Here is a 288358-nt window from a genome sequence, read left to right on the forward strand (position 1 = left end):
AACCAGCTAGGAGGATTCACGGAGCTGGTCAACTTTTGGTTTTAACAACGGACAATTGGCAAGGAGGGGGGCAGGTGTGGGCTCAGCACCTCGTAAAGTCTTATTCCCACCCCAGCCCACAGAGACCAAAGCAGGGCCTTTTATAGGGTTAGAGACACAAAGGTTTGGACCGTGCCTCAGCGGCCTGAAAAACGCTGGGGAGCGTCTCCAGCCGCTGCCGGTGCGGTCGCCGCAGGGCTGTCCCCGCGGGTCACAACCGTTGCCGGTGGTGGAGGAAGCGGGAAGCGAGAGAGGGACAAGGAACATGTCAGCTCAACCCCGCAGCAGCTACCCGACAGCGCCAAGCTCGCGCGGCGGCGGCGGGCCCGGCAGCCGCCCGCTCGCTCACATGGAGGCGCCATTTCCTCTGCCCTTGCTTTGCCCTTAATGCCGCTATGCCGCCAGCGGTGGCCGGGCCCGCGCCGCGCCTCGCCCCGCACCGGCGGGCGCCGCGTCTCATTCTCCCTCTTCCCCTCAGCCACACAGAACGGCCAGGCCGATGGAGAAGCAGGGGTGGCTGCGGCGGCAGAAGGGGTAGGTGAGGACCGGCCACTCAGCTAAACACAACCCTCTCCTAATAAAGCGATGGGGCACGGGCCGCGGCGTCGCGATCCCCGTGCCCTATAAATACGCTCTGTGCGCGGCCCGCGGGCTTTGGCCGGCGCGGCTCTGCAGGCGGCGCGGTGCAGTGGAGCGGAGCGAGAGCAGCGGGGCCACCACTGCTGCCGCCAGGAGAGTCCCGGTCCCCGCACCTCAGCAAGATGCCCCGGGTAGATGCAGACCTCAAACTGGACTTTAAAGATGTCCTTCTCAGACCTAAAAGAAGCAGCCTCAAAAGCAGATCAGAGGTGGGGGCACTTAAACCCAGCATGCTTTTTCTCCGCTCTCAGCGCCTGACTTCCTTAACCCTCCTTCCCTCCCTGCTTTATTTTTATTCCTCAGTCTAACGTAACAATGCCCTCCCCGATCGAAACGCTCTTACGTGGCGGGACAGATGCCGCTGCTCCGCGGAGGAGGGGAGGATGGGGCTGGGGTTACGGAGCCTGCGGCGTGCCCACCCCCCAAGCCCCCCCGCCTTGGAGAGGCGAAACCCGGCTGAGCAAGAGGCGGCGGGTGCCGCAAACCGGTGCTGCGCTGTCCTCTCCCGCTCCTTTGCCAAAAAAAAAGGGATGGGGGGGGTTGGGGGGGTGTTGTAAGGAGGATTTTTTGCTCCTAACAGGTGCCTTTGCGGATTTCAGTGGCTCAAAGTTGGGGGGTGGCGGCCTCCGGTTTCCGTGAGGGCAGCGATGAACAGACCGCGCTCTCCGGTGCTGCGGTGGGGGGGTGCCTGCTTACGCGCTCCGCAGCTCGGTCCGGCAGAACGCTGGTGGGTGCGGGCCGGCTGGCATCTTTTACTTCAGCTTCGGGGACTGTGGGCAGTGCTTTTACAGACTAACCAACGTTCTCGTCGTGAAAAATAATAGTACTTAAAAAAAAAAAAAAAACAAAAACTGAAGATGCTGTGGAGTGCTTCCCACGGCACAGAACGCCCCGGGCTGGGATCCCGGCTGGGGCGGTCGGGTTCATGGCAGTTTCACTTACGGTAACCCCGCCGCGACCTGCCTCCCGTTGCTTAGGGACCTAAGCGGTAAAAGCCCAACCGTAGTCCTCAGGCAATCCTGCCTGAGGCTCTTCGTCCCTGCTGGCTCTGGGCCACTACTAGCCAGGATATTGCTGTACTTATTTCTCAGGAGAGATCAAGACCCCGTGAAATCCCATGGGGGTTGCCTCTACCGAAAAAAAACCCCACCAACCAACAATAAAATGGCTGCCTCACTGCCTTCTTGTTTACCTCATGTAACCTCAAGGTTAACCAAGGATTTAGTTTGACTAATGAAGGAATTACCTTTTGTTGGGGGATGGAAAGCAGATTAAACTTTCCTCCAGGAGAAGCAGAGCTGTAAGAGGGGGAGACCAAGATGAATCAAGTGAGGTAGAAAGACAAGACTGGAAAGGGAAGCAGAGTGCCCATGTTTATTACAGGCCTATGGCCAGGGATTTTGAGGGCAACAGTTAAGCAAAATGTTTTTGCCATTATGAAGGTGTAAGGTTGCAGAGGCCCTCTCAGTAGAAAGGTAATCTTAGGCTAGGAATTTCTCATTTACAAAAAACTGTGTCCTGATTGAGTAACTCCTCATTATTTCTCTCTGTACTTGGTGCTGATGAGGCCACACCCTGAATATTGTGTTCAGTTATGGGGCCCTCACAAGAAGACAGACACTAAGGTGCTGGAGCAGATCTTGAGAAGGGCAGGGAAGCTGATGAAGGGTCTGGAGAACAGGTCTGAGGAGTGGCTGGGGGAACTGGGATTGTTTAGTCTGGAGGAAAGGAGCCTCAAAGGAGACCACCTTGGTCTCTACAACTCCCTGAAAGGAGGTTGTAGTGAGGTAGGAGTTGGTCTCTCTAGTAACAGGTGATAAAATGAGAGGTAATGGCCTCAGGTTGCATCAGGGGAGGTTTGCACTGAATATTAGAAGAAACTTCTTCACTGAAAGAGTTATCAAACACTGGAATAGGCTCCCCAGGGAGGTGGTTAGATCTCTGGAGGTGTTTAAAGGACTCATAGATGTGGTGGTGGTTTAGCACCAGACTTGGTAGTTAAATGATGGTTGAACTTGATGATCTTAAAGGTCTTTTACAACCAAGCCAATTCTGTGAATCTATGATTGTGTGAAGTTATTGCCTGCAAGGCTCACAGGACTTTTCCAGCCATTTGCTTGGGGAATTGTGATCGCTTTTTAAAATTCACTGTGGTGGCCTGGCAAACTGGTGGAGCTGTGCTCCACCAAATGACACATGGCTCCTTCAAATGCAGTGTTGCATATATTTAGCTGTGTGCAGGCTGTGGAAAAAAGGCCTGCTGGGAAGGGAAAGTGATAGGAGGAACATGAGCTGATAGGGCAGGGTTGTAGCGGGTGGCTATGATGAACTGTTAAAAACATTTCACATGAGAAAAAGTGCATTTGGGGGGGGGGGAGGTCAGTGAAAGCCGATGAAGGTTAAGAAATTGGACACCATCACTGAGGCTGTAGCAACAGGAATAAACAGTTTCTGTGAGAGCCAGATCTGAAATGGACAGCCTCAGTCTGCTTCAAAACAAGAATATAAATAAGTAGTTCTGGCAGAGGAGCAGAGGCAACATACTACAGTGCCTGTTACCCAGCAAGCTGCAGCTTTGAAGCTTATATCAGCAAGTGTCTGCTTCTCTGCTGTGAATGCCTTGTTTTGTGCAAGGATAGCTTTTTGTGCAGTAACTAGGATTAAGTCAGCTTCTTAGAGAGGCAGTTTGGGGTGTCTGCAGCCCTTCTTGTATGTTTGCTGTGTTGGTCCTTGGTTTTGATTCCTTATGCTGCCTTACTTCCCGTGATTGCTTTCTCTTTTTGAAAAGATACCAGAAAATTTGAAGCTTGAATTCAAAAGTGATTCATGCAATGATTGGAGTGGGAGCAGCATTGTCTATCTGTGGGGTCTCAGTAGCCTGCTATTTGTGCCTTTGCTAGACTTGCTTCTGCAGGCAAGTGTTCTGTGGGAAGTCTAGTCATTAATTAAAATTTGTAAACTCGGGTAAGTCCAGGGAGCTTTTAAGCTATAGATTAGCTGTTACCACTCAGGAAAGAGACAGAGATGATCCTGAATCTTACTAGAAGAACTAGGGAAAATCAGTTAGCTTTGTGATGTTCCTTGCTGTGTTCACCTTGAGTACACAGTTCTGGTGATCCCTCCAAGAGAACAGCAAAATGTGCTAAATTAGGTAGAGAAAATGGCAGCTGGGATGATCAGCAGTATTTACTGGTTTCCACATGAGGGAGAAAGTAAACATACTGGGACCTTTCAGTATGGAGAAGCAGCAGCTGTGGTGGACATGCTAGAAGTCTGTGAAGTGAGGACTGAAATGGAAAAGGTGAAACTGATAAGTGTCTGTTGATTGTCTCTCACAAAACAAGAAGTAGGGAGCACTGAATGTTATTGTCAGGCAAAGGTCATAGTTTTTATACAGTATATAATTCATCTGTGGAATTTATTGCTATGGGATATTGGAGAGACTAAAGATGTGAGGGACTGAAAAAACTGCAAGGTAGATTCTTTGTGAATGGCTGTTCAGCACAATAGATTGGAGGAGACCTTTGTCTTTTAAGGTCTCTAAATAGAAACTTCTTGCAACCTGGGAAGGTAGGCTAGGGAAAGACGCTTTCAAGACCTGCCTCATTCTTATGTTCCCTTCCCAGACATTGTATTGGCTCTTTGGAGAGCATCACATAAACATCTCCAACCCAGTGTTCTTACCAAACAAAAGCCTCATTAGGGAAAGCCTCACAATTATCCCTCATAAATGCCTGCTGTTATGGAGTTGCCAGTTGTGTACATAATTGCATGAGGTGCATCTGGCTAGAAGTCACACATGAGAATCTATGGTAAGTGGAGGTAAGAATCATTTCTTGTGTGTTGGCTGCAGCAGAAATTCCCGTAAGAATGCTATGTCATCAGTGGTGGGTGGAGAATTGGGCTTCTCTGATAATAAATGGGAAGAGGGGTAAGTCTCCATTAAAGATGTATCTTAGCTTGCTCACCTAAGTGAACCTTCCATTATGAACTTAACACAAAACAAGGAGCTCTTTTACAACACATCGAGGCACTAAGTTCTTTCTCTTATACAGGTAATAAACCCTCCATCATAATAATCAATTAGAATGTAGCCTGCTACAGTGCTCACAATCTGTTAAATTATTGAAGTCCTGTATCTTTTTATATGGCCTCCTTTCTGTTGATGGGTTTCAGTTCATTTCAGGTCTCTGAATGTTCCTGGATTAAAGCTGAAGTAAGAAGGAAAAAGCTATAAAAGATCCTTAATTTTCACTGTTACTAAAAAGACTAACCTATTACCTTAAGAGTTGTGCATTTCTTAAGAGTTGTTTTCTCTTATTTCTCTATTGTAAGATGCTAAGTAGACCAGTAGGAACCAATCTAAATATGATACTACCTCTTGCAAATGCAAGGAACAAAATGACTGTTGTTACCATGATCATTTGAGGATACTGGAGGAGAAATTACTTTGAAGGTGAAGGCTGATGCAGTAGTAGAGACATGAGCTTGGAAACTAGCAGCCTTGTGGTTTAATAAGCTAAGGTATGATTGTTCATATTGTTTGGCAAGTGTGCTAAGAACTTGCTTTATTGTATTCTCATTTACAGTAAAGACTGGGACAAAGCCCCCTGTGCTCTGCAGACTGAGCTCCAGTTCTGAATTCCGTGGGGTTAGGATATCAGCTTGGGTTTCTCAGGCAGCCAAAGAACAACTGAGGATTACTTCTGTATAAAACAATCCACAGTCCTCATTGCCCCCCCTTACCTCTCCAGCCCCTTCTGACCTGTTAATTAAAAACTAAATAAATTTTTCTCTATTCCTTCAGCAGGAGCATTCTGCAACACAGAAAACATTGTTTTACTTTCAGATTTTCTTTTTTATTTGGAAGGCAGAAGTTGTAACACAATTAAGTGAGGTAATAGTGGAATGAAAAGAGGAAGATTAAGAAGCAGTGTACAAGCCTGCTGTATCTGAAGTCAGTGGCATGACTTGTTAGATTGCAATCAGTTACTTAAAGGAATGTGTCCCTATTTGTTGCAGGTTGACCTCACGCGCACCTTCACCTTCCGCAACTCCAAGCAGACATACACAGGAATTCCCATTATAGTGGCAAACATGGACACTGTGGGGACATTTGAAATGGCTGTGGTTATGGCAAAAGTAAGTCTGGATTCTCATTACTGCAACAACTGGGAAGCCACTGGGTGACAGTAAGCAGCCTTTTCTAATTTGTAGCTGTGTTCGGTGGAGAACAGGGGGGCATGAGTTAAAAGATCCAGAGCAAGAAGGTGTGGTTTCAGTGCAAAGCAGCTGTGCTTGTGCAGCAATACAGCTACCAGAGACAGGGCTCCACATACAAGATGGAGACACTTACCGGGAAGCTTCCAGCTTCGATGTAGCTCAGATATTCAGATGAAGCTTCTAGAGCTCAGTTTGTGAGGTCTTTATTGTGCTCCCTTCCAGAAAAAAATTAGTAGCTTACAACAGTTTTGAAAGTGTCGATTACCGGATAAACCTGCAGCAGCCAGCAGTCACTAGTTAATTAGCCTCTGGCCTCAAGGCTCACCTTCAGTACTTAAGGACGTTCAGAATATTGACTGTAACTTCAGGAAACACATCAGAAACCTGATCTCCAGAGGTTGGATAAGTGTGCTACTTTGGCAAACCGTTTGGAGTTGCCTGGTCTGTTAATTACTGTTTTCTTTCAAACAGGACAAGGCTATGCTTAAAATGGGAATTTCTAGTATCTTGTTACTCCACAGCTGAGGGAAAGATTACTAACTTGGACATTAATATCAGTTTCCTTGTTTTCGCTAGCATGCAATGTTCACTGCAATTCACAAGCATTATTCTCTGGAAGAATGGAAACTGTTTGCTGCCAATCACCCAGAATGCCTTGAGGTACATTTTCATACTGTAAATTATTATGGCTTGTTGCTTTGATCTGAGCTCATATACACTGGAGTCTCTTGTGAATACTGTTGTCAAGTGAGGTTTTTGGGGATCGAAGATATTTGTTGTTCTTAAATGCATCAAGGGAAGTGGTTTGTCCTGGTTTAAAAAGAATAGCTATGTGAGTCCATTATGAAAGTGCTTATATTAAGATGCAAAAAAGCAAAGTTTGTGTTTGCCTGGAGTTGAAACAGAGAAATGTCCTGAACAAATAAGAAGGAAATACTTGGTCATAGCTGTAACTGCTCTGCCTCTGTTGCTGTCAGAAGCTGTGGTAGTCCTGGTGAGAGAGAAGCCCAAGACCACAAATGCAAATAGCTTTGAGTAACCCACCCTCAAGCTGGCCCTGTATGTCCTCATGCTAGGCAGAGTCTTTGCTATTCAGTGTGAAGGTGGATGCAGAGCTTTCAGGCTGGAGGGGCCCAGGTTCTGGGCCCAAGCAGGGATGAGCACTGAAAGTTATCAGAGCATATCTGTCCTCCATTTACATCCTTGCATTAGCGCTCACACTGTGTAACTACTAGCTGTGCTGCCCCACTTGTTCACAGGGTCCTAGCCTGAGCCATTACAGAGAAACACCATTTACTAAATTCAAACACTGACTTAAATACTGACTTTTTCATATCCTGATTTCTTCTGTGTCCTTCTGACAGGCCCCTGCTATTAGAAAAGGTGGTGTAAGAGCATGCCTGGCTGTCTCCCCTCCTCCTTGGAGTTCTGTACAGTGTTGAAACCTTTTTTGTACAGAAAAGAATACCACAAAGCTGTACTGCATGTTTACCTGTGGCACATTTTAGAATTACATTATAAAGTCTATTAATTACAGGATTGTCTGAAAGCAGCCTATCACATAGGATCATCAGGATTGCTAAGATGCCACTGTAGGGTAGAAAGTGGTCCCAGGAATATCTTGTCTCTGGACGCTTGGGCACTTAGAAGGTCTATTTGTGGTTCATAACCACTGGAGTAGGATCTCCTAGTGATTAAATACTGACTTGTTCTGTGACCCTGGATCTCTGCAGGGGTTTTGTGGGCCAGCAGCTGTGGAAACTATTTTTCTGTTGGAAAGAACTTAAGGAGGATAAAGGAGGAAGCAATCTGCTTGTTTTGAATGGTAGCTGACCCTGCTTGATGAGAGGGTTCTACTATACAGTCTCCAGAGGTCCCTTTCAAACTCAACTATTCTGTGATTCTGTAGATCACAGTAGTATCTGTTGAACTTAAAGGCCCAGATCCCACTCTCTGACAGTGCCCCAAATTTTGCCACTCTGCCTTCCTGGAAATATGCCAAGTTAGGGCTTCTCTTTCATTTGTGTTAATATGAATATGGCTGAGCTGTCAGCCATCTCAGGTGATGATTATATTTGTCTGTGAGAATCCACTTGTGAATGAAGAGCTGATAAAATGATAATTTTGCTTTGTTTTAAAGCCTTTCAACAAAACAAAAGTAACACTGATGTTCCCAGGAAGGTATTTATTTCATGTTAAGTAGTATGATTTTCTTTGGTTTTCAGTACAAGTCCTCTCAAAGCTATACAGAAAAAGACACACAAGGTGGGTGTTTATCCCAGTTTTCACAAACTGCTACTCCCTTTTGTTCTCCCTGTCTTTCTAGCATGTAGCAGCAAGCTCAGGTAGTGGAAAAGATGATTTGGACAAGTTGACAAGTATTCTGGAGGCCATTCCATCCATCAGGTACATCTGCCTGGATGTGGCAAACGGCTATTCTGAGCACTTCGTGAAGTTTGTGAAGTCTGTCCGTGCCCTGTTCCCACATCACACCATTATGGTAAGTGTGTAGACAGGATGGAGGGGGTTCTGTACAGGAACAGGGCCCAGAGTTTAGCTGGTAGGCATCAGAAGCTCTGTGGTAGCTCCATCAATTTTAGAAAAGGAAGACCGAAAGAAAAAGTATGACTCAAACCTCTTGTCTTCCAGACACACACAAGTGGACGGGTACCCTTTTGGGAATACAGAGGGCAGCTTTATTCACCTACCCTTTCAACTCAGCAAGATGTTGACTCTGAGCCATATGACAATTGTTTAATAGCATGTTGGCTTTGTCAGTCTTCCATTGCTGATAATTTCTGTGGGACTATTCAGTGTGTGCTCTGATAGAGCAGTTTGATGTTGGCAGGACAGGCTGAGTGGATCAAATGCTTTTCCTACTCACATCCTTCTTGCCACACCAGGTGTGACCTCTAAGCATAAAGTGTGTAGGTGTATTTGGGTGATTCCAAGGCGAGGTTTGCTGTGAGAATGCACTGATGTTTTGGGCTAGTTGAGGCCAATAACTGTTTTCATCCATTAGATCACTGTGAAGACAACTAAACATAGACTAATGTTTGCCTATGATAAGTATCATAGAGTGTTGTGTAATGAACAGGGTCATTAGGGAGCAAACAGTCAGTGCTGGTGCTTTTTATGTCCTTTCTGTGATGGTGATATCCCTTCTCAGTGCAGTAATGCCATTATTCCTCTAGCCCTTTTGCACTAAGAGCAGGGTGTTTGCATTGACGTAGGACTCCTTGCAACAGAGCCCCTACTCCTGTGTGTTTCCCAGGGCCCTTGAAGAAGTGGGTCTGAATTTGTTTCCCTGATAATAGCAGAAATTGACAAACAAGCAGCAGATTCTTAATGAGGCTACCAGCTTTTCTTCCAGCCAGTGTAGCAAAAAATCATGTTTAGGCAACACTTTCTCACTTTCTCATGCCAGACACAAAGCTTCACACCTGCAAAGTAAACGTGGAGTAGGAATGGTCATAAATACACACTGGCTTGGTTCAGTAGTGAACTGCATGGTCAAGCCACTCAGGGGAGACTATTTTCTTTCCTTCCATATTGGAGAAAGGTGGTGTTCTTGCCTCTGAATTATGGTGGCGTTGGAAAGTGGAATTAAGCCTTAGGGGTTCCAGATTCCCATAGGCTAATATAAATAGATGTCCTTTCTCAGCTGCTAGCAGACCTTAGGAACCTTTGTAGTATGGCCATACTTCCCATGGCTTTGGAGAAAGCTTTTGGAACCATGAAGTAATAGATGTGGTCTTTCTGAGCTTCTTGCTCCTTTTTCACTGCAGTGAGGGAAGGATTTTTTTCTTAGTTTGAATCTGAAGTATTGCCCTTAGTAATATGATTACTCCAGTGTCTTTGGCTTGAAGAGTTGTGGGAGGGACCTTAAAGCATGCAGTTAAAAAAAAATTCTGTATCAAAAGTGGAAAGGAAATCGTGTCCTCTGCTCCTCCACCTCCCCACAGACTGCTGACTTTGCTGACTGAGGAGGGAAAACAACCAAGATGAATTGCTCAGAAAGCACAGGTCAATGTCAAAGTCACATATTAAGCCCAGATTTCAGTCTTGAGTTCTGGAGCCAGTCCCATCTACTTCCCAAATCTGTTAAGCTACCTGCTTAGTTTCTCTGCTTCTGTGACGAAGGTTATTGTTAGTCCAAGTCCCATTGTTCTGACAGTACCACCTGCTTGAACATACACACAGCCCTGACCTGTTCAGCTGCCTTTTCTGACTAGCTCCTTTCTGTGAAGGCGGCTTACTATGGCTCATGGTTTTAATCTCCTGCATGTGGATAATTTACATTCCTAAAAGCTTGCTAACAAACTTGGGGTGTTCAAAAAGCTTCTGTTTTCTAGAGTCTCTGCAGTCCCTGAAATTCTCTGAACAAGAGACACACACTTCTACCCCGCTTCCAAATGAATTTACTTTACACTCTGTGCCAAGATGGCATTTTGCAGCTATTCCTGGCTTAAATGCAGGCTCCTTTTTATGATACTCTGGAAGACATGTCCTGCTGCTACTTGTTCTGTCTTCTTTGATGTCTCTCTGCTATGCCTCCTGTAGCTCTGCTGTTGTAGCTTTCAAACAAAAGGGTTAGCAGTTAAAGAGAAGGTACAAAAATAAAGAAGCTTTCTCATAGCTGAAAGGGATCTCCAGGACCTTGCAGGCTGCCTTGTTTGCTTTCCTCAGCATGACGATTCATTCCACAGTCAGCTGCAGAGCAGTACATAACAGTAACCTAACCCCAGGGCACAAGGAATGTGTGTCCTCAGGGGCCATGGAATGGGTTCAGCTCTGAGGCTGAAAGGTGATGTACAAAGCAACTGTGCTTAACGTAGTACACTTTGTGGCTGATACTCCAGTGCAGATGGAGGATGTCTCTTATGTGATGACCTTTCAAATGCATGGTTTTGCCTTTTTAAATACTTTCTCTTATAATCATGTTACCTTGTATTGTTCTGCCTGACTCTGACAAGCTGTTTTCACTCACCTTTCATAGTAATTTACAAAGAAGATCAGTCTTTTGGCACACGAAGGATAGGGTGGACAAACAGGAGCACAAAGGCACAACATGACTTGCCTTACATTGAGGATGGAGGGAGAACATTATTCAAGCCTTTTACAAACACAGCACTGCCTCCCAGAATCAAGAGTAATGGTCCAGTGGGGTGTTATACTGTGGCACAACATCGTGTGCTTGGGTTTTGCCTGCCTGCTGAAGTCTAAAGCAAAACTTCAGCTGACATTCACAATTGAGGGTCCAAGCCTGTATATTGCAGTAAGCGTAGTCCTTATTTGTTAGTGTAACTGTAGACATTATGGTTCCTCTCTGTTACCGGAAGTCTGTTTAGCAAGCTCAGTTATCTTTGCCAGCAAGCTTTTCCAAGTTTTTGTTGCAAAGTTTTCTTTTCAATGTGTTCTCTGTTCACTACACAGAAGAAACCCTAGGGACAGGAACAAGGAGTGTGGCAGGAGTGAAAAGCAGGAACACACTTGCGGATGCTGTAGCACCCACAAGATGTGGGCCAGAAAGGGAAGCAAGTGGAATCATAAAGCAGGAACATAAGTAAACAGCATGGGCCAGAAACTATTGCTCCACTTTAAGTCAGCAGCAGAACTTATCAGGGCTTTAGTAGAGGGAGAATTCATTCAAAGAATGACATGCAGACTGATCTCAGTTTCTCTCTGTAACACACAGCAAGAGTCAGTCCAGTCCAGTCATGTCCAGCATGGTGGGGGGTCTCAGAGCAGAGAGCAGGGGGGATACTAGGGTAGGGTACAGTGATACTGCCAAGGCTGTCTTGGGTCAGCCACAGTAGAGTGCAAACACCCACCTGGTATGGCTCAGCCTTGCAAAGGCCATCATCCCTCCATCTTATGGTAAAGCACCCCTTGCTTTGGTGGGTGGGAAGTGTCCTCTGGCAGTGATCCTGATAGTGTGGAGGCACAGACTGTGCTTTCCTCATAGGATACATGAAGAAAGTTTGAGAACTGTTGTCACAGACACTTCTCCTCAGCTTGATCCATTGCCATTTGCCAGCAGCTTTCAATCAGGGCGGCAGTGTTCCTGTCTTAGTGTGAGTTGATATTTATAGCAGGCTTTTATGAGGCACAGTATCAAATGCCTGACTGAAATTCAGAGGCACTGCCCTACTGTGTTCACTGATTTTGTATCTCTGTCTGAGAAGCTGTAGCCTTTATAATCCTGTTAGGTGAAATCTTGATCCCATTAAAGTCAGTAGTGAAACTCCCTTTGACTTTTCTGAGGCCAGGATTTCCCTCAGGACTGACCCACAGTTCAGTCAGCCTCGATACTGCTGGAATGAGCCAGGGTAATGCTTACTTGAAACCTCACACAGAGTGATGGTACAGCTGAGTGTTGCCCTGAATGTGTAAGGCCTGGGTAATATTGTTGTAGCCCCTAATAACTGACCACACTGAAAGCATTACTGATGCTGTTATTTTACTGCCAGGAGTCACAGTTAGGTTAGCAGTAACGTAATTACCAGGCTACACCTCTTTCAAGAAAGCCAGCTCTATAAATGCATTAGTACATGGCTTGTTATTCACATGAACATAGTTTTCACTAATAGAGTACATCCACCAATTTCTGTGGACCCTGACTGCTTGCCCAAATGCACATCAAAATTTATTGTCAGTAGTGGCTTCTTAGTACAAGTTCCATTTTATATTCTGAGTTAATTTTAAGGGGGTTTCATCTCTGTAGTCTCAGACTTTCTATATTCACCTTTTCACATTTTTTTTTTTATAGTTGAAGTATTCTGGCTTTACCTTACAGGTGGGGCTTTCAAAAGCCCTTTTGTCTCTCTTCAGCTGTCACACTGACATCAGTGGTAAAGCAAGCATTTGTTTCTGTGGAAGCAGAGTTCAGCTGGATGTGAGAAAACAGCTTTCCCTGCTCTTCAGCTGTGAAACTAAGGTCTCTTCACATGCAGTTAGCTGTGCCTCTTGTGTTTCTGTGCTCTCATGAGGTCTGCAAACGATTACCTAAAAGAAGGCGGCCTGTCATCAGCAGGTTGAAGCCTGCTATGTAGAGCTGCATGTCTTCCCTGAAAACTCGTTAAGGATCTGTAGATTGAGAAAGACAGAAACCAATGATGTGTGTACATGCATTCCAGGAAAAAAATGTATGCTGGGGACATAACGTGCTTTTCCCTGCTAGGATGAGCATTTTGAATCAACATATGCAGTTCCAGCATTCTCTGGTAGTAACTTAGCATTAAACGTCTGGTTAGCATTTCTGAAAAGACAGTTTGACAACCTGCTATGCTCTGCTAATAAGACGACACTGCTGTTTAACTTAAATACAGACTTCAGCTCCAATCTCATGGAACCACTGGCTTTAATACCCATTTGTTCCTGCAGGTACTGCGGTATTTTACCAAGTTGTAATGTGCTGCGTGTCATACTGTGCAGGTAGTCATCTGCCTTCCAAATGTCAGCTGCTTCTGTAATGTAAGCAGTGTGCTCTCTGCCGCACCTTACTGTGGAGTGCGCAGCACTTAGTGTAACAGATTATCACTGAGGCAGAAAGGAAGCACGATTAAGCTGGAAACGCTGTGCCTATTCTATATTCTTTATTTCCTGACTTTTCTGGTTTGTTCTGGTTTATTTTCTTTTTAATCAATATCAGCAGTGTTGAGCAAAAGTAAGCAGTGCTCTGTCACAGACCACAAATTGCTGCCTTACAGTATCATTGTTTCGTAAGTGCCTCAGGTGGTGGCTTGTCAGCTATTTCAGGCTGATGAAAGGGGGAAGTAAAATTCATTAAAAATAAATAAATGGTAAAATAGGAGGCAAAAATCAGTAAGTGGAGAATAAGGCCTGCCCAGCATTCATTCCCTTGGTAGCTGTTACCTTCAGCAAGAGTTTTGTTTCAATAGAAAATAAGAAAAGATTAAGTAAGGATTTAAGGATTTGCTTCCTGCTTTGCCCATATCAGCACTGCCACAAACACTTGCTAAATCTGGGAATATCACACATAAGAGGTTTTATGAACCTCTCTGGATCCTAAATTCAGGTGTCCACAAATTAATACCCTATCAGGACAAGTGCATAATGGATGATGCAGGTAATGACTTGTGGTTCATGCAGGTTTATTGTATGCATTTTTTTCTTAGTTAGGAGCATGCTGTAGACATGAAACAAGTGACAGAGCTGAAATGCAAACCATACTTAGTTTTCAAATATCCAGTAGAACAATGGGTCTGATGAGATCCAGAGTACTGACAGAGCTAGCAGATGGTACAGCAGGACCCCTCTCCATCACCAGCCAAAGGGAGAGAGGTCCCTGCTGACAGAAGGCTATCCAACGTTAGTTGAGTTTATAAGAAGAATGTGAGTAAAGACCTGGGAAACTAGAGACCTGTTAGTCTAACCTCAGTAGCAGGAGAAATTATGGAGAAGATCATGGTGAGTGCTGTTGAAAGGCATTTAAAGAACAGTGCAGTGTGCAGGCATGATCAACATGGGTTCATGAAAGGAAAGTCCTATTTAGTTTAATAACCTGTGATAAGATCACCAGGCCTAATGGATGAAGTGGTGGATGCAGTGTTTCTGGATTTTAGTAAGCCTTTTGATACTGTGCCTCACAGCTTCCTTCTGGACAAGTTGTCCAGCTGTGAGATGAGCAGTCCGCAGTGTGCTGGGTGAAGAATGGCAGGGCTTAAATTGTTGCAGTTGCAGATGATGTGGTTGGGAGCATCTGGGTGAGGATTAGGAGGATGGAAAATGAAGCTGCTATCCTAATGGGATCTTGAGGATTAGGGTCTGCTGGACCAATCATGACATTTTTTGACTTGAGAATGTACCTGTGTGATTTGTTTAATCTCTGTGACATGCCCAATGAACAATACAGTGAACTATATTCTTCCTAAATCTATATAGTTCAACTCATGAAAACTTGGGCTAAGACTCTGTATTGTTGTTCTTAGCCTTTACTGCAGTAGCCTTGAAATCCCCCATATATGAGATGCTGTTCCTTCTGTCTAGGCAGGCAATGTGGTGACAGGAGAGATGGTAGAAGAACTTATTCTTTCCGGAGCAGATATTATTAAAGTGGGTATTGGACCAGGTAAGTCAAATCTAATCAAGGTGACTTAAGGTAATGGTGGTGGAAGAGTTGCTCACATGAAACCAGTGTATTATGCTGTTTGCCTGTCCATTGGGATGCTTAGAGCCACAAAGGTTAATAAAGTAACAATGCCCTTGCACAGAGCATATTTAAGAACTCCAAGGCCAGGGTGCTAGTGTTTCATACTGCAAAGCATACCTATTGCATCTTCTGGCAGCGAAGATGCCTATTATTGGACACATTTAGTTGCTGACATTATCACTGCTAATATGTGTTGTGTTTAGGGACGCTTTTCCTATCCTGTTGCAAAACAGCTGAATCATGCCAACTAAAGCTCACATGATACTGTCTTCAGGTATCCACTTCTATCAAGGTTTCTGAGTAGCTTTGTGATTGTGTTCTCTTAAGCTGAGGTTGCCTATTTTGTCAAATCTTCAAAGATGAAATAGCATTGAGTGTGAAGTATGGATAGTAATTGCCTCTAATTGTTACTATTGCTTGGGAGACAAAACTTACATTAATGCACTTCTGTGTTACCTGTTACTGTAACAATCCCATGGATAATTGGGAAGACCTTAAACTTAGAGTTTTTTTGCTACTTCCCTAATAATGTTTTCTGCCATATTCTACCATATTACCTTCATTTTTTTTCTTCCCTTGTGCATTTCTTCATGTGATCCTTCATGTCAGATTTTCTTCTTAGACTGCATCTGGGATCATCACACATGGGTTAGATTTAAAGTGGATAACGGAAGTGCACTGACAGTGTAGCTGTAATCAGTCACATTTACTCTACAATACCAAATAGTTCTGGTCAATGAGTGGATAATTTGAGCAGAGCAAATGATTTAGTTATGCCCAGGAGGACAGCAAATAACAATAAATACTGCAATATACATGAAGCATAAAAACCAGCAATGTTGTGGTGAAATTGTTACAAGCAAATTCAGGTATAACAGAAGAATTATTATAGTTCATGGCTTTGAAGTGGAAAAAGTTAGGAGTAAATACCCTCCCTAGAGATCTTCCTGAACAGATCTGTACAAGTTGACCACACAAACCCGCAAGTAAAGTTCCTCACAGAAGATAGGATCTTGAATCTCTTTTCCAGATAACGGTGCATCCTGTGTAAAATGGCAGTGATTGATTATAAAGCATTACATATACAAGTATAGACCCTGAGGAGATAGTTTTAAAACTAATTTTCTTCCTACATTGCAGAAATACTTCTGAGTGGTTTCACCATATCAGTTCTTTGAAAGATCTTTGGAAACTTTCCCTTTACTTCTATACGTGGATGTCAGCTGAGTGAAGGGATCCAGAGTATACTGCCATTGATTATTGTTCTGTATGGTCTGTATCTTATAAGACCTGGGCTGGCAACAAACCATCCTCATTTTAATTCTTAATTTGAAGAGAAGAATAGGGAAGATATTTCAAAAGATCTATAGCTGTGTTACCATACTGAACTGTAACTGAAGTGGGGTTTTTATATATATATATGTACCTTTATGTTTAGATACAGATACATACAAGCACCATGGATGGGTGTAATATAGTAATAGGTAATACAGTTTAATAATCAGATAAAATTGGCATATTTCCAGTAATACTACACTGTACAGCTTTCTGATGGTTACTGATCCCACTTTTAAAATACTGTGTGCTGATTTGCCTATATTCCAAAACTACTGGAATCAACCAAGTATTTCTACCATAAATACTAGGCAAAAAATGTTTCTCTCTCCCTTGTGGAATATTGCCACAAAAAACTCACAGATAAACACCCCCCCCCCCCCCCCCCCCCCAACACTGCCCTTCCCCCCCAGATTTTCCCTATTATTTTTTAAAACATATGTAGAAAAGAGATAAAAGTACTGCTTCCAGTAAATAGTTGGGCATCAAATGTTGCTGCTAAGTCTCATGGCTTATGACTTTAGTCCCTCTTCCCTTTGGGCACCTCAGTCAGATTTGCTTTCTTGTGATGCTGTAATTCCCTCACCAGGTAGCACTACTGATGTTACCTAAACTGAGAATTGTGGTCCTGGAGAGGAGAGGATTGGTGTTAGTCACCTCAATTACTGCTCTCACAAAGTGGTGAGATGGAATTTCAAAACTCAAGTTCCTACGTGTTCCTTATATCCACAGGAAGCCAACATGGGCAGTAGAGGGAAAAATTAATACAGACAGAAACTTTTTTTTCCTCATAAGCAAAAGGAAACAAGCACTATTTTTTCTGACTACAGTTTTGTTTTCTTCTGTTCTCTTTCCTAGGTTCAGTATGTACCACTCGGATTAAGACAGGGGTGGGCTATCCGCAGCTAAGTGCTGTTATTGAGTGCGCAGACTCAGCACATGGCTTGAAAGGACATATCATCTCTGTAAGTAAATATCATCTACTCTCACATTCCCACTGCGCAAATCTTTAGAGAATAGAAGAATCAAACAGTCCAGTACCTGCTGCATGTTAAAGGCTGTCCTTCTGCCACGTCTCCAGGTGACCCCTGTACTTGCTCCTAGGGTGGTCAGTGGAAATTCAAATGTAAAGAAACCAACTCCCTCTCATGTTTAAAAAGACTTGAGCACCTTGCTCCTCTGTGTGCTTTTGGAAAGCTGCTTCTTGCTCCCTGAATGCAGTAAGCTGTTAGGTGAACAGAAAAGGAAGCCTGATAGCATTTTCACATTGAAGCAAGCAGTAATTGTTATAAAAGATTTCTGAAAAATGAGTGAAATGAAGACAGGGCCTTCCCCAGGGAGAGGAAGTGAGGGACAGGCAAGCAGTAGAGGGGAGTACAAGACAAAACAATGTGAGTCCATCTGTGCTCTAGTAGCTGGACTGATTCAGATAGCAGAGCTCTCTGTGCAGGGGCAGGAGTGCTTCAGAGGTGGCTCTGTTGATCTAAACAGGCATGTGAGCCACTTAAGTTGTCACGAAGTTCTAGGGGAATAACAAGTCTGTAGAGAAAAACAGTGCATGTATTTATGTTGATGGCTAATGGTAGCTCCCATTAGCAAGACCAGATTTACCTCACAGAACAAGTAAATCCGCAAGCATGGCCTCAGACTGAGCTAGACCACAGCCTTCAGCACCAGAGGTTCTGTGTACTTCAGCTTGCCCAGCCCAGTCACTGTGACGCAGTGGCTGTGTCAGGCTTGCACAAGGCACTGCAGGCTGTCTGTGAGACAGCTGGTAATCTGGAAGGCATAGGGACTATCCATCATGCTGTGCTCACAGGTACACTCACAGGCAGCCCTGGAAGAGGCCACACTGTATTTTAGATCTACTGCCAAATGTAATCACTGCAAAGCCCAATGTTGTTTGACTTGGTTGTGGCTAGTATCCATCTGAGGAAGGGTGTGTGCTGTGTTGTTAAGGAAGGAGGGGAAAGGAGAAAAAACTCCAGATGGGCAAAAACCGTGGATGGGCAAAGGGCTTGACTGTATTTCTTGGAGCTGTGGGTATACTGGAGCAAGAAAGTAAGTGTATGTTACAATCAGATCATTCTTGCTCTTCGTTATCAATGCACATTCCCTCCTCTCAATGGAAAAACAGTCTTGTACTTTATGACTTGGGTAGTATTACAAATGTTTGTCTATTGCAGACACAGCACATGTGAGTAATAGAGCATGAAAGACTGGTTAATTACTATGAGTGCTGGATAACTATAGGTGTCATCCTAGCAGTGGTTCAGAAATCCATCCTAATTTGGCCATAATTATTTTCTGCAAGCAACCTTTAGAAGAATGTTGTTCTGATTTTACAAGGAAACAGGGAGTGTGTATTTAGACTGTTGAAAAAGGTGATGATTCTGTATTATTTATTCCTCCTCTCATTTCCTGCTTTGGATATAGATCAGTTTCTAACCTGCTTAGGTCATGTTGGCTTCAGTGAGCAGCTGTCAATCCCCTAGCCATTAGGGGAGGGCAATTTAATACCTCTCTGCTACAACATCTGGGCCAAGAGGATTACCTTCGGCTGTTACTGGGGTCTCTAACACCACTGCAACTCAACTCTGTCACCCAAACTCAGGAGACTAAAGCAAGACATTATACCTGAATTCTGCAACATTCAGATGCATATTGGTGGGTTTATTGGGGAAAGAAAAGGCTGAACTGCATGGTCATTGCCAGAGCTCTGACAAGGGTATCACAAAAGAGAGGTGTCTTCCTGAGGGAAAAACACTATATGGGAGCAAGCCTCATATATAATTTGGTTTAGGGGCAACAAGTATACGTGGCATCCCTTACAATGTCTCACTAGTGTCATCATATAGATTCAGGAGTGGGCACACCCAGCCTGAACTAAAGGAGACCTCTATAGTCAGAGTACTCCCACAGCTGTTTATGTCCATTCAGCAGGAAAATTTGGAGGACTTCTTTTATTGATATGGAAGTAGCGGGAAAGATGTGAAAAGATTGAAAGCCTACCAGCTATACCCATGCAAATTATAGCTAATGGCATGATATGGGTTAGAGCATTGGCATGCCCTCTTGCATCCATGTCTGGCTTGTCCAGTACTTTCATCAACCCGCTCCTCTTTCTTGTTACATTATGAGTCCCACTCACTCAGAAAATTCTGGTGCTGAGAGCAGTACAGGCACTGAGAGGAACACAGCACAGTTGAAGCTCATTCTGTAGTAGCTCTGCTAGGATGGCAGCACAGACTGGTATCTAAAATATTTGTACTGCTGAAGTGATCATGTATGGTGTTTTGGGAGCTGATGTAGCCCCAGAGAATGTGGCAATATTTAGGCAAATGTGGTAGTCCAAGTGAACACCTGTTGTCTCTACAGAGTCATTTACTCAGAGAAGGGAGAAGGCAAAAATGCACCATTTGCTTTCCTCATGCTAAATTATCTTGAAGAACTCAAAGCTCACATCAGAAATGAATCTTTCATGACTCACTGAAAGAAGAGTGGAAACCCTATCAAAGATACAAGCACTGTTTCTGTCCTTTGCTATTCGTCTGAGAGCCAATGGTCTCAGTTTTCATTCTTGCTAATCCATTGGCCTTGAGAAAATGCAGCAGTGAGTTACAGTGGAGGGGCCATTTAGCAGGAGAGCTCCTTCAGAGATGTCCTACTTGAGATAAAGTTTCTGTCTCTTGTAGGTCAGAGAACTGCTCTGCTGGACAGAGAGGCAGTCACGTATTCTAGTAAGCCATCTATGTGAGGAATGGAAAGCAACCTTGCATGTGACCTCTCTTGGCTATCCTTTGATAGAGATCACTATTTCCCCTTCACCCTGCTTGAGTGGGCCACCAGAGTTCAGTGAAAAGAATGACTAAGGGGTTCTTTATGCAGCCTCTGCCATACCATCTCTTCCTCCACAGAGAAAAATGCCCAGCATATGTAGTTCAGAATAAAGCACCATATGTATTGTTTCTGCTGCTGTATGTGCCATGTACTTTATATATCTTCTGCATAATAAATAGCTGTCTGTTTGCTGATACTGTGAAGTGCTAGTTAGACAGTTTATTATAAAGGTTGCTTGAAATACACAAATCATCACTATAAACATAAGTGGCATGTAATACTAAATATTCCACCAGTTCATACTGTTTTTCTATACTGTATTTCTTTTCCTCAGGCCAGATTTTGTTGTAAAATGCTTTATCTGTTTGGAGAAGGAGATTGTGGAAAATAACATTCTTTTAACCATGTCAAAATAATTCTGTTGACTGGAAAGTTGTTTTGCTCTCACCTTCATATCAGCATCCAGTTGTCTCTCACACCTTCTACAGGTCCCATGGCTACCCTTCTAACTAGGCTTACTTCAGGATAGTGCAGGTTGTCGTAAATTTCAGGGGGGCATTTGTACTGATACATTTCCCCAGAGCTCTGAGGTAGGGGCTGAGCCTGCAACAAGCTCCATGACTGAAGGCCAGCAGTTCTACAAGTCATTTTGAGTCCAGGCAAGGCCTCTGTTGGGACAAGCTGAACTGCAAGGGGAAGCTTCCCAGACAATGCAGCAGAATCAGAGTCTTGCTTGCTCAAGAGAGCATTTGATTTTTTACATGGAATGAATGTATAGCTTTATTATATGACATCCTCTGGCATAACTGCTTAGTGTGTCCCATTTTTGTTCCCTTTTCTGTGAATCACTACATTTACCTGTTTATGTGAAGAAGTGGAGGCATCTACAGATAAAGAAGTGCTGTGACTCATCATCATCAGTTCCTTTTATCTTAAATGGTAACTCGTGAGCTCTTTGGAGTCTCTTAATCTGCTCAGGATTTTGTAATTTAGTGACATTCAAAGTGATATTTTTTGAAGCACATGATTAATGGCTGCACACTATTGCTTCCATCCCCATGGTACTTCTGAAAGCGTAAAGCCTCCATCACTGCTACTAGTGGGTTAATTATAAAAGTCAGAAACTGAGCTACTTAGTAAGAATAGACTGAAACCCTTCTGCCAGAGAGCATTCATATCCAGGCTGTCTCAGTCAGACAGTAAGAGTCAGGAAATTCCTGACATTGCTCTTTGAAGATTATTAGACCCCTCTTTGTACCTTGACTCTTCCTCCACTGACACATGCACACACACTCACACCCTCCTCCAGGCTCTGACAGACTTGTCAGAGGGAAAGAATTGCACAAGCAGAGCCTTTAACAGGAGCAAGAGATTCAGCTGTCAGCCCAGCACTCCTTTCTGGAGCTGACAGCAAGAGTGTCTAGCTCGACAAAAGGGGTAATATGCTAGAGGTTATCAGCAAATGGAATAAAAGCCTTTCAAGTTGTACCAGGCACTGTTTGCAGTGGGATGCCTTTTGAAAAGTCACTCACTTTCAGACCCACCTGCTCAGTTTGTGTCTGAATCCTTTTCTGTGCACAGATAGGTTCTAACACTCAGCTGCACTGCCAGCTACCTGTGACAGCCAGCTCTAAAATGGCTGCTGGTGGGGATGTCTGGCTATGCTCTGCTGCAGGTCTCACAGGCATGCCTTTCCGGCAAGGGGGAAGTGAAATGAAGTAACCATCCAGTTGGCAGAGCAGCTTTGAAAGCAGGAAGGCTGTCAGGAGTCTGCAGTGGACCCTGATCTTCAAAGGAATGAGAAGCTCTTTTGGTACAGTGACTGCAGAGTAGGAGGGCCTTTCTCCTGATACTCAGACCTTTACAAACCTAAGGAACTGCAGCACATGATGAGCTGTGCTATGTGCTGTTCCTTTTTTACAGCACATACACATGTAACTCCCCACAATCGAAACACCCTCATCAGCCATTTCTTTGCACTGAAACTGAAACACCTAGGTCTAAAATGCTGAAGATCTCAAAGTGCTGTTTCCTTACCAAACCCATGGCAAACAGTGAGGTGTATGATGATTCATTTCCACTTGACAAAGACTAGATTACCCAGTTTGCTAGAGATTATCAGATCAAAATCCAACATAGCTGATGGTTTATTTCCTCACCCCTCCCACTGTGACCTTCTAATGTATTGTAAACTGCTGAGAAAGTTATTTTAAATGTTTTTGATGGTTTCAGGTGGGGTTTTGTGGTACCTCTGCATCACACAACCTGTTAAAAGGTCAGGTTGATTCAGAGCATCAGAAGAGGTCTTGTTTCTAGTTTCTGTGATTTAGGAAATTCAGACAGGAATTTGCATTGCTACTGTTACAAGGGGTAGTGTCAGTGCAGTAGAGTAAATGAGCCTAGAGAAAGAAAGCAATAGAAAGGATCATATGAATGGTCTAAAAGCTCAGCCGAGATAATGTATACCAGTGGTGCACAGTCAGCTCTTGACACCCTGTTCCTGAGCCGGGGCCGTTCTGCTGCAGGTCGCAAAGCTCCGGTGCTCACTGGGTCCCTGTGTGAGCCGGCTGCCACTTAACTGTGTGCTTCTCTTTATGCAGGACGGAGGATGCAGCTGTCCAGGAGATGTCGCCAAAGCGTTTGGTAAGGACCGCGCCTCCTGCCGCCCGTTCCACCCCCGCGTCCCCAGCGCCCTCACCCGTGGCGCAGGAGTCAGGCTGACCCGGCGTGTGTAATCAGCAGTAGGTTACCTTCGTCCCTCAGGGTAACTCCAGCGAAATTAATACACCAGACACGAATTTGCTCTTTGCACCAGTGCAAATTATGCAGCGCAAAACATACAGTGGTCGAAGTCCTATTTAGAAACTGTCTGCCAGGTGTGTGTGGGACACATCCACTGGGACAGTAATACAAAGAAAACTGTTATGAGTTTCTTTTGAGTGGGATTCAAAGATGCCTGTAACATTGCCAGATCTGGCCTTGAATGGACAAAGAGTTAGTGGAATGTGAGTTGGGCAGAAGAACAAAACAAAAAGGCAGGCCAGATCCCTGGAGATGTTCTTGGGATCAGCTGTCTGCTTGAAGAGACAAGGTTTTATTTATACTCTATCTCCTAGAGCTGAACAGATGTCTAAAACATCTAAGTTAATTATTAACAGATTTTGCTGTCCTGCCATTAGCTTCAGTGAATGGCACCAGCTCTTGCTGATAAAACAGAGGATTTAATCTGTGGGTATTTTCTGTTGGGCATGAGTGTTACATCGGTGTGGGGAGTCAAGGTCAGGACTGCCATTTAGTGGGGTGTGTAAACCAGGCACCAAAAGCATTTTAGGCTGACAGGACTTAAAGATACTTCTCTACCCCCAAAATGCCAGACCCTTTGGAGATGTCACAGTCTGGTAATACCTAGAATACAGTGAGACAGCACAGTCTCTCACTGGGATTTCTTGGTGGTATGATACAAGAGCTAGGACATTATGATGCAGCATGCCTGCATGGCAGGAAGCTTTGCAAGTATGGAAAGCAGGGACAGTATCAAACTCAGATTATAGACCTGCCAAGAAAAACTCAAGGCCTCCTGGAAAGGTTGAAACCAAAATCTGTCTTCTAAGTTTGCAGACAGCTTCTGTTTTTAGACAGGTCAGATGATAAGGAAGACTTAATTGGATAATTTTAAGCACAGCCGTGAAGAGATTGGTACCAGCAGGGAATCTGCTCAGTCACAGGATTTCACAGCACACTTGTGTTACCAAGTGGGTGATGTGACTTAGGGAATAGATACTTTCAGTTGGGTGATTATGACATAGCCGAACAGTGGCATCCACCCTCTTTGACAACAAGACTGTGTTAAAAGACAACCCGACCTCTCCTCAGCCCAGCCCACTCTGACTTCATACCACCTGCAGAGAGGCCTTTGTTCTGCCTTTCTCTGGCTCCACAGCTCACTCAGTTCTTGCTGGCGTTGTCACTGGGAGCTTGTGAACTGGGATTGTGACCTGACCACATTCCCAGCTGCCTGCGCAGAAACCCAGCCTGTGGAAAAGGTCTTTTTTCAACAACAGCATCTCCAGAAGTTAGAACAACAGGAAGCAGCTTCAAGCTGTTTAAAATGTTTTCCTTTGTGATGTTTATAGCAAGTCTGAAGGGTCCTTTTAGTCTCTTCAGCTACCTGAACAGAAACGTACTTAAAAGCAGAAACCTGAACAGGAAGCATCTCATGTTACAATCTGAACTTCAAGACCTATCATACGTTGCTCCAGCCAGCACTTTCATTTTTGAACATGGCAGGATCATAGTATCATAGTATCAGTCAGAGTTGGAAGGGACCACAAGGATCATCTAGTTCCAACCCCCCTGCCATGGGCAGGGACACCCCACACTAGACCAGGCTGGCCAGAGCCTCATCCATCCTGGTCTTAAACACCTCCAGGGATGGGGCCCCAACCATCTCCCCAGACAACCCATTCCAGGGCCTCACCACTCTCTTGGTGAAGAACTTCTTCCTCACATCCAGCCTGAATCTCCCTACCTCCAGCTTCATTCCCATGGTAGTGAATACACATCAGCAGATTCAACTCAACCCATGACAAAAGGGATGTTGAGTTAGTCATTATAAAGCAGTGACAAAGTAGTCATTTGAGTCACGAAAAGTGTGAGACAGGGAGTCCCAGATGGGAAGACAGCATGGAAAAATCGCTAAAGATGTGACAGGAGGAGGCAAGTTCATGGGAACAGGAGTAGAGTGGATAGAGTGCAAGTGAAAAGTTTTAAAGAACCACAGGGAAGATGCTGAGAAGCTTTGTGAGTGGAAGGTAACACTACTGACTGGTGTCAGGAATCGGAAGCAGACTGGGCACTTGCGCAGAGGGGAAACAAGGTAGAAGCCTATCGGAAAGAAAAACAACAGAAAAGCACTAAAGTTGTGGGACAAAACTCCTGGGAGGGACAGATACTGTGGGAGAGACTGCTGGAATTCTGAAACTGCTGGATGGCAATCTTGCAAGGATTTGGGAAACTGAAAATGTCACCTCCACATGGATATTGGAGATGATAATGGAAATGATGTGGGGTTATCAGGAAAAGGAGTGTGAGGAAACATGAAAGAACTTTGTATTAGGCTCTCGGATGGTTCAAATGGAAAGGCTGGTAACATAAATACATTTCTCAGAATGCCCCAGGGAAGCACTAATGTCTTCTTTTTTTAAAGATGAGAAGTCAAAGCACAGAAGTACTGAGTTCAATTGCCTGAGGTCACATATATTTTTGTGGCACAGCCAGGAACAGAATGTGCCTTTTGAATTCTATGCCAGCATCTTTAACACAATACTGCTGTTCCTTACAGCAGTAGTGAGAAGAGATATAGGAACAGGGAAGGAAAAGGAAGGAAGGATCACATGGAAAAGTCAACTGGGGACATATCCTGGTTCAAAATACACCTGACAGATCATAGTGGCTTTTTTTTCCTGGTGTAAGTAGCTGTGTTTGTATACCTACGTTACAAAGGCCCGCTGGCTCAGCTGGAGCACAGGTGAATGTTGTTTCCAGGGCCAGCTGTGATCCAGGCAAACTTACGCTGCATCCATCTGGAGGGCTGCCCAGGCTACAGATCCAGGCTGGCTACAGATCCAGGCTGACTCCAGATGAATTAGTGCAGAGCCAATCTAACTATCTGTAACTTTGTATTATCAGCAATGCAAAAGACACCTGAGGGACTCCATCCAGATCCAACAGAATTGTGTGAGTGCACGGGCATCAGCACGCATGTTCTGTAATGGCTTGAAAGGCACCATGAAATGTGAATGGGCAAAATCAGCCTAGATGCAGTGTAGGCCTCAAGGGAAAGGTTCTTTCCAGCATCAATGCATGGAAGTGGCTATGTGTGGAAACAGGACAAGTCTAGTAAAATCTGGGCAAGCTACTAGAATGCTTGTATGTGACATACCCCATCACATCCTGTTATCTAGAGGGTTGTTGCCAGATGTTGCCAGTTCCCCACAACCTAAAATAACAGAAGGCTGTCTATCTGTACTTGAAAATTAAAGACTACAGCTGGGTGTTACAAACATGACCAATGCTTCTGGACACAAATCATACATGAGCAAAGCAAGACCACAGTGAAAACTACAGCCTCCTGGTTGGATGTTAACCAGTACCAAGTAGTTAAACAGACTTTATATTTTCAGACATCTTTGCAACACTGAAGCAGTGTTGAAAGTTCTGGAGAGCATTAGAAAAATATGTCCATTTAATATGGACATGTCATTGCTGGCGCTGCAGGGCAGTGAAGATGTGTCATTCCAGTGTTTAGATGCGTTGCATCTGTTGTTACATGGCTACTCTCTTCTGGAAGAGCTTGATGAATTATGTTGTAGTTTGCAAAAGTTACTCAAGTTGGATGAGTTTCAATCGTGTTATTCAAACATTTGCTTTCCTTCCAAAATACATAGCCAAAAGAAAAACAATAAATAGCTACTTAAGAGCACAAGAACCAAGATTCTATGATTCTGAAGTGCTGATTTCATGTGACTCTTTTGCATTAATAACTTGGAGGCTGCGAGACGCACAGCCAGAAACAGGACTAGAACTGGGGATCAGGGGATAGTATTAACAAGGCAAAGAGCCTGGAGTGTCTTTTGGCAGGCCTCTGCCTTGTTTAAACAGCCTCTTTGAAACCTTGACCTCAAATCTGTACCTCCTCCCTCCTGTTGTTTTCTTCCACCCATGAAGAAGACATCAAGTAGATTTCTTAGGGTACTTGTTTTTGTAAAGGTGGAGCAAGATTGTGCCAGGGAGTAACAGGAGCAGTAATTGAAAATGTCTTAAATCTTGAGCATTCCCTTTGATTTTGGCAGGTTAATAGTAGTATTACACATGACTCAAACTGAGAGTTTAAAACTCAGCCACCTGAAACAAGAGAGCTCAGGAAAAATGTGCCTGGTAGCTGGCATGATAGGACACCTGAATGGGTGGTGGTTATAAATATTGCTTGTGATGTGCTCAGCGTGTTGTACAAGCCTCATTTTAAACATCTCTTTAGCATGGACATGCTGTTCCTTTCAAACAACAACCAGGCAAAGGGAGGGGAGGTCAGCAGAGCAGCTGGGTGCTCTGCTCCCAGACAGTGCTGCTAAGTCTGCTCTTGGGCACAGAGGTAGAGGAAGGGAACAGCCTTTTATAAATCATTGCACACTCCACAGTTGTAATGTTTTTTAAGATGAAAATATTCCCAAATTCAGGTTTGTCTGCAGAGCTTTTAAACAGATGGCAGAAGCTGAGCAGATTTGATAATTATTTCACTCACTCTTCAGATTTCAAGGTCTAGTGCCATTGTTTGGATAGCAACAGAGATCACAGCAAATCTTAATGCCAGACTTACCTAACCTGAGATCTCCCCAGAGTTTGAACATATTCATAACACCATGGGGTTAGTTCAGGCTCATCTGCTTTCTATGAAGTGAATTCTGTACTCCTGTACTTTTGCCGGTTCTGAGAAGAAGCTGGGCAGAGGGCAAGCCTGTTTTTAACTATACACACTGAAGAAGCAGAGTCCAAACAAGAAAATGCTTTGTTTCAGGGATGGGTTACCACAGGCTTATAAAAGACTAAAAGCCAAAGTTTTCTGATAAAGACTAAACATGCCCAGCTGGAAATCATATAATCATAGTATAATGCAACCATAGAATGAGGCTGCAAGGGACCTCCTGAGATTATTGAGCCCAACCCCCCTGCAAAGGACCACTTAGGGCAGGTCACACAGGAACGCATCCAGGTGGGTTTTGAAGATCCCTAGAGAAGGAGACTCCACAACCTCTCTGGGCAGCCTGTTCCAGTGGTCTGTCACCTTCACAGTAAAAAAGTTTTTTCTCATATTTGAGATGGAATTTCCTGTGATTGGGTTTACATCCATTCCCCCTTGTCCTGTCACTGGGTATCACTGAAAAGAAACTGTTGCCATCCTCCTGTCGGCCACCCTTCAGGTATTTATAGACATAGATAAGGTCTCCTCTCAGCCTTCTCCAGACTATTGGAAATCACAGTAAAGTATCAGAGTGATTCCAAAAACCTTCTTAATCTTAGCCCCACTGGAACTGATTTAATGCATTGCAGAGGCAGGGAAGATGGACAGTCTGAGCAGGCATGATTGAATATTCAGTGGTGTTGTTCAGTGTCTGGAGCAGATTCAGGAGTTGTAGCTGGGGGTTAGACCTCCTTTGTGGTGCCTGCTGAGAGCCACAGAACCCAGGGGTGGTGGTCCTTGGCCCAACATTTCTAAACAAGAAGAATCAAATGCGGATCCATGCGGATCTCTTTGGCAAGGGATCACCCAGACCTACTCTGGACACATACAGCTGATGAACTTGAATGTCATTGAAAAATCTGCTTGGTTTATGTCCATGTTGGGAGGAGGAGATTACAGTCATGCATATGCCTTCCTTCAGGATACATTCCCACTCAGAGTTTGTAGCCTAGAAAGGTCTGTAGTAGGAGCTGTCCTCTTCTCTGTACAGCGTGGAGTTCAGCAGGTCCCAGCTTTATGATTAGGGGAGTAGAATAATCTGTATCTTTGTCATAACAACAGAGAAGGATTATTTCCATTTATAATATCAGAGAGAGACAATTCAGTGTGTGTAAGTTCTGCAGCAAAGTGTTTCTTCCAAGTTTGCCACATCCACTACAGGACAGGACTCTCTGTACTAAGCTGTTTAGGGCTGGCTATTGTTTTTGGAGGCCATTGTGTTCTTGCTTTGTCTTTCACTAATTTCTCTTTTCCTTGCTTATGTGTTACTTTGTTGATCACAGGGGCTGGTGCTGATTTTGTCATGCTTGGAGGAATGTTTGCAGGCCATGACCAGTGTGCTGGAGAGATTATAGAAAAGAATGGCAAGAAGGTGAAACTCTTCTATGGAATGAGCTCTGATACAGCCATGAAGAAGCACGCAGGAGGGGTTGCTGAATACAGGTATGAATTCCACACAGGAGCAATTGCAGTGAGCCAGCTATCCAGTAACTTATGGAGTGGAATTGTGTAAAAGGCATCTCTTGGAAGCAGGCCCATGCCTGTTCAGGAAGCTGTTAAAAACTACTTTGGCAGCAGATCTGGGAAAGGGATGACATGAAGGGGGAGAGGGGGAAAAGGAGCTGGGGGTGGCTAGCTGAGAGCAGCCCTGTTCACTTGACTGCAGCCAGTGCAGTGTGCTGTCACTGCAGCTGTGTGGTCTGGGAAGTCATTAGGCACAGTTCTGACTTACAGCTCAAAACAGAATTCATGCTTTGACAAAGAGATATACTGATAATCTCAGACATCATGCTACATAGAAGCCATCTTCAATCCCACCTCCTGTCCTCCACCCTGACACTGGCTGCACTGCTTTTTGTCTGCTGCTACTGAAAAGTTAAAATGCACCATAAAAATGTGCACTAGTTCACTGAGCATTTTACAAAGCGGTGACACAGCCTGCTTCAGAGCATTTACACCTGTCTTCTTTGGCCTACCTCACTTAGAGCCATAGAATGTGTGGTTGGAAGGAATCTTTTAAGGTCATCTAGTCTAACTCCCCTTTGTTGAGCAAGGACATCTTCAACTAGATCAGGCTGCTCAGAGCCCCATCCAACCTGACCTGGAATGTTTCCAGGGATGGGACACCTACCACCTCTCTGGGCAACATCAGCCAGTGGTTAACTACCCTCAATGTAACAAATTTCTTCCTTATATCTAGTCTAAATCTCCCCTCTTTTTGTTTAAAACTGTCACCCCCTGTCCTGTCACAACAGGCCCTGCTAAAAAGTCTGTCCTCATCTTTTCTGTAAGTACTGAAATGCCACAAAAAGGTCTCTGGAGCTTTTTCTTCTCCAGGATGAACCACCCCATCTCTCGAAGCCTCTCTTCATAGGAGAGATGTCCTAGATCTCTGATAATTTCTGTGGCCTGCTTTGGACACATTTCAACAAGTTCATGTCTTTCCTTTGCTGGGGACTCCAGAGCTGAACACAGCACTGGGTTTCCCCAGAGCAGAGCAGGAGAATCACCTCCTGCAGCCTGCTGGCCCCACTGCTTTTGGAACAGAATTAGAATAGAATTAACCAAGTTGGAAGAGACCTTTGGGATTTTGATGCAGCCCAAGATGCAGCTGGTTTCAGGACCGTAAGTGCACATTACTGGCTCATGTCCAGCTTCTGCTGTAGAGATCAGTTTCAGTGCAGGTAAGGCTGTGCTGGGCAGGGGATCTGTAGCCTAAAGAGCCTCTTTAGGGCTTTTTGAATCCGGGAAAAGTAGCTTTACTGTGTTGGGGGCTGGCAGCTTGTGGGCGGGCTGCTGAGTTAGAGGGGGTGGAACCAGCACCTCCAGCATCTAAACGAGGCATTAACATGGCAGAGGGCCACCTGCTGCAGAGAGCAGCACTGCCCACCACCCACCTGCGTGGGCAGAACCAGCACCACCCTTCCTTGGTCAGGTGATAAGAAGTCTCTGGGAGAAACACGCAGCACAGGGTGATCAAACTGCGATTGTGGCTGCCCCGGGGGGTGTTGCAGTTGTTCCATATCTCTTTGGGCTTGGTGACCCCTGTCTGCAGAACAAGGTCATTCAACAAGCAAGGTAAGTTATCTGGGTGTGTCCCAGCAGCCTGTGAAGTCTGTTAGTGATAGAGATCCAGCAATAGTTACAACCAGTTTGAAGGCTGTTAGCAGAAAACTCCTGGTACCCAGACAGAGGTTTTGAGCAGACATGCAGGTGTCCAGGCCCCTGGCTGTGGTGAGTGCTGGAGCCTGGCAATGGAGGGTTGCAGAGACAACATATGTATTAGATGTGGGCAGGTGAATATCTGCTCACCCTGGTCGCTGAGCTCAAGGAAGATGCTGTGAGGCTAAGGACTATAAGGGCCTATGGAGAGGAAATAGACTTGGGGAGTTGGACTCTGACATCCCTGGGGGAGGGTCAGCAGGTGTGGGTGGCACAAGAAGCAGGGGATCCCATGCCTTCTTTTCACCTGGAAATAGGAAGAAGCTTAAGAGATGGGGAGGAATGGAGGCAGGTCCCTCTCCAGCAAGGCAGGAGAGGCAGGTGAGTCCCCTCCCAATCCCCCCAGTCTTCCCAGTTGCCCACACACAACTGGCTCTTGAACCAGAGGGCCAGATGAACAAGGACAGAGATGAACATCCATGCATGCAGCCACCCAGGACTTGTCAGGCAGCCCCACGACTTAGGACTAGTGCAAACAACAAAAAAAGAATGGTGGTAGTAGTAGGGGATTCCCTTCTCAGGGGAACTGAGGGTCCAATTTGCAGGCCGGATCCATCCCATAGGGAGGTGTGCTACCTGCCTGAGGTATGGGTTAGGGACATTTCTAAGAGACTCCTTGATCTGGTGTGGCTATCAGATTATTACCTGCTGTTGGTTGTGCAGATTGGGAGTGATGAAGTCGTGCATAGGAGTACAGAAGCACTTAAGACTCGAGGGCTTTGGGGAGATTACTTGAGGGCTCAGGAGCACAAGTGGTGGTTTCAGTCCCTCTAGTGACAGGAAGTAATACTGAAGGAAAGAAAAAAATTCCATGTGATTACACATGGCTTAGAGGTTGGTGCCACCAACAGAACTTTGGGGGTTTTGACCATGGGGAAGTTTTCTTGGCACTGGGTCTACTGGCGACAGATGGATTTCGCCTGTCCCATAAGGGGACAAGAATCCTTGCACTTGAGTTGGCTAAGGGGACAAGAATCCTTGCACTTGAGTTGGCTAAGGGGACAAGAATCCTTGCACTTGAGTTGGCTAAGGGGACAAGAATCCTTGCACTTGAGTTGGCTGGGCTCATTGACAAGGCTTTCAACTAGTTTTAAAGGGGGATGGTGATGTAGCTGGCCTTGACACCGAGAACTCTGGGTGTCCAATGCTTGTGGAGCAGTGTGTGGGCATCTTAGATAACCAGAAGGTCTACTCCACCTCGAGGTTGAAAACTCTGTACTCAGCTCCCTCCCTGAACCATTTATACACCAATGCACACAGCGTGGGCAGTAAACAGGAGGAGCTGGAGGCCATTGTGCTACAGGGAAGCTATGATATAGCACCCGTCACAGAAACCTGGTGGGATGACTCCTACAACTGTAGTGCTGCAATTGATGGATACCAACTTTCCAAATGGATAGGCAAGGAAAAACAGGTGGTGGAGTGTCCCTCTGTGTCAGGGGAACATATAAAACTATGCAGTTTAATGATGATAGGTTTGAGCCTGTATGGGTAAGAATCGGGAGTAAGGCCAGCAAGAGTGATACTGTGTTGGGAATCTGTTAGAGACCAGCCAGGATGAAGAGATAGATGAAATTTTTTATATGCAGTTAAGAGAGGTTTCACAATTGCTTCCCCTTCTTCTCATGGGAGACTTCAACTTCCTAGATGTCTGCTGGGAATGCAATAAAGAAGGGAGACAATAATCCTGGAGGTTCTGCAGGATGACTTCCTGACACAAATGGTGAGGAAGCCAACCAGGGAAGGTGCCCTCCTGGACCTGCTTCTTGTGAACAGGGAAGAACTTGTGGGGGAAACAAAGGTTGGAGTGCATCTAGGACTCAGTGATCATGAGATGATTGAGTTCTGTATCCTTGGGGAAACAAGGAGAGGGGTTAGTAAAACTGCCACCTTGAACTTCTGTAGGGCAAACTTTGACCTGTTCAGGAGACTGATTGACAAAGTCCCTTGAGAGGCCACCCTGACGGATATAGGAGTCCCAGAAGGCTGGGTATACTTCAAGAGGGAAGTCTTAAAGGCACAGGAGCAAGGCTGTCTCTGTGTGCCAAAAAATGAGTCAGTGGCGCTCCTCAGGGCTCAGTGTTGGGACCACTTCCATTTAACATCTTTATTGATGACCTTGATGAAGACAAAGAGTGTGTCATCAGTAATAAATACACAGATGACACCAAGTCAGGTGGGAGTGTTGATCTTCATGAGGGTAGGAAGGCTCTACAGAGGGACCTGGATAGATTGGATCCATGGGCCAATGTTAACAGGGTGAGATTCAATGAGGCTGAATGCTGGGTCCTGCACTTGAGTCACAACAACCCCAAACAGTGCTACAGGCTTGGGGAAATGTGGCTGGAAAGCTGTCTGGCTGAAAGGGACTTGGGGGTTCTAATCTACAAGCAGCTGAATATGAGCAAGCAGTGTGGCCAGGTGGCCAAGAAAGCCAATGGCATCCTGGCTTGTATCACAAATGCTGTGTCCAGCAGGAGTAGGGAGATGATTGTTCCGTTGTACTCAGCTCAGGTGTGGTCACACCTCAAATATTGTGTCCAGGTTTGGACACCTCAATACAGGAGAGATGTGGAGGTGCTGGAGTGAGTGCAGAGGAGGGCAACAAAGCTGTGAAGGGCCTGGAGAACAAATCTTATGAAGAGTGGTTGAAGGAGCTGGAAAAGAGGAGGCTGAGGGGAGACCTCATTGCTCTCTACAGCTACCTGAAAGGACGCTGTGGAGAGGCTGGCGCTGGTCTCTTCTCTCAGGTAACTGGTGATAGAACAAGAGGCAATGGCCTCAAGCTATGACTGGGTAGAATTAGACTGGACATTAGGAAAACACTTTTCCACAGAAGGAGCAGTCAGGCATTGGAAAGTGCTGCCCAGGGAGGTGGTTGAGTCACCAACCCTGGATGTGTTCAAGGGTCATTTGGACGTGGTGCTTGGGGATATGGTTTAGGAGTGAACCTTATAGAGTAGGGTTATTGGTTGGACCTGGTGATCCTGAGGATCTTTCCCAACTGGAATGTTTCTGTGATTCTCATCCACTTGTACCCACAATTCCTTCCCTGCCCAGCTTCTCTCCATCCCTTTATCCCCCAGCCTAGACTGACACTGAGGATTGCACCAACCCAGGTGCACTTGGCCTTGTTGAACCTCATGAGATTCACATGGGACCACATCTCAGGTTTGTCCAGGTCCCTCTAGATGAAATCCAGTCCTTTAAGATTGTCAGTCACACTGCTCAGCCTGGTGTCCTCTGCAAACTTGCTGAGAGAGCGCTCGATCGTGCTGTCTATGTCATTGATGAAGAGAATGAATCGTGATGAGCTCCTAGTCTGCAATAATAATGGAAACTAAGTTGCAGGAGAGAGCTGGAGACAAATGAAGACATTTCCTGGTCTGACAGAAACCTCAGGCTTATTGAAAGGGAAACCTCTGTGAAAATGGGGACATGGAGAGCTTGTGGATGGTTCTTAACGGATAGTGTGTGCCTACTGGACACAGTGCAGTTTAGTACTGCCTTCTGACAAAGACTTCTGAAGAGAAGAAAATTAGTTGGACATGGGGATGGGAAGTAATGGTGGAGAGTTTTTCAAGGACAAAAAGCCTCTGATGAGTATTGGCAAGTTCCAAGGGTTGTGTAGTGGTGGTGGCTTTGTTGTGCATGTTTTGGGTTTGTGGTGGTGTTGGGTTTTTTGTTTTGTGGTTTTGGGTTTTGTTTGGTTGTCTTTGGCTTTTTTTCAGGAAGTGAAAAAAGGCATTTCTTAAAAGGCAGAAATAAACAGTGGCTGCTGTAGTTTGAGGAGAACATGTATCAGCACCAGTCATTGTCTCACAATTTAAAACCAGCACCTGCCATTTAGACAGAGGTGCTGGCAAATTGTTATCTGAACTACAATTACTTACTGTCCTTTGCTACCCTGTACTTATGTCAGCTGGAGTGTGGGAAAGGCCTGATGCTGGTAGTTAATGGCAGCTCCCTGAGAGATCACAGAGCAGCCCAAGCAGTCTGCATGAGTCTCAGAGGAGCATAGTCCTTTAGGGCCTTGCCACCACAGAGATGGTCCAAGTCACAGGAAGAGTTTGGGAAAGCCTTGGCCCATGGGTACAAGAAGGACTAAGGCAGCTGTCAAATTCTGTTCTGCCTAGGTAAGTGTGTGTGTGTGATCTGGTCCCCCTTAAGAATGAGATTAAAAGCAAATTTGTGTGTTGTAGGAGTAAAGGATGTGCAGAAAAGTGCTGTATTTGGCACAGCCTAGAGAGACCTTTTTCCTTCCTTATGGGAAATACTACATAAATTCTGCTTAATCCAGAGCTATATTTTGATTTGCTTCCTGATTTTAGAGCTGCCTGGGGATCAAGATCTGAGCAACAAGGGAGAAAAAGCACAATCTGAAATCTTTCATTCCTGTTGAGAATCTGCCTTTTTGTGCCACTAATAGGTAACATAGGAGGAGTCCCCTGGTCTTCCACTAGCTACACCAGTGCCAAATATTAAATGTATAATCCTTGGCTGTTGACTGTGGAGCTGATTCTCATTCACATTGCAACTATGATGCAGAGCTGGCTACCCATACCAGCCTTGGTCTTGATATTGCTTGGCCTGTCCCACTGTGAGTGTCCCCCTGGCTTAAAAATAGCAACTGTTATGTGTCCATCACTGTAAATGTGCTGGACATTGAGGGGATGAGTTGAAACAGGGCAAGGCTTTGCTTTGAATTGCACTTACAGGAAAAGTTACAAGAAGTTTAGTCACTGACTAGTTTAGCTTATGGCAAACTTGAAGTAAAAGGGTTCTAAGTGTTTCAAATGCTGGATGCCCCAAACAGGTCAAGTTAGTGCAGCTTCTTTATATGCTTCTACAAAGCCCAGCTGTAAGTCTTTATCAGTGGCACCAATAAGCTGTTTTGTCTTTCAAAGAGCCTGAGCACTCAGAATGATTTGTTTCATGTGCTGGGGAGCTCAGTTTGCTCAGTCCTCTGCAGAATAAGAGTGTTTGTCACTTAACTTCATCTTCTCAAAGTTACACATTTGGGCTGGAGAACTTGAGCCTCCATCAAACAGTTAAAAGTGACAGGTAAGGGGAGATGGCTGCAGCAGGGAATGAAGTCAGGAGAGCAGTTGGTTTTGTAATGAATGTAGCAAATTGATCTTGCTTAGTTTTGTATGAAATCTGTTTAGCCAGATGAATTACTTCTGTATCTTTTATATATGGGTTTATTTTTACCTCCTTCCATAAGGAACACGGATCAAAGCTGGGAGTTTCTGAAAGGCAATTACTAAGCTTCTTTTACCAGAGAAAATAAATAAGGCAAGCAGGAACAGAGACTGCACACAGTATTGTTCTGTTACAGCCAATTTGCTTGTGCTAACCCTGAGATTTCACAGGTTCTGTGTGAAAGCTGCAGTTCTCCTGTGGTCACTCAGCAGTTCACAGCTGCTGCTAGGCTTGGTTTTGGCACTTCATAGTAACTGTAAGATGGAATTTGGGCCACAGAGACAGAAGAGCACCAGCAGCTGGCTGCTGCTTACTATCATTTGGGTTACAGAAAAAGACAGTTTGGAAGACCTTCCCCCAGTTCCTGCCATTTCTTACATGCTTCACTCCTAAGGTTACCCTGTGCTGGGGCAGCTTGACCCACATTTTGCTGGTCTGACAAAGCACCATCACCTGTGCTTCACTCCATCCATCCTACCAGGATTCCCACCCCCTGTGCCAGTGCTGAACTGGCCAGGAATTATGGGGCACACCACAGACTGGACCCTGTGCAAAAAAAGTGTAAAGCAAATAGGTCTCCCTTTCTGTTCACCATTCAGTGGCTAGTGAAGGACAGTGTGTCATCTGAGAGCATCTGAGCACACCTTTCCCAGCCATTGGGAGTCCCAGCTGCTCCATCTTCACCATTCTTTTCTGAGAGAGGGTTAGTTTTGGGTCATAACTTGAGGAGAGATCTTGGAGTGGCAAATTCCTCAGCAGTTCCTTCTGACTTGCATATGCAGCTCTCTGCCAAGTGTGCCAGCTTTGTGACACCCCTTGTAATCCATGTGTGTCCTGCACACAGGCATTTGTGGCTGGCAAAATGGTCTCACTTTTGGGAATTTTAACTTAGTTTCACTTAATAGAAATGTCAGTTTTTATCCACTGCTGGGTAATTAAACAAACACAGAAGTAAATGCATTTCCACCTCCTTTTCCAGACTCCAACAAAGCAAGAAAACTAAACCTCTTTGCCCTACCAGATCTCAGCTCCCCTTAAGTTCACCACAGGTCACATTCTTGCTGTCTGGAAGCTTGTTCCACAGCAGTAACAACTGAGCTCTGATCTCTTTGCTGTGGGCACAATTGCTTAACTCAGAGCTCTAGATTTCTGTGCCACTTCCATCCTCTACTTGACTTTTCCTTCTGGAATACCCATTATTCCCAACAGGTAGGGTGAGAGCATGGAGACTGTTCAGTCCTTTTTGACAGTCTTGTTAAGGATGAACACAAAATTGTATGCTCAGTATTTTTGGTGGAACTCATCTCACACCTCTCTTCCAGTGTGCTTCCCCTAGTACAGTGTCTATAGATGACTTGATCAACAGGACATCCCACTAGCTTTCCAGTTGATACTAGAGGAGCAGTAGCAACTGTCTAGCTGTCAGTCCTTTGAGGCTCTGCTGTTAGGAGGTCACCAGTTCAGTAGGTTTTGGTCTCCAAAACCAAAAGTGGCATGCCACAAGCTTCAGCTTTCTAACACCACCATAGCTACTGGTAGAGGCAGTGGCTGTAAGTGTCCCACACTTCTGTAGTTTTGCTCTGAAAAAAGGACCTCCAGGTGTTTGCACTCTTGAGAGCCATGTTCCCATCTCTGCAGGTCTGGTGAATCACTGTAACTGGTGCTGCCTTTGTTTGCAGTCAGCTCTCTGCTATCAAACCCCTGCAGCTTCTGCCCTGTATGATGTCCAAGCTTGAATTGACAGGGCATCCATGTTTGAAGTGAAGGGACATTCATGCACACATTAATTGGACTCTGCTGTATGAACTGAGTGGGCAGTAGACCCTGCATTTCTTGCCCAATACGGCATGCAGATGGCAGGATATGGTGGGTAGAATTTGCACTGTTTTCCCCAAATCCCAGGCAGGCACTGCCTTACTGTTCTGGTTTTAACTCAGCTGTCAGCTCTGCATGTCTGCAGCCTGACTTGCTTAACCTTCTTCCTCAGCAGCTTCTGAAACCTTCCACCTTTGGTGTTTTCACACAATGTGACAGGACCTGCCAGTGAAGAGGGCATACTGCTTTTCATTGGCCATTTGTTTTATGGTGGGGCCTCTTCAGCACATAACCTCTGCTTCCTCTGGTGACACCCCAAAATCTCTGCCTCCTGGCCAGTTCATGATAACTTCCAAGATTCCTGGGTGGTTAGGGCTCCCTATTCAAGCGTGTTGCATTGTAAGTGTGATCATGGCATAAGGTGCATGATGGGGAGAGGAGATTCTTTCTTTGAACATCCATCCCAGCACTGGTAGTCAGGGTGCCAGGAGGAACTGTGTTTCAGTCCAGTCACCTCCAAGGCAGCTCAAACTCATTCATACACTGCCAGTATCTCTTTTTTCAGTCAGAGTGTAGTTGGCCTCAGATCCTTTGTAGCTGTGACTCCAGAATCCTAGGCCTTGGGTCTCCCTGAATGTTTTCTGCCAAAGGCTTCATTTAGGACCATTCTTCCCAGCTGCAGTGTTGAGCACATTAGTAACATCTTGTCCTGTCTGGACTGGCCCAAGGGCTACTGCAGGCTTAGTCACCTATTTGACTTGTTCAAAGGCCTGACCCTGCTCAGGCCCCCAGTGAAAATTATTCTTCTTCCAAGTCATTTGGTAGTAGAGGGCTCACAGTAAGACTATAGTCTAGGCTATGCATCCTGCATAAACCCACAACACCCAAGAAAGCCTGGGCTTCCTTGTGATTATTGGGTGGAGATGTAACAGCAGTCTTGTTAATGACATCCAGCGGAATCTGGTGATGCCCATCTTTCCATTTCGTCCCTGGAAACTGGATCTCTCCTGTGGATCCCTTGACCTTCCTACACTTTATAGCAAATCCAGCCTTCAGAAGAACCTGGATTATTTTCTCTGCTTTCTCAAAAATGTCTTCTACTGTGTCACCCCAAACTGATACCATCAATGTACTTGTCCTGGTTTGAGGCTGGACAGATCCTCTATTGCTCCTGAAAGGGGCAAAAGAATGACACTCACACAAATGGATTGGAAAGTGATGGAAAGTTTAAATGGAAAGCAGTGTTCTACAGAAACTACAAAGCATAGTGACAAAGAATCCCCAAGAGTCCCTTACAGCACATCCAAAGAACTCCCAACACTTCCCTTCTCCACACCTGAGGGTATACCCAAAACTCCCAAGGCTCTTTCTTTCCCCTCCCACTGCTAGGCTAGTCCCAGGCTGGCCAAGTCTGAGACTGCTTTCCCCCCTCCCCCCTCCCCCTCCCCCTTCCTCCTGGCATTAAGCCTAGCCAGGCCTAAGAGGTCTTGAGCTACTCCCACACTGTTACCCAATAGGGAGTATCTCCCACAGGAGCAGAGATGGAAGAAAGAGGAAGAGAATGCCTTTGCAGGTGGATTTATAGGGTGCAGGCTATTATGGGTATGAAATACGCTATTTCCTGTGTCCACCCACTGGGTTGGACCCTCTGGACACCAGAGGTGTGGCTTATGTGGCAGTAACAGGAGGCACCCAGCTAAAAACTGCCACAGTACTGCAAGTGTTCAGAGCTCCACCCTGCTCCAGTACAGTCTGGATCAGTCCATGGCAAATGGTGGGGCTGTGCTTCCACCCTGGGGCAACTGATTCCAGGTGTGCTGCACATCCCTTCAAAGCATTGTAAGACTGCTTTGGAGGTCCCTTCAAGAGGATCAGAGAAGTATTAATTCATCTGCTCTTTTGGGGAGATTTTCTACTGGAAACTGGGACAGTGTTCTTGCAGGAAGGGTTTCCTTGCAATTTACAGACTCGTGCAGCTAGCACTGAAGTGGATTTTCTGTTCCACTTTCTAATGTTCTCCCCAGGATCATGTAATTATAACCATAGAATACACTGTGGTGTGTGCTTCCCAGATTCTCTCTTGGACAGGGAAGTGCCTGCTCTTACTAGCTGAAATAATGGTCAGTACAGGTGAGGAATGCAACATGTTCTCTTGGAGGAGAAGCACCTCCCAGGACAGGTCTTTCATGGCAAAACACAGGCCTATATGTGAGAAGAGAGACTTCCCTCTTATTGGCAGCGCAGGCTAGCTGTTTCATCCACTGTTGGCCCTTGGCCCAGGTGTCGCTGCCAATGAACTGGCATATGGTGGAGGTGCACTTTGTAGAAACCTCCTCCACAGGACTGGTGTGCATATGACTTCATCTGGATCATTTCCTGCACAGCCAGTTCCTTCAAGCACTGGATGCCTTTCTCCATGGAGATCCACCTTTCCAGGTGAGCGTCCATGCCTTCTTTGAAGGGGCACCTATCCTTCATACCTAACAGAAGTTGTCTCCAGAGGCTGAGGGTTTGTGCCAGTTTTATGATGACCTTGGCAGTGCCCCCTTCCCGAGACAGGGATCCCAACTGCTTGGCTTCCCTGCCTTCTAATTCCAAACTACTGCTTCCACTATCCTGGCATCAGAGCAGCCAGGTGGTCATGGGCTTGCCTGAATGGTGGCTAAAGTCCTTCTGTATGTACCACAGCTCACAGGGATAAAGACCAGGTGATTACCTCTGGCTCTTCCTCTTGTTCCCATGATGACCCTGATTCATCCTCATCCTTTGCAGGAGGAGCTGTTTTCCTTGTGTACTTCCTTTTTTGTATGGGGGTGACTGCTACTACAGCTTGGCTCGCTGGTGCAGCTGCCACAGTCTGTCTGAGGGCCCAGAGATCTCCTCTTCCCCCTGAGTGTGCTGAACAGTGCTAAGGGGTTGAAAGGCCTGGGCCAGCCCCCAGTGCATTGCAGTGGTGTGCAGTTCTTGGGAATTTCCAGGCTGACAACATCCTTTTTTCTAAACATTACACCACTTTGTCAGGATTTTGCTCAGGGGTGAAATTGCAAACCAGCAGAGGTGATCACCATCCTAGGCACTTGCCCATGTTCTCCCACATACCCTGCCACTCATAATTGTCCATCCTGGGGGCAGATCTCCAAGTGGTATTGAGAAAGATTTGTATTCTATAGTCAGGACCAGGCACACGTGTAGGAGACATGACAACAGAAACAGACTGGTGGTGGTGTCCCAAGGATATTCAAAACCCTCAAAAGATGAAAAAGTGTTCTCTGCTGATCCATCCATCAGCTGGGTGAGATTACTGATAAATGATGACACTGCATACCAATACCAACTCTCATGAATAAGGCTACGAAGGATCCCATCCTACCGCATCAGACATTCCAGTAACCAGCACACCAACACCATAGCTTTAAGCCTTTTCACTGAGGTGAAAAGAACACCACCACACAGAGTGCTCTATCCACATAGAGTACAAATGCATTAGATCCTATGTAATGTAACCAGACAAGCAAACCCATCAAAGGCCTTAACATGACCAATTTGGGAGCAGGTGGTGATCTGCTAGAGGGCAGAAGGGCTCTGCAGAGGGACCTCAACCGACTGGACAGATGGGCAGAGTCCAACAGAATGGCATTCAACAAGTCCAAGTGCCAGGTGCTGCACTTTGGCCACAAAAACCCCATGCAGAGCTACAGGCTGGGGTCAAAGGGGCTGGAGAGCTCCCAAACACAGAAGGACCTGGAGGTGCTGATTGACAGCTGCCTAAACATGAGCCAGCAGTGTGCCCAGGTGGCCAAGAAGACCAATGGCATCCTGGCCTGTATCAAGAATAGTGTGGCCAGCAGGAGCAGGGAAGTCATTGTGCCCCTGTACTCTGCACTGATTAGGCCACACCTTGAGTACTGTGTCCAGTTCTGGGCCCTCAGTTTAAGAAGGACATCGAGACACTTGAACATGTCCAGAGAAGGGCAACAAGGCTGGGGAGAGGCCTTGAGCACAGCCCTGTGAGGAGAGGCTGAGGGAGCTGGGGTTGTTTAGCCTGGAGAATAGGAGGCTCAGGGGAGACCTCATTGCTGTCTACAACTACCTGAAGGGTGGTTGTAGCCAGGAGGGGGTTGGTCTCTTCTCTCAAGCAACCAGCACCAGAACAAGAGGACACACTCTCAAGCTGTGCCAGGGGAAGTTTAGGCTCGAGGTGAGGAGAAAGTTCTTCACTGAGAGAGTTGTTAGCCATTGGAATGGGCTGCCCAGGGAGATGGTGGAGTCACCTGGAGGTGTTCAAGAGGAGATTGGATGTGGCACTTGGTGGCATGGTCCAGTCATAAGGTCTGTGGTGACAGGTTGGACTTGATGATCTTTGAGGTGATAGCGTGATACTGTGAGCACATACTAAAGCAAATACAGGGTAAACAAAATTGCTGAAGCAAAATGTAATTCTTGTTATCCCATTAGGTAAAGCCAAGCTTACAACAGTGACATGTGCCTGCCATGACTTGTCCCTGTCTTGTAAAGGATAAGGAGAGCAATCTCTTTCCCCCTCTGCATGTCTCTTAGGCTTCTCTTCCCAAGGCTTCTTGTCTCCAGTGGAGCTCACATGCTGAGCAGAACAAGCTTGTTCTAAAGCCTAACGAGATCAGCTGATACAACACAGAAGCATTTGCTGAGCATGAGGTTGGAGAAATCTGAAGGGAAAGTGAAAGTTAACTTGCCTTTATTCCTCCATCTTCCAACTCTACAGATGTGCTTTTGGGAATCCTGTGCTGACATATGCCTATACTTGACAACATTCATGGCACTGCTATTTTTTCTGGCCTTTTTGCTTGGCTCTGAACTGTGCTAGCTCACCTTTTAGCTTTGGAGGACAGCTCTGCAATGGGCTTCCTTAACAGGCTTTCCACTTAATTTTTGGGCTCTAGAGACTCAGGCTAGGAGAGAGCTGGAGCATTTCCACTGGCATCTGGTCAGTGACATGGGACAGAGTCCAGGGGCTGTGAAGCCTCTTTAGAGCTGTGCTGAGTGGTGCCTACTGGGAACCAGCTCTGACATTTCTCAAAGTTGCCTGAGGTTGGCTGTCCCTTGAACTGTAAAGCTTGCAAGTTGCAAGGTCAAAATAACCTTTCAATAAATGTGGAAGTGTTCCCTGCTTGTGGGCAGATGGAGGAGAAGGACAGGTCTGTGAATATCTTGCTTATGGCATATTGGAGCATCTACAAGATTTGTCTGCTTCTAATTTTCAGCAATGGTGGTGACTGCAGCTGAGGCATTTCAGTGCTTGAGAGCACCAAGCAGCAGCAGGCAAGCAAGCAATGAACCTGATGGAACATTTGTAGGCTGCAGCATGCAGAGCATTAAGCTCCACATTGCTCCAGTAAACACACTGTTATGTTTTGCTTCTAGACATAAATTCCATAATTGATCTCTTCTCCAGGGCTTCAGAGGGCAGAACTGTGGAGGTACCGTACAGAGGGGACGTGGAACTCACCATCCTGGATATCCTTGGGGGGCTGCGCTCTACCTGCACCTATGTGGGAGCTGCCAAACTGAAGGAACTGAGCAGGAGAACAACCTTCATCCGAGTCACCCAGCAGCACAACCAGGTCTTCTCTTAGCCCAGGACTGGGGCGCTGGGGAGAGCGGGGTGGGGGAGAGGGGCAGGTATGGCTGCTGTCTTGGTTTGCTTTCTCCTCCATGCCTTGTTGGTGGCAAACTCCTCTCTCGCTCAGAATAGCAGCATCAGCCGTTGGAGGGGAAGGTTGTGCTATGAACACAGTGCCATTGGTTCAAAATGCAATAGCCTCATCTTTTATTGTGCCTATTTTATTTTTTTAATCAACATTTTTTCACCTGTTTCCCTAGCCCCACCCTCTGATAAATAGCTGCTGAAACCTCAGTTAACAAGGAACTGGCTCATACAGACATGGCTGTTACGCCTGCACACATTCACACATTCTCTTTCTGTAAGTCTGACCTGTCAGCTACCACTTCTGGCAGTGCATTGCAGACTGGGAGAGAAAAAGAGGCAGGGACTTGTGTGGGGAAATAAAAAAAATAAATTACCTTAGTCTTAGTCCTGGCAAAAAACCCAAACATGTTTGTGGCACAACTGCCAGCCTCCAATGTCAGCAGTGGATGGGGCCTGGCTGCTGGCAATGTCTTACTGTGATGCTAAAAACAATAGATCTCTCACTCCCGGTTCACCCGTTCCGTCAGGTCCACGTCCTTATGACAGTGACACCAAGAACAGTTACTGGTAAAGAGCTGACTTAGGGTCTTTAGCTTTTCTAAACAGCAGTTCTTACCATCATTTTGCTAATCAGTAAGTTGTCTTTCTATTGCAGTTTCTCCTTCTCTTTCTGGTGAGCAGGAGAGAGAGAGAGCAGCTCCAGAAAGGCTGAGCTGGTGACATGTCTGCATCTTACCCACAGTTACATGCAGGTGTTCAGGGATGACCCTCAGCTAGGTCAGTGCTCACCATCCACACTGTACATGTCCAGCTCTGAGGGCTGCAAAACTGAAAAGAAGATGAGCTTGAGCCATCCTTTAACACCCACTTCTGTGCTCTAGTAGTTGCCCTAATCATTGTGTATCCCTGGTGGCCTGCTCCCACTCGCACAAGGAACTGGAGCTGAGGGCATGCAGTGCCTGCCAAGAGCAGAACCACTGACAGACACCATATGCCATTTGTGGATCTACCTCACCTGCACATTTAACCAGGTTCTCTTGGTGTCCTTCTGTGGGAAATGTCATTTTTAGTGGTGGGTGCCGGTGCCTAACCTGGTTGTCTTTATCCCCACCACCCCAATCCTGTTCTGTCTAGACAAATGCTGTGTGGTAAATTGTGCTGTAGGCCAGGAAACTGCTGAGCACCCAAGAGCAATGTTGAGGTTAAAACATACCAAAGATCTACAAGCAGAGACTCGGGATATGGGAACATTACATCATTAAAACAATCCTTGCTGAGTGTGTCCATCTCTGGTTTCTTGAACTGTAAGGACACATAAAACACAATAGCCGCTCGCAGTAATTTTCTGGAGAAGTCTTACTGTTCCACATTCAGCATTGTGGTCCTGCTCTTTGAGCTTACCTGAACTCTCCTTGGAGAGAGAGGTCTTTGCATAGCCAACAGCCTTGCTCATGTCTGAGTGGTGGCTGAGGGGAGTGCAAGTGTAGACTTCTCAGGTGGGAGGCCAGCCTGGGAGAGGAGTGGGTCTTGAACTAGCATCCTGACAGATGCAAACCAGCCACCCAGGTGTCCTTTCTCTAACAAGGGGGTGTCCCTCACCCCCCTGCTCATTGCACAGTGTCTAACCTCACTGGCCAGAGGGCAAGGGCTTTGGCTGTGTGCTTCTGTGTAGCTTTCTTCTCACATTAGGGCACAGTGGGGTTGCGAGTTGAAGGTAGGATGGGGCCACCTTGTAAGTGTAGAAGTGTAAGCAGGAGCAGGAGAAGCTTCTGCTTGTTTTCCCTTAGGAAGTGTGCCTGTGTATTCCTTCCAGTTAGTCACTAGCAAAGGTAGAAGGGCTGGGGGGGTGAGCAAGAAACACAGCAGCAGTCAGCCAACCCCCTGGACATGATGTGAGCTCTAAGCCTGCCTTGAACAAAGCAGTCCCTAGTTTATACGTCTGGAGTGCCACTGTCTTGATGTGCTACTGCATCTTCTGCCAGGGTGTGTACAGTGTCTGTCCATCACTGTTTCCCACTCCTCCACCTGGGAGATCATAGAATGTTGCTTTTTAGTTGCTAATGTCAGTTATATACCAGAAGTTCTTTGTTGGAGCCAGGAGGGCTTTTCCAAATGCCAGGTATGGCCTCAGTTACGTGGGCGAAGGGAAAAAATAGTGAGGCCCAAGAGCAGCAGTTTGTTCACCTGTGAGCTGGGAGCCTCTGTGGGCTTCCCTGCAGGCAGGGAGCTGCCTGGGAACAGAAGGGCTGAAGCATGTTTCAAGTAGATATACTCCTAAACACAGCACGGACCACCTCCCTGCAGCCTTCATTTCTCTCGTGGGTCAGGTGCTTAAGTGAGGCCTCCCCAGCATTTACTTGATGCAGTGTTTACTGGTGGAAGTTTTCATACGTAAATAAACTCAGAGTCCAAAACTCCATGGTGTTGCCTGCGATAACTGTGAAGCATTTCTGCATAATCAGCCAAAAAGAGCTGATGAGCATTTGACATCCAGTGCTCCACTCAGCCCGGCTGAGGTGGTGATGATGAGTGCTGCCTCCACTCATACCTGCAGCGACTGTGTGTGTGCACCGCCACCATCCTTTGCAATAGAATGATCAGAAGTTGTAAATGATTTTGTTACGCTATAGCGAGCTTTACTCTGATGATCTGGAAGGGGTTTATGGCCACGGATGGGTGCGTGTGTACTTCTGCATCGTGCTGAATAAAGGCAAATGCTCCCAAACGAATTGCCGGGGCGTGTGCGTGTGTAAAGCGGATTGGGCAAAGGCCTTCCCCAGAAACGCTCTCTCCCGTTCAGCCGTAACTCGTAAAGACCAGACAAGCGCTTGCAATTGGCACTGTTATTTTATTAGTACGAGTATACTGAAACAATAAACTTGTACTGGTATACAGACAATTTCTTTAAAACAATTTTGTTCAAATTTTGAATCAAACATTGTTTTATTATAATAATGAAATCATTTCTACCTAGAAAACCTGCAAGCACCATCAAAGAAAGGGACCATAAAATTCAATAAACAGACGCGAGTGTATCCTACAAATAGACACACCACCATTAGAAAATAGAATATGAATTCTTCCATTTTTTTTTAATATTTGTTTTAAAAAAGCTAGTGCAAGTACAATATTTTACACTGGAATTACAGAGAGTATGCACGCATATGGAAAAAAGTTCTCCTGTCACAATAAAAGCTCTTAACTATGTCTGTATGCACTTAAAATCTTCTCCTCTTTTCAATAAGGTGCAAAACGTTATTCCCTCCCTATTTCTCCTTTGTACTGGCCATGTCAGCTCAATTTCTCCCTAACGCAAAGCTGAAATATCCCTTTTGCTGGGCCTACACTAGGAACTACAACTGGAAGTGTGATTTGCAACAACCCTCACCGGTAATACCAAACGATTTAGAAAACAGAAACAAAACCAAAGACCTTAAAAACTTCTGCTGTAGAATGGCTAAATCGTACCCGGCACGGCCTCATGCCTCCGCCGGGCTGCTGGGAGCGGTGACATAGCTAGTACAAAATGATTTTCAGTAGCTCACCCAAACTGAAAAAGGTTGGGAAATCCCCCTCCCCCCTTTTGTAACACTGCAAAAAGGACAGTGTTGAACAAGTTAATATATTATTCCAACAGAAAAAAGAAAAAAAAAAAGAGCAAATACATATATTAGTGAGTTTCAACGTTAGCTGACTGTCGTGAAGAGCCACATCTATGCCTTAACAGATTAGTAACTTTGCTAAGAGGCCAGCCTGATGGCCACGCAGAAGACACAGACCAAGCCACTTTCAGCAGCCCCGGCCCATTTTTGCCCTCAGCTACACAGATCCAAACCCAACTGACTTGGACAGGAGTTCTGCAGAGCATGTTAAAAGGGAGAGTATGTGGGTCCTGGATTTTCAGAGCGAACGCCAGGGCAGGATTCCCCGGGCTGGCTGGTGTGAAGGGGCAGCTCAGCACTGCCCAGGGTGCCGGCAGTCCCGCACTGGCTCCACGCCAGCCAAGGACCTGGGCCCTGAAGTTCTGCTCATCAGCAATCCCATAGTACAGCAATGACAGCTTCAACGAGTGACTAACACTTGCTGCAAACAACACTTCCAATGCATACCTACTGCATGGTCAAGGGAAAGGGCACAGGAGCTTTGACTGCTCAAAACAGAAATGAATAAAAAAGAAACAACCTTGGATGAAGCCTCCATAAAATCTTCAGTGGAAGACTTGAGTCCTTTCAGCTAATGACAAGAAAAAAACCTACAGAAACCTTAGAGACTGTTAGGTATAAATACTACTGTTGGCTGAATGCACTTCACTGTAACACAACTGTGGCTGGCTTCTTTAGCGCCTGGGGGGTTCACTTGGAACGGGTGAGTGTTTCTGCCCTGTGTGCCAGTGGGAGCTGAAACCTGGGTTACCTCTTGGGGGGTTTAGGGGGGGGTGGGGGGGAGAAGCACCCCAAAACCTCACCTGTTCCACCCTGCCATCAGCTCCTGGCTGACCATCTCAGTCTTTGGACAGGAAAAGGACCCTCTCCTCAGAAACTGCTTCGTGATCCTCTCCTTTTGGCTTCTGAAAAACACCAGTCTCACCATCAGTCAAGACCACAACTGGAAACTCGCTCTGTGTGACTAGCTGCTCCCCTGCATCTCTGAAAGCAGAGCGGGGGAAGAAGGGCAGTGACAGGTGCTGGAAGGCAGGCTTGCCTTGAGTGTCACTCTTGCTGCTAACGCTGGGCTAGGATCCCTTGTTAAAAGCACTTCTTGCTCAGGGTTATACTCTTTGGGTTTTGTCTGGAACAGGAAGTGCTGAAAAAACATGGAACAGCATCCCAGAAAGAAGGAAAAAATGGGACTGAAAGATTTCAGGCAGGAACTAAGCAGGTCATGTTCAGCTGGCATCGGCTCTCCAGGGCTGCTGCCAGCCCTGGCTCTTGCAGGGCCCTGATACCAGGGTCACCCTGGCCCTGCTGGTGAAGGGCACGGATGAGGCCTCCCTCAAAAGCGGCCATGCCCTGTGGGCTGCCCAAGGCCCCCTTGGCGCAGGCAGGAGAGACTTAAAGCCAAAACACAGCTGGAGAGCGAGACTCTCATTCTGCACAGTAGCCACTCTTTGAAGTGCCAAGCAGCTGCACTGGAGAATTGCTGCTCCAAGGTGTATTTTTCAGCACAGGAATAAACAGTGTGAACCATGACTCCATTCCCTAGAAATGGGACCCATGTAATATGAACAGAAAATTAAGCACAGTTGTTCTTTAAGAGCCTTTTAAGTAGTAATTCTTCCTGGCCAAAGCCAATACAAATCAGGTCATCTAGACAGGACATTTTCTATATACAAAAAACATGTAACTTTCAACCTTTCTCTGCTTTTGTATTTAAAAACTTTTTTTTTTTTTTTTTTTTACAAACAAGGTATGAAACTCACTGTTCAAACAGAGCCATCTCTTTTTCAAACACTGAATGAATCATTCCAACATTCATTTTTCTTTTGTGCAATTGTTTAAAACATTACCTGTACTCCTCAATGTGAGTGCTTCAAAAAAAGTTTCTATTTTTAATAAGCTTCTCAAATTAGGTTTACATCAAAAAATATTCCCACAAGGTATAGTGCTACAAGAAAAGATCCTATCAGTAAAGGTAACACATCTGAAGCGAGGTCGTCTATGTAAAAGAAATTGAACTCTGGAGTAGAGGTGTGCAACGCGTTTGGAATTTCCCTATCGACACAAAGCAAGGCTGTCCTCAGGACAGGGAATCCAAGCGGACGTGTAGGCATACACGTGAAGAAACTCACACATGCTTAGTTGTGTGCAAACAGACGCTTCTGTCTGGGGGGAGGGGGTGCGCACGTACACTTATCTGCATCGACAAATCCTCATTTTGCTCTTTAGTCCAGGATTTGGAGGGTGGGAGGGTTGGATAAACCAGAGGAAAGGAAATTGGTGATGTCTTCATTCTCCTTGCTTTTCACATCGGCACAGGCCAGAGGCCTGTTACCTGTGACGATGGGGAGGGGAGAAATGGAAATTACTGGTACGAGTGCATGTCCCATTTGACACCTGTCAAGTTCCCGGGACAGCAGAAGTGTTTCAACAGGCCAAATCCCTCCTGCCCACCTGGGTCTTACACCCTGGTGAGCCTGGATGAACCCCAAGATTTTTCCAGCTGCCTGTTTTAAGGCCAGGATTTGGCCCTGACTGAACAAAGCTTCAATTTCACAAAGATTTATACATGTGCTTCACAGTAAGCTCCTGAGCAGCCTTTGCTGGCCAGTCTGGACCTCACATAAGCACGTGTGTAAGTGTTTGTAGAACTGGGTCCCAGGACACATACAGAGCATTGTGCCAAGAGCCCCCCTCTTTGAAATAATACTGTTAGTGTTTTAAAATATTGAGGATTTGCTCTCCTTGATACAGGCTGTTGTTTGCTTTTTTAAAAGCAGTTGCAAGTATTAACAGAATTTCACTGTTTCCTCTTTACTATTGGCAACACACTTGAACGTAAAATAAATCTCTGCAGAATGAGTTTTCATGATAACCAACAGCTACAGTTCAAACTGAGCCTGCTGCTTTTGTATTGCAATCTAAGTGAGATCTACAAAGTTTAAACCATGAGATGCAGGAAATCCAAACTTGTCTGTAACATTGTACATCCCTACTCCGGAGCAGTAAAAGTGCTGCTTCTGGTCACATCAGTGTACCACACATATGCCAGCCCCATCCCTGAGTAAAAGGTGTGAAAGGTTTCTAAATGTTCCTTGATTTAAGGGAAACGAGAGTAGTGATGTCACTTCCCCATGGTGAGAAAATGACAGAAACAACGGGTCAAACAAAGTGACAGTGGGACAAAGGAATTAAAGGAATCAAAACAGGAACATGTGTTCCCCCCCTCCTCCCAAGGTCTGTGTCTTCGAGGGAAAGCGAGCCCGAGGGCGGCGCATGAAATGGTAAAACAGGTCAACAGCGACTCCCATTTGGGTCTCAACCAGAGGACTCAAGGTAAGTGACATCAAACTCAAATTCCCCATGATGTGGCCCAAACAAACTGAAACAATGCCTAAGTTAAACACTATAAGGAACAGTCATTTAATATATATAGATATATAGATAGATTAGATAGATAGATAGACAGATAGATATTTTTTTCAGAAATACCTATAAAGAGGTTCTTGTTTTATTTTTCTTTGCCCTGACTAATTTCTTGGTGATTGTATGCATTTCGTTGTAAACTAAACAGGCCTGCTACAAAAAAGAAAGAAAGAAAGAAAGAAAGAAAAAGAAAGAAAGAAAGAAAGAAAGCAAAGAAGAGAAAAAGAAAACAACTGTCAGTTACTATTGCAAAGTGGACGCCGTGCAGAAGCAGCGGCTCAATCTCCTCCTTCAGCTTCACCTCAGCATTTATGCCTGCAAGTGGTGTTCTTGTGTGCGCCTGGGGGTGGATGGAAATTCCCAGGTGTGGGGATTTGCTGCCAGGGATGCTTGGGCCAGGGGAAGAGGCAAAGCTCCCCTTTGCAAAGGACTTGGTCCCAGAGGGGACTTCTCTTTCCCTGGTGGGAGTCAGGTCTCCTCTGTGTGCCATCCAGGCAGAGGGTGCCACTCATCTGTACAGGCAGGGGCCGCTCTCCACCTGGACAGCATGCAGGAATTACTATGTGGTTTTATTTTTATTTTTTCTTTATTTTTTGGTTTCTGGATCTTTTTGAACTAAAAAGGGTTCATGTTTCCTGGGGTGAGGGATGCCTGACCCTTCATATGTTTAATTTTGTAATTTTGTTAATTTTTTTTGGCAGGGAGGAGGATAGGGAGGGAGTTATTAATAGAATAGGGGAGGGGGGGGAAAAAAAGAGTAAACCCAAGGAAATAAAAAAACCAGAACCCAATAAGGAAAATCAGAAGAGGGTATGAGATCTAGCTACCACCACACGGGTGAGTCTAAGTTGGCACATAAAGTATTGCACATCCTACGAAAGCCAAAGCATGGAAAGGGAAAATCGTTTGGAAAGAACCAGTTATTTCAGAATTCCTCAGTCTGAAATACAAGCACAGAACTAATACATTCCTATTGCTCCAAATGTATTTTTTTTTTATTATTATTATTATTATTATTTTTCTCTTTAGTGCTAGTTGAATAGATCCAGTCAGTTTAATAGCCCCTGCTTCCTTATTCACCACAAACGTGTATGCGCATGGTTTCACTTGAGATTTGTGGGTTTATTCCAAATCCACGCGAAGTACGGAAATAGTGGTATGACTGTGAACTAAAATGTCTAATTCTTTCTATTCCTTTACCATCAAAGCTTAAAAACAAAACAGAAAACAAAACAAAACAATAAATTGCAAGTGCCCTGAGCAGAGTATATGGAAGATTAAGCAACTTCTCTGAGCAGAGATATTAACAAATAAGCACTAACTAAGCAGTGTGACTGTGAGAAGAAACCCACTCAGCTATTTGGTAGCCTGCCGAGAGATTAATAAAATTCAAGGAAATTCAAGAAAAGTTTCAAGCTATTTTCAACGTATTTCAACTTTTTGGTGCACCCCAGAATATGGTATAAAAACAATTAGTTCTGGTGTGAGCTAAATTTCAAGTAACAAATGACAGAGTCAAAGCTGGGGTTCAGGGTTAACATTTCTTCTCTTAAATAAAAGCACTGTATTTTAGGGGAGAGGGAAAACCAAGATTTCTTAAATAGATTTGTTCACTTTAGGTCACTGCATTTCTAATGACAACCTTTTATTTCCTTTTCTCCCTATCAGTATAGCTTCTTCAAAACTACCTGGAGGACGTGAACTCGCCAACCAAAACCGGCAACACGAACGCTTGCTCGCATAGGGCCCAAGCGCAATCCCACTGAAATCAACGCAGTCTCTCTAGTGGCAGCAACAGGCTTTAACTCAGCCCCCAAGTACTTCATACTCGCACTTCCCCGAGGCTCACGCAGGAGGCTGGGTGCACAGCACCTCAAAGAATCCAGCCCTACCTGGGGAAAGAAAAGACTGAACAGCATGAATTCCCTCCCCCCCCCCTCCCCCAGTCTTACTTGGTTTGTACCAAACTCTTGAAAACTCGCCTTCCCAATGGAAAATGATGCCATTAAAATAACAAATAATAATAATAAAATAAAATAGGTTTGTTTTCAAAACAAACAAACACCTTGCTTACATACAGAAATGTTTCTTGTGGAAAAATTCTCTCAGCAAGTCTGAAGAAAAATATTCTCAGAGCTGTCCCAGTAGGCCCTGGTTCTGTGTGGCAGATATGGTAGAAAGACCAAAAATGAACTCCAAAAGGAACATAACCCTATGAAATGGCCTAGAGCGTAGGCAGGTTAGTGAGTAATTGCTACATTTGTTTATGCTCTTTCAGACACCCCCCCCAACCCACAACATTATTAGGTAAAAACTGCAGGAATACCACACAAATGATAAACTCAAGATGTGCAAATTGCAAGATTCTTTAAAGTCCATCTTTTTCAAAAACACTGGACAATGATTTTTTTTCCTCTCTCCTTTTTCCTTTCTCTTGTTTTTTTTTTTTCTCTTTAATTATTACCTGTCAGCTCACATATGCCTTTAACTCTTTCTCAAGCATTAAAGTTTAAAAAGTGCCTCCTATTAAGTAGTCCTTTGTGGACAATGACTGTCACATACTAGTTCAATAATTCACATTCATCCCTTTGAAACCACATTAAAACTTTCAGCATCTTGCCTGTGAGAAAACTCTACATAGTTGCATGTAGTTACAGTGTTGAAGAGATTCGTTGTTTGTTGTTGTTGCTTTCCGAGCAGATTAAAGTGATACAGTACGTACTGAGTGTTAGACCAGGATGCTCAGCAATAAAGTGTGAATAGCATTTTAAGTGCTTAAAGACATTCTAGGTTCATCTTCAACAGCGGATTCCTGTGTCACACCGAGATTTGAAAAAAAGTGGCACCAGTTGTCCATAATCATGAACTAAAAAAACAGTACTAAAGATCTGCAACCTAACTGCAAACAAAGGATGCCTGTGATCTCAAAGGGGCAGTATGCGTCTACCTTGTGGAAGCAAATGTCGATGGCGTTACCCGGTCAATTTGTCTAACACTGCACAGAAACAGGAGCGAGCCCGAGCCAGGCGCGTCTGGGGAGCCAGAGGCCTCCTCGTGCACGCTCACACACACTCAGGACACATGCACGCACCCCCCCACCCCCCACCGTGAAGGAAAACCCTGCAGGGTGACCGGTGCAAGAGTCTGTACAGCCTCCCCATCTGCTGACTCCAAGCAATGGAACTGCACTAGCAAGCAGAAAGGAAATGTTGGTGTGGCAGTTGCTTTAGGAATAAAAATCAGTGCAGTCAGACCCCATGGGGGGAAAAAAATATATATACATATACACACACACAAATATATATATATATGTATATATATATATATATATATACTGTAGAGCCTTGAGTAAGAGTTGGCTTGTTGTTGAGAACGTCAGAGACTGTCTGATCCTTTTCAGTAACACCCATGGGTTGTGCCCTCAACATCCACCTGGGGTGAGGAAACCTCTTCACCAAGCCGCCACAGAGCTGCAGTTCCTCCTTGAGAGGGAGGGACACACACACACGCGCGCGCACACACACACACACTCTATGCCTGACATACACCACTGCTACAGTTCCCTTCTCCTCACCTCCCCCCAGAAAACTAGAATAGGAACCAAAACAACAAAACAAAACAAAAATGACAACAAAAAGAAAACAAAATCACAGCTGGACCCTGTCCTACACGAGGTGTTAGAAAACAGGAGCCATGACAACACATTCATTTCCACTAAGGGTGTGTGAAGCAGATACTGCCCCTTCTGTAGCTCTCAATAAATCTAGTCACTGACAAACACTTGTGGAAAAACATATGCACCAGTCTCCTGCATAATACCAGCTGCAACTATAACAACAAGGTTATAACATAAACCTAAAATAAGATGATAACATGTAAATACTGGGTTATTTAGTCTACAGTACAGTAATCTGGATAAAAATGACAAGGGATAGCCTAATTTCCGTTCCCCAAACAGCTTTTACTTTCCTACGTTGGATCGACCTTCAATGCAAATCTTAACCTCCTGAGGAATAAAAGAAGGCTTGGGAAGAGTCAAAGGTGGCTCCTCTTCTGATTTCTCTAGTTTTCGTGATTCAGGGGCTGACCACCTCCTCTTCCTCGTTGCCAGGGGTTTGCTGGGTTCTGTTTTGGTGAGCAAAGGTGCTGCAGGCAATCCTATTTTGTCCGGAAACTTCAGTTCACCATTCTCAGCTAACATCTGTGTGCTTCCCTGATTAATCCCATTTTCCTGCTCTGCATACCTGTGTCTACTTCCAGCTAGACTGTCATTCTTTGAATGCTTCAGCAAGATACTAGCTGAGTCCATGGGCTGGCCCTTTTTAATAGAGCCGTTCTTCAGGTTCTTGAGCGTGAGCGATATGCAGACGTCCCCCACTGAGAGTTTGGAGCATGGCAAATCAAAGAGCTGGCTGGTTCTCTCGGGGCAGCAGGATGACCAGCCTTGTCCAAATACAAAAAAAGGGTATTCTACCAAGACTTCCACACTGACCTGCAGAAAAACAGGAGACAATAGAGAGAGAGACAGAGGGAAAGAGAGGGAAGAGCGTGAGATCACCCATGTGCCCCCACACGTGCGCAGTGCAAGCGGCTCTTGCTGTTGGGAGAGGGATAAAGCTGAAATGGCAAAAGTACTGTTCAGATTCCACAAAATCAGTAACATTGACCACCAGCTCTCACACCTGGCCTTGTCACACAGATTTCTCTGAGCTCAATGCTTCTTAGCACAGGACCTCAGTGGGAGTCAAGCTTTACCCTTACCCAGTCATTCAGAGACTAGGAGGCAAAACTGCTTTGGCATCTGACAAACACCAGCCTCTTGTGGTACCAAGAGCCTGTCATTCACATCTAAAGACACTTTCCGACCACAGGATGGTACAACAAAAGCTCTCAGTTCTGACATGATTTCCTAAATGACCAAGGGAATGTCACCATCACCTCCGCCAGAAGCAACATATACTTACCAGCGTGAAACTGCTGAAGGCATGCTGATTTTGAGGGCAAGGGCATGAGTATGCAGAGTTGTAGCCCCAAGAGCAGTCAGTATGAGCCTGTCTTTCCCCTGCAGTCCTATTACCAGTCCAGTTTCCTTCCTTCTCATGTCTGCTCTCCTACTCTATCTGAGTTCACATCCCTGTACTCCCTTAGGCAGAGGATCTCTTCTGACTTCTGCACTGCATCTCCTTTCCTGCCCTCACTTCACCACAGCCAGAAGAAAAGACTAGCAACAGGTGCCCACTGCTCCTTGACCTTGCAAATGCAAGGACCTCGCATGTGGGACCTTGAGGTCCCAACATGATAAAGCACCTAACACTTGCCTTTCTTTGCATGCACCAGCAGTCCAGTGCTCACTGCACAGTTCTGTCTGCAGGCTCCAGCACTTGCTGTGGACTCATGTGAGTCACAACCCATGGAGTAAAGCTCACCCTCCCCCACCCCACGCACTACACCAAGGGCAGGATATTCTATTACGTCTAAATTTGTCACCTGTTTTTAACTTGCTGTGTGTAACAGCAGTGAGATTTGCAGCTCTTAGAAGGTGGCTTATGCTGAAGTCGGATACCCACTGCTCTGCTCCCAAGGTCCCCAAGTCCTCTGGAGCTCCTCTCAGGCAGGTGGGACAGGATCCTGCTCTGCTGGTGTAACCCCTATTTGGTAGGTGCTAAAGGGCAGGAGAACATTTGAATAGATGTGCTCATCTCAATTTTGAGCCATTCATCAGGCATGGAGCATAGCAGCTGCCTGGAGAGCCCTTCCTTTCCAGGAACACTGGCTTGCTTGAAAGAAACAGCACAGCAGCTTTGTGAAACCACCTCTCACCCTTGGGAGCAAGTAACACTGTCATACAGAGCATGGTTTTGTATTGTTACAATTTCAGCTTTAAGGAATATAAGCAGTTTGAGAAGCACATTGCACTCCAGTGTTCAAATATCTCTGTTCACAATAATGTGAACCTTGGGATGAAGTTGCACAGCCTGCCTCACAAAGGAGATTCGACTCAGTGACAGTACAGCACCCAGTAGCCCTGCTGCTTCCCTTACTCTTGGAGGCACCTTCCCTGCAAGCAAGGCCCAAGGCAGCTTCTCTTGTACTTTAGCAGCTCCACATCCCATTGGGGCAGGAAGTCTTGATCAGTGAAATCCCACAGCTCAGATACAGAGGCTCCAGACCAGAAAAACAGACATTCCCATCAGATGCTGACTGTGCTTCTGACTGGTTAAGTCCATGCCATGCACCAGCAGTCAATTAGACAGTAGATTCTGATGAGAAAAAATCCCTTATAAAGCCTGTAAATATATGCTATATATGTAGGAGCACTGGACTGGATGATCTCTAAAGGTCCCTTCTAACCCAAACCACTCTATGACTCTATGGCATATGCTATATTGTGTCTATACTTCTGCAACTAGGCCAACAAGTAACACTGCATGTTTTATCCTGCCACTCCGCCTGGCCAGCCTAGGAGGTCACCATGCAAGGAATTTTAAAAGGAGCAGTTTAGAAGTACAAGATGCCCCCACTGCTCTCTCCTTTATATTGCTGTCTCCCTCCCTTCTGTCAGAATCCCTCCCTTTCTCCCTTCTGAATTCATTCCTTCCCTCCTTCCTTCCCTCTCTTCTTCTCCCCTTCCTCCTTTTTTCCCCCTGTTTCTTCTTTCCCATCCTTGTCAAAATCTATTTTTATCTGTGAGAATCATATATGCCTTGTATGTATCATCCTCACTAACACCCAAGTTTCTCTTGATGTGAACATGCTTTCATCACACATTATACTTTCTTTCCCCAGCGTGGCATCCAAACACCTGCCTGAACTGTCCATCACCGAAACAAATCCCAGAATTGGTGCTGGTGATCATGAGTAACATAGTAAAAGATGGTGAAATGCATGAATTGCCACGATCCCATCACAGCATGCATATACAACTATGGATTTGAAATGGGTTCCCTCACAGATTATGAAGCCCTGTTTCAGATGGTCACTGATGGATTCAGCTGACTTGGGATTGAAGGTAACCATTCTCTTCAAGCAACAGAAGTCAAGGACCTCTAAAGTGCGCAAGTTCAGTAAAACAAATCTGTTCACGATTTTTTTCTAACACTGCATTTAATCACAAAGAAATTACTTTCAAAAGCAGCCTTCCCCAATACCCTGCCATGCTTACTATGGGAGAGAAAGAAATGTGGAATTTAATTTTCCAAAGACAATAAAGCAAGAAAACAAAATACTGGTCCCCCTTCAAGCACACAGAGGCTCTACTGCAAGCTACATTTTAATTTATGTTTTTTAAGACTGGTAAGTGAAAGCACCCAAATGTCTTCAGTGCAGGCTGCTGAATATATGCAGTTTTCTATAACCCTTTGTCATCTTATTCCTCTGCCGACCTCAGCATGTAAGGTGGGCAATTTCAGTCATTTCACTGAAAAGCATGTGACTTTAGGTGGGTTAGTTTTCCCCAAGGTTTCCATACCAGAAAGAAGGTTGAATTTGCCAGGTGATTTGAAGACAGGGAAACGAGGGAGAATGACCTCTTGTGCTGGGGAAGGGCAGCCGTGGCTTGCCGTGGTAAGATACAACAGCAGCTGCACGGTGCCTCCCTATTTACAGTACAGTGGTGAATATGCTTGGCAAAAAGTAATCCACCTCTGTCCCTCATCTGGAGAGAAAATGAGCTCATGTTTGCACAGAGCCTGAAAATGCAAATTCATCGATATCATAATGACTTCCCAGAGATCCCTGGGAGGAACACGTAAGTGAGCCTAAGCTAATGATAACAGTGCTATTTTTGTATGGCACTTACTCTCTACAACTCACTCTCCCTTGATAATACCACTTGAAAAGCTCCCTCCTTCCACGAGTATGCATGAAACTTAATTGTAACAAAATACTCTGTGAAGCTACTAAACACGCAGATATATCCCCACTGTACTCCAAAGTCAAAATATATTTAAGTGCAGCAGCACTGCAGTGCCTCTGCTCAAAGCAGCACAACTAAATACTCTTGTCTCAAGGAGAAGACTAAGCCCTCTTCACACAGACCGTTTTGTAACGAGTCATGACTGCCGCATGCCTGCTAACAAGACCAAATGCTTTCATACAGCCACGGCAGGCTGCGGGTGAGGTCACAGAGACTCAAGCACATAGAAACCTCTCCCTCTCTCTCTCTCTCTCTCAACTGAGGCAAGGGAAAACCAGCAGAGCTGTCCCCGCTAAGCAGGGACACAGCTGATCTGGGAAGAGGCCCAAGTCCCGGAATTTGCAGGAAACCTAAATTAAACCCTTGTTTCTAATCATATCTCTATGTGACTCGTCCTCCATTCTGGAAGCATCCCTGGTGGGAAACACAGCTGGGGAGTATTTTGGCTGCAATGATGTCAGCCTGCTCCTGATAGGCTTTCTCTGTAAGGTGACACTTTGCTGGGTGAGACCCAGCGTGGCCCTGGATTTTCATAGCCTCAGACTCGGCTTGCTTTCTGCCAGAGGATGGCACTCCACCCCATGCAAACCCAGGACTACAACACATCGCCTGCATTGACAGATCTGCAAATGAGACATGACACAAATGCTACCTGCTAATTTGTACCTCTTCTGCTGGTGCAGAAACCAGTGGCCTGGCTGCAGGGAGAGAAAGGAGAGTAAGATGAAAATTGCAGATGGGAGATTGCTACTTTTGAAATCTCATTATTCAGGGCACCAGGGCAAATTAGACTAACTGGTCCTGATCCAAGAATGGTTCCTCTAATCACAAGACCTGAGATGCACCAAAATACAGCTGAAGGGGAGGGGAAAAAAAGCCTTCCTTAATACTGAAGTCACCAGAGGCCCAGCTCCTATCAGCTGTGCAGATGCATGCACAGACATGAACAAAACCACACATAGTATCTGCACTTTTGACATGAGAAAGGAGGTCTTAAGTAGCATGTAACCTGGGAAGGGCAGGCTGCAGACTGCTGTGATTATAATAATTTTTTTGTGCAATCTGCTTCTCAGTACTGCTGCTGTTGGTCTTTCTTCTACTGTCAGCCTGATGTACTTTACTACATGTGTCCAGGCCCAGCTTCTCTCTCTGGTTCTTCAGTGCTGAGGGCTGCAGGTGCTGAGGGTTGCAGATGCTGCAGGTTGCAGCACTCAAACTAAAACAAAGAGTTTTGCACCAAGATAATTCAAAATGAGTACCTGTAATCTAAAATCTACATCTACTTTGCTCTAGTTTACAACTGTTGCCCCTTGTCCTATCACCATATACCCTTATAAACAGTCCCTCTCCAACTATCCTGTAGGCCCCCTTCAGGTACTGAAAGGCCACAGTAAGGCCTCCTCAGACCCTTCTCTTCTTCAGGCTTAGTAGACCCAACTCCCTCAGTCTTGTCCTTGCAGGAGAGATGCTCCAGCCCTCTGATCATCTTTGGGCCTTCCTCTGGACCCTCTCCAACAGATCCATGTCCTTCTTGTGTTTGCTCCAGAGCTCGATGAGGTACTCCAGGTGTGATCTCACAAGAGCAGAGGAGAGCGGGGTAATCACCTCCCTTGACCTGCTGCCCACACATCTTTCAATGCAGCCAGGATAGAGTTGGGTTTTGGGGCTGCCAGCACACATTTCCATGTGCCCTGGCAGAGTCTTCAGGAGGACCTGCTCCATTACCTTGCCAGGCACTGAGGCCTGTAGTTCCTCAGGCCAGACCACCATAACTTTTCAAATATGATGGAAAGTAGCTTTGCTACTTCATCTGTTAGTCCATGGGTCCATGGATGGATCTCATCAGGTCTCATGGACTTGGGCACCCTCAGGTTCATCAGCTGGTCTCAAACCTGGTCTTCTCCTACAGTGGGCAGATCCTTATTCTCCCAGCCCCCCTCTTTGACTTCTGCAATTTGAATGATGAAGTTACAGTCCTTGCCATTGAAGACTGAGGCAAAAATGTTGTCGACTACCTCAGGCCTTCCATATTCTGTGTGACCAGGTCCCTCGTTTCCTTCCACAGAGTGCCTACATTTTCCCTGTGCCTCCTTTTGTTACTGATATAAAGACTTCTCTTGTTATCCTTGACGTCCCTAACCAGATTTAATTCTATCTGGGCCTTAGCATTCTTAACCTGGTCCCTGATTGCTTGGGCAATTTCTTTGTATTCCTCCCAGGTTACCTGTCCCTCTTTCCACCCTCTCTAGGATTTCTTGCTGCAACTAATAGTGTCCAGGAGCTCCCTGTTCATCCTTGCAGGCCTGCTGGCATTCTTGCCCACCTTCCTCTTTGTCAGTATGTATTGCTCCTGGGTTCAGAGGAAGTGATCCTTGAATGCTAGCCAGCTTTCTTGGGCCCCTCTCCCCTCCACAGCTTCATCCCACAGTACCTTACTAAGCAGGTCCTTGAGGAGCTAACAGTCTGCTCTCCTGAAGTCCAGGCTAGTGAGTTTGCTATGCACCCTCCTTGTTGTCCTAAGGATCACAATTCAACCATTTCATGGGCACTGCAGTCAAGACTGTCCTTGAGCTTCACATTGCCCACCAGCCCCTCCTCACTGGTGAGAACAAGGTCCGGTATAGCACCTTTCCTTATCAGCTCCTCTGCCATTTGGAGGGGGGAAATTATTATCAATGCACTCCAGGAACCTCTTGGACTGCTGATGCCTTGTGGTGGTGTTCCTCCATCAGTGTTTCTGAAGCCCCCCATGAGGACCAAAGCTTGTGAATGCAAAGCCCTTCCTATCTGTCTACAGAGGGCCTCATCTGCTTTGTGTTTCTGATCAGGTGGTCTGTAGCAGATCCTCTGCCTTCCCTCTAACCCTGACCTGTAAGCTCTTAAGGCAGTTCCTCATCATCCCCCAGATGGAGTAACATGGATTTCATCTGGTCAGTGATGCAGAGGGTGACACCCACTCCTCTTTTCCCCTGCCTCTCTTTCCTAAAAAGCTTGTATCCATCCATTCACATGCTCCAGACAGAGGATCCATCCCACCACATCTCAGTGATGTAGATGTCACAGCCCTGTAGATGTGCACGTCTCTAACTCTTCTTGTTTGTTTCCCATGCTACATGTGTTAGTATAGAGGCATTTAAGTTCGGGCCCTACTGAAGCTGACTTACTTACCGGCTCAAATTTAATTCTCATGCACTTCAGGTCATCTTCTACTGGTCTGTGATCCTTCTCCAGACTCAGGGCATCAATTACTGGCACTGGCCTCAGAGTGGTAGCAACTCTACTTTAAAGCTCTCCTTACTAAATAATAGGAATAGTGCTTTGTGATCAATACAGACTCATTCTCAACCTAAAAATAACTTTGGAAAGTTACAAGTTTTCTTCCTACACTGCAAACCAATGAGAAACAAAGGTCAGAAGCACAGCCTGCCCAGCCACCTAGCTGTTTTTTCTTTCCAAACTTCCCTTGAACACACAATTTATATGAGCTGTGCAGTGCTTAAACCACCTGCAACCAACACTTTGTACAAGTCTGTAGTGCATTTCAGTAACTTACATGCATGACGGAGCCACTCCCAGGCAGTTCCAGATTTTCAAGCCATGAAAATTCACTGCCTTGTGCTCTACCTATCTCTTAAGGGAGGATTTGAACTGAATCCAATCTGAGCTTTCTCGTGTGGAAGGCAAAAAATCACCTACCAAAATGCAAACTACATCCCCTTGTAGTGCTTATACCATTTTGTATTTTAATCCAAACCCATGAGGATTGTGTATTTCCTCCTGAGGGTTTTCTAGTTTACCTTGAAGACACTATATTTATCAGTGATGTGACCCTGATGGCTCCCCCAGCATAGTGAGTGGGATGAGTTTTGGACCCGAGTTTGTCTTGTAGATGGATGTGCTGAGGGAAGCTGTACCCACGGGGCCACAGCATGCACCCCAGTCCAACGCCCAACCCCACCATTACCTGTGCTCGATGCTCCCCAACCGCAAACTGTATGACGGCAATGCCTGGGCTATGGCTGTCTTCAATCCTCTCCACAGTGCTGGAGTCTATTTTCAGGTCGTTGCTGATTTCTGCACTCTGTATGAAGTCTTCTGTTTTCAAGTCCTCTACTTTTTTCAGCTCCCCATTGGCCAGCTGAATGATCGACCCCTTCATGAAGTAAGGGGGCAGCGTGGGAGGTGCGGCAGCAGGGGAGGCAATGGACTGCACCACAGGCAGGTGGATCTGTGCCTGCACCATGGTGGCCTGGTAGGCAGGCTGGGTGGTGAGAGGCTCCGCACTGAAGTTCTCGCTCTTGGGGACGGTGGTGGTGACAAACGTGTGAGGCACTGCTGCAAACTGAGGAGATGACGTGACAATTGCAGGTGTGACTGCTGACGGCTCAACATCTGCGCTGCCAACCGGTATCAGCAAGGACTGGGTGCCAGGGATCACCAGGTGCTGCGGCAGGCTGCCAGGGTACCCGATGGCTTGCTGCTGACTGCTCAGGTAGCCAATCACTGGTGGCTGGGTCCCAGCGTAGAAGGCCGTTGCCGGCAGCCCGACAGGGAGTTGCTCAGAGCCGCTGTGGGTGGTCTGAATAACGGTGTGAGGGGACAGTGTGGCCACTGCCTTTACCGCCTCGTGGCCCAGAGCCTGCTGTGGAGACAAGGCGTAGGACCGGTGTGCTGGCTTACCCAAGTGCAAGCTTCCCTTGTCATTGAGCACTGTGGGAGAGGTCTCACGGTTGGTGGCCTGCTGCACTTCCATGTCTGCTGTGGGCGTGTTGCTGTTGGGGACCACCATGACGGAGGCTCGTACACCTGAGGAATCCCGAGCACTGTACTCAATAGGGCTTGAGTGGACCACCACATGCCTGGTCTCATAATGATGGGGAGCTGGTTTATTGCCTGCTTTAACTAGACCCATGTCGGCAGAGGGCGAAATGCCGTACCTCCGGCTCTTCTCTATCTCACCGTTCAGTACCTCCTTGGCCTGCATTGCTTGCAGCCGGCTGCTCTCAGGCTTCTTGGGGGCATCCCTGGTGATGAAGTGGCCTCCCGAGTCAGTGTACTGCACCACCACTTGGGAGGAAGGACCGAGGGTGAGAGTGTGTGGGATCACCGTCTGATGGGGGTGCAGGGGGACTGGGATGGTTGGAGGAGAGACGTTTCTGACAGTACTCTGAGAAGAGCTGGAAATGTGGACGTACTGATTCTGCTGGGTGGGTGGAGGAGACCCGGCGGCAATCAGTCCAGGTGTCCTGACCAAGTGCGGCTCAACTTTGTGTCCCTGCTGGCTTAAGCCACTCATGCTGGCCAGCAAAGTGGAATAGGCCTCCAGCTGGGAGCGCTGGGATGGAGTGGTTGCAACAGCTGTGGCTGCTGCCACGGTGCCGGTTGCAGAATTGGCTGTTGGGGAAATCAGCTGTGAGGGGATGAATCCGGTGTATGATCCACTGTACTGGGGCCCAACAAACTGGAAGGTGTGTGGCAGGTGTGTGTACTGCACAGGGGAAATGGGGGTCCCTGACTGGGAGAGGGCAGGTGAGTACACTGTGGGAAGAGTGGTGGAGGCTGGAACAGACCTTGGCGCACTTGGCGGGGAATAGTCCAGCCCTGCAGATAGCGACTTGTGCAAACCCTGCTGCAAGCCCACCTCCACCGATGATGTGCCCCCAGGCCGGTGCCTGCTGCCCAGGCCCCCCTGGCTGCCAGGTGTGTTGGGGAGCCATGCTAGGTTATCTGCTCGGTGGTTTTCATTTGGCAGGACTGGCTTCACCTCTGAAGGCAGGCTAGTGGCAGGGATTTCTCGCTTCTTAGGTGGCAGGCATTCATTGCTCCGCTCTTGGTTGGATTTCATCTTTTGCCGTCCCCCCTCCACTGTGCTTGCTTCACTGTCTGGCTGGCTCTGATTTCAGTCTGATAAATGGAAAGTCACATTTGATTTCTGCAAGGGATCCAGTGACTTCATGAGGAATCATCTCCCCGTAAGCACGATTTTCCAACAGCTCTTCTGGATTCTGCAACGAGAGGATGGGCAAGGGAGGGGGAGTCACACAATCAGTGCTGGGAAATAAGAACAAGCAAGCAGACACCCCAAAAGAACAAGCGAGCCATAGAAAAACCTCTGGTGAAAAACCAAAACTGGCCAGGCATTGCTGCTCCTGTCTCAAGGAACAGCTGCTGCACTGTGAACAGCAACAAAAATCCTGGGTACATCTGCTAAGACATCATGAAAACAATTAAAACTTAGGGAAGATTGGAAACTATCTGGCCCCAACTTGTCATATTTTAGCAGCAGTCACTTATTTCCTAAAGCTCACTTTCTCCTTCCTCTGAGAAAATCCTCCATGTCTCGTAAGGTGCCTGGCTCACTCTCTCAGCCTTTCCTTCCCCTGCAACAATGACATTGACTTTACTTTAAGAAGTGGCAGGGAGTCCCAGAGACCATACATGCAGCAAATATTTACGTTAGCAACAAGGAGCTATTAGTGGTGTGGGCGAAGACAAATGGGTCACTCCTGAAGCCTTGACCTCCAAAGTCACCCACAGGGTGACTTCATGTCACACGAGGCCATGCGGTGGAGTCCAAGCAGCTGCTGCTGTCCTTCGTCTCCCCCATGCCCTGGCTTCTTACGGGCACACGTGGCCTTCATTTACCAGTCTGGCAATGAACCTTGGCCATGTGATCTGTTTACAGCAGTAGCATAGAGCCAGAAATGGCTCTCAGCCAAGTCTTTCATGTCTGGGTTTTTCTCCCCAGTGTTTTGAATTCCCTCTGCTACTGACACCTTACATCCAGGTGCTTGGGCAGGATTCTGCACTGTGAGAGACCCCCTACCACTCACAGCTATGCCAGAGCCTGGCACCAGCACCATCTCCAACTCATTCAGTTTTGTAGCTACTACCAGGCCACAGAGGCTGTGGGTACAGCACTTGCAGCCACAGCCACATGTCCAAACCCCATGCAAATTTAGCCCTGGGGATGCCTTGGTAGGACTGCTTGGAAAAGTATGGTTAAGTTTCCTGATCCAAACCAGGAGCCCCCACTACTGTAAAAGCTCATGATATTATATTGGGTAGTTTCGCTGTTGGAGCAAAATAGTTAAGATTCTGTGCTCTGCATTGCTTAATTTGTTGACTTCAGCTACCCAAAAGCAACACAGTCAACAGAGCCTTCCTAATTCTTTCATTATCTGTGGAGGAAAAATAGCATAACTAAATCCCATCTGGCTCTGAATCAAAAAGCAAACGGAGCTGACAGTCTCCCCATACCCTCCTGAAACCTACCTGTTTTGTCCCATAACAAACTTTATGGTGAGTGAAAGTCATCCTTAGCCCCTATCCAGCCACCACTTGCCAACTGTATTCCTGGCTGTTTTGAAGGCAAGACTGTGTGCTGAGAAACTATGCACCTCACACAATCAGCACCCAAACAAGAAAAGCATGCATTATATGACAGAAAAATGGAGAAAGAATTAAGAGTTGATGTGAAAGAAGATGGAAATAGGATATAGCCCACTTTAAAGTGAATGCTGAGCAGCAGTAATGATAGTTATCTTAAGGCATGTAATATTCCTTTGGGGGACTTCTTTCCCTGCTGCCATGCTTCTAATGAACAATAAGCCTGATGTTTATATGCGTATGCAGTACTTTGAAGACATACTACGCTGAGATTAAACCTATCTTTAAGAGCTCTCTTTACGTTTATGATCCTCCAAGCTGCTGTAAGCCTGCAGGAAAAGTCAAAATCTTCTACTGGTTTGATACAATCAGACTTAAGTTAATTATTCAGTTGTTTAAATATTGATAAACAGTAATGAAACACCAATAGCCACAGAGCCAGGGAGCTGGGGGTGGGGGGGTAAACCACTAACATTTCAGGCTGGCTTCCCTAGTTTTGAGGTGAGAAGAAAGATGAAAGGACTCAGGGTAGCCTCAAAAAAAGAAGAGCCAGTGGATGCCTTGAGCATGGTGGCTCTGGGACAGCAGCACTGCTACCCTGGCCGGCCTCAACCCACTGGCGCTGCCAGATGAGGGCAGCCAGGAGAATGAGTCCTTGCCACATCAGCACGGGTCTTCCCCCTTCTCCCAACAGTTGCTCAGCGTGTCTTGGCAACAGCTAAAATTATTATATTACACATGACTTACAGATTTTTATTTTTAAGTTTGACTAAAAATAAAATCACCAAGCTCACATTTGCGCAGTCATCTTTGGTTAACTTTAGCTCACTGTAGTCTTCTGTCCTGGACAGCTGGCTTTGGCAGGTAAGTCAGCAGCTACTGGCTGAGAAGGCTGCCCAGCAACACTGTGGTAGGACACCCTTGATGTGGGGCACTTGTCCCACTCCCCTTGCACACAGGGAGCTCATGCTGGGCTCAGACGGTGCTTCTGTCTTTTATGAAGATGGTTGTGAGCTGCAAATCCAGAATTTAAATACAGTCCCAAGGGGAAAAGCTGGGAGCAGAGGGCTGGCCCCTCTGCCTGCAACTGCACAGCGAGCTTGTATGTGGGATCAAGCAGGGTCAGTCAGTCTCATTTGCCGGGATGGATAAATTGGGCTCCCCAAAAACAGTCATTCCAAAAGCCCCAGGCATCTGGGTTCAGCTTCTCTGCTTTGGAGGTACTACTACGAAGCTCTATGAAACCTGGTGAAGCTTCACGCTGCAGGAGCTGAAGCAAAGGTTTTGTTCTGCTTAATAGCGTTGAACTGCTGAGTTTTGGGTAGCCTCCAAAGTCAAAGTCAACATCCTTCAAAAATTCCACATATAAATCTTTTTGGTTTTGAGGGGGGTTTATGTGTAAATCTTTCATTTGGCTGACTTCATCATCAGCGGCAACAAAAGGGCTACCCAAAATCTCCTGGCAAGCACCAGAGGAACGAACAAGCTTAGCGGAGACAAGGGATGAGACAGCTGTAGAGTGGTGAAGACTGCCCCACTTTTCCAAGGCCAAGTCTTTCACAGTGAGACTTTGAACTCTAACAGACACAGCACTGGATCTGAAAACATGCAAATGTGAAACATAAACCAGCCTACTTCTGCTTCAAGACTTAAAAGTAAAATGGTAAGTTTTCAGCATATTTCAAGTTTGAGCAACAGGAAAGGTAAGACAGGACTGTTTTTTCTAGGGAAGCTATGAAAAGGGAGACAACCCAGCCAAAGTGTCTCAAAGGCAAGAGGTACAAAACCTGGTTAAACTGTTCCCTGCTGGCTGTCCTAGAAAGACGAATGCCTGCCTTCTGTGGTGTGCCACCGGCTTTATTTGTATGCCTTTTTTTTTCCCCAAGTAATTTTTCTGACTCTCAAGACTTAATTTCTCTTTAACTTTGGAATTGACAATCATGATTTTTCAGATATGCAAATGAGCAATAAAGACCAGGTGATGTTTTGCTACTGCTTTGTGCGTGTGTGTGTATGCGCACGCCTGTGTAATTATGGCTGGGAAGGTAAAGGGGACAAAGAGATCAGGGACAGCAGCTGGACTTCAGTATCTCTGGCAGCGAGTACACATGGAACATTGCTGAAGTGTCTGGACAGCCAGTGTCCCCTGGCAGCCTGCCCACACTCAAATTCCTGGAAAGGCTTAAGGCAGAAAAATAATTGCTTGGAGGAGTCACCATCTGGGCTTGCTCTGGTCCCAAAGGAATCGCATACTGGAGCTCAGGAAGTGCATTTTTCATGCAAAATTCCAGCATCTCTCTGCAAGGCACTTTAAAACTAACTATGTCTCCCAAATCACTATTTTTCTATTTACTTAATCTAATAAATGTAAAACTCATGACAGGATACTGCATTACAGCTTCAGCAACCTCCGTTATTTATCCAAAGTTCACTGCAGTCAATACAAGGCTCCAAAGACACCATGATCATATGCTGCATCCCACCACCCATGACTGAGTCTTAGGGTGCAGAGAAGTTTGGGCCAGACTCACAAATCACATCAGCACCCTGGCTATGCAAACAGTGAGGCTTTCACTGCCTTCAGAAATTGGGCAATTTTGTAGTCTTCTCCAGCTTCCAGCTTCAGGGATATTCAATTCAAACCAGTCATTGCCAAAAGGCTCCTTTCATCCCAAACCACAGTAACATACAGATTGGTATGACTTTCCAACTTTCACCTTCTAGCTCCAGGTATGACCAGTAAATTCTCAGATCTATCCATGCAATAAAGAAAAAAACCCCAACTACGTTTCCCCTCTCTCACACACCATTGCCCTGCCTGGCACGTATACCAATGTAATATTTGAAGAGTACACCAAATAAAAATAGTCCTTTGAATCAAGGCTGAGACGAGGCTTGTTATGTCTGGGGTGTTACCAGGCAGAACTGGCATGGTAGTCTGATGCTCCCACCTCAAATCACTCGCCCATCCCATCACAAAAGAATGAGTGGGCAATTACAGCAGCACTGGAAATCAGTGGGAAGGAAAGGCACTTAGTCCCACCTCTCGCCTTCGCTCCGAGGCAGTTGGCATCTTGCAGGATCAGATTCAGAAAGATTTAAAGACAGGCACATTGCAGAGGGCTCTGCAGCTGCATTCTGGTTCTCAGATGTATATGCCAGCTTTTCCCCCCTCTCTCTACACCCTGCCTGCTGCCAGCTACATATTCATAGTTGTAGCTGCTACAGATTTTATTAGCCTTGCCATGTGCAGCTCAGTGCATGCCAACAATAGCTATAGGAGTTTATTGTCCAATCCAACCAACTTCACAGCTTTCTGGCAGATGTCCCAGGAAGGCCAACTGCAGAGATCCATCACTAAGACACATGAAAACCTCTAACAGAATTTGAAATTCTCCTCCCAGAATGAAAGGATTCCTGATCAATACCACATCTGCAAGACAGATTGTCTACTGCAGTATTAGCTCTTACTATACTCTGGGCATCTGCCACAGCAAAGCGCCACAGGTTTCTGCAGAGTGAGCAGCTCTTCTTCACGGCCCTCCTCTCCCTGGTCAGGCTAGACAGCTTCCTCACAATACAAAAAGCAAATGATATGAGCAAAGCTCAGCGAGCTCATTGCGGGATTTGAGATGCCCAACAGCTTGAAGTTCCCATGAAATTTTATGATGCACATATGTATGTTCCAGCCTTAAGAGAGGAAGACTTAGGAAGAAAAAGCAGCATAAAGGACACTCCCCAAAGGACAGAGATGATGGGAGTTCCAGGACAGTTATTCACTTGATGACATTTATAAATGCAGGTGGTACAGTTAATTATCCATTCTTGCTACTTACCACCTGAATTTTGAGGATAAAAGGAAATCTGTATGTTCTAAGCACGGCACATTACTCCTGTAGCCCTGTTTTACTACAGTGACACTGCAGTTATGGACACACAATCATTCTGTGCAATGGGCGCTGGTGAGCTGCACAGTAGCGACAGCTTCTCACAGTGCTAATATTAGCTTTGGTTTCAGTTAGGCTAATTGCTGAATTAATCAAGACTTGGAAGTAACTTCCAGAAGTTTGCAGGGTTCTGCCATCAGTTTATCTCTGTGCTATCACCTGATTCTGCAGGAAAAAAGATGCCAACATTTTCAACATCTCATGCCATGATCTGGCCATGTGGCACATGTTGCTGTGCATGTGTATAGCAATGCAGCTACACATATGTCCTGATGTAGGACTGTGGTGCCATGGGTGAGCTGAGCAGATTCTCAGACATCATTTTTTCTATGTTTTTTCACCAATAAAGTTATTAGCAAAGGTGATCCCTCCTTTTCCAGCACACTTTGCAGAGAGATGGTACCACACAGCACAAGATGCCAGGTAGGCAGCCAGGCTAGAACCAAGTCAAGAACCACCAGATGACCCTGTGGAAGGACTAACATTGAGGGCTGCGTATGCTTGTTGCTTCTCTTCCCTTCCAGCCCACCCTGTGGGCAGCACCTTTGCTCCCTGGCACAGAAACTCGCTGTCTCACAGTGCCAAACCCAGGCCTTGCTTCTCGCCCCTGAAACATATTTTTATAAGATTTCTTAAAATTATAGCTATGGAAGTTATTAACTTTTAAAATTTTTCTTTTATCTTGCCCTGTGAGGCCTTTCAGGCTCAAGATCTCCAGTTTTTCCCTGCATCCCACAAGGCTAGAAGCTTAATATTTTATCTGAAAATGGAATTTGCCATCTCATCATTTGGCACCGGAAAGTTAAATTTTGTGAAACTGCATCAGATATCTACAGACTAGTAATAAAAATTAAGAGCTGATGATGCTAATAACACTAACACTTTTAAAGGGGATCACCTTTGCTAACAAATTTGAGGGTGAAGCGCCGGACTCCAGAGCCCTCTGCACCTATGGAGGAAGGAGGAAAAGGATTCATCTGCTAAGTATCTCGGCCCTAAGGCAAGGCCGTGCAAGTTTGCACTGCTTGACACTTTCTCCATTGCAGGGCAGAAAGTGCACATCAGTTGACCCTATAAGAAGCACCTCTATCTGCAACCACAGAGAAAAGAACTAGGGCAACTTGGACCTGGGGTTTCAGTGCAAGCTAATCATGAACCACGTGATTCTGCAGGCAAAACTGATACAGGTGTGACACTGTGGCACATTCCAGCAGTATGAGATCTTACTGCCACTCCACACTGAAGCTTTTACAACCTAACAGAAGTCTGCCAAATGCCTCTGAAGCCCCACACCCAAAGCTTTGGAGGTGGCTGTCCCAGGAACTTCAGGACCACCAACTTGGGTAGGCAGCTTCCCCCTTCACACACAGCCAGTGCTCTTAGGTAGCAGAGCAGATGCTACATGTTTTTAAATGCTCCTTCAAACACACTGACAGGCAGGCTGGAAAGGTGGAGCCCACGTATGTAGCTCGGCAAGGGGCTAGATGCAGCATCTAACCTTTTACCTCCTGTACCACACCAAGTGCTGTGAGCGCAGCAGGTTTGCAGGACTGGCTTGTCTCATACTGCACAGTGACATCCTTTATTCTGACACCCATCCCCTAGAGGCACTTCTGCAGCTTAAACGAGTGAAGAGAGTTAATTTATAAACAAGTACATTACTCAAATTAATTTGTTGGTGATTTTCATTTATCTAAAATGTGCCTGGCTACAATGGGAGCTGCCCACACAGTTTTCCATTGAAAATTTCACGAGTGACTATAAACGTAGCGACACCCACTCGCCGCTCATTTTAACTTGTGACAGAAACTGTCATGCCTGTATGAACACATTCGCACCGCAGATATGTCACACAGGTCTCCTTCCATGTGTCTGAAAACCCTCGCTAAATGTTCTCTCTTCTTCAGCAACAGAATGAAGAGAGATGCCTGGGTTCCCTGCCAAGAGACATGAATAAGACCCCCACGAAAAATTACAGAAATTGGGGGCGTTTCACCCCTTCGAAGATCCAGCCGGTAACACCAGCAAGCAGCAGCCAACTTGGAGCAGCCATTTTGCAGATAAGTAGAGGCGCTCTTGGGGAGGAGTGCATCTTTAAGCCTGGCTGGCAGAGAGATGCCGTGAGAGTGTGGCTTTAGGGGCAGGTTTGGAAAGGTCAGCTGCACGCCTGATGCCTTTCCTTGCAAGTCCCCCCTGCCGACTGCTTCTCTGGTAGATTCCATGTGCTAGCAAATTAGACTGTAATTAGTCTACCTGTAAAGTGCAAAACACAAACTGACATTAAATTCCCCTTGAAATCGTTTCCAACGCTTCACCTTCTCTCAGGCTCATTTAGCACAGCTTTAACTTCAAGCAGTTTTGCGCAAGCCTTTGCCCATAGCCTCAGCACACACTCAGTGCCTCCTCGAATCAGGATTGCTGACCATCACCGCTGACAAGACCCAAATGTCAGAAGCTCACCCCGGCCCCAAGGCATACATCATGCTCCCTCCATGCTGCAGAAGGCTGAGAGTAAGCTCAGCATTCCCCCCAGCAACTTCTCCAGTCTTCCCTTCTCTAGTTCATTCATAATTTTTTTAATTCTTCATTCAGAGTCAGCTACATTTGGGTGTGCCCTACAGCACTGCCCACTTGTTCTGTACAGACACTCAAACCGGCAATCTCAACACAGGCAGCATAGCAGGGTCAGCACACATATGAATGCAAGTGGGCAAAAACCCCCACCACACCGACTCTTCTGCACCTCTTCTCCCCATAAAACTCCTGTCTTGGCCCTGCAGCCCATAAAACTAAGTGACTTGTCATTCTTCCTGACTCAGATAGCCTCTCCTGCTCCATGGGGAGCATGGTGGGCAGATAAAATGGGTACAGGGAACCAAATCCAATACTAGCATCACTTGACTGAGGCCAGCAGAGTGAGGGTAAAATTGCCCAGACTGCTCTATCTGACAAGGCAATACTGAAAGCCATTAAAAGAAAACAAAATAATGCAGGTTTATGGCAACATAGCAGGCTCCACAGTCACAAGCTCCACTTGCAATTAAAAACTCCACCCATTCCAACTAAGAATGCAAATCCTCATCAGTGCTGCTCTCAAGCGGGGAACGTTGACAAACGAAGGCGGTGTGCTAACAGGCAGTGCCAATACTCTTAATTTAAGTATGTGAGAAAGAAAGGTATGTACCAAGACTGCCAAAAAGAACTCACTTTAAACAGCAAACTGAAAGAACTGGAAGGGTTTAAAAATTACTTTTCTTAGGGGGAAAAAAAACCACCATACCAGAAACCCTTTTGCTCCCCTTCTCCCAGCCACATGAAGAAGGAACAAGAAAATAAAAATCACACAGCTCACATAAAGGTTATTTATACCGGAGCTTTGACCTCAGGAACCAAAACCGTTCCTCTATTGGATGTGTGGGTCAGTGACTCACAGCCTGGAAATCTGAATCTGGATCTTTTGTAAAAGCCACTGAGCCATGAACATGCTTTCTCACCGCTGCAATCACTTCTGTGAAAGCATCTTACCCATCTGCCACTGGAAATCCACGGCGCAGAGACAAGTGACTCCCCAACACCAGTGAAATGGACAAAAGGATGACTAGCTACCTGCAGCTGGTTTCAATCGGAAAGCCGAGTAATTATTGCAGCCCTCTCCTGTGGCTCATATGGAGCGCAGCATGGAGCTGTAAAGCGTTATGCAAGTCTAATATGCTGCCAGAGCTCTTAGAGCAGGCAGCAGCCAAGTTGCTCCCTCCCACCATTGGCTCAGCTTCATTAACTTAATCAGGTATTCATTCATTCATTCACTCACTCATTCAAAAAAAAAAATTACACTAAAGCTGGCAAATAGCCAGTGCCATGCACACAAGGAGCATGCTCACATCAGCTACCAGGGCTGGAAGAAGGGTAACATCTAACATCCCTCAGGCTTTCAGAGAGACATGACAGCCTGGGCACACACGCACCTTTGCCACAGCCTTCCCAAAAGCACAGAGAGTGTAGGAACTGTGGTGGGGGCAGAGGCTGGTGCTGGAGATCGTGAAATGCAGACCAGCACTGTGAGTCAGTGCAGCCAGCAGGCAGCAGACTGGAGCACTTTCCCAGAGCAATGGACCAATTAATTACTCTCATTACTTACAGGGCAAAAGAAGAATCATGGCAGGATCAACTCATTTTACTGCAAGATTGCTACCCTTTCTTTTGCACATACCACATATGCTCCACAGCTTAACCCAGACAGAAGAGAACAAAGCAGAACAGAAAGGAGAGAAGAAAAAAAAAAATCAAAAAGAGGGAAGCCTCGCACGATCAGTGTTAAGAGCAACTGGTAATGGAGATCTCTGTTTGACCCCTGTATCTGTAAACATAGGACTACCTACAGGCACGTGGCATTCAAGCACCAGAGTCCCCTCCCCTGCATAGCTCTTCACTTGTTTTTCTTAGTCTTTACATGTAAGTTCTCAAAGAACGTTATTTCTTCCCTCTAGCTGTCATCAGAATGACTTTTGCTGCATTTTTTTTTTCCCAGCAAGAAAGCTACAAGAAATCTGCTTTATGACTATTCCAAAACACAGGCCTCGAGAGTCAGCTCTTACTCCACTTGTGAAGAATTTGGTGCAGCGAGCCAGGCTGGGCATTAAGGAAAGGGGAGAGGTGTTACATTTCCCACAGTGGAAGCTGGGCAACAGTGGGAAAGCAGTCAGCATCTTTTCCTCTTACCTCATTCTGCCCTGTGAGAAAAAATACTGGGTGGCAGGTTACTCCAAGCTAGTCCTTAAAACACAGAAATACAGAGCACTGAGACTATTTCAAAACAGTTATATGATGAAAGCAACAGATCTTGGTGCAAATCTGGCCAACAAGTGCCAAGAGCATCCACACTTCCCATCTTTCTCCAGTAATGCAAATCAGATCTCACAACCCTACACCTTCTGTTACCACGGAGTGCACAAATCTTTCCTGTAGGAACCTTGATCACCTCATCTCTAGCTAACCTCCAATTTGCTATTTCTCTTCAGACAAAACAAGAAAACCCAGATCTTTTATGGCCGCTGCCACAAACCACAACACAAATGGCAAATCAGACAGAGACTTTCAAAAGGGGCCAACATTTAGCTAAAGGTCTGCAGATCAGGTGCATTTATGTAAAAGATGCCAAACCAACGCCTGTTACTCTGACCCTGACTCCTCCTCTGACCATACAGCAGAAACTCACTGCTGGATCCCTTTTTGAATTTCTCTGTAGGTGGACATACCGAAGAACACTTCAGTACCTAGCTAACAAGCAAATCAGCTTTTGACATATGTAAGGGCTACCAAGTAATGTTACATATTGCAGCTCAATCAACAAGTGAACAATGAAGTATGCCTGAACATTGCCTCTGACTGCTACATGACAGCATGCAGGATTTGCAGACTGAAAAAAGTACTCAGGGTGCTTTTACTGCATTAACAGAATTCAAAAAGAGAAAGGGATGAAAAGGTGTCAGAAGCCAACATGTTTCTTAGTCCTTCGCCTTCTGCACTCCAAAATGTGTACAACATCAGACAAGAAGCCTCCTTGTACTCTACACTCAGATCAGTCTCCTTCACCAGAAGTTCAGTCTCAGACCTTTAAATTATTCAAGCGCTTAAGCACCATGTCTTTCATTACCTTTGTCCCCATCTCTAACCATTCTCTAAATGGGGTCTGAAGCTTGGAAGTTGCTCCTTTTTGCTTAACTCCTCGTGACACAACTACTTCATTCAAGACACGTTCAGGATCCTCCTCTGCCCATGCCTAGCTTTACCTCTCCTGTTTGAACTGCTGCTCAAACCTTCTTTAAAGCAGCAGTCTCCTTTCTTGGCATCAGGGCAGCAAAGCACTATGACAGTCCACCTTTTGAGCCTTTCCACCATACATGGGAGCATGTACAGCGATGTGATTTCTGACACCAGACATAGCTAGGCAAGCAAGCTATCAGAAGGAGGACAATAACATAAGGGAGTGGGAGAAGAAAATCAGCCCAGGAGCACCGAGTATTTTATCTCCAATGGTCCAAACTTGGCCAGAGGTTCTAGTTTTGTCTAGACAAATAAAAGGGATGTGGTTTGAGAAATTCTAGTTCTTCATACAAATCATTTCACTTCTCCTGCTGAAAGAATCATTAGAAGAATGCGGGGTGTCACAATTCAAGGTAGGAGAATGAGATGGCAGTATTTCAGCACTGTGAAATGAGGCTTGAATGTCTAACCATACCACCAGCTCAGAGTTCACTCCTCACAAGTGTCAAGTATATTTTCCCTTCCGTATCTCTGCAAGCCCCAGATCTGTCTGTTATCATCACTCATGGGATTTACCTAATCCCTGAAATGGCAGGAAAAAAATCATCTTTTTTTTTGCTAGAGAAACAGAATCATGTCTCAAACACGCACTGAAAAATTCAGACTGTACATACCATTTATTGTAGCTCCATTCACCCACCTGGTGCTGACAGTAAAATACAAATGATGCCCGTAACAAAATGCTGCAGTCCAATGTGTTAGTGGTATTTCTTAGAGATTTGCCCTCACTTCTGCTGTTTCTCTGCTCCCATTCCTTACACGTCAGCACATTTTAGCATCTGCCTGTTTATACAAACAGCCTGAAACAGAAACATTGATTCCATTCTTCATCAAAGCTGCTACCTTTAGCTATATCCACTGCTCTGAATTGGAAAGTGGGGCAGGAGCACTCAAAAGCTAGCGGTTCACTTACAATCATTATCTCAATGTTCAGCTGCAAAGGGGGGAACTTCCCAAATTTCTAAGCATAGAAACTCACTTTTGTGGAATTTTCTTATTAACAGGAGTGGACTGTGATGCTGATCTTTTAAATTCATTGTATCACAGCATACATGGCAGGTACAACTTGCTGTACAGCTCCTTTCGTACACAAATACACGACTGTGCAGTTCCAGAATTTAGCAGCACTCCTTGGACCCATACCAGCGAATCCAGCAAATGACTGTGCATCCTCTCCTGACAGCTCTCCTACCAGCTACAGCAGCCTTTTACACAGCACCCACTGAAACTGCATTAGCCCTTTCATAGTGACAGATACAGCCAACTGCAGTTTGCCAACATGCTTCAGAGGATACTACCTACATGGGCTTTGAGTGCTCCTTCCTGACTGGGGCTAAGGCAAGACCTAGTGTGAAAGACTGTTCTCTAACCAGCAATACCTAATAACAGGATTTCAGTTTCCACGTCAGCTAAGGACATTTCAGAAGTGCTCTGACTAAATTAGAGGAAGGGAAAAAGATTGAGCCTGGGATCTGACAGCTCAAAACCTTTGTGTGTTCCTCTTCAAACCAGTGTTTAAGCGCTGCTCTCCCAGAGAATAAAATAGTTAAAATAGGTTCAGATCCTCCCACTGCAAATAGAACTCAATGGGGAGACTTTCTTGGGAGATGAAAGCTCCTGCAGGAGTTCCTTGCAAAAACTGCCTCATCTCACCAAGACATCTGCTCCAACCAGGACAAGTAAGGAACACTAACAGTCAGCCAAGTCTGCTTGCAGAGGCACCCCATGTCTAATATGTGAACTCTGGAAGTGATAGGTGCGGTGCACACACCCCACCCACCCCCAGCTTCCCCCGTGGCCACAGCAACATTACCCACCCTCACCATTCTTACAGCAATGCCCTGATTCTATTTACTTGGATTTAGTGCTGGACGAAGTGATTCTCCATCATCCGATTTGTTTACCTCTTTCTCTCTCTCTGCCTACCTTGAGTTTTGCTTTTGAATGCATAATGATTTTACATCTTCATCTGCTTTAGTTTCTTTTTCATATGTGGTTTTTGACTTGTAGATTCCTTACGGTACAAATGGCATATAATGCTGTTTCTTCTGTCTTTTGCTCTCTTTGTGTTTATGAATGAATATTTCACATTTCTAAGAAAACACAATTATCTACTGCAATGGATAATACACTGTGGTGGTTTGGCCCTGGCTAGGGGCCAAATGCCCACCAAAGCTGCTCTATCACTCCCCTTCTTATATGGATAGGGGAGAAGGGAAAATATAACAAAAGCCAGCTGTAAGATAGAAGCAATTTAATAATAGTAATAATCACAAGTGATACACTGCACAGAAGCAAAAGCAGAGAGAGATGTTAATCTCTGATTCCCATCAGCAGGATGAGGGTTGGTCTTGGGAAGCAGGGCTCTCTATGCTTGGTGGTTCCTTTGGAGGACAGATGCTGTGGACAAATCCCCCCCTCCCTTCTTTCACTTAGTATATATATCGGAGCTGATGTCATATGGCATGGAATACCTCTTTGGCCAGTTTGGGTCAGTGGGCCTGGCTGTGTCCCTTCCCAAGATCTTGCCTACCCCTCAGCATACTCTTGGGGAGAGGAAATGTTGGAAGAACACAGCCTGGATACTTGTTCAACGGTAGCCAAAACATTGGTGTGTTATCAACTACTGCTGCAAAACACAGCACTAGAAGGATGCTTTGAGGAGAATTAACTCCAGTTCAGCCAAACCAAATCCATACATAATCTATTTGGCACAACAGACATGTTAGGAAAACATGGCATAACCCTGAGATCATACAAATTGAGTGACTAAAACATGATCGATCACAACTTACTCAGCTCCAGAGGAGGAAAAATTTTGACAACCCTCTGCTGTAAGGCTCGTGAAAATAAAACCAAAATAAGGTAAACAGTCACTGTTGTCCTGGGGCTGAAATTAAATAAGAATTAAAGGTTTCTAACAGAAGTAGCAGGAATTTTTCAAGGAAAAATGAGATTAGGAAATGCTTGTTTTCAGACCTGAATATATGGGTGAGGCAAAAATGTTTAAATACATTTACAGCCAGGGAAAACTGTTGGAATTTCTTTGTAAATATTTTCCCAGTACTACTACTAAAAAAAATTTAAAAAACTAAAACTCATCCATTTTGCTGGGCCCAAACCCAAGGTTTGTTCTAAACATTTAATGAAGGTGTAATTAAAAATGCTGTGACTGCAAGAGAAATTTGTTTTGAAATTAAACTCTCTTCTAGCTAGGATATAGAGCTATAGGCTTTTCTGTATGGTTTTGTAAAACACTTTTACCTACTGCCTGATTCTTACCATACCTCAGCTTTCCAGTTTTCCTCTCATTATTCTTTGAGATCTTGGAAATTCTCACATGCAGAAATATAATTTCCTCCTAGGTCTAATTTCTAATTAGATTTCAATCTTTTCTAGCTGGGACAAGACCTACTCAAGGATTCTGAAACACTGCAAGGCTGATTACCCATGTATATGTATAGTCAAATCCTTGCTCTTGCCTAGTAAAAAACATGAACTGCACTGGAAAAGGAGTCTTTCTTCTTCTGTGATAGCATTACTCAACTCACCCCCCAAGGGTCCAGTTCTGCCTGCAAAAATCTTTCCTTTCAGCTCAGATTGCTGCTGAGACAGCACAGAATCTTTTCTGATGTACAGTTGGGTTGAGATGATGGCTACCACACTGGATTAATGAGAGGGAAATAAAGAAAGAGAGGGAAGGGAACTGCTGGCCTGTCTGGTGAATTGAAGTAAAAGGAGCAGCAGTATCTCAGCAGAAGCCATCCCATTCAGTGGTGAAGAAGGGAGAAAGAAGATGTGTATACATCTGAGCTGCTGCTGCAAGACACTCGGGCACCACAGAATTTCTTGGCTGTCAGGGTGAGGCTGCCTTGGCTTTTTGCTGTTTGGGGAAGCTGGCTAATGGGGAGGTCTGCAGTTCTCACATGGGATGCATTGCTACACCTGTATCAGTGAAACCTTTACAATTTCAATTCACTAGTGCTCTACTGGCAAGGATGAGAATATGCTTGTTACACATACCCACTAAAAATGTTGGAAGACTCTTAAAAGCTATAGATTTTAGCAGGTAATTTCAACAGCTACACTTCGCGGCATCACAGCATGGCTGCAATGAAACCACTCCCCTGAGGATACATTAAGGTAACATAACATAACATAACATAACATAACATAACATAACATAACATAACATAACATAACATAACATAACATAACATAACATAAAACATAACATAACATAAAACATAACATAACATAAAACATAACATAACATAAAACATAACATAACATAACATAATGTAACTCATCAGTATACTCAAAGTGCACAACATGGGAACCTAAGGCAACCACAGCCACACTGAATCAGCATGTAGTGATTCTTCCATGAAGCTGCAATACCTACATCCATCAAAACCCCGTACAGGTCACAGGTAAAGCACCATCTGACAGCAAACCAAGAAGAAATCTCCTGCATACTACCTACTGCACAGAACTAATGCTCCAACAAGACCAGGTGTCTTCTCATACAACTCACAGAAATATATCCAGTGGAACAGGCAGACAAATCAGCCCTCTGATCACCAGCAACTCATGCTTGTTGCACACAGATTGTGAGCACATCAACAGAGATGAGCTCCTGCTCATGTGAAAATCTCCAGGATGTGGATGACAACCTTGGCTAATTAACAGATACAAGATCAGACTAGAGAAAAACTGTTGCTCAGCAGCTTAGACTCAATATCAAGTTGGTCTGACACAAAATAGCAGCTTACCCAATTTCCAGTCTGTGGTCAAGTACTTTCTCTACAAGTTCTGGTCTAAAATTACTTTTCTCCACACTCTGTTCTTTTCTGAACTACTGTTTTAGCAATTTTGTTCTTTATTCTCCTCATCTTAGCATTCTGTCACTCTTGCTCACTCTTAAATGTTAGTTCCTGTCCTTACTTCAGTATCAGTTAAAATGCCACTATCACTGACAGCATGAGACTGAGTCAGAACTGAGACTGCGCACTCGCTCGTTTCTGACTCTAGGAAGAAATTACTAAAAGCCAAAAAAAGGTACTATGGATTACATCCCCACTCACTGATGTCCAGAACAGCAGAACTGCACTAGCCCAGCCTTTCATTAAAAAAAGCAGGTGACTGCTATTGTTTATTACATCATTCTCTATAAAAAAAGTTTTGTTCTGTCCTGCCTGCTCCCACCTCTGAACTTTTAAGCCCATGGAAAAACACACAGAGAAGGTTGTAAGGCTCACACAGGCATTAACTGGTATCTTTAACATGGTTGTAAGGATGATTGTCCTTGCATTGCTCCTTTTTTAGTGACATAAACCAGTGATGAAAGAGCCTTCCTAAGAGGGCTTTCCCGTCCCCTTGGCAAGGGGGAGTTATTCCATTCACATTTGTTGCAGAGAATCCACTCTTCATGGGCAGGTGGGTTCAAAATTCCTGTAAAAATTCAAACTGCTGAACTCAAACAGAGATTAATCAACATTAAAGGCACATGTGAATTGTCATTTCTTTTGGAATTAATAGTATCTAAGTATAATCTTTAAAAAGAAGAGATGATGCAAGACATTCACCTTCTGCCTGAAGGAAAGACATTTGATGCAGAGGACCTAACACAACCAGGATGATTCTGGTCAGATAATAAAACTAATAAAACACTTTTTGAGCAGTATTACTGAAACTCTTGTTCCTTCACTGCCAAAGTTTCTTTATTGCAATGAGAACAAGATTGGGCTTTTCTTAATCATTAATAAGCCTAATCACAGCAGTAACACACAAGCAATGTGCCTATGAAAACAGCTACAGGAGCAAACCAGGCTTTCAAAGGTTTCCCTTGAAGAACAGTATGTCAAAGATTTCAGTAAGTGCAGGCCTCATTTTGCCTCCATAACATCCAAGAACCTCAACCCCACAATTATTTGGGTATGTTACTATATCAGTTAATTGTTTCCAAGCTTACAGGAAAGGACAGCCTGAGTCGGTCTCCAAACCAAACTTGTGTCTTCCTTGTAGAGCAATCTCTACCTAGAAGCTCCACCATCCCAAGTGACACCAAGCCTCTAAGGGCCACATATGCTATTCCAAACACCTTTTCCGTGGTGGCCACTGAAAGCCTGGCAGTAAAAATCAGAAATGGGATGGGCTGAATACAATTAAATGAGGAGAACCGTATCATAGTATCAGTCAGGGTTGGAAGGGACCACAAGGATCATCTAGTTCCAACCCCCCTGCCATGGGCAGGGACACCCCACACTAGATCAGGCTGGCCAGAGCCCCATCCAGCCTGGTCTTAAACACCTCCAGGGATGGGGCCTCAACCACCTCCCTGGACAACCCATTCCAGGGCTTCACCACTCTCATGGTGAAGAACTTCCTCCTCACGTCCAGCCTGAATCTCCCCACCTCCAGCTTCATTCCATTCCCCCTAGTCCTACCTGATATCCTGCGAAGTCCCTCCCCAGCCTTCTTGTAGACCCCTTTCGGATACTGGAAGGACACAATTAGGTCACCTTGGAGCCTTCTCTTCTCCAGACTGAACAGCCTCATAGGAGAGGTGCTCCAGCCCTCTGCTCATCCTCGTGGCCCTTCTCTGGACACCTTTCAGCACCTCCATATCCCTCTTGTAATAGGGGCTCCAGAACTGGACACAGTACTCCAGGTGGGGTCTCACCAGAGCTGAGTAGAGAGCTGGCCACACTTCTCTTGATGCAGCCCAGGATCTGATTGGCTTTGCAGGCTGCAAGTGCTCTCTCCAGGAGCACAGGCTAGGCTATATCCATGCAGTGGCAACGCTTGCAAAACAGAAAAGACAAAGTCTGTCCTTCGCCGTTAGAAAAGAAAAAGCCAGCAACAAAACACAGTCTTTAAAAATCACAGTTTGACAGTTACAGGAGATGATCTAATTACCATCATATCTAATGTTATATGGCTTTAATAATTCTCTGTTATCATCTAGCTGCTAACACTACAAGAAAATGGGAAATTGGCTCTGATGCCTTGAAGGCAAGAGAATGGGAAGGATAGGCTCTGCCCTCTGGGTCGTGGTTTGGAGCCAGCTCAGGATGGGAGTTAAAGGCATTCCTGCTGGACAGCCTCTCTGAAGTGAGCTGCTGATGTCAGGCTCAGACCAATTCCACATTCAGAGAATAAAAACCATCACCACAGATGGAAGCCCTCGCAAATGTTGTCTCTAGCTTTTTGTTAGCATACGAATAGATTTCAGCATGGAATGAGGATATTTACTCCACAGGAAATGTCACCAACAGTGACTGCATGAAACTTGCATGCATCTTATCTTACTGTAAAACCAAAATGACTTGCCTGAAAATATCAAGGGTGGTTTTACTCCTGTGCAGCTCGGTATTATTATTGCTCTTATTCCTAAAATATCTGAGCAAGGCTCAGCTTCAAGGTGCATCTTGGGTCAGACTGAACCTGGAAGACCTACACTGGCAGAAAAGTTTACAGTGGGTCCATGCTGCCCAGTAGGTCACCTTAAATCCAGCTAAATGAAGAGTTAAACTCAGTTTAATTAATGCAGTTGCAGGTCAATAAAGAGCTGAACAACTACTTTTTTCTTTTTTTTTTAATTGAGGATGGACTCTGCAAAGTCTAAGCCAACACCACATCCCTCAGGACTGTCCCTTTCTCAGCAAAGGCTACAGCACATCAACAGGATGGAGCAGCTTGCAGAGTAGTTGCTGTGTCTGCTCAGCGAATTAATAGAGACTTTGTCCTCTGGGGCTGTCAGTCCCAAACCTTTCAGGAGAAATGAAATCTCCAAGAGAAAACAAAAATAAGAATCACAAGTAAGTGTCTTCCTGACTTTCAAATGAGACCTGAAGCATCTTCACTTACAATTTAATATTTTAGTAAGCACTTTACTGGAAGAGGCTATGTAATGGGTTAATTTCCAAATGTCATTTATCTTTACTCACTGGGGATGACTTTCTGTAATTCACTTGAGGCTGAAACACTCATGGATTAATACATCATCCTCCAACTTGAGAAGATAAAAGCCTAACAAGCTCTAACCTGCTACACAGGCTATATTTAAGCAGTACAGGCTAATGATAAATATCTCCCATAAAATGTGTTCTCTTCACACTTCCTGCAAAAACTGCTGAGCGAGCCAGCTGGCGAGATGGGAGCCGATGGTCCTTGCTCACAGTTCCACCATCTACACATCATGAAACTGGAGCACTTCCTTCCCCAGCATCTCCCCCCTCATCCCAAATCCAGGCTGCCCACTGGCTTCCAGAGGTGAGGCTGATGGCTGATACCGGTGGTTCTACCTATACCTCATCACAGCCCTTCCTGCCTGCTTGGCAGGGAGACTGCTACGAAGGGAAGGATGTGTGTGTGTGTGTGTGTGTGTATGTGTGTAGTTTGGTTTTGCTTAAATGTACCCTGTTTCCTGAGTTAGAACAAAATGAGTGCCTTCTCGAAGTGCTAATAAAACACAGAGGACAACAGTAGCAGGCAGAGTGGGGGTGATGCAGAAATCAGGAGGAGGGGAGACCAGGCAGTTGCACACACTGTTTGCAGGGCCCGGATGCAAACTGAATCAGTTCTCGCTTCCTTCTTTCGCGTACGAGTGGTGGATGCTGATAAGGATGCAAGGACCTCACAGCATGGATACTCAGACCACATTTTTGCTTCAGGAAGCTAGTGGAGGTCCAGGCAAGTCCAACTACAGTCTGTTCAAACTGCATTGTCTCCTGTTGACCAGATGTTACCCCAAGTGCTTTCCAGGACTGCTTTTAACATCACAAAGATTTAACCGCAGCCAAGTACAATGACCTCTGGCTGGAGCTGGCCTTCCTGCCCCGGGCCTGAAGTCTAAGTGAACTAAACACAGCAGCAGGATGTTAACTTAAGCTCCTTACCCTCTGTGGGAACAATCATGTATCTCTGAGCAATGCTGACACTCAGCATCCTTCCAGCACCATCTTCATCAAGTCCCTCCCTTACTTTTCATGTTTTACACATGCTCATCACTCAGGTAACCCCCATGAGAGACAGATGAGCACTACAGCCCTCCATCTAGTTTGCAGAAGCAGAGAGAAGAAGAAATAGCCTTTCTAACATGCTGAAGAGAAGTCCTTGGCTACAGCTGTGGTTCCTAGCCATCAGACCCTGGACACGTGCCACTGGGAACTGGAAGGGTAAACCATTACAGTTAAAAATTATAGATACTTTCTACAGATGTAACAGACACCTCACCACAAACCTCCTCATCTCATTAATGACGGACTAGAAGCCATCCTCCCATCTACCATCAGCCATTTTAACAAGCTGAGCACATCCACCATAAGACCGTTTCAAAATGGCCTCTTAGGATAAAAAGTCATTTATTTTGTTGTGTTAAAAGCTCTCTAGGCTTTCACTAAGCCTGACTGTGTGGAACCTGCAGAAATCTCACTGTCCTCTCCCAGGGATGCCTCTTCTTCCAGGGCAGTCAAGATCAAAGTCTGGTCTAGTAAAAGCGAACGATCACTGGCTTTACCCTCGTCCTTAATGAAGTCTTCTCACCACAGCTAGCTGTGCATAGTGAACTCACATTTACACTTTCCTCTATCTGTCCTGAGTTAGAAGAGGCCCAGAAACAGTACAATCAGATTAAGGCAGTTCCATCTTTTCATGCTAACTCTACCTGCACTTCATTCACACGGTGCATTTGGCCTCCCAAGGACATTTCTTCTCAGGTCAGCATGATCTCATGGTAGATTACTGTTAAACACATTCTTGACAACATACTACTGACCACACTTTTTTTCCAAAACAACTTTGCAGAGATGTTGAATTCAGTTTTTCAACAATGGCAGAAACACAGTAAAATACTTGTTGCAATCATGAGCTGAAGCATGAACCGTCATTAGTGTGGGTTTCCCTGTGTCTGAATTTTAAAACACAGAGATACAAAAAGAAATACACAAAGGTGTATGAATGGATGCAGTGAAGAAGTAATTCTTAGTACCTGTCATGTATCTATTTCAACTTTCTGATTTTAAATGAAGAACTGCTGAGACAAGCATATTTTTTTTTCTGATTCTACAAACAGCTTTGATCGAACACAGGAGGCAACACTGGGCCACAAGTTTACAAACCCGGAGTACTTCCCTTGTAACTTTCTGCTCTATCGGTTTTGGCTTCCTTTTCTTTTTCTGTCCATTTAGACTATCAGCATTTGGTGACATGACCTTGCACAACACTTCCAGCAAAACAAAGCACATATATTCTTGATCAATTCATAAAGCACTCCCACAGTGTCAGCACATCTGGCCTCCCAGGCTGCTGGCAATGGGCAACATTCAGTAGCCCACATAAAGGCAGAAACTATGAAAGCAAGAATAATAATGCAACTAAGGAGACATAAACCGTGTAAAGCAATAGAAAAGACTTCATCTGGCCTCTGCAGCTTCCACCCTTGACTGCTGAATTGCATTGCTGACGTGAGCAGTAGCTGCTCCAACACGCTACTGAAGAACTGAGCATGAAGGAATGCAGAGCGTAACATCTGTACAACTGCTGCTTACAAGCTTGGTTTTATGTTTGCCATTTCTGAGGAATCACTTGCCTTGCCTCACTGAATGCATACACTTGTAAGCAGTGGGATGGAGACCTGAGTTCAGAGTCTTTTTCCAGTTATCACTATGTCCAGTCAAGAGTGGACACATACCAAGAGACCAGAAGGTACAGTCGCATTCTTCAAGAGAGCTCCTCTGCTCCGCAGGGCTGCATACCTTCATGGCATTTCAAAACAGGGACAAAATTCTCACCCCAAAAGAACAAAAGGTAAAATCTCTGTGAAATTTCCCTGGTTCAGGATATTGTCATGTGTCACCTGGCCTCCTGTCATCAATACTGTTGTACAATGGAAGTTGTCTGATGATACCCTGGGAGGTTTTCTCTCCTACAAAGCCTTTTCTAGGCACAGCATCAAGACACTGTTGGCTGCTGGGGCACTAACATGGCTTTCCAGAAGAGCATACCAGTTTCACACAAACTACAACTGTGTAGATTATGGTCAGGATGCCATTTATGTTGGTCCTAGGAATAAAATAATAGATGGAAACCTGGTGTCCAACAGTGGTATCTTATACAGAATATCTTTGATTTCTATGAGGGAAACAGCTGTAGGAGGAGATGAGGTTGGGTGTTAATAACATACGATAAAAATGAAGTTGTCCTCAACACGTCTATATAAAACCTATAAAACTAGAGAGCAGCCCTAAGAGTACAAACTGAACGGTTCTCCATTTTAATTCTGAGATCTTTTCCGTATCTAGTAACATTTTTTTCCCCTAACAGAAACCTTTGCTTATATCCAAATGCCATATTTCTAATATAGACCCACTCAATGGATATCCAGGTGCACAAAACAGCTGCGCAAGTGACTTTAACCCACTTGAGTAAAGATCAAAAGCAGTGCCTCTCTAGGTTTGGACCTAACAAAACCCTCAAATGTCTATTAACTTGTAAGCATGGGGAACTAGCCTGCTTGAAGTCCCGTCACTGAGGACATTTAGTGACCTAGCTCCATGGGCAGGCATAAGTTCTCTGCTGAACCAGACCATTGGGACTCCAGACCTACTTGCCACTGTGCCTGGCAGGGCTATCTGGGGTAGGGTGGAGGCAAAAATCCCCTTTAAGTGAATGAAGACAGTGAATCCACTACTTTGCACAGTAAGTAGGTTCAGTGCAATGCAGTGTTTCTTGCCCTACTTAACTGAAATGGAGTCCTCAAGCACAAGAAACATGGACTTGCTGAAGTGAGTTCAAGGAAGGGACAAAAATGATCAGAGGGCTGGAGCATCTCTGCTATGAAGAAAGGCTGCAAGAATCAAGATTGGTCAGCCTGAAGAAGAGAAGGCTCTAAGGAGACCTTATTATGGCCTTTCAGTACTCAAAGGGGACTTGTAAGAAATATGGGCACAGACTTTAGCGGGGCCTGTTGTAGCAGAGTAAAGAGTAAGGTACTTAAACAGAAAGAGGGGAAATTTTGATTAGATCTAAGGGAGAAATTTCTTACACTGGGGGTGGTGAAACATTGGCACAGTTTGCCCAAAGAAGTGGTGGATGCCCCATCCCTGGAAACATTCCAGGACAGGATTTGGAGATGTCCCTGCTGACTGTGGGGCAGTTGGACTAGATGCCCTATAAAAGTCTCTTCCAAACCAAACCATTCTATAATTCTAAGACCTTCATGCAATCAAGCAACTTTATTAAAGCTTCAGCCCAAGTTACACACAGCATGCATTCCTACACAGAAAAGTTACAGACTTGTTTTCTGGGAAGTAAGTGATGTTTGTGACTGATGCATGCTGTAAACTTGCTGGGAAGAGTACACTTAGGCTGGTTGGTTTTTTTAAGTGAACAAATGTAGGCAACAAGTATTTTCCTAAGCATTACTTCATACGATGCACTATGGCAGAGCTGGCTTCCAGAGAAAAGGTGGAAAGGTGTTCACAGACCTTTGGCAGCTCTATGGGAGTTTTTTGCTTTATTTGCTGGTACTTGCTATTTATATTTATCTGGTCACACCTGTGTTGTTTGTGTATTTTTTTATTCCTTCACTTAAAACACTTTTTATTAGGAAGGAATGGCTCAGTGCTTAGACTCTGGACTCTCAGATGCTGTTTCCAACCCTCCATTTTTTTGTCTAGTAACAATATGTATCTTTAACAACAAGGAACCTATTCCTAACTTTTATGGTATGAAGTGAGCCCAGGTGGCCAAGAAGGCCAATGGCATCCTGGCCTGCATCAGGAACAGTGTGGCCAGCAGGAGCAGGGAAGTCATTGTGCCCCTGTACTCAGCACTGGTTAGGCCAGAACTTGAGTACTGTGTCCAGTTCTGGGCCCCTCCGTTTAAGAAAGTTGTTGAGACACTTGAACGTGTCCAGAGAAGGGCAACGAGGCTGGTGAGAGGTCTTGAGCACAAGACCTATGAGGAGAGGCTGAGGGGAGAGCTTATTGCTCTCTACAGCTACCTGAAAGGAGACTGTAGACAGGTGGGGGTTGGTCTCTTCTCCCAGGCAACCAGTGCCAGAACAAGAGGACATGGTCTCAAGCTGTGCCAGGGGAAGTTTAGGCTCGAGGTGAGGAGACAGCTCTTCACAGAAAGTTATTTGCTATTGGGATGGGCTGCCCAGGGAGGTGGTGAAGTCACTGTCCCTGGAGGTGTTCAAAATAAGTTTGGATGTGGCATTTGAAGCCATGGTTTAGTTAGTCATGAGGGGTGGGGTGATAGGTTGGACTTGATGATCTCTGAGGTCTTTTCCAACCTTACTGATTCTATGAACTCACCACACCCTATCAGAAAGAGAACTCTTCTTATTACTTCCACTTCACAGATAGCAACAAACACATTGTATTCTTCAGAGGATGCTGCAAACTGGCATCAGCAGCAGGTTGCACTAAAAAGTCATGCTGAAAACTGCAGCATTGAGGAAAAAAAGCGCACATCCTCTTTGAAACACCAGCAAAAATGGGCTTAGGGGAGAGGAGGGAAATGGGGTGTGGACAGCTGGAAGCCGCTGCCAGTTCAGTCACCAGCACTGAATTTCAATCAACACCCTCATTTACTACTCTATTTAATATTCCTGCACACTTTTCAGTGCACCAGCATGATCCATGCATTAGAAAAAAAAAATTGGAAAAAAAATGAATCAACAACCAAACCACAAAGAAACCAAAAGCACCTTCACGCAAAGCAACAGAAAGAGTTACATTTTGTCCAGCATCCTAAAATCATTTAATTAAAAAAAGTTTCTTTGCAGATAATTTAATGTCATTATTCAACTGACTTCAACAGAGAAGTATGGTATTTTAAGCCCCTGAAACTGAAAAATACTTGCTGATATTCTGTTTTCTCTTCATAATATTGATGATGATGTCACTGAACACTCAGTAGCAAACTCTAGCAGTTTCTGACTGACTCAGTACTTTCAGGGCAATGCTATCTTTCAGATTCATTAACAAAAGGTTTTATTCCTGAACCTTGTTCCCTGATGTTTGTGAAATGACCCAAATCGCATGGGTTATCTCTACTGTCCTGGCAAATCATCCCAGATTCAGTCTGGTTTATCACTGCATGTCTCTCATTTTCTACTTCATGTACGCTGTCCTTGTGTCACCCCAAAGAGCAACCAAGGAATTAACAGGGATTCTTGGGGAGAGCAGAGATAAAAGAGGAGGATAAAAGCAAGCAACTATTTGTCTGCAATCCTGTTAGTGAAAGGAATTTCACAAGGATACCTTGCGGGGAGCATACCCTGTCCAACAGGTAAAAATCCTACACACAGCTGCTCTGTAAAATCCTAAAGTATAAAACACTTCTTTGAAACCAAATTAATGATCCACAGCATGCTGGAAAGCACTTCTGACATTTCCACAGACATAACGTTTTTCAACCCTTTTGCCTTTTGGAGCCTTAGGAACAGACTTGCTTAGATTGATAACACTCAGGAATAGAAAACACTGGCAGGGATTGCCACTATGGAAACTACAATGAGAATGTAGAGAGTGTATATTGTGCACACAGCTATTTTAAGTAACTTGAGGCTGAACATTTGGGGGTATAAAGGAGCTATTTTGTGCCCACTCTAATATAAGTTAAGAATAGAAATGGCAAAGAATGTAATTCTTTTAATCTGGCTTCTTAATGCTTCCTCTTGGTTTTATCTGGCTGGCTACCCATTTGTTTAATAGAAAAGTCTCACATTTGTGAAATTTGGTCTGTAGAGATCTTCTGCAGCACATGGATGATTACCTTGAAACAACAGAACTTCTGTAGGTCAAATTTTACCCCTACCAGTAAAATAAAATTAAGGAAAACCAAACCAGAAAGACTGAAGGTTAAGAAATCACTTGTAAGAGACCTGAAAGAGTACAGAAAGCCCTTGTTCCTTCAGCAGAAGCCCCTAATTACCAGTGCAAGCTCGGGCCTCTCAGACAATCTGTAGATTCTGGAGACAATTCCTGCCCCTATGGCCTGTTGCCTGCCCTCCACCAGCCACACCTTTCCCTCTGGATCTGTCCACACCTGCAAGGATCAGGGTGCTGCCAACAAGATCATCATTCATTCCCATGTAAAATTCTCCAAAACTCTGTAAGCCTTAGCAGGTGGAGCACACCAAACAACTTTGTCCCAGTTTCTTCACATCTCATTTGACAGAGCTCCCCATATTGCTGTCCTATGGGAAGGAGCTGGTTGTATATCCTGCTCTCCCTTTTTTACCTACCCACCTACAATTATTCCAGTTCTGAGTGGATCTCACCCAGGAGGCCTGCATGAGGTTCCTCCTAAGTTATCCTGTTTCAGGTACATCTACATTTAGCCTGTATCTGGGGCTTTATCACTTGATGACCCCTCCCCAGAAGAGGAGTCAGGAAAAGCAGACTGAAAGGCAGAAATTGAAATAGATTTAATTACATACCAATGTCAATACAAGATACATAAAGTTCTACTCAGCCCAGCAGAAGTGTAGCAGTCACAATGTCAAGGAAGGCAGTCCTCAGGAGCAGGAGAAGAAAGAGCAGGGTGAGGAAGAGCCCAAGGCTCACACAAGGGCAGCCTTCACACCCTTGAGCTACTTGCCCAGGTACTGAAGATCTGATAATTTTTAAACAACCTCAGAAGAGCTTTAATTAAATCCTATTTCTGGCCTACAAAATGGGTGACAGCGACTGCAGCAGTGGCTTCAGACGTGCAGAGACACAGAACTATGGAACAAAATGTATTTAACAGTGCACCTTGCAGGGGAGCACTGTATGCACCACACAACAAATGCTGACCTCAGTTGCTAGGAGACTTTCCATTTACCTTATCACAACTGACAGATTTAGACCAAACAGGTAACAAGCTCAGCTCCTCAATGTGCCCTGAGTATATGAATCCAGCAAGTAGCCTTGAAACATCTGGATGGGTCCTCACCCACAGTCCCTTTCAGCCTAATAAAAGCCCTTCCCTCCATCCTTAACACATGCCTGAGCCTGCAAAAAGCAGGAAAGCATCACTGAAGTGCTTGGTGACCCGGAACAACCTCAACAGGTGCACTGCTCTTGCGGAAAACACATGTTGCTCTGTCGCTATTAATACACCAGGAGTGTGAATGGCATATGCATGTTTGTTTGCGTGGGGAGCATAAATTATGGAGTTCCCAGGTCTGCAGTCATCACCTCTTGCAGCTATAACAGCATAGTTTCTGGGTACAGCCCAGGCACAGGACCACAGGCACTTGGAAGTGAGGAGTGAAGCCCTGGGATCAAGCAGGCCCAGGGAGGTGTGTGAGGGCAGACTGAGGACGCCATACAGCTGACAATCTTAATACTCTGGTGACCAAGAGGGTTCACAGATCAGTAAAGAAAACCAATCCATCATGCTGCTTCCAGATTACCTGGCTGAAGACACTCTTCTGAGAGCCTCCTGACAAGCTGCTTGCTCCCCACACTATTAAGTATGGAGCAGGAACACTTCATTGTTTCAGATTTAAGAACTCAAAATAACAAGTGTAATCAATTTCCTGGGAAGTGAGGGGAAGTATAATCAAACAGTCTGTCTACGCAGCATCAGCTCTGCATTCACCATAGCAAAGAGATACTCTGTAGAACTGCTAGCTGGGGAGTGACATGTCCCAGCAACTGTATTTTCCCTCTGGAACCACATATGGCAGAAAAACAAAGTCTACTTTTGTACCAAGCAAAAAGGAGCACAGATCATGAATTTATGGGCAGAAATCAGTTTACCTGCAGAAGGCACAAAACCCCGTTGCCTTCCAGCATGACCACAGCCACCATTTCCAAGCCACATTGAATAAGAAAAGGTGGGAAAGGAAGAAAGTAAAGCACTCAGCTCACTTATCTCAGGACCTCCCAGTTCTGTGTACAGATAGAGGAAATGGTGCCCCTGAAACCTCTCCCTCATGGTTGGAAGATCCCTAGCAGGTCAGAAAGGTGATGATTCCAACTTTCCTGTGATATTATTTTAACTGATCAGACACCACTACTCCTGCCACTTGAAAGCCTTGGCTCAGCAGTGCATGAAAACAGAAAAACCAAGGCAGGTAGCAATATTTTTTCCCCACCCCCCTCTGAATTAAGATGCCTGTGCTACAAACCTGTATCTTCTCTGCATTACTGATGGAAGAGAGAGAGAGCCAGAAGAAACACACCCCATGCACCAAGTGTACAGGGACTAAAGTGGAGAAAACCTGCATCCTCTACATCCATGGAGAAAACAATGATAGAGCAAACCAAAATGAAAATAAACCCACTGCTGACAGCTTAGGAGAAGGAAGACTAGCTTTTCATTGCCCCAAAGGGGTCATGCCTGTGCATGGTGAAACCATAGCCATTAACAACTGAGAATAGATGTAGGAAGTGTTACCACCCATGACATCCTTTGCAGCCACCAGGGAATCCAGACCTCACAGAAGGGCAACATATTTTTCTGCAAAGTGCACTGGTGAGGAGAGCGTTCCCACACCCTGCCTATTCCTCCCCCTTCCCCTGCAAAGGGATAGTTCACAGCTTCATGCAGAAAAGGCAAGAATCAGCCTCGACCATAACCTCCCACTGGTGACACAATACAAACACTATTGGCCCTGATGCAAGGAGACAGTGTAAGTAGGATTCTGAGGAGCCAGCTGGCCTTCGGCTGCTGAGATCAGCTTTGTACTCTCAGGGTACAGCCATACATCTCACCTCACCTTTTGTTTCCCCTAGTTAGGTCCATTTCTATTTGGCTCACAGTGCTCCTTCTGGCCAGTCAGTACTGTAAGGCAGACTGCATCTGATGCCTGTGCAGGAGATCAAGGAAGACCTCTTCTGTGTAAGACCTCTTTCCAATTTCCTTCCTCTCACCTTTTCCCCACCCAAAGCCTAGTAAAAGGCACATCTATGAATGCACCCAACCTGCTGCACACCCTCATTGTGGCTGCACAGGACAAGGCAAGCCTGGGAGGGCACAGGATGAGCTGCTCTTCACGAGAGGTGGCACTGAACCATTTCCTTCTTTTATAAAGCACAGATAAGGATAAAAAAAATAAAAGACAACTAGACTTTTGTAGGTCTTTGGAAAAATAACAGAGCAAAGAAGGCAGGAACCTGATGTTGCTGTGGCAGGGCTCCCCCATCTCCACCTGCATGCAGCCTGCCCTGCCTCTCCTCCTACCTTCTCAGTGGGGCCTCCTGTGGAAGCAGTGTGGTCTACAAGACCCCAGGTTAGCGTCTGACTCTGTGCAGCATCCATCAGCATGTCGATTCATAACCAGGGGATGTATCTGCTTCCCACAAGAAGATCCAAAGTGTAATATGCAGGGAAGGCAGAGACCCAACGGGCCCAAGCAATACCCTAGAGCATCATAAGGATGTCTATCAACTAATTAATCCCCTTTGCAGAGGAAAGGAAAGAAGCTCAAAGCAAACTGCCTTTTGCAGACACGACAGGTGTTACACCACTTTTTGGCAGGAGCTGCAGTTCATACTCCATCTCTGTCCTCTCCACCCCTCTCTTGCAGCTCCCTTCCCTTCATGGAACACCTCCACTCAGCAAGCAACTCAGGAAGGCTTGGGACATCTTGGGACAACTGTAAAGTGTTGTTTCACTGCTCCATTTTCCTGATACTTTCTGCTTACTAGCCTATTTTCTAGGCCACCTTTATGCATGAGCAATAGGGAAAGGATCTAGAAACACTGGACTGGGAGACTAGGATATAGTCTCCAGCTGTTCATTAATGGCATTGCAATGGAAACAGGGAGCAGCTGTGGCTCTCCAGCCCTCACTATCCAGGTTGCTAAGGCTTACTCCCTGCTTTCACACAATTTATTGCTTTGAAAAAGGCTGTTTATCACAAAAGCATTCATGTAATTTAACTGTCCACAGAGGCCTTGGATAAAATGCTTCACAGGTCCCATTCTCAGACTCATAATAATCAGCTCAATCCCCTGCAGCCCCAAATCCCTTATTTAACAAGCACCTTTGGATCCCAGTACAGCATTACACAGCTGACAAAGAAGCAATTAAGGAGAAATATTTTTTTAAAGTAAGGATGGTGAGAGAATAATGGGAGATACAATTGCCAGATCCTTGAGTTAACTAAGGACACCAGAAAAGCAAGGCTGATCCAGCCTCCTCACCACTTAATGTGAATAAACAGCTTACGAGTGGGAGAGGCTGAAAGGGGAGTAGCCTCCTTCCTTGTCACGGGAGAGGGAATGTGATGATCACCAAGTACCAGAAAAGCTCCCATTTGTGAAACTCGTGAAGGGAAGGAGCCTGCTGCTCCTCCCCACAGCTTCCTAGCAGTGATCTTGAGCTCCCAGCATGTCACCTCACAGCAAGGCTCATGTCATCTTCACAATGCAGAAACACAACTGGGTTAAAAGACAAAAGCTTTTGGATAGCCTGCTCTTTTGGATGCCTTCATTTACCAATGCCTGACCAAAGGCCTTATGCTTGTGTTTTCTGAAAAGCAGCTTTGAAGCTAAGTCAGTGCCACCAGCCTTTCCCAGAGACACAAGTACAAGCCTTTGCATTCACAGAAAACACAAAACACAGTCCCTGCATCTCAAGGAGAAGGATATTCAAGGAACAGTGCAGAATACCACTGCAGATTGGGTCCTCTCCCACAGTGGGAGGTTTCTGCAGTGGGCACAGCTGCACAGCTAAGTCCTAGGTCTCCTGGCCTGGCAGCTGCCCTCCAGCCACTGGCTGACCACAAGCTGTCTGTGAGCAGGGGGTCAATAGCCTTGGGTGTACAGAAACACTGCTGGAAGGAAAGGCTGAACAACTGCACCCTTTACACTGTTTGCCTAACAGCTGGCATCACTTAAAGTAAAACACTGACATTAAGTTTGGTCTCTGGCAGGCTGCAGTAAAGCACGGCTGCATTTTTCAGTTAGCCGAGAAGCAAAATAAACAGCTGAGTCTTGACCTTACACTCACTCCCCTTGCCAATAAAGCCTAATCAAGGTGTTAGAAAATGTTTACAAATTTAAATTAGCTTGGGTAGCTTGTGCCATCTCAGCAATTTAACCATATCCTTATTGCCTGTAAGTAACAAAGTGCCTTCGCATCCTTGTCAATGAAGCTTCCACATATATCTCTCCTTAACTACCAAAGTGTCCTTCAAAACTAGAGAAATCCCATTAATATGGTACAGGACCTGGCAAACAAAGTGATGATCTAACTTGTGACCATAAAACGAAAAGGAATTCAAAAGCTCAAAGTTCAAGCATGAAAGACCATCAGAGACCCCAGAGATTATACCTCCCAGCTGGAAGACCCCTGCCCAAAATAAACCCCCCACCCTCTGAGAACGCATGATGAATTTAAGAGAAGCTGAACCTTGAATGCAAAGCAAGTAAGAAGCTGACCAATGGATAGTTAGTAGGTGTTGACATGAGTTGTAACTTCTACATTTCATTGTGTAAGTGTCTGTAGCTGGTGTGCCAGATTTGTGGAAATGCCCCTAGCACCCAAATTTGCACAACTTCATACTACAGTAACACCTCCATGTTAATGAGAAACCCAGCATTAAGGAGTTTGATTCCCCATTTGGTGACAAAGGAACAAAAGGGACAAAAGCCCAAGCCAAAAGAAATATGACAGAGTGCAATCTTCACCCACCAGCATGCAAGGGGCTGGCTCTTTCCCTGCAGCAGCACTACCAGGCACCTCCACCACCAAGCTTTCCATGTCACAAACAGATGCACAGCCGTGTGTCTACGACATCAAGGTCTGCACCTTGCAACTATAGGAAAGAGTTGCACTGTTGTTCTCAGAGGCCTCCCTGTGAAGAATGGTTTTGCAAGGACTGGACTCTGGAGAATGGCTTTTGCCAGTTCAGCAAAACAATTCCTATTGCCTAGGTTTCACAGACAGTTTTCTTCTCAAAAAAGTGGCCTGGAAAAGCTCCTACATGACATCTGAAAGATAGTTTTGAGACAAGTCACTATCCTCCTGATACACTGAAAAGATACATGTGATGATGGTACAAATACCTTAACATTAAATGATTCCCAAACAGCAAAACCCAAACTTTCCCAGGATGGGTTCAGGCTTGGACTTGGCTCTAGATCTGCAGTAGGTAACAGCTTTCCTCTGTTTTACCATGAACATGCGAGCATTGCAGTCCCTCAGCTTGGCCCTCCCCTAGTTTCTGGTCTGTGAATACAGCCCTCCTGTAGATTGGCATCAACAGCCCTAGCTTCTGTAAACAAACTTATCGCGTGTTTAAAAGTAAAACAGAAGGGAAATGGGTCAGGAAATTATCCAATATGGTTCTGAATGAGTATTTCAAGTGGCAGAGACCTGAGGAGTCCCATAGCTACCACTGCTGGGAAATGATCTCCAGCTAACAAAGACATAAAAGACCCACCCAAGTAGGAGAAGGGCTGAAAAGCTAAGGAACTAGGAGAAGCCATGAAAGAAAATACATTATTAAGGAAAAAGAAAAAAAATCAAAATCAAAGCCAGAACACCAAAGGGGAAAGAAATAAGCCTCCAGGATTAGCAGGGAGAAGTACAGATTTAAGAGAGATTCATTGTGTGAGAACAGCTTTATAAAAGCTTACAACACAACAACCTTTAAACATAGCTTTATTCCTACTGCCAAAGCACCACCACAGCCTGTATCAAATAAAGTTACAAATCTTCCAGGAGCTGAACGTGGTGGCTGAAATGGGACTTCATGGTGCTTGGTAACTTGCAGGATTGTCTGGGAAAACACACAAGAGGAAACAACAGCCAACCCTGGAGAGTTACCCTGTGCACAGAGCCTTTTGCATATAACCGAACACTATCGGCTGGTACAATAACAAACAGATTCAATACCCCAACCTGGAATTGCTGTGCCAATGCAGGGTACTGAATGCTTCTGAAAGGTTTTCTTTCCCTGTTTTCTTTAGCTGTTTCATTGAGGGCAGAGCAAACAACCAGGCTCTTGTGTGTTTTGCAGTGCAGGGCGTTAACCATTTTTTCTGTGACTTATTGCTTATAAAAGCAAGGAATTGTTATGTATAGCAATGGTTATTCTTGCCATCTACCTCAAACCACCCCCCTCAACCTCCACCTTGCAAAGCCTGCAAGTCCAAGGCACCAGTTACTCTAAACTGCTGGGGGACAAGGTTAGTGAAGTTGCAGTCATCCCTTAGGCCACATTTACATTTAAACACATTTTAAAATGTGGGACTGTCAGTTTCTTTAGAGCAAGGTCTTGGCACAGGATGTGGTAAGAGCACATCATGGTTCCCAAGGTACAGCCTCATTCACCAGCAAGACTCAACCAGGAGGAATGGCATGGTCCCTGAAAGCATCTCCACGTGAGAAGGCTGCAGCCAGGGAAGGGTTAGTTGGCTCCATGCTGTGTCAGGCAGTCATGGCCATGAAGGATGAGGGACTGCATCCCTGCACAATCAAAGAATGGGCCAAAGTTAAGCATCCACAGGCATACCTAGAGTTTCATGAGTTTCTTTTGGTGACTAAGACAATTTCTCAACAATTTTTTGAAAGACAAGCACACTTATACTTTAGAAGCAGGGAGAAGGCATGAATGGCATTGTCAGGCACTGTTTTCTGTCAGGGATTAGTTTAGAGAGGTCACTTAACACAAGAGTAGCATCACGCTTTTCATTACCATCAAAGCCCACAGTAACAACCACAGAGGAGAGGACTTATGATCTAAATATTCACCCATAAAAACAACAGAGTGCACAACTTGCACAAAACCAGGTGAAGAGATGGCAGGGGAAAGGGAACTGCCTGAAGAGGGAGCAGGCTGTGCTCACCAGTGAAGAGGGGAGATGCTCTGCGTGTGGGTATTGCTGATGTTAGGGCAACAGGGTGACAGCAACACCCAAAAAAGAGGAGTTGCCTGCAATAGAAAAGATATAGAGTCACCTGCAATAGTCAGGGAAGAAAAAACCTGCAGGTTGCTTGCTCAGTAGGCTGCCATGCTTCAAGCTAAGTCTGCAGTCCCATCAGTGAGTAATGTGGAGCTGAGTTTGAACTCATCAGTATGAGCTGATCAGCCTGGTAGCCTTGTCTACTTGAGTGCTCATCACAAGGCTGACCAGCAACTTGAGACCAGAATCAAAACAGATCCCTGTAGGTTCAACTTAATCCTCAAGAGTGTGGATGGCTGAACAAAGAGGGGGTGGGTGCGTATGTAAAAATAAAAGACCACAAGACACCTGGTTCTTAGTACTGCTACTAGCCTGTTTCTTCCAACACCATTAATAGCATGTTAAACTTCACAGGAACAAAAGCAAGCAGCCAGGCTCTTCCTCCCCTGAACAACTGTAAAATAGAAGCAAAGACGGGTTCAATTAGCCCAAGAGCTTTTTTGATAAAGGTTACTCAAATAAGCCACGTATGGAAGCTCTCTGCATCTACAACACTTCTGCACCATCATTTGTAATGATATGACACCTCAGCTTGCAGAAGGTGCCACACTGGATACTAATAGCACACTTATTATTAGATTTTCTGCATGGTTACATAAGCCTGCAAAAGGGGGAAAAATGTAAATGATTCAAGAAGATATTCTTCTTGTGGTTCTCATGAAGTCTTTAGTATCTGAAGATTGATGACGATCCCTCCTGGCAAGAAACAATCAATTTTTATGCTTCATTAGAAGAGTTTCTTTTAAGAAAATGCTCAAAGGCAAGTCAAGTGAAGAATAATATTTTTTTTAATCTAAACATTCTGGTCAAAATTCTTGGATCTTCTGAACGCTTTTCCTAAAATAAAAAGAAACTGTGCATGCAACTCTGTTTATGTCTTCCTTGTAATCTGTGATCTGAGGACATTTTACCCTAGCTAAATCTAGCTGCCTGAGCGGGCACACATTTCAAAAGAGGACATAATAAGGGCAAAAGCAAGGGAGGTAAGCACACTCTGGTAAAACTGAGACAGGAAAACTCCTGCCACAACACAAGCACATAAGTCAATATCAGTCCAGTAAGAATAACATACACGTCAGTGCAGTGGCAGCAGGTGCTGAAGAACCTGTCCAGCTGTGTAACAAAGAGCACATATTTTCCATTATTCAGAAATGCACAGACCATCTCTTAAGCAATTGGTGACCCCATAATCCACAGAGGACCTTTTCCCTGATACAATCAGTGGCATACACTGAACCCCAAAGTCCACTTCTGCACCCACTGGATCTAAGCCTGCTGATTCTCTCAAAATTAACGTGATACGTGCCCAAAGGAGTGGTGGGCTAAAAGTCACTGCTATTAAGCAAATTTATTTGGTAGGGGTTTCCAGGTAACTTAGCTACATCACAACACTGCACCCTGGATCCTACAACACAGCAGATGCAGAAAGGGTTTACAACATGCTGAAGCATCTGTCCTTACCCATCAACAAGCAGAACGCTAATTGAAGTGTCGTGCTGCCTCATACTTCACTGCTGTGCAAATGGCACATAAATGCTGCTGCTGCTACTGGTGCATAAGGGCTGCTCCCAGCTTAGTTAAGGCAGATAAATCCAACCCAAGTTCAGAGGGCTGGCTGACAACTAGCTATGAGCAGGAATCCCTGCTCTTCCCCCACTAAATGTAAATGGTGTCTGGTAAACTTACTTTTTGGAGTGCCTTCATGCACATGGAACAGCCCTCAGCCCAAGCCAAGCCTCTGACAGTAACAAGGAAGTAAGACAATACCAATGCTGTGAAAGGCTTTTTCACTGCACTACCAGCTCATCTAACCCACCTTATGATCACTCAGACAGCATGACAGCTGGCTTTTTCTCTAGTAAATGTATTATTTCCACAACTCGTATGCAAATAACTCTTGTGCCCTCTGAGACATTCACTGAATTGCCCATGTGAGGAAAGCTTTACTGTACCTTTGTCTACTGGAAAATAAAAGAAAACAAAAATCAACTACTGCAAAACTACGAAGACTTTGCAGACAGAGTATAATGTGGCAAGAATTTTTTAGATCCTGCATTTAGGTCGTGGCACAGAAGGTCAAATTAAACCTCACTTCTTCACCTGAAGTACAGCTGAAAGGAGCTATGTCCTATGTCTACATCCCTGATGGCAAGAGGCAACCATTACATTCTGAAGGGCTTTTTTTCTTTTAAGTCCTCAGAGACCAGAACTTGGGGCTTCTATCTCACAATCTCTGTCTGCAGGAAGCAAAATGATTTTGGGTATTACGAGTCCTTGAATTCCCTCTTGAATTTTGGTCACTCTGTGACAGGAGGAGTTTGAAGAAAGCCTTTTCTGTCCCGCGCTGCTCCACGGCAGTAATTACGATATGCAGCTCTGCACAAACAGAGCATATTTGCGTCCCTGCTCAGTTCATGGATGAAATGGACTTTGTGTACACCAGTATTTTGAATGTCATACTCCTAAGTTAGGCATCTCAATCAATTTTTAGAGACCTAAAAAAATGCTTGACTTGAAGTCAAGCACTGACAGGTGGAGCAGCTGCATCTCGTTATTTAAACAGAAGACGCAATTGTTCAGCACCTTTGAGTATCAGACCAGCTTTATTTAGGTTGCTAACTTCAGTCACCCATAGAAGAGCAAAGTCAAGTGAGATTCATACCCTTTTCAAAGCTTCATGCTTTTTATACATGCAAGTGATAAAGCTGCCTGTATTAGTGAACACAAAAACCGAAACAGCAGCATACTTGGAGCCACTTGTACCATCGACATCCCACATCTAAGTAATTCCATTGAAATGTAAATGAGATACATTGCAATTTCAGGATCATTTACTACATTTGTTTAGTACAATCACCTTGCAAGAAGTCTTTAAATGCTTTATTTGCAAAGAGCTGCAAACACTGCCCTTAGGAATGTGGATATAATGTGTCACATTTTATTTTTTTGGGTAAAAAAATTTGAATAAAAACCTAATCAAACCAAGCCCTAGAAAAACATGCTTGGAAAAATGCTTGCTGGTTTTCCCTGCAGGTGCAAGCTACCTACATTCAGAGGGGTAAAGGAAGCAGAACAAAATAAAAAAACCAGTAAGAGGACTAATCTGAAATGCCTTGACTAAGTTAACATACCGATACTGAACTTGTAAGCAGGTTATTATATTAAATTATTTACAGTCTTGCCTTAAGAGGATGTGGAATTTTTTTGTGTGTGCATGCACATTTGAATTTTTTTATACATCTATAACTGCTGATACAAAGAGTTTTGTTCTTTGTCTCAGAAGAAATGATCTGATTCTGCCTGATCTACCTCTCAAATCCAACACTGCTGTAAAATTACTATTATCGAGGAGAAGAACCTTCTAAAATTATCGCTCCAACAGAGAGCACGAAGCCTGAAACACTCAGTGCTTTCAACATCGTTTTGTTGGGCCTGTGATCTCGGCACGGCTGGTAACGCAGCCAGCTGAAGTCATGAAAGGGAGCTTTGTGCCCAGCTACACACCAGGCCATGCAAGACTTCCAGCTTTCTGACTGGCCAACGGGGATGTTGCTCTTAGTAACGCGGCAAGATCGATTAGGTACAATGACAACAACAACAACAACAATAAAAGGCCTTTAGCAGGACAGCAGTGGAATAAAAGTTCTTCATCTATGAAAGCTGCTACAGTGCATACCAGTGAAAAGTATCGAGTTGTTGAAAAAAGGCAAAGTGCTCAGTATTCCAGATACTCAACTAGTATGTAGATTTAGAGATTTGCTTATAATGGGAGAAACCTCAGCCCCATCTGATTCAGAATGAATGCAGTGGGATACCTCTGGTGAATCACACACCAACTTGCAACTCCATCTGCAGCATATGGCCCTGCAAAGGAAAACCCAACTACTCTCACTATCCTTGTGACGTTTGCCCTCAAGATCTTATTCTTACTTCTGCTGGTACTTTGCTCCTGTGGGTGGAAGCTGGCCAACAAAAAGAGAGAGATCTTCCCTAGAGAGCTTCCTTCCTTCAAGAACCTCCAGCAGACATATCCTGAACAGTATGCCAGGGAGCAGAGAGAGAGCTGCAGTGAATCAGTCCTCTCTCTGATGATCCCGTGTCCCATTTCTTACCCTTCAGGGCTGTTTCAGGGGATCTAAGCTTAGAAATTGTCTTTTTTTCCCCAGGAAGACAGGGGTTGGAGGTAAGCAGTCCTGCCAGCCAGCTAAATACCACAGAGGCAGCTCCTTCACAGCATGCTCCCATGGCAGAAGGGTATGCTGTAGTGTGCTGTGTATGGAAATGCCATATACACAACACTTTCTTGACCCAGGCGAGAACAGCACTCAGCATCTGACCTGGAGGCACATGCATCTGTAAAATTTGCTCAGACATATTAAACTGCAACAAAAATTTCACCAACAAATGTGCTGGTTGCAAAAGGCCCCAAACCTATCGGCTGATCTTTTCCCAGGACGATTAAGAAGTATCACAGTAGTGATGTTTTATTAATCTGTTAAAAAATATGACTCACCATGGGCAGGGGGTGAACACCCTACACCATGAAAGGTGAACAGCAGGGCCTTCTAACTCCTTTGGGTTGAGCTGACAAACAATTAGCTGGCACTCTGTTACCTCCACTCTGCTTCCCCATGCAAAGCCTGAGCACGGCATAGCTGGTCCTCACTTTCTGCTGGCTTCTGCCTGCTCTTCAAACCAGGCAGGTAGCTGCCTGCCAAAGGAAGTGAGTAGAAAGATGCAGGTCCTGAAGACAAAGTGAGGTGGTAATGATTCAGTACTCCCAGTGCTTTTAAATAATCTCCTTCCACCACACTTCATCACTCCATGACACCTTCATGGGGTTCAAATTAGATTTTAGACCGGGTAAACCCTCTTTATTCCTTGGACTTTTCCCTTTAACCATATCCTAATCCAAGTGCCCATTTCTTAGCATTTAAATAGCTACCCACAAATACATACTCACATCATATATACAAAGAAATGCATATCAGTCCAGCTCTACTGCAAGTTCCTGCAGAGACAAACCCAGCTCGATTCTCCCAGTGCCATAAAGTTTGCAGAGCTGCTTTAAATATCTCTCTTCTTCAGAACACAGATTGGCTCAACGAGGTGGTATATACACATTACTCTGTATACTGTGTATGTGTGAACATATGTTTGATAGCTAGATCGCTCTATTCCAATACATAAAACTGTGTATACACTTGTTCTTTTAAAACCTCGCTGCTGCTGCCTTTAGCAGAGGGTCCCTCCAGGAATTTCACTCCCCTCTCTACCCTGGGAAGGTTTTCCTCCAGCCATCAGCGAGACTTTGCAGCTGGCTCCAGAGCAGAGCAACGATGCTGAGAGCATCAGGCAGAGGGGGCTGCGAGAGTGTATTGTGAGATGCAACTGCCTCAAAGGGCTGAGCCTGCCGACTGTGCTAGAGGCTTTTCTCGCTTGCGTAAATCATTTCTTGAAATAATAATGCTTAAAATAGTTCATCAAGTCTCCAGGTTTCTCACTCTTTTTTCCTGCATGCAGAATTAGGCAGCCAGGATTGAAGACATACATCTGCACACCGGCCTGCTATTAACACCAGGGATACCTGTGTCTGAGACTTTACGCAAAATGAAGTAGGATTCTGATACCACCAAACTCAAGGGGATGCTGCTGTGCGGTTGTTCACCAAACTACCATCACCTACAGTTTGCTAGTGGGGTCTCTCATTCAGTGTTTTCTTATCCAGAGAGATGTTAACAGTAAAGAAAGGGGCCAGACTTCTTGGGATAATACATTTGATGGTGGTAAAAATGTTTCCATGGAGCTGTACAGCAAAACAAAAATTGCTGCCCTTTATCTGATGCACACACATTTTATACTTGCAATATGTCTAAAGTGATTTTATGACTAAATCCTGGGAAAAATGCGAAGAATGCTTGGCTAGAAGCATACTTTTCCAGTAAAAACACAACATGGCTTATTAACTGCGGCTCTTGGAGGAGGCTGTTCAACATGAAGTGCACTTTTGTTTAGCTCAAGACCAAAAATGTGTTTGGATATACGTTTTCTTTAGCTTCAGGCACCAATTTGACTGACTACATTAGAGGGGTCTCCAAACCCTTTTAGCATACACTAGCTTCACTACAAATGAAGTGGTATTCTATTAAACGTGCCAGGGTACTGCAGCTGAAGGCAAGGTTAACACCTCCTGACTTCTTCAGAATATATTAAGCAGAAATAATGGAAACAAAAAGCTCCATTAGATAAGTCGTTAAGATTTTTGTAGCTGCTGATCAGCAACCTTGTTATGGCAACACTTTTCAAAGTCATTGCAAGAAATGTTAATTGTGGCGATGGTGGGGTGGGGACAACGCACAATGAACTGCGCCAGCAGTACTATTAGTGTTACCGTGAGAACAGATTATGCCATTTCCATTCTATCTTTGAATTCTGGTGGGTGTAGGGTGATGTGACTCTGAATGATGTCAGATTACCCAGCCTACATTTTTCTTGGAAAGAAGCTCCTTCCTCCACTTCTCTAGCAGGAGGGCTTGTAAATACTGCACTTAGGAAATCTCAGCTTCATCAAGACTCTGAAACGATCCCCATGCTATCTGGAATTTCTTTAATCGGACAACTGGGAGGTGTATGCTTCTTGAATACCTGGAAACACCAGAATATGCTCACTTGGGCTTGTGAAATTGTGAGAACCATTAATGAGGGCTGGTTTCCTTGAGTAATCCCCAGGAAACAGGACTTCACCCTCCCCAGTGTGGGCTGAAGTCCAGACGATCTCGGGCACATTTGTAGGCGGGTCACAATGTCACTCCTCTCCCGTGAAAATACTAACAGTAAGAGTTTTTGTCTCTAAATCTGCAGCTACCAAACCATCAACACTGCACAAGGGGGAAGAGTGCAACTCAGTCCACTGTGCCTGAAAGGTACAGTATGATATGCATGCAATCAAGACACATAAAACTACCCAAGGCAGAGCTTGTCACGAAACAATCAAATTCTGGCTTTTGCTTTGTAACAGCCATGGGTTTGCACACCTTTGCTCCCTGCTCCCTTCCTTAGCCTACCACAAAAAGCTGTGGTCTAGACATGTGCATAGGGCAGCAGGGCCAACCCACATCAGCCAGGGCTGCGCACACATCTCCAGGCACTAACCCTCCCCTCCTGCCCCATGAGGTTGGGGGCAAGCAGCGGTCTCCCAAGATGCACTGCTAAGTGTGAACAGAATGAGAAAATTTCCACCCTCCCTGCCCCAGCACACCCACAGAAGCAGCAGAATGGGCAGAAAACCATAAGGATTACTCAGTTTACATTTGTACTAAAGACAAAAGATTTTAAAGTCCAGTCATGGGCAAAACATGCTCCCTCCTCTCAGTCGCAAGGTCCTTTTCCCAGCCATGTGGACAGGCCCTCCCCTTACTCAAACCACTACAGTACAAACGATCAGGCAACAGACCCAGCATCAAGTCCAGAAAGAAAACCAACATTAAATTGTGTTTATTTCTGCTGTTGCTGAACTCATGAAGGATAGAACTGGGATGAACTACAAAGATCATTTCCTTCCACGTGAAAATGACTTTCACAATGCTACCCTCCTCTTTGTACTGCATCAAGCAAGCTCCCAGTGATACTGAAAGTGGAGATCTGCTGATACAAGAAATCTGAGGCGGTTCTTACATTAATCATTTCACATCTATTTTTTTTAATGTTTGAAAATGCCCCCTTTGGCAATGAAAGAAGGAGCTGCACGTGCCATATTCAGAAGCATTTGTTTCTTTTCTGGAATTAAATACAAGAACTGAATTATTCTTTTCCTACAGAAAAAAACATGATGCAATGCGGTCGGGTTTTCTTCTCTCGGGTTAAGGCATCAAAAAAACAAATCACATCTGATTTTTAGACTTCTTTAATGCTTTTCCAATGTGCACTGAAGCTTTGCAAATTAATTCTGAAACTCATTGAAGAAGTTTAAAAAAATAAAAGTAAGAACGCTTTGATGGTTGTTCCTGCACGCATTCACCCCGACATAAGCACACACATGCAAACTTTTCTATCAGAAAAGTCATACACACAGGCAAAGAAGTCTGTCCATGGGTGTACACAGAAATCCCAGTCTCATTACTGGGAAATGGAAGGATGGAGAGGCTCTGCTAAAGCAGCCTGCGGTTACACAGATGTGCCAAGAATCACAACAGAACTCCTCAGCTCTTTTCACAAAATAAGAGTTATACCATCTTCTTTGAGGTGAGTCTACTGGGCCTGTGCATGTAGAAGGCAAAGACTGTCTATGATACACTGAAACATGTATTTTTATTTACCACAAGACCAGTGTGTGGGGTTTTCACTCTGCTGAATAATTTCATCCCCTGCAAGTCAAGTCCCTTGCCTTCTTCCATTTCCGCCTGCTTCTCCTATAACCTTTTGGTTCCTGCTTCTTCACTCCTGAAATACAGTTACTGTTGAACCATTTATATCTCATCCAAGATGCTTGTCTCACACTTGGCAGTGCTGATGAGTTCTAAAGGGAGCTGCTGCCATGTGAGGCTGATTTGCTCTACACTTTGTGCCACCTCATCGATACTGGTGTCCCATTTACCTTTACAGCTACAACCTAGACTCACTGATATGCTGTCCGCAAATGTCAGGCCAAGATCTGAGTTATCTGTTGCTCACTTCCTCTGCCTCTTAAACTTGCAAGGGAATCTCTAAGAGAACATTTTGCTGACCCATCACAATTTAATTTTTGCCTGCTTACCCCTATCTGCAAGATGGTACTTTGCACATTATGGTTTGTTAGTGAAAAAGAGGTAATTTTTCTCCAAGCATCTTTCTCTATCCTTTATTGCTCTCTATTTTAAGCAACTTTCATCTGAGAACTGACAGCTCTGGAGACCAAGGCATTGAAGGGAGAGAAGCCAAGCACAATTCCCTTGCTCTAACAAAAGCTAAGGGCAAGTTCTCTATCCTCTTCACTGTACTGTAAGAAATTGCATCCACTTTCAGTCTGGCTTAGTCACTGAAAACTCCCTGTTCAAACTGATGTGTTGGGCAGGTAAATGACCAAACCTGTCCACACAAATCCCTTTGAAGGAGTAGGACTCAAATCCTTGACTGAAAAGGATGAGTTATACTGGTGAAGGGGTTGCTTTTCACTTTCATACAATCCCATACCTCCCCAGACAAAGAACAGAGGCAATACACCCATGTAGGAAGGCCTCAGCAAAAGCCACAGGAAATACACACCCCTCTGCTGCTGGCCAGGGCCAGATGGAGCCTTCCCAGCTATCAGTCCAAGCAGCCACATCACCAGAATATGCCTGGCTGAATCATGTCCACAAGGCAAGATGGCTGGGAAAAGTGAGTGCCTTGCTTCTCAAGGTGGGGGGGAGTAGGGGGGAAATGAAAATAAAAATCAAATCAGGATTTTGGCCTTCCAGTTTTGTTGTCAGTGATGCTGAATGTCAAAACTCGTGACCAATTCCTTAGGGAAAAGAAAGTGCACTAAGGAAGTGACAAGGCCATCAGTAATGGGAAGCTACCACCCAGAAATTCTCCAAAACCACTCTTAGCAGTTAAATGATTTTTCCCACCTGAGAAATAAAAGTATTGCCATACCCTAAGCCATTCACTCATTCAGCAATGAATAGGCTGGCTTCCAAAGAGAAAGTTAACCACGTGCCACAGAAATGTTGTACCATGCCTTCTGTAAAGGTGTTAAGGAAGGCAACACTGCAGTTGAGTCATTAGGCTAAAATTAGTTTACCAAAGGATGGGGGTGACAGGCATTTTATAGATTATTCTGACATGGTTTAACCCTAGACAGCAACCTAAGCCAAACAAAACAGCTCACTTGCTCCCCCCACTAGTGGGATGGGGGAGAGTATTGGAAGGATAAAAGTGAGAAAACTTGTGGGTTGAAATAAAGGCAATGTAATAGGTAAAGCAAAACCCATGCATGCAAGCAAAGCACAACAAGGAATTCATTCACCACTTCTCATCAGTAGGCAGGTGTTCAGCCATCTCCAGCATAGCAGGACTCCCATCACGTGTAACCGTGACTTGGCAATACAAACACCATCACTCTGAACACCTCCTCTTCCTTCTTCCCCTACTTTTATGTATTAAGCATGTTATCACATGGCATGGAAATATCCCTTTGGTCAGTTGGGGTCATCTATCCTGGTTGTGTTCCATCCTGACTTCTTGTTTACACCCAGCCTGCTCACTGGTGGGATGGTGTGAGGAGCAGAAAACGCCTTGACTCTGTGTAAGCACCACTCAGCAATAGCTCAGTCATCCCTGTGATACCAATCCTGTTTCCAGAAGAAATCCATGGGCTTTAATTCAAAAGGCTCCCAACCATTTTTGAACCTTTTTTGTTTTATTACAAGCACACACTTAGGAAGATACAATGCTGTCTGAGAGATGACCCCAACCGCTCCTTTGAAGCAGGCTTATAAACAATGAAGACGACAAAAGCACATTAAGAAGCAGAAGCACCATTTAGTTATTTGCAGGCATTACGCAGTGTCAATAAATGCTGATTAAAAAAATGAGTAAATAAGGCAATCAGAGCCCAATGTATTGCTAAGTAACAAAATAAACCTTTTAAAACTCAGTTTTCAAGCCAAACCCTATTTTTGGGTTGTTGTAAACCAGCGGCAGACTAAGATGTGCATGGTAACCAACTGCTATGTTGGTTTGCCAACATCCATCACACAAATTGATTAAATATAGTCTGCATCAGTCATTTAATACAGCAGAAATAAAGCCACTGTAATAGAATACAGTGTGCAGGATCAATACTTCTTTCTAAGGAAATAAATGTTTCAACACCACCTTGACATATATTTCTCTGTGGTACCCCATCCATGTTCCAGTACTGAGGTGGCGGTAGGGAGACATTAACCTTGCTTTTCAGAGACTCTGAAAATCATACAAGATCCAGCTGTGACATCTAAGCCTGCAGGAAGCTACACATATCCTCTTCCTCAGCGAAAGAAAACACAACATTGAAACACCAGGCAACAGATGCAGGATGCTGCCAGCCTGGTCTGCACACCACAGCAGAATCTACACTGGAAACACCGTGCTCGCTACCCTACCTTCTCAACACAAAGCATCCAAGGATGCAATCCCTGCAATCTTCAGGGGAACAACCATCTCAGCATCAGACTCTTCTCTAAAATGTCATAGCATGGGCAGGACCTGAAGAAAGCAAGAGGAAGGAGGCAATAGATTTATCTCCTTAAACAATGCAACAATGAGAAAACAGGATCAGCAAACCAAAGCCCCATCACTATAGCAGTCTGGGGAGAGGCAGAAAAATCTTTCCTTTCCATGTCATTCTTTTAAAGAGAACTTACTGGTACAGAATAACTACGGTGGATATGGTGCCACAAGCATAAGCAACGTTAAAAACTCCATAAGCTTACTAGTAAAACTCAAACACTAGTTTTTCATCATTCACATTGTAACTTTCTAGCTGTGTACTGGAAAACTGAGCTTTATGTCCAAAAACCCTCCCAAAAAAACATAACTACATGAAAAGTGGAATTTAAGAACTTCTGACTTGCTTGGATACAGAAGAAAAGTGAATGAGTAAACCAGGCCTGTTCTGCTCAGTCATTCTCACTTGTAATGGCTGTAAAGCAGTGTGCCAACAACAGCTCTTCCTCAGCCTTTGAGAACAGCCCGATGAGCCTGTTCCAAGTCAAGTATAAAAAAGTTTTATTACTAGTAGCTTTACAGCAAGGCAACTTCTGCTCTCTTTTGTTAGGTGCTGGTCTGGGTTTTTTTTTTAAACAAGTACAACAAGCAAAGACAGTTACAGGGCAGAAAGTTGAACAGAGAGGTGTTTTGGTTACTGCAAGGAAATCCCTTTTCAAATAAATGCTAAAATACAATGTTCTTAGAAATCCCCACGTGACCTGCAACCACTGTCAGTGTTTTTACCACCCACAGATGAGGAGGAGAGGGGGATGCCTCAAACATGATGCTAGGACCCCTCCCCTATGCAAGACCCTTCCTGTGCCATATTCAAGAGCTCTGCCTTTGTTCAGTCTAGTTCAAATGGCTCAAGTGACATGGCTTCCACCCCTTCCCACTGAGGATTATTCCACAGTCTAACCGCTCTTACTAGCTGGAAGCGTTTCTGGATTTCAGCCTACATTTTCTGTGCTGAATTTTATCCTATTATTCCTAGTCACACTGCTTGGATGACTCAAAACGATTCTTCTCCAAACTTGAATATTTATACCCCTGGAGTGTAGGGCTGGTAGTTTTAACATCACCCTGTTCCTTCACCCTCTTTATCCTTCATTCAGACAAACCATACATATTTGATTCTTAATCTCTTTTCTCCTCTCTGGTCCATTAATCACTTTTGTTGCAGCTGTCTCAATTTCCTGGAATTTGCCAAAGTCTTTCTGGTAATGAAAGATCCATACACATACAAACTTTGTATCTCTTAAAGCTCTGTCTGATAAAACACATGGACCAATATGCACACACAGAGAAACACACCAAACATTTTTCAAATTCATTCTCTTTATAGAAAGAGCTTAGCTTCATTCAGACAGGAAGCAAAAGGCATTTGTCTTTTTAAGTCCCCTAACAGAACTGCAAAACTAACATACTGTACTACTTTTCAGATAAGGAACTGCCTGACTTTCAACTGTTTTCCACAATTGCTCATTCTGCCTCACAAAAGCAATGTATTTATTGAAGCCTTCCTCTTCCAGTTCCTTTAAGGAAGCTCATGTAGAAACTTCACTGGTTTTGGTTTTCAGGAATTGTTTGACTTCCCATCAGAGGTCAGCAGTACCCTACATCTTCCCTTTGCTCTCTCCTTTGCCTCCTTTTTCCTCTCTGAGCAGGGAGACAGGCCCTAGACATTAACAGGGAATCTCAATTTGATATACCTTTTCCTTAGGATTTTAGAATTTCAAGTCCCTGATGAATGATAAAATAATGTGGAGAAGGGATAATCTTGTTTGGGACCCACAAGAATAGGGAAAAAATGGAAAAAAGCACATACATCATCCAGATGCACTTTAAACTGAACACATTCACTGTTATGTATGAGAGGGGAAAAAGGTCCTTGCAGGTTGGTGCTGCTTACCCACAGGCACGTTCCCTCCCAAGCAAGGCAGCTCTGAGTATCTAGCATTAGAAACCACTTAACTCCTTGCAAATGTCTAGGGCATTTTCACAGCAAGAGAGAGTTGCGAAGAAACCCAAGCACAGAGCCATTGAAACCTGACTATTTGTTTCCCTTTTTGTATGCTTATACTATCCAACACATGTTTTTATTCAGAAGTTAGAGTCACCCAAACCTCTTCTTTACTCACTTGCTTCATACCAACAGAACATGAACATGCAAGTATCCTGAGCAAAAAGAGAAACTCCTAAAGTCATTTTAACATTAGTTGTACCCTGAAGCAAGTCATAATTTGCATGCACTCTGCCAAATATTTTCTGTCAAAGCTAAAGTAATTATTAGAAAGTATGAAAGCAGGTGTCACTTCTGGCAAGTTGTAAGATGGTTTTGTATTCTCAGTTGCAATGGGATAAAAATGATCCCTAAAAAGAGCACAGCAGGCTATTACTTTACATCCAGTATATATGTGAAACACAACAGTTGCCGCCTGTACTTTTTTCCCCTCCCCTTTGGTATTTTAATTAAAGATTCATGCTCCTAAAAGACAAAACCTAAAAATATGTGTAAAATCAATCCCATTTAGTTTCATAACCAACTGTCAAGCCATCTGACCCTCATTTGCATGTGCTATAAGGCAGACAGCCGAGCTCACTTGCACCACAGTAAGACACATACTTTGTCCCCACTCACTCCCACGTACGAACCTCCAGCTTCTGGGGTAAATTTCTGCTACAGCACTTCAGGACAGAGGGGACAGAGATTGTTATGATTACAGAGCCAAAACTTTTCTAACTTGGGTGCCTAAATTTAAATGCCTAACTCCATCTTTAGGCATCTGTATAAGCTGCTAGTGTTTCAAAGGTGCTGGGCACCCAGTATCTTTTACTTGTTTCTGTCAAACTTGCCAAGAAGACCATCTGCTTTTAATTAATTCACAGAGACCTGTAGGTAGGCAGAAGCTTTGAAAGCCATCCCGCTTACTTCAGTCCCTAAATAAAATCTAAAAATTTTAAAATGCTGAAAAATAAAACCCAGCACTATTAAATAAATAAATAAATAAATCCACAGGCAGATATATACTCAAGGCCTTTGGGGTCTTGATCCATATCTCACATGCAACCTCATTTTGTTGGACAAAGGCATTTCATGCTGTAACTGGAGCACGGACCTTTGTGCATTGCCAATAATTAATATAATTATAATAAGGAAGGGCATTCAGGGAAACTTCAAAAGCTGTTCCTCTTCCTTGAAGAAGCAACCAAGCAAACCAAGCCCTCACAGTGGTTGTATTTATGCTAAGAGTTTAGGGAAACTGCAAATTTACTAGTGTATTTATTATGCAAGTTTACTTATTTTTTTTTCATTCATCCAGACACCCACATTCCTGACAGTGTAGAACTTGAAAAGATTTTCATTTTTTTTTTTACTTCAAAACTGGAAACAGAAGAAAAACACAGGCTACCACCTGCCTCTGCAAATCCTTCGCATGTGCATTTGCGCTTCTGAGCACGACTACCCTGTAAGAACAATATTCAAACACAGCAGCAACATTCCATCCTACTGTAGTACTGGCTCAAAAGGCAATGAGACAACACACGTCTACCTGTCCATAAACTGTCATCCTGCATCAGGGATGTTCATGCTGCAATCCTGAGAGATGCTCTTACCAGGGCCAACCAGAGAAGATCCTGGCTCCAGGAAGGAGCACTGCCTGCTGGACTCAGTGGAGAGACTCACTGATCTGGGACTGCCCGGTTTCTATCTGGGGCTTGCCAGAGAAGTGCATCTCCATATGCGCATACATTGTGAGCATGCAAGATTGTGTCTATGCTTCAGATTAAAAGAAGACTGCACAAACTAGGTCTACAGTAGACACACACAGCACAGTGCTAGTTTTTATCTCTGCAGAGGAAAAGCTGCTATTACCAAATGTAAATCCATGCAGTCAGACACTGTACTGTGGCTCCAGCTAAGTCATCGCAGGCACAAAAACCTCAGAACAAAACCAATTCATTGTTACTGATATTATGTAGTTTTCTAAAAAAAAAAAACAAAAACCCACCTGAACAAACAAACAAAAAAACCCTAAAAAGAAACCTCAGGCTCCCAACAGGGCAAATAGAAAAAGGAATAAAAGGGGGGGAAAGGGGGAGGCGAAAGAGAGAAAGAGAATGGAAAGATAGATAGACAGATAGATGGATGGATGGATGGATGGATGGATGCCTGGGGAAATCCAGAACTATGTTTCACAGTCTCAAGCTGTGCCAGGGAAGGTTCAGGCTGGATGTTAGGAAGAAGTTCTTCACAGAAAGAGTGATTTGCCATTGGAATGGACTGCCCAGGGAGGTAGTGGAGTCACCATCACTGGAGGTGTTTTTAATAAGAGACTGGATGATGCACTTGGTGCCATGGTTTAGTTGATTAGATTGTGTTGGATGATAGGTTGGACTTGATCTCAAAGGTCTTTTCCAACCTGGTTAATTCTATTCTACTTTACATAAGGCTTATGTAATAACAAGGGACAGCTCTCCACAAAGGTCTGCTTTTCCCCAGGACCAGGATTAGGACAGCACCTGGCCCTGCCCTGCCTGCAGCATTCTGAAAGATGCTGCAGTTTACTTCATCAAGTGAGCTGCTACCTTTGCTATCATTTCAGAACTGTTCCCATCACAAGTCCTGCTGGCAGTGTTCACATGGGCCACCATTTCCCAGCCATGCCACACCACCACAGCACATTCTGCCCCAGGCTTCAGCACATGGGCTCCCCAGGGTGACACTGGAGGACTTGTCCCACTGACCTCTGTTTGCAAATACCAAGTCTCGCTCCTGTGTGCAGCACTCAATAGGCATACAGCTGACCACCATCATCTCCTCACTTACAGGAGCTCCAACAGGCTACAACTGAGGCGGCGTTGTGGCCATGCCAAGACAGGCTAATCCCCACAGCTTCTCCAGTGGCATGCCAGAAGCGGATTTTTAATCTTTGCAGACAGACAGCTGTTCCCCCCACCCAGCCGCAGCCATGTCTTGCTGCCACTCAAATCAAGGCAGGAAAGAAATGCCAGAGCTGCTGTCTAGCCATCACTGCCAGACACAGACATGTGGAAACTTGACCTGGTGAAGCAGCCAAAGCCATCAAGCTCCAGCAGCACACCGAGCAGATGCTCCTTCTGCTCCTCCTCACACCACATCCCTGTGCCTCTGAGTGGGAGCCAGATACAAAGCATTCTTGGCAGTGCTGCATTAGTGGTTGGACACGGTGATCTTAAGGGTCTTTTCCAACCTACATGATTTTATGATTCTGTGATTCTGTATCTATCACTCTCTCTGCTCACTCCAACAGGATCCATCTTGCACACCTGCTCTGCTCTTTCCATGGCATTCTGACCTGCTGGAAGATTAAGGGGCTACAGGTTTGGGGAGAAGAGAGGCTGCTCCTCCCTTGAAACACCAAATGACTACTTGTCATTTGCATGTGTAACAGTTGTGCATGAGAGGATGTCTGCCCGTGTGTGAAGCAGGAGATACATCTCAGAGCGTCAGAGCACTGCACTGCATTCTATTAGGAGCATTAACTGGACACTAGCAGGAGACTGATCTCTGCTGCTCTTCTCCTCTCCCATTCTGATTTCAAAATATTTTGCTCACATCACTCTGGTTATCGCTTGGAAGGGGGAGTATTTTTTTAGTACACGGGATGGTATGAGACTTTAGGATTTAACCAGAAAACCTCTATCCAAAACAAGCAGGCAAGAAACTTTGCTGCTAAATGCTTGGATGAAGGACACAAAACCAAACATGTGCGTATCTCCTCAGCCTCAAGTCAAAGATAAAATACGTTGGTGGAAGAATGTGCTAATGCAAACCCACATGCTCTGGGTCCTGGCAGTGTAGAATCAAAGTGGCAGTTCCTGGCACTGGCCTCCAAAGACCATAGTTTTGTCTGGGAGGCAGCAGGACTCAAAAAAAGTCTTGCACATTATTCCAGAATGGCTTTCCTGATGAGAAGTCTGCACACTGCATGATTAAATTGGGAAATGTTTCTACAAGTGTCCAATAACAGGCTGTTACCAGTGAGACAAGACTGACGATCAGAGCCGGGATACATGGGCTTGGCTTTGACTTACTTCAGGGAAGGTGGTCTCCAACAAGCTTTGGGATGGAAACAGAGTGGCATTTCGCTGGTGGAGAGGCAGAGCGCCTTTGAGAAGGAAAGTTGACACCTGCAACTGAAATAAACCCAGCCATGAGCTGGCAAGACTGATCTGAAAGCCCCAACACTGACACAGACACCTAAGCATGCTCCTGTAGGTGCTTCTGCAAGTGCTGCCGCTTAGCTTCTCATGTCACAGGCTTGTATCACACAGGCCCACAAATGAAACGCCTCTGTTATGTGCTACAGTATCCTGTCACAAAGGGACAGCTGCTAGAAACACTCTGTTTGCAGGGAGACTGAGAAGCATCACTCATCTTCCTTGTGGTGCCAATAGGAAACAGCAGAGAGCTGCCGACAGAACAGCTCACCAAAGGTATTCCCAAGGGTGCACGCAAAAAAAATAACAGGCACAACCCTGTTTTCCCTGCACCTCACTACCCCGAAAACACTCAGAGCAGCCACTTTGAAGGGGCTAATCCACCCACTGCAGTATTTCTGGTAATGACTCACAAAATCCCACACAATTCTGATACCATTTTCTTGATAAAACCAAGCTGCCAAAACGAAACTATACTTTTGGTGCTTAAAAAAAGGAGAAAGGCAAAACCCTACTAGTTGTTATTAGCAGCAAAGCAGTGGAACACAAAACCAAGAGTCAGCATGTGGTGCAAGAACAAACCTGATGCCTGCACACAGAGCCTCTGCAGACAGGGTTTTGAAACACAGGCTCTGCAGCTTGCCACCAAGAACTTGCCTTCTTGTGTGTTGCGACTTACACAGATGTTTGCATAATTCCTTGCATATGGACAGCAAAAGGAGCATTCATTTCAAGAATGACGTGATTGTCTGTGTGGTAAGGATAAGGGAAAACTTTCAATGTGTATCCAACGATACAGCTCAATGAGAAGCCAAACTGTTCCCAAATGTGCTCAAAGGACTGCTCATGAAGTCACTGACAAAATGGAGATGAGACTTCATAGCACTCTTTCTTCCTCCCATTAAAAAAAAAAACCAAATTAAATTACGCTCAAGCATCTTACAGTAAGAGTAAGGAGCACAAAACAGATCAGAACGTCACAGTGTTCACTCACCACCACAAAGCATTAACTAAGCTTCCCCTGAAGAACGTTTTGACTATTTATAGGAAAGCCGAGGGGGAGAAAAAAACAAAAGAAGATGCTTGCTGGGCTGTTCGGGTTTTTTTTGGCAGACTTCATTTGAAAGCAGCCAAACTCCCTTCTGCTTCTGTAAGGCAAACTAACACAACACTGGGTGTGCTGAGGTCACAGGAAGACAGAACTTAAGCTTGGGACAGACTTGTACCAGGGTCTTTGTCCAAAACATACTGAACTGCTTAAGCCCTGCCTTAAGGAGCAATGCTGCTCTTGAGCAGTCTTTTTGCAGGACCCCAGCCTAAAGCCTACTGCAGGTTAGCAGCTGACTTTTCATTCACTCCAAGGGATGCAGGATCATGACACGGGAAATGAAAATACCGAGCGCTGAATGAAGCGCTGAATGACAGAATGGAACTGTGACGCAGTGCCCATGAACTGGGAAGGGGTGCTGGAGCAAGTAAAGCACACAAAGGAATTTTTATTTGTTCTATCTCCACAGCAGAAAGTTCAAATAGGTGGCTGGAGAGTACATGCAGCACGTGAAGGCCAATGCCAGGAAAAAAACCCAAAACCAACAAACCACAACCAAACCAAACAATCTACCATTTCATTTGCTCTTCTTTAATTTAAATACATTCCTGAAATGAAGCAAAACTTGTATGAGAGAAAATTCAGGTGAAGTCATTTCAGAGGTACTTTCCAGCAACATTTTAAAAGCATACATGTCTCCAACATAAAACAGACTGCAAAGGAATCCTTTTGCATGTTGTCCTCCCATGAATAGCATTATTATCACCAGAAACTTCAAGTAAGTTCCTACCTGCATTCTCAACTGGGCAAAACAACAGGTCTCAAGAGCTGCCATTGGTTCAATGAACTCAAAGACTGAAACTGCACAGTCAGCTGCTTGGAACACATTGCCTTCCTCTATTGCTTTAATGATCTGAGCACTCAGCGTGCAAGCACTCTACATCACCTCCTTGTCCTGACGTTTTCTACATCAGAGAGTAATGAAGAAAGAAGTAAAACAGCAGAAGACAGTCACTTTGGAAAGTTGAGCAGCACCAAACAAAACTGCTAACCTTCTTTTGGCAAGGTGGAGGATTTGTATAACACTTTTCCCTCCTCCTACATGTATGTACTCTTAAAAATCATTTTTCTCTGTCGCTATTTATTGCTGCACGCTGCTCAGTGGTTCTGAGAAACTGCATGGAAAAACACGATGTTATACTTGCTAAATTGACCCTACAGGACCGTATCACCAGTGCATGCATCATCCCAAGAGGCAAGCCTGCTGAAGTCACACTGTGCACATAATCACTAAATCCAAGATGAAATGCAAATCTGGCTGTATTGTAGCTGATTTGCAAATCTTTCCATTGGTTTGGTACAACCTCTTTAAAAAATGCCACTTCACTTTCCCACAGCTTGTTACCAGTTTGAGGTACTTAACAGCTTTTATACAAGGAGCTTTAGTACTTAAAACATTAAAAGACAACTAAGTGCCTTTTGGAAACGAACATAACCTTCAACTCGACACAGGACTTTGGCTCAGAGACAGAAATACCGAAGTCCCTTTGCAAAGGTGCAGACCCCTCTCCCTCATGCACTTGAGAGCCACACAGCTTTTACTGTTTCTTATCTGATCTGCAAAAGCAGAAATATTTGCTTGCAAACTATGAAGGGCCTGAATCCAGTTACTGAGTACACTTTTCACTCACATTGATATCAGAATGGACAGCTGCCAGTTTAGTGTCTTGGCTACCATTCAAACATGCGGATTACTGAGCCTCCTTTGATTAGGAGTTTATGATTATTTTAAACAAATAAAATATCCCTGAACGCATTACAAAAAGCCCTCCACAAACACTTCTGAGATGCTACTGGGCTGATTTTCCTCCCCTCTTCTTTTTTAAGCTCAGTCTCTGGAAGTGAACACATACAAGCAGCACCCTGTCAAGACAAACAGCTATGGAGTTTGGACTTTTATCTCCAAACCTACAATGCAATGAACATGAGATCTTTCCTAGCCAAGCAATTTTCACACGTGTACCAGGAGCCAGCCCTCATTCAAGTCAACAACAGAGGAAAAGATCTGTTTACACATCCTTATCTTAACTTGGAGGGGGGGAAAAAAGAAAATTAAAAAAAGAGAGGAAGAACAGCTTGAAATGTTCTGAGACTTGTGTCACAGCCAGGTAACAAGGAATGGAAAGGGTATTTGCCTTTCCCAAACCTACTTTCCCTTCTTTTTTTTGTCCCTTCTTACTACCAAAATCTACCAGTTGAAAGACAAGGCAAGAGCTCCCTGAAGCCCTCCTTCTCCTAAATGCCTCACCTCTACTTGCCATGGCTGGTGCACTGTGCAAGCCCAGCTTTCTGCGTCACAGCAACAGACACTGTGTATCAGGCCACTCAAACGTTTCAGTTGAAGTCGGGAGGTGTTTGTTAATCGGCTCTACAATACATTTGGGAAGGGACACCTGGAACTGTAAAATGGTTTATTACAACAGTTTAATAAGCCCAGTGCAGACAGTTCAGTGCATCTTCTAAGGCTGCAAATAAAAGAAACCAAAATCTGAACCACACAGCACTGCACACATAACCTGTAACTAAGGCAATTAATGGCAAACTTATTCACGCAGCATCTATACAACTGGACCTAATCCTGCTGGGTCTGTCTGGGAATCCCTGCTCCTTGCAGGATCAGTCTTCCACATACTACCACAATTCACAGAAATCAGGTATATCTATTCAGTGACAACTGCTTAGGCTAATTACTAAGAAATTCAATTTATGCCAATTTGCCTAAGGGGAGGGGAGCATAAAATTAACTTGACACAGTTATTTAACTTTTTACAGTATTATTATTATTATTATTATTTAAAATTTATGACAGCATTGTGCCCAGAGAACCCAGTCACGATCAGGATCCCACTGTGCTCAGCATCCCACTGTGAGCATGTGAATGTCCTCCCAGCATAACTTTGAGGCAAAGGCCTTGTCCCAAGGACTGGGAGTGTAGCCACAGCAATTAAAAACTCGTTAGTCCTGTGGCAGTGAAGTAGGTGAGTTAAGCCACCACATCCAACCATGCACTAGCAGCCCACACCAAAAAGGCTCCTGTTTTGGAAGAAAGTGACAATTGAGTCACTTTTGTTTTCGTCATTAAACATGTAGACACAAACATCTCCTCCCACCCTACTGCTGCCTTGTCTTGCTTCTATCTTATAAACAGCATCATCATCCAGTGAACAAAAAAAAAATCATGTGTGGGGTGAAAGACCCCAGAAACGTGAGAAGATATTATGTCAATAGCTGAACTGGAGAGCTATGAGAATCTCACCTTTTATTTTAGATAGACAACGTGTAACAACACAATTCATCCTCACAGTAAACTCTGAAGGATGTTTGCCTGAGAAAAGTCACTAGCTCTTTCCACCTTCTTCATTTCTGAACATACAAACACCAGCCCTGAGAGGTCATCATTTGGATGATCACAGCCACTCACTGTATTTATATCCAAGTATGCTCAAGCTCATTAAACAACCGTATTGGTCAGACAATATTAACATGCTATCATTGTTTGAACTAAAATGGATTTAACTGTTTTACAACATTTAATCAGAAGTAGGGAAATTTGGAGCTTCTCTGAGTTAGGGCCTTAAACTCTTCAGAGTATTGGCTGTACTGACATCACTTGAATATGTCCAGAGATGGGTAATGAGGCTGCTAAGAGGTCTTGAGCATAAGCCCTATGAGGAGAGGTTGAGGGAGCTGGGGTTGTTTAGCCTGTAGAAGAGGAGACTCAGGGGAGACCTTATTGCTCTCCACAACTACCTGAGAAGAGGTTGTAGACAGGTGGAAGTTGGTCTCTTCTCCCAGGCAACCAGTGGCAGAACAGGAAGACACAGTCTCAAGCTGCACCAAGGGAAGTTTAGGCTCGAGGTGAGGAGAAAGTTCTTCACAGAAAGAGTTACTTGCCATTGGAATGGGCTGCCCAGGGAGGTGGTGGAGTCACTGTCTCTGGTGGTGTTCAAAAAAGGACTGGATGTGGCACAAAACGCAAGTTTGGTTAAAGCGTCTTCTGCTATCATTCTACTTCCCTCTGCTTCTCATTCTGCTGCAGATCACTAGAGCTCTTTCAAAGTTCCATTAAATATGTCGTATCTTCTACGTGCAACTGCAACCTTGCAGCACAAAGCAGAATGGGGGCAGATGAAGGAAAAACCCCATCACTTAGCCACACACAAGTTCTATGTATTTTGCATATCAATCCTAACGTGGACCAGCAGCCCACACCAAAAAGACTTCTGTGTGTGAAGAAAGTGACATCTGAGTCACTTTTGGTTTTATTGTTAGATATGAAGACATCAAACATCACCTCCTGTCTACTGCCTCTTGTCCCTGCTTCTATCTTATGGGCAAGGCACATGTCCTGTGGTCCTTTAGAGCACTGCTTGCTTGACTTAGCACCATGACATCTGTTGGTGCATGCAGATCATCCCATAACTTATGGAATGTGGAAGATGCCCCCATGGTTCTGCTGAGCTACCCTCCTGCAAGAATGCAGTACTGCCCTGGCCTTGAATACCAGAAAGGTACAAAAAGATCAGGTCTATAAAATGCCATTTCTGCTGCCAGTAGAAAGCACTGGCTTTACTTGCTGCTACTCACCCCCCTTTCACGCTATCATGTTGTGCTGAAGATGAAGCACCTGGCCTCTGCCAGGTTTTGCCCTGCAGGCCATGCTTTGCCCATGCTAGCCCCATAAATGAGACACTTGGTTAGATTACAAAGTGAGATGAACTTCTTGGAAGGGGAAATTTAGCCCTTTTAACCTTTTACTCTTTGTAATGGTTGGCTCTATTATTTTTAAATCCCAAAATAACAACAACTTTCATTCTTTAACAACAGGCCTTTATCAGATTTTTTAAAAAGAGGAGAAATCAAATGAACCTGCTTACTTAAGTCATGCTCTCGTAATATTAGCTGCCATGTCATGAACAAAATGGTCTAGAACTAACCTTAAACAGTCATCTGGAGAAAAACAACATATTTTCCCATGTCATCACCGCTATAGCACATACTAACCACAACTATTCATCCTGTCAATTTTCAGTTTATGTTATGATAACTTTACCTAAAAGCATTTTGTGGTTCAAAAACAGCAAATGCAATGCCAAGGAAACATTTGCTGAACTGATGAGCACAACAGTGCTGGTGTGAGGAATGTGTTCTCTGCAGAAGCAGAGTAAAAAGAGATTTCACTGGGGCCAACAAACTTTGCTGAAATTCCCAAAACACTGCTTCAGGTTGGCTTTAGTTTGGTCCTCAGGTGGTGAATTTTCCACAAACTATGATGAATGGGAAAAGAACAGGAATCCTTTTTTACTTGCATTAGCGTTTCCACTTCCACACATAGGGAGGTTTTCATGTCCACTGAGCACTTAAGAGAGGTAAAAAAGCAGAGGTTCATTGGAGCTCACAGGAAACAATGCGAGGCACAGAAGCAGTGCATTTTAAAAGGACTACAGCAAATACACTTTTAGCTGTTCTGTCCTCATGATTCACAAGGAACTAAGCATCATACAGTCTTCAGTAACTTTCCTCATCTTAAGGACAAAATCAAAGTCCTCCCTAACAAAGCACTGTGGTTCAAACTCTATACTAAACCTCACTCCCCTGACTGACAATTGTACACACTCGGGCCTCAAAAATATCCTTACACTACAGTGCTGCTTGTGCCATCACTCTAGAAGCAAAGAGAAGTCACTGCATTACTCCCCTGTGATACAGAGCAAGGAGAGGATGCTTAAGTAGCGACAGCAAATCAAGCAAAAAAACCTAAACCAAATGAAAATAAAACAAAAAACCCAACCCTTTAGAAATCTATGAAAAGATTCTGCAGCCTATGGTATCATGTTCCTCTTTGTTCTGTTTTGGCCAAAGTGGAGTCACAGTGGCACCATGCAGGCTTCCGTAAGAAATTGTTAGCTTTGATTTTGTACACTTCAAGAGCAGTCTGAGCCACTTTACTTTGACTGTACTTTCCCTATCCCTTCTCCTCAGCAGTACTGTGACTTCCTAAGATGCACCTTAGACACACCAAGAAAGTTTTACTCCTGGGACAAATCAGAATGCATTTCCCTTTCTTGGTTTCAGTAGGAGACACACTGAAGGTGATGTGCTCTCCCTAAGGACAGCCAATTTCCGTACCAGCTGGATGTTAAAATAAGCCTCCTTTAAAGGGCTGCTCTGAAGCCAGGTATTATTCCCACCTCCTCACTTTTTATGAATTAGGGAGGATGTGTTCCTGTGGGTCCTCTCTGAATAGATCTGCATAGGAGGAAGAAGGAGGAAATAGTAAGAAAGGGGCAAAGACAGGGGAAAAATGGGTAGGGGTAAAATGCAATTAAGCTTGCATTGATTGAAGAAGTGAGTGGTTATCTGACTGTGGTGCCCCACACCCCAGACTTACAGGCTGAGGCACAAGTTTGAGCAGATCTTCCATGATCTCAGGGTGAGTCTGAGATAGACTGCATCCAGAGCTCACAGAACACACAGCTGCACTCCTTCATTGCTCTAGCAGTGGTTTACATCTATGAATGTATGGCTGCTAATGCGCACCAAGCTCCCACTCCAGATGCCAAAGCCATCCTCTGCACAAAGCTGGGTCTGTGTGGTGCCCAGGCACAGCTTGCTATTAGCTGTATTTTCCCCCCATTTCATGGAAGTTTTAAGGGAGCTGCTAGGAGAAAAGCAGTTACTCTGAAAGTTGTGTCCAAACACTCAATAAACTAACCTCAATTTTTTAATGCAGGTGTTGCAACTCAGCAGTTCTACTATGGGATCCCAGAGAGCCTGAGACTTTCTTAATTTAGCAAAAACAACTGCATACTATGTCAACTCCTGAAAGTCTCTGTGTACAGGAGAAAAAGTTTTGAGTCAACAGACTGAAAAGCAAGGCTGCTGGATTGTTTTTTGATTCTGCAGCATGTTCAACCTCTTCAAGACAAGACTTAAGAGGATGTTACAGCAATTTGTAATTTTACTTCTGAGTTGAATCTTTCATTACTTTCAGACTGTGCAATAAAATACCGTGTTTCACCGTTGAGGCTTTATCCTATTCACAGTACTTAAACAGGTACCTAACTTTAAATCAGGGAAGCCGATAGAAATCAAAGGGATAAGGGTGTGTTGAAAAGGTAAGTGTGCCCTGAAGTGCTGTCCTGAACAGGAATTAGACTTAAGTATATGATTAGGTGTCTCTAAAATAGGTCTTCCTTGTCTAATAATAAGCACATCACAATATACCTTGCATATCAAAGGGCAGCAAAAGCTGCATGTCTTGAGTAGAAAAACTGAACAGAGAAGAAATGGATGCCTCCGGGCATAAGTTGTGATTGCTTTATTAGAAGGAAGATTAACACACAGAGGGCAAGGATAACGCTGAAAGTCAAAAAGAATATGAGTCAGGGAAGTTGTTCCAGATGGCAGAGTCATGAGAGATGTGACTCCACCATCTACTGTGGAAATAAAAAGGAAGAAATAAAAATGTTGTCTTGAGAGAGCATATAGGACTGACAGGAAAATAAGAATGAACTGAGAGCAACAGAAAGAAGTTAAAGGCAGAGTGATGAAATGAGGCCTTCAGAAACTTTGAATTGCAGCCACACCACTTGAATCAGCCAGTGAAAAAAGGCTCAGTCACTTTTCTTCAGATAAACCCAAACATCTCAAAGTCTCAGTGTCTGAGAGCACATCCCCTCTCCTTTGGAGTTTGATGTATTATGTGGACAGCTTCTGAGGAGCATCTTCCAATATGTGCTGAAGGGATAGACAATTTGCAGCATCCCATTACTGCTGCTACAGCTGATATGTCCAACATCATAAACGACCAAGACAGAATTATGTTAGATTGTGTCTTGTACAACTCAGGAAATTTTTAAAAGTGAAAATGAGGCTGAGTATGACATAAGGCTTATTAACAACTCCTTAAAGAAGTAGAGGAAGTCATAAGGTTTGGACACTGGGAACTAAATAGGGCAAAACACTTAAAAATGCATTGCAGAGAGTTGTCTCATCTTGCGAGGAAGGGACGTGGCATGATCTGCATATATAGGTCTTCTGTATCTCTTACATCAATGCAAACAGAAGGTACATGAAAATAAAACAAAAAGAATAATGAAGTATGAGCTAATAGACGAAGATCTGAAACTAACCAAAGTCCTTTTGATTCAAAGCTGTGACTTTCAGCTAGAAGTTACAGGCAATCTTCCTGGAATACTTAAGTCCATTCACTGCACAACAGCCCAGGCTACCATCTGCAAAACTTACTGCAAAGGCATGTTGATTTGGGAGCCAAGGTACATACTCTTTGTCCAAAACCTCCATTCTTGTCCACGTACACATACACAGGCACATTATGACCTCTGTGGGTTGGACAGTGTTTTTATTACCATTCATGTATTCAAATACCTAGCCAAAATGGGCTTTGACCAAGGTCTACAAGCCTAATGCCATAATAGTAGTAATAACAAGTTTGATACGAGAGATTCTTATTAAATAGCAGAGAAGTACACATCACACACATAAATAATCCCTGAGAAATAATTTAAGAGACGTGTCTGATCTTGACTTTACTGAAGGCCTAACCTAAAGCCTATGAAGTCAATAAAAAAATCTCAGAGACTTCAAAGCTGACTCTAGGTTACAGTATTTTTCCATGACTGATTCTTTTTCATCATGTTCCTTCCTGGACATGGCTTCTCCATTTCAACACAAATGAACTTTAAATCCACCTGCACTAAAGCAGTTGAAAAGAACTGACCTGAAGGTAGTCAGAGTCTTGGTTTTCATGTATTTATCTTTGCAGAAGACACAGAGACTGTGTCCAGCTGGCTACTTGTTTACCTGTCCCTTCTTCCCACTGCAAGCATGCTCACATAGATTTTCCCTTTTAAAAAAAAATATGAAAATTTGCAAACCTCTTCTCTTGCAAAGTACAAACTTGTTCTTCCAAGACACAAAATGAATCTGATTGCTTTAAACTATCTTGGCATTATCTGAGTGCATAAATGAGACATCTAACTGCTACAGCCACGTATGTCAACATGCCAGACACAGGACAGGGCTAGAAACCAGGCTGCAACTCCTGCATATCTTTCATGCTTATTCTTTCAGCCTTGAGGATGTTTTCTTGGTTAGTCAACTTTAAATCTATCTATTGTATATTCAGTACTATTGAAAAACAGCACTCAAGTGTACAAGATAAACATGTGCCCCAACTGAGTTACTAAACAGCAGATAAAAAATTTGCATCCCTGTGATTATTACTGCTACCGAGGAGCTGCCTTCAATGTACAGAGCAACACAAAACCAGAGAACAGTGCCAAGTAAGTGAGAGGCCCTGTGCAGAGAAAAGCCAACACTCTGGAGGCACAAATAGAGCTGTGCAAAGGAGAAATTCAGCAGTCTCTAAAAACAGAGACTGACAAGCATTCAATATGTACAATGAGGATATAGGAAGAATTTCTTTATGAGAACAGGATACAGAGGGAAAAGCCCCACAGTTAAAGGGAAAGAAGGCACCTCTAAATGTGTATTTTTTGCAGAAATAAAACACAAGCAGCATGGAGCAGGAAGGTGCATAAAAGCTTTACCAAAGGTGCCAGAAAATATTCAGAGCTCTTTGTGGCACAGGGGCCCAGCTCTACACAGAAGATAAGTGAAAACATCCCAAAAACATGCAGAAGGTCTGTTTAGAGCAACTAGAAACAAAACCATTACCAGTATTTTGAATGGAAGATTCAGATGGAGCCTTTCTAGTAACACATCCTATTTACCAAAGAACAGACAAGAGTTTGTGCTCTGTGTCTCTGCTATTCTCCACATTCACCTGTTTCTGCACCATCTTCCCCTGGCATCCCCCAACAGCCCAGCCTTGCTTCACATCCTGCCATACTAGCCTGGCACATGGACAAGAGCTGCTATGGCCCACAGGATGCAGTGCTGACAGTCAGCAAGAGCAGAGCTTGCCTGTCTCTTCCCCCTCAGCACTGACCCCTGCCCCTCACCTCTCCTGCCAGATGACTTTAGTAACACAAGAAGAAGCAGAAATTTAATTGGTTTTGAGACTTCTACTTCCTATCAGATTTGATGGGAACTAGCCAAGATATTCAGTGATACTGGAGAGGGGGAATGGAGACAGACAAGCAGACAGACAGACATCACTACTATCACCTCTATGCACACCTCACTTCCTTGGAATCCAGGCTAAACCCACCCAGTCTCTGAAGCAGAAATACACACAAAAACATTTCATAATGCTTTACCAAGGAGTGATATCAGTATCATTATCTCTATTTTATGGCTGCAGCACTGACTGGTCATGACATGCCTCAAGTCACCCATCAGATAGCTTTTCTGTCTGGCTCTGCTACTACATCTCATGATTTCAAGTCAGTGAAGTCCTACCAGTGGAGTCATCCCAAACCACAGGCTGCACTAGAGGAAGGGGCTGCAGGAGTTGATACAGAAATGTCTAAACACCAGCTAGTCTGTTTGCAGACAGGAAGGAACGGGAAGGATTTTAAAGGTATCACAGGAACCAAGAAATGCAGTTCTCCTTCCAAAAGGCAACATCTGCCTTTACCCGGTTCCATGTACTCGGCCTTATAGACGCATTTCATGGAAAGGCAGCATAGGACAAGACTGACCACAGCCAGGACACAGAGGTGATTGCTTATTAAAAAAAACCAGAATCAAAACAGAAACCCTGAAAAGACTGAGCAAGGGATAAGATGGGATCTGAACTCCAGTTTTCCTATCAGGTGTCCTCACAAACTTCCAAAGAACCCACTCCCAAGAACCAGTGTTTCCACTATGCTTTAAATCTGGCTATGCTTAGCACTATCCAGCCAAGCCTTACCAAGGCTAAATTTTTACCATTTTCCTTTTTTCCCTTTCCACGTACAACAATAAAGCAATTGGTAATTGGTAATTGGTAAGGAGCCACTTAAGTTTTAAAATACTGAAGAGTAGACTTAGGTTGGATGTTAGGAAAAACTTCTTTACCACAAGGGTAGTGGAACACTGGAACAGGTTGCCCAGGGAGGTAGTTGAGGCCCCATCCTTGGAAATATTCAAGGTCAGGCTTGGCAGGGGTTTGGGCAACCTGATCTAATGGAGGATGTCCCCGCTCACGGCAGGGGATGGGACTAGATGACCTTTGAAGGTCCCTTCCAACCCAAACAATTCTGTGATTCCTTATTAAAACAACAAAATTTCCCTTGTCTTAGCCCTTAGGTTAAAAATTTTGCACATCAGAATTACTTCTTACCAAAGAAGAATGTTTCCTGTCTTTGTAAGGTGAATCTAAAAAAAACAGAAAACAAGAAGACATGAATTACTGAATTTCCTTGTAAATGCAAGAAATGGTAAGAAAGAAGTGCCATTTTATTTCTCTAATTGCATATCCTCCTCTGTATCGCTTCTATTGTTTTCAGATAAGTATCAAGGATGCATACAATTTCTCCCCTGCTCCACCATAAAACAGAAGGCAAATAATAAGCTCAGGAAGGATTGACCTCTGCCACCAGTCTCCTGCCTGCTTGTCAGCCTGTTCAACATCAGCAGGTTAGAAATGCCTCAGACTGCATACCACAAGCTCTCTCACACTTAGTCTTAAGACTGATGGTCCACACAGGTAATTGCATTTGTAGTGACAAACACTGTCTGAGGTGAAAGTTATTGCAGTCTTTGCTTTGAGCTGCTGCATAGCTACCACTACAAGTTACTGCATTAATGCAATGTGAAAAAAAGTACCATATGGTGATGCCAGGAGACAGCATTGCCCTCATTTTGTGACTTCCTTCATCAAGGTAACAAATTCTCCTTCCTGGAACACCTTTGAAATGCATTAAAATAAATTAAGTGAAAAGCTGTCATCAGAAAGGAAAGCCTTTCAAGAAGACAGTGGTTTGACACATGGGAATGGTTCCTCAAATGAGTGCTCCTCTAACTCTTCTGCAAGCATGACCGTATCATCTACTCTCATGTGGCAGGTAGGCTGGATGAGAGCCACATGCAGCATCTTCAAGGGTCAAACACTGTTGAGGTAAGACACCAGTCTGACTAAGTGCCACGAGAAAGCTTCTGATAGTCTCTGTTCCAGTAAAACAGTTTATAGACAAACAATCACCAATCTGAGCTCCTCATCTCCCACACCATCTTCACTGACACAAAAAAGGAAAGACAAAAAAAACCCCACAGAACCAAAGAGGGATGCTTTGCTATGACAAGTCTTTTCTATAGCTAATCGTTTGGGTTTTCCAACGCATTATAGGCACTGAGACTGAACTCTTATGAGTGCAATTTCAGTTTCAGCTACGCTGATGCCAGGCTAGCTCTGCACAATCACAATCAGATAGCTTGATTTGCTTCTTGTAACGTTTTGAAGCCCTGGAGGAACATTTACAAAGAAATGCCTTCATTGAGTTTAAATGCATTATGCCATAAACCTTAAAACACCAATCGTAACTCAATTAAAGGCCATTTATCCTGTTCCCATTTGCTTTCCTGAAGAAGTAATTATCCCTGCTTTATACATTACCCTTAGCATTGGTCTCATCAGACTAACAGGCTTTGTGTTGACAAGGTGGTTTCCCTCTGACCACTGATAAACACCATTCCCCCTTCTGCTTCAAAGCTCCAGCTCTGACACATCAGACAGCCCTAAGAGCAAGCAGAGGTCAATAAACACGCCCAGTTGCTCAAGTCTGGCACAGAAAAAAGCCAGCTACTACAGGCCTACAGGGGCCATGGGGTCCAAACACTGCAACCTATCCCCTGCCACTAGTGGTCTGGTGTTCTTTCATTTGCCACTCTCCACTTTCAGTCCCAGTGCAGTTCTTTCAGTGAAGAAAGCTCTTCCCACTCTTTCAGACCATTTTTATGTACTTCGTGGGAACAGATCTGGGATCCAACTGGAAGCTGCCAGCCCCAATCTGACCAAGGAGCAATATTAAATGTGCAGTTCTGACTGAGTTGCCCTGTTAAGGTGTTCCTGGTAAGATCTTGTATGGCAGCTCAAAAGAAACCAGTAACTAATAGTGGGAATTTTAACCTGGTGAAATACCTGCATTACAGTGAAAAATTATCTATATGTTGTTTATACAAAACAGACTTCCTGTAGAAAATGTGGAGTACAGCTCAGTTCGAATGTAGCCTGCCTTACGCAGGCTCTGGGAGTGCAGACCCAGCACACATCCCTTCACAAGAACAAAACATATCTCTCTGGCACTAGACACACTGAGCCAGTGTTTACACTCTGATCTGCTAATAAGCAGACCCAAGAATTCCAGAGCATGAGATTTATATTATTACTATTTTATGCTACCACAGAACGTGCCAAATTTGGGCACTTTAAATTATGAGGGCTGCTCTTGCACGTTCCCTTATCAGTCTTTCACACAACTGAGTTACTGAACCATCCTGATAAGAATGTCTAAAATATGTGCTATGTTTTAAAACAGCAAGCTCTTCCTTTTCAGCTGTGACCCAGCCGTTTCAGTCAGCAAAGCTCTTTCTTGTCTTTCAAAACGCTTTCTACTCACTTAATGGCTGCAATCATACTGACTGTCTTGGAAACTGCTGCTCCTGAAAATAATACAACACAGCTACTCCTTCATGGTAGTAGCTTGACATATTTTGAAGGACTACCATTTCACAATATGGAATGAAACACAGATGAGAGATCCAACTACCACGCTTCAGGCTCCATACACAGAACATAACCACACCTTTTAAACGAAGAAAAATCAGGGAACTGTGCAACTAAACCAAACAATTTTCCAGAACCAGCATACCTTTTTGCACTTGCTTTTACCTTCCCAGGCTCACTAAAATCAAAGTACACACAGATAGGGGGGTGTGTATATTTATGCACTCATTCTCAACCACATTTCTCAGGGAGGTGCCAGTCAGAGGAAGAACAGTCAGGAGTGTAAAAAGCCACTGCTATTATAACAAGCAAAAATAGTTTTATTTGTTGTCAATTTTGAGGTTGGTGTTTGGTGGGTTTTTGTTTTGTTTTTTATAGTCTCTTCTGAAACCTGTTTTTGGTGAGCTCAGCCAATGCCTTTGAAATGGTACTTTGCAAAAGCTGGAATTGAATGCTAAAACACCAGATTATGAAAGTCACCTATCCCTGCACTAATTTCATTCTGCAAGAATCCCACTTGGGAGGAAAGAAGAAAGAAGAGGTGGAGTGGGGAATGCACAGCTAATTAGAGAGGTTTCACAATCTAATTCAACCTGCCAACCCATTTTTTCTGCCAGTCTTACACAGGCAAAAAGGATGAAAACCAGAAAGTACGAGCTTTTCACACTTTTATTCCTCAGTCTCAGCATTACTGATTGCCTGCCTGCGTAGTTCTGTTCCCTGACCCCCTGGGAGGTGCAGACCACCACGTCCAGAACCAGGAAGACATTCACACCCAATAGGAAAAGAACAGGACAGGAGGCACCTAGTAGCATATGTTTTTCTGAGAGCAAGGAGGGCACAGGCAGGGAGTTGTTCAAGATCTTCCCCAATGTTTAGTATCTTCACTGCAGTCCCAGCAAACCACTCAAGGCTGAGTGATTAGGGTTAGCACATACAATGAAATTCCAGGAAATACCTGCGCTGCACAGCTACACAGCAGAGACTCAAGGGCTTGCGCTGAGCGGGCTCAGACATTTATAGGGCACACTGCAGGGCAGGGCTCTACAGACACACTGGTGCGAGTCTCACCAGTGTCAGGCAGCACCCTGCTCAGTCTAATTAGCATAATCAGAGAAGATGTAAAGGAAGAAGCAGGCCTAATTAGCCTGAGCAAAGCACCTTGTCAGCCTGGGAATCTCTGCACAGGCCTCAGATGCACAAATAGACAGACCCATCGTGACTGAGCTTTTCTTACACCCTGCAGTCAGCAGGCATTTCATTATGGCCAAGAACTACTCACTGCTGAAGCAACATGCCTTGTCATCTGAGACCAGAGTGAGGTGATCCTCTCTTCTCAATGCTGCTTTTCTGAAGCAGAGAACTGCAGGGGTCTTACAGATCAATAAGTGATGCTTTCTCCCACTGCATGGGCCTAGGCAGGTAATTCAACAGTCCTTCTGCACAATCTTTTTGGAAGGAGGAAGCTCCCACTATGTTTGTCATGTATTTGTTATTTCCACTTCCTTGTATAGCATTCTAGTTAGTTAAAAGAGACCGAGAGGAATAACACAGTGCCAATATTAGTTTCACTACTTCACTGTACCTTCCTCACTTCAAAATACTCTCCAGATGGGAAGAGTTTATTTGTAAGTAGGCAAGCAGAAGGCTAACTGAAGAGAAGTGATAATTACATTAGAATAATAATAACAACAACAAGAAGAAAACCCAGAGCTAATAAAGACTGCCTGCTTCATTTAATTTAAGGAGAAACTTCACCCTATAATGAAGACATTAAAAAGTTCTGCAGCTCACTCACCCTTTCTGTGAATGTCATCAGGAGCAGCAGCACTGCTCTCACCAAGCCAAACCCCTTCAGTTGAACTGGTTTGACTGGTCAATGATAACAAGAAGGAAGTGCTTGTTCTTATATCTCCCTGATCGCTCTGCAGGCTATCCCTCAGGCTGAATAAAGATAGTTTTACAAACATTTTAATGTATCTAATAAAAGTTAAAAAGAACCTTAGTAATTCTCACTGCGGACATGTACTAACTCAGAAACAAGTTATGAGTACCTTTCCTACACAAATGGCAGCAGTACATGACAAAGACTGAATGACAGAGACATTATTTTGCCTTTTTCCCCCGCATAAGAAGCTGATTTTTTAACCAAGTTGCTTGCAGTACACAGTTTCACAAGAAAACAAACATGCAACACTCCTTTGAAAAAATGTAAAATAGACCCAAAACACTTGAACTGTGAACATGAAAAGTGTTAGCTTCTCCAGTGCTTTTCCTGTTGCTCCACTGAGTGTCAAACTCACTTTTTACTTCAGCAGAGGTTCATGTTACCCGAGGTTCCTTTTTGTGAATAATGTGCATCAGAAATGCTAAATATCAAGCGGTTGAGAAGAGAGGCTTTACCTACCAGAGAAACAAACTCCTGTCAGTTGAAGGCTCAAAACACAATTTGCCAGCTAGCTCTGTTATGGACATCTCTCTATTGCAAGGAATCTCCAAGCTTTGGTCACAAATGCCCACCCAGCAGGGAAGCCAAGTCACTTCTTACCCAGCTTCTTTCAACTGGCACTTTGCAATGCTTTAACAGGGCTCACTGCAGTTCAAATGTTGGAAGTGAGACAAAGGTATTTTATAAATCATCACCCCAATTCTTACTGAAGGTTACCTGGCCCAGAAACTCACAAATAACCTTCCTCTCTTCATCTAATACAGCCCTTGCTCCCCAGATTCCCTCTGTTACTAGTGCAATAAACGTGATTTACCATAGCAGGTAGGCTTTTTGTTTTACTTAAAGAGCTGCCAGGAAAACCCATTAGAAATAAATAAAAGACTACAGCATCTCAGGTTTCCTTAGCCTGTCTCTAGTTCTGACATCTCAACAGGGAAAAAAGCTAAGAACAACCCTGACAACTTGCTGCTTTATCTTCCTCCTCTTGACCTTTGTGCCATCAGGTGCCTCTGAAACATTCATCAGTGTCTGCAGCTGGAAACACCAATGTGATTAACAACCAGAAACACGAAACTCATGGGAAGGAACACTGATAGTATCAATACTGCCAGTTTGTGTAAGAGTATCTAATATTTCTTACCAACATAAGCATTCAGGATCAACACACGTGGCAAGATGCAAACAAACCTGGAATAAATATGAATGAACAAGTTGTTCAGAAGAGTGCTCTGCCACAAAGGGCTTGTCATCCCTTTTAACTAACCTACCACTAGCAGCAGCCTTTCCTTTTAAATGCATACTCCATACAGAAAATGGAAAAAACCCTCCCCTCTAGGAGAGATTAGTTTTCATTCTCTTCCTCCTGCTGCTGCCACCAACATTATCAGCTTTGAGAGAAACTTCAGTGGGCTACTAGATACTGTTAGGGTCATCATGGATATAGCAAACCAGCTCACCAGTGATGCTCACTAACACAGCAGCACAAGAAAGCAGCAATGAAACAGAGAAGCAGAGGATCAGCAGAAGAAATACTCTCAAGGGCATGGGACACCTGTGTTTTGGCCAGCTTCATCCCAGACACAACTTGTAAATACTAGAGAAGCTTTCATGCCATGCTATCAGCCTGTAAAGGGTGGGCTTGGTTCCCAACACTGCTTCTTGGTTTCACTGGACGTCTCTTGGACCGAGGAGTGCTGCCAAGCCAGGACCTAAAAGTTTCTCTAGGTGACAACAAGTTAAAGTAAGAGCAACCATAAACTACACCACTGAACTACAGGAGATGCTTTGTTCTTACAGATCTATGCAGCAGCCACTCTAGTATTATGATCATCAACAAACCCATTTACCTGCCTTCCTTGCAGCGTGTACTCACTAGAGTACCTCCTGGACTTCTCTAATGCCAAATCATGAAACAAAGCTGACAGCAAAAAGCTGGGGCAGCAGTTACAGTGACTGCCAAAGAGAAATCTGTTTGCTCAGGCAAAAGCTGTTCTCAGTCCAAACATGGGAGTCGTAATCTTGCAGCCATTTGCTCAGAAGACAATGAAGGGAAGGCAGAACAGACTGGGAAACTACAAGCTTGCCATGGTAAGAGAAGAGAACAATCTTTGTGCCCAGATTTCTTTGCTCTGCAGGGTAAGTTTTACAAAGCTGACAACCGGTAGCAACATGTAGTGGCCTCAGGCATCATGCCTGCCTATCAAAGACTTGGATTTTAGCCCTGGAGAAATTACAACTTCTCTGTTCTCTGAAAGCTACATTGGCCAAGAAGAAAGCAAGAGACTAACGAATGACCTCACTAAAAATTATTTTAACACACAGATTGCATAAATTTAGGGGTGCAGGGAGAACTGAAGGAAGAGAGAGAAGAGGAAGACATCTTGTATCTGACAGGAACATCACAGCCACAGATTACAAAAGGCAACCAACTGGGGGGTGCTAAAACAGCAAAGTCATCTACTGGAGTGGTAGGGGCTGGAACACCAAATGGAAAGTATGGATCCAGCAGATAAGCCCTGGAGACAAAAGAGGAAGCTCAGCAACGCAGGCCCAAAATGACAGCAAGGAAGATAGCTTAGGAATCTGCGAGTTGATGAGCCAGCCAACTGGAATGTAGAGAAGAAAGAAGCAAATCCAAGGAAGCTGAACAGACATGAATAAAAAGGTGTTTGGCCTTGTGGTGGTCCTTGAGTGCTGGTGGTGTATGGCTGGACGCATTGTCACCCTGGCCACCTCCCTGCTGGATGGTGCCAGCACTTGCACACTGACCCAAGATGCCCATACACCCACTACATGTGGAATCCCCGAGTTTGGTTGCTGTGTGCCACCAAGGCAGGTTTGCAACCCATGCGCTCAGAGAACAGCAGCTGCAGGGCCCGTGAGCTGACCTGATGTGCTCCTACCACCGCCCACTTCACTTCTGCGCAGACACAGCAGCTCTGCTGTATTTCTGCAACATCCATTTTAATCCGGTATTCATCAGTTAAACCAAACTGCCAAATCAAAGGCACACAGTTACAGTCAGAGACTTTTTTTTGAAGCCCTACAAGAGACCCAAACTGCTTCAGCTTCCTCTTCCTAAATGTCAGCCTTGAGCCATTCTTGTCTGGCCAGCAGAAACACATGATGTGAAATAGAAGCCAGAAAATAAGACTTTCTGAATAAACATTTATTTGGTGAGAAATACTTCTGATTTTTGGCAGAGAAATGTCAGAAACCTGAAGACCTATGTATAGCATGCCTACAAGAGTGCAATTTCTATTTAAAGGGAAGCTGCAGCTGTCTGCAGTTCTTAATGAAAAATAATGCCTGGGAATAAATTACTGCCATTTTTGAGAGACATTCCTCAAATGACAGTGAGTCTTCCCTTTTCCCTCCTCCCTATAAATACTGAGTGGCATGTGCTGGGCTCTTGTTTGGAAGAACGGACACGTGCAGATCTCTCTTTTGTCAACAGCCTGGTAATTTCCATAGAAAACCTTGAAGTGGTTTAGTATATGGATACCAACGTGATTCAAAAAGCAAAGACGTTCAGAAACATTAAGGCTCTACGTGTCAAAACTCTCCATCACTCTTCTGAGGTGTGCACAGCTCATCACTGTTTGAAGAGACAACAGGCATTGCTTCCAAGCATGCCATAAACCCGGTGTTGAGGCTCAAGGGGTGAGAGAAGGCTTCTCACAGTAAACTACTGCAAAAGGAGGAGAAGGTGATGCTTCAGGGAAAGGGTGCACAGAGCTCCCACTAGTCTGGCCAGGCACTTCAGGAAGCAGAACTGATATCAGCTCCAGGAGCTGCCACTCCCAGCCCCAATGCAGGTCCAGGTGCAGGAAAAACAGCTGGCAGCCAACAGAGTATGGATGAGATAGGACCAGGGTAAAGGAAGCAGACAGAACCACGGTGAAAGGAGAAAAGGAGGGCCAGGGAGTGGAGAAAGGAGGCCATCGCTCAAAAATGTGATGGGACCAGAGTTAAGCCTTGTGTGGATGCAGTCCCTGAGAACCTCTCTGCAATCAGCCCTTAAAGCAGCAGGATCAAATACAAGGCAGACAAGGAAAGCCTGTCAGAGTGAGGAGTGGGGATGTTTACTATCCTGCCATCTGCAGTTTGCCCAAAATAACAGCTATAGATACAAGATCAACTGAAGATGTTTCAGTTATTGACACATACTGGATTTAGAAATTTATTCTCCATTTCCCACAAACCATGCCAGAGGTTTTCACATAAGCACAACAGGGAAAAAAAAAAGTGAAGAACTGCCTGCAAGTGAGGAATACGAGGAGTTTATTCATTGCTCCTGTCAGTACGTGTTTGTGCTTGTGCAGCTAGCACTCCAAAAAAGCTGCAGCATATGTTTTCAGCATGAAGGGAAAAAAATCCACAAACCAACCCACAACAATAACAAAAAAAACCCAATCCCCCAAAAAACCCCAAACCCCATGATACCTAAATCCTACCAGAAAATTACAGAGCCCTATTTTGGAATTTGCAATGTACTCTTCTGCAGGAGCAAAGGAGCCTTGCCTCACTTTGTATTTATCCCTCACTAAGTGAAATAAATGTTCCTCCTTAACAAACCCTCCTGACATCCTCTTTTCTCTCTGCTAAAGAGGAATATGGACTTGATTTGCACAAGCTGTGCTATTCCAGAAATGTGCTTCATCTGAATGAGTAGGGCAGGAGAAAGGAAGCGAGAAATTTGTTCTGTTTAGTAAACAGGCAGTTTCTAGGCGGATACAACACACTAGGCCCAATTTACTGCTCCCCCACCTCTGATATTTGCCTGGGTGGCTGGGGGAGACAGTGGAAGGGATGACAACGGCTACCACTCACAATGGGAAGTTCCAATCGCTTTCTGCATATCTTAACCTGACAACACCCTGCAAACACACAGGGAACAAGAGCAGCATTTTTCAGTCAAATCACTGCCTGTCAGGATTTCCTTTCCCCTCCTCATCTCTGGTATTGTCTTTTGGAGAGAATGAAGGACAGAGGTGAGCCAAGAGTAAGAACCTGACCAACCACCCCATTCTTGCAGCACTGTCTTCCAAGCAGAAGCCAGGTGACAAATACACTCTCAAGGAACTTCTGAAAAGTTCTCCACCACCTATGAATGACCCCCTGAAGCAAACCAGTCCTGGATGCCACAGTGAGAGATATTCTCAACAGCACTTTCTCTCTCCATCCATACCAGGTGAGAAGAGTGCTGCTTCTTCTGCACAAACCCAGGCCTCATGAGTGTAATTGGGGGTTTTGGCACCACAGTAACAGACCACCACACTGCTTTAAGTGGGCTCAGTTTAAACCATTTAGGACAGAGCAGAATGTAATCATCACACTGACAGCACCTTCAACACACACTTCATTCCCTGCAATGGCTGATGATTGCCTCCTGCTCTCATGGAGTTTATCTGGCAGATCTGGCACACTACATGCCTTAGAAGACCCAGGGAATGCTCTCCCAGGCATGAGATGGTGCTGCTATTGCAATTAAGACATCAGTGTGCAAGTAAGCCCTTGTGGTTTCACGTAAGTCCTTCCAAGTGGTACGGCCACGTCTGCTTGGATACACAGACAGTGAGAAGCTCTAGGTCTCAGAGGCCCCTTATTCATCTTAATGAGTTACTAACTTGGCAGCTTAGAGATACTAGCAACTAACAACTCCAAATGTCAGCTTTGTTAACTATTTCAGTGTATATTGAAGCATGCAGAAAGGAGAGAGATGCTGAAGATTTTTCAGTGTCTTCTCTAATACTTATTTTGCAAGTGACTCTGGGGAAAGAAGCACTGCTTAAGACTGCCTCAATCTGCTTTTCAAAGCCTGAACCCAAAGGGAAAAGCAGAGCAAAGGAGAGCATCCAACTTACTTTCAAGGCATACCTAGCAGTCAGAAAATAAACTTGTGTTTACTAAATTTAGAAGCACAAAACTAATTTGTTCAGACTGGAAGGATCTGCAGCTGGTTTATCACTACTGGCATCCTGTAGGAGCACTGCATACTTCGGGTTGAAGAATTTAAATCCTAACTTATCTAATTTTGAATTCCCGAGGTTCCTCATAATGAAAACATGAGAATTATTCTCAAAGCTAGCAAGCAGAGAATTCTTGTTTTTCTCTGTTTGTAAGGATGTTTACATTTGAACTGCACATTTGCCTACTTCAGCCCAGAAAAGCATTGAGCTTCATGAGAAAAAGAATGAATATAAAAAGATCCCTTTAGCCATCCCTCATGGGAATGGCTTCCTTTATTAAATGCCACGGCTGTATCAAGTTCTTAGCTACATGACAGTGTTTCCCACTGAAAGGTGTGCTACTCCAATTCCCATGAACACAAACCTCTGTGAGGAGCACCTGTACTGAAAATACTCAACGCAATGTAACAAACTGATCAAAGCAATAGGAGTTTGGAATATTAGGCGCAAATACCTGCATTTCCATTCCTCTAACCTGAAAATGATCAAATAACTCCAACCCTTTTATGAGCCTGTATAAAGCTCCTCTGTCTGACCTGTAGACTGCTGAACTGTTATCTGTATTTTTTTCATTCTTGTTAGGCTACACAGTCACAAGCCCTTCAAATACAGGCTTAGATATTTATCTAGAAAGCGACAGCAATGTATTAAATAACTGCAGGAGTCCAAGGTAAAGAAACTCAGCATCTTTGCTTAGCTAACACCGTTCTACCCTTGAAGACATTAAAAGATTTAAAAAAAAAAAAGAGAAAAAAAAAAAGAGAAATTTCAGTCTGGCATTGCAGCCCAACCCAAACACACCTGACTTTGGTTTCGGCAGAGCGAAAAGACGCTCAGCACAAGTACAGGAGCAAATGCTACAGTGCAGATACCACCCTCCAAAAGACAGTTCCAAGTACGCATTATCACTGCTAGGAACTCACAACATTCACTATGTTACTCTTCAGGGAATTCTGGAGTATCCTCTAGCATGAAGATTTTTCAGAAACTGTTGGGAGTGCTCACCGGTCCTTGCTGTTTCTCCTCTTTCAATTAAAGTAAGACAGAGCTGTAAAAGAAAGCAAAACAAAGTAAGGAAGGAAGGCAAGGGATAAAAAGAGGAAAATCCACAGAGCTGTTTTGCAAATGAACAATTTATGCCTATATCTCCTACAAGAAAATGCATTTTTAATGAGCACCCAGGATGGAGATTCCAGTAGAGAGTGAGAATACATCAAACAGTGATCTAGGATAGGAACAGTTATTTGCTCTGTACTTCACATTACCAACAATTAAAACCCAGTTTAGAGTCGCTGAGGCAGATAAATAATTAAAATAGCTCTTGGATACTTCTGTTGCCATTACAAGAGGGGAAAAAAATACTTGGGATTGTAGCTGCAAACAAAGCCCACTGTGTGCAGTGAGATCCATACAGGAAGACTTTTGCTCTCAATGAACTCCTCAAAGAGGACACACAAACACTTATCTATTTCTGTATATATCTGTAATACAGCAACAGAGGAGTACGGAAACCAAAAAAACACTCATGTACTCTTGTTGTTCTCCAGCATGTTTCACATCTGAGATTTTTAATAATATGCTGTTCTCTCATTTTTGTTTTTTGTTTTTTTGACAGAAATTCTTTGTGGACTTACTGTACACGATATCAAGACTATCCTCTGCCTTTTTACTGCAGTCTGTGAAAACTGCTGTGCTTCATTTTTATGTGAACCCCACACAGAATATGCAAATTAGAGTGTGTATTTCCACAGGGAAATACATACATATTTTCCTTCAGGTTCCCATGGCCTTCTCAAGCTTCCTAAATTCTTAGCTTCACTTTGTGCCACAAACCCTTCCTATCTCCTTGATGCACCGCTCCTTAAACATTTCACGTGTATTTTCAGGATTTGTGCATGTGGATCCCATCCCATCAGCGCTACGGCAGAATCCACAGCCCTGAATTGAAAATACGTGCAGGACAAGAGTCTGCACCTCAGACAGGGCAAGCTCTCTTTACCATCACTGGGGGAAACAAGACAATCCAGAAGATTATTAAATTTGACCTATCGCAAGCATCTCCTTTAGGACAGAATGAATCACTCTCTAGAAAGGTCTGCTTCTTTCTCTCCATAAAGCCAGTCTAGACACTGAGCTCAGATTAGATGGCTACAGATGCATGCAGATGAATCTCATCCTACGTGAAGGCAGGAAACACACCAGACAGATGGACAAGTGCAGTTCATGGGTGAAGAGCAGCAGGAAGGCAACAATTACAACTACTCATGCACAGTCCTGAGAGAGTCAATTCTACTTGAACAGACAAAGCAAAAACAACAAAACCTTCCAAATCCAAACCGGTATTTCTCCAGTTGATTCAGCTTTGGTGTAAAATACTCCTGGATTTAATGCCTGAGGCTAAACTCTCACAGAGCAGTGTCTGTGAACCAGACACTGGGCTGATTGGGACTCTCCAAGGCACTTGGCAGTGATAATGATGACCACTATTAGCAGTTACATGTGTCCTTTGTTCTCTGCCCGATAGACTGTAGTAACACAAGATATATGCTACAGAAATCTTCCGCAGCTTAAGAAACTCTGAGCTGGAAGCACAGCTCCTGTGTGACAGAAGCACTGCAACCAACCTGAAGATCCTTGAGCTATCCAGGTCCTAGCTACACCTCCAAGACTTTAGTCAACAGCTTCTCTCCTCTACTAAAATGAGACCTGGGTCTGCTGCTTACCTGACAGAGAAGCACATGGTCAGACATGATCTAATAAGCTTTTTAGGTTTAGAAAGCAAATGCAAAAGAAAAAAAAAGAAACACCAACTATTTTTAAGTCAACCCTCAAAGTTTTGCTTAACCCAAAAAGAATTTATTTTCAAGCCCTTTATTTTTTCTTTAAGTTATGTGAATCCAAGATGGAAAAAAACCTTCCAAGAAACAAAATGTTTGGAGGATTTTGAGCTAAGTGTTGAACACCTTAGCATTTTTTAAATTATTTGGGGTTTTCCCCCAATAATTTGGCCATCCAAAAATCCCCTACAACTTCCATCATTTAATCTTCATCTCTTGTCATCCGACATTCAGAGGAACCTAGAAACGGACTCCAAAGGACTACAAGAAAGAAAGAGCAGGGAAGGAAGTTTACTCCATGCACACCTTGACTCCCATACCAGATTTTGCAACTCCTGCTTGCACGGACCCCTGCCGTCAGCACCGTGTAACACTGGGCTGAAACCTACCACACTGCGTGGAACCCCTTCCATGAAGTCCAGCAAGCAAGATTAGGATTTTGGTTCTGTTCAAGTTAAGCAAGGCTCCGATTGCCTGTACCAGGGCTCTGATCACTGAAGCAGGAGCCAGCATTAAGTGCTAACCATGCAATTATCTTGCTATCACGCTGGTATTTGTCTTGCAGACCCCTGCCAGCATGTGGACACTGGAATAAGCCACAAGCAGCATCTGTGTGATATAGGGCAGTGGTGATCTGTGGCAGATATCCTTCTCCATGGACTCTTATTTCATAGGAAGGATGACATGAAGCAAGTTAGCCTACCCCTCAGGGAAAAAAGGGGAGAGACCACATATATACCAGAGGGTGCACTGCACACACAGCCAGTTATTATGGAGCATATGAGGTGCTGGAAATTCACAAGCTAGTTTAATCTGCTACAACTTGCTCATTTGACCTTACCCGCAGGCACTTCTTTCTGCAAAGGGCAAGACACGTTTGCCTGCAAATGTTCCCAGGTGTTTTTATGCTTCAGATTTAATGACAGCATGGCACAAACTTCAGGACTCACAGGGAACACACTGCTTCTCAAAGCATAATCCTTGCCTGAAGAGCAGAGCCCTCATTGTTTAATTGGGATGATCTTTTGGTATGCAGATCTGATCAGCTGCGACGACATAATCTTCTCGGAACACACAAGAGGGTCATAACTTGGAGGGGCAATCAAAGGAAGGCCAGTTTGCAGTACAACTAGATTTTACCTAGGCTTTGCTACTGAAGCTTCAACCTGGTCAATGAATCACATACAGGGATACCAATCACATCTCATCCATAAATGGGAAGCATGACACAAGGAAGCTCTTTTTTGTGGTCCCACAGCATCATGGCTGTTCCAATAACACAGCATAGCCTTGCCTTTGAGTACAAGAAAAGGACACTGAGTTGACAGATTAGAAATCTAATTGAAAGATGAAAAGACCTCAAATCAAAGAACATGGGATTACTTCTTTAGAGTATTTTTATACTAAAGTTGGACCCCAGGGCAACCAACAAATAAGGACCACAGTACAGGCAAGCAACTGCAAACTGGCCAAATCGAAAACTAGAAGCTGGCTCTTACAATATTTATTCCAAGAAAAGGTCATGCTCTCTATCTTGCTTTGAAGAGCAGGCACAGAGAGAACACTATTTTTCTAGTCTTTTCCTGCAGGTTTGGTTTTTAATTGCCATTCTATATTCTCTTGCATCACATAATTTGGTTTCCTAATTCACAAATCAGCATAAGCTAATAAAACTGTTTAAGAGATGGCAGCGTTGTTCCCAAGTTGTTTGATTGTTCGCTATTATCCCACAACTAATCCTTTAACTCAAATAAAACCATAATTCATTTCCTCCTTTATTCTCCCTCTGCATGAAATACTTTGAGACAAGTTCAATCCTGCCCCACCACAAGTGGGAAAAGCAAGGTTGTATCTTCCTGGAGCACGTGCAGTTTCAACTAATGTGCACATCATCTATCGTTTCAGGAAAAAAAACCCTTTTACATTCTTTTCAAGAGGTTTCACTGCTTTGTCACATATAGAAAAGATGCTAATGGAAATTAAAAAGAAACCAGAATCCACTATCTTTTAGATTTCAAGTTAATAAAAGCTTCTCTCCACCAGCCATGCCAAACTTCACCCATCTGACAATCTCCTGACATTTGTCTAGTGTACAACAGCTGCACCTCGTGGGGCTAAGTCTTTCTGTTCACTGTTCCCCTACGGTAAAAAGAAAGACTTAAATCACCACTATGCTTACTTTAAGGCTAGGGTGAAGGAATATCACTTTATCACAGAAGAGGTTTCATTTGCATTAAACAAGCAGGCATCACGCTAATCTCTGTTCAGTATCCATTCCTCACCTGAAGCTTGATTCTCCACAGCTTTGTCACCTAAACAGGCACCTCCCATGGCTTTGCATGTGGTCTATAGTGAAATGCTCAACTTCACAAGGTGTTACACCCACTTTCTGCAGAGTGAATAACTGTATCTGGGTGTAAGGCAACAGTAAATCAAGTTGTCAGCACTTTGCATATCCTGCGGGTCCTAAACCAGAAAAGCCCCATGCAGATCATAGAGCTCAGGCAAGGAAGCAATCCATCCTGCCCCGCAATTTGTAGTTGAGGGATAAAGACATATGATGCCTTCCCCTGCTCTGTGAATGTATTCATGAGCCACCCCAGCCTGGAGCAGCTTTCCTGTGTGAATTGCATTTCTAGTGTCAGTGCTCAGTTATTGAGAAAATGAAGTGCTGCAGGATGGGAACATCAGTCTGCAAACAGCAGAAAGACAGGACCCGAATGTGGCATTGAAGGCGCAAGGCTACAGCTCACACCTGCCAGTGCAGGAGCCACTATCAAACATGAGAACTGATTTTGCACAACTAACACGAAGTGTTCATTGTGCCTGTCTTAAGGCTCAGGTAAAAAGAAAGCTAACAGGACCATGTCTACATTATTTTGTCTAAGAAGTAGCAGTACAGAATTTGAAGAAGAATACCTCACTAATATCTCATATCAGATGTCAGTGATATACCTTCTAATAAAAATCCATTACCCTATTAACAGCACCCCTATTTGCCAATTTCTCATGGCTATCAAAGCAGGAACAGCAGAGGGAGGAGGGGGAGTTTCAACACAGATTTAATCCTAGTGTGCCAGCATTCTTCATTCTTACACAGATGTTTTAAGTAAAAAAAAAGCACTTGTGTTGCCTACATGTTTGTAACACAGTCATTCCTACAGGTCTCCCAAGCTGAAGAGATTTGAAAAGAATGCAAATGGTACATAACAATTCAGGCTCAGAGCCAGTAATGTTGAAGAGCTAAAAGAAATAAAAATAACCACTCTAAAATGCTGCTGTTACACGATGTAAATATTTCTGTTTTCCTTTTGTGGGAGCTATGACGCAAACAGTGCATCTCAGCCCTGAGTTGAGACAATGAGACTCCTGCGTATTTGAAGAACTGCAGCACCCTTGTAATGAGTCTTGGGTCAGAATGGGCTCGAGGGCTAGGTCTTTGTTAAACACACAGACATTCCACAGATAACTGCCACAGCTCTCCTGCAAAGAGACGGTGCTGAAGGGGCATCCAAATACCGCGAGTCTCAAACACCCAGCAGCTCCAAACCCAACAGCTGAGGTCCTGCTTATTTGCAGTATTTTAACAAGCCAAACGCAAACCACCTGAAGACAACAGTTCTATGAGTTGTAGCATGCACAAATATGGCAAAAAGTCTTTTAAGATTTTTGTTGCAACAGTAATCCCTGCAGAAGTGCACTGTACCAATTCCCTGGTGTCAGTAAGATCAGAGTTGCAGCTGTGTCCCTGGGCTCGGCCACAGGTTCCCACAGCCATTAGTCCGCCTACTTAGACAAAGCTTTCAGGTAGCAGCTTCCCTATAGCCTCTACCCGTGCAGCAGGTTGTGTTGAGGAGGACCCAAGTAACACGAACCATTGGGCCAGGGAGACACATGCAGGCACAGGCACCAACAATGCCACCACATGAGTCTTGCTTCCTTAGGAAGCCAGCCCAGAACCCACCCTTCACCTTCTCCCTGCTTCCAGCACAGCCACGTCTCCCGCTCTGCTGATGTAACGTGAAACACAGTGCTGGAAAACAAAGGCACTATTGACTAACTTTTCTGCAGGATTAAGATGACTATGTTAGCTTACAACAAAGATTTCAATGATTTCAACACTGAGTGCTAAGTAACAGGAACTTGGTTTGGCAGTAAATCCAGAGATTACCTGTTGAAACATTAATGGCGAATACCTTTTGATGTGGGTTGCTTTATGTGGTGCACAAACCAGTGCTGTAATTATGCATTTCCTTTCTACGAATCTAGCATTTAAAAGTAAAGTATTACTGGAGGGGGGTGTGCACGTGCACGTGTATGTATGTGCATGTGCACGTGCGTGTGTGCCACAGGAAATACTCCACAGCTGAGCCTGCCCTTTACCAGCGTAGCTGCACGTAGTAAATCTGCAACAGAGGACCTCGGCCGGTTCATTCATCATGCACCAAGCTGAGGGCTAAAACAATTGCCACACTTGAGACAAATGCCAGCGTGAGTCATACCAGCCAGAGTGCAAACATGTTTGCTGTTGGGTGAGTCAGAATATCACATCCTGAATTCACAAACCAACCTATAAATAATAATTTCCCAAATTGTTGCATTTCTTTCAGACAATGTGATTTTAAGTGTGATGCCAACTCTATAAAGGCTTTCCTGACTACAAAGAAAATGTTTTTCTCCTCTTCCCTTTTGTTCTTGATTACATGTAATCAGGCCTATACACATACAGTGGCCTCTATAGGTGATTTTAGGGGCAACTGCATCAAGCCATACTTAGCAACACACAAACATGGTTCAAAATGGGTGACAAATGTGATACCCCCCCAAAAAAAGGAAAGAACTAAACATGAGACATAAAACCTTTTGCTTAGTGCATATGCTTCCTATATCAGCACTTCTTTGATGCTGTAACTCTGACATGCTTTAGCATGTTCAGCTTTCAGAGAAAAAGAAACGTCATGCTGGCATGGGACATACACCAGCTGAGAGGAGGAGTGGGAAAAGATGGAGAAGTGGTGAGAGAGGCCGTGACAGCATGCTGCACGCAGCCAAGGAGAGCCAGGGCCACCGTGCTCAATAACAGGATGTACACGCAGCAAAACCAGGGTCCCCACTTCATCACGGCATGCAGAGATTATTCCTCCCCAAGAGGAAGAACATACCTGGTAACAAAATGAATGCACTGCAATAATTGGTAACGATTATTCATGACTGCATTTAATTCAGGAAAGCATCTGAATCAGAAGTCATGCAAGCGCCTTTTGAAGTAGGGCTGAATGTAAGGATATGACCAAATTTATTCAGGAGAGTGCTGACAAAGACAGGTGATGCCTCTGCAAGCAAGGTGGGGGGAAGTGGTTTTGTGTAAGGGTGTTTCTAACTTGATTTTCAGTTTGGAATTTATTCTTGTCTTACATGAAATGCAATCCATACACATACAAATCTCCTTACATAACATCAAGACAGTCTTGTTTTCTCTTAATTGTTTTGTGGAATAACCACTCAGAAGTTCATTTCTGTTACCTTTCTCAGGCAAAATACAAGTTCTTTTAGAAATATGTTATTGCTAAAACAATGAAATTCTCCTGGGAACAACTTTGTTATGGAAATTAAGTGACAGCTTCTTTTATCTAGCCAAGCAGCAAGTCTGCATTTATAAAAGGCATTCTGTGCACGAAGTACAGTGAGTGGGAGGACACAAAAATGCTATTTTTAATCCAGATTTCAGCATTCCTCCCATACAGGTCTCCTGGAATAATAACAGTAACAAAAATAATGATAATTAATAATGCCAAAAAAAGGAGTATCATCTTAGAAGTGAGTGGCACGCATAAAATGAAGTTGTAGTTAAGGGCTTGTAAGATGTAGGGACAAATGTAAGGTTCTTTCAAATAAACTGGCATTGCACCACGAATTTCACAAGATTTGTCCCCTACATTTTATATTGCAATTTCTTTAAAAGGCAATAAATTATAATTATGTACAACACATGCTGCACCTCTACCATTTGTTTTCTTGCAGTGATTGTTATTTTCATGAACACCACTAAATGAGAAGTTAACCAAGGAGCTGATGTTGTCGCTATGTTTGGGTAAGTGACCATGACAGCTGTTAGACTTGGGGAAGAATGCAAACCTTGAGAAAATCTGGGGCCAAGCAATGTTTCCAAACATAGTGAGAAGGGTAGGATGCAGATTTTGGCCCCCCCCAAAAAAAATCATAAAAACCCAAACAAAAAACACCCTGGAAAGATATTTTTCTGCTTCATTCACCCCTAGCCCTGTCCCTCAGGACACTGCCACAGAGCAAAGACACTGAATTAACACACAAAAAATCCCATGTGCCAAATCCTTCCTCTACCAGCAATTATCCAAGGGCAGAAGTTAGTCCTGATTATCAGAAAATTGTTATTCAGTTGTGCCATCATCTACTAGTGATAATTAGGACAAGCCTTTGCATTTCACACCTAATACAAATTAATGAGAGTGAGCAGGCAGTAACAAAATGCATGGGAGGCACACGCATGCCGAGGCGCAACGTGAAACCTGCTAGTGCGATCGCACTTGGAGTAACCTCACCGCTGGAAATTCCCCATTTCACACCGAATTCGAGCAAGCTGGAGAAATCACACACGTTGTCTTTCCCTCTCTCAGATTCAGCAGCTCTAACACTGAAACACATTGGAGTCTGGCACTGCCTCATGTTTCAAACTCAGGAGCACCCCCCAACATGTGCCTGCACACAAACCCCCTGCACACACACACAACCTGCACATCCACTAGCTCATGCTGCTGCCAGGAGGTACCAACTTGCTCCAAGTGATTTCACTCCATATTTTTAGTCCAATGCAAAACCTACATCAGCATGAAACATGTGGGAACCAGCACCCTTGGCACGCTATCACCCCCCAGTGAAAAATCAGCCACTTAGGTACAATCTGTTTCCAAAAAGCTATTATTTAAGGACCATTCAGGGCATGCTTGGAGGCACTTCCACTCTCTCTGCCTCCTACAAGACAAATTTTCATGCCATTAACCTTTATTTGCCTTTTATACAGTAAAATTTAAGTCTATTAAAATATAGAGTTCCAATTTGATACTTTGATCACCTCCATCTGCTTCATGGGAAACGTATGGTCGTTAGAGAGAAAAATGCATGTAGAACTGGAGTAAGTTACTCCCCTTCTTGCTACTGGTCACTTGCCTAGCTCACTGCCAGAAAATGCTCAGCTGGGCACATCAGCAATGTTTAACCCTCAATAAAATCAGATTGCAGTAATACTTCGCACTCATTTAGGCTTTTACATATTACAAACACTGTAAAAAAAAATAAGTTAACTGCACACTCCGTAACACCCCTGCAAGGTAAGCTGAGTATTAATATTCATACCTTATACAAAGGGGAATTTCACTGGAGAAGGGATAATTGACCTGCCCAAAGCTATGCAACACAGGTGCTCCTGTTTCCTGGTTCTCTCCTTAGTCCAACAGACCAGCTTTAGCCTCTCCTGAAATTCAGAAAGAATTTAAGAGTCCTGCCTTCAATTCTGCCTCTTTTTATTGCTGAAAGGAAAGAGGGAGCAGGCTTCCGTACCCAAGGGTACAACTGGTACATGGGTGGTATGAGAGTAGTCCCTAGGTGCACTGACTTGCAGCGAGACCAGAACTGATTGAATCCATGGAACTTGTGTTTCAGTCTCCCTCCAGCAAGCAAGGATTAGCTGCAGAGAAGCTGCAGGTCTGAGGGAACATTAGGAGCCTTTTACACAACAGACAAGTACGTTTTACTCTCTGCATTTGCCTTCTAGTACCACAGTGTGGACAGCAGAGGACTCAGCAGTATATGTATGCCACACGTGGCTCCTCATCCTTCCCCTCCCTTCCTCTCAATCACAAAAAAGGGAAAGACTAAACAAACAAATTTTTTATCCAGGATAAATGGTGGCAGGGCAGGAGCAGTGCCTGCTGCCTGCTTTTGCAGACTGCAGCCAACCCTGTCAATTGTCCCGTGACAGAAAAGTCCATGCTGGATTTGCCTGCAGCCAGCAGTGCTACTGGCATGTCAGATAGACCTGAATTATTAAACCACCTCTTCGAGATTAAATCCCCCATGTCACAGGTTGGACAAGACAGTAACATAGTCAGAGATCCTGCTACAACACCAGCTGCTCATCCTGCACCACTGCCAATAACCACAGCGTAGGTGGGATCCACCTACACTCACTATGTCAGGAATCATTTTTTTCTACCTGTAAGAGATCTGTACTCATGTTGTGCAGTGACACAATTAAAGCAGCAACCTTACCTGCTAGCACTGTGGATATAATTATCCTAGATTAAAAAAAAACACAAAAAACCAAAAAGCTTTTGCTAGTAAAACTCATCCCAGTTCACAGACCAAGTAAGCCCCACTTTTGATCAAAGCAGTTGTGAGTGGAAAAGCACTTGAACATGTTGATCAGCTCCTGAGCTTAAGACACAGCTTAAGCAGAAGGATTTATCTCACCTGACCTCTCACTTTTAACCACCTTCGGTTGGGTCGGGGCCAACTTAGTGTAACCAGATCCTCAGCCCTAGATGCAGGTTTTGATGGCCCTGAAGCATTAGCTCGAGCCAAAGCCTCTTTAGCTATCCCACCTAAGAACGATGTCACCCTTGCAGATCAGCAGATGAGCTCCACAGTTTAAGTGGATTAGCTACGCTGAACAATTCTGCTACAGTCAGTTCTCATGTCGGCGGCACTCAGGCTTCAGTCAGCAGTGATCCTGCATTCCGCTACTCTGGCAAATTTCACTGCAGAGAAATATCTGGGCTAGGGACAAACTCAAGCCGTCTCTAGGCCCAGGGAGAAAGGTGGGCTTGCAGCTTGGGCTCGGTGGGCATCCTGAGAGGCTCAGTGAGCCAGGAGCACCCAAAAAGATCAACTCCTTCTGCACCTACCCTAGTACCAGGGTTTGGGATTGGCTTTCCTCTACAACACTAGACTAGGATGAAAAATATCAGCCTGACACACCACACACACCTGCTTGTCATGACTTCTGCAAAAGCCTCAGCAGTGGCACACAGTAGACTGGTGTTTAAACCGGCACTGTCAGAGGATGCCTTCCTGATCCCACCTACCCATGGACACCTATCTCAGTCTGAGAGGAACAGCCTCTGCCGTGTCTTATCAGCTATTAAACTCTGTTCCACAAACTTCTCTCAGAAAGCAATGAATTGCAATTCCCCAGGTACACCGTATCCTTCTTTCAGCCACTCCTCCCAAAGGCAGCAGGCAGAAGTGCCGCATAACATAACATAATCAGTGTGAAGTTGTAACAGTGTGGGAGAATGCAGCAATTCATGGAAAATGTCATCGACCAAAAGGCAATTAGCAGCGAGTCTAAATGCAGAAGCAGAAGGGAGTGGTTTCCTAACAAAACAAGCCTTGTTAAAAACCAAACAAACAACCACAAACCCCCAACCAACCAAAAAACCCTTCACAACCAAACAACGTGCATTAAAAAAAAAAGCCCCCCTAAACATCACCCTAGAACTTGCTATCTTCAAAATGCAGCATTCTCAGGAGACTGAAAACATGGGGGGAGGGGGGGAACAAAACCAAAAAAACCCAAACAACTAAACAAACCAACCCCCCCCAAAACCAGCCCCAAGCAAAACAAAAAACCAAACCTCTGTGAAGATTACTGTAAAGATTACTCTTTACAGGGAGATTTGGCAGCCCTTTCTGCTCTGTCTCCTCATGCTACTATGTTAAATCAACAAGCAAAGCCACTCAAAGGGTGGGTTTTTTCTTTTCCCTTTTTTTTTTTTTTTTTTTTGAGGTTTTCTAGGCCAAGAGAGGAAACAGTGAGATAGGAAAGTTTTCAGAAGTGGGAGTTGTGCCTGCTTTGCTTCTAATTGTAGTGAAACTGTCAACCTCTGCGTTGTGTTTCAAGACTTTACACTTCAAAATCATTCCCTCTGTGCTTTGAATTGCTATACTTTTAAGCTAACTACTTCTAAAAGAGCTGTTTAAAAAATGACATCTTCAACCATATTTAATGTAGAGAATAGATCTAAATTTGCAAAGTCTCATTGGGTCCCTGCAAAAGTGCAGGGGTTTTTAGTGGCTTTTTTTGCATTTTTGTACTTGACAACCAATCTCTTGGAAATTATTTGTGCAGAAATTTTGTTTAAATTACTTCATATCAAGACATTTAAGAGAAAACGTGTTTTTCATTTTAAGCTAAATATAATGATGTTCCTTCTACCTTAGATTAAAAAAAAAAAACAACAACCCACAAAACCAAACAAAAAAATACCCAAGAAAACCCCCAACCAACAAAACCAATTCAACATTCAAACAGCGAAAAACACTGAAACCAATTAGCAATCTTACAGCCTAAAATCATGCCTCTGTGCAGGCATGCAATAACTGCATTTCAGAATGAGCTTCATAAAAATGTGGCTAAAAAAATATGGGCTAGGCTGACTTGCTTTCTCCCTAACTAACCACCGAAAGAGAAAGCACGTCCATGTGCTATAGTGTGAATTACAGGCACTCACTTCCCTTGGAAAGATGTTCTCTGCCTCTGAACACTCAAGTCAGGGAATTATCCCACCAGTGCCAGAATGGTAAATTCATAGGTAAGCCAACATGCTAAATTTGTCTCCAGTGCCCAGACTCAATCAAGTAAGGAGACAGATATTTGTCAACCAGCAGGGAGCTGGGGGAGCCCAGCACTTTCCAAGTGGTCTTGCATACATTTGAATTTCAGGACAATTAGGAGCTCATGTGCCTTTTATGCTGTTGGGAAACAAAGAATTTTTACCTTGCTTTGCTTTAATTATTTTAAAATATGGAAGACAATTTGGGGATAGTAAAGACAGTTCAGTTCTGTAAGGCTTGAGTATATTTACACTTGGTTGCCCAATGTGGTTAAACCAATTCACAGTAATTGTTTACTGCTAACAAACAACTCTGAGCTCAGCCAGGACCTACCTTCTACCTAGCGTGACAATGCCCAGCACAAGGAAGCGCCAAGACTGACTCCAGCTTACAAGTGATACTTTCACCAAACAGAAAACTATACTGTACCTAGCGGGGCTGAACAACTTTGAAGTATTACTTTGAGGTCTGCCAAAGTTTGAGGTGTTCCAGATGTCAGGTTTCAATTTAAGCTAATCTATTTTTCATATCCTTCTGCCGAACTCTCATCTTTTTGGTTTAAAGGAGGACAGCACAGCACTTAACCCTGGGGGAAAAAACCTCTTACCATTGCTCATGAATGACTCCCCCTTGTAGCATTTGGAGTTTGCATTAATCACTTTGCAAGGAAATCCCACCCCATTCTTTGCTCATTCTTTGGATGGTGGGCTTGGTCAAACTGAGGTGCTACAAACAAGCTCCCACACTGGCACTGGTTATTCCTGAATCCCTTGAGAAGCTGGGATTTGTGACCTTCCCTCTGCACTCCTCTCATAAGTTCTCCATGCATGGATATGATTTCTCCCCACCTCTTCCCAGTTCAACATAAAAAAGCCTTGACTAGACGGGCAAAATGCCTTCTACTCCAAACTCCAGCACCAGCTTTGGCAAGAAGGAAATGCAGCCATGTCACATGGGAAACAGCTGAGCTACTGCAAACAGCCAGCAACCTTCTCAACTAACCAGAAAGTGCCCAACCCAATTCTAGTTTCCAAGTGGAATGGCTGCCCTCTGCTCCCGCTTCAGACTCCAGCAGAGCTGGATCACCTTCTCAAATACCCCATATCTGCCACAACAGTCCAGTAAACATTTCCATCTAATCATTCCCACAGTACACAGAACCCTTCCTGGTTTTTTGTAAGGTGAGCACAGGGGTTTTGCTGATTTGGCATTTATTTTAGGCTTTTTTCTTTCCATGTCATGTGAATCATCCCTGCTTCCCAGCATCAAAGAGTTAATGGAAGAAAGAACCACCCTAGCTTTTGCTTCACACAAGGGTAAGTAGACTGGCTGGCTACCAAAGCAGACTGTTAAAGACTGCACCAAGCTCCTGATTTTTTTCCCCTTGACTGCAATAAACCTAAGAATTGAATGTGGACATAAATGTAAACCTACACCACATCTGCTGATAAAGCAAAGTCTTTGTACTTGCACAACTGCCATTAACTGTACACAAAATACTTTAATTTCATGAATTCTTCTACATTCAAAAGCTGACCTGCAGCCTGCCCGAGGCAGCCGAAGTGAACTGCATGCTCAGCAGAATGGCACATTAAAGACAGAGGGGAAACACATTATGCTGTAACGCAAAATTAGTCTGCTAGGAAAGTGAATCATTTGCACACCTGTTAAATGTTCACAGTGTTTTGGGCACACTTCACCACACCAGATTAAACACCACCTATTCTTGTTCTCATCTGAAAGGCAGTGCAGGGCAACAGGTTCATCTTATTTGCCCCTTTCACCACAGGCACAAGCGAAACTGGTGCCTTCAGGATTCTGTCATACTCCACTACTAAACTTTTCCTTTGATTTAATTGAGGCCACTCTGCTCTTTGAAGATTTTTACATTCTTAGCATTGTGTTAATGGCTTGGAGAAGAGTATATGTGTACACACATCATTTCTTCCCAAAATCTCCGGGGAAATTTCAGCTGAAGATCTTGGCCATCAGCGTTCGTGCTTCTTCTCAGAAGATAACTTTATTCTGAGAGAGTATTCTAATTTTAACTAACTTCTTTACAAGATACTCCCTCCTTACATGCACATGTCAGATATGCATTGTGTTTTAGTAGAGTTCCCGTGGTTAATTATTACCAAATCACTTGAAAGTTTCACCACTGCCAGTCAGGTATAAGCAGCTAGGACCTACCTAACAGGACTTCATCATTAGACAGCTTCAATTTGAAAGGCATAAATGACCTTGGGCCAGCTTATTTCCCTGTTGGTTCATGCTATACTCTGCTGTTTTCTTCTCAGGAAAACAAATCATGGATCTTGTGATTCATGTGGAGAGACATCCCTAACAGGAAAAAAGAAAAACAAAACCACCACCACCATCAGCCTGCCCCCAACTCTGTGCAACAACAAAAACAAAAGTGAAAATTTAAGTTGCATCTTTGGGTTGAGAAGTGCAGTGATTTTGCAGAGGAATTGCACATACCCCATCTACTGGCTTTTCAGAAAACTGAGAATTTTAGTAGCAACAAGGCAACTGTATTGATATTATTTACTGAGCAATGTCTATGAGCTTAGCGCTTGGTGAAGATGCAGGAGACAACCACCTACCTAAGGTGAACCACAAAGCAATCCAGAACTGACACAACTGTTCAGTTTACAACAGTACAAACACAGAGCATAAGCTAAAAAAGTCACCCAAACTGTCACAGCATCTTGCACGTTACAACAGAAATGTAACAGAGGAGTTGGAAGAGAAAATATTCCAGCTGACAAAGGCCTTGGTCATGCTGTGTGCCAGCTGTGCAGCCTGCCTTGATCCCCTTAGTGCAGGGGCAGCATCTAGTAGAAGAGAGAAAGGCAGCAGACATGCCCTCACAGCAGACTTTGGTCAGTGTTGCTGTTGTGCCACTGAGGCACTCAAGGAGCATAACCACTGTAATTTTTAATTCAGGAAGGTTGCATTCCACTTCATTAGAGGAACTCACAACAGACACAAGTCACTGAGTCAAAAAGAGCACTCCAGTTACGCTGTGGCACTCAGGATGCTTGATTATTACTAATCAAAGACACTGCCCAGCTCTTCTGAAAGCTACCCAAAGCCAGTGCAATATCCTGCTCCTCTAGTAGTTTAGAGTGCTTTAGAAGCTGATTTGAAAGTACTGTGGTTAAATTCAGTGCTAGCAGCAGCTGAGAACACTGGCAGTTTTGCTACTGGTGTGCCAAATTGTGAATACCCACACTGCCATGCCAAGGGTATCAGCCAGAGCTTGCCTGCTCATTTCTAACTCCACAGTTGCAGGCAGAAGCTCACAGAAGCGGCCAGCAACAGCCATGGGGTCAATTTGTAGTCTTAGGAGACTAAATACATTGAGACTTGTCCATACACTCTTTATCTCAACCCGAAACTTTCACAGGCAAGTGAGCTGTCGCTGGTGGTTGTACAGAAATATATGGTGGTCCGTGATGTAGATCATGAGAGTCTCAACCCATTTTCACTTGTGACCTAGCCTGGATTACAAAAGAGTTCCTTCAGGAAGCATTTGGTATTAATTCACCAGTGCTTTGTCATACTGATGCATAATGGATATGATTTCTAGCAAAAGCCAAAATCATAGAATTTATTTGCATACAGGGTCAGAGCTGTTTTGAACACAGTCTTTCCAATTATCTATGATGTTTGGAGGAACTCACCATTACAGAAAGAAAACAGTATTATTCCTTCTTTTTCTACTGTCCTCATCATAGACCAATGTGTGTCCTTGCATCCAGTACAACCTCTACAGAGAGACCTGACATGATGCATTCCATGTCCAATTTTCAACTAACAGATTGAATTTCTGTTTGAAATACTGTCTTTACTCAAAGCATTTAAACCCAACTGTTAGATAAGAGGCCACTGCTACTCTTGACCCCTTGTTTCCATTTTCAGTGCCTAGAGCTGTGAAGGTATAGTACCATTTTAAGCTGTACACCAGCCAAGAAGAGCACAGTGATGTGAAACTGGTATTTGTGTTTGTCAGTACGGGCAGAGGTGTGTCTGCACAAAGCTGTGATAACTGTCAGCACCTCAAAGCATTTTAGATCTTCTCCTGTTTGCCTGCCAGGCAATCTTAAGAGCTGCAGATCTCTTGCTTCTAAGTGTTAATATCTTAGTAACTTCAGCTGTACAACATCCTCAAATTTAAACAGCACATTCATCCATTTCTAGGAATACACCACAGTTTGCATGACACGTTATTCCAGTGCTCAGTTTCTTCTGGACACAAAGGCATCCTAGAGGTCTTTAAACTCAGCCTTTCTTCAGCTCCAGCTGGAGCTGACCCAAGAGTCCAGGCACTGGCACCAGACCCACTGCAGTGCCAGAGCATTTCAGAAACTAATCCAATAGCTGGGGAGATGTTTTTAGGAACCCTTTGCAGAAGGTACCTCTGCCAACAAGGTTCAACAAAGTTTCTGCTGGTGACTTGAGAAGACGTACTGAGTGTCAGCTGCTATGTTTACCTTCTTTAAACACTGAACTTCCTTTCAAACAGCATCTAATAGGACAGCTTTACTGGTTTAATACTAATGGAAATTCATCAAAACACCCTAGATTAGGTGGTTAGCTTACCTTAAAACTTTTTCCTGTTTTCCTTTCCATGCAAAATAAATCAAGAGTATTCCTATCATTGGAAAGCCTCTAAATGAAGTACTTAAGGAGATGGGGAGAACATTTAAAATTGGGTTGTGGATAAACCTGCCAGAAAACCCCCAGATTAACTTAATGACCAGCTCCACAGATTTCCACAAGAGCTAGTTTGAAAAAGGAAAAAAAAAGGGCTCAGGGAACCGTGCTATTTAAGGACATCAGAAAATGCAATTCCTTATCTACCAACGGCAGTTTCTTCTCAGTTGCCATCACGGTTCATTTGGCTAGGGAAAAAAGTAGCTGGCAAACCAGTGTAAAAAGGGAACAAATTAATACTGACATTGTAAGAACTGTCTCTAAGCAAAGCTGAACAGCAATGGTCAAATAACAACCAGACAGCTCTCTCCCCATGCCTATCTGAAAGGACAATGGCTGGGAACTACCTGGATCGAGCCTGTTAATCCATTTAAATGCAGAAAGGCTTTCACGATTTCAAGGCAGAACAAATATTTCTTTTTGTCTGCACACATTTTAGGAAACATGAACAGTAACTACAGAGCAGAACATAGATGCCTATTAACAAAGCCAAGAACAATTACTGCCATGTCTAAGAATCAACAAAAAAACCAAATACTAGCGTATTCCAAAGGCATTCGCTCACAAAGCAAACTCACTCCACACAAGCCCAAGCACAGAAACCTGATAGTATCTCATGATTTATGTTCTCTCTCAGCAGGTTGTACTGGGTCCTCCAGATTCCAGGCTTGCCTTGGGAAGCAATTAAGTTTCTAGCACTTCTAGCAGTGACAAAAGCTCTCACCACGAAAACCTGCATGCTGTACTCTCGCTGAGTCTGCAGCCTGGCAGACTGAAACAACGGCACCCACAGAGGTGTGAACTTCCCCCCCTTTAACTCATCTGGGAGTGTTAGTACATGAAGAGCCATCTCTAAACTCGAAAGCTATTTCCAAATTGTGTCTATATAGAGTGCTCAAGCAGCCAGTTGCCACGCTGACTTGCAAAGCCCTCTGTCGCTCTGAAAACCCCCTTTCCTCATGAGCCCACATGAAGGAAATTCAAGTTTAGCTAGTGCGAACTATTCATCAGCAAGATGGGTACCCTCATTTATGTTACAGCATGTCCAGAAACCAAAACAAAACCTAGGTCCTGCTGTGCCACACACTGTACAAAACACACATTATCAGATGGCACCTGCTCCGTGGAGTTTACAACTTAAAGAGTAAGCTGGAGCCAAAAATAGGCAAGGGCGGGAAGCACATTTACAGAAGTGAGCAAGAGGCACTTCACACAACTACTGTGGTGAGTACTGCTTCTGTATTATTATAGTATAGGAATGCTATCTGACCAAAAATAGATCTATGATATACCCCTGGCTAAGTAACACAAACAGGATAGCAGCAAAGTCAAATTACTAAACACCTTGCCCCAGAAACAAAAGTCCAAATGCTCCTCAAGCCATCAGACTGCCTGGACAAGGCACATCTTTACCTCCTCAAGAGAAAAAAAGCCAAAGGTACTTCACATCACCATGCTGTACTGTAGCAGAAATCACCTCTTAAAGTCAGAGCAAGAGAAAGCATGCTTCAAAGCGAGATGGGCTGGGTGCACGGAAGGGTGTATGTCCAGCAGTGCACTGACAGGCGCTGCAGGAGCTGCCCAATATGGGATCTTAGCTCCAAGTAAAGCAGAAGGGCAGCTCCCTCCAGGCAGGGTGGTGAGGCACCTCTTGTTTACCACAACCATTAACCTAGTCTATTCTAAAAGTTGTATAAAACTTCTTTATCATTCTTGAAAACTTCTTCTTTCTTTTGCGCTCTCTCAGCATCCTTGAAGCCATGGGGTGGTGAGAGAATCCACTCCTGAACATGTGAATCACTTTGTGATGTGGTGGTTACATTAAGAACTGAAAAGTGTCTCAACCAAGATCAGATACTCGTGAATGGGTCACCTGATGTGTCATCTTTAGCCACCGCGACAGCAACCACCCAGAGGGTGTGGTGGCCACTCAACCACAGACCCCTGCAGACACAGGGAAGACTACCCCCCTGGAAATCCATTTATGCTTTGATGATGTGAGCCAGGTGGGGCTATGATGAACGGACCAGGAATCTAATAAAAGCCTTGAGCTATGCCAGCTTACTGGGGGAAACACCACCAGGGAGATCTGAGGCTGGAAGCAGTAGCCCAGGAACATCTCTCCCACACCACCACCAAAGAAGGACCATAGGGTGGGGACTATCTCTCCTGCTCTCTCTCCATTCTCTCTCTCTCTTTCCATTCAGGTTTGTTTGCTCCATTCTCTTTAATAGTCCTGTCTTGATATATGACCTCATTGGTGTCTTAATTTCACTCACGGGAATGTTCAAAAAGAACCATGCCTCCTTCCCAACTTCTGGACTGAGACAGTTAGAAAAAACATTTCTCCTCTTATCTCTTTCACTTAAAGTTGCAGTAACTTTTATCAATGAGAGATAAGTACTTTGGGGGGAAGAAACTTGCATAAAGAAGTGTACTGGCAGAAGTGTAAGATGCTTTAATGTCCTGTAAACCCCCTTTTAAAGTGCTTAGCATCTTTGGACAGCAAGTACTGAGCACCTGCAAACTTGGTCACAAACAGTTCATTTCACATGCAAGCATGTAGAGGCATGTCCAAAATGTTAAGTCAAGCACTAAGAAGACAAGGAAATACCAGAAGTACAGCCAACTGTGCAACTTTTTTTTTTTCTTTCTTAATTTTATGTCACATAGGGTTTTATTTCCACAGGAAACGGTGTCATTCATGGTATAGTAGAGCTGGTGTTACTGAATAAGCAACACTCAGTAGCTTGCTTCATTCTCACTATTAAAAATGGTCAGAACAAGTTCTTTCCTTATAGGTTATTTCCTGACTGTCACCATATTATCTAAGTGCCCAATACACTAAAATTAGCACATGTTCACAACACCCCTGTGAGAAGGTTTTTTTCCCCCCCATCACACAAACAGAACCAAGACTCAGAGAGACTGAGGCTGTGGACAAAGGTCCCTTCCAAAACCAGCTACAGCACTTGATGAGGTTTTCCTCCCACACACAGGCTCCGTACCAGCTGCCCCTCTTCCTATGACAACTCATCCTTCAGAAGTGCTAGCAGTGTGGTGTAAAAGCATTTTGTAATCCATTATGGTGAAAATAAACTGGAGCAGCTACAAACTACACTCTTTTATGCTAACCCAGTTCAGCCACACCAGCTGGGCAGCACTCACTCCACCTCAGAGCAGACTGAAGAGGGTCATTTCCCAGCGAAGATGTGGTGAGCACATGGAAGCTTATGCTGACACAGGCAGACCCAAAAGAGGACATCTGCACTTAGGTACAGGGTCAAAATCGTTACCAGGACAGACACTTTTAAATACAAACAAAAAGATCTCTTCCATTGGAGGCACAAGTGGAAACAGATGACAGGACCTCACATGAACCAAAACTCCCAGGTTTAAGACAATTTGCAGTCACAGATTCATGCTGACAGCACAGTGACAGCAAGATTAAGGGGCACAAGCAGGTGGAAAGAGATGTATTCACACGAGGTACTACTGCCAGTGAGACACTTGGTGGAGACTGCTTTCCCACGACTGAGCTGCTTGAACAAACTACATGAATGCTTCTCATCCACTTCATTGCCAAGTTAGACACTTTGAACAGACATAGCAACAGTTTAAGCTGAACTGTGTGGTTTCACAACAGGGGTTTTGCACTTATGCAGAGGGACAGCACCTGCACAATTCAGTTTGCTGTCTCAGTGGGGCTACAAGGCTTTATCAAGCACTTGGACTACAACAATCAACCAGGGGTGGAAAGGTATTGTATCTTTACACCAGACAGGACAAGCAGCATCCAGCTGCAACCTCAGGAATCACAACTCCATTTCAGTGTATAGAATAGATATCTCCCCATGATGTTCTCTTCTGTTGCTTCAGTCCTGCTCCTTACCTCATACTCTTTACCCCAATTTCCTTCTGGGACCTCATCTTAATCCCATTCCCGTCACACAATGCATCCCCCAACAGTCAGGCCAGCTCCAAAATGCTGTAGCCACAGCTGATGCTTGCAACTATAACCACCCTCACATCTTGCTGTTGGGAACAGTCCCACGCAGCTTCTTCTGAACCTCTCCCATACCTTGCATTCTCTCACCAGCCCTTCCTTGCACTGCACTCTGTCTGGGAAACCAACAGCTTTGCTGAAAACATGGGAAGATAATCCTCTTCCTATGCTCAGGACCACAGTGCTCCTCAGGAGACAGAGGCAGCAATATCAAAGTAAGTCCTTCAGATAAAATACAGTATGTTCAGTGCAGCACTATCCAACAAGCTCCTGCTGTGCAGGGACAAAATGAGACACTTCAGAGTTTATAAAATGACTGATTATGGACACATTTTCATGCAAGTGAGAAGGCAGATTCCTAATACTGGGGCAATTCTACAGGCAGATTTCAAATATCCACCCTCAAATGTGAAGGTGGTACACAGCTCCTCAATGAAATAGCTGGCCTATTTTTAAACAAGGTACAAAAATGCAGGTCTTTGTATCTTGTTCTCAAGACAACCTGAATCATTCATGCTGAAACACAAAACGGAAGAAAAATCAACATGAAACTGCTACCAAGCTTGGAAAAATGTCACTTTAAAAGGTTATCCTGGAAAAATAGTAAATGTTGTGCAATGCTAATTGTAGCAGTACAACCAGCTTTTCTTATATTACTTGCTGTTTCCTACAGTTACTACTGAGAATGTCCTTTAAACAAATCCATGATGCAGGATAAAAAATGAAAAAAGATTATAGGCTCCAGTGATGCCTGAACATATCTCAACAGGAGAAATACAGACTGCAATTTAATGAGGCAATAGATAGTGCATGCTGAAGACAAGACATCATTGTGTGCAGAGATTTTTTTGATTCAAATATGCAAGGTACAGGAAATCCAACTGCCTCAATTGCAGTCTATTTACAAAAATTAGGAGGAAGTGTTGATTGGTTTCTATAGACACAAACATTGATACTCACACTAGAATCAAACAATTGTTCTTCTGACTGGAAGCAAGGTCAAACTCTGATCATCGTAGCTCAGCAAACACAGAAAGAGAGCAAGAAAATCCTGTTGATACATAACCTTCACCATCTAGAGTCAGATGATTCAGCTACAAAAAAGCAAACAAAATTACTTTAAAGCAAACATTTAGTTCTTTCTTCATAAAAATGTGTAGCTTTTCAGCAGATGACTCAAATGTGAAAGTTTGTGGTCTTTGCTCCGGCAGCTGGGCGGGCTGGATTCTGATCCACTATGCAAATGACTCAAGTGGTTTTTATCTTCTATGGTGCCAGTTGCACTCCTAAACCCTCTCTTGCAGAGGGGACCACTGCTGCAGAAGAAAAGAGCAGCTGGGTAGGAAACATTTTTTCCCTGAAGGTGTCTAACCACCCAGTTTTAATGCACAACAGAGAGAGACATTATAAAATCACCTTCTCCTCACATAACATTACTGAAATAGAGAGGCAAGATGTCCAACTTTCTAATTGTATTGAAAAGCAGGCAGATTCTCCCACACTGCAAATTTGTGCTTTGCAAAGCATCCTTTCGAGACTGATGTTAGACCCTTCAGATCATAAGAAAGGTGTACAAAAGGTCCCTCATACACAGGATCTTTTCCTTGACTGGATGAGACCTTACAATGAGGACAAACTTCACCCACAGGCTTTCGTGCTTACAACTTACCTCCCCACACAAGAGGCAAATCATGTGTTGTCAGGAATTATTTAAAAAACAGAAGAATCTTAAAGAGCAGCAGGCTGCAGCCTCCAAATGCAGGGATAGAGTGGAGCTACAGATAAGCTGATCTCTCAGGCCCTCCAGTGGAAACCAGGGAGCTGGGAACGGGTCTTTGAAAGGTCTTAAAGCACTGATGACACTTCCTGAAAGCCTCTTAAGATAAAAGTCAGGGATCCAAGCCCCATCATACTGTATGTAACAAACTTTGTTTCATTCATGTGACTTCAAGCAGCACAAACCCCACCTATTTCGAGTAGTAGATATAAAAATACCTGACTTCTACTACCCATAATAGACTACTTCTGTGCTGCTCTATGTAATCATGATGAGAGCTGTAGTATAAAGAAAGCCTGTATAATTTATCCCAACTGGACACAGCCCTAAAGTGGCTGACTCCTGTATAACATCGGACTTCTGTCTCTCACCTATCTGAATGAAACAATCTGCAAACCTTATTGTCTTGTCTTCAGCATTCACCCATTACATAGATCTATTACATGGACCAAGCTGAACTTTTTCCTCCTCTAGACAGGTAAATATATGTGGAAAGCACCAATACTGAGGGCAGCACAGGTTACAAGGCTTTCCTGGTAACCCTAAAGAGTTAGTCAAAACCAAAGAAGCAGCAAGGAAAATGGAAAACTCCAACTGGAGAGAAAACAAAACTAAGCCAAACTAAGGGTTTTACCGGTGTGCTGGTGAGACCTCTGGCTGGAGACCTCCATTCCTCCAAGCGGCGAATGCATCTCAAGAAAGAATAACGAAGCACAATGGACAGTAGCTACAGCTTGGTGCGAGTGCCAGGTTGAGCAATGGGTTCGCTCAAATCCTCTCACTTCCAAGCAGAACTGCTGAGAAAACTAAGTCTAAAGATAACTTATTTTCTGCAAAAGGGTAACTGTGCAGATCACAGTCGTGATCTTTTTGGTGGCCTTTTTTTTCCATGAGGCATACTGGAGTTAATTCTGATTAACACGAGTTTTTGATACCTTACATAATAACATCTAAATCCCTCAGTCCCAAGCACTTAGGTCAATAGTTGAGGCAGGTAGGCAATAACAACTCAGCTTTCATGTTCTTAAAGTCATCCTGATTTTCCTTTGAGCCTTCCAGGAAATGCATTTATACAGCTCTCTTGTCATGACAATTCTTCCATCTCTAGACTATGAAGCAAGTCCCTATAATGTTCCACTTTGGCTAGCACAGCAATGAACAGATGTGGAAAAAAAATCACTGACTAGTGAAGAAACTCAGGACAAGAAAATAACCCAAAATTACCTGGACTGTGTCCAGGCCTCTTTACATTTTTATAAGAAAGAAGGTTAAGCAGTGAGGACACGTGTTTGGATCTGAGAGAACCATTTTCCTGAGCACAGCACGAAAGAAGCATGGACTATGAAAGGCTGCGAGGAAGATTTCCATCACCATAACTGAACAAGGAGAATGGAGTCACCATGCGTACTTGGAACATGGGTTGAGAAAAGTGATACACAGCATCACAGAATTGCCTGGATTGGAAATGACCTTTAAGACCATCAAGCCCAATCATGAGCCTAACACTGACAAGTCTTTGACTAAACCACATCCCTAAGCACTACATCTACACAACTCTCAAAATACCTCCAAGGATGGGGACTCCATCACCTCCTTGGGCAAGCTGTTCCACAGCTCCCTCCCCAGAGAAAACAGCTCAGGGTTTAGCCTCTGCTTCAGTGCTGTAAAACAGCTTTGAAAAGCTGTAGAGAGAGGAGAGAAATCTGGGACAAATGGCTTGATTTGTTACCCGTAGTTTTGATACAGATTTGTGGGGGGGTTATGGCGTTCATGCAAGCAGAAAGAGAAAAATAGCTAATGTAAAGGGTTGTCTGAAGGTCTATGTTTCCCAGCAATCGCTGTCTGAACTTGGAAGGCAAGGCAGTAGCTGACAGAGAAAGCATAAATTGATAAGGAATTTGCTAAGATGAAGCTTCATTGTCAATCACTGTTGCTTCATTTTGTTTTGAAACAACAAAACTCCTCAACTAAGTGCAGAAGCCACATATAGGGGGTGAGCTGCAAATTAAGATGATTGGGACATCAGGAGGTGATACACAGACTGCAGTCTGCTCCACAGCCTCGGGGCAAACTTCACTCACTGAAGCAGTACTACAGAGGCAGAAACTGCTCAGTGACATGATGAGGTCTCTGAGTGCATAAACACTCTTAGGCAAGGATGTGAATTAGCTGAGGTAACAGAGCTGTGACCATGGTGGATAAAAGGGAGCTGAGAGAGCGATGGAATGACACTGGCACCAAACAATAAACACTGGGGAAGGATTCTTCTTCACAGAGAGGGTTATCAAACACTGGAATGGTCTGCCCAGGGCAGTGGTGGAGTCACAGTCCCTGGAGGTGTTTAAGCAGCATGTGGACTTGAATTAGTGTTAACCCCTCAGTGATGGGTCAAAGGTTGGACTGGATGATCTTTGAGGTCTTTTCCAACTGGATGTTTTCTGTGATTCCAGCAGAAGGGTGACCTACAGGATAGAGGAGTTGCCCAGTATTTGGAAAACTGAAGTTGTCAAATTGCAACATTACTGAGCTTGCTCTTATGAGTGTGTCCTTCAGCCTTTCTGTATCTCATCTGCAAAACTATGCAGGCAAAGGAACTCCTCCATTTAGTGACAGATCTCCAGGAGGAGGCAGTTGAGCAGTATCAGGCAGTGTGAGAGAGAGCAACTGCTGGAATTGCACCCTACATTCCCTAAGACTAGCCAAACTGGCAGACAGGACACATGAGACTGAGGGTTCCTTATCCTCTCTCCATCTGGCTGAACACAGTAACTCAAGGGACAGAGGGCAATAGCAACAAGTTCCCACCCAGTGCAGTGGGCAAGTCTCCTCTGACCTCTCCATCTTCCCCTTGCATAAACAGGTACAAGCCTCTGCAAGTGGAAATAAACAATAACGGGGACAATGGTACTTAATGCCTTCTTTGCTCCAGTCTTTAAGAGTAAGACCAGGCGTTTTCTGGGTACCCAGCCCCCTGTGCTGGAAAACCAGGATGAAAAGTAAATGAACCCCACTCATAAGCCAAGGGGAAATGATTAACAACCTGCTACACCACTTAAGGCACACACAAGTCTATGGGGCTAGATCTTCAAGGTCTTTTCCAGCCTAAACAATTCTGTGATTCTAAAACCAGGGTAAGAACAGTTGCCTAGCTCATACAAAGCTCTGGGAAAGAAACCACGAAGGAGAGCAGAGTCTTCAGAAGCTGGGCTCACAGGTCAGTGAAGAATGAATGATTCCCTGTGCAACCAGAGCCTTTGCCTGCCAAAGAAACATCATTTTTTAAGTGGTTGCACCCCACTACAGAAGCTTAGAAGCTTGCTTAAAAATGAAGACACATGCTCAATCCCTGGGGCAGAGAGCATGTGAGAGAGATTCTCGGTTTCCTTTGGCACTGCAGGATTAAAGGAATTTACTTCTTTTCATTATTTTCTCACTATTTCAATTATCCACATCTAGATTTACTGCACACTTAGAAAAGAAGTACTGCTGAAGGGACCATCAAAGTTCTTATTTCATCCCTCTGAAAGCTGAAATTCTCACTAGAGCACAGAATAAAGCATTTCCAAGCACAAGGCCTTTGGCACATAGAAAACTGGACAGACTTTAACAACTGCTTTGACAGACTCTAAGATCCTGTATGTTAGGAGTCCTCTTGACGTTAGGTAACACTATCCAGCAGCAAATACTGCAGAAAACCAGAAAAATCTAAAGAAAACCCTGAAACAGGGTCTTTAAAAAATGCAAAGCACATGCACTTAGAACTCAGAAAAAATGAAATTACTAAGTTCCAAATACCAGAGAAACTTCTGCCTCAAATAAAACTGGAAAATACAGAATCTGACTGAGCTTTGTCTCTATCATTTCCTAAGCTCAGTTAACGGTGGTACTTAGTCAGATCACGCTTTTGTAGTAGTCTTTATTAGGTCACAAATTCATGCCAACTATTAACTTCTTCCGCTACTGTCAGCAAGGATCTCCTTGAATAGAAGTCTTTGGCAAGTCCCTCAGTTTAATACTTATTTTTCAGATGCAACACTTTACTAAGGAGATGGAGGGGGGAATAAATAATTCTGACACAAACCAGCAAATCTTAGGCCAGAAATTCATTGGTATTTAAGAAGAAAATACCAATGGTAGAACCAAAAATAGCTCTTCAACCATTTGTCTTTCCAAACCTGCTTTTTCTTTTCAGGATCCATGCTTCTTAAAATGGAATGTTTCTTATGCTTGCACTGGGTCTCAGAAAGCCTCTCTTTCACTGAGATAAAAATATGCATTTTTCTCAACCATGTTATTAACAATCACAGCAAGTGGTTTTATTTTTTTTCTCCATGACCTTTCTCAAGTTCTGCCTGCTGTTTATCTAAAAGCAAAAGCTGGTTGATGCTTATCACTTTTTTGTCTTAGTAAGTATTCAAATGAAAGTGATGCTGCCTATTATTTTATTAATGTATATTCGAGCTATCTCTAGTTGGGGAGGGAGAGGTAGCAAGCTAGGCTTTCCCTGTGGCAGAACTGTGCCAAATATATTTTCCTCCTACCTACCGGAATTTCTCGTATCACATCCACCTCTATCTTACTTTTCTTGTTTTTTTTCCTTAATATGTGACTTGTTATCAGAAACATTTTCCTCAACCTCACAGAAGTCAATTTTTGTGCTACCCCAGCATAAACTGAAATGACAACCAAAGCAACAAAACAGCGAAACTATCAAAAGTCACCTGTCAGAACACGAGTATAACTGCTTGTAAAAGTCAATAAATGCTGTATCTTCCGCGTCATGCTGGCATTTTGCTGCAGTTACTCCTCCCCAATAATTAACAGATGACAGTTTAGTTTTAAAACAAGGGTGCTCTAAAATCAGTGACCCATCTATGCTGGTCAACCACCTGATCTGTTTCAAGGTCACTGTCTTCAGTAACTGAGTAAGAATTACATCATCTACCCTACTATAGGATGACAATTACATCATTGATCAATACCTGAGATTTGAGTGCTGTCAACAAATCCATGTTGGGGATGAGTTACAACCGGGCAGACACCGCAAAATTAAACTCCTGTTTTGTTCAACTCACATACCCATTAAGACTACATCATAAAACTATCAATTCTATTACTCTCACTTCTATTGAAGCGCAAACTGAGAGCTAAGCAGAGATGGGCTGGAGCAAGTGCCACAGCAGCAGGCCCTTTGCAAAGACAGAGAAGCTGGGTCTTTGCTTTGAACAGCTTACAGCAGCCTCAAGTGACAAGATTAACAGAGGGTGGAGGAGAGAGGTGTAAGCAGATGGCAGTAGACCACATGTTATTTCTGTAAGCTTTTGGTGGCAATGCAGACTGAGGCAGTCACATGTTCACCTTCAAAAGCAATATTTTAAGCCATTTTAGTTTCCTCTGCACTGAAGCAGACCTGGAGCAAACAAGCAGCAAGCTACTGTGTCTCAGTGAAAGATGCATGAGTGGACAGCCTCTGGGTCTTCTGCTCCACTGCAGCTGATTTGGTAGCAAAATATGAGGCTCTGCACTCAGTGAGCAAGAGATCACCTGAATGGAAGGAGAGCAAGTGAATGTTTGAGTAAAAGATGATAAAGACGAGCCAGTTAAGAGTGAAAATAAGGCACAGGGAAGAGGGGAGGCTGGATCAAAGAGCTTTGGGTAGAGAAGATTCATATGCAGCTGTGGCCCAGAGTGTTTTCTGACTGCTTTTGCCATTGTGCCTCTTCTAGCTCATCTTCAGGAAGGGGCAACTGCCTCATTTCCCCTTAAGTGAACACATTAAAAAGATGGAGCTTGCTCTGCCCGCCTTTGCTCATCCAGGGCTCAAGCAGCCCTCAGGATTAGGGTAACCTGAGCAGAGTCCCACTAAAATGTTTCAGCCAGGACACGTACATTAAGATTCAATAGAGGTGGATAACTCACCCATGGGGGGATATGTAATATACAGCAGTACCTAGAGGCGCTGACCTACTTGGCTTCTGTACAGGCATACAATGAATGACAGCTCTGGTCTCAAACACAAAGAGCAATACAAGGAATAGGAGTCCCAGGGAGAGACAGTACTAAGACGACATTTTCACTCCTGGATACACTAAATTAGGTACCAATCCATACTTTGGGACCTACATAGCTGGCCTCCTTCACAGTAGTGCTGTGTGCACCCAGAGGCCTATTATAGTGAAGTGAAGGGTTGCAGGCAACTTGCCTGCACTTGAAATCAGGCCAGGACTAACCAGATTTGATAGCTCTGACCTTAACAGATACGGTTGTGAAACACAGACGAGACTCTAGCACCAGTACGGAAATTACACGAGGTTTCTAAAGCAGAAATTCAGTGTCGAATCCTACTGCAGCTGCATGTCTTGAAATACCTCTAAGAGCAAGAACCAATATAGTCATTTAAAATGCTGGATTTTAAAACTCTCAATTGTGCAAGATGTCACTCCATAACCTGAAGGACACGCAACTTTCTCTCCTAATATTACCAGATATACATAATGGATATTTACTGCCTTTCACTCCAATCTTCTCCCTGTAAATACACAGAAACACACAGAAACAGAGTGGTTGTCTTTAACACAAGAAGTCAGTAAAAGCATGGCATCAGGGAAAAGATCGCAGTGAACTCACCCCAGAGAAGATTTTTTTTATTTCAGGTTAAAGCAAGGTAGTTAATAGTAACTGTGGTGTTCTGGTAGGGCCCACTCATGTATACCTCTCACCTTGAGAGAGGAAAACTCACCGAGTTCTGCCTTTGGAGAAAATAGCAAGGCCAAGTTTGCCTCTGTGGGGCTCATTACAGGGTAAGGGCTTAGTTCCTTTTTCTTGCATTAAATCCTCGGTGTACTTGCAGTAACAAAAAATTACTTTCAAAGATTTGTTTCAAGTACTCAAAAATTCAAAGTGTTCAATGCCTTAGATCACATTTGCAGCAGATTTAATAAGGCAAGTGATATTGGCCTCCAGAAAGTACTTCTTACCCTTGCAGACTACAGAATAATTACACACAAAGAAGCTAACTCTGCCTTTCCCTGTGCCAGGTTTGTGCTGAAGTAACTCTGCTGTTTGATGAAATTAAGAAGGAATGAGACTGCAATAATCTAATACTGAATTGGGACATAAAACATAAAATCTGCTTTGTCAAAAATGTAGTCAACTCAAGAGATTACTTTCCTTGTTCCTTATGCAGAAAAAAACCACTTGTTTTTTCACATAAGGAATTTTGAAAAAGCAAAGGCCTGTAGGATTCTGGGTTCTGGGGTGGGTTTTTTTATGGACTATAATGTTATGTGCTCCCTGGGGAAGCTCATCGCAAAGTTAAGTGCAAATTCCTCAGAGGTAACAGGAAATTAAAATGCAATAGGAAAATAACCCATCCATACAGCTTACCATGTAGCTTATCAAGCAGATAAATAAGAAGTTAAATAAAAAGTTAAATGCTGCTTCAGTTTCATGACTGCTAGCTCTTTATCTGTCTCAGAACCCGACTATGCTCTGTGGAGGAGGAAACATGTCAGTGCAGCAAATTTCACCTGTGATGAAAAGTAATTTATTGTGCCTAAATGTGAAAAGCAAATTGATATCATCATCTAGGAGTTTGTATCTCACAAGGGTTGTTTCTGTAATTTGCCTTTCGTTTAGAAAGAACTAAGATTAGAATAACAATGCAAAAACTTGCATCAAGCTGGGTTTCATGAAAAGTTGCTAGAGGAGAAAGGTTGGAAGGAGATGTACATACAGCATAAAAAAGAGGTACAATACGGTTATGAAAAATAAAGTTATGTCTGAATTGCTAGGGAGATATGTTTGTCTTAGATAACACAAAAATACCAAGAAAAATAACTCTTTGCTCTAAAAATGTGTTTCTAGGAAGTCAGCTTGTTCATTTTAGAAAAAAAGAGCAAAAAATGGACATTAATTCTGCTGTGTTATCTGAAAAAACAATCTGCACAAGCATAAGTGAGATGGATGAAAAGGAATAAAGTGGAAAGCTAAACAATCGAATTAAAAATTAAACCTTTACCCTGGAGCACCTCACTGTTGGGTTCCTTTAAAACACACTTAAAAATATCATCACTTTTCCTAGCAGCAAGGAGGATAGTATTTGTATTTTGCCACTAGCTAAGGTTAAGAAAACTCGAAAGGATGTGGTGGGACACGGGTTAGAACAGGAATTGAGTACATCTCTGAATGCTCCCATTGCTTTACAACTCCCCTGACTGTGTAAGAAAGACTGAAGATGAGACCTTTCCAGCAGCTGGTTTATGTTTGCTGTGGCAGATCTCTTCACTCCACAGCCACACTGTTTCCAGAGGGGTAAGGTATAAAAGCCTGAGCATCAACATGAACAAACTCCAGCATTTTACACTGCTAAAGTATTACATACATCCACTGCCAGCACCTTCTGATACATGCTTCTATTACTACGGATGCTCTAGCTCCCATTGCATCTATCTTCCCAGTCCAACCTTCAGCCTGTAGGTCCCCCCCATGTTACTTGGCTTTTCCATTTCTCTTGCAGACAGTGGTTACCACTCTGTTGCTCCTTCTCCCTGCTAGTAAACTATTTCTAATAACAGGCCCTGGCTTTTTTTTACCTAACACCAAAAAGTCAGAAAAACCCTAACAGGTATGTTGAGCTGACAACAGATTAAAGCATTGCCTTTTATTTTACTCCTTTTTAGAAGGACATGAAAAATATCACCAAAGGCAGAGATCAAATTCATAAAAGCTAACTAGAATCAATTTTCAGGACAAATGGCTTCTTTTCCACCAAGCGCTGATCTCACAGCACCTATTACATGATTTCAGAAAGAAGGAATCTTCATCAGCATAAAACTAGGAAATGTTCAGGCTGTGTTGCTCAGAACAGAGTATGGAAAATTACACCCAGATGACTCTGCAAGAAGCCTTCCCATGTGTAAAGAGAGGGAATTAAAACTCCATAATATAAGAAGAAGAGGAAAATAGGCAAAGAGTGATCAAGTGTAATCCCTCCACAAGTAAGACTGCAAGTTGGCAGCAACAGCACAGCCATAGAGAAGCTGGGACTTCCTGGATCTGGGTCTTCCTTATACCACTGATTTATCTGAAGATGCCCTTCTTGTTCACTTTTAACTTCCTTAGACAGGTTTAACTCTCAGGCGGCCTTGGCCTTCCTTGTTGCATCCCTACATACCCTGGCAATGTTCCTATAATCCTCCCAAGTGACCAGTCCCCTTTTTTTGTGCATTGTGAACTTCTTCCACATAACTTTTTTCACCAGCTCCTTGCTCATCCATGCAGGTCTCCTGCCTCTTCTACTTATTTTTTTTTTTACTCAAAGGAATGCACCTATCTTGAGCTTGGAAAAGTGATGTTTGAATATTAAGCATCTCTCTTGAGCCCCCTACCTTCCAGAGTCTTAGCCCACAGGATTCCTCCCATAGGTCCTTCCGAAGTCCAAGCTTGGGATTCTACTCACTGCCTTGCTTCTTCCTCATATGATATTAAATTCTACCATGTTGTGATCACTGCTGCCAAGGCTGCCTCAAACCTTCGTGTCCTCAACCAGCCATTCTTTGTTCATTAGTAAAAGGTCCAGCAGCACATCTCTCACTTCTCCTTGTTGGCTCTTCCACCACCTGCATCAGGAATTTATTGTCAATGCACACCAAGAACCTTCTGGACTGACTATGCCTAGCTGTATGATCCCTCCAACAAATATCAGGGTGATTGAAGTCACCCATGAGCACCAGGGAATATGATCTTAAGGCTGCTTCCAGCTGTCTGCAGAAGGCTCCATTGACATCTTCCTGGTTTGGTTGTCCGTAGTACACAGCCACAAGTTTCTCCCATATTTGCATGCCCCTTTATCCTTACCCATAAGCTTTCAACACATTCTTCATTCCCCCTGGGTAGAGCTCAATGCATTTCAGTTGCTCCCACACATAAAGAACAACTTCACTGCCTTGACTTGTCTGTCTTTCTTCCTAAAAAGTACACAGCCATCCACGACAACATTCCAGTCCCACAACGTCTCAGTAACTGCAGTGACATCGTGGCCCTGAGACTGCACACAGATCTCCACAAGTCCTTCTGCTTATTCCTCATGCTGTGTGCATTGGTGTATAAGCATTTCAGAGAGGGAGTTAAGTGGGTGGTTTTCACCTCTGAGGGGTGGTAGGCCTTCCGGTTCTCAGAACTGCTAGCACACTGTCCCACAAATGCTGAGCTACTACCCACAGGCCTCACTATCAAGCCCAGTTACATCCTCCTCCCCCTTCAAATCTAGTTTAAAGCCCTATCAATCAGCCCCACAATCTTCTGTGCAAGGTCTCTCTTCCCCCTTTCAGCAAGGTGTCTCCCATGAGAGGCCAGCAAGCCTGGTGCTTTATAGGCCATCCCACTGTCAGCAAAGCCAAGTGAGTGGTGCAATACCTTAACTGCTGGCCAATACAGCAAGCATGCTGCATTTCTTCAGCAACAGCAGCTTGGAGCATGAAAATTACTCTTTTTGTCCTTTATTCCCCTCCACCTTCAAAATGAGCACCTTCTACTTGCTGGTACAGCAAAAGCAACTTTTCAAGGGAAGGGCCCTGGAGAAAGCAGAACTGCACACCGGCAGCCGTAAGAAAGAATTTGCCTTGCAAAATGGCCAGGCTCCCAGAGACCCAACTGTGATGGGAACACACAGGTTCAACATGTGTTCAACAGCACAGCAAGCTGTAGTGTGCAGGCTCTCCTAATAAATACCCATTTTAAAAAATCAAATATGGCTTTTGGTGCAATGGGAAGGGGACTGGAAAAGGCCTTTTTAAAAAGAGAAAGCAGGGGAAAGGGCACTCAGCAGGGAAATGAAGGTGAACAAAGCAGAACTGTTTCAAAAAAAAGACTTTGGTGCTCACTGCTGCTGGGGAAGAAGAGCTGTACCCTCATCATACACACAAGATGTCCAGTTTCAGGATCCAGTCTGCTCTTGTTGACAGCTCTTTCGCTGCTAACAGCAGACTGCAGAAGAACTATTGCTTGTTCTTTCTAGCAGCAAAAGCAGGACCAGGCATATACACAAATTGATATTGATGCTACGTACTCTCAGTTTTACTCTCAAACAGCAGACACTGGTGGTAGTCAGTAAAGGCTTGTTAAGCATATTCAAATGAAGGCAGAGCATTTCTACATGCAATTAATCATGATTTATTTGAAGGCACTCTGTTAGCACTCCCTTTTTTTGCTTCCTGAAACTCTAATTAATGAGGGCCAAGCCTCAACCTGTAACTGTTTATCTGACATGTTGAACAAAATCGATGGGGAAAAAAGGGTTATTATCTAAACCAACAAAGTGCTCTGGCAAAAAAAAGTAACAATCCCTCTTTGCATCTTTGAGTGGAACAAGTATCTCAAAAAGAGAGGCTGGCTAAACTAGATTAAATAACTATAGCAACTTAAGAATTTGGAAGCAAAGCAGTTTTTATTTAATAAGAAGCTAAGTGGTGTTTCTGCCATGACCGCTGTTAGTCCTCTGTGTTCAACTGTTCTCTGTTTAATGTCTTCATGCATTATGGTCTCAGAAAACAAACTAGTTAACAATGTCTCTGTAGAAAAAGAGCGAGGAAATAAGCATGCCTTGTTTGTGATATGTTAGCTGTACATCTTTTTGAATCTATATTTTGCCTGTTTAAGAACATTTCCAACGGCTCTTATGCATTTAGGAGAGAGAAAATCCCATTATCCCTAATATTACAAGTCAAGTGCTTAGGTATAGGAAAACCCAGATTATTTCTTGAAACATTTTTAGCTGATTTAGCCAGAGATAGTGCTGGTCATGGGTTTCTGCGATCACAGCTCATCTGCTGAAACACTTCATCTGTCTTCCTTGAAGAACTTGATCCCATTACTAAGGTTAGATCCTCTGCACCAAATCCTGGTAAACTGACTACATCCATGGACTGTCCTTTGTACTACAACATTCAACAAAGAACGAACGCAACCAATTTTACTGGTCCATGAGGTCACAGGTATCCTCTAAGACTGAGGAGGGAGCTGCTTTTATTCCTGTAAGCTTTCATGGTGAGACTGCTAAATACTGCCTTTTGACATGGTATAAAAATCTGCAGATTTTTAAAATACTTTGCAAATACCTTTCCCTTATGTCAGTCAAACAAGATAGCTAACTATACATAAGTTGTGCTGGAAAAGCATGTTCTTTTCATAATATACTAAGTGCTTTGATACGATGCTGGTTGCCACTTCAGACCCTACACCAGGTTTGTTAAAAATCTGTCCAAATATCACTTACAAAAGATGAAGAAGCTGTGCTACAAATAGAGCAACTGCAGAGGCTATGGCCCTGCCCACATTTGTGCTCATGTATTTTTACACAGAGCCTAGCACTGTGTGATGTGGGTGCCAGCTATAGCTTGTACCATGCTGCTAACGTAACAGGATCCAAAAACAGGTAACAAGGAACATTCCAGGGCAGTTTCTGTGTACTATGAGGAATAGACTTTGTTGGGATTTTTAAGAATCACCACTGTAACACGTTTCACAGACACCAAAAGTTTCACTACAATCACCAGGCAGAAATCATTTCAAGCTCACCATTTCCCAGAGAGAGGATTTTTTTCAGTAAGGTTCTGCTTCACCTCCTGCCCCCACAACAGACAGGATCATATCATAACACAATGTCATGGCAGGTTTGCAAAGCAAGCTGGACCTGACTATGAACAAGTCCATTTCACAGTCACAGACATGCATTTTTCCAGCTCTGACAGAACACACCAAGCCACCACACAACTTCAGCACAGTAAATCCAGTAGCACAGAAAAGCTTTTTGGGCTCATAGGCAGTTGGGAAAGGCTTTATGAAGTAATTTTCCAGCAACATTTTGCAGCACCAAGTTTGACTTACTTCTTTCCTCCCTCCAGGCTTCCTAAACCGGAGAAACACTGCCTGGCTGTTCTCCTCGTGCCAGAACAAACCGCGGTCTCTGTCACTCAGACTTAACCGCAGTAAACTTTTAGATACTGACATGAGAAAAGAGAAAACAAACCAAGAAATGCCACACAATCTTGTGAAAGAAAAACATCTGAATTGTTTATAACATAAAACCTTGACTTTCTACTTCATTAAACAATAGCCAGACTTTATCTCAGAACAGAAATTTACAGCCTGAGCTGCACATCTCTACTAAACCAGCTGCAGACTCGCTCAATCATTTACTTTCACTGGGGACTGAATGAATCAACAGGTTTGTTATCCTGCAAACATTTTAACCTTTCATTTCCCTTTATTCCAACTATATGACAGGGTGCAATAGTAACATTCTGCTTGGCAGAGATATGGAAGACCCAGAAGTCTGTTCATGTTGCTCCATGTGTCTGCAGAGGAAGCATCTCAAGAGCAACACCCTTCCCAGCTTCCCTGGGGTTGAAGGTGCCACCCTTGCAGCAGCCAGTGCCCCACTCTGCTCATAGTGACACGAGGCTCCTCTGTTTGTGACCCGCAGGGATGCAGCGCCAGCTGGCACCTGACAAAGCATAGTAACATACAAATCAAAATGACGGTTTGACAGGAACATACAACGCTCACAAGGTAGTTGGTCTGAGGTAGTCTCTGAGCAAACTAATGATCAGAGTACGGGGTCATGGCAAACAAATCCATCTCACAGAAAAGAGCAGCATCAGATGAAAAACTTCCAGTTACAAAGAGTGCACAGCAAGTCCCCAGAAAGAGAGATGCCCAGGCAAACAGCAGATTTTTATGTGCATGTTCACTAATGAATCCTAAAGCACCATGCTGCAGTGCTACTTGCTGGTCTTCCAAGTTGCAGTACAAAATGGAGGGTGCTGAAGGGAAAAGAACATACGGTACTTCCATGGCAGATTTTAATACTCTGGGTTAGAAGCCAAAGAAGCAAGCTGGCAATTCATCTCCTCTCCCCAACCTGCACCCAGAGTGGTCACCAAGGAAACTTGCCCTCACTTTTCTGCTATGCCACTTAGATAACACACGTGGCACAGGCTGACACCTTCCTCAATACAGTCCAGTCAACAACATTAGCTTTCAGGCCAAGCCAAAATAATGACCCATCCAGTTAATCACACAACACATCCCCATTCATTATCTAAGATAGCTACATTAATAGCATTACATCTGGAATTCAGTTAACTCACCCTGTAGACTAGATTTTAACAACATTTAAGCCATTGGCTTTTCCATCAAAGGTTTGAAGGATTTGGTGCTTTCCTGGTTTGGTTTTTTTTGTTCTTTTTAATAACCCAATGAAATGTATGAGGGTGGTTTGTAAGACTCCTGACAAGCCTGACTTCTTTAAAAAAATAAATTTTAAAGAAAATTTAAGACAACACAGAGTAAAAACATTCCTAGCAGAAATAAGAGATGTCTTTCCTGTCTCTGGAGATGAGGCTAAGCACACTTTAACACATACTTAAGTTTGGGGGTTTTTGCTTTTTAATTGGAACAATGTCAAACAAAACTCCTTGATTGTTTCTGCCCCCCAATTTCCAGTGATTTCCTTTTCCTCCCCCCCTCCACCTCCTGATTTCCACTGATTATTAAAGACTGTGGCTGATAAATACTATCAATTTCAGTTAGCAGCTTAATCCTAATCAAGTCATATCACAGTTCACTGCCTGGGGTCCTGCTCAGCAAGCAACACTAGCCCAGCAGAGCCATACTCAGTCCCTTGGTTGCCATAGATACTCCTCAGTGACCTCCTGACACATTTATTTGGCTGGCAAACAGAAACTGTCATCACATCAAGTACTGGTCCCTCTTCTTCTCATTATTAATACCACTCTTTTTCCTAGTTGCACTGAGGAGATTGCTGCATTCATATTCACTCCCTGAAACCACCGTATAAGCTTCACAGCAACATATGAACTGCTTCAAGCATGTCTCCTGTAACTCTACTAAAATGGCTCATACTAACCTCTAAATACACCCCAAGCCTTCTTATAAGACACTGTGCTAGTGGAAGGCTCCAAATTAGAAATCCATTTTCAAGATCAAACCCCAATCACAAAGAGTTTTATTAGTTTGGGGATTTATTACAAAGCGCCTCAAATTTCTGTTTTAAATTAATTCCTCCCAGCAGGCAAGTTTTCTTTTTACACTGCCTTCCTTTCCTTCTAAGGCATTTTAGTATCTTTATTTTTACCATAATCTGGAGAATAAAAGAGGTCCCTAATACCTTTATTAGGCTCATAAAGCTGGAGAACATTTGGATACTAAAATGAAAACAAAAGAAAGCAAAAAAACCCCCAAAAAACAACAAGGAAAAAATCACCACCATGCTTGTACCAAGAAATCAAGGGTTTACTTTTACTAAGAATACTCAAATTCCAATAGAGGAAAACTACAGACTATCAACATCTCCCACAGAATAAGTGATTCCATTTTCTATCATAGAAAAATAACTATATTTAGAAAGGCATAATACCTTACTTTTTCTTCTGGCAAATTCAGCAGAATTAAGAGAACCAGATGGGCAAGTATCTATGAAGTGATCAGGTCTATTACATTGATGCAGAAATGTTAGAGAGGAAGAAATCCTACGTATCTTGAGAGCAGCCTGTGTGGACTGCATCGTAACAAATGAGATCATTATGTGCAGCCTCGAAGCAAATGGTCTTTTGACTTTCAACAATATGTGCACTGTGGAATGTCAACTTATCATCTTTTTTTTTCTATTAAAAAAAAAATTCCTGAAGCACTATTCCTTCCAATTTAGCACAAAGATTATACAATGATACAATTACGCTCTCAATAAATAATCATTGGACAACTTCAGTGATCCCAGGATTTGAAAATGCTGGCATTACAAAACATTGCATTACTATACGAGGGCAAGTGAAAAATGAAGAGCACAGCTCCGAATTCCAGCCTGAAAAAAGCAACACACCCACCAGAGCATCACTGATGCACACAGCAACAAACCACCGCAGTAAAGCTGAAACATTATTATGGCTTTAACACTTCCAGCAAAGAAAGCTTCCCAGGAAAGCTGTGACAGTGTCTCCACAGAATCCTCTCACAATGGAACAAGTTTCACTCGTGCAAGTCAGCACACTTATGACCATTTTTCAGTATTAAATACATTCCAGGTCTTCAAAGTGCAGAACAGAGACAACACAGTGCCAAGAGCCTGAGTATGGGCCTTGGAAGAGAGACTCAGCTCCTTGCCATGCCTCTAAAAAACTGACCCTTTGGCCCAAGCATGAGCCTTCCTCCAGGCTTGATTCAGAACCATAATATCCCCAAGCACTGTGGGGAAGTCCAAGATGCCCAGATACCTATTGACATGCTACACACAGACTCCCTAGATTGTCCATGGAAAGCAAATTCTGCATTGCTGCATTCTGCTCTTCACCAAGCAGGCAACTGAAACCGGAGGGGATGGAAGGAAGCAGAGAGTAATAATATCATAGAATCATTTCACTTGGAGATCACCTTTCAGATCAAGTCCAACTATCAACCCAACACAACCATGGCCACTAAGCCACACCTCAAAGTGCCACATCTGCAGGGTTTTCAAACACCTCCAAGGATGGTGACTCCATGTTGTACTTTTAGAGAGCACACAGAAGCTCTTTCACCCCTCCCCAAGGGAGTAAAAGGATTGGAAAACACTGGACATTCAGATAGAAATACTGTTCACAACAATACAAAATACACACATTTCATATCCAGCCTTGGACTAGTTCTCCATCCTGGACTTACCAAAACCTCACTAGGCCAAAAACCTCCCACCCAACCAGGCCTGCACACCAGGCCTCAACGCCCACCCCCACCACACCTCCCTGCCCGCCCCTGCCTAGGCCCCAAGTGCGCAGAACTTAGCTCTGCCAAGGCCGAGCCAGGCTGCAAACATCCCCCACAGGAGATAAGGTCCGTCTGGGAGCAGAGAGAGGGAGAAAAAGCCAAGAAACTGACTATGCAGCCAGCTTATATAGAGAAGGGAGATGCAGGCTGACAGGAATGAAATAACCAAGATTACACTTGCCTGGTGTCCACCTCCTGGGCTATCTAGTCCCTGGAGGACTGTACTCTATGGTTAAGACATCCCCACTCTTAACCCCATAACACTCCACCTCCCTGGGTAACCTGTTCCAATGCTTGATCACTCTCACAAATGCTGAAGTTCTGCCAACAGTAACTCTTGAAAAAAATCATTGCTTTAGATACAATCCAAAAGCCACAGCAGCTCTTTCCTAACTTTATGGCTATAGTTGTGGTAACGTTTTCAGTACCACCCTGTGTCTGAAATGCAATCAATGATTACAAACAAGTTTTGTTAAAGTAGTTTTGAGCTGGGAGCCTATGTTCTGTTTTCTTCGTCTGCAAACAAATGTGATCAGCACTGACATGAAAAGCATTCAAACTGTGCAAATGCCATTTTATTCTATAAACACTAACAGGGGAGCACCTGCCAGTATAGCCATGACTTGGCCTAGCTGATTACAAACTATTTCAAGGCCTGTCTCTATACATGGTGGTAAAAAAACCTGAATGCTCTGTTGTACAATATGGAACTGAAAAACATGATGACAACTGAAGATCCACATGAAACACAGGCACTATGTTTTAAAGATGTTCATGGCATGGAAGATCACAAGCAGGTTTTCTAATAGTAATTTCTTATCCCCCCCCCTGCAAATTTTAGTATGAGAATGTCCTACAGTGACGCATCCCTCAAAGGATTTCCCTCCTGCTTGCCCACAAACTGTGCTGCCCCCACAAAACTGAACGGATTGCACATGTCAGCCCAGCTAATTAATTCAAGCTTACAAATAGCAACCCAATCACTGAAGGATATGTACCTACACAGTGTTTACCCACACACATTCCACTTGTGTATTTTAGACAGCTTAATATACTAATCAGTATGAAAAGGGCAAGAATGCTAAATTAAATTAGATTATTTATACCCGGTTCAAGATCTTTTTACTTGCCTCAAGAGTGTACAGTGGCCTTTATGTTTATGAAGATCAAGACCTGGAATTTGTATGTTTTTTATCACTGGTGGGAAAAGGCTTGACTTCAGTGGTTACAATCCCCAAGAAGGAACATGCCTGTATCTTTATTTATAGATACAGATGCAATCCCAAAGGCCACAAGGTTCGTTCTAAAAGACACTGAATATGCACTGAAACCTTTAAGCCCTGAGTAACTCTCCTAGGAATACTCCTCAATCAGGCCTTCAACACAGAAACAATCTGAGGATTAATTCAAACACGCTGCCCCATGTCCCCCCTCTTTTTTTTCCTTCTTCCTTTGCACTTGCCTGAATTGAGGCTTACAGCGAGGAAATACAGTCATGAAACCCAACTGTCATTAACTGATAGTAACATTAAAATTAGTCAGGAAAAAAAGAAACTGCCTACAATACATATCTATCTACACATACACTATTACAAGCAACTTCTTTGACACCAGATACACCATGCATTCTGCACAAATGGCTGCAACTTCAACCATGAACTTATCTCCATTTAACCCTTCCAAGCACAAGCAAACTGTTACACTAACATATAAAACAAAACTGAAACACAGAAATCAACCTCCTTGTGGTTTCCTTAACTAAACTACAGCATCATGCCTCATGCAGGGGAAACCTCAGTGTTTATGTGACTGTGAATCACTTTTTTAGCTTCCACAGTTAATTCAAATCTTTTCCCCATCCACATGTATCAAGCTGTCATAAACCAGGTGTGCCAATGGACACTCGGGGACAGTACATCAAGTATCTTGTCTACAAGCCTATGTGCACCCCCACACAAGCCACATGCAAGCTGGGCCTTTGGTACAGATTTGGAGAATCCTCTGGATTTCTGTCCCAGTGAAGTGCTCTTTATCGCATGCACACTCTACACTTGACACCAAAGCTGGCTGGAAAATAGCTGCCAGTGCTACTACCCTTATCTCCACATTTCCATGGTCAGCAATCTCTTACAGCTGAAGCCATGTGCTTCCTCTCAGCAACAAGAGGTACATCATCCAAAATATCAACCTGTAAGGGAAGGGATGAACATCAGCAAGATGGGGGGTTTGGGGGGTTTTCAACCAGTTTCGACACATTATGACACTAAAGCAACACTACAAATGTTAGCGAGTCCAGCATCTCAGCTCTGGTTACTTCCTTCTAGGAGAAGAATCTCTTAATATCCAGTACATTAAATCTACTTTTAGTAATGCACTAGAAACTGATACTTAACCAGAAGGCCTAAGTAACAGCTCTGCATCTCAATCACAGGCACAACACAAGCAGTCACAGCTCAGTGTGCCCATAGCATGTACTACCAGCACCGTGCAGGCTTGGGGATGACAGCTGAGGTGTCACTCCCGCCCTTTCCTCTGGCAAATGTTCCATTGGTCAGCAGTGAGAGATTCTGCTAGGATTCTGCTGTTTAGAAACTAAAAACTTATTTCCATCAAATCACTGGGCAATAAAAAGGGATCCATCTAAGAAGAGCTCACTATAATAAGCACAAATTAGAGTAAGACAATTTCAGAGGAGGTACAGAAAGAGGAGATTTGTCCTTCAGCTATAATCAACAAAGACCAAAGACAAACTAGCAGTTTGGCATGGAAAGGCCTCAACCCTTGAGGAAGAAGTCTTCAGTCATTGTCACTCAGTTCAGTGACGGGTAAATTAGGCTGAGATAGGTGTCTGTTCTTGAACTTTCTCGTATAGCAGATAAAAAGTCAGGTAGAGCAGATGGATAGAGAGACAGCTATTAAAAGCTCCACAGATAACCCTCAGCAGTACCACCCCCATAAAACATAGATACTGAAGAAATTTCATAAGCAATAGTCCTGGAGCTCAGATACCATAATGCAGTTAAGAGCCAACAAATAGGTTTTTAAAGTGGCCCAGATGGTTGTCCATTTATTTCGTAAGAGAAAGCCAGCCACATCTGACAACACACTCCACAAACCATTAACACAGTGGAATTTATTTATTGCTTCTAACTCTCAGTAAACACACAGAGAAGGAATTAATAAGTATCACCAACTGGAGCAACACCAGCTTGCTAAATAGTGATCCATTTAATTTCAAAATGCTCCTTCTGCTGAAATTCAGTGAAAGCTTTGTCCCTCTGATCTCCGTAACGGCACAAAGTTAAACTGACACAAGTTGCAATCTGTGAGAAGTTTTGAGGCATAGCATTTTGAACTTGGAATTGAAAAGAAACAATTCTGAAGGACATTTCACTGAATAGCTCACAAAAAAAAAAAAAGGCTGCAAGCTCGGACCTGTAAGGCTTCACTCCCACTGTGTTCTAAATGCTGAGTAGATACCCTCACTCCACATGCACTCACATGTACATGCTCACACGCACTGTCACACCGTGTGCTTCACTTCTAATAGTAAACCTGATAGAAAGGAATTCTATTTTTACACTTTCACACCACCTACTCCTAATTAATGTCAATCAGTATCTTATGCATAGTACACACTGCAAATATACGTGACCTTATCTGTGATGGGGGTTGGCAAAAATTTCCACTGCTGCTAAAAAACGAGTGTACTCTGTGTGATGGATTCACACAGAAAGAACTCAGAGACACACAACCCTCCTGAGGGGTGATTAAAATGCTCTGACTTTTGGGGAGACATTTCTCTTGGTTGGTTTGTGCTTTTCCCCCCACAGAAAGGAATAGGAAATAATTCTGTGCTTCTGAAGAAGCGTTGCAGATTTCCTGAGGTGCAAGAGGGAGCATGGACTTGCCAGTATGCCTCGACAGCTGCCAGTTACAGTGGCAGCAGTGGGAGGGAGAGCAAGAGAATTTTGCTGGTGACTTCAGTGGAGCCTGCATTTCAGTCCACACTGTTTAGACAGCCACGGACCAGATCCAGACAATTAAATACACTGTATGGGTACTTGCCTATACTTGCACTCCTCAGCTGTCACAATAAGCATCACAGCAGCAGAAGTGAGAGTGGGAAAATCTTGCCCCTCAAACCCAAAGCAGCCAAACTTGGTTTCCCAGCACACACACCACACACTTCTTTTTATAGACTGCTTTTCTCTCGGATGCAAAGTAAATCCAGCTCAGATGATTTCCCTGCTTTAACTTTTGTACAAGAGGAAGACAGAAAGCTAAAAAAAGAAAATTAGACACTTCATGAAATCCATGATTAAGACACAGAAACTAACAAGACAGATGGGCTGAAACGTTCAGGGAGCTTCAGTTCATCAGCCCATGTTTTTCCAAGATCTACAGTAAGCTATTGTCTTCCCCATTTAGAGTTTTTAAATCCTGTTTTTCATTGCAACAATTTAACACCATTTCCAAACTTGGAGTCCCCTTGCTGGGTACTCCAAAATAAACCCCAACCAGCACGTGGCCCTAGAATCTAACTGTGGGGTTTTTCTCTCCTTTCCTTTGCCTTTTTTTAGGTGTAGATAACAGCCGCTGCTGCTGGCTCAGAGAAGGTGAGTTTTCTGGGGAGGGAGAGCAAGCGGCGGATGGTGGGGGGAAAGCAAGAAGCTGCTCAGGCAGCAGCTGGCTGCACCTTACTGCGCTGCTACACATTTTGCTCCCATGTGTGCACCCGCAGGAGGAGCTGCCGTCACTGGCTTTAGTCAGGTTATTACTGTACAGACAGAAATACAGGGCCAGCTGCACAGCTCCTTACAAATTCTCTCCTACAAACATTTATCTCTTGGGGGTAAGAAACAGCAGTCAATATTGAATGCTCTGAAATGCAGGGCTGATTGCTCCTAGCAGGGGTGGTCTGGCGCTCCACAAAATCCTTGCTCACATCAAGGAGTCAGGCTGGTCCATTCCTCCCCCCGCATCCCTTCTTCCACCACAAATTAAGTCCTCTTTTCTGCGGGGTGCACAAAGGAGCCACTCACCCAGGAAAAAATGGAGGGGGGCAGGGAGAAGAGGAAGGGGGAGTGGAGGGGAGAAGGAAATCTGTGATTGTGTCTGGCAAAAGCCAGCCATCAGCAGCAACTGCCGAACGCTGAGTCACTTCTTTCCCTTCCACCTGGCGAGTGGCTGCCCGGATCCATTCATCAGAAAGCCTCTTTTCATCAAAACTGGCATAAATCTGGAGTAATTCCCTCTGTTTCAATGGAGCTGCTCAAGATTTAGGGCAGCGTGACACGACAAGCAGAATCCCGGCTGTTAAGATCTACAGTCCCAGGTTTTCCTGCACGAGACCGTGCTGCACTGCTCTTGCATGATGCTAGCTGTGCAAAGGCACTGATGCCATGGCTGCTTCTGTTTTTCCTGATGCTCTCAAATCCAGCAGATTCTCTGCACGTAACACCTTTGGAGAGATCACCCTCTTTCACATGCTTCAGATTTGTAATTTTTTTTTTACAATCTATGAGCAGAAGAATGTTTAAGAGCTTGAATTATTTCCTTTTTTTTCCCCCAGACTGAATTTTTCCCTTGGACTTCATTTAATGCTCTAATTTGGTTTTGCAACGATTTATAAAATTATTGTTTTTTAACATCTCCCTGGACTGTGTGAAACAGAGTTCAGAAGACAGCAGAAATATCTTCTGTGCAGATGATGTGTGAATAGAGCAAGGGATGAGATCAAGATTTAAGGAATACCAATCAGCTTTACCAGACAATTATCTATTCTATTTATGTTCTCAGCTTAAGAAAAAACCCTTGCTAGAGGATTTATGCATGCACTGGAAGGTTTCTATAAGCAGGGTAAGACCCTAAAACCCCCACGTATTCCCCCTCCAGTATGCAAGGCAGTGGCAGCCAGAATAACAAGTGGCAAACAAACACAAAACCCAATCTTTGCAAGCAAACTCTTCTAAGACAAGAGTTTCTGCTTCATTATAAACACAACTCTTATGTAAAAAAAAAAAAGCAGCACTCACACAGAGCAAGGGACTGACAGGGCTTTCTAAACAAATGCAGTGAATCTTGTCTGTCCTGGTTAAGCACATTTACAACATTCAAGAATAGAATTGAACTGCCTAGAAACAGCAGCGTTCATGTAGTCCTTTCAATACGGGGAACACAGAGTGCTCTACAAATATTAATTTAGCCTGAACAACAGTGAGGTATGCAAATATTACTCCCCGCTTCAACTAGAAAAGATAGAGCAGAGAGAGGGATTTTCAGCAGTGTTTCAAGGAGTCAGCTCACAGCCAGGGTAAGCTGGGATCATGCACGCCTGCAAGTGCTTTCAATACTCCTGCCGTGACCGACTTCTTAGACATGCTGTATAGGCAGAGCCTGAAATTGAAGCCCTCATTTTTTCTCGTCAGGAGACCTAGATGAGGAAACATTTTCTGTATCCTGACTGGTTATGCTGTCAAAAATCAACAAAGTGGTGCACAGACATGGGTACACTGACCCCTCCCAGGTCCTGGTTGCCCCAGCTGCGAGGCCTGGCTGGGACTTACTGCTGTTCCTTCAACATCCACACAGGAGCTCCCTCCCCATGGAAACCCTGCAATGAGAGGTGAGCAGATCAGGTTTGCTCCAGAGGTGGCCTTGAGACAACCAGGCACAGGACCCTGACTCATAACCTGGAAAGCAGAAGGCTCACTAGTTTTGATGTAGTCCAAGAAAAGCCCTTCTCATTTTTTGAGGAAGGAAGGTGCTGAAGAACCCCAGGGGCTCAAGTCACGAAGAAAAGGCCAGAGCAAAAGAGACTGAAACAACGCAGATCTAAGTGACCTGGAAAGAATGATCTGCAGGATCCATTTTTTATATCACTCCACAGAACAGCAGCAGAGGAAAGTGGAAGGTGGAGATAGAGCTTATCTCAAGGACAGGGTATATAGTGCTGCAGCTGCTTCCACCTTTAGACCAGCAGCCTGAAGAAGGTGATTCTCATAGCAACATGACACTTATGACCAGTCAACCCTCTCTCTCAAAAGCCTTGAGTTTAGTATTTTAGAACTCTAGCAAATATTTTAATTAAAATCATTCATGCTAACATCTGCCTGATCTTTTGTGGGAAAGTTTCAGCAAAAAAACATTCAGCCATTTTGGAGAAACAGAGCAAACACATAAACATGTAGCTTTGTGTTAAATTTACTTCTGCTGCTACTACCACTGTTGTTACTAATTTATTGAGATATAAAGATAGCTTCAGGATCTGGATCAAGCCTGAAAATTTGGGGAAAAGGGTTACTCTGATCAAAAATGTGGTTTTAGCTATTCTGTGAAAAATCATCAATATTTTGTTAATTTTAAATCCCCGAGAAAAAATAATAGCAATAAAAACAGCAGCTGAAGTCCTCAGACCTTTCTTCAGTGTAAACTTCACACCTCAGGCTTCAACACAGCTCCATACAGGCCATGGTATCAATGAAAGGGTCTGCCCACTGCAAAACAAAAGGCTGAGCTCTTAAGCAGCTTTGGGACTTTTTAAGTCGAGAAACAACAGCTAGTAAAGATAAGAGTTATTTCAGTGTCCTGTTCTCTACTTGAATTCATCCAGAAACAAGGAACAGGTACAGCAAATGAAAGAAACACTTGCAACATCTTGTTAGTTTGATTTAATTTTTTTTAAAGGAAATAAATCCCTATGAGCAGCAAAGTACACACACTTAAAATATCCCCACCACAGAACTTACTAGGATAAATATTTTCTGGTAACTCAGCATGCCTGTATCGAAGATTTATGGTCTGCTGTGCTCTAAAGTATTTTTCTCTTTCAGGAGCAACACTCAGAAAGGTTGATGCTGCAATGCCAAGTCACCCTCTGTATTCCAAAGGACCTCGACTCCAAATGCCCCCAAATGCCACTTCTTCATTGTCAGAAATCTTTGTTAACAAATTTCTCCTTTCTTGTTTTTGTGAACTGTGCTTTCCTTTTTTTGTTGTTTGTAAACAAAGAAACTAACAAAAAGCCAGAATGTAGAAAGGCTCTGCCAGAACGCAATTAATAAATAATGAGCATCAAGTGTTTTTGATCATTTTCTTCTGTCTAAGTCTCACAAACCGACCGTAAAACAAGAGTATGACCCTTCACAGAACAATTTTACTATCACATTACATTCTCATTGCAAATTAAGCAGCACAAATTTGACATTTGAAATGGGAAAGGCTCATCCAATTTGGTGCAACATTACCCACCGGGATGTCCACTGTGAGCCTGCAGGGCAGGATTTGCAAAGCATCTGTCCTATCACACAGTAACTCCTTGCACAACCTGCACAAACTTTTCCCCCACTAGTAACTAACACTTTTCAGCCCATAGAGCTGTCCTGCTTTGCTGGGCTTTTCATGCTGTGTGAATAAGGACCTAACCTGAGCTTCAGTTCAGGCTCTTCCTCAGGATGTGGGAACCCAGAGGGAAGGCTACAGATGAGCAGAAGAGGAGAGGAATAAAGACATCCTTTATGTAGCAGTGAGAGAAGTGACTTTCATATTCCAAACTGAAAAAAGGAAAAGATGGAAATAACGGCAGTTTAAAGAAGAGGAAGAAGATGAGACCTAATGAAAAGATAATGCTTGGTCACCTGGAAAAAATAAAAATAAAAAGATGACCAGGGAACACCTTTTGCCACAGAGACAGGGTACAAGATCAGTACAAACACACATACAGGGACAACTATACAAGCCGTTTCCAGCATTTTCTTTAAAAAGTGTGGCCAGGAGGACAAATTCCCATCCTGCCTCTGTTGGCACAACTTTACTTGGGGGGAATATGACCATTTATAGCAGCCATACACCTGTTCCTTTCGTTTCTAAGACATGGGAGATTTAAAAAAAAATAGTATTAATAATATCTTTTGAAGTCCTGGTGTTCCTGAGCACACCATCTGTTTACATTTGGAAACTGCAAGGAGCGAGACGCCTGCCATACATGCTGAATTGCCAGGATTCATGAAGTGAGTGAAAAGTCAAGATTTCCATGACTTCAACCCTGATTTGACTAACACCAGCACCAAGTGATCTCTTTCCAAAGCATAAACACATTCCTTACAAATGGCTGCTATGCCAGTACTTTAAAGGTAAAACTCTTTGTGTGTTGTAATCCTTCCAATGAATAAAATTCAATCATATCTGCAAAGAAAAGGAATCTGGGTTGGGGTGGTTTTTTTTGTATCATAGAATCAGTCAGGGTTGGAAGGGACCACAAGGATCATCTAGTTCCAACCCCCCTGCCATGGGCAGGGACACCCCACACTAGATTAGGCTGGCCAGAGCCTCATCCAGCCTGGTCTTCAACACCTCAAGGGACAGGGCCTCAACCACCTCCCTGGACAACCCATTCCAGGGCTTCACCACTCTCATGGTGAAGAATTTCCTCCTCATGTCCAGCCTGAATCCCCCCACCTCCAGCTTCATTAAATTTTTTGAGACATCACTGAAAGGAAGACACTTATGTGGCTCACAATACTAAGAAACCTGACAAAAAGTGTAAGGGAAATTATCTTTCAAGTAATCTGTGCATGACCCCCATGGGTTTTGGTGGACTACAAGGAATACAAACTCAACAGTTCCATTTTGCTCTCACACTGATACTTAATTTCTTTTATATCTATACATTTTTAATGTGTGCTTACTCTCTTAAACTCTTTAACTGCTCTGGAAAGGAAAAGAGTGGAATCGGCCTCTTGGATGAATAACATGCACAAGCCTTATCAAAAGAGGCAGGTGGGCAATCAGATTAAAGAGGACAACTTGCCTCCTCTGCCTCTTTAAGATGCCACAGCCTTTCAGGCACACAGTGAATGCTGCACTCAAGTAACAGAACATGGGTATCTCTTAGTTACTGTAGCTATAACTGTAAGTACTGCTTAGCTGCTTTCATCCTATTACTCTTATAATTGTTCAAAATGTAACAATCAACTGAATTGCCACAATTTCTGATAAACATCTTAATTTTTATGTAACAGGGGAAAAAAAGCCACCCTCAGAATGTTACCCCTCTCTTTATTCTGCTTCTCCGGCACCAAGAGTATGAAAAAGTTAACACTGCTTCACCTCCCTTCAATGTCTGGCAGCCCTTTCTTAAACCAAAACATTCAGTGGATGCTTTGCCCACTATTACAAATCACAGAATTGTCAGGGTTGGAAGGGACCCCAAGGATCATCTAGTTCCAAACCCCCTGCCATCGGTAGGAACACGCTCCACTACATCAGGTTGCCCAGAGCCACAACAAGCCTGGCCTTAAAAACTTCCAGGGATGGGACTTCCACCACCTCCCTGGACAAGCTGTTTCAGTATCTCACCACCCTGATGGTGAAGAACTTCTTCCTAACACCTAATCTAATTACTCCTCCTTTAGCTTGGATGCATTCCCCTTTACTCCTACCACTACCCAACACCCTAAAAAGTCCTTCACCAGCTTTCTTGTAGACCCCCTTCAAATACTGGAAGGTCACGATAACCTGCCTTTTCCAAATCAGAGTCAATTGAGAACAATTCAGGGTAGCTTTATCTTTAATCACTCTCCAACTATTATCCCATTTAGTATCTAGTAAGAATTGGCTTTTGGTGTTTTCCCCTGCTGCATATGATACCTGCATGTGGTTACTGCAAATCATAAAAAATTAGTAATCAAAATAAATGGTCTATGTTGTCATATTTACTCATACACAGAGTACAGATCCTGGGCAAAGACACATTTTGCTTCTGTAGTTTCACTATGATGAATAAGTCATAACCACGAAGAGCGTGGAAATAGCATGGTCATCCATCTCTCTGCATGGAAATAGCAGGATCATCCATCCCTCCTGCATTGAAACAGCATGCTGGGCAGAGCAGCAGCAGTCAGAAACCCAACTTTACCAACTGTTATGTTCCTGTATTGACAAGAACAAAACACTCCTGCAGAGTCAAAATACTAGACTAATCGAATCATTTAATGCAATCAGTTACTTCTCCTAGGTTTCAGTCTGTTCCACTGGAAAGCAACTTTTCAGTAGCATTATTAAGGTAGAGTATCATGATTTATTCTTACTCATTGTTTTTCAGCTAGAAGTATTTTTGCCTCTTGCATCTCCCTTTTTTGTTGTTGTTGTTGTTCAAAGGAAAGATGGCCCAATAAAAATTTAATGAGGAAAAAAACCAGCAGAAAATACAAACCCTGTGATTTATAGGGTCAGGAGAAGATACTGGAAATGCCCACTATAACCAAACACTACTTGTAGTCTTTCTTCTTGAACATTTTCTGTCTCACATTTTTCCTTTCTGTCCTTGCAGTAACATATGGCCAGGCCAATCACACCACATGTAATTGCTCTTTACATAATAGATGCCTGCCATACCATCATCCCATACTTCCAATAGTTGTGAGTCTTCTTGCTACCCCATCACAATAAACTGTCAGAATAAGGAAACAAGCTTTGGTGTGTGGGGGTCTGTGGCATTTTCACAAATTTAAGACAGACAGGAAAAGGTAAAGAGGGGAAAAAGAGGGGAGTAGAACAGGAGAGAAAGACAAGAGCAGTACTCACGCTCTCATACGCGAATGCATGCCAAGAGGGCAGCCACAGTGCTTCACAGTAAAACTCAAGAGAACTAAAAGGTCTGCATAATGCACTGATCTGGGGTGCTGAGCACCTGCTGCTCCCACCAAGGCTACAGAAAGCAGAACACTGCCTCACTCAGCATCCAGCTTTTTGAGTCATAGACCATCATGTTCCCTGCAGCACCCAGCATGACAAGATGTATACCAACTGTCATCCACAGGTGAGGTGCTTTCAAGCACCTTTCTTACTCCCATCACATGCAGACATCTACAACACGAGATGGGGAGGTGACCACACAGATACTGCAGCAAATACCTATCAATTATTCTACTGTGACACAGAGGTCAAACATAGCAGCAAAGAGAAGCTGCTGTTTTGATGACACGATGCTGGGAAATCCAGAGCAAAAAGCGTTAACTTACCATCCAATGCATCTAAGCCACGTAATCTTCTCCCTCCAAACACTCTGAAGGAGCACTAAATACCCTCATTAGCTTACCTGAAACAAGTCCTAAGAAGTTACATCTCAATACTTGCAAAATCTTCCTGCAAGCTTTCCGAGTATCCCAGGAACACGTGAGTGCACGTTAGACCTGTGCATCTCACAGGCCTGCTTCTTCTCTCACTGAAATCAGCAGCCCTTAATTTTAACAGTAGGAGACCTGGGCCTTGACAGCTGTGTTCCTTATCCGGGCTCTATAAATGTCATACCTTTATTTTATCGGTGAAAGATGTATTTTATAAATTAACACTAAAAGCATTCTTGTCTGTGAGGTTTTTTTGGCTCCTGTTGTGTCACTGAATTCTTGAAGGTCAGAAAAAGCAGTCTGTAGAAAGGGAGAGAAGAAAATGCCCTGCAATATCCTGTTAACGAGCCTCCACAGTAAAAAGACAATAAATAGCTGATTTGTTACATGGCTTTGAGGGCAACCACGAATGCTAAGACCACAGTTAAATGAACCCAGCCATGAAAGCAGCAGCAGCTCGTCCAGTACTGTATCTGCATTGGTTAACTCTTTTTATGATTCAAGTCCAAGACTTTGTATTGTTCTATTTCCGCCTATTCCTCTGCTCTAGATTCCCTTTGTGACACTTTTATCAATGGAAAATCGAGGGAGGGGTTTCCAGCTGGGAGCCCAACAAAAACCAGGAGGTTCAGTCTGGTTTTTTCGCTTGCGCTGCAAGAGCCATTTTAGCGCCAATAATAAAAGAAAAATGACACAAAGAAAAAGAAGACATGACCTGAAATTATTTTATCATCCTAAGTGCTGCATGGCTCTTTATTCTCTGGTGCAGTTAGTCTCACACACGGGCACAATAATTTGCTCGTTCAAACACAGCTCCTTGCAAATAACCTATTTGTATTAAGGGATGATGACAGCTAGAATTCCAGAGAAATATGAAGGAGAAGTTAACAGCACCATCACTCAGATCTACTCTTTGTCATGCCCTCACAATTTTTTCAGATTTATAGCAGCAATATCTCAATTAAAAAAAAAAAACCACAAACCAAACTTGTGGTGTCCTCTGCGAGAGATGGGGACAACACAAACAACAAGGGAAGGCAGGCTAGGAGCTATGCAAGATGGATTCTGCACAGGCACATCTATGTGGCTACACCTGGGGGTGTCATTACAGAAGCTGCAGTGCAGGCACAACTGCAGCCAGTTGGGTGCTTACATCAGAGTTGTAACCTTAGAAGGTGGTTTTGAAAATGAGATCATTTGCAGGAAGAGGATTTTCAAGGTAAGTCAACTGATAGAGCTGGTCTCATCTAGGTCCAGAAAAGACTATTAGTCATAGATTGGAACATTATGGCAGCACAGACCATTCATCTTGGGAGGCACTTTGTATGGTAAACAACAGAACTCACATAAATGTCCAGAAGCACCGACACATCTCCACACACACAGCAGCTCCTTGAACGCTGGAGCTATCTACTGTAGCCATTTCATACACCACCAAGAAACTCTGGCCACTACCATCTTCTCAAACAAAAGGACAGATGCCTCAAAACCTTCAAAAGGCAATCATTCAGCCACTGCAGGCTCTGTGAGCATCATAAACACAAGCAAAATGTCTTTCTCGCCCATACATTGCCTGAATGAGGTGTCTAATGGAGGTACAGTGTCTAATGGCTCTTCTGAGAAAAGCACCATTAGATACAACAGAAATCACAGAATCACAGCATGTTGGAAGGGACCTCCAGAGATCAAGTCCAGCCTCCCTGCCAAAAGCAGAATCACCCGGGGTAGTCAAGGCAGTCTGTCACCAGAAGGCTGTAGCTATCACCCCAACTGCATAAGTTTAGCGAAGCTGCAACAGGACAAGAGCAAAGCTGAAAGGAAAATGCAAGGGTGGAGAATTAGATGCAAAGGCTGCCTGCTTAGACACAGAGAATACTTAGAGATGTGTCTCGTGATGAAAGAAATTTGATAGTCCTCATCAACAAGCAGCCTAGGAGCTCAGAAGGCACCCATGAGAGCATGGCGTGATACCCGAACTCCTGGACAGTACATTATAGTCTGCCGGACAACTTCTAATCATGTTTTCAAGAGGTCCTTAGATTCTCAGGTACCTAAACCATAGAAAATAGTAAACCAGTAAATCTTGAGAACTGCCTGCTGGCATTCTTGAAATCATTACTGCAGACCTGTTACAAGAAACAAGTGTTTGGGGAGACTCAAGTGCTAGATATCTGCCCTGTAGATGTCTCTACCAAGAGAACATGCCAAGCAAGTGGGAATAAAACACTTGCAATGTTTGTGATGATACTGGTGACTAAGTACCTCAATTTGTAATGCCACAAAATCACAATTTTTTTAAATAGGCTGATGTAAACCCGGTGTGTGCTCTGTTTTATGAGCTTTCACGAGTGTTGGTTATATCTTTACTAAACAAATAAATGAACTGCATCAGCAACAACAAACAGTTGTTACAACAAACAGTTACAACAAACCCGTGGATCTGGGTTTTGTCTCCAGCTCCAGCCATTTACTCAACTGTCTTCCACAACACACAGAGCAAATCTCATTAAGTATTTGAATGTGAAGCAGCTTAGTAGAGAGCTAAGAAAATGACCAATCCACAACTAACCTAAGGGGCAAACTACATGTGGAAAAAAATAATTTAACTTATGCAAAGTCATACAAAGCAACTGAAGGAAGCCTGCATGATTCTGGCAGACACAACCAATACCATGTAACATACAAAAGGAAAATATCTTTCTCAATGTCACTTTTCAGCTCCAAATCTTGAAATCAGAAGGTTACATTAATCAAAACCCCCAAAGAAAATCTTCATATCATTTCTGATCACCACTCTACCTGTCTGGGTCTCACCTTTCATTGTGGGCAATTTTGAAGGCATCAGAAAAGGACAGAAAGAATATATAAATAAATAACATTTAAATAGGAAAATTGCCACACTCGGAACTCAAACCTAGTAATTACAAGCCAAAAATTGAAGTGGGGAAAAGATTATTTCCTGTCCCTGAAGATATGGTTCAAATCCTAAAGTACTAGACTTGAGAATAATTAATTAGAGATCAACAAGTTAGGCTAACAGGGTCTTTTTAATTTAGTAAATAAATTTTGCTTTAATCACATTAATAGTTCAGAAATCTACAATGATCTTTGTGGTTCAAAACGACTTTGTATTCATTTTTTAATGGAGAGTATTTTTGTTCATCTAATACATTATCCTTTTGAGAAAATTACCATACTTGACTACAAGTACTTAATGAGGTGCTAATTAATACTCCTATTTCTCCCCATTTAAAACTCCTTTGAGAATTGAGGACAGAAACCTGGCTTAAGGCACAAGACACTTCTCAGAGGCTGAAGGGGAAGGGACCCACAAGACACCTGTCACTCTTCTCCACAGAGGACATTCCCCTTGTAAATTGAAGCCTAAGATGACATGGATCCCATCTCTGGCTGAGCACTCATCTGATGCCAGCCTCCTGGGCAGCTCGTGATGACAAGAAGTAATTTCCTTGCTTTCTGTTTAACAGGATGAGATTCACCTTTCCCACTCTCATCAGCCTGCCTCTCCCTGAGAACACAGCTGAAGGGCTCATCCTACTACAGCATGCTCAGGAAGCTGCTTATTCCCCTATCTTGATTCTGTCAAGCACCGTAACGCAGTGACGGGCAGCTCCGCCTTCCTCCAAACATGGCTCTGCCAGAGACACGGCACCCTGCCAGCCTCTCCAGCTGTCCCCATGCCTTGCCAGGGGTGAGGTAGGCAAATGTGGGTTATGAACACCTCTCAGAGCAGGAGTGACTGGTTTGGACTCAAAGAGCTGCTGAAGGTTTAAAGAGCAAAAAGCAAAGACCAAGTGCAAGTGTTTCCGGAGCTCTCTGGAAATCTGCGGACACTCACCCATGAACTTAACACTTCTGGGTTGCTCCGCGCTGCAAACTAATTGCAACTATGTAAGAGTGACTCCACAAGGCGAGGAGGGGAGGAGGGGAGGAAGGCTTCCTTTTGGCACAGCTTCTTCAGAGTTCAAAGGACACATATGGCCTGCAAGCACAGCACAGAGGCTAATGTAAAATGAAAGCAGGGGTGGGAGGAAAATGAGAACTCAGCAGGGACAGGCAGTGTTGTTCTGTATCTGCTTGACTGGAATTTAAAATAAAGGACTGGGGGGGTGGATATAACAAAACCCCTTCCATTATTTTAACTCCTCATCTAAACAGAGGGAGGAACCCACAGGAGGGATCTCATCTGAAGGGCAGATCTCCATGGAGCAGACCTGAGCACAGCCTTGGCCAGGCAGCAGGACTCAGAAGACCCTCCTGCTCAGAGAGCAGGACTGAAACAGCCAGAGAAACAATGGCTTCAGGAACGGTACCACTGACACCTCCAAAGAGACAGAAGGGGTTCATTTCAGAATAAACACATGTACAGTACCAAACCTGCAAGGAGGGACAACACGTCCAGAGAAGGGCAACAAAGCTGGTGAAGGGTCTAGAGAACAGGTCTCATGAGGACTGGCTGAGGGAAGTGAGATTGTTTAGACTGAAGAAGCAGCTGAGCAGAGACCTCATTTTTCTCTGTAACCACCTGAAAGGAGGTTGCAGTGAGGTGGGGGCAGTCTCTTCTCCCAAGTAACAAGTGACAGAATAAGACAAAATGGCTTTGAATTGTGCCAGGGGGATTTAGATTAGGTATTAGGAACAATTTCTTATTGAAGGAGTATTCAGGTATTGGAATATGCTGCCCAGGGAGGTGGTGGAGTCACCTTCCCTGGAAGCGTTCAAGAACTGTGTGGACATGGCACTTACGGACATGGTTTAATGGTCATGGTGGTCTTAGGTTGACAGCTGACCTCAATGATCTTAGAGGTCTTTTCCAACTGAAACAATTCCATGATTCTATGGCTGCCCACAGAGTAAAGAAAGAATGAAAACGTACCTCCCCATCTGCTTTGCAGTGCCCTTGCAGCCATGCAAAGGGAACCACATAAAAGCCAACAGCCTCTGAGATAGTGCCTGTGCCCACGATGAATCCTGACAACCGCCTGTGACCCTGTTCTTAGTTAGGGCAGATACCAAAGCCTACTCTTCCTGCTGCAAGGCATGTCAGACAAAAATAAATAAATAAATGAACCCCCTCATCCACAACAATCCTCAGTTGTAATTTCTACATAATTATTGCACAACAACTGCCCATATGAGAGAATGAATTTATAATCACACACAAGCTATATTTACCAGTGGACTGGTTACAAAGCAAAACAGCAGGAAACCACAGTGTGTGTCTTCATATTAGCTCCTCACCAGTGGTGTGGAGCAGGGTTGCTCATGCAACAGGGCAGGCTGGGCTGGTGAAATCCAGGCACACGGGCCAAAAAGCAGCACAGTCTCACAGGGATGAAAGCTGGACCCAGCAAGGCATAAAGATTTCACAAGATCTTCAAGACAAACTGTGTTGAGGTGGAGCAAGAAAGATCTGTTTGACTTCAGGGTTATGTAATAGGCCACTCGAAACCTGAAAGGAGTCTTACCTCCCAGCTTTCCCAACTTCTATAAATATTGATCCCTAGAGAGAATGAAAAATATAAAACCAACACAAAAAAAGTAAATTCCTCCTAAGCTAACAACTAGGGGTGCAGCCCACTGCAGCAGCCAGGACCCAGGAGAGAAACTGCTCCTGCCCCTTGACATGAACAGCCGTCTCCAGAGATCACTTTACTCTCCCTTCCTGTCAGCTGTTTAACAGCTGATGCCCCCAAAATAAGCTCAATTCAACCCAAACAGGGATGGCACCTCAAGAGGAGGCCTGACAAAGTTAGCAACTGAGCCCCTGCTAACATCATTGTATTGCTGGGGAGAGCTGATTGGGTCTGTCTACCAGCCACCACATATCACTGAGATTTCAGGCAAATTCAGCTAAAACCCACCTCTCAGCTTTGCAAGTTACTGGAAGTGCAACTGGGCTGATGGACTCGAGGAAAGACAGGCAGCATGCTCACAAGATACTGAGTCCCATTCCCAACCACCTCATCCTAAGTACTCATTCCCACCTCTCCATGGACCAGTACAAGCCCTCACGCTTTCCAGGCTGGTGTGAGAGCAGCGGTGAGATAGATCTGGGAACAGATCTTGCTGAAAAGATCTCTTTTATTTTTTTAAGGGATTATTTTTTACTTGGCTCCTTTCCCAGACCTGGCTCAGAGCATGACTACACAACGCTTATGTCAGCACAAGGAAGCCATCTAATGAGTACTCACGGCGGGGGGGCAGGGGGAAGGCGGTGGCAGGAGCGCTGCCTTCACCACCCTGACCACCTTAATGAGCTTGTAAAACAACAGCCTATGGACAGCAGGTTAAAAAGTCACAGAGCTTCAATTAACTGAAGAAGTCAGATGAAATTAAAAAAAAAAAGTAGTCCTACACACATACAGGTGATGGACTCGCTACCATGTCAGGCTGCTGAACACAGTGAAAGTATGGAGCCTTCTCTTGAGGAAAAGGAACCCCTTGCCCAGCTCCACCACAGCCCCAGCACATAAGGACACCTGGCACACTGTCAGAGAAAAATTTTACTCTGTACTAGTTCCTAAGCAGATTCACAGCAAACATGCACCTCATGAAACACTGGTATGTGGAAATTATGCATTCTCTTATCTTATCATCTTCTCCCTGCTCCGTGTTCTCACAACACCACTGAAAAGCCCAGCCCCAAGTCACAGTGGAAGCAAGAAGGCAAGAGAGAGAGGTGTAAATGTGAACAAGGAAAAAGCCTTCCCCAATGGAGTATGGGTACAAAGCCACTACAACAGACCACGTAACCCTAAACACATACTACATGGAGACAAAAATCCACGCTCAGTGCTCCTGGTGCTTATGCTGACCTGTGTGCTATTATTACTCCGGCAGCAATCAGTGAGCCTGCCATGAAAACAAAGGATGTTGGGCTTGCTATCGATCCTCATAATTCCTGTCTAAGTACAGTCATATCATCCTGAAATGAAGCCCAAAAGGACACTGTTACTCCGGGACAGAGCTGCTTTTGGAAGATGAGTCAAAAGCAGTTCCACAAACTTAGATCTCTTCTTGAGATTGCCAACAATTTTTTCTGGCCATACTTTCTGATCCTTAATGTATTTTCTTTCCCTATTGCTAAGAGAATGAGCCACACAAATAAAGAGAAATCTGACTATCCTGGAAATTATGTAACTGACTATACACAGAGGGCTGTCAAATATGCACAAAGCAAACCAACTGAAATAATATGTTCCCCCTCCCCCCCCCCCACTTCAATACCCTTCATTTATAGTCACCGTAAGTGTTAAGGTAGCAACAGCAAGTGGAACAATTTCGTACAGCGCTTTCCAGACCGAGACAGCTATTCTACAAAGCCAGGCTGCATGGGGCCTTGAGCAACCTGGTCTAGGAGGAGATGTTCCTGCCCATGGCAGGGGAGTTGGAACTAGATGATCTTTAAGCTCACTTCCAACCCAAAACACTCTATGATTCATGATTCTATGATCCTCCTGTGCAGCAGACAGTTTCTGTAGCTCACTTTGCATTATGGCAACAGAGCAAGGCACCTCAAATTAAGCCTGGAGCAGTAACTGTTCCCTAGAACAAGAAGTAAAACCTAGACTAGTGAGTGGCTGTGTCCATAGCCAGATCAACTCCTTCTCTCCAGTAAAGTCTGGACATCACTAGCTGGTAGGCAGAAACACATGCCTCTTATGGTACATCTCTTGCCTCCCAACAGAGGCTGGTGAGGGCAGCCCATCAGCATAAGCAATGAATGCGTTTTTTTCCCAACCCCTGCTCCAAAAATTGTATCATTTTGGGATGGAACACATGCAGAGGACCTCCTAGACACTACAAGGAATAAGGCCTTGGAAAAACACTAGGTAAGAAGTATGCACTGCTATCAGTACAAGGCTCATGGGGATGAGCAGAAGCCTTGACTGACAGCACTGCTTCCCTTCCATTGTTCATCAATCACAAAGAAAAAAACAACCACAAACACCACAAAAAACCAAAACACATGGGGAAAAAACCAACCACCATGAAATGCACCAAACTCACAACATATCTAATCTAAACAATAAAATACAAAAAGTAAACCCATCCTGAGCACCCAGTGTATTTTATGTTCCTTTTTGTCACCAATTACAACTCCTGTGATGTTAATAATGTGTACAGTCACAAATAAACTCAAGAGCACCCAGTAAGATGAGAAGGTCAATGCACACCACCAGCCATGACATGTCACAAACACTGAGAAGATAACACAACTCAGCAGACTAAGCATCACTCAGTACCAGTCATTATATTTTTGCATCCAAAACTGGGCCCAAAAATACATATGAAAACACAGATGCCAAGCATGGTTTAAAAACAATAGTCCCAAAGAGAACACATGACACTAATTCAAGTGTTAAAACAAACTGTCCATTGTGGCTGGAAAACAGAGGAACATGGCCCCGAAAAAAGATGATACCAACACTGACCTAACAATTTCTAAGTGTTCATATTTAACATATACTCTAGTATACTCATAAAACAGCATAGTAAGAAACAATAAAGAAATAATAATAAAGAAAAAAAAAAGAGATTTAGATGAAGAGATTTTGTGTACATGAATGTGAAATGAACACAATTCCTACTTCAGGTCTCTTAGAGCGCCCTTATGTTTTTCATACCTCAGTTTCAGAGGTGGGTTGGTTTGGTTGTTTTGGGGGTTTTTTGTTGGGGTTTTTTTTGTTTGCTTGGTTTTTTTTCCAGGCATGGTTTTAGAAGAACTGTTGTCTCTTTAAGAGTGAACTTCTGCCTTCCAATTCACACAACACATTTCCACTGATTACAGTCAGCTTCAGTTTAACTACAAATACAATGACAAATCTGAGACAGTTTGATGCCTTTATTTTCCACTGTTATTTTTTCCTATGTATTATTAGGCTATTCATAATGAATGTCAAATGAAGATTATCTTTTTTAATTAACATGTAGGACAAACAAAGGCTCTAATATTTTACAAGCCTATTTGATGCAAAATACTAGATATATGGTTTAGGCCTCCATTTTTTCAGACTATTATTACTTAATTCGGCCCTCTTTTCATTCCATTAGTGCTCTCAACAGCTTATTAACATAAAGCAGAGCCTTGCTAATTTGCAACCATGTTTAGGATACCTACTCTAAATTAATGGAAGAAACCAGTACATTCCTCAATCAACAAAAAGGAACAGAAAAGATTGCTGTGGCAATCCTAAATGGTGTTTCAATTACTCACACAAATCTCTCTAATGCATTGCTAAACGTGATATACAGCTTATTGATTCCTCTCCCCAACCCTCACCCCCCCACCCCCTTTCTTTTCTAAGTCTCAGCTCCCATGTTCAGGAAGATGGTTCCTTTGAGGAATACAAATGAGGGATCTCAAGACTTTTTTGTATTTGGGTTTACATACTCAAATGCTGTCCTGCTTTGCATCCAGAATACTGCAAGGTAACTTGCTCTCCAGTACTCTCTGCTGAGAGCAGACTCACACAGAAAGTCACACAACATCACTCCACCTGTAACAGACCACACAACACAACCATGAGGCAGGAGTACCTCACTATCACTTCAGCCATGGCCAACAATCAAATTCCTAGAGCTGTTGCTTCAAAGGGGAGGCAGCCAATATCCCACATTTTGGCATCTCACTGAGAAAACAAGGATAAATAATGAGCTAGAGAGTATCTCTGTGAAGAGAAGCCATGATCTAAATTCCAGGCCTGCCTTGCCAAGCCACTCCTCCTTTTACAACAAGACATAAAACTCCGTGCACCTTCTGCATTCAGCTGTCTAGGCTATGCCATTCCCATTCATAGCCCACCCTGTAGCTTCATGGAGGTAGTAACTATGCCTCTCAACCCTGGAGAGGCATCAGGAGCAGAGACAAAGCTTCAAAACCCATGAGTGCAATTCTGGGAAGACATGGAGTTTCATGCGTTTCAGAAGAAAGTCTTCAGTCCACAGAGTTCAAAAAATACAGCCCCTTTTCATGTCAGCAGGGAAAATAAAGGGTTAACAAGCCACCACGGCTTATTTATTAATCTCACCCCTCCCTTATTTAGCAATTTCCTCCTTAAGTCCTGGCATCTCTTCTCCATTTCCCTCACCATTTTGGGTCCTTTTCCTCCAGAGATTATCAGCTGCTGGAAGTTCTTCCTTCCCTCCACTGCCCACATCCCAGTCTTTGTCCTGGTTCCCTGCAATGCTCAGCTTCTGGTTGATCTCCATGCTCACTCTAAATTCATTGCTCTCCTGCTCCTCCCAGTTTGAGAAGCAGGTTTTCAATGAGCTGCCCTCACCAGCCAGGAGCAGAAGCAGTACATGGAAGCTAGAAAGAACAGCTCATGAACACCAGCCACCAGGAGAGCATTAGAAACTGAAGGTGGAAATGCATGCTGTGTGTCTTATTTAGTTCAAAGCTGAAATGTTTCTGTCTAGGATGTCTGTTTGTACCTCAAGTCACAAAGAAGCCATTAGTACCAATAATGTGTCATTACGGGGGCGTAAGCAGCGACTCTGCAGCTAAGGTTAATGTGAGATGCATAATTTAAAGCAGAACTAAAATCCCTCCATTTCACACTTTAGTGACTGAATTCAAATCATTCTTCAAATTTGACACAGCTGCTCTTAAGGGGACACTGGCATTACTTTTTTGTTGTTGTTGTTTGGGGGGGGTGCAATTTTGAGTGAAATACAAGCCACTTATTGAAGAAAAATAACACAATCATTTTAAACTGTTCCCACTGCAGATTTCTTTTCACAACGTGGTATTTCATGAATTAAGACATGTCAGAGTATGCCTGATACAGACCACTTCTGCAATTTAAACCCCCCCAATACTTAGAGTTAAAAATTTTACTCATTGTAACTCAGTGACTCTGCCAAGAACAGCTGACAACATTGCTTATCTTAAACATACCACATCACTTAGGTAACAGTAGTACCACACAATTCTCTCTGTCCTTCAGTATTTCTGCTCTCAGCACACTGCTAAAATACGGAAGAGATGTAATCCTTGTTCTACGCACAGAAAACCAAGGCAAAGACAGAAGGATGCTGTGGTCCAACAAGTGCCTCAAGCTGGTCCAAGTCTCCCAATTCCACTGATAATTTGTTTTGTCAGGCAACTTCCCTCAGCACAGCTGATAAAACACAGAAAATAATTAAGCAAACACTCACCACAACATAATGAAATGGCGTGAGAGGGAAATCTCAGTGCTGCTGAAGCAGAGATGCAACACCTCTCTATCAAACACCTCCCACCTTTTACTGTGTATTCCTCAAAACAGCTCACATAATGCTAACTAAATGCACGGAGGTATACAACAATTTTTGTCACCTGACACAACTCAAATTTGTTCTGAATTTAAAATACTGCAGTTCTGCACATAGACACCCTTCGGAGAAATGCCCTCCATGGTAAAAGTGGTAATGGAGTTGGAAAAGAGGGAGAGTAAAAAAAAAAAGGGGGTGGGGGGTGGGTGAAGAAAGAAAATTCCAAGAAATCTTTGACTCATCCATTGTTATTCATCAGGTTTTGGGAGCAGAGAATGGAATGCCGTCAAAGTAAGACTGACAGCGCTATTTTCTGATCTCTAAGTGATGTCAATCCTTTAAAGCTACAAATGCTGAGAAAATTTTCTCTACAAAATTCTAAGAATGACTCTTACATTTTGTTAGATTGGAAGGGGGCTGGGGGGGGGGGGGAACAGAGCTAAAAGAGGCACCTGAAATTCAACTCCTGCGTAGGTGTGCTTTTGAATACTGAGAGTATTAGGCTTCACTGCTTTGTGCCATCTGTGACTCAGACCTGCTGCCACAGGTGTCAAGAGACCTGGGACCTATCTGGAGCTCTGTAGCAATCTCCTGCTTTGTGGTTAGTATTGGTTTTTAAAATGGTTAAAAAAAATCAACCTCAAAGACAGGGAAAAAGCAGGTTTGCACACTCAGCACAGACCTGAATTTGACTGATGTTACAGTCCAGTCAACCTTCACCTAAGAAACCAGATTTTTCTACTGTTTAATTCTTATGGTTTTCAGAACAATGCGATGTCAACTAAGTCCAAACAGCCAAAATGGCTTCAATACAGTTGTGAGAATAACACAGCTATTCTGACATGGCCAACACACTATTTTTAATTGTGGCTCATTAAAGATGCAATAGAAGAAGAATTATATTCACTTCCAGCACTGATCCATCAATGCAGTGAGACAATTATGCTGCTGTATCATACATAAAGCAATATTTATGTACAGTGGTTTAGGTAATCTAATGGAAAGGCAGAAAGCAGTGATTCATTCCTTGATCTATCTGTTGCTGCAACATGGCTTTTGCCCAAGCAGGCACACACAAGTGATTGGTTTCAAATGCTAGTAAAACAGAGATCTGGAAAATGAAAAAAGACAAGTCAGCTGAAATGTCAAACAAACAAAAAAAAAATTAATCTGGTTTGCAGATGAGAAGTACTTTACAGAACAGTATACAACTGCAGGCCTCTGAGGTAATTTAAACCAAATGCAGACTGAAACTGAAGCATTTTGGTGAGTCAGCACAGTAAGTAAAAAGACACAAAAATTACATGTGAGGAAAGTGCAATCCTTTCTGTATAACACACTGTATTTTATTCCAAATTCACCAGAAAACAAATTACTTGTCTCCTTTGTGTTGTGCCTCCTCCATTTCCTTTTGGACTCAACCTCTACCTTCCAGAAAATAACTGGAGGCTGACTAGCTGTGGACTCTGATGTCTAGGACTTTAATTTCCCTTTCACACAAAAATTCATCTTCAGACCACAAAAATGTTAATAAACAATCATTGGTATGAATGCTACTGACCATCTTCCAAGTTAAGATTACTTTCCTCTGGAAGCAAAATTTTTAAAATAATAGTGATAATAGTTAAAACCAAAAGTGGAGAGACTCATTACAGGCTCTGACAGTGTTAGATGCCTACCAGATTCTACCATTCCAGAGGCTTCAGCCACCTACAGGCTTGGTGCAAACCAGGATTTGAGTTTTAAATATGCTTACAGTAAGTCAAAGAAAGGCTCAGCCTCATATCTGCCTCAAACATTTTAAAAACCATAGGAGTTTTTTAAACTTACAAAGCACTTTTCATCTTCATTTTCATCTCATTCTTGCCTCATACTTTCACAAGAACGTAATTCTGTGAAAGCCACAACAATTGCTGGTTCAACGGAACACTCTGAGTGCTGAGATAGATTTGTATGGACAGACGTGGGTAGGAATGAATAATCCAAAAATATCCACAATAGATAATGAGTAGAGTCTACCAAAAAAATACCACGTACTGCAAATGCAGCCCAAATTGGAACGAATGCCTACAGTAGCAACAGCACAGGAAGAGCAAAATGTTATTGTACATTACTGGCACACAGCCTGCAATTACAAAAAATTCTGCAGTATTCCACAGTAACAGCGTAAAATATTATCACTTCAAACAAAGCAGCTGCAGCACCCTGCCCACAGCAACCATGCTGCAGAGAATCAGGGCAGGAGAGGGCAGCCAGCTGCCGACGGACTCCCCCCTGCAAAGTATGAGCCACCGCAGGGTCGCCAAGCCCTCAGGACAGCATCTTGCACCCACAGCTCCACTCTGTCAGGACATGAAGGACTGTGGCTTGGCAGCCAAGAGCTCCTGCATGGGCTCCAGCTGCCCAGCCCTGAAGCAGAGGGGAAGCACACTGATAGCTCTGCATTCAGGCTCTTGCTGTAGTATCCCTTCTGCCAAAATTTTTTTCACAGTGTCTTGGGTTCAAAAAAATCTTCCTCACTCCAGCTCTCTGCACTAATCCCTGTCACCTGGCCCCTCTAGCACTGTGAACAGGTTATAACAGAGGGCGAATTAGAGGCTCCCAGGCATGGGCCAATGTACACTGCTGTTCTGATGGCTACCATTTGCTTTCCTGGATGGTGAGCAGCTGCTTGCTACATACCAGTAAAATGGGACACAACTGTACATGAGTTTATTTGCAACACTCTTCTTGACCACTCTGCTCAAGGACCACCAGCATCAAGCACAGTGCCACCAAAGAAAACAGAAAAATCCAGAAAATTACAATAAAGTCTGTCTGCTCACTGGTATGCACAGCACACAAATCAGTAGACCTTGCTCATCATTTGTAAAAACAACACAGAATCAAAGTTTTTTCCAACCACAACAACTGTAAGATCACCGAGTCCAACCATTACCTAATTACCAAGTCTGGTGCTAAACCACGTCCCTTAGCACCACAGGCACCTTTTAAACACCTTCAGGGCCAGGGATTCTACTGCTTCCCTGAGGAACCTGTTCCAGCATTTGGGAACCCTTTCAGTGAAGGATTTTCTTCTAAACCTCCCCTGGTGCAGCTTGAGGCTGTTTTCTTTTGTCTTATCACTACTTGGGAGAAGAGACTGACCTCCACCTCGCTACAACCTCCTTTCAAGGAGTTGTAGAGAGCAAGAAACTTCCTCTCAGCCTCCTTTAATCCAGGCTAAACAATTCCAGTTCCCTTGGCCACTCCTCACAAGACTTGTGCTCCAGACTCCTCACCAGCTTCACTACCCTTCTCCGGACCTGCTCCAGCACCTCAATGTCTTTCCTGTAGTCAGGGTTGCAAAACTGAACACAGTGTCCTCACCAGTGCTGAGAACAGGGGGGCAGTCACTTCCCTGGTCTTACTTCTCATGCAGACCAGGATGAAACACTTATCACATTTGGTTTCTACATGGATCAATGGAAAAAGTCCACCCAAGGAGTTAAATTTTCTCCAAACCTGAGGTGCTTGCAGAACTAGCAACCTGAGGAAAATAAATGCAGAACCCTGAACAGTGAGGTTTGTGGAGAAGGAAACGCTTTTCAAATTAAAGATACTTATTTCTGACTCAGGCTGCAAACAGTACAGATCCAGACCCCAATCTGCAGTGCCTGAGCTTTGCCTTAGCTTGCTGCCTCAGGTATTTGGCATTTCCCCACAGTGTGACAACTCTGAAGTTATTTTTGAAACACCCAAATATTGTTTGGGCAGTATCTTTTAGAGATATCTGAAGCATCATGAGGGTTGCTTTCCATACTGCAAACCAGAAAGATGATGTTTTTCAGCAGGGTGCAAATTAACTGCCATACCTAAATAATTCCCAGTTCACCAGCACTTATCACCTTTCCTATACCAGCATTTCTCTGCCAAACATGTATTTCTGTGCTGTAGCACACATATGCAATAAGCTGCAGTAATATATGCAGTAGATTGAAATACTGCATTTGTGTACCTTCATAAGCCATTCACTGGCTTATGGATTCCCAGTCCCACAGGGAGTGCTGCAAATCCACGTAAAGTCTCTGGGTGCTGGATTTGACTCTCTGACCTATGCAACGGAATGTCTAAAGTAGAACATAACCACATACCTCTTTAGTAAGTGCACACAGATACTGAAAAGCCCTAAAAATGTGACCAGGGTCAAAGGAGAAGCGTAAGAACAGTGTTCTTTATCAGCCAAGGAAAGAAAAGTGTAGTATTTTTAGTCTTTATGAACTTCTTGTCTGCAATGCCCTAATTCGTCATGTCTGTAATTCAGCTACAGTATCACGAGAGAGGGCTTGTTAGGAGGTGGGAAGTCCAGCCATTGTGGCCTGGCTTGCTCCATGCCAGGCTGACCAACTGTTTCTTGGTGTCTGCTAAATTTCCAAGGTCCAACCTCCAAAGCCTCCACTGTGATTCCACAAACCTTCAGCAAGAAGGGAGGTCTAACTTCTCAGAAGAAAAACTCCTCTGCAAAAATAGGAGATGGCTGTGTAACGGTCACCACCATGGAGGTGCCTCTCTACACCCTCAGTGGGTATGTCCTGGCTATAGTGGCTTGCTGTGCTTATACAATAACCTTCTAATGCAGAGAATGGTGGGTGAGAAAAAGGCAAGATCTTCTTTAGAAGTCTCAATTTAAAACTTCTGGCTACTTTTATTTTATGGAGTAAGTTAAAACCACTCGGCATTAGAAACTGTGTGAACTACTGACTTCAGATCTGGATCCTGCCTTCTGTGAAGCTGCTGGTGGGCTTGGATCCAAGGCTTTGGTTCAAGCTCTTATCTACTCCATACTAAAATGACTTACACCATACGTCCTTTATAATAAATAGCCTCGCAGTGAGGCAGCACAGTATTGGCATGGTTCATATTTACATCACTCTTTTGAAAGCCAATGCACATGGTTTAAGGAAAGTGTTGGAAATATTACAGCTTTGTAATGTTCTGCCTTATGTGGTTTACAGCTCCTATATTCAACGGCTGCATAAGGCTCGTGCATTGTCATGTGACGTGCTAAGTGGTGTGAGTCTCAAGTAATAGTCTCAGGTGCTGAGTAGAACGGACACAGTGGCAGCAGCACAGGCATGGCCATGTTCCACCACCACAGCGCCCTGGGCTACACCACTGCGCTTTCCCAACTCCCCACAGCAAAGATCTCCACTCTTTCTCCTCACCCTCTCCTCTTTACAAAGGCTCACACACACAGAAACAAATGAACAATTCCATTATATGCCTGGCAGCTCGTGCCCTTTCTTTCTGATTCACAACAGAGAAGCCCCATTGAAAAGATCCAGATAGAGGGGCAAAAGGAATTTAAAACTCTAAGCAAGACTCCAGCAAACACACGTATTATCAAGCCTCATTTCCACTTAACACAAGTTGCTTTGGGAACTAATGCAGCAGACTTGTGGGAAAAAACACAACCAACCAACCTCTTTTTCCACTAGCTGGGAAGGGGATTAGGGAGGGGAGAAAGGGGAAGAATTAAAATCGAACCGGTGCCATCTTTTTCGAAGAGCTCCACAAAACACACAGTTTAGGAGAGCTGAGGAGCATGGACAGGGGACTATTTGTGGCTGATCACTGCCATCTGAACATGGCATGCTGACAGCTGAAAGAAGAGCAGAGAAAGGCAAAACAAAACAGGCCATGTGTTTCATCTGGGCAGACTCAGTCCTGTATATTCACTCCCAGAAAAGAATAAAAGGCAGCAGAAAATTATTCCCTCCTCTTGCTCAGCTTGGCACTCACAAAACTCCCTGACACACACCACAGGACCTTCTCTGGGCACACGAAAGGGGACATTATTTTTTCACATAGTGAAAAAATAATTAAGAAAGGGCAGGAATAGTGGTACAATTTAATACATCTTAAAATGCATCTTTTGCCACCAAAGAATGTCTCTTTCCTTAATACTCCTCAAATGAGCTCCTGCACTCTCCAACACACAGAAGACTAAAAAAGATTCAGTGGTTTTGTGACTGCAGAGAGCTGATCAAATGCTTACAAAGGCCATACAAATGTTACAAAGATACCTCCCCCTCGAATTCAAATCCTCAGGAGCAACAAGAAGACAAATGTGAAAGGAAAATCAGGCACATGATCCTGGTCTGACATCAATGAAAGGAGGACACGAATAAAAGTATTTTGACTTACGCTCTGCAGAGCTGAGTATGAATGCTTGCCACCAGGACAGTGGACAGAAAGAAGGCAAAGATGGACTGAGAGCAATCACACGTAGGTTGCTGCAGCAGAGATGTCCTTCTCTCACTGATTTGGTCAGGACTGTTGCCCTACACCTGAAACAGGGCTTGCTCCAGAGAGAAAAGCATTTATGCAAATGAGCTACAGGGATGGTGAGAGAGAGGGACAGATAAGACCTGGAGACACTAAAAGCCACAGAGCAGCAGTGTCAAACAGATTTGCATTAACACCTCACTTAACAACTACAAAAATCACCTCAGATTCCTGCTGAAAGAGTCTTGTATTCCTGCCTGGCCTCACAGTCCCTAGTGCAAGTGAAAAGGAGCTGGCTACACTAATTTGCAAAAGTTTTGAACATTTTGGATAAATCAGTACAAATGTCTACAAGACTATTACAATTTCATAAGCAATGGCTGTCTGCTGACCAGAAAGGAAATACTGAGCTCCCTGCAGTGATCCTGTTGATTACAAAAGAAACTCAATAGCTTAATTCCTACCAAGCAAATACAGAGCAATCACCAGGGCTGGGTAATGTTCTGCTCTCTTCTGAAACCTGGTAAGCAACAAATGTCTGCAAATGCTACGAACTGAAGGGTTTTGATATTCTGTACAGGCTTGTATCCCCTGCATCTTCCATGTTACCTGGATCTTTATGACTCTGCAGGTTTCTTAATTTTTCTCCTCCAGCACACTTGTGGGGTAGAATGGAGTAAGTAACTTCAAATTTTTATTTAAGAAAGAAGCTGGAAGGTATTAGTTTTAGTTTATGCAGCATTTTCAGTGGTTGAAAGTTTTATGAGTGTAACATTTTCTCTTTACTAGACAAAAAGAAAACCCTCAGAGGTCGTTCTTTTCTAATGAGAAATAAACCCAAACCAAACGACTCGAGGGGAAAGGTGAGCTTTTCCCTGTGACTCACCATTGTCTTTGTTACAAAAAATTATTAACTCAGGACAACACAATTCGGCCTCAGTCAGGGCAAGTCTTAGTTCGGCTGCTATTCAAATATCCAAGTGCAATTTGCAACTCTGGTTATGAAAGGGGACATTATTTTCTTCCTACATTTAACTCTGCCTGCTCAAAGACAGACGGATGAAGCAATTAAGACAGACGTATTATTAAAACTGGTGTAGAATTTACAGGCTGTGTTAAGAAGTTTGGTATTTCAATGAGGTGTTTAAACACAAAAATGAGAACTATGTAATTAATACAAAAATATCACTTAAGAATGCTGTCAAATCAGATTACTCATGACATTATCACTAACAGTAAGAGAATTGTAAATGCATTTTTCTGGCTGTGCATTGTATGTTCTTCAATAGCTTTCCTCTGCAGAGTTCCTGTATCATATAGATTCCAAACTTGGAAATATTCAGGCACATGCCTAACTTTCCTGGAGAACAGCCTCATTGATTTACACAGGGTTTAACCCTTACAAATGTTAGAACGATTGCTTGTTGGTGGGTTTGGACCTCTCAGGGCCAATTTTCCAAACTCTAAGTGCATTGCACGTTTTTACTGCTGCTTCTGGGTTTGCCATTAAGCTTCTCTCCCATCTAGTTTTATTGCCTTCAATAGAAATATCATAACACTCTGAGGTAAATAATTATTAATTTAATTATAAACTACCTGTAACTTATGAGAAGTTCTTCCAATCACTTACCTCAGATCATGCGAGTGTTTCAAGATGTGATTGCAAATCTCTTTTTTTTTTTTACCCTCCTCTCTCACTGGAGATGTTGCAGCCTTTTTTTTCTGATGTTTTGCAGTAAAACTTTTTTCCTGTGCTCCAGGATCTTAAACAAAAACAAAACAAGAAATGCTCAGAATGAAAATGTCATTTCAAGCTAGGTGGTAGGTGGCACAGGGGAAATCCCTGACCTTTCTCTGATACATGTTTCATTATCTAAAGCAAGTGTGGTAACTACCCCCAGCAGATGCAGCATGAGCATTCTTTTGTAGGCTGTACTTTAAAAAACAAAATAAACCATAACAAAGCAAACCAACAAATCCAAACCAAACACACACACACAAACCAAACCCCAAACCCCCACTATGTTAGACCATTGACAAATATGTTATTTTCTAAATCTACAAGATAGTACACTACAAGCATTCATTTAAAGCACAAACTACTATGAACTAATTTATGAAGATGAGAAGAAAGCCCAGACTTACAAATAATAAGAAAAAATCATTATGTAAAGTACCAAACTGTTACATGGGAGAGCAATTGTTGGTTTTATTATTACTGCTACCCACTGTTGTTACCACTAATAATACATATACGGCCAACACCCTAAATCCTCACTGAGTTACTCTAGTATTTCTGTAGTAGAGGCATGGGGAAGCAGTGGCCGTGCCGGAGAAGCAATCTGGCATTAGCACTACAAAACCCAGCCCGTCTGAGAGAGAGGAAGGAAGGGAGGAGGAGCAACAAAGCAAATGAGTAAGAGAAACTGGCAGGTCTCTACTACAATCAATTCTGACATTCTCCACCATCACCAAAAAAGGTCTGAAGTGTTTTGAATTTTCAGCGAGTGCTGCTACCACAACACTTTCTCACTGCCCCTCCTCCCTTTTTCATACCTGCAGCAAGGCAGGCCAGGAGCTGGCTGGGTATGTAAGCCTCCAAACCAGGCTCTGTCAGCAGGAAAATCCCCTGGCTACAAGAAGGAAACACTGCCAGCCAGTGCAGAGTTCACTTTCCCTCTGAGAGCACAGTCTTGCATTTGCATGGCCCCTCTGGATTACAGGCATCTCAGTTATTTCTATACAAATAGTTTTTAGGACCAACAACTACACTCATTCTTGCTCTGTAAAAAGCCTGAAAGACAAACAGTTCCCAGGGCTACACCTGTGACTACCCCATTGACGCCAACAAACTTTCACAACACAGCAAAGAAGAGGATTTGGCCTTGAGTGCATGTAAGCCAGACAGCTTTGGTTTTCTTCCTCAGCTAGGACAGAGAGCGCTGAAAAATATTTTCCATTGCTTTTAATTAAGAAAGAGATTTTCTGCAGCCTTCTGTGGCTGTACATACTTCACAAAATACAACTTTTCCAAGAAGCAGGCAGGAATTCAGTAGTACAGGTTTCTACATTGCAGTTTATTCCCATGCAGCCCCCAGAGAAAACAACCTAAAACTCAGAGCAAAGACCAACATACAAAGGGGAAAGATGGGCTTCCCCTGACACATGCACAGAGGCTGCCCCTAGATGGTTACTCCTTGAAGCTGCTTAGAGTACGAACCAATCCAAAATACTCTGTTTAAATCACCCTGCTCCCCAACAACACTGTGCTTGTTCCTGCTTACGTAGCGTTGCTGCTTGCTAAAGGAGCTTGCTTCACTCAGCATGAGTAAAGGTTTCAACAGCCAAGCCTACAGACTTGCAGGAAGAGGATGAAGCCCTCTAAAGCTGTGACACAAATCCAGAGAAGGCTGGAAGTTCAAAGTGAAATGAGGACACACTGTCCATGACTCATACCACCTAGAAACTATTCTTAAATTAAGAAAAAGTGTTAGAGATTATTTTACGCAGCGTCACCCTGCTGAATCAAATAGGTTCTGCCTTTTTTCTTTCTTTCCCCACTCAAATACAAGATGGCCAGGGATTCTATTTTAAAATGAAAATCATTATTAAATATTCCTGTTCTCACATTTTTAAAGCTCTGTTTAAAGAGACAAATAATATTTGAGGGACAGATACAAAGCTATCCTCCAGGCTTTGTGTGTGACTTACAGGCAAACGCTTTAACACTTCCTGAAAGGCCCAAATAGCTTTGAATGCACTGAAGTTTCTGTATTGGAACTAAACTATGAGCATTTGGCAAGTAATGCACATTGTCACATAAACCAAATTTTCCTCTGCCTCAGTTTCCCCCGCCTCAGTTTCCCCCTTCCACTATAGCAAGATGAGAGTACTCCCCCATCTCAGAAGACTGAAGGGAGGACCACGACAACCATGCCAATTGGGTGGATAACCTGGTAATGTGGACAAAGTTCAGGGATCTCTTAACTTCTATGAGACTGAAACTTCACACCCACAGAAACAGACCATGTAAACCAAAATGAAGAGCAAGATCTGCTTGTCTTTCTGAAACAGTTTTGCTGCATAGTTATTTCACAAATACGAATCTCTTCTCCCGGGTGCTCTCAGCAAGTGTGGGGGAGAGTGAATGGATTCACTGTAGTCACATAACAGCTTTACAGCTGCTGAAAAAAGGCCTATTGTAACCCTGAATTTTACTATCTTGAGTAGCATACATTAATTTGCTGTACAGCCTGCATTACCCATATGATCCTTACAAAAACAGGAGCAAGCAAATCAGGGATTGTCAAATTAAAAGAGATTTAATTGTGATGGGGGAAAATTTCTGGTTTAAAAAAAAAACCAAACAAACACAAAAGAAACACACAAAAACCCCACAAACAAACAAAACCAAACACACAAAACAATGGTAACAATTCATACAGTAGAGCACAAACCACTAAAAATTCAGCATAACAAAAATACTTTAAACTGGTTCTGCCTTTTTTGGTTTTTTTTTGCTACATCATGATACTGTGAGCCAAATTTCACAGTCAAAGGAAGCCTGCCACATACATATGTGCTCTCCCTGCAGTCACTGTCCAGTCGTGTCTTGTACCTCTGTGCTTTTATGGTATGTGCTTAGTAATTTGGATGGTATCAAAACCAGCTGTGAACTCTTAATACAGAGCTATTCAGCCGCACACACAAAGCCTCACTCAACAGTCAGATAATGCTGGACTTAGCAAAAACACATTGACTGAGTAGATTTGACAGTTCCTTTCTAAATGTCCTGATTTTTCCTGTAGTATCTGTCGAGTCAGGGAGGAAGAACAGTCCTGAATTAGGCACATTCCTCCCAGCATTCAACTACTCCACTCTCCCCCTTCTGGAGAAATGAATGCAGCTTCAAACAAACTAAAGGAGTATTTTGTCAGCTCTTTCACTCTTCCCAGTGCAATAAATGAGGCGGTGCCCAGCTTCTCCAGTACCCAGCAGAGACAGATTAAGGCTCACTCTGAAGTACAAATCCCTCTTCCTCTTCCCCCAGATACAGCACTGACCTTGCCAGCTGTGAAGAAGCTGAATTCAGCCAGGATGCCCTGAGAACCTGCAGCGTGCTATACTGCTAACTCCCCAGAATGAAATGATGGTCAATCAGCACACATCTCCCCAGAACACGGTACTTCTCTCAAAAGCCACAAGACTGGACAAAAATCAGGGGCCTCTCAGCCTTCCTAGCTTCAGAGATGCAAGAATACAACAGATGCAGTTCTGAGCTGAATTCAGAAGACTGAAATATTTTGGTTTTCAACAAAAGCCAAGACAGACAATACCCTTTGCTTTGGCAGCCTGGGACCTTAAGAAAACCTTAGCTATCATGAGAGTAGTAGCCTGATAAAATGCCACCAGTGGGACTTCTCATTTCCCCCAGCCTTCCTTTCACAGAGATGCCTCTTTCAAAAGGTCAACGTGCTGAGCTGATTTTCCATTCTAGTCAATTCGTACATTTGCTACATTAACACAACTCTAATCAAAACCAATGAAAAATCACAGCAACAGAAAGAAAGAATCAAGTAAAGAAAAAAAAATAACCCCAAGGACACACACTACAGAAAAACTTGGCTCTGACTTTTTTTAACTGGGACAGGCTTGCCCACCTCCATGCCTGGGCAGCAGATGGAACTGCCAGGCTTGCTCACCATCTGCAGGGCAAGTGGTTCTGAGGTGGACCTGGACAAAACCACTACAATACTATTACATGTGATGGGATAGGGCCAAAGCCAGCCCAGAGCAAAATGCATTGCTAAAATACAGTCTCATTTTGGGGCAGGCTGTGAAGGATGAGGAAATGGCAGAGCTGGGCTCTCTGTGCACCTCCTGTCACAGGAACTCTTCTTCAGGTCTCAGAGGAATGGACCTGCTGCCCTCCCTTGCCTCTGCCTAGTACCTATCCTTGGTATGTATTATATTTCTTGCCTTCTGCTCATAATCATGAGCACCCTAAACTCCCCTCTTTCCTTAACAGCTGAGAGTGATTTTATCACATGGAGTTTGGAGCCATGACACCTGGCCCACCCTCACTGCCCCGTGCCTTGACACAGTTATTTCATTAGAGTGGTGTCAGGTCTTTCCAAGTCAATCACCTCTGGCCTCAGCAGACACTGACCTCAGGCTCTTCTTGGTACCCTCTGAAGCGCCTCTTTATCCCAGCATCTAAGCATGGCACAAAGGCCTGAGAGACACTGGCTGCACCATCCTGCCATATGACTGCCTTCAACCTTCCTCAGCTTCTGGCTTCTGAAAACCAGGATCGCAAACAGATGAAGAGCTGAACACCGTCCACCAAGGCTCCCACTGGCCAAGCTGTGCTGGACAAGTAACACCCTTTTGTAAAGCCTCGGTGTGCTGCCCATGAAAAGCAGCAGGTGAGCATGTCTCTGTGCTAAAGGGCATGTAATGTTTATAAAGATATTTATAAAGAGCTATTAAGAGGTATGGTGTGATTTACAACATCCAGATACATTCCTGGGCCACATCAAAGGAAGTGTGGTCAGTAGGTTGAAGGAGGTGATTCTGCCCCTCTACTCTGGAGGTGGAGACCTCACCTGGAATACTACATTCAGCTCGGGAGCCCTCAGCACACAAAACACATGGACCTGTTGGAGTGCCTCCAAAGAAAGGCCATGAAAATGATGAGAGGGATGGAACACCTCTGCTGTGAGGACAAGGCTGAGAGAGTTAGGGTGGTTAGCCTGGAGAAGAGATTCTCTGGGGAGACCTCACTGCAGGCTTTCTAGTACTTAAAGGGACCCATAAGAAAGATGGGAACAGACTTTTTTAGCAGGGCCTGTTATGACAGGGGTAAGGTTTTGAACTAAAAGAAGAGAGACTCAGACTAGATATAAGAAAGAAAATGTGTACAATTAGGGTGATGAGACATTGGCATAGGTTGCCCAGAGAGGTGGTAGATCCCACCCATGGAAACATTCACGATCATGTAGGATGGGGCTCCGAGCAACCTGATCTAGTTGAAGATGTCCCTGCTTACTGAGTGGCAGGTTGGACTAGATGAACTTTAAAGGTACCTTTCCAACCCAAACCACTGTATGACTCTGGATTCTTCCAGTGAAGGGCTCTAGAAAAAAGAAGACATTTCATGTTCTTTGGGACAGATGAGTCTGGTATTTTTTTCCTACTACCTTCTGCTTCACTTCCTTGGCTCACTTGCCTTCTAGCTATATGAGGCTGGATTTTGAGATGCAGTTGTTTGCTACTACATAGAAAGATTGAACAATCAATACTTCTTATACATTCACATAGCTCCACTGACACAAAGTAGAGGACATTTCAGCAAAAACCTGTGGTGACCTTTGTTGTAAGGAACTTCAGAGGCCTCACCGTAAGTTCTTTTTTAGACAAGAAATCTGACTAAGCCACAACCACCTTAGCATCATTGTAGTTTGGCCTTACTTTTTGAGATCAACAGGACTATGCCAGCAGCTTAGCCAACAAGTAAATCTTCCAGGGAGAGGGAAATGTCCTCTACCTAGATTCAGTGAGTTGCTTGGCTACAAAAGCTTGTTGACTTTTGCAGCTAAATCTGGTCTTTCAATCAGAGACAGGACACAGGGAAAGATTAAGCTTTTGTGTAAGTCTACTTGTCCAAACTTTTTTCTTTTTTTTTTTTTTTTCCCCAAAGCAAATCATTGTACTACTGCTTCTACTGTCTCGACTTTACTTCTACTTCCTTTTCTTCAGCACAAATCATAACATGAACATTTCAGCAAATACCAGGTTTAGTAGTATACTCTCCGAGCTGCCAACTGTCAGATCCAGAAAGCAGGACTGTCACATCTGCCAGACAGGCTCTCACATCTACTCTTTAAGGTAACATCATATATTTTTCCAAGTCATCCTAGCAATAATATGACATTACATCTCACCATACCATATGCTCCTTCTCTGCCTTGGGATACACATCATAAAGAATCTACACACCTTTATTTAAAGAATGCCCAGCCAGTGTCTAACCATCCTCCTCAAATTCAGGGCATAAGCGCTGTCTCCAGTAGCATACACTCATGTTAGCAAGTCAGGCACAAACTGCTAGACACAGGTCACTCTTGGTTAAGAATCTAATGTGCACTTGGCATTGTATAAGCTCCTTAAAGAAGGCATGATCCTTCTTTCGGTAGAAGATTTCTTCTTTCTAACTTCTCAAAACAGCCTTCCTTCCCTGAGACCTACTCATGCCAACCTTCCCCTTTCAGTAATAACTATGAAGAAAAGGGAAGAAAGAACATTAAGAAAGAAAAGTTATGAAATGTGGTTTACTCTCTTGTACAACTACAAGACCAGATCACTGAAAAACACCTTTCTTTCCATCCTTTCATTCCACAGGTCCACACAGAGTACAGCTGCCTTATTCCTTTTGTTCAGCTCAAGTGTGTAGCTTTTTAAGCAAGTCTCCAGATAATTCACCCTACCTGGGCTTTTGAGTATACTGTGGGAGCATGTGAATTTGGATCATGTGAACTGAATCATCATTGAGAGAGACTCACTCTTGAAAGGGAAGCATCCTGCTCTCCAAAGCACAGAGTCAGCAGCACCAGACTTCTCAAAGAAACCCTGATATGTGCCTGGTGTGAACCTCAGGATCCCAGCACTAAGCTTTTCTCTACAGAAATACTTCCAAGTTGGTCCACACTACTTGTTAATACAGACATAACCATAAAACCCAAGCATTCTGCTGCCATTCATCTTTATGCCACCAAATACGATAATGAGACTATTAAACTCTACTGTAATATTGCAACAGTGTAATAGTGACAACAGTAAGAGCATCTTGGAATAAGCAGTGTGGAGAACACAGATCAAAGTTGTTTCAGCTACAACTATCCTAATTTCTGTAGTTTCATAATGAGTTCTTCTACTCTTAAAATACCAAATTAGTAAAGAATGGTTATGGAAGGGAAAAAGTTAAACTGGATTAAAAAAACAACACAAAAAGTAGTGTTACCTTTCCCCCAGTAAAGCCCATGGAAGGTAATAAACTTCAGGCATTAGTTGTAAAAACAGTCAGCAGAAAAATTTAGGCAGTAGCACTTTTTTAGGGTGACCATGTTGTCATCTGAGCTTATGCCAATTATCTTCTGCTATTTTTTTCTCACAGTGGTTCACCTCTTTCCAAATGTCATTAAAAAAACCTCACAATCTATAAATTTCTCATAATTAATTCAAGTAGTAAGACAGTCGTCACATCTTTTTCAGTTCATGAAAGGCTAAGAACCCTCTGAAACAATGTCTAACTTTCTCAGCCTCTTTTGCCACCTATTAAAAAATACCTGCTGATCCTATGGAGGTTTACAGGCTACTGGCCAGAAACCACCTGTCTACACAATCCACCACATTTGTTGAAAATATAATCAGGAAGGGGAAAAGGATCTTCCCCTCGTAAGTCGTTGGTCCCTAGCAATAACGAGCGTAACATTCCAGAGTTTCACTGTTGCTAAGCTGTTAAGAAAGAGTTTGTGATGAAAGCCACCTTTCCTGGTGAAGGAAACCAACTAAACCTTGTTGCTCTGTTTACCTTTCGTCAGTCTTGGACCTGGCAGCAAAATCATAAACAAGAGTGACATTGACCACTGTGCTGAGGACGTCACCAAGACCAAGAGAACGCTGTCAGAGTACTTGAACACATCTTGAAAGATGCTCTTCTCTTTCACATGCCTTCCATTGGCCTTCCATGCAGGAAGCTCCAAGCTCACTGTGAACACAAGGCCCAAGAGCAGAGGAAGTATGTGTAAAATCCGGAGTGTCACATCAGCACCTTTCGTGAAGGCAGGTCAGTAGGGTAAGCTGGGTCCTCTCACAACTGCTACCACAATGTTGTCCTCTTTCTTCAAAGCACTGTGGACCTGTGTTCATTTCTTCCAAATACGATTGTTTCTATGTATTAAACCAGCCAGAGACATGGTTTGTAATTTGGTTATTTTTCAAGATAAAGCAGCTTTGTGCCTCACTCCTCATCTTGCATTTTCAAGAACCATCTGAGAAAGTCTGGGATCTTTAATAATGAATCTGTGTGTTTAAACTGCACTCACTGCTGACTCAACAGACAGGACAGAAGATATGAGTGGCTGGGCTCTAACCCCCCAGCTCAGACAGACCAGTGCTGTGTTACATCTCCCACATAGCCCTGGTCACACCACTCATGTGTCTGTCTCAGGCTCCATTTGCCTCTGGCAGAATATGGGAAATGAGTGACGATGTTGTTTGTATATGGCAGAGGAATGCTGGAAACCTAAAAATACAACATTTATTAGGAAAGTGTGGAGAATTAAAAGGGAGTTAGGATAGTCTCCCTTCTCAAAGGATCAAGTAGTCCCATAAACAGTGGACTCCATGGAGGGTGGTTTCTCGTGGCTTTGCCTCTCAGAGCAATAAGGGCTCTCATTCCTGTGTGCTCTCAGATCTGTGAGAAAATGGGCAAGCCTTTCCTTCAGAAAGATCACCAATTTCTGTCAGTGTCCTATATCCAACAGCCCCTTTCACAAAACTGCTAGGAGTTCAAGGACTTCATGATCTCAGCCCGTCTGTTAAATTTAGCTAGAGCTGGCCCGTGGATTCCAACATTACTGCAGGGAGACAGAGAGAGATAGCATGCTCCAGAAAGAAAATAAACTGAAATATCCGTCTTGGCCCATGAAAAATTATGTTGAACAGCCAAGAAAGGTAAACAAATGGATCTGATGTTAAAACTTGGAACTGCACTGCCAGTCCTGCAAGATTCATTAGTATCAAATCCAAGAATAGTCTTGCCCAGGGAGGTTTATTTTATTTATGCTGGTTTGAAACACAGCTTTACTTTCACTTACTGTGAATTGCATTCTGCTTATAAATAACATTAGGTATGTTTTCTGAGGGCTTAAATTGGTATCTTTTCTCTGTTCTATTTATTTAGCACAGTCAGTTTACTACTGTAACTTGCTTGTGATATTACTGAGCTGCAAGTACAGAAAGTGGGACAATATTTTGTTCCTATGCAAGACAGAAAGTTATATGTAGATTTAGATACAGATAACAGATTCAAATCTGCCTCAGATAACATAGGACAAGCAGGTGTCTGGGTTTTCTGGGGAGAGCTGAGATACAGAAAGGGGTTTTCCCCTGGAGGATCAAAACAAGGCATTTTTTCTTAATGTGATTCATACTATAAGACAGATAATGACAACATCAGGAGCAAAGCTAAATTTATGGAACATTTACAACATTGAGTATGTCATATTAATTTTGGTTAACGGAATTTGTAATCAGAAGAAAACCCCAAACCTCTGATTTGTTTAGGACATTGTACCTCTTTACATACAGCCTACTAATGTGGGCTGCAGTGCAGCCTAATATCTCCAGCATTTATTCAGACACAGGACAAAACTGTTTTCAACCAGCAAGTATTTGTCATTACAAAGCTAGCACTCCATAGTTTCTTTTTCCAGCACCAGCCAGTGTCCATGTTAATATTACCAACAAAGCTTTTCCAACATTCCTCGATCTTCCATCTAGGGTTTCTTTTTTGGTGTCTACTTCTAGTGACTGCAACACCACGTAATTTTCCTGTCACCACTGTTCTGCGGAAAATGAAAGTAACCCTTCAGCCAATCTCCACAGGATCACCAAGGTTTGCAAGAAAACCAACTCTACAATTCTCCTTCAAGGGGGCAGAACAGACATCCTGCTTTCAGCAACCAGTGCCAATGATCATTCCTTAACTGCTTTAAAAGTAGAGCAATGTCTAAGAAGCTACAAACGCATCTCCTCGTACTAGTTCCCTGACTCGTATTTTATGCTAAAACACTTGTGTCTCAATATAGATGTGTGTTGAAATGTAATACAAACTAGAGAAAATCAACTGAAGGCTGTAAGTAAAACAGTAACATTTTGGACGTTAGCAAGGCCCATTATGCTCCTTTAGGTTTACGGCAATCATTGTGACGGTCCATACAATTTCAGCCTAGATTCTTCCCCCACCCTGCCCTGTAGTGGGAATCATCCCTTCGCAACATACAGGTGAGTAGCACTGAACTAACAAACCTGCAGAGTAACATTTCCAAACCCTTTCTATAGAAAGATATCACCCACCCATGAATGCACTGGATTCCTAGGCCTTTCCATAGTTATTACTGGAATTTTCTCATTAACTTTAAAACCAAACTGTTCTTCATTGTGAGAGAGTGAACTGCTCCCCCTGCTCTCCCAAGTCGCAATGAGCGTGATTTTCACTGTGTTGACACATTTGTACTACAGAAAAATGTTTAATTAAAGAAAAAAATCCTTCACTCTCATTTCAGTATTTTTTCAGAAGTGCTTTCCACATATGTTAAAAACTTCCTTAAATTAACATTAGCTATTTAAAATCCATGTCTTTGAAAAATAACAGCAGCTGATCTGAAAAATAACAGCAGCTGATCTGCACACACACACAAAAACTCAGGAGATATTTTAATTTGTTGAATCTTTTTGGAGCACTGAAGATTACTGGCATACATGAACAAACGGACGTGGATTCCCTTCACTTCATATCCTATCAATATCAGGAGCCACTTGGGAAGCAGGAAGAGACTAGTAATTTGGGGGTTTTCCTGCAAAGTCTCCAGAATGATCCAAAAAGGCTCTTCCAAGCCCCAAACCATTTGTGTGTTCAACTTCAGTGGCTTCAAGAAGTGAGCACGGCTGCTCAGATTTGCAAGTTAAACACCCACACAGCCATTAACTGCAATCCAGGCCAGCCAGCAGGACCCCTGTGAACTGTCCTGAGGAGCTGAAGACCTTACCTCTGTCTCTTCAGCTTTCCCTCTTTGTATTTCCAGGAGTAAGAAGGATAAATGTGCTTTCTATTTGTGCTAATCACCTGTTAGTCACACTAGTCTGAAAGGCAAACTGACACATCCACTCATTTTGACTGTTTCCAGTATTTATAGTATTATTTCTCCAGGACTGTAAAGTAGCTGCCAATTATTACTAGAGTTTGGCATGCAGAAGCTCATGTATATGAAAAAACAGGACCAAACAATATGCAGCTCATTACAGGAAGTTTCTAACTCCATTCCCTGACTTAATACTTTTTCTAATCTCCTGGAAATATTTACCACACCACCTGATTAGGTTGCATTTTGAAAATACAAATTATGCCATCAGTCACTCCTTGAGCAAACTTGCAATTAGACAACTCCACAAGCTCTTGGAGTGCACCAAGGCAGGCACGACCCAGCCCCAGATGTCAGCACAACACAATGAGACCACCCAATCTTTACTGATCTTAAACTCTGGTGATGAATCATAGAATCAATAAGGTTGGAAAAGACCTCAGAGATCATCAAGTCCAACCTATCACCCAACACCTTGTGACTGATCCCTGGGGGACACCACTAGTGACTGGCTGCCAGCTGGATGTGGCACCATTCACCACCACCCTCTGGGCTTGGCCCTCCAGCCAGTTCCTAACCAGCGCAGAGTGCTCCTGTCCAAGCCATGGGCTGACATCTTGGCCAGGAGTTTGCTGTGGGGGACGGTGTCAAAGGCCTTGATGAAGTCCAGGTAGACTACATCCACAGCCCTCCCCACATCCACCAGGCAGTCACCTGATCATAGAAGGAGATCAAGCTGGTCAGGCAGGACCTGCCCTTCCTAAATCCATGCTGGCTGGGCCTGATCCCTTGGCCGTACAGCAGGTGTGTTGTGATTGCCCCCAAGATGATCTGCTCCATAATTTTTCCTGGCACTGAGGTCAGGCTGACAGGCCTGTAGTTTCCAGGTTCCTCCATCTGGCCCTTCTTGTGGATGGGCATCACACTGGCCAGTTTCCAGTCATCTGGGACCTCTCCGGTGAGCCAGGACTGGTGGTAAATGATGGAGAGCGGCTTGGCAGCTCATCTGCCAGCTCTCTCAGTACCTTAGGACGGATCCCATCTGGTCCCATGGACTTGTGAGTATCCAAGTGGCTCAGCAAGTCCCTAATTACTTCCTCATGGGTTTCAGGAGGATTATAGTGCTCCCTGACCCCATCTACCAGTTCAAGAGGCCAGTTATCCTGAAGTCCTCCTGCCTTACTGTTGAAAATGGAGGCAAAGAAGGTATTTAGCACCTCAGCCTTTTCCTCATCTTTAGTTACAATGTTCCCCTCCAGGTGCAATAAGGAGTGGAGGTTCTTCTTGCCCCTCTTTTTAGCATTACTGTATTTATAAAAATGCTTTTTATTGTCTTTCACAGAAGTGGCCAGCGTAAGTTCTAACTGGGCTTTTGCCTCTGTAATTTTTCTCCTACATGATCTAACAACATCCTTAAACGCATCACGAGTTGCCTCCCCCCCCTTTCCAAAGGCCTCTTATTTTCCCTTAATTCCTTCAAGAGCTGCTTGCCCATCCAGGCTGGTCACCTTCCCCAGCAGCTCATCTTTCAGCACATGGACATAGCCTGTTCCTGTGCCTTCAAGAGTTCCTGTTTGAAGTAGGTCCAACTGTCCTGGACGCCTTTGTTCTTAAGGGCTGCTACCCAGGGTACTCTCCGAATTAATTGCTTACATAAGCTGAAGTCTGACCTCCAGAAGTCCAAAGTAAGAGCTCACATTCTGAGAAACATGTTAAAATCTACTGTCACTCTCTCTCTTCCCTCTCCTCCAGTTCACTTTTGAGCTGCTCCTCACACACAGGAACACTGAGGATTCAGTCCTTCACATGTGTGCAGGAATGAACTTCCAGGGTGTTGTTACCCTTGGCTGCCAGGAGCAGAATCTTTTGGACTGCATTGACTCAACATAATTTGCCTTACTACCACTGAGAGACATGCAGTTTAAGGACCTTGAGAAATCTACTCGTAAACTTTTACACTCATCTTCATTTCTGCCTCTCCTATCACACTTTAAAGCCTCTCCCTACACAAAACTGTAGCTAATTTGCAAGCAGAAAAGTAAGAAATTACAGTGTACATATGAAACTCATGCTGTACAGCCACATACTTTCAGTCTCATATATCCATCCTAATACAGTTCAACAGCTCCTCCAATGCTAAACAGCTGTTTTCCTCTCTGTTGATCTGATACACTATCTTGATTCACGATATGGGATTTGATCAAGTCAGCAACTCATTCAGAAAGCCAGCACAAATGTCATGTCCCATTTATGATCCAACTAAGGCTTTAAAACATCAGCCTAAGTGTGAATAAACCTCATGCCCGACTCCTTCAGAGCAGAGAGCATCACCTGAGCAGGGCTTTCTGCCCCTGAAAGTCCCAACCTAACTGGTAGGTAGAGTGGCACAAGACAGGTCCCAGAAGACTGCTCTTCTGCATCTCCTCATGATGTAGAAGAGAACTGCAATTGGTCCCACAAAGATCTGCATGGCATCAGCAATTTATTTATACAGCTCTAAGCAGCCTGAAACTCTGCATAGAAACTGCAGCCATCTCTTGAGTTCTCAAACTGAGGAGGGGTGGATGTCTCTAATTCTGATTTCTATGGTGTTCCCTGCAAAAATGACAATCATTGTAATTTTGTGTGGGGGAGAGCTCCCTGCATGTTCTGCACATCTTTCTCTACATCAGCTTCAAGATTCTTACACCTCAAGGATTATCAGCCTTTGTCACTTGGTTTCAGATTCCACATCTCTGATTTATAATATGGCCACCCAAATTAAAGCCAGGATAACCTTTCCCCAATAGATCCAATTAACAAGTAGGCACTGCAGCTTTCTCTTTTTTTTCTTAAACACATGACAATAACAAAACAACAACAAAGAGTCATTTAGAGTCATACTACATCCAACTGTCATTTGTAAGACTTTACAGTGCTATTAGTCAGAGGTTGTGGTGCCAATATAACCCCCAAGACTGAAACTCAAGTGGTTTATATGTCATCAGAGCCTTAGATAAAAATGCCACCTTATAAAGTGGGAGCATTTAATTTTTTATAATACTTTTGTACTACAGTAAAGCATTCACTTGATTTACATCAGTGACTTCTTTTCTTAAGATATTTGTAACTATTTGATCTCCTACAAGTATCTAGTTCTTCAGATCTAATAGTGCTTGAGTACTTCAGAGACATTTCACAATGGCTTATTAATCAGAATTCCTATAAACCTTTGGATGTTTTGTTGTTTAGTGTGGGTGGTGTAGTGCTCTGCTTTATTTTATTTTGGGGTGGGGTTTTTTTGTGTTGTTTTGTTTGTTTTAACCAAACCAGGGCACAGCATTGCAATGCAAAACTGGAATCCCCCTACCCCAAACACCACATTCTCTCTATGAAGACGCATGGATTAGCTACGTTACTCGGTAACAGCTGCCTGCATAGCGGTTGGTACTAGGTATCTGTTCAAACACTTGTCCACCAGCTGTAAAACAAAACCAGACAATTTTTTAGTTCCTGGAGAAAAGCTAAGGCCTGCTGAAAACTGGCTGTGAAGGAATGCTGGGACTCAAATTTATCCTAGCCATAGCTGCGGACACTACAACACAGTACTAGTAAATACATAACCAGAACTTCATTACCAACTTTCTTAATACTGACAATGCTCATAAACATTGAATGTTACCAGAGCAAGACCAGGGTCCTCAAAACTGTGCTCCTCAAAAAGTTTGCCTGGTCACAGCTTGAGGTGAAATTAAATGCTTGAAAGGCACCGAAGGTAAGGAAATGTTCAGGTTTAGCAAACTAAAGTCTTGCAGCATTTCTATTAGTTAGGAAAAATCCCATAGTAGCTTTGGAGATTTTCATCACCTCTAGCAGTTTTTGAATAATGCAGAGGACTTTTTGGCAGCTCCATAAAGCTGTAAGCTGCACAAGAAGTCCAACAATGCCCCAGCACTTCCTGGGGCCTCACAGCAGTAGAATAGCCTTGCAACACAAGCAGAGATTAATCATTTTCTAATGCAAAGTAATAAATAATGTATCCCCCATAGTACATAAATTAAAGCTGTAATTCCATCCTGGTTCTGTGATGACACCAGAAGCCCAAGATGGAATTTCAGCCTCGTTATGACCAGTCAGGATATGCATTATTCCTAAAATTATGTTCTAAGAGTTGATAATGAACTGAGAAGCTCTGAAGGCATTACCAAAAAGAAGTAATACTTAATTACAATCAGAAAGCAAAATTATTAAGTCAAATACTGCTTGCAGAACTTGCTAAAGCAAGCAGTAAATCTCCTCCCTGAAAAACCCACTCAGCATATTTGTAGCAAGGCAAGCAATGATCAGTACTACTACCAAAAAAATTAAAAGTTATTCTATAGGACCACAGAGCAATGTTCTTACAGTAAAGTGAAAGAAGCTGTATGTTAGAGACCAGGTGTGTACATTACAGAGTCATGAGAATGCTGAGTAGAACTCCTCCTACAACTATACACAGTATTTCACTCACAAATCAAAGCAGTATCCTACAGGTGCACAGTGACAAGCACAAAAATATCAAGAGAAAGTCACAGGATGTCCCACATCTGCATTCCTATTTGACATGAAAGCATCTGAACAAAGGAAAATGCTCACAATGAGAAGTGTTTTGTCCTTCTAACAAATATATATACACTGTTTACACACTGTAAATCATCTAAACCAACTTGCATTAAGAACACAGTCCTACTCTTTATACTGCAGACAATTTTAAGAAACCTTATGAAGGCTCTAAAGATATTTTACAATTCAGCATGTGCTTTAATGGAAATAAGTTTAGAAGTATGAAGACAGAGAGACAAAACAATCATCTATCTGGAGTTAACTGCTACTTTCACCCTGGACTTTTGTTACCAATTCCTAGGAATTTTAGCAAATCTCACAAGATTTCAAGGAGGTCTGGAGCCAGTTTTCTTCAAGACATGAAGAAAATAACTTTCTGATCATCTTACAGAAAACTATACAGGATCATCCATGGCCTGGAGTAGTTCCAGGTTCTGAACTTTTTTGCATAGGATATTATTCACAAATCTATCTTCCCCCTGTCCCTCCCACCACATTCTTGATAATGTGACACTCTTAAGTCACATTCACTCTCTCTTACTCTCCCCATAAAGCTTCTAGCTTACTGAGCTGTAAAGAAGAAGCCGCCTGAAGATTCCAACAAAAGGTCTAATAAAATGGTGCAGAAAGTTAGTATTTTCAAAAGCTGAAAATATTTAAGCCTAGAGTAACTGGTTTTGAATATCTGATGCTTTCCCACAAGCCACAATATTATCTGTTCCTTACTTCCTGAGTCTTCCTCTTTCCACTTCCCCTTCTTATAAAGTGTTCACACCTGAACCTAACATTGCCTACATTCACATTTGAGCACCTTAACAGCAAGTCTCATATTTAAAGGGACACTCTCCCAGAGGTACCTACTGACTTTTCTGTTCTCTTTTAATCACTTTGATAACCAGCAACATTTCAAATCTGAATGTAATTAAGTGCCTACAGCTGTATTTAAGGACAAGAACCCATTTTTTCCCCTTTTCCCCTTCCTGACTATTCAAACAAAAAAGGTATCCAAAACCATGAGAAAAGGACAAAGAAAAAAAGAAAATTAATGCCTATAGCTCCTTGCCTCCATGGTATCTCCACAAGCAGCATATCATCACCTCTAAATAGCAACCTGAAACCTACTCAAGAGACTTACGTAAGTCGTGACTCAAGAACTGAAGCAATGAGTGTCAAAACATTCAAAGACACAGTACCCTCTGCTCCTAGTAGTAAAGGAGTAACTACTGAGAATATGCAAAGCAGAACCTTGCACTGAAGAAAAGTATTAGAGATCCACAGACTCACAGAAGGGATTGGATTGGAAGAAACATTTAAAGATCATGCATGCTGGCCCCACCCTTGCCATGGGTGGGGACATCTTTCACTAGATCGGGTTGCTCAAAGCCATCCACTCAAAACCATCCCCACATAAACTAAGCTACACACTTCAGTAACAGTAGTAGATTACTAGAAAATCTTCAACCAGATACTGTCCCAGAGGTTTCTTACATCTCAAATAAGGTGATATAAGCTCCAGAAACAGTGATAACACGAAGCCTAGTGTATGCTCCCATCTGCCTTTCACTATGAAGTCGGAAAAGAGAAGGCTTTCTCCAAGATCTCTTAGCTAGTAGGTTATACTGCTTGCAAGGGATTGTTCATAAGGAATGGCAATCTAACAGAGAGACTAAAAGGTGACCCTGTAAATAAATGTCAGCTGCAAAATCGAATAGCCCTCCTGGCCTGAGCTGAGCAAACACTGCTATATTGACAATGTAAGCAAAATGCTGAGAAGAGAAATAGATCTGCAATGAAAAATAAAGAAGGGAAAAACCTGTAGAAGTAAGCAAGAGGGAGCAGAGAGGGAAAGGACATACAGGGAATTTACGCTAGTGCAAGTCTGACTGACTCGGGCTCTTCCCAAGCTCATCACTGTACCATCTGTGCTTAAGTATAAATGGAAGGGTTCCCTATCATCTCTTCTTTCTTTGTGCAAGTAACGTATCCATATGCATATATTCTGAGGACTATGTATATTCCAAGGACTATGTGACTTATTTGATTCTGAAATTCATCTCCAATTATGTTTATATAATACACACCACACTGATTCACAGCCTCGTTGCACTGGTCATACAAACACAACTAGGCATTGCTGTTCAGAATGCTTTTCTTCTGATCTGGGAATTATGTTACTACACTCAGACTCTAAATGTGAAGACATCACGTACACCAAAGACTGAGCACCAGCCTCTTAATTGGTTTTGCTTCCTTTCTATTAGATTAACACGCAACACAAGACATGGGTAAGGACTCACACCAGCAGCAATGAAAATTTCAGTGGTTGTAATCCAAGGAGGGAAGCAGGACCTCAGAACCATGTAATTGTAAGAAAGAAAAAGTATGATTAGAGAGTCCCTATTTCTAACACAGCAAAACTCAAACACCAACACAAGTTACAACTAACTGTGTGGTGAGGACTTTCCCACTGATACCATATGCAGAGGTGTGGGCTTTTCACCACAGAGGATTCAAATTTCCCTCTGGGAAACCCAAAGGAGGAGGAAAGAAGTCTTTTTTTCCCCCCACAACACTTTAAAATTATTTAATTCTACCAACTTAAAAATACTGATTGCCGGAGACTTACAGGGTTGTTCCAATACAGGCATTAAGAATTCAAAAGCAGAAGCCCTTGCTGTTCCTCAGATTACTAGTGGTGATTTCTTCTTGACAAAATATAGGACAAATGAACATACTGCTAATACATACTGTGTTAATTATTCTCTGGTGCCATGTAGTAACCCTGATGGAAGTTCAAACGGATTGTGACGGATACAGCTAGAAACAGTATTATATATATAGCTTAAATTTGTATTCTATCAGGTTTGCAGCTATAGCACGTGAGGACTGAACTGTGAGGCTGTGTTACTGCCTAAATCATCTCACGTTATGCTATTAGATTAAATACTCCCAGAAGCTAAAACACTGTAGAGGGATGAAGTTCAGGAAATCAATCTCAGCACTATTTTGTAAACTTCAGCACAGCTCCAATTCACCATTATTGATACGAGTTCAGTGAACCACGTTTTCTTTCTAAGGGTACAGACAGGCTTAAAAAATCAACTGGTTAGTGCACAGCACTGAGAGTGCCAGGGCAGACACTTACAGAGAACAACATGCTGCCAGAAACAAAGCTTTAATTTAGAGGAAAGAATTCTGGCCTCTGGAGCTGCAAGAACCACCCTGAGACAGGAACTTAGAGTACATGGATAAACAGGAGTAATGTATGAGTGATTTCCAAAACTCATCCTCCCACAGCTTTACCAAAAAGCAGCTGGGTGAGCTGAGCAGCAGCAGTCAGCTTCCATGAAAGGAAGATCCTGAAAGGCTCTTCAACTGGGCAAAACCCTGCTTGCTTTTCAGTCCAGCTATCCAGGACACATGCCCAGCCTGCAGCCCATGAGCCACAACCTGACCCCCAAGACACCCAATCCAGCCTCCTGCCCACTCACACCTACCCACCCTCCAGCATCCTTCACCCCTAGGGAAGCATGGCAGGGGCTGCCTAACTTCAGGACACCTTCACCTCAGCTCCTACCAGCCAACAGCAAATCGTAGGCTGTAGTTGAAGCAGGGTTTGATAGCAAGCCTTTCTCAACACAGTAGAGCCATCCCACAGCAAACTCCACCTGTCAGAGGAAAGCCTGGGTCCAACCACTACAGCTACCACTCAACAAGGTAACAATGTGCATCTAAAGACACACCTAAGCATGTAAGCTACACCTGTAAGATCTTGCTATAAAAACACATTCATGTGCATTTGCAACACAGTCTTATTTTTTGATGTTTAAGTTTGGCTGCCTCCTGCACACTCCCGGCATTAAGGAAAAAACACAAACCAAACCAAACAAACAAACAACCCCAACCCAACCCCAAAAAACTCTGCTAGCTTTCCTCAATCATTAATCATATTAAACTAATAAACACTCTGGCACCGACACCATTTAAACAGCCTTCTCTCCACCCAAGCCTGCTATTGAATGCTAATCTAAACTGAGCCCTCCAGCCAGCAGAGTAAAGAGTGACTCCTTGGGAGGGGGGAGTGCAGAAAGAGATGAGAAAGGGGCCTTTAAGATGAAATAAAAATAGACTCCCTTGATCCCACCATGACATGGCCCAGACATTCTCCCTGTGGGGGAAGAAAATATTTCTTACTGCAGTGAGAGTTTTTGTAACATTTTCCTGTCTCTTTTTTTTTTATCCCCTGTGCAACTTTGCTTCCTGAAGAACGCTTTATCTAGAAGACATGACATTTGGCAACCCAACTCTGCTGCTTTGTGAAATTCTTTTGGCAAGTGCCCTACGTGCTGACTGCATTAAGCACATCAGTGGTTGGGGTTTTTTTTAATGTATTTTTTTATTTAGGCAGAAGTCAGAAGGAGCAAAGCCATACAATTAATACACCGAGCAGCACTGCTTCATCCAAAAAAATAACCAGGAGAGGAGCTGAGAGGAAGGGAGGGGCTGGAGACTCTCCTATTAGGAAACCTCATCATAGCAGAGAAGCCAGTTCTGCAGCCTCAAAGTGCTGCTGCTGCTCTGGGGCATATGTAGTGATTTTTGGAGCTCAAGGCATTTAGTGAACATCAATTAATTAATTAAGCCTCAATTCCACAACTAAGGCAGGTTTCATTACACATCTATTTTGCGTATGAGTAAAATGAGCTACAGAGTAAACCTAAGCCCATACACAACCTGCCCAGTGTCCTGGGGTAGGAGGTACACTGCCTTGCTCTTGCCAAGACAAGAGCTACCCAGCAGTGACCAGTAGGAGAGCATGGCACCAGATGCCCACACACTCACACTTCCCCCCTCACACCCCGAGTGAAACTGGAAAATGGAGAAGTCTCCACATCCCACCCTCTTCCCAAGGGTGCACCCAAAGTGCATGACTGTGAGGCACACAGACCTCCATCGATAAGCATCCATCTCCTTTGCATTATGTCTCACTCCACTGAAAGGCTTGTCAAGCCCTGGAACAGGCTACCCAGGGAAATGACAGAGTCACCATCCCTGGAGGGGTTTAAAAGTTGTGTAGATGAGGTGCTGAGGGACATGGTTTAGTGATGACTTGGCAGTGCTGGGTTATCAGTTGGACTTGATCTTAAAGGTCTCTTCCAACTGAAACTATTCTATGATGCTTTGTGGTGTGCCCAAGATGTACCTCAGCATCATTCGCAGCGAGTTAGGGATAGTACTATGTACACATACATCTGTGATCATGTTCTCACAAAGGTAAACTCTCCAAGGGTTAAGGAATTCAACGACCTTCCTACTCAGATGCCACATGTTGGGCAGGAAGACCACGCATTTGTGGTTTGAACTTATGCAGCATATTACCTTAGGATTACAAGAAAACCAGATGCTTCTCAGAAACCATGGCACATTTTTGCTTACGATCACAATTCGTCCCATTTAGTTACACCAGAGAGGGACAAAGCATGGCAGCACACCACCAGGGACACCCAAAAACAGCAAACTCACAGAACCACAAATTTTTCAAGCTAAATAGGAAGGAGAAATGGGAACAAGAGAATACATGACACACCTGACCAGAGACCAAAGCCAACAGCTAGTCAATCCCACAACCTTGGAAGGGCAAAGCTTCTGCATTTACCACATATTCTCTGATACTTTCAGGCTGAACTGTTAGCAGCAAAGGGCCCAATTCATTCCAGGCACCGTTCAGCAGACATACAATGAGGGAAATGCTGAAATGTGGTTAAAACCTTCCATGGCAAGGACCTACTAAGTCTCTAACCAGCATGACCCCTTGCAGATCAAGTACAGAAATTGCTTTTCTCCAAGAGCTGAGATAGGAGTGAAGAGTGTGCTTGATCAGGTGGTGCTGCTTCAAAGGCTACAACCAAGGGCACAGATAAATCTGTAATGCACTTAGCCTCTGGAAAAGGCTTAAAAGCAGCTTGGTCGAAAAAAAATGTTACACATTTCACACAGAAGAGTGTTTTCTAGACACATCTACATGACAGAGATGAGTGTTATCATTGGTATACATCCCCATTAGAAAAAAAAAGTGTCATTACCCCACTTCCTGTTGTAAAACTTTTCCCTAGAACTTCTGTCTTTTGTATCTAGGACAATTTCTATGATATCAAAACAGTTACAACAGCAATATACAAGCCCAATTCTACAAGGTTTATTCAAGGCAAACAGATTTCAACCAGACTGCCAGTTTTAGCTGAAGTTTGACGTGACAGTTTTAACTGTACAACCACCTCTGCCAGTTATCTGTCCTGTGTGGAGCATACCCAGGCTCTCCTTGAAAAGAGTTTAGAGATCTCAGCACTGAAGAGGGCCAAAAGGACATAAATTTGTCTACAATGAAATCACTGACAAAAACCCCCTCACCAGAAGCAAGAAAGGGAAACCTCAACACAAGTTTTATGAAGCTGTGATTTCATTAACCCAACATACAGCAAACTGGAAGTCAAGAGGCTCTGGATCTGTGTGCATATACTACACATCAAGATATGAAAGAGGCATGTGTTGTCCCTACTCAAAATTTTACACCAAAACATTAATAAACACATTTTTTCATTAAAGAGAAGAAAGGAAAATAAAATTCTCCATCATCTGTGAAGGCAAGTAAGAGGAAACAAAATGTTTTAGGACAACCCTGGCAATCTCATGAGCCTCAGCTGCACAGTGAAGAGATGCTATGAAAGACAAACTTACACAGCTTAGAATGTTGTTACAGGTGGTTTACCTGTAGAGAAGGACATGGTTATGCCACAGGGACAAGACTTGACAGTAAAGGAGTGGGATAGGACAGGAGAAAGGGCCAAGACTAGATTGCTTCCGGCTTGACACTTGTTGAGTGAAAAAACAAGCGTGAGTCATAGTAAAGGTAACTGAAAGTGTGATGTGACTGCAATGGGGAGCCGAGCAGACCACACTACGTGAGTCAGCAGCACAGATAAAAAGGGTGATAAGAAGCAGTAGATGGGATGTGTCTTTACTGAAACGACCCTTCAGGACACAGGACTCCTTTACTCTTATAAAATGGTCATGCCAAGCTGCCATGTGCTAGCTCATACGATGCTTGTGATCCCATGAATCACAGAACACCATGCACAGAGATTAGGAAAGCAGCAGGCTACCAGGTGCAGACAAATCCATGTGTGAAAAAAACACAGAAAAGCAAAGCAACAGCCCCCCATTCCAACACACAGACCCTGACGTGTGCCCTGGGACACCACCCTCCAAACCACTCAGGCAGCAGGGTGGGGAGGAAGGGAAGGTGGTCAGGAAGCTGTCATTAAGATCATGGCATTCAACCTGGCTGGCAGCCAGCTTTTCCCTTCCTGCTAGTTGGACTCTGCCTTACTGATGAGCAATGACAGCAGGAGGCTGCAGCATAGAAGCCCCCACCCCCAAGTCCCTTTCTGCCTCCCCAGCATGCACTTGCCAAAGCTTATACATGTCCCAAGAAAGGGTACCCACGTACCCAAAAGGGTAGCTGAGGTTATTTGCAGAGCTGCCTATCTGCAGCAGGTAAAAGTTGGGTTTAAATCCCCTTCTTTTTATTCAGGATTGCAAGCCCTGCTTTGCTGTGAGAGCAGAACATTTACTAAGCACCATGTTTCTGGGTGGCAAAAATCAAACACACAAGGCCACATTACCTGCAAAATGCAGCAGCTGCTCTGACCACACAAATGACCTCCAATGGTGGTTCTTTGCTGTCGGGATCCCTGCTTACAGTGCTTTTGAACTGCTCAGGAAAAGACGAGGAACCTCTATCACAACCTCAGAGGAAACATAAGGCAAAGCTCAAATCACCTTTCATCTCACTTCTTGGCCAAGGTAAAATTATACCCTGCCTGCGAGGGGCAAGACGGAAAGTAAAATGTTCTATTTTTAGACAGCAGATTCTGCTTCATCAGGTTCGTCTAATTTCTAAGAAACAAACCTTGGTCAAGGTCTGCATTTAAGGGGGGAGGTGAAAGATGACTTATTTCCTCTTCTTTTAGTGCAGCTCATACCATGACTAGCATAAATCTAAGCAAATCTGCTTTAGCCACATACACATGGCAGCTGGTTTATTTGGGAGTTACAGTCCTCACACTGTGTGTGTATATATACATATATATATATATATATTTTTCCCTATCTGTCCTGCCAAAATAAGCATGTTGTGTCCAAGTATTTCAGTCAAGCTAGAAGGTGTGTCCTACTCCCCCTGCTCCAAATGTCCTTAATAATAGATTTCAGAAGTTGGCAGGTATGCTGAGGAAGAGCAGTTGCTGAGGCTAACACAGTGCACAGCAACAGATCTGTTCTCACAGATTAACAGGCAGCGAGAGAAGAGCGAGCCGTACTTTCCTTCTTTACACACGTCCTTGTGCTTTCAAACGCAGCTTTATGGAGATAATGACAGTAACTGTGTGTCTAAAATAAAGCTGGACCCAGAGCCAAGGCTCTTGCAGCCTGACTGACAGCAGAGCTTGGCTCTGCACTTTGCTCATGCACTTTTCTAACCCAAGCATGCACCTTCCAAAAAGCAGGTAGAGGAGCTGCTCCCCTACGGACACGTTAAGCATTAGCAAAGAGGGAGGGCGGTCAGCCTGTAAGAAAAACAGTGAAGATAGTTTTCATTTCCTGTCAGGTTTAATCTTGTCTAGAGGCTTTTCTGGCTGCTACTTCCATTTTCTGGCCTGCCTGCAGAAGAACTGCTTCCTCGACTCATTCACAGAAGGTCCCTCTTAGCTGCGTGCAGTTCAGGTCTTTCAGGCTCCTGAAATCCACCCCACTCCGACCATTTGCTGGCTAGAGCAACACTACATCAGTCTGCAACCACAAATCACCGTGTTGGCCTCCCCTTTGTAGCTCAACAAACTTCACCAGCAATTTGTTTAACAAAAGTGAAGTATGCACAGGATTCACAGAAGCTGACATACAATTTTTTTTCCACAGTTTAATCTTCCCATTGCCCCTTGAAGAGTCTGACCACGGAGAATCATAGAAAGTCAGAGGTTGGAAGGGACCTCCAGAGATCAAGTCCAACCCCCCTGCCAAAGCAGGATCACCTAGGGTAGTCCACACAGGAATGCATTCAGGCAGGTTTTGAGTGTCTCCAGAAACACCCTCATATTCATGTTACTGCCAATTTTCACATTCCGTGGCTCTTTCATGTTCTTGATGTGAGTGCTTTTACACATTCTGCAGGTGATTCCTGAAGCACATTGCACATTTTGCACCGATGTCAACTAACCCAAAGACAATTGGCAACAAATTGTGATCAAATTCAGATGCACGCTCAGCCAGGACTCCCTTTTCCTAAGCCTGGAGAAAGTGTTGCACCTATGTAACTTCCATCAAGATGCTCACAGGCCCTCAGCATGCATGCTGCTAAACTGTGATGAATCCACAACAAACCATTACTGATAGTTCTGCAAAAACACTCCTATGTCTCCTGGCCACAGCCCCTGGCAATATACACACTTGCGCACATCTGCTTTCAAAAGAAGCCATCAGACACACTCCTCAAACTCGAGGTGCGAGACACAGCAAGGCCAGGGTGACACCCTGCATCAAAGGAGGCCAAGGATAAGTGTCAAGCTAGGAAAGCAGAACGGGATGATGTAAGTGATAGAGGGCAGAGCTCCTGCTGTTAAGAGTCAACCATCACAACATCCAGAAGCAGTAACTTCTTCCCTTCAGTGAACTGTGACCAGGAGCAATGCCTGCAAGCATGCACAGCTGGAAAAGAAGTCATGGCTAAGAGAGCAATCACCTGATCCCTTTGCCTGTGAACATCTCAGAAGATTTATCTCAGCACCGCATCCTTAATTCCTTCACCAGTTTTCAAGAACTGGCTTCAGGCACACACTAGAGAAAGAAAATTGCTTTGTCTAGTACCTTTACTTCCAGCTTACATTTGCAATCTCCTGAAGAAGAAAAGGCCAGACTCCACAAGTGATCAGTGTTATCACACTTGATCCATATGTTCCTTGAGCTTGCTGCCCTCCATGGGACCAACAGCCATTGCTGTGGTTCTGAAGGGATGATGGCATGAAAAAGTAAAGATGTGTTTTGCTTGCTTTTTCCTGGGAGAGATCATGTAGCATGTACTCCTAAAATCTCTCAACAGCGCTCATCTTACATCAGCCTGCAATAGCATTCTCTTCTGCAAAGCCAGAGAGTATGTCTTCAACATGCCAGTGCATTGAGCATGCTGTGCTAAATACCTCACTCAAACACAAAAAAGGAACTGGAAGATGTAAAAGTAAGAAAACAGGAGTTCAAATAATTTCTTAATTGATGTAACGTGCAAGAGATCAGGATCTCTGATTTCCAAAACTCTTATCTAAGATATTGGGACCAAAAAAAAAGGCTTAATAACTACAATTAACTGTTCCTTTTAAAAATGGTTTAATTCTCATGAAAAACTGGGTTTTGTTGTCTTTTCTCCTTCCTATTTCCCAGCTCCTATTTAAGGAAGCATTTAGTTACATCAGAGAAACGTTTCAAAACCTCATTTTTGTGCATTTTGCTGAACACTTATTTTCATGTGAATGCAGCTGACACAAGTCACATGCAAAATTGTAACCCAGTAAACAGTCAACAGAAAACACATCACTGATTAAAACTAGAACAATTAGAGGCCCACAGAAATCTATGTTGGACCAGATTCCTGGTGGAACATCTGTAGAAACATAATGTACTCTATGTTTAAAGAAAAAAAATTAAAAATTAAATTATTTTAAATGCTGAAAGCATTCTCTTCTTTAAGGACAAGAACTAAAAGGAGTAAATGAAGGACAAGATTTAGAAGCTGGTTATTTTAATAAAGTTTTCCTGCTTGCTGCTCTTCAGTCACAACTGAAATAGGGGATTTAAATCCCCCCCGAAGAACCCTCCACAGAAGGAGCAGTGCTGATTCATTTCTCCCTCAATGGGATGCTCAAGATCACGAAGAAGAATACCCATTTCCAATGCATGGCAGATATCCCAGGGCAGAGAAATGCACACCGGTATGTCAGAAGGCAAGAGGATTAAATACACACAGATGTGTGCATGTGTGAATGCATGTCCTCATTCACTATTGTTCTTGATCGGGACAAGGACCTGCAGAGCAGTGTTCTAGAAGGAGGAAGGTTTTGCAAAGAAGTAATGGTCAGCGACTCTTGAGTGCTCAGGGCAGTGCTTTCAGATGCAAAAGTACCAGCCCTGGCTCAGCAGCAGGTTTCTTGGCATAAGCACAGCACTGCGTGGCCAGAGCCGCAGGGCCAGGGACATGAATGCGTGGTAACGTCTGACCGCTCGGGGTTAGTGCGGATCCTGCCGGGATTACGATAAGCCTTGCTAAATCCATGCTGGGCACATGGTGACTCTGCACCATCCTCCGCCAGAGCTCCTACTCCGAGGATGACAGTGACGAAACACAGCCTTAAGGCTGTCAAGCCAAGAACCAAGCAGAAGACAAAGAGCCTGGCTGCTCTCGCTGGACCCAAATTGCACTGCCCTACCTATCTTCTACAGGTGACCTGTAGTATCTCCAACCACCCATGTTGCTCCCACAGCTACAGCACACAGACCTCCTCTTCCCTGCCATACATAACCAAGGCAGAGGAAGCTGTGCTTCAAAATGAAAACCACCTTTTTGTTCCATATCAGAAACTCAATTAGAAAGCTCCGGGGGACCTGCAAAAACTTGGGAAGTTAAGAAGGTGATCCTCGAGAAAGAGCAGGAGAAGGAAAGTATCCACAGGGACAACATGAAGCCATTTCACAAGGAAAGAGGTTAAACTATGGGAAGGAACCTCTCCTTTTTCCCCCCTCTGCCACCCCCATACACTGAACAGCAGACACCTGGGAAGATGTAACAACAGTGGCTGTAGAAGCTGCTGAAATGCTTTTTGGCTAGAAGAGCACAGGACAAGTTTGAGGTTTGTTCTTCGGTTGCTGCCTCATGCACTTAATGTAATGAGACTGCAGAGAAGTGTAACTTGTGTATATAGATAGCAGTGAGGTAATTAAAGCTTTGTTCTTCTCAGCCTGCTCCCCAATTCCACATAAAAGCAGTACACAAGTACACAAACATCTCAGCTGAAAACACAACATCACACTCTGGTGTAAAACTCCCATGCCTCGTGGGCAGTGCTGGCTTTACTATGGCCACGTTATCTGTCAGCAGATACTGCCTGTGTTTGCACAATACTACAGTAAGCAGAGCCAACCAACATCACTTCCTTTCTTTCTGTATAGAGTAATATATTTACAGGAACAGCCTTTTGAAACGTTCCAGTAAAATTCGCTTACTCACAGAAAATTTTTTTAAACGAGAACAAAGAGCAGAAGGATAACATCATCTTTTCTTTTTGTGCAGAAATCAGCTGTCTATTTACCCCTGATATGTTGCAATAATGAATTGCCACTATCTTCTGAATTTAAAAAAAAAAGGAAAAAAAGGATTTCTTCATTATTTCCTGGGAAATGACCTTCAGAAGCATGCATTCCACCTCCCTCAAGGCAATGCCCACAACATTCCTGCAGGAGGTTTGTCTGTTTTACACAAACCTCCAGTGACAATGCTTCCCTGGCTTCCTCAAAGGCACAACACTCATCACTTGAAAGCTTTCTAAACTGTTTACCTAAGTCTTACCACCTTCAAATTCAATCTATTTCTCCTCACCCTAACCCCAGCAGTCCTGCAGTACAGTTTATTCTCTTCCTCCCTGTAGAAACCTTCCACATACTTGAACACTACTATCATGTCCGTTTCTGGCCTTCCCCTCTGTAGACTAAACAATTCCAATTCTTTCATCTTTCCCAGGTCATGTTTTCCAAATCTTTAATCATTTTCACTGCCTCCTCCATGGACACCATCCAGCTGGCTCTTGACTATGTTGTGCCCCAAAGTAGATGTTGAGCCATTTCCAATCCTGAGTGGAGTGAACGGGTTCTTTTGTGCCTTTCCTTTACCTAACCAAGAACAGTGGGTTTTTGAGGGGCGGAGATGAGGAAGTCTTGTTTCTTGTATGACTGTATGATCAGTTTCAGGTGTGCTGCTCTGCACAGAGTTGGGCTGAGGCTCTCTGCAGGTGCTGATGATGGAGCTGCAGAATTGTCCACTCTAGGGTCAGAGCTGAAGCAGCAGAGCACTGGCAGTCCAGCTCCCAGGGGACCATTGCCAAAAGGGCATGCTACAGGACAGTTTTCTTTGGTGGTCTGAGAATTAGTTGTGACTTTTAACACCCTATTCTGGAACAGGTTGCCCAGGGAGGTGGTGGAGGCCACATCCTTGGAGACATTCAAGACTGGGGGGGATGCCCCTACTTACTGAAGTGGGTTGGACTAAATGACCTATAGGGCTCACTTCCAACCCAGTGCATTCTACAATTCTATGATCCAACTCAACTAGGCCAAACTGCCTCCAGCGCAGTCCACTCGAGATCAGAGACCTTTTGTAGGACCATTACTGAGTCAGCCATTCCCCACCCTGTGTCATACAACTGGGTATTTCCAGCCCTCTACAGCACTTCTAAGTCTGTATCCCCATTTTATTTTATTTTTTTTTTCCAAAAAAACCCCCATTCTTCCAGTTAACCAGGGTAGGTCTGAACTTTAATCCTGGCCTTCAAGGACCCTGCAGCTCAACTTCAGGCTTCTTATCCTATGTAAATTTAATAAATGTTCTCTCAGCTCCATCAATCATTTCAATAATGAAAACAGTGAGTAATACCAAAGCCAGGACAGACCCCTGGGGAATCTCACTCACACCACTCTTTGCAGTTTAACAGCAAACCATGAATAACTACTTTGAATAGTGTCTGGTAAAATTCTGTGCACCCACATTACAGACCAGCCAATCACACACCCAGCCTGCTTCAAAGAAAGCCCTGCTAGAAAGCATCTAAAGATCCCCATTGAAGAGGGAGCAATTTCTATCAGAGAGGTCCTATTATATCGTCCTAAGTGCCGCTGGAAAGTCTTTGCTAAACACTGCCTTAAGAAAATGCAATGTATACTGGTAAAAGGAATAGGAGGGTTGACAGCCAAGCTTTAAGATGACATGAAGAACTTCAGCTGAACTGAGACAGCAGGAGCCTGACTTTGCTTCCAGCTTGAAAGAAGTACCCTGAAACAGTATAAAAACTACAGGAATTTTGTACCTGCCATCAGCTGCTGCTGACTTATCAATTGAAGCAGATGTTATCAAAGAGGTGTAGGTTTGGGGTTTTTTTTAACAAATGAAAACATTTTCTTAGCTCTACCAGATGTTTTTTTAATTGCATTCCTTACCGCTCCCTAACAGCCTATCCTGTTCAGGGATCACAAACAAGCCAGCCAGCCAGCCACAACCATGGGTCCCGAAGTGCCTATTAATGCTTTAATCAGCCACTGAAAGCATCCCCAGCCCCACACCAGCAACAGAAGCAGCAAGTGGCAGCGGCTGGTGCCTGAAACCAGGAGAAAGGGTAAGTTCCATGGAAAGTGAAAGGTGAGGCAGCTTTCCAAGGCTGGCTCCCTATGTTTGCCAAAATAGCAATGCCCTGCCCACGCCTCACTCCGAGTTCTGCGAAGATGCGCTTGCTTCCCAGGAGAGTTTACTCTCGCAATGCAGATGTGCTTGACTGAGGCAATCGCGTTCTGTTGCGTAACGCAACCTGGAATTAAACAGTATATGCTGCTTGGTGCATTTGGAAAATGTAAACCAGAAGTTACTGCGGAGCTCAGTGATGCTGCCAAGAATGTTAACGCTATGATTTTAGCGGGGAAGAATATATCATCTCCTCCCTCCTCCCACAGCTTACACTTGAGTCGCAGTTTCACTAAATCCCTTTGTACTTGTCAGTAAAATACAAAGTCACACATCTGTGTGGCTTTCATTTTAGTCCTCGGTGGCTGTGGGTATCATCGGCTCAGGACCTAACATGGCCACACCAGCTACAGATGCAGGGCATCTCTGGGAGGAACCTGGTAGGTGACTGCTCTCAGCTGCACAGCACTGAACCATTCACATCACAAACAGACTCTGGTGAGGGGTCTGGAGCACAAGCCCTATGAGGAGCAGCTGAGGGAGCTGGGGTGGTTTAGCCTGGAGAAGAGGAGGCTCAGGGTTATAGCTCTCTACAACTACCTCAAGAGAGGTTGTAGACAGGCGAGGGCTGGTCTCTTCTCCCAAGCAAACAGCAACAGAATAAGAGGACACAGTCTCAAGCTGCACCAGGGGAAGTTTAGGCTGGATGTTAGGAAAAAATTCTTCACAGAAAGAGTGACTGGCCATTGGAATGGGATGCCCAGGGAGGTGGTATAGTCACCATCCCTGGAAGTGTTTAAAAAAAGAAGACTGGATGAGGCACTCTTGGTTCCATGGTTTCCTTCATTGGATGGTGTTAGGTAATAGGTTGGACTTGATGATCTCAAAGGTCTTTTCCAACCTAGTTAATTCTGTGATTCTGTAAATATAACATAAGGAGCAGAACCTGCATCCAACTATTTCCCATCCCCTAAGTGAACCAGGAGGAACAAGATTGCAGATGCTGAAGCATACTTTGAATACAAATACATTTAGATTCTTCTAACAGTTTCCAGGAGTTGCACAACGCCATTCCTCTTTAGAGGAATGTCTTTTCTAAAATATATTATGCATAACCCATTTTTCCTTAGCACAAAACTCACCAAGGGAATACTGTTTGCTCTTATCAGAATTGTATCCCAAAATTACCGTAATTTGCATCCTCGTTTTCACTGACAAAAGAAATAATATCATTCTCTTCTGACAAAAATCAGTAAATTGAAAAAGGAATAAATGCTTATAAACAGGTATCAAATAAAGCAACTATCAATCACTGCAACATTTTAATTAAGTTAAAAAAAGACAGAAGCAAAACCAAGTGATACAATCCAAAATCAAAGTAAAAATCTGTCTATCATGCCAAAGCAGAAAAACACAATCCAGAGCACTGGAACACCACAACCTGTTAAAGGACTGGTCATCTAATGGTTATTTGTAAAGCTCCAAGTATGCTAAACAAGGTAAATGTAGAGATTCAGTGAGGTACTTAAGCATGTGACAAAGCATGTCTGTATTTTTAAAGCATTTTTTATGTGACAGCAAGCTTGAAACTCTGCAACTCTTCATGCAGTGCTCCACAATCATTTCTTTTTAAGAAACAGAAAGTACTCAGAAAGGGATCTGCACTGTCCACATTTTAGTATTACAAATCAAATCAGCATTCAGCCTAAGATGAATACATATTTCTGGAGACACATCAGAAAGAACCCCAAGGATTAGTCCTAACACAAAAGGATGAGGGAGTTGCCTGCTGTCATCCTGCCAATTTTGCAGAACAGAAGAGTTAGCAAATGAGGCATGAAAAGATGTGAGCAAAGAAACTCATACCTGCAAAAAATGCAGTAGTATCAGGTCTTCAAGAAAATTACAGTAAGTAGTATTGGGCCCAATCACAAGAACTGCTGACCAGCTGAAAGCCCTTTTGACCTCAGCTGGAAATACTGAGCACCCTTAAGCCTAGTTAAATTTATACAAGATACTAATTTAATGCTATAAATTTAATTTGAATATTCAGCATGTAACTTTTTCAGGCTCTGACATTCAATCTGAATCAACAGTAAGGTACTAGCACCAGCGGAAGCTCTAGCTACATCAGTAAAATCCTCCTGTGTGCTGTTACCACAAAAGATACAGCTCTCTTAAACTCCTGATAGTGATAGCAGTATCAAATACGCCTATCTTACTGCTTTAGGAAAAGCCCAAAGCTTCTCTTTCAGGCTTCAAAAATCTCATTAATGCAGTTAGTGGCTTTCAGAGTTCAATGACAAAGGGAGAGCATCTTTCAAGTGTGTGGGTGCATGCACACACACGTGCACAGAAAGCAAAGACAGAAGAGGCACGCACTATATATTGTAATTCTCTGAACCCAAATATGGCACACAACCACAGTTCAGTGCAGGTGTACAGTCACGCTATGAAACTACAGAGTTGACTCAACCCTACCATGTCTAGCAAGGTGGGCTGACAGGCTCCATATGGCAAAAGCTGCTTCTGGGGGAGGGGGAAAGCTGAAGAGTTCCACACCTACCTGAAGATACTTTAAAAGTCACCTTCATTAATCACATAAGATTCAACAAAAAGACAGGGAAAATGTATTAACTGAAGAAGAAAAGGCTTAACTTACTGAGTAAGACACCACTTTTAAGGGTTTTCCCCACTTTCCCTGCTGTAAAGCACTTCTGAAATATTCAGCCACTGAGCTACTGCTTTTCTTGACCTTTTCACTGAAAGAGAGCAGAGTAAAAACAGTAAATAGCTAAAATGGTATGCAATAAAGATGCTTCATGGTAGGAAAGTCTTTTGAGTCACAGTTGCAAATTCATTCTGTGTCGGATTTGCCAAGGTAATACTTGCTAAGAACTTATCTATTAACAGCACCAGCAGTTACAGCAAGCGTATTGCCTGACAGCTGTTGCAGCAACACCATGCACACCACACAAAGCAGCTACACAGCACATGCATCTGTTTGCTAGTTTTCCACACCCAAAAGCTCACTTCATGTCTTATGACTAATTTACAGTGCCCTGAGCCCCAAGGAGATTTGCTTTTCTGATTGCCCTTCTTTTAACACCACCACAAATAAACATGGAAATCTATTGTCTGAGGAACCCTTCCATTAATTTTGCTCTTTGATGGTTTGGTTGATTCAGTTTAGCCAGGAATCAAGAGGAAAGTGGATCGTAGCTTAATGTGGAGTGTGGTTAATCTTCCCTTTGCATAATTCTGGTACACTATGGCCCAAATACCAGAGATTTATTTGATGTGTACATGCTTTCAAGCATTAGTAAACAAGTTGCAGCCCATTATGAAAGAAGAGCAGACTCCAGCAGTTGTGAAGCTCTTTAGGTACTAGATCGACACAGGCAGTGCAATACACTCAATATCCGCATGTTAAGTACAACATCCGTTCTAGCTTTGTCATTTTGAAGACAATTTCACCAGGAAATATCATTTTGTAAAACATGACTAAAAATATGGCTGAGATCACTTCCCATGTTTGTCTGAATCATGACAGAACTGGCAGAGAGGGGCACAGTCATCTTTGTCTCCTTTTCTAGTTGATTTTATTCCTCATAACGTAGCCAAAAAGAGGAAGAATATATACTAAAGCCTCACAAATGCATAGACACATCAATTCCCATGAAAAAACAGAAAGCTTCTCTCACTTCTCATTCCTCATTCTTCCATTAAAGAATGTGCTGCAGAACACACAAAAATACTCTACCAGATATTACAGAATTTATTTTACTAGACATATCAAATAAATTATTATCCTACATTCTGTAACTGAAGCATTTTCTGCTGTTGTTCATGTACAAATTAAAGCAAATTGGTCCTTCATAACTTACTCATAAGAGCAAAATATTAACTTCAACAAAAATTATTTTTAACAATGAAGTTTCAAGCAATGGTACCATGGAAGCATTTAAGTGCACAAAAGCTCCTTCCATGTGGCAGTACTCCCTGGGTAAGAGACTCAGTGAGACTCTACAGCATTTTAAGAGACACAGGCAAAACCCACCCAAGAAGTACTGTCAGGTATCAATGAGCCATTCTCACAATCGGGCACAATTTTGTCATCCCGTTAGAAGAAACACGACCCCACGCTCAGGCACTCACTTTAGAGGACAGCACCCAGCTCCCTGCCCTCTCACATACATGCATGATGGTCAGTAACTCTTCAGTGTTTATAGCACGCTCACTGACTCCCACATAGGCTACAACTAGACATCATCATTACTTACTGTCTCTGGTTTAGATTCCAGCCTATTCTGCGCTGAACACTTAACTTGAGAAGATTCAGGAACCGCTGCCTCTGTTTCCCCTTCCCCCCTGCCCCATAATAAATGAAGAAGTCACGACAAAGGTAGAGATAAAGTGGGGTCTGGAGTGGGAAAGATCTCACGGACAGCAAGTCTACAATCTCATCTACAGACATATAGACAACCTACACTTCTGGAGCAAGCTCTTCAGGTAAAGCCCCAAATCTTGATGGCAATTATCAAATGGACATAAAAATGCATGCCTGTGAAGGAGGTGCTGTGAGAACAAACACATCAGTGACTGAGAGACGCCAGGATGCCACAAAAAGTAACACAGTAAGAGAGGATGCCAGTGTCTCAGATAAGCAGTTATGGTCATGTTTACTTAAACTGTTCTGCTGTGTTGTTCCCATTTCAGGCAGAAAACTTTGATTTAAGGAAGAGACTGGCATTTGTGTTGTCTCCCCCACCCCCACCCTGCTTCAAAGCACAAAAGAACTTCCTTTTTCAGAACCAAATTAACACAAGTTTACATCCAAACGCTCCCATCCCAAAAATCTCACATCTGTACTCTATAAAAAACAGCAGTTAGTGCAGCCAAATGCTCCAACAATATATTTCATAACCTATAATATTTCTAATGCTTTACTGCCTCAAGTCTATGATCTGGAAAACCCACCCAAGCACACCCACCCAAGAACAATGACTGTTACAGGGAAGACTGTTATCACCGTTGGCTATGGCCCTCCGCCACTGCTGGCACAAGCAGACCAGGGTCTCTCCAACTGCAGACAGCAGGCACACAGACCACCTCTCTGGCAGGAGGAAGCCTGAAGGAAGGAGACCAATTAGAAATGAAAGTTGTGCCAAGCATGTAAGCACAGAGCTACTCTTTCAAACTTAAGATCCTGTGGTTTTATGGGTGTGTTTTATTATTTGGTTTTATTGGACACTCCTCCTAGCCTACTGCTCCCCTCATATCAGACAGGGTTCCTCCCATCCGTTTCTACCTCACATCCTTCAGGCTGAGAGATTTCTCAGATCACTTCCCCAGCTCAACTAACAAAATGAACTGAAAAATTCCCTTGATCCCAGTAGGAACCAGATTAGGTATGTGCCTTGAGCTCACGTATGAGCTCAAGGGTCCTGCACACCAACCAGTGCTTCTCCCCAGCTGGCTAAAGGATGTTTGGGAGAAAAGCATTTTCATGCAGACTTCAGACTTGCTGGTTGTGACACTGGAAAATACAGTTCCCGCTGTCTCCAGACAAAAAGCCATACTGCATGTTCTTCTATACAAGGCATACATGTAGGCACGTAAAAATGTATTTTTTAGTAAGTTATGCAAAGCTGAAACAGCCTCCTGGTACTATTACAGCCAACTGGAAGCTAAAATGATATTAATTATCCAGTTCATTTGAACCCCAGCAAGACTCCATGAGCCCTAGCTGCTCTAGCACCAAGAGCACTGCCTGAGTGAACTTGTCAGGCACCCTCCTGCCACAATACATAGGCAGCACCCACTAAAGTGTCACAGGAACACAGGTAGGAAGGGCAGGCAGCTTTCCTGCCCAGGTAGAACCTGCTGCTCCTCCATCACCCTGCACCACGGCACCAACAGGCACAGGATAGCAGCAAGGCCATGCCCATCTGAGTGAGAATTTACTATCTGTGGCACGGCTCTCTGCTCCATCTCATGACTTTTCTAAGCATCGAACCTCCTGCTGAAGAGCATTTTCCACTCACTTGCCAGCCTGACTGCTCAAGATTAAGCAAAACTGAGGATGACTCTGCAGCTCATTCCACATTATCATGCCAGTGGGTTGATGTGGATTCAAAACAAAGTAGGAGAAGTAGCACAGTCAGCTATGAACCAGGCTGAACTTTCAGGACTAGTTTCTCCTATTTCAGGTCCATCCAACAACAGAATTTTTAAACAGCTGTCATAGATAGCACAAAGCAGGGGGGAAAGGATTTGCATACATCTAAGTAATGAAACATGGGGGTTTTCCACTTCCACACTTCAGTATCTCAAAAATGGCCAGGGGACTATTACTCTTTACTACAAGATGTGACAAATGGATGGATTCCCACAAACACCAACAGTAAGAATATTCCTTTTCATAATTACAACAAGCAGAAAACATTTCACTCTGAAGGATGACTTTTCCAGCAAGCTCTCAGGTTCTCTGGAAACAGCCATAACTATAATGCTGCTCACTGAATGGCTGGTAGCTTTACAAAAGATGCTTTATGTTAAACATTAATTTTTAAATAAATTCACTAAGGTATCACACTGTCTTTTCAAAGCCACCTTGCTGAATTAATCCATTAGACAATAAATAGTTTTGGGTATCAAAAAACTGCACATACATTCAAAGACAAAGAGAGAGATCCCTACTGATCCAAAATGGACAGTTAAGAAGCAGGAGGAATTATGTGAACATGAAGAAAACTTAGTTAATAATCTACAAAACAATTAGCACACCAACAGGGCAACTTTTTGATCCCACTTAGCCTACACCAAGGCTGAGCAGACTTTCGACCTTTTTACATTTGCAAGTTCCCTAAGGTTTTCCCAGTAAGAGTGAAGCCCTCTACAGAGCGAGTGGGCTCCCGCTGACAGGTGTCTTGTTTTCCTGAGTCACTGTTCTTCAGAGGTGGCCTCTCAGTCAACTGGTTCACATACCACAGTCACTGGTCACTATTGCCACCAAAAGGCACAAACTAAAAACCACCATTGCATTCCAAACCAATTAACAACATAACCAACACGGCTCTGGCACCATACAACCTCCAGCAAGAGCTACAACAGTGTGTATTTTCCTACAGTTCAGCACACAGTGAACAAAATTCCAGGTTTAGCAATTAATTGCCTCAATATTTTTCAGGTATGCTGAAACAGAGCAGAAGGTGTGCAGGCTTGCAGGCAGCCCCCACATGCCACATCACTCTTCGTACCCCACACTTTGGTTGCCCCACCAGCATCAGGTGCCCACAAGTGCACATTCTTGGGATAAACCTGATCCTGCAGCAGTAGAGAGAAGTGAAAAAAATCCTTGTGAGGCGCAGCCACTGCTCCTGGTCTCAAAGCAGAGAGAATCTGGCCACATGCCTGCATGCCATTGCTCCAGGAAAGGTAGTGGGGCTGGGGTTCAGAAAGACAGGCTGAGTAGGGGAAGTGTCCAACTGCCTTGCCTCACAGCATCATAGAATCCTTCTGGTTGGAAAAGTCTTTAAAGATCATCAAGTCCAATCATTAACCCAGCATTGACAAGTCACACTAAACCACGTCCCTCAGCAGCACTTTTGATACCTCCAGGGACAGTGAAGGGCCTCACACACCCTGGGAAATATCAAATGCCCAGAACTCAATGGACTTGCTTAAGGCGGAGGATGGATTTCTCACTAAAGCATAGTGGGGTTTCTACAGGAGTAAATGACAGGTATAACAAGTGCATTTCCATTTAGTGCTTTTATCACACAAAAATCTGATCAGCCTCGCCAGTGTGCAGCAGCAAAGAGCAGGTAGAGGCAGATGGCAAAAATGGAAATCTGGTCATCAAGACCCTGTCCCTCAAGAGCACACCAGCAGGTGAAGCCCCAGCAGTAAGTTTCAGGTGAAAGACCCCCCTGAGCATGCCTATAAGCCAGACCCTTGGTCTCTGAAATGTTCCCCCAAGAAGGATAGACATCAGCCTATTTTCCCAGGGTTTGAACCCCTACTCCCAGTGGTTCACATGCAATTAGCTAGTTCCAACCAGAGGCATGAGCAACTTCTTTCTCTTTGAAGAAGTGATGCCAGGGAAACATCTCCAGATTAAACTACAGAAGGCTCCCTGGTCTTGCATGCTCCCCTTCCTAGCTATCAATTTTTCTAAAAGGCAGGGTAATAAACTGCACTGGGGAGGCAAGGCATTTGGTTAACAGGCTTCAGTACTTCACACATATTAATACCAGGACAATAATAATGTTAAATCTTTCTGGGTCACAGTTTCTGATTGAAAGGTTTTTAAATCACTAGCTGGGAAACTCACTCCCCAGCTGGCTAATGAGTCAGCTTTGAAAGCAAATATTTAATAATTACTTAGTAGAGGGAAGTTGTGGACAGTTACACCTCAGGGTATTTCCAGAAATGACAAGTACTGTAAAATGCAAATTCATGAATTCTGCAAGTTCTGCAGCATACACAATTTGAGTACCTAGTGTATACATCCTGGCCACACACCACATTACCAGCAAACACCACAGTGCAAACAGTTTTTCCAAGACTGCGTATGCCCCTGGAGACACATCCGAATGTAGTTTTAAACAGTAAGACAAAGATCAAAACATGCTGTATATGGCATGGTATGGAGCAGTTACCATATGCTCTGTCAATAATCTATGGATTAATAGGGCCCTGATGTACAATAACATGTTGGCCACTCTGTTCCATGGAATATTATTCCATTCACCACGAAAATTAGCTGAGGGTGAGGCATTAGGCCGTAATTTTTCATTCATATTTTTTGACTTGGTCAACTCAGTGATAATGCTGTTGTAGTTTACAAGATTTTTTTCTTATGCTTTGAAGGTCTGACCCTAATTCCATTAATTTGCATTAATATGAAGAGAGTAGGTTCAGGGACTAAATCAGAAGATTAATGTTATCTTAACAATTTACTTCTGTATCCCCAAGAGCAGCTAGAGCATTTTTCAAACAAACAAAGAAATAGAAGATTCACTTAACCTATTAACCTACCATTGAGAGTTAGATGTAGCTGATACACTGATACTTTAAGAAATAGGTGAAGAAACAGAGGAAGTATAGGATGTACCAAAAAAAAAACCAAGAAGTGATCTGCTTTGGTGTAATTGCTCCAGTTTGGGCTGTATTTCCGAGCAGATCAAAACCAAAATGCTTCTCTAAATCTTGGTGTTAGCAACACGTAGTAAAATAGATCTACATTACCATCTGCAACAGCAACCCACCTTGTAACAGGCCAAAGTCTCCTGTTTTATTTAGAACAGAGGTCTGCATAGTCAGGGGAATAGCTGTCCACAAAATCAAATATCATTTATGAGTTAAAAATTAACCTAAGAGGTAGGAGATTCATCTTCTACTCTTTGTAGCTCTAAAGGCTCCTCATACAAGCAACAGCATTTAGGCAAAACGACCTCAGAACAGTAACAAACTAGAACACTTCCAAGACATTTTCCATCCACTCTGTACAATATGCTGTGCATCACCCCACAAGCAGCATAGCCTCCACACATTTACTATTTTGTCCAGGTCCCCTTAGTGGAAATGAGATTGTCCTTAATGAATTCAACATTGCAAGCAGGCTGTAACACCACTGGCATCACCTGGGGGTCAGGAGTCTGCCCAGTTTGTGTATGTCCAGCAACAGCAGAGGATTTGCATCGCATAATCTAAGTACTGTTGTTTCACCCTTTGGACAGGAATGCTGATGAATGCCAGGGATCAGAGATTCCCCAACACTCCCCTGCAACAGTTGGTGCTGTGCAGGGTACCACCACTGAGACACAAAAGCATTGCAAGGATTCAAGTTCCATTTCTCTTCCTAATTACAGTGAGTAACACAGAGCTAAAGGGAGCTGCTTGCACCTAGCAAAGCAGAATGGTGCCACTTTGGCATAAATGTATTGCTGCACCTACAACTATGAGTATATGAATATTTCAGAAGGCAAAGTGTTGGTGGTTGGTTTTTAAATAAAAACCTATCCTTTTAATTTGTCTGGTAAGCAGTTTGTGCAGAGAGGAGTATTATACAGTGCGAAAGTAGGCTAAAATTGCATTTGCATTCAGAAGATAAAAGTCACCATTAATCATATCTGAAAAGAAGATTGAGTCTGAAAGTACATCATATTTTTGAAGGGAAAGTCCCAAGCACCAAAACACTTTCAGAAAGGAGGCTGACAAACTTTTCCTTCCTGTCCTCAAAAATGAAAACTCCTTTAGCTAGCTCACACATAGCTAAACAGATTGAATCAAATTGGCACACAAAGCCCAAAATGTGCTTTATGGAGTCCAAGATAATGAATTCTGGAAAGCAATGTACCTATCAGCACTGTTACCATCATAAATGACATACCAAATCACCTAATGTAAGATACTTGCCAAAAGCTATCAAGATTTACCAGCAACGGGGTACCACTATCCACACCACAGGACAACAGACTAGAAACATTCTTTTTTCCTCATCTGGGCCTGGCTTTGGCTGGCCTTTTCTGTCATTTTCACCAGTCTTCCCTCAAAGAGGATGCAAAATTAAGAGAGGAGTTTGCTATACTATGAATGACAAGAGAAAACAGTCCTTGGGCTCTGTCTTGTAGGCAGGCTATAACTTCTTGTGTATTCGTATGTGAAGTGCTGCATTCTCCTAATCTCGCCACACATGGCAAGCTGTGGTGAACTTACAGTGAGGGACTGTGCACGTGCTCATCTGCACACACTCACCTGCACACACTCACCTGCACAGGGAGAGCAAGCTTGCTTGTTTAAAAAAAGAAAAGAGGGAAAGTCAGTCCTTCCTTATGCTCACAAAAGAAAGGCCTCCCTTTAATAAAGCAACCTGTAGCCAAAACCAGACATAAGAGTGGATTACTTAAACCACACCTCAAGCAAGTTTGAGAATGGACAGTAAAGACTGTATCTTCTCATGGATCTTTCCTTGCACCCAACATGCACTCAATTTGTTTGTACAAGTGAATCTAAACCACTTTGTAGCCCTGTGCTATTAACCTTTTTGAGCAAATCTACATCAAATTACAAACGGGAGAGGGGAAGGCAGAAATGACAGGAGAACATCTCTCTCTGCTTCCGCCTTTACGTATACAGGGACTCCCAAAACGGGAAATAAAATGGCCAGGGTAATTTTGGCCTGGTTTTCCTAAGACATTTTAAAAACCTATCTGAAGGACTTTTAAAACTTTCCTGTCTTTAGCTGATGAAAATGCTGTCCTTCCTCCTGCAGCCCCTGCATTCTTTGTGGTGAGACTGTTTCAGTATCAATATTAATATTAAAATGTCAAGCTTGTGACATTTCCTGTGCTATTTAAAGCATTCAGAACAATTATTACCCTTGAAATACTAAACAGTAAACTTTTGCTACCTGCTTACAATTTCAGCAGCCCTAGCTGTGACTAAACAGCACTTAGACAAGTCACATGCAATTTTCCATAGAGATGTTATTATTCAGCTTTTCTAGCAGCACCCATCCATTTCCCCAAATTGGCTTTTGTTGTTTTTAGCAAAGCTACACATCTATTCTTTTTCTGGAGCATAACCAAGCCCTGAATATCAACTGAATTTATAGTATTTAGTATTTCAGACTTCTGTTCCACATATGTTCCCTAACTGATAGCGACTTTAACATATAGTGAACCATTGAGGGCTTTTTTTCAGGTATTTATAGAATAGTAATCCTTTCCTTTAGTATTTCTACTGCTCTGAAGGGGAAAAAAATTAAAATCTTTCAGTTTTGTTCCCCCCCCCTGTTTCAGTACATAGTTGAGTCTTTCTTTTCTAGTTATCTGGACTGTGGTTACGTATCTTTGGCTGCAAGGGGTATTTTTATTATAGATTTAGAAGCAACGTACATTCTAGCTGCACAGCTCAGAATGCACTGAACTGCCATCCCTTCCTACCAAGCTGCCAAAGTCTCAAAGACACTTTTATATAATCATACGAACTGAAAACAATGCCCTATCTATTGCTATGTGCAGAAAAGTCCACATTACCTGGTTACATAAATTTTTGTCACTGTCAACAAATAGCTCTATAAGGAAGCTCAACATGAGCTCTCAGTGTGCACTTGCAGCCCGGAAAGCCAATCAGATCCTGGGCTGCATCAAGAGAAGTGTGGCCAGCAGGTCAAGGGAGGTGATTCTCCCCCTCTACTCAGCTCTGGTGAGACCCCACCTGGAGTACTGCCTCCAGTTCTGGAGCCTCTCTTACAAGAGGGATATGGAGGTGCTGGAACGTGTCCAGAGAAGGGCCATGAGGATGAGCAGAGGGCTGGAGCACCTCTCCTATGAGCACAGACTGAAGGAGTTGGGGCTGTTCAGTCTGGAGAAGAGAAGGCTCTGAGGTGACCTCATTGTGGCCTTCCAGTATCTGAAGGGGGCCTACAAGAAGGCTGGGGAGGGACTTCTCAGGATATCAGGGAGTGATAGGACGAGGGGGAATGGAATGAAGCTGGAGGTGGGGAGATTCAGGCTGGATGTGAGGAGGAAGTTCTTCCCCATGAGAGTGGTGAAGTCCTGGAATGGGTTGTCCAGGGAGGTGGTTGAGGCCCCGTCCCTGGAGGTGTTGAAGACCAGGCTGGATGGGGCTCTGGCCAGCCTGATCTAGTGTGGGGTGTCCCTGCCCATGGCAGGGGAGTTGGAACTAGATGATCCTTGTGGTCCCTTCCAACCCTGACTGATTCTATGAATGCACAAAAACCATGGTGAGCTTTCCATTAACAGGCAACACTACAAAGCTACAGATTACAGCTAAATGTCCCAAATAACTCAGGGAAAACTTTCTTTTTGGTGCATGGCTTCATCACACAGCTCTACAACTACTTGAAAGGAGGCTGTAGAAAGGTGGTGTTTGGTCTTTTCTTCTAGGTAACAAGTGACAGGATGAAAGGTAATGGCCTCAAGTTGTGCCAGAGGAAGTTTAGATTGGGTATCAGGTGAACTTTCTTCACTGAAAGAGTAGTTAAGCATTGGAACAGGCTGCCCATGGAAATGGTGGAATTACCATCCCTATTAAGTGCTCAAAGAACATGTAGATGTGCTGCTGAGGCACATGGTTTAGCGGTGGGTTTGGCAGTGTTAGATTAAAGGTTGGATTTGATGATCTTTGGTATGACTGTATAGGTCAGTTATTTCCGCTCTTCTGCCCTCCCACGCTGGAGGCCTGTTTCAGAATGAGCATACTTCTTTCAATCTTAACTAATTTCATTCCAAATGTGAGCCAAAGGGGTCTGATCCTAACCCCCCAAAAGTCAACAGAAGAAATGCTAGTAGGAAAAGGGCCTAAAACAACATGCCTACAGTAGTCCACAACTCCAAGTTACATTAGCAAGTGTTTATATATCTATACTGACTGATCATCAACATTTCCATTGTAATCCTTGCTCTTGGGATGTCAGTATGATGGATGCCATCCGTACCTCTTCCCAGTCAGCTGAAAAGAATTGGATTTGATTGATACAAGGCACTGTCACTCCTTCACAGACCTGCAGCCAACTAACAGAACTCTCATTTTTTGCACAAATCGACAGGATCCTAGCATCTTCTGCTGACATCTGGTTCACCTTGCTTTGCTACAACGTGCTCTTGCGGGCTCACAAAAGGAATCTTCGTGTTTGTTTCAGGAGATAAAGAGGTACCAGCTTTTCCATGTAGCATGTCGTGATGTGAAACCACCAAGGCTAGACATGCAACAATCAGGTTGAAATAACTGGCCATGAATAATGTGCCCCACAAATCTTCATCATTCTGCTTACACTGAATTGAGAGTTATAAATGAAGTAATGAACAGCCAACCCCAATCTGCCAAAACAACAAGCCTGTCACGAACGCTTTCAGAAAAGAAAATAGTAGGGGTAATAGTAACGCCACAACCAGCATTCTTCCCACTCCAATCAGCAAAACCACCTTTCAAGTTAATCAGTTGCACCCAGAAGGATAGCTATGTTTGTCTACAGAGCCACAGCACTGTAATAGCTGAACCCATTATTTTAAAATGTCTGAAGTACCTTGAGCATGACAGAAGCCACAGAAAACAAATTCCATTGGACAATATGCAATGCATGCTAATGTTAATTAATTTACATTCACAGCTTATGCTGAAGCTGTTCTAAAAACCCCATTATGGCATATTCTGAGAACAAGTACTAGGAACAAAACACAAAACTTGGCTTAGTTTAACCAACCTACCAACACAACTTTACACATCATTCTAAAATGAGCCTGAGTCTTCCTTCTCCTTCCTGCTGCTGGAAGGATGCCAGTAATAGGCCCATCAAACTGCACTGATCAAGGATTAGCTCTAGAAGTAATTCTCCTCCCTGCAGAAATCCATTGTTAAGGGGACTAATTTTAACAACTTTTAGGAATGATGTGGGTAAAATGTCTGTGAAACTGCTCCATACCTTAGTTAAGAGGTTTAGCTGAAGGAACGAGCATATGTGTTCCTCCAAGCTTCTACAGTCAAAGAGGACTGCTCCTTCCAGGATTCCTCTGCTGATTCATCTTCAGGCCTCCCTGAGTACCTGGAAGCAGAACTACACAATGGACAGGCATTTGCAAAACGGTCCTACTACTGCCAGCCCCCTGAATTTTCAACTGCTCACCCATGTAAGAAAATTGTGCTGAGAACTTACTCTGAGACCCAAGAGCACTCCATGCCACAGAAGCTGGGCATGCTGGACACCAGTAACAGCACTAGCTAGGTAAGGTGAATGCTATGTGAAGGCTTGTAGCAGGCTCTTTCTCAGAGTTTTTCTCTGAGGTACAAACACACAGAGTTTGTACACTTTTGTTGACAGGTGATTGGCTTTGCTCTCAGTAGTAACCAGAATTTCTTGTGAAGTCCTGAAGTAAAGAGATGACCCAAGTCAGTATTCACACATCACACACCACACCCTCTCTCAAACACAACAAATTAAAAAAAGGGCAACAAAAAGCCCAGCTACAGAGTAAACTCCACTTGCACATGCACAAAAGCTCTTATTTTCCATACCCATCCCAGAACACAAATTGTCTAAAGACTGAATACCAGCTTTCCACAAAGAACCTCTGAGACCATCAGCATGTCTTACATCCCTGCCAGCCCGTCAGCTCCAACCAACCAGGCTCTTGCACATAACAAAACTGCCTTCAGCCAGCTACAGCAACACAGTTAGCACCCAGACAGGCTTCTTTTCATTGCATACCTACTTGTACAGGTCTCTGTAAAACGCACATGAAAACTTTACTGGTGGGAAGGGAAAAATGCTATGACTGCAAAGCGCCATGTTGCTAGCCAGAGACGAAGAGCACACAATCCAATGCTGAATGGCTGCCAGCAAGGAGGAGTCCCAGCTTAAGGCTTCAAAACTGCTTGGAAAGCTGTTGCCTGGTTGATTACATTCCTGCTGAAAACGTAAGGCTCCAGAGCAGTTTGCACAGCAGATTAGACACAGGGCTCCCAGCACCACCAAGCAAAGGCTGCAGATCAAAACCACCACAGGTGCTCTGCAAGTACACCCTGGTTCATACTCACACTGTAACATGCATTGGAGACATACAAATATAAAAGTTAGACAAGTAGTAGCCACACTGGTGCAAAGGCAGTGCACGGGCAGTAATCACAATACATGTTAAAATCCCTCTGAAATTAACTGGTCCATAAAATATGCTAAAAACCAGGTGAAGGTTGTGGTAAAATTCCCATTAAAAAAAAAAATTAGTCAGGGCAGGATTGCTGAAAAAAAGGGACAATTTGGCATTTGCAGTGTGTACAAGATGTCTTCATACACTTTCCTGATTTCTTGCCAGTAACTATTCAAAAAAGACCACTTAACAAGCAAACAGGTCTTCAACACAACAAATAATAAAAAAGAGAGCAAAGCTTGTGCTATTTAAATATCATGAAACATTCTGCTAATCATGCACAGATGGAAGTACAGACGCTTCTGCCAGACGCCTTGTTCAGAAACTTTGCTCTATTTTTAATTATTTGATGCACAGAGGACCTGTTTGCTGATTAAAAGGGCACTGCCTTTAAAAGGACTCTATCAATATGGAGTCTAATCTCGTTTTTAAGAGAAGATTTGAGAAGTAGTAACTCAGACCCCTGAGCTCCCCACACCCATTTTTTTCCCCCCCATCTTATAAGCATGTGGTTGGAGGTTTTTTTCAGATGCTTCTCTCACCTTGTCCGTGCATGGGAAAAGTGAAACTAACCACACACAACCTATTGTTAAATACCCTGAGTAAATCCATTTGGAAAATGTGTATTTTCCTTTAATATCCTTTAGCTTGTATAATTTTTTGTGCTATTTATATATATAAGATGAGGAAGTATCAATTTTCACATAAAAGCATTATTTTTGACAGTTTTCTATTCAGTCAAAAGCCTAGATTTTTGAATAGCATCTCCAAAATGATCAACCAAAATACTTATTAAATCATGCTTTTTTAGATCTACTATAACCATATTATTGCTCCAGTAGTCAGTTCCTGGCAAAAACATAGCAGTATACACACACACACACACAAAAGCCACAAAACCAACCCTCACATTTTTTCACTTCATACCTTCTGCAAACTTCACTCACTCAGTGGGTGCTTCATTCCAGCAGTCCAGGATTTTTTTCCCCTCACTGAAGAGTCTCACTCAAAGTGCATATCACATCCATTTTATTTTCTTTTTTTTTTCTGAATGAAGTGGTTTTCAAACATTATTTTTCTGGTTTATTTTATCTTGGGTGTTTTGCAACCTATTACTACTGAACTTTGTCACCGGAGCAGAGTCATGGTAAGAGAACAACTGGAAGCTCAAGAAAGATTGCCCAAGCAATTTTGTCCCACCAGCACGACAAGTGAAAGCTGTATTATATTTTTAAAGCTTACTAACATTAACAACTTGAAGTGCTGCTATTAACAGAGTAAAAGAATCCTTTGCTTAGCAGACCACATGATAATAAAGCACCAGTGACCCCATCATCTTATGAACAAATGACCCAAGGGGGTGGCTCCTGGCTCATGCTCAGGTACAGAGAAAACAACTGAACGACTTTTGGTTTTTCTTACAATGCCAGCATGTACCATTATGCAAACAAATATATGCAATTGATTTGTTAGAGACCAGCTGAACAAGCCTGAAAAGCAAAATGCCTGCTGAAGAGATACTGCAGCTGGAAACCAGGGACACACAGGACTGAAAATTCAATGTTTGGCCAGGGAAACAGGCACCTGCAGTGAAGCTGCAGAGAAGAAATAAATGAAGGGGGGGTTTCCCCATGAGGAGAAGGAAAAGGCTGTATCGAGTGAAAAGCTAGCCCAGGCACATCATCAGGGCCACAAAGCTCAGAATCCAGCTATGACTAATGAGGAAGGAAGAGAGGTAGATGAAACAAAATTTACATTTGTAGTTACACAGAAAATTACTGAGGCATGGAAACCCTGAGAGCAGAAATGGATTTTTTGACACATAGGAATGCACACAAAAACCAACAAACAAACAAGAACAGGGCAGCAGACAACCAAAGTATTGTGCAGGTAACAAACTTGGCAATGGTGCTGTGCAAGCAGGTCAGAGATGCAGCAGTGAGAACTGCTGAGCAAGGGAAAATCTCAGTAGAGAAGGGGCTGAGGAGAAAAATTGGCCGGCAATAAAAGAATAAAGTCTGGAAAAGGTTAACATAAGACAGAAGGATGAAAGGGCAAAATACTGCTTAGGCTATATGAAGAAAGATTACTCTACTCCACCAACACCAACCTGAAACAGGGGAAGGAAAGAAGACACTTGACTGAGGAACAGTTTTCTTTCCCTTTTCACTAGGGGAATAGAATACATAGAATACACCAGGTTGGAAGAGACCTTCAAGATCATCGCGTCCAACCCATCAACCAATCCAACACCACCCAAACATCTAACCCACGGCACCAAGCACCCCGTCAAGTCTTCTCCTGAAAACCTCCAGTGATGGCGACCCCACCACCTCCCCAGGCAGCCCATTCCAATGTGCAATCACTCTCTCTGTATAGAACTTTTTCCTAACATACAGCCTGAACCTCCCCTGGCACAGCCTGAGACTGTGACCTCTTGTCCTGGTACTGGCTGCCTGGGAGAAGAGACCAACATCCGTCTGTCTACAACCTCCCTTCAGGTAGTTGTAGAGAGTAATAAGGTCACCCCTGAGTCTCCTCTTCTCCAGGCTAAGCAACCCCAGCTCCCTCAGCCTCTCCTCGTAGGGCTTACGCTCCAAACCCCTCACCAACTTTGTTGCTCTTCTCTGGACTTGTTCCAGCAAGTCAACCTCCTTCCTAAACTGAGGGGCCCAGAACTGGACACAGTACTCGAGGTGTGGCCTAACCAGTGCAGTGTACAGCGGCAGAATGACCTCCCTGCTCAATAATAATAAGCCAAGCTCCTCATCAACAGACAAGGAGAAGGCAGAGATGGTAATTTCTTTGCCTCAGTCTTCACTAGCCATCCTGATTTCAATTCCTCCCAAGTCCATGGACCACTAGATGCAGACCAGCAGGGTAAAGTCCCTCCCACTGTAAGGGAAGATCAAGTTCAATATATGTAAGTCTACAGGACCCAATGAGATGCATCCCAGAGTTCTGAAGGAACTGGCTGATGTAGTTGCAAAGCCACTCTCCATAATATTTGAAAAGTCCTGGCAGTCAGGTGAAGCCCCTGGAGACTGGAAGAAGGGAAACATTGCACACATTTTTTAAAAGGGTAAAAAAATTGGACCCTGGAAATTACCAACCTGTAAGCCTCACCTCTGTGCCTGGGAAGATCATGGAACAGACCCTCCTGGACGCTATAGTAAAGCACACGGAGGACAGGGAGGTGATTCAAGACAGCCAGCATGGCTCCACCAAGGGCAAATTTTGCCTGACCAACCTAGTGGCTTTCTGTGATGGTGTAACTACATCAGCAGACAAGGGAAGACCAACAAGTGTCATCTATCTGGACTTTCATAAAGCCTTTGACACAGTCCCACACAACATCCTTCTCTGTAAGCTGAAGAAATATGGATGGGTGGACTGTTCAGCAGGTAAGGAATTGGTTGGACGATCACATATAAAGGGTAAGTGGTCACTGGCTCAACGTCCAAATACAGATGGGTGACAAGTGGTGTCCTTCAAGGGTCTGTATTGGACCAGTGGTGTTCAGTACCTTCATCAATGATACAGACAGTGAGACTGATTGCACCCTCAGCAAGTTTGCAGACTGAGTAATGCAGCTGATATGACTGAAGGACAGGATACCATTCAGAGGAAACTGAATAGGCTGGAGAGTTAGGCTGAGGAGAATCTCACGAGGTTCAATAAGGCAAACTGCATGGTCCAACACCTAAGTTGGGGCAACCCTCTACCAATACAGGCTGGGGGATGATGAAATTGAGAACAGCTCTGCAGAAAAGGACTTGGGGGTACTGGTGAACGAGAAGCTGGACATGAGCTGGCAAAGTGCACTGGCAGCCCAAAACCCCAACCTTATCTTGGGCTGCACCAAAGCAGCATGGCCAGCAGATTGAGAGAGGTGATTCTTTCACTCTATTCTGCTCTGGGGAGACCCCACCTGGAGTACTGAGGCCAGCTCTGGGGCCTCCATCACAAGACAGACATGGATCTGCTGGAGTGGGTCCAGAGGAGGGCCACAAAGATGATCAGAGGGCTGGAGCACCCCTCCTGTGAAGACATGCTGAAAGAATTGGGGCTGTTCATCCTGAGAGGAGACCTTATCCAAGGAGACCCTATAGATACATTTCAATATCTGAAGGGGACCTACAGAAAGGCTGGGGAAGGACTGTTTAGAATGACTTATAGTGACAGGACAAGGGGTAATGATTTTAAACTGGAGCAGAAGAGATTTACATTAGACATAAGGAAGAAGTTCTTTACAACAAGGGTGGTAAAATACTGGAATATGTTGCCTGGGTCACATCCCTGTAGATATTGAAGATCACATTTGATGTGGCCCTGGGCAGCCTGGTCTAGTTGGAGGTGTCCCTGCTCACTGCAGGGAGGTTAAACAAGATGACCTTCGAGGATCCCTTCCAATACAATGCAATCTGTGAATGCCTAACCTTATCTACCAAACTTAATTTCCACAATAAGCAGCGTCTGAACACCAATGCTGATCTGCCAGTCCTGAAGGCTCTCACACATCTCAGAGACCTCACCTCAGACCCCATGCTCTGTCACACAACATTTACATCCACATGGTTCCATTTATACCACCCAAGTACACAGCAGAGGTAGGAACCTGACCCTTTATTCCACCACAGCCTTTGGCTGAGCACCTCAGTGCGACACAGAACATACACAGTTCACGTTTAAAAAAATGAGCATGAAAACCTGGTTGCTGCAGCACAGGCTGCACAGCACTACAGGTTTCACAGAGACACTCTGGCTGAGCTGTATAAACAGCACCAAACACTGCAGCCATGCAGCTGACAGCTCAGATGAAGGCACTTCTTAGCAGAGCTGCACACATAGCAGAAGTGTGTCTTCGTTTGCATTTCTTCCATTCCACACAGCCAACGTGACACTCACCAAGTGCGGCTCCTTAGGTAACAGGGGTGTACTTGCCTGCTGCTGTTCAGTGTATTTGAGGTGCTTACTATATACCTTCTATGCATCTCATCTTTCCTTAAGGCTCTGACTGTATTCTTACCAGACACCAACACCTGGATAGTACTGTCATGTACCAAATGCCAACCTCCCACTGGGGAATCACTTTAATTCACTCTCTCACTACACGCTGTATCCCCTCTGAATCTGCTGCCGAGCTGCAATCAAAATAAACTGAAGGTGACCAACACATGGTAGGACATACACATAGAATCATAGAATTGTTCGGGTCGGAAAGGATCTCAAGGATCATCTAGTTCCAGCTCCCCTGCCATGAGCAGGGACACCTCACAGTAGGTCACATTGCTCAGAGCCACATCCAGCCTGGCCCTAAAAACCTTCAGGGATGTGGCTTCTACCACCTCCCTAGGCAACCTCTTCCAGTGTCTCTTCACCCTCATGGTGAAGAATTTCTTCCTAACATCCAATCTAAATCTACCCATTTCTAGTTTTATTCCATTTCCCCCAGTCCTATCATTACCTGACACTCTAAGTCCCTCACCAGCTTTCTTGTAGGTGCCCTTAAGATACTGGAAGGCCACAGTAAGGTCTCCTTGGAGCCTTCTCCAGATTGAATAGCCCCAACTCTCTTAGTCTGTCTTCATAGGAGAGGTGCTCCAGTCCTCTGATCATCTTTGTGGCCTTTCTCTGGACATATTCCAGCATGTCCACATCCTTCTTGTAACAGGGGCTCCAGAACTGAACACAGGACTCCAGGTGGGATCTTACCAGAGCAGAGTAGAGGGGGAGAATCACCTCCCTTGACCTGCAGGCTATGCTTCTCTCGCTGCAGCTTTGTATCATTCTCACTGTTGAAGACCAGGAATGATTTATTCTATCAACTTGTACAAATACAGAACAACATACAGACTTTTACTCCTTCTTCTGTCCCTTCAGTATTCTATTATCACATATATTTTAAGATTCTCTATGACATACTTTGTGTGCAATCTAAACAAGCAGATAATGCAATATTAAATTGTAAATTATTGATCCATAAGATCCACCACCATCCTCTTTAACCCTCAAATAGAATACAGGTGAGTTACAGAGACATCACTGAAGTGTCACTTATCTCCCCATAATTTAATTAATCAACTGTCAAGTTCACAAAGGAAGTCACAAGTGATTTCCAAGACTGTGTCATTAACAACAAAAATATCAGGCCATTTCACAGCAGAGATCCAAGAAGATTTAGCAGGACTGATAAGCATGAAACCTGAAACTCATCCGTGATTCAGAAAGGAGACAGACAAGACCGAAGCAAAGAGGTAAAGCAGCATCTCAGTTCTCCAGACTAGGAGAGGCAAAGCATCCACCAGTTCATCTTTGGCTATTCCATAGTAAATGTGCACAGAAGAGTGATGCCCAGGGTGGCTGGTGGGAAAAAAGGGAACAAGAATCCAGAGTGGAAACAAATTAAAACATAAGTAAAATCTAGGAGGTATTAGGTCTCTCATCTGTAACAAAGGAGGGGGAGGAAGGTACCACTTCATTTGGGTGCAAGGAAGACAACAGCAGCTGTCAATAAAGAAAAAACAAACCAAAACCCTCCACATTAATGAGTTGGCTTTCATTTGTTTGTCTGAAACCAGATGCTCAAACGTTAAGACATCAGTATGTCAGTAAAAACTTGTCTTAACTGAAAGATCATGCTGATGACATTCACATCGTACTGTTTTACTTGCTCAAATATTAAAAGAAATACCAGTTGGGGGGGGGGGGTAAACATTTCACTCCAAAGTTCAATCTTAATTACAAGCAATGCTGCCTCCTCTTGCTAAGGGAATACGCTGGGCCAGATCTGTAGTCCCCAGGCACAGTCTCTTTTGAAATTAATCTCAGTCTTTAGAGAAATGCTGCTGTATCCAAAGGGAAAGAACAGAGGGTGAGTCGGACAATTCACAGGTAGATGAACCACCTCCGAGCAATGGTTGAAGATTAGCCTAAATCACCACCATTAGACGGTTTGCTGCCACCATAAAATGACTATGACACCGCAGCTCACGATGCAGGTCCCTCCACAATGGCTGTAATGGTTTGTAGAAGGAACTGTCAAGAAACAACTCCCGGGTGTGTAAACAAACCTTTCAGGTCACAAGTGGGGCATTATGCTCACGGCCATATTCCTTTTCCGATTCTTATGTCATTTTCTCATTTCAGCAATGCCTATACAGCACTAACTGAGATACCTTCAGTCATTAAAAAATCTAACAGGATAAAAAACAAAAATTTAAAACTTTACAAAGTGGATCAATGCCCTTCCCCTGGGTTTTAGTTGCTTATTATGCTCCCTACTTACTGCAAAATTCTATGTTTTATCCTCTTATAGCTTTGCTTTTAAAATGTGACACATTCTGCAGGAAACAAACAAAAAAAAAAATCCAGAAAGAAAAGTTGAACTTCTTGTTGTATTTTAAAACATTTTTCAATAATTACCCAAGCTACAGCAAATATACAGACAGACTGAAAGTAATTGTGTTCCTATTTGGATTCTGTACTTCAAGTCACCTTTGATCAGCTTGATTAATATTCTTTTCAAAATATTTTATAGCTGGTGTACTTCATGAACACAATTAAAGTAGATTAATCTGCTCTGATTTCTAGGTTTCATGAAATTAGTGTTCCTGTGATTAATTTTACAAAAAATAAAAACCATGTAACTATGTACAAATGCATTTTTCCCCATTGATAAAACAAGCTGTGACACAGCTTCCAGTACTTGCCAAAAGATACCATTGTGAATATCTGATAAATCAGGAAGTCTGATGATGCAATGTCATGTGAGGTAATATACAAAATACTACTCTTCTTATTCAAGTACAACAAAAAATAACCCATTTTGCAGCTTACAGCACCAGCTCAGCTAAAATGCAGTTTTTCAGGTACCATTATTATCTGTGAGATCATGCCACCAGCTAGTCAAAGTGACTGCAGCTGATCCACAAACCTTCCTCTACTGAAGTCAATAGCAAAATTTTAATCCAACTTAATAGTTAAGTTTCACACTAATTTCAGAGACACTGGGTCTGAACAGGACCCACCTGACTTGTGATCTGCAGGAAAGACTCACTTTGACCTTACCAGGCCTGCCATGAGCCACCTGATATCACCACTTCACCCCATAAATCCCCTTGCCTGGCACTGTAGCTAAGCGCCACTGAACTCAGGTACCCTCTAGGAACACTGTGATGTTGTAATGAGCAGTGAGACTTGTAATGCATTCCCCAGCCAGAAACAAGGGTTGCTGTGGCCACTAGAGTAAAAGAATGTGAAAAGGGACCGGCGAAGGGTAAAAAGCCAGGTAACAGCAGAGAAAAAACAGCCATCATTTATTATGTATCTCACATTAAAACAATGCAACAATCACCAGGATTAGCTGAACTGTCAAATGAGTATTACAAGAAACAGTGAGGCCTTTTTAAGAGTAAACTTTCCTTAAATTGATTGTATCAGTGGAGAGGAGAAATGATACACAGAAGGTAACTCTGACTGGAGCTTTTGCTTCTTACAGCCTAAATTATACTACGTTTTGGTTTTGGAGAAATGATGTATTTACCATCCTGTTTGCAGTGTAACAATAACCCAAACCCTCTTTTATTCTTTGGCAAATGCTACACAGTCACTCACGGTAAACTTACCCTTAGCTGTGAACTGTTAACATGTCCTACCGTGGTTTCAGCATTCCTATGGCAAGACTAAACAGCATTTAGAAAACAACGATATCCCCAGGCCTGCACTATAGCTTCTGAAGCACAGATTAAGCACGGTATTCTGCTCAACAAGCTCATCACTGTTAAGTAACTCATCAGAAAATAAAGAGGGAATTATCAAATGGGAATTGCCAAGTAATTAGTTCTCTGAAGCAGATGACATACAACTGTTAAAGGGAGGGGCTTCCCTGTTAGTCATATGTCAGAGTGGAGCCTACTAATCTGTAAATAAAATGCATTACATGTGATTAGTGCTATGGGTTTTTAACTGCTACTGGTACATGGAGAATAAATCTACAACTTCTTCTCGTGGAATAATCTACCTGGATTTTTTTGTTTTTGTTTTTGCATACTGTGAATTTTCAAACCATTCTGGCTCTACTTGCTGTCAGGCTATCTAGGGAAAGCTATGAACACAGCACAAGTACCAGGCAGGGATGCACTCAAGGGCTTGGGAAGAGGAGAAATGCATTTACTATCATATTCATTTGAAAAAAATCACTCTCTCCTCAGCTACTACACATGGCACTGAAAAGAAACCACAGTGAGAAAATACTCACTACCGTTAACATTTCCTAGCATAGTAAAGGAGGATCGAGCCTGCTTTTTGTAATTATCCTTCTCCTTTAAAGCCTGACTTTCTTTCAAGTTAAATTTACAAAACTACAGAGGCCTTCGTGCGTGGGTACCTGACAAACAAAAATGTAGCAACAGTCACAACCACACTCCAGTATGAGTGAGTAACTTCAACATTTGTACTTTTTATAGAGCGAAGAGTGACTCAATAAATCCTTGAATCAGGTTTACAGCTAGTCCCAAAATGGGTTGATCACTGCTAAGTAACTGATCAGAAAATAAAGATGGAATTATCAAACCTGGAGTTTGCCTTCATTGCATTATGTCACCACGAGAAAACCCTCAGCCTATACATTCAAATCCAGAGGCTGCTACTTGGGATACCTTTCAACCAAAACTATACTCCTGGTACCAAGACACAGCAAAAGCCACCAGCACACCCCTGCCCAGCACACATGGCCAAGAGAGAGGGCAGGAGGAGGGCTTGCACAGATGCTGAGGCTTATACACAACTGGACATCACAGACAATCATCTCACCACTTTCAGCCTTCAGCTTTTTTAAGCTCTACATCTCTCTAGGACTAACACCTGAAAGCCCACAGTTTAAAGCAATGCTAACAAGTCACAGGGCATGGGACAAGTCTCTTACTCTTTGCAGATACCCCTTTTTCAAACACAGGTTGGAAGGCAATTCAAAGCTCAGGTCATGGCTTATATCACACTATAAACATGAGCCTTGTGTTTTTATGTAGACAGAACACTACAGTCATCTCCATTTACACTTTAGACCGTGTTATAAAACTTTCAGACACCAGACCTTCAGTATGTGCTGAAGGAACAGAGGAAAAATATGAAAGCTCACAGCTGAGGTGACAGGGCAGGAAGGACCAGACCACAAAGCCTCATTTCTAAGACACCAGCCTGCGCTCATATCACTTCATTTAATTTACCTTTGAGTTACAAAACAAACAGCTAAAAAAACCAAAATCCTTTCTAATTACTATCTCACATCTCCATTTCACATGGACAGTGGAAGAGATTAAAGAGAACTCTTCAGCTGTTAAAATGTTCAGTGTCTCACACAAAGTCCTCTCACCACAACTGTATAAAAGAAAGTATTGAGTCATTTGCCTGCATGGAAGAAGGCAGTGCATGCTCTGAACAAGTAACAATAACTCTGTTTCGTAGAGCAGGCTAAAATTAGCTATAGTTATAAATAAAATGAAAAAGTTGTATCTCTGTTTATTTTATTTTTACTAATCCTTGTGTTCTTATTCAGGCAGGATGCTTAGCAAGCTCTGCAAGAATGCTTTTTGAGTGGAAAGGATAAAATACCTGGAGCTCACAGACAACAGCAACCTTAGTCCCTGAAGCCATGAGATTCTTCATGGAAGTAAAGCCTTGAACACACACGTAGGGCCACCATTAGGCCCAAAATAAGGTTTCTGAGATGTGATTTCAGATACGTTCAAATGTATCCAATGTTTGGTATCTGACAGACGCTGTGGTAATAACCCAGGTAAAAAAGAAAATAAGTCATGTGAAAACAGAGCAGGGCTGTTGCCACCTTCACTCCAAAACAAATACAAAAGTCAGCAAGATGATGGAGGTCTCAGCATGTGATGGTCTGTCTCGAGCTGTGACTGCTTGTGGCACAGTGCCTGCTCACGTTTCTTTCATGTGTTACTACTGTGAGCTCCTACCAGCTACATCCAGTGACACACAGATTGCTTGTAATCAGGCAGCTTCTACTCCGCAGCTTTTACTTCACTTAGTTTTACAGTGGGCCTGAATCTGATTGTTTCCTATGGAAAATGAGAACTAACTAATGGCCAGCAGAGGTACCCCAACCTCAGTGACTAAAATGTCCAGGGAGAGAAGAAGCCAAAACAAACACAACCTAAGGTCCACAAATCCACTATACTTTAAACTGCAGAGAGGCATTAAAAAAAGGCAGCATAGCACTGTATTCCTGTCATGCCTCTGCTCCAGACTCAACTAGGTTACTTTTTTAATCCAAAGAACATTTAATACATTCTTTCTCAAGTAATCACAGGAAATGCCAGATGCTAAAATATTCGAGGTGACCTAGCAATACATTGTGGGTAACACAATCTGATTATTCATAGCACTGGACCAATACACTATAAACAATTACTTCTTCTAATTAAGAGATATAAGCCTTTCCTGGAGTAATCACTTCTGCAAATAAAATTCATTTCATACAGCCCATGCTAATGCTTAAAAAAAAATTTAAATGCTTGGTGGAAATTACATTTCCTTCTACTCCATCTCCCAAGTCGATAGCTGCTACTAAGTCAGTTTTCCTCCCAAACCGAAAGACATAATGTGTCAGCAGCACACAGGCACTTATCGGATTTTTCACTCTCAAGAAATTCTTACTGCTCTGAAGAGATCTAGCAGTTACCATCCACCTCTACCATTCAGACTCACTTATAAATCAGCCACACCTTTGCATGTAACAACTTACTTAGACAACATCCCTACAAAGCATAGCACCCTTCACCATAGCCACAATAAAATGTGTATTATGTGCTGTACAGTTCTCTATGACATACTGTAGACATTAAAAAGTTATTCTGAAACAGAGGCTTTCTGATCAGCCTCTCATAAACAGAGCACTCTAGTAACAGAGTTTTCTGGCTGTAAACAAAAAAAAAAACCAAACCTTTGATTTTCTACAAGTAACTGCTACACTTCATTTTCTTTTATTCAAAACCATATGCAATTTCCTCAGAACCCTCTAACTTTCTTTTTTAGCATTAGGAGTATCACCATTCCAGGCATTCAAAAATCCTATTACAGATCCAAAAAACCAGGCTGGCTTAATGACAATAAGAAAATAAAATCTATGTTCTTTTTATAGGCAGTATGACTGCTAAACCTTGAGACACTTGGTCTTTTCAAGGTGTTCTCCACAATCACACATGTGAAGGAGAGAAAGAGAAGAGGGAAAGCAGATTGACATATGTGCACTATTATATGCCCCATTTCAGGGGTAAAAAATAAATCAGATTTTAAAATACTCCTCAAACCAGAGTAAGACACCCAGGCAGGTCAGTAGTGACTTGTTATGCCAGGAAGTATCCTTACAGCAGACAGTTTTGTGCACAGAAAGAATTCAGGACACTGGAGAAATTAGGCAGGCTGCAAGCAACAAGAACAAGAAGTTCATACAAGTACACTACGGATTTATGCAGTTTTCTGCATGCTATTTCACAACAAAAATCAACGCCTGGTAACCTTTTCATTCATACTATCACCTTTTAGTAACTGAATATGCTCTGACCTGCGGTGAGTACAAAACCACTCATCTGGAACCCACTGTCCTGTAAGTCACCGAACTGAGTCACCGCAGCTAATGGAATTTTTCTAACTAGAGATTCTCAAGGACCTCTACTGCCAGGCAAGGGAAGTACAAACGTATCATGAGGAGATAATTGTACAGACACTGGTAAGGTGTCCATGCTGATTAAAGCCCAGAGCAAAGAAAATAAAAAGCATTATATTCTCACCTTATTGGCAGTGCATATCTGTTTGGTGAAGACAAAAATGAAGGTGGTCACTGTCTTAGAGGGGTCAAGAATAAATTCACAGCTTGTATTGCTTGCCCATCTGGCTTGGCCTGCAATGTGACTGTTGATCCCGGAGTTGAGGAGACGGAAAGCAAAACAAAAAGAAACAAAAACAAGACCAGTTTAGAGTCAAATAATTTACAACATGCTAAGGCATCCTACTAGAGACGGAGAGAGAATGCTTTTGCTCTTATTCAAGCACAAATAAACTATGGATTTAATCCTGCAGACAGAGCACATACAGTAGAGAGCAGAGCCCATTTATTCAAACTGAGTGCTCTTCTTCCTAAATGGGATCTTAATGAGGTGAAGAATCATAAGCGAGTTGAGATGGCTGTCTTCACTGCCAACAGAACATATTTCACTCGAGGAGGGGCATCACCCAGAAAACATAGTGCTGCAACTACTACATCAGGTGAAAAGTAATCGGTTTTGTCAATGTGACATTACCTTGGGCGCTCTGTTTTGTCACCAACAGTTGCATGCTGGACTTCATGCATATTACTGCAAACTCCTTAATAATATAAGCAAAGGAAAACCCTCCCAATGTGCTCTTTCCAACATGGTTTTTTTTTTCCCCCTCTGTATTTTTGCTTAATAAAATTACAAAAAGCACTAGCATTGAATTTCTGCTGACGTCACACACAAAACTTTTTTTTTTTTTTCTCTCCTTTCACTTGGAATTTTGCCAAATATTTTCATTACTCTTGGAACAATAAAATGATTTAGTGGGACCATTTTCTCCCTCACTGAGAAGCATTTTTGTTGTTTCGGTTTACGAGCATACTACTTGTTCCTATTTATGGAAGGACTTACACAGATACTTAACTCTAGATAGGTTCTTTAATCAATCCCCATTCAGCAAAACCCTCACTGCACACGTACTGAAGTAACTTTTCAGACTGGGACCAACGCACACGTGCATATTTGCATGTGTTGTACAATTACCTCAGTCTACAGCTTTGGGGGGGAAAACTGAAACCTTACATTCTCAACACACGCACTGAGATAAAAAAGGAATTACAGTCGCCAATCTGTTTTGATCTTGTTTCCAAAGTCTTCAAAGTTTCTCATGTTTTAAAATATTGTAGCAGTTCAGACAAAATCAAGAAAAAAAAAAAAAGCTCAACTTTTTTTATATAAAGAATGCAAACCACCAAAGAGGACTCCAAAATAGAGCATCTTTGTCCAAATACTATTTATTTTCCACACTTAACAAGTCTTGCATAAGAGTAAAATTAAAGGATGAGGTCAGGATTTTCAGTTTGCAATGCTTAGGCTATTGAAGTCACTGGACTATAGCACATCATTTCTTTGCAATGAAATATTTACCTGTGCCAAGCCTGTTGTACTTCTGTTTCTCATGCTAATTGTATTTTTATTTCTTAAAGCAGAGCTGCTTACAGCAGTCTCAGAAGAGACCTACAACTACATCTGTCATCTGTCCCCTATGAATTGTACACACCGTACCTGTATGATCCTCCAAAGCAGCCAAATAATTCACAACCTGTACACTCAGCTAAGGCTGTCACACAGCCTGACTTCCCTCACAGTATTCCCTCAAGTGGCATCAGTGTGAGCTGCCTCAAACACTGGAGTAGGTTTGCAGCCAGCCAGAGCTTCAGACCGTTTATGCCATTCTGACACACATTTCCTTCAGAGCCTGCCATGCTTCTTTATGGCATTTCCCCTTCCATTAGTACACCACAACAAAAGCAGCACACTGCATGAACTGCGACAATGACAATCCTGACTGCCATCTACTAACGTGCTGCTAAACTTCAGCAAGGGGAAAATCAGGCCCTGATTTTGCTTTACTAAGCTATGTTACTGTAACAATGGATTTTTAAATGCTCACATTTAAATCCTTAGCTGCTTTTCAGATGATGGCATTTAAGTGTTTATTTTCTTAATTAACAGGAAACCAGGCCACTGGATCCATTACATAAAATTGTTTAAGTGAAATTCCAGGTCTCTTGTAAAGGTCTTTTAAAACAAGACTATGGCTTTTTTCAATCTTTCAAAAGAAATTAAATCAGGCCATACAGGTGAGGGAGAAAAGTTACACCATTTGGTTTTCAAAAAGTCTTTTAACTATGTAAATATGGCCTTTTTGAAAATAATTACTTTCTAATGCTCTTAGTCACACAGGTAATTCATCTTACAATAAAATATGTACAAGCAGCATGCAGCACACAAAGGCTGACTCTACAGGGGCTGTCCTACATGCTATTCTCTCACTCTCTTCAGCCCATCCTCCTAACAGGCACCTCTAATTCAAGCCTCCTACTCAGTTCAGAGACCCAAAACAGAGACAGCCATGCTGAGCAGAGAATGCTCTCTCCTAACCAAAAGGGCAAGTTAGTTGAAGCACTAAGCAGCTGCACTTTGGGCGCAGGAAACTGCCGGTAAGCTCCCTGTCCCCTCTACCTCTCAAGAAGAGACAGCTCTGTTCAGTAAGCAGGCTGAGACCTGCAAACTTATCACACCAAACCCAAGCCTGCCGGCTGCCTGGCACTATCAGAGCTGAACCACCAATAGGTATTTCTCATTACCTCCTCCAGCTCCGGTGCATTACCATCAGTGTGATTAAAATGTCTATTTTACTGAGATATTTCTGGATTGCATTATGTTCCAGCCTGGTACTATGAGCGCTCAGGAGCTGTGGGTGCTGATGATTTCTCATCACTGAGACACGAAATCCTCCAGGCCAAGCTCAATATTAGTGTAAGTGCACGCAAGATTAGCGACTGGAATAGGGGGTGTTAACCACTTCTGCAGACACGCAATGCAGCTCCTTAATCAGGCAAAAATCCTATTTAAGCCCATAGCCACTTTTTCCATAAAAAGATACAGAGAAACTAATGGCAATATGCAGCAGATCACTTTCAGAGCTCCGCTACTCTACTACATGCCTGGATTAGGTCCAATAAATGGAGTTATTCTAGATAATACACCCATGTAAATGGCTCACAATCCTGTCCCCTGGAGTCACTCAATGGAGACATTTAGAACAGAGTGCCAAATTTCACGTCTTTGAAAAATTATACTTCCATCTATGAAAAAGTGGCTTGAAAAAGTGTCTCAAAAAAGTGGTTTCCAAACACTGGGAATGAAGACAAACACAATTTCCTTAGCGAATTACATTTTTAAGAGCAGCGTGCAGTTCAAAGCTATCAGACCGTGTACTTGTTCTGGGTATTACTTTGTGGCAGAAAGTCTCCTGCTCTCAGCTATAACATTTCAATGAGCACAACTGACCAAAAAACAACCCCAAACCCCCCCACACAGAAAGCCACCAAAACAACAAACAAACCACCCCAGCAACAAACCAATATCAGAAATTAATTAAATTAATTATTTGCTGATGATAAAATTGTTCTTAATAGTATTTAGGGTTTAGGGGTTTATTATGCTCAAATGATGCAGCTTTCATTTAAAACAAAAGAGCCTGTTACCAACCCACAATGTTACAGCCACCAAATGGTTAAACCAGTCAGTGGGACAAAAAACACAAAAAAAAAAAAAAGGAGGAAAGAAAAAAAAATCCAGAGAAACTTTTATGCAAGCTTTTATAAGGTGAAGCATTTTTACGAAGTACCACACCTTTGTTAATTTGCTAATAATAAAGGCATGTGGAGCTGACAATTTGGCTAACCCGCTAAGCGTGCCACGTACCATCCCAACTGCCTGACACTACAGCAGGCAAGGAACACCCTTCCCAAGAAGTTCAGCCACCAGGAAACCACCACTGGCATCTTTCAATTTTCGATAAGCCCGCAGCGGTGGCCGTGCTGACCGTACACCACCAACACAGCTCAGAGAGGACGGGTGGTAGCCCGGTGGGGTGCCCGCCAGCCACACACACCTGACTGGACGGTGAACACCGTCTGTTACCATGGCAGCCTGATCTAATTACATGACTGATCAGGGCTGGAGTAAGCACGCTGAAAGCCTACTCCTCTGACATGTCGCTACGTGATGAGAGAGACAGACAGGCGAGAGCAGAGGAAAATCTATTGACCTCCGCCTTACGTAAAAAGTGAAGAGATTACAGCCACCCGTTAAATAGAACTGCTGCCCGTAAAATACCGGGCCAGTTTTATGAACAAATTAGGTGCAGTAACATGCAATTACAACTTACTATTATCTCGCAGCATCTGAAAAATAATTACGGTGTAATATTTTCCCCGGCCATTCTCAGTTTCTCTCTCCCTCATTCATAACCCTTGCTCCGCATCACAAAAGTGAACCCTCTCCATCATCCAAATAGAAACAGATGAATGCAAAGCTGGGATTTTCTTTTCAGGGAAGGCTTCGTTAGAAACTGAAAAGTCCTTGACTTCTCCGTGTGTAAGCAGAATAACTCACTATGCCTGACCACATCTGACACGTAAAGTAACCATTACTGCATAAAATACATAACCATGAGCGTTAAAGAGTAACCTGCCTTACAAAATATGAATTTATTTCCCATATGGAAAGGGAAAGGTCTCCAGCAAAGGTCATCTACCTGCACCCTTGCCGATTTGTACACAGAAAACATTTGTTAGGGGGGAGGCTTTACAAACACGGAGTTCTTCATCTGGGCATAACAGGAATGCTTAAAATTTTTTGCCAAATTCTATCTAGAGTTCGGGCTCACGGGGGAGAGATGCTGCTTGAAGGAGTCCCTATTACACAGCATACGGTAAACAAAATAAAAATAGCCCGTCGCTCTCGTTGTCTACACAGTGCATTATATAACGGGCTTCCGACTTGTTTTCTTTTCTATTATTACTCTTCAGTAATTCCTTCTCTTCAATAACAAGTAAATCGCTCCCAATTCTGTCATTTCATTATTATCGCTATTACTATTACAGTAGGAGCTAATGTTTTCCAGCATGGTTTAATTTAGACTTTAATATTCTCAGGGATTGCACTGACGGATTCAGCACCCACAGACATACAAGGGGTCATTTATTTGTTTCCTACCGGTAAATTACGATGCTTTAGGGAAAACGAAAAAAAAAACCCCGACACCCAAACCCAACACCTCCGCGAGCCAACCACCCAGCCCGACCTAAGCAACCCCCGAGGCGGAGGGAGGAATGGGGTAGGTGAGCAGCAGGAGGGCAGCGGCCGCCGCCAGAGACGAGCGGAGCCCGAGGCGGCGGCGGGGAACCCCAGCCCCGCTTCCTGCGGCCACCGCGGGACGCCGCCGGACGGACCCCGCTGACAGGCAGCGGGGCGGGGGCGGTAACCCCCCAGTTCCTCCCTCCTCCCCCCAGCAAGGCCCTCCCGCCCCCGCTCCCCCAGCCGGCAGTACCGGGTGGCGTCTGCAGCCGGCCTGGGCCCTGAGTGAAGCGGAGCAGGGCTGCTGCCGGGCACATCCCAGCCCCAGCGCCGCCTCCTCCTCCTCCGCCGCCTCCTCCTCTTCGCTTCATTCACCCTCCGGCAGCCGCCCAGCCCCGTACTACCATACGCCGTGCGGCGGCGGCGACTGGCCCTGCCGGCACCCAGCCCGGCCCCGCGCTGCGCCCCGCCGGGCCCGCCCGGCGCACACGCACCGAACGGCTCCCCCCTCCCCCTGCAGCTACACGCACACCCCCCTGTGTCGCCACACAGCGCGCGCAGACACCGCACCCCCCGCACACACACCGGGGGCAGTCGCGGCCAGCAAAATGTCCACCGTCCCTGCGGCCACCCACACCCCGCCCGGGCTGCGCAGAGGGGGAGCGGGGAAGGAGCCGGCTCGGGGGGGGGGCGGGAGGGGGGAAGGGGGAAGGGCTGTATAAGCAGTTTCTTCGGAGGGCCGCCCCGGCCCCACTGCCCGGCCCAGGCCCCAATTCCCACGGCGGGGTGCACTGTGCTCCCGCAGCCCCGCTCCGCTCCATTCGCCAGTGCCCTCGGCCATTTCACGGCCGCCCCCCTCCTTCTTCCCTCCCCCCGCTCCCCTGGGGCCGGGCCCGAGGCGGCAGCGCCTGCGGGCCGGGCCGGGGGTGGCTGCAGCCCGGCGAGATGTATCGCGGCGGCGGGGTGGGCAGTGCATTCCCCTCCCCCGCAGCCCCGTGTTTTTCCAGCTGGAAATCGCCGGCGGTTTGCAGCCTAAACAAGGGAAGAAGCCGGGAGGGAGGCAGAAAGCAGAGGAGGAAAAAAAAAAAACACTTACTGTAAAGTGTCAGTGGAGGTGGGGTTGGCGGGGGGGGGGGTCAGAGAAAGACTCGTACACAAACGTCTTCCTAGCTGATCACGGGGCTTGGGTCTGCTTTTTTGTTTGTTTGGTTTTTTTCCTTCCCCCTGCAGTGACACAGGTCCGGGATGTCTCCAGCACTGTAGTAGAAATGATGTCTGCAGTACAGCGCTCGCTCCCTCTCTTCTCTCCAGCATGTAAATGGGTAATAGAAGCCAAATATGGAGCAGTTGGCTGCCTCTGCAACAGCTCAAGGATCCTACTTCATGCAAAACGGGCGGGGGGGGGGGGGGGGGAGAAGGGCGGAGGGGGAGGCAAGGCCACACTCTGGCAGGCGGCCAAGAGAGCCACACAGATTATTGCATACGCACAGTACCGCCGGGCCAAGGCGGCCTTAACCCTTTACGGAGCCGCGGCACGCCGCCCTGAGGCGGCGACCGCGGGCCCGGGGTGAGGTGGGGCGTCTCGCCTCGCCGCTTACCTCTTTGGTCTTCGTGTAACACTGCAAAGGCCAGGCTGGCCCTCCACGGTGGGATTAGTCTGCGCCCGCCGCTGTACCACACAAGTCCCCGGTCCTGTGGCAGGCTGCGTTGCAGTGATCTCAAAGCACTTTGCAGGCAAAAACAAACGAGCTGGTGAGGGGAAAAAACCCCAACCCCAAATCTGTATCGTTTAAGGGAGAAGCAAGAGACAGCTAGCGAAGCGTGCTGTCCTTCAGAAATGGCAGGGAATGCTGGTTTAAAGGATGCATGAAAATCAGTTGCTCAGTCAAGGCTGGTCTGTCTCTCTAAGGGAGGAAATAAAACTGTGCTGGAAGCCAGGGAATGCTCTGAAGCAGCCTTTGCGAGAGTCAGAAGAGGGTGATTTTATTTAAGATGCCATATTGCATTTCACCGTGGAGAACTGCAAAGTGTTTTAGAGCAAGAGCCTGCATCCCACTCCCTTTTTCTGAATTAGTTTTATTTATCTGGATCCTTGGCATATGCTTGAGTTGCTTTGTAGAAAGTACCTTCCACTTCATTCAGACCAAAGAAGCTCTGACTCATACCGTCACTGAACTACAAGACAGGCAGGGCTGAACCACGCATGTTTGGGTACTAACTCCTTCTGGATTCCTTAGCACATTTCATCAAAGATCCCCACACATCTCTTCCAGCTGTATGCAGATCACTGTGATCCTTTCCCCAAATCCTTCCCCCTCTCCTGCCCCCCTCCCCCCCCCCCCCTACAATTAAGGTGACTTACTGGCACTCCAGCATCAGCTCCTTACTGTTACTTCTCCCAGCACATGTCCCTGCAGTGCCATAAACTGCAGTGATGGGCAAATAACAGGCATGGACGCAAACCTGACACTGAAGAAAATATCTTCCTTCTGGTCTGGCTCAGTCTGGTCTTCAGGTCTTAAAAGAAAAGACAAAACATCAAATTAAAATTAAAAAAGCCAGGTACCACTTAGAGAAATAAAACAAATTATGGAAGAAGTGAATGGGAGAAGTATAGCCAAAGGATAGTATGCTTGCATGCAACCTGACAGTAGTCCGTAAGGAGCCCTTCACTCTCTGCTTTGGCATCAGGAAGGGAGGTACAGCACAGAGAAGGCCTCTCTCCACCCCAAGGACATTGCAAAAAATGTTGCATAAATACCAAAAGCCGTTATGTACCAGCACACTGTGGTGTCACAGGCCTCAGCTGTGCACTGCCTGAAATGTGGCCATCCAGACTAAGCTGTTTATTGCAGGTTATACCTACCCGTTCACCACCAAGGTACCGGGTTTTAGTGCAAGTCTGCCTGTTATGTGTCCATTATATATTATCACTAGATTTCAGTATTCAGTCTAGCATAACAGCCTAGATGCAAAGTACTCAGCCTACAGATCAGCAAAGCAATCCCTTCTATAAATGACTACTAGTTGACCCTAACTGCTAAAAAATACAATATTTTATGATGCACTTCTCTTGATTTTGAGTTGATATTGCAATACAGACTATGAAACATGATGATCTTGCATCACAGTACCTTCTGTACCTTTAGTTCAGGTTCACTATGAAACCCAACCTCCTTTGCCATTCTAGGAATGGTCTGGGAACAGAAGCAGCATCAGAGCAAAAGACCTGGATAAAAGTGCTGCTCAGTACGAGACAGTGAATCTACAGCAGCAAAGCAGACAGTAAAATTCTCTTCACCCAGCTAATGCAAGGTTCATTGATTTAATACAAGCAACCAAGGGAAAGAGAAGGAGACTGGAAATTGCTGAATATCAAGTGAAAGCCCCAGAGAAGCTTCAAGCCCATCATCAGGGTCCAGTTCTGAGTACACAGCATTCTCCCATCTACCGCCTTTTTCATTCCAGTTGTACAGTGTGTTACCTCAGGAGAAAGGAATCTTTCCTTCTCAAATGTTCACCTTGCCAAGAGGTGTGGCATGTACAGAGAAAGAGAAGCCATATTCATGCTGAAGCAAGCTTTGGGCAACTTTCCCTTTTGCAGCAGGCTCATGTAAGACGCTTGTGTATTATCCTACTCTGTGGCTATGGTGTTTGCCACAGGACCCAGATTTTTTGCCACGCTCCAGGCTCTATGCTTTGTCTATGATGTGTTACATCTTTATATTTTTACTCCAGAGTTGAAAAGAGACCCCTAAAATGTAAGTCCATTGTAAGTCAAAGCAATGTGGTTTTCCCAAACCAGGAGGCAGCTTTAACCCAAGGCTTTAGGAATAGCAACAACCTCTGCCAGCCACATCAGGTTTCCCACCTCCATTTTGACTTGATATATATTAGTTGCATTAACAGACAAGAGATGAAGGGACTATGCCTCCACAGACATTGCCTGATGCACAGGATATATTGTCATGTCACAAGATGTCCTTGTGCCTCTGCAGCTGCCCTACACATTCCCTCCATAAAGAATACCACAAAATATGGAGGTGCTGGTGAAGGCAGAGGAGGTGGGAAGCAGCACCTGAGTGTGATCTTGATGGATAACGATGACAGGGGTCCCTCAGTATATATGAAGTCAGTGCAGCCTATTGACCAGGATATACAGAACTAAGAAGAGAAAGTAATTCGCTGTGGAAAGTAGATGTGATTTTACCTACCACTAGGATAGTTTAGACAACAGGAATAAAGAGAAGGAACTTTGCACTGAAGCAGTCAGGTCCTGCTCATGGCAGGCCACCCCGAATCCCTGCAGTGCACTCCAACAATAGCTAAGTGCCACCCTAAACCCCATCACCTTGCCCCATCTGGGGAGGCCATATAGCAAGGGGCACATCACAAAAGTAGCAGCAAAATTTCAGAGCAAAACTGTTCAATTCCAGACTTTCTTGCCTCTGGGGAGAGAAAGATAGCAGAGACCTGACAGATGCTGCGCACAATACACATAAGGGTTCTGACACCACGTTTGTGAGTGGGACCAAAGAACCCACATCAGCTTAAGCACTTTTATTTACTCCTGGTGATGTGGTGAAACTGATATAACTCCCAGCTGAATACAGTCCTGACCAAAAGATATGGATCAATTTGACATGTGAGATGCACACCGTCTAGAAGAAACTCTTTCAATTCAGTAGCTGTAACATGTCATCCACATTGCAGGGTTTATACAATTAATAGTGTCTTTGAAAAATGGGATAATAAGAGGCATAGGAAGTTGGACTATTTTTTTTCCTAAACATTCACATTCAGGGAAATCCAGCAATTGACAATGTATTGAGTGTGAAAAGTAATTTAGCAATTATTGATCGGTACAGTCTTAAGTCTTCAATTTGTCATAAAATGACATTGTTGGTCTCATTACAGCCTCTAGTGGACAGTAGTAATCCACAGACCTGTCATACCGTTCCCTCAAATTATAAGTCTTAGCAAGGTGGAGGTTGCTCCTAGAGAGCAGGAACTAAGAGTCATTCTTACTCCTTGATGAAGAGGATTTCTGAATACAATCAATGGTTTGTTGTCATCGCTCGTAGAGGGCCTTACTTTATGCTTCAGGAGTTAACACTGGCTTGTAAATAAACAGAGGGCTTCTGCTAATCAGTTCAGTTTCAGAAAGCTTTCATTAAAACAAAATCTCAAGCATTTTTATAACAATAAACGCTGGTTGCCACATCTCTGGCTTAAGTAAGATGTTTTTATTCCAACTCAGAACAAGCCTACTGTCCGATCCACCACTTACCTATTTATAGCCTTTCTCACATTCAGATAAGTTTTGCTAATGCAGTTATTTTCATTATTATTTCAGACATATGCATCTGATTTAAGGTATTTTAACAGCCTTAACAAATGAGAACCTATAATTTGGTTTACGACTGGCTAATTAAGATATGCTTTCTTCAAGGATGTTAAGAATGTAGATGATCTGAACAATAATGTATTTCAAATGTATTCTTTAACTTGAAGTGCCACTTGTGTGAACATAATAAGATATGACTAACGTCTCTTTCTTTGTGTGTATGCACTTTGAAATGAGTGCATCTCCTGTCAGGACAGGGATGTTGATGATGTTCTCCAGAAGTCTCTGATTGTTTTCAGATGGAAGGAAATTAGATTGGTAGACACAGAAAGCCAATGCTGTCTCTCTAAAGCTACAAGTATCTCATGCAAATTAACATTTAGTGAAGTGAGTGCAAAGCACATTCATGAAGACTAAGGAAGTATGTAGTACTACACTGTGACTCAAAGAGAAAAATCTTATCTACAACGTTGATGTCCTTTGCAAGTGAATTCAAAGGACAGGCTGCTGTCAACTCCTTTATTTTACCACACTGTGGGTAGATATTGGCTGTAGGGTGGCTGAACAGATCATTATTTGTTATTCCTTATTGTATAGGTAATAGGATAATCAGGTTAAAATGTTTACCTTACTGTCTTAACCTTTTAAACGCAGCAACCAAGCTCTCCTTTAAATACCAACAACTTCACTTCATTTACAATAACAATAGGTCCTTAGTGCAGATGCTCTTTTGCTGTTCTTGTTGCAATTAATCAAGGGATTAAGAAAACAGATAAATCCTCTGAAGACTTAAAATCAGGACTGATTTGCCTTTTGAATAATTTCTCAGTCAGCTGCAGGTTATAGAACTGGAAGGAAGATCAGCTAACCGCCCAGTGACCACACCTGGATGGACAGCAGCCACAGTTAGCCCCATATATTGTCCCAGCAGTGACTAGAATAAAAAGTCTAAGCCCTTCTTTAGAGGTGCCTAACTAGTCTAGGAACTTCTCAAGTAATAACTGTTACAACCTGTTAGGTGCTTTATGGCCTATGGTCTTAAGCTGCCTGAGGCCTCCATCCATGTCCTGGTCTCCACAGATCTCCTCTGAACCTGCAGTTGAACCAAAAGGCCAAGGGCGAAGCACGAATGGAAACTAAACTGCTCTTATTCCTATAAGTGATCACCTCATCTTGGGATCAAAGTACGCCAGCAGGGCACAGAGGGGAAGCTCTGGTCTGCAGCAAATGCAGTTTCCAGCAATGTCAAAGCAGTGCTGTTAATGAGGATTAACATTCAACCAAAACAGGGTGCAAACCTCAGGAGAATTCGACAGCCCCTTTCTGGGAGAGGGCTCTTGGCTGCTGGGAGGGAGTAGTGAGAGAGAGGCCACAAGCCCTTGAAAGATACATGTATTGTCCCTTTAAATAATACCTGGTACAGAGACTTATCTGGGAGTTCACTTGCCAGGTTTTTTTTCTGTCTGTTCAGGGCGTTATGGTCTAGACAGATTAGATTAGCATCTATCATGTAAACACTCAGGGTTGGGAAATAACTCTTGACCTTTCTTAAGGCGTCTTACCCGCATATAAGGCCATGTGGTTTCTAAGGTTTGGTTCAGTCTCTCTGATCAATGCTTTACATACTCTGATAAGTGCAGTGAGTTTTTAGGGGAGGAGGAGAGTGGGCTAAACGAGGCTGCTTACCTGCTTGAAAAAAAAATAGAAAAACATGGATTTTTGACTCCTAAGTCCTTTAATGGCCTCAGATGAACTGTTCTGGTCTATTGAACAAATCCTTCCTACCTCATGGATCATTGACCTACCAGACCTTCAGAGCCAATGTGCTCAATCCTGCTGTCAAGCCTGCACTTTTTGTTCACACACTAAAAATCTTTATCTTCTGTCGAGAAATAGTGCAATATATGAATAACAGCTATTTTCTACCCTCACCGTCTCTGCCTCTTCACAAAATATGATACACATGGGCTTTGGCCCCAAAGCTTTCATGCAAATTCAGAACTGAAGTTCACCAAATTCAGTCAACATTGGTAAATCTCAAGCCTTGGTTTCAAGTCAGAGATAAGTGCAAGGCCAGGGTTGTTTTGTTCCTATATTTTCACTGTACTGTCAAAAAGAAATTCAATAACTAATAAAGTATTAACCAGATATACTGGTTTTAGTAGCAGTCCTGCAACATGGGCATCCTTTCACAGCAAAGAGCTGTATTTCTTATCTTTCAAATGCTGTCATATGTCACAGAGTTGCACCTGCAGAACGGGAATGACAACTTTGAACAGTGCAAATTTAAATCAAAATTTAATGGGATCATTTTAGGATGAAGGAATTGCTACACTGCTTAGATTTGTTCCCTACTCATGGATTTTCAACTGGAAAATGCTCAAGCAGAGATGTACTGCATGCAGTACAGTGAATTGCCTGGAGGATAAGAGGTCCTTAGCCTGCACGGCTTTGACCAACAGCCTGGGTGATCATGGTAAACATTTACTTTTTATCCAGTTACAAGCTGAGGGGGTATTTGTTCCTGTTTCTTCTACAAGGTCACAGGGAGATGTCCAAAGAATCCTGAAACGTTATTTTTTTTTTTAAAGAAAGAGTCTTGGGAGAAGTGACAGAAAGGCTGAAGTAGAGTATTCTTTCTGCATGTATAGATCATTTTGTAATGAGACTGGCATCAGTTTGACTTCTTACTCCATAGAAGCAGCATCTTTCCCTCAGAGATTTTCCAGATCCCGATGTTTTCTCTTTACCCTTCAACAGAGGCCTTTGTACAAAGGCAATAATTGTTTCTCTGTTGGCTGAAATGCCGTATCATGTGTCTCTTCCACTTGGACAAGAGAGCTCCCATTTATACCTGTCTTCCTACTCTGGACCTGCTCTTATACCATCTTTATATGACACTATTTATTTATTTAAACTTAATGTAATGAAAGATACCTGTTCAAAGCTCTAGAAGCCCTGGCACGTGGCACAAGAGAAAACACAACAGAATGAAAGTAATTTTCTCAAAAGAAGATTAGCTGGGCACCCAGGTACAAACGAAACACCATCCCCACCGAAAGCACATCTTTAGCCTTCTCTCCAAGTACGTCTCTTCTGCCACAAGGCCGCTTCAAAAATCCTAAAGCCCTTGTGAAGTCTAGAATAGACTCACTCAGGGATTGTTCTGCCATAGATTCAAGCATAACCAAGAGAATGGAGCAGACACTTAGGGGCAGGACCATCTTGTGACAAGCTATTCCTACTCAAGACATGCTAGTTCTGAAATAGTTCCTCATTATAGTTTTTTTACAGCTTATATTCTCACCTTCTTTGCACAACATAGGAATGGCCACACAATAGCCATAGGGCAACATCTGTCATAAGCAGATGTTTAAGGAGACAGACATTGTATACTTCCATGTACTCTCCAGCCTCCCACTATTTTGAGCTTGAGGGAATTCCTGAGCAGGATATGGTTTCTGCTTGTTCAGTAACCCTCAATGGATTTATTGTACAGACTCCTCCTGCAGCATGTGTAGACTCTAAGCATCCACAATCTGCTATACCACAGTGCACAGGTCAAGTTCCTGTTGCAAGAAGCATCACCTCATTCTGTCTCTGCTTCATTCAATGTCAGTTCTTGTACCAAGACAGAGTGGCCAGTGCCCATCCATACTTTCTGTGCTTCCCAGAACTTTGCAGACATCTATCATATTCCCCCTAAATTATCCTTCTTGTGGGCTGGAAGGGTTGTTATGCAAACCATCTATTAATGACTATTAATGACTTCATGGCTTCTGCTGCAATTCTAGCCTGGGTTTGGGTCCCTGTGTCTTGGTCTTAATTCTGTGACATCCTCACTACCTCTATTTTTCTGCCTGTAGAATAGGAATAGTAAAAAAATGTTTTTTGTCTTGCAGAACAGTGATGACACAGTCAAGTACATGTATTATTACTATTAAAACAATACAGAATACTTTCTTTTTCCCAAGGCTTAGCCAAGGACTCAGAAAAGCAACAATTCCACCTATCAAGGGCAAAAGAAAACAGTATTAATATAAACAAAAATAAACCCGGGATTCTATCTGCATTTTTTTCATACTTGTTTAGCAACACAAACAGACTAAAACCCTTCCCATTTTGTAAACTATCTCTGTCAACCAACCCACTCTGGTGTTAAAAATCTGAAGTGATAGGACGTTTCCCACCAACCTCAGGAGATTATTTCACACACTCATATGCATAACAGGTCTGAAAAATATGACATGCTGCAAAAGTGGGATTACCAGATGGTTTTCCTGTCGTTTCATCTGTCTCTCCCCTTTTCATGATACATTTAATTTCTTAGGACATAAATATTAAGTCATTTCTCTCCCGTATTTGGCCCATCTTTCAGTGAGGTGTGTAAACCTGGTGTCTGATTTAATGTGCACAGGTTGTCCGTTGTCTTAATGATTCTGAATCATGCATTTAAAGTTAGTTATGTGCTTCAGGGTACATCTTTGTGAATGTGTTACAGTGAGGCAGTCAAGGGTGTGGATTTATGGGACACCAGCTACTCTGCAATAACTGCACGGCTGAACAGCCTTTGCCTGCTGATAAACGCAAAGCAGTCAGCTTGGAAACAGTCCCAGCCAAGATCACCTCTGCCTCCTTACAGTCACTTTTGCTGCCGTGTACTGCTCCTTTTGCCAGTCTGTCCCTAGCAGTAACACTATGCGTGGTGGTAAACATGATTGTTGCACTACCACCTCGCTCACTTCCAAGGTGATCCTCCTCCAGACACAACACAAATTACATTGTTGGTTTTTTTATACACCCCTATAATTTTGCAAACTGAAGTTCACAGGAGACCTTGCCTCCCTTGCTGCATTACAGCTTCATCCCTTTTTAAAGTTTATATAGTAAGACACATTCTTTGCAGAGTCTTCATAATTCATCACGCATTGGTCCTCAAATTCTTGAACCCCTCTGTTTCCGTCTACCAGTCGAAACTGTAGAGGCGGGGGGAGCAGGGAGGGTGGGAAACAGCAAGCAATCCCTCAAATAATTCTTAGTCAAACCACATGCCCAGTGTGGGAAGAGTGGGCAGAGGGAACAGAGTTTACAAATACTGTATACCAGTGGTTGCTGCCCTAAAGATACTTATGGGAGCCTTTAGGTATTGTTGCAAAATGTATATACTTCACAAGGTCCTGCACAAGAGTTTATCAACTGTACAGAAATTCCTGCGTAGTTTATAATCTGGGCAAGCATCCCAGCCCCAGTGTCCTCTCTTGCTTCAGAGTATTAGAGGTTCCCAGGAATGCTCCCAGAAGCTTTTAGCTCAGTGCAAGTCACTGCCAAGTTGAACAGTTTCTTTGAATCCCTTGTAGTGATCATCCTGAAAACTGCAGAAGAGGAGCCTGTAAGCTCTCTGAGAGTCCCTAAAAAGATCAACTTGTACAGGAGTCACTGTCTGGCCTTCAAAAACATTTATCTGAACTAAGACAAATTTATCTCAACCTTGCACACATTTAAGGTCTCTCCAATGATATCACAAAATCCGTGTGATATAGCTTGAAAGAAAAGCCGTCTTATGGCAGTTATTCCTTTGGGTGGTGTCATAAAACGTTTTAAATATTCTGTTAATCCCTCAGATCCCTAAATGAGGATCAATGCCCCTTTCTTGTTTGAGCTAGATGCTCAAATCAATTATATGAAGCCAAGTTTCCTCCCCAGGCAGTTTACAACTGTCATGGTTTAACCCCAGCCAGCAACTAAGCCCCACACAGCAGCTTGCTCACTCCCCCGACAGTGGGATGGAGGAGAGAATCGAAAGAGCAAAAGTGAGAAAACTCATGGGTTGAGGTAAAGACAGTGCAATAAGTAAAGCAGAAGCCACGCACACAAGCAAAGCACGAGGAATTCATTCACCACTTCCCATCGGCAGGCAGGTTTTCAGCCATCTCCAGGAAAACTGGGCTCCACCACACCATCACTCCAAACGTCTCCTCCTTCTTTCTTTCCCTCAGCTTTATATACTAAGTGTGATGTCACATGGTATGGAGGATCCCTTTGGACAGTTGGGGTCGGCTGTCCCAGCTGTGTCACCTCCCAAATCCCTGTAGACTCTCAGCCTACTTGCTGGTAGGATGGTGTGAGAAGCAGAAAAGGCCTTGACTCTGCATAAACACTACTCAGTGATAGCTAAAGCATCCCTGTGTTATCAACACGTTTCCAGCACAAATACAAAACACAGCCTCATACCAGCTACTATGGAGAAAATTAACTCCATCCCAGCCAAAACCAGCACAGCAACACAGGCACACTCCATTATTTAGCATGTCTCCTAGAATAGTTGTTTTCTAAGAAAAGAATGTTTTTTTTCAGACCAGCTGATTTTTCAGAAATAGTGGGGTAAAACAGTGGAATTCTCCAAAGGTGAAATAAAACTGTCCTCTGATTCCAGTCTACAAAAATGATGATTTCCATAACAAAATGGAAGAAGACAGTCCAACAACTACCAAGCCCCTTTTTATTCTTCTGAAGATCTGTAAGCTGATATTCCCTGAAGATTTGCCTGTCTTCTTGCATGTCAGCATTTTTAATACTTCTTACTAGCCAAATTGTTCACTGTGTTTCTCAAGTTCCAGCACGTTGCTCCCTCTGAATCTGCTACTTTTGTAGTAGCACCTTCCCTTAACAGCATGTTGAATTCATGTATTTTACAGTCACCAGTTCCTAGATTCCTTATAGTGCTCGAATCTTCAGTGAAAAGAAAGAAAAGCCAGGAACATTTACCAACTTGAAATCTCTGCTCTCTGGAAAACAGACTTATTTCAGGACTCAAACTCTGAATATCTAGCTGTATAAATAATATCTAGATTGTTTTGGTTTGGTGTTTGTTCCTTTTTATAAACTGACCCCGAAGAATTTCACTCTCGTCCATTGTGGTTACCCAGCTGTCCTTTGTCAGTTTTGTATGTAGTTGTTATATACAACTCTCTCTGCTCTTCCACTTTTGCTCTTGCATGAACTGATTAACAGCCCTTCGGTATTGATACTACTTTTAGGAGAATTAGGAATGCCCACCAGATAATCATCTCCATCGCTCGATGCCACTGTGCCTAGTTTGTTGTATAGCTCTTGGTATGTAAATACACTCTCCTTAATCGTCTTCTTTTGTTTCAAGGATAAACTAAAACAATAACAAACCCTCCTTTATTTTGCATGCTGGGAGCACATGCCATTAATATTAATTTATTTATTTAAAGTTGGTAAAAGAATTTGCTCTTAGGCTGGGAATGTGGCTGCCAAGTTTCCTGCCTGCAATTTGTTACGGCTCAGTAGTAAACTCCTGAAAACAGGAATTTGAAATGGAAATAGTGACAGGCCTTTTAACTATGCTATAATAAGCAGGGTGTTTTATCCTGCATACTATATGTCGTTACACAATGGCAGCCTATCATAATGTGCACAGAAAACAAACAGGGTCTCTTTAGATTCCTCTCCTGGCTAAAACCGGGCAGACAGAGGAAGTAAAACAGGCCAAAAAGACAAAAGACTAGAAGGTCAAGAACACCACACCCAGACCTAAGCCCTTCAGCTACGCAGTGGAGCACAGGGATCTTACAGAATAATTTGACTTTGATCAGCTTGCCATAAAAAAAGAGGTGTAGTCTGCTACATTGCTAAGGAGAGTAAAGAAGAAGTACCAAGCTGCAAATTCATGTACCCAGACTTGCCCTGTTACACAGAATAAAGCTCCAAAAACCATCTATTGCTTGCTACTGTTTCTTACCCACCTACAATAGTACCTCCATTTAATACTGCATATATAACACATAAACATTAAAGCAGGTTTGCATAGCTGCTTTCAAGCACTAGTTGAAAAGTGTAATTTTTCAGAGTTGCTGAACATGCAGCGTTCTAACAAGTCAGAGCTTCTCCAGATTTACACCTGTGTAAATGACAGTGATACTAAATCTTGGTGAAAATAAAATACTACCATTGGGTTTTGCAAGGTATTTGCAGCCAGGAAAACAATTTAA

The 288358-nt window shown here is 43.7% G+C and overlaps 2 protein-coding genes across 8 annotated transcripts; one reads left to right on the forward strand and one right to left on the reverse strand.

The window, feature by feature from the left end:
• The first annotated feature begins 597 nt into the window (after positions 1 to 597).
• On the forward strand, positions 598 to 43728 carry GMPR (guanosine monophosphate reductase). The gene is made up of 9 exons (XM_009898095.2): positions 598 to 887; positions 5701 to 5820; positions 6478 to 6561; positions 8228 to 8401; positions 14914 to 14995; positions 17270 to 17376; positions 22852 to 22894; positions 29051 to 29210; positions 43441 to 43728. Exons 1-9 carry the CDS (start codon positions 801 to 803, stop codon positions 43619 to 43621), a joined length of 1038 nt encoding a protein of 345 aa, XP_009896397.1. The 5' UTR covers positions 598 to 800; the 3' UTR covers positions 43622 to 43728.
• Positions 43729 to 54277: 10549 nt separating this feature from the next.
• On the reverse strand, positions 54278 to 211019 carry ATXN1 (ataxin 1). 7 transcript variants are annotated; one of them, XM_054164111.1, is made up of 6 exons: positions 210974 to 211019; positions 162028 to 162161; positions 139776 to 139900; positions 109879 to 109981; positions 62657 to 64697; positions 54278 to 55269 (listed from the first exon to the last, which is right to left on the reverse strand). In XM_054164111.1, exons 5-6 carry the CDS (start codon positions 64535 to 64537, stop codon positions 54739 to 54741), a joined length of 2412 nt encoding a protein of 803 aa, XP_054020086.1. In that variant the 5' UTR covers positions 64538 to 64697; positions 109879 to 109981; positions 139776 to 139900; positions 162028 to 162161; positions 210974 to 211019; the 3' UTR covers positions 54278 to 54738. The 7 variants fall into 7 exon arrangements, with proteins under 7 accessions (XP_054020086.1, XP_054020089.1, XP_054020088.1 ...); XM_054164114.1 differs by lacking the exon at positions 210974 to 211019 and adding an exon at positions 187085 to 187100; XM_054164113.1 differs by lacking the exon at positions 162028 to 162161.
• Between the last annotated feature and the right edge of the window lie 77339 nt (positions 211020 to 288358).

Source organism: Dryobates pubescens, chromosome 9, assembly GCF_014839835.1.
Source record: "Dryobates pubescens isolate bDryPub1 chromosome 9, bDryPub1.pri, whole genome shotgun sequence".
NCBI lineage: Eukaryota > Metazoa > Chordata > Aves > Piciformes > Picidae > Dryobates > Dryobates pubescens.

Bases quoted from the DNA above. Each gene is read 5' to 3' on its own strand.
- GMPR (XM_009898095.2), top strand. From the start codon at position 801: ATGCCCCGGGTAGATGCAGACCTCAAACTGGACTTTAAAGATGTCCTT. The intron at 17,377-22,851 runs GTAAGTAAATAT...CTCTTTATGCAG, and splicing joins TGAAAGGACATATCATCTCT to GACGGAGGATGCAGCTGTCC. The intron at 22,895-29,050 runs GTAAGGACCGCG...TGTTGATCACAG, and splicing joins AGATGTCGCCAAAGCGTTTG to GGGCTGGTGCTGATTTTGTC.
- ATXN1 (XM_054164113.1), bottom strand. From the start codon at position 64,537: ATGAAATCCAACCAAGAGCGGAGCAATGAATGCCTGCCACCTAAGAAG. The intron at 55,270-62,656 runs GTAATGGTGGGG...GTTTTTCTGCAG, and splicing joins TTGGGGAGCATCGAGCACAG to GTCAGTGTGGAAGTCTTGGT.